The sequence below is a fragment of the Aplidium turbinatum genome, chromosome 3 (assembly GCF_918807975.1).
Source record: "Aplidium turbinatum chromosome 3, kaAplTurb1.1, whole genome shotgun sequence".
NCBI classification, from domain to species: domain Eukaryota; kingdom Metazoa; phylum Chordata; class Ascidiacea; order Aplousobranchia; family Polyclinidae; genus Aplidium; species Aplidium turbinatum.
Genome location: NC_137474.1, coordinates 18,385,739 through 18,635,030, shown reverse-complemented (window position 1 = coordinate 18,635,030; position 249,292 = coordinate 18,385,739). Strand labels below are relative to the sequence as shown.

Below are 249,292 nucleotides of genomic sequence, written 5' to 3'. Positions count from 1 at the left end.
CTTGCTGAGACAGCTTCATTAGCATCACGGATCCAACCGCCAAACCAAGACAATTTTAATGTTCGGTACACACCATAACTGGCTACCAAATGCTATAGCACAGCTTTCGGTAGCCAGCAGTAACTTTCATTTTGGTAACACCATGGTAACACTCAGTAGATTAATTGAATAAAACTTCAGCTTGTCCTGGAACTACAGCTCCAAAAAAGGTCTTTACCTACTTATCAATGGTTGACAGGCTTGTTGTTAGGCATTGTCGGAAATTTTCAAGCATTTTCAGGGGTTGTCAGGCATTGTAGAGTAGCTACTTTCAGGCATTGTGTAGGATTTCCAGGCATTGTCGATCATTATCAGTGGTTGACGGGTTTGTTAGGCATTATAGAACATTTTCAGGCATTGCCAAACATTTTCAGGGGTTGCCGAGGATTTTCAGGGGTTGTCAGGCATTGTAGAGTAGCTACTTTCAGGCATTGTCGGGAATTTCCAGGCATTGTCAAGGATTTCCAGGCATTGTCGGTCAATATCAGTGGTTGACAGGTTTGGTAGTCATTATGGAACATTTTCAGGCATTGTCGAACATTTTCAGGGATCGTCGAACATTTTCAGGGGTTGTCGAGCCTTTTCAGGGGTTGTCAGGCATTGTAGAGTAGCTACTTTTAGGCATTGTTGGTAATTTCAAGGTATTGTCTAGAAATTAGGGGGGGGCAGAGGGTGCAGGTACCCCGGACCCCCGACTTTTAAAAGGCCCCCCTACGTGAAAAAAATGTGATTTCGTGTTAGTTTTTTTCTTTTAGCTGATGTGGTTTCTGCAAAATGCTGTGCAGTGCTGGATTGATGCTACTGTAGACGCGTCGAGGGGGTGTTTCGCGCCGTAGGCGAATTTTTTTGCACGGGGGCCCCTGATCTAAAAGTGCCCCCAGACCCCCCATCAGTTAAATCCGGCCCTGTGTGAAAATGAAATGCGTTTTTATCAGATTATAATCAAAATCAAAAATCGTACGATAGTCTGAAAGTGCCGCCCGGGGCGGTCCGCCCCTCCTTCCCCCCTAGCTACGCCACTGATTGTCAGACATCTTCAGGCATTGTCTAGGATTTCCAGGCATTGTCGAACATATATAGTGGTAGATAGGTTTGTTAGGCATTGTCGAACGTTTTCTTGGGTTGTCGATCATTACCAGGTTTTGACAGGTTTGTCAGGCATTGTCGATACTTATGATAGCCAGATCATTTAAACGCTGCTTTGTTTGTGTATACTGTAAATACGTTTACAACCTACGCAAAATAGAAAGGGATCATTCTGCTGCGCATGCAGAGCTGGGAATAAAAATGCATGAAAATGTTCGACAATGCCTGACAAACGTGTCAAAAACCAATAATGATCGACAATGCCTAGAAATCCTAGACAATGCTAGGAAATGCCCAACAATGCCTGAAAGTAGCTTAATCTACAATGCCTGACTACCCCTGTTGTTTTTGTTTTTGTTTTTGTTTTGTTTGTCGTATCCAGGCTTACACCCGGTGGTTGAAGATTTAGATTAAGTGGACGGGAAGGCAAGGAAGCCAATCTTCGTGTCCACCTTCAGGCATGCCTTCAAGTGTCCTGCCACAGACACAGCCGCATGCTCTTGAGTGGTGTCGAACCGGCGCCCTTTCGATTGCCGTTCCAGTGTTCTCACCACTCGGCTATGCAGCCTGACTACCCCTGAAAATGCTAGACAACCCCTGAAAATGTTCGACAATGCCTGACAAACCCGTCAACCACTAATAATGATCAACAATGCCTGGAAATTCTCAACAATGCCTGAAAGTAGCTACTCTACAATGCCTGACAACCCCTGAAAATGTTCGACAATCCCTGAAAATGTTCCATAATGACTACCAAACCTGTCAAACACTGATATTGATCAACAATGCCTGGAAATCCTAGACAATGCCTGGAAATTCCCAACAAATGTCTGAAAGTAGCTACTCTACAATGCCTGACAACCCCTGAAAATGCTCGACAATCGCTGAAAATGTTCGACAATGCCTGAAAATGTTCCATAATGACTACCAAACCTGTCAAACACTGATATTGATCGACAATGCCTGGAAATCCTAGACAATGCCTTGAAATTCTCAACAATGCCTGAAAGTAGCTACTCTACAATGCCTGACAACCCCTGAAAATGCTCGACAACCTCTGAATATGCTCGATAATGCCTGAAAATGTTCGACAATGCCTCACAAGCCTGTCAACCACTGATAATGATCGACAATGCCTGGAAATCCTACACAATGCCTAGAAATTCCCAACAATGCCTGAAAGTAGTTAGCCTACTCTACAATACCTGAAACCCCTGAAAATGTTCGACAACCCCTGAAAATGCTCCACAACCCTCCAAAAAGCCGACAATGCCTGACAATGCCCGACAATGCCTACAATGCCAGACAATGGGTATTTAGAGGTACCCTCTGTGACTGTGATTTGTTTTCAATCGCCAGAATCTCCATAAAGCAGTCCATGCGGAACGAGAATGTGACGTCATCACAAGCAATCCATACGTCAACTTGAAAACGAAGAAAGTTTTATTTAAACAAAAACCAAAAAAATATATTAAAAATAAAGTTGTTTTGCTGTGCCAAGTTTGAAGTCAATGCATACTGCCATAGCTACGCTGTTAGCCTTCAAACATCGTTACGCACCACTGAGTTGCATATCTATATGTAAGATATCTATGCTGGCACAATGTCAATATCCAAACGAGCAGAGTTGCCAGACTATGAAAAGGTCTAAAAGTCAAAATAATTCAATTTCAATTCAATTTCAATGATACGAAAAAAGGCCAAAACAAGGAAAAGATTAGACAAAAACGCCAAGTGGACATATTTAGGCTACCTGCTACCTTAGGTTAGTCGAGCTGCCTCAAGGTTGCACAATAACGGATCAAATTAACTCTACTCTGAGTAGGACAAAGCATAATAAGAGCATAAAATATTTGAGTTTCAGGAAAGTCGTTCCGGACAAGTCAACTTTTTGATCGAGCTTCCGGAGCGGCGTTCCGGACCGTTCCGGCTGAAATCCAGCCCTGGTTAAAGGGGAGTGGTTCGCAGGTCACTTCAGTTTACATTTCCCGCCCTTCCTTTGTTTTTGTCATTTCTCCTTCTTTTCTGTAGACCTTTGCTATTTTGGTACGGTAGGCTACATATCAATCAAGGAAATATTGGTTTTCATTGGAATGGTCAAAAATAAATGCAAACTGAACTGAAATGAATTGATATTGTTAATTGTACAGTAGGCCTACCTTCATCAGGCTCAAGATGATCTCTGTTTTTGACATTTTTGGAAAGCAAGATGACAGAGAAAAAGTACTTTTTGCTTATCTACTTTGAATTTTATTAAACAAAAGCTAAATAAAAACTCTACGCCAACTTTCGGAGATAAAACAACATGTTTTTTTGCAGAATTTTTTAAATCCTAATGTGAACCATGCTTTTCATGACACTGAAAAACTTGATCTCATGTGTAAGAAAATAAATAATATTTGGAGTAGTATCTTTATCGCCGTTAGTGGCGTAAATATTTTTACCCACAAGGCTCTGCACCTACATGTTTCTTTTCTAAACTGAATTCGTGCCCGTCGTAGGTTAATCCGAAAGTTGAAAATGCCCCATCAAAGCATTTGGCATTCCCACCCGAGAAAATATGGCCGTGGATCACGATGTTGGTAAGCTGTTTTGATCAAATTTAAAAATAACTTTTTATGCACCTCTGTAAAACTTTGTGGTTTAGAAAAATGCAAGTAATGTCCCTGTGCTAATTGCGACCATGACTTAATTTGTCCACTTGCAAATGAAAATTATTTGATGATTGATGGGAAGTGCTTTTATCAGGGTCCGTGTGTTGTTGCTGTAAACGCTTTGTTTACGGGTTGTTTTATAAGGTACATCGCACAGAATTCTTCTGCAAGAATGAAAATAGTGTTTGGGCACGTTTTGGCAATAAAACAGCCATCAGCAAATGTGCTATTATTATTTCAATACACACAACAATACCACCAATTTATTTTCGGTACCTTGAAATACCCAATTATCAAGCATTGTCAGAGTTGCCAGTTCTAATTTGACCAGTTTTGCAGATTTACAGTTTTATTTAGGCAGTGGCTATTTGACCGGCGCCGGTCTTTGAATCTGAAACACTATTTGACCGTCATGACGTCATTATACAGTCACTTTTTTTCTTTTTCAAAGCAAAAGACGAGAAGCGCGTATATAACTTCTAAATCCGACAATTTTATTCAACTCGTTACGTGGCGCTTGCGACACGTCGCCGGCTCCTATTCGAGAGGGACTGAGTTCGATACTACCCGGAAGCGTTCCTTTTTTTTATTTAATTTTTTTTTGGCAGTGGCTATTTGACCGGCGCCGGTCTTTGAATCTGAAACACTATTTGACCGTCATTACGTCATTGTCCAGTCACTTTTTTTCTTTTTCTCTTTCAAAGCAAAAGATGAGAAGCGCGCATATAAGTTCTGAATCCAACCATTTTATTCAACTGGTTACGTGGTGCGTGTGGTACGTCGCCGCTTCCTAATCTAGAGGGACTGAGTTCGATACTACCCAGAAGCGTTCTTTTTTTTTAACTAAATTTTGACCCAAAGTGCATTTTTGTAGTCAATTTTTAATTTGAGTTGCATTACATTTACATACCATTACCATTTTTTTAAAAGAAGCATTGTATATAACTGACTTGTTGAGAGCAAAAATGTAGCCTATTGCTTCGTTCGGCAAACACGGTCACATCAATCAATCATTTTATTTTGGCAGTGGCTATTTGACCGGCGCCGGTCTTTGAATCTGAAACACTATTTGACCGGTCATGACGTCACTATACACTCACTTTTTTCTTTTTCTCTTTCAAAGCAAAAGACGAGAGCGCATATAAGTTCTAAATCCGACCATCTCACTCAACTCGTAACGTGGCGCATGCGATACGTCGCCGCCTCCGACTCTAGAGGGACTGAGTTCGATACTACCCGAAAGCGTTCTTTTTTTTATTTATTTTTTTTTAACTAAATTTTGACACGAAGTGCATTTTTTAGTCAGTTTTTAATTATTTTTTATGTCTTTTCAAATGTGAGTAATAAAGTTAGAGTTTTTTTAATTTGCTGGAATTTGAGAATTTCTCTGGGTAATTTTCCGATTGTGGCCGTGCTAACTACTGATACGGTAGGCTGGCCCCTTTTGGGGTGATTTTGGAAAATGATTAGGCCTGGGTGTTAAATTTTTGCTTTGACCCAAAAAAATGAGATTCCCAAATTTTTTTTGAAGTTGAACCATGTTTAGACCCTGGCCCCGGTCCGTCTCGCCAGTTGACAAAATTTAAAACAGCCGTAACTTTTACAATATTCATGTTAACTAGGTCATGTAAGTACTCATTTTCATTGGTTTTTTATGGAGAACATGTATGTACAGGTTTTTGATAAGTTTGGCTTAATTTTGGAAGTTTAGTTTTTTAGTGTACAAGTAATACGTTGGCATATCGTTGCAGGTATTGCATACTACACTACAGTCTACATGTTGTGCTACTTCCAGTTTGTCCTTGAATAGTACAGGTTTATCACATGCTTGTATTTCACAATCACTTTTTTTAATGAAATTTTGCTGTGTATTCTCAAGCACTAAGATGTAGCAAGAAGTACAACAATAAGGTTTGTAACTTGCGTGGTGCATGAAGACCACAGATTATTGCAACCATGCAATTTTCACTGCAATGGAGGACCAACAAACGGTACACAATAACAACTATACACTGAATGGCACTTGAAAATACACATTACATTATAGTAACCATACAGTTGGGTTGCATGTAAAAGCACACATCATGACAACCATAATCTGGTATCAATGAACCCTTGTTATTCTCGCAATGCAGCCTTTCTGGTTACACGGTAGTGTGGACCATTCCACTTCTTGCTTCTGCCAGAAAGCTTGCATAGTGCTTCTCCAACTTGTCGGCCTTTGCCAGTGATGCGGCTTGTTGACTCTGTAGTTAGCTTAACTGCTCGCTCAACTGACTGTGTATGATTAGGGTAATTGAACTGAACAGGGAAGTTAATACACTGCTTGATGTCACAGTGTTGCAGGAGTGGCGGCTCATGTATTTGCTGGTATCCTTTGTTTTTTGTCAGGTATGTTGGTGCAGCTCTTCCATCACATGCCATTGTTATCATTTTGGTATAACATGTGGCATCAAAATTTAATTTTGGAAGGTAGAATTCTCGAAGTTTACCTTGTGATTTGGTTCGTCGGATTTTTAGGATGATCTTCACAGCTTCTGAACGAATAGCTTTATTGTCATCCCCCAGCATTCCAAGTAGAAGGTTTTCAGGGTGAGCAAAGTAGCAGTTATTCTGAACACAAGTTTGCACAACATTGAGATCACCAACATCGAAAAGTAAATCTCTCTGGGTTGCTATTTCTTGGTATAAAAGTAAGGGACCTTGTTGAATTGATCTTCTATGTTTTATGTTGATGTGCAGCTTCCAGTATACACCAACAATATATGTTGCCAGCTTTTTCACAGCAGGATAGGATGGAGATTCAGGTGTAATGGAAACATACATCCTGAGCAAGCGAGATGCTAAAGTTAACCATCGTGCATGTGATACCGGACCAATTTTTTTCTTCAGCAGTGCCCCAGAAATATTTCCATCATTCACCATCATGCACATTTGATAAAGATATTTTGCATCTGTTGACAAACTATTTTCGACTTCTTTGCTTAGCAACGGAAATTCTGCAAGCTTGAGAGGATCAAACTTCTGGCAAGGCTGTTGCCATACATCTGTTGCTGCCAGCTGACCAATTGGTCCAGAAAAGCTACTTGGGCCTGTTGTTGAACCATCAAGTTTTTCAAACAGTTTGCGTAGTGGCAGTTCACAATGATGCAACATGCATACTACTCGTTGACACGGTCTTGCCAGCCTTTGTTCAATGTATGCCATTGAACCCCCTTTCCACCCAGTGTTGCAGCTTGTTCCGTCACAGCCTAACACACAGATATCTCCAGGATCAACCTCCAATGATTCCAAGTAGTCCAAGATGCTATCAGCTACACATTTACCTGTTGAGAAAATGTCATTGTTAGAAATATCCATCCAAGAACAGAAGCAGTCTTTCATAGGCTATTTTAGTTCACTTTGTATCATGTGTACTAGTTATGCTTTATATGGCTATCCAGCTCCTTTAGTTCAACAGATAATATAAAATCATATGCATTACATACCAGTTCCATTTTCAGGGCTGCAAAATCCCAGATAAGTTTCGTCAGGCTGTGAAACAACAGAGTAGTGGGCTTCTTTTTGTGTTGATGATGATGAAGGCAATGTGCTCTCTTTCACAACCGTTTTAGCATCCAGGCGCCCGTCGTAATAAAGACCTGTTTGATATATGGAGTGTTAAATAGCTGTTAATTTTGTTACCATAGCTCAAAATCTCATTCACAAAGTTAAAAACTAGCTTATCACCATACCAAACATACCATATACAGCATTTTGTCTCATTTCACTTGTCTTTTGTCTTCGTGCTTTTTCCCTCTGACCACAAACTTTCTTTCTCGTTACCACTGCTTGGTAACCAATGTCTTGGTTATAAGCAGTTAAAATTTTGGCTACCTGCTCTTCACCAACGTTGATCTGCGCTGCAACAACAGCTGTATTTTGCAGTGATTGTGTGAAGTATGAAGAGCTAGAAGCTGACTGGTGTTCCTGACAAGTTTCTTCTTCCCATAGTTCGGAGCTACTTGCACTGCTCTTTTCAGATCCGCTTCCTTGACAAGAGCTGCTCTCTTCGTGGCATTCCAACGTTGATGGTTCCAGTTGAAGACTGGTCAGCTGGAGTTGATTTCTGAGTTTACGCTGATATTTAGCAGTTTGTTGTTTGTCAACAGAGAAGGAATTCATCATTTTCCTGTCAGTGCACTGGTCATTGTAAAATTCTCTCTCTGGTATTGGTACATTAGTTGTACTTTTAAGAACAGAGAAAATCAAACTTAGATGATCTGTAAAGTCAAGAATTCGTTTGGGATTCTTTCTTTTGTTAACTTCCTTCCTCATTTTTTCTAGTTCTTGCATTTCGGCTATTATTCTGGTCTTACTTTTTGTTACTGGAATGGATGCAGCTGTGTAGATTTTACAAATGCAGTCATAAACTTCATTGTAGAGCACAGTTTGTCCTACATTATTTGTGTACTTAATATTTCGCAGATACAGATAATGCCTTAGGACATCTAGCTTAAGCGGAAGCATTGACTGACTCATGGGTTGGTACGTACCAATATCAAGCGGATCTTTTGCAATTTTTCTTCTTTTTCTCTCATCCATATTAAAAATTTGACAAACCTTACAATACTATGCTGAAATCAAGAAAATAAATACAGTAAACACAAAGGCAGTTGCTTCAGACATTGCTATGCAAAATGAGGCTAATAAGCATAATAACAGTAATTTTTCAAATAATTACAAAAAAGCAAGATTTCTAAATCATGCCATATGTATCAAAAACCTTTAGATTCTTGTTCTCCATGAAAAACCAATGAAAATGAGTACTTACATGACATTATTAACATGAATATTGTAAAAGTTACGGCTGTTTTAAATTTCGTCAACTGGCGAGACGGACCGGGGCCCGGGGCAGGGTCTAGACATAGTTCAAATCCAAAAAAATTTTGGGAATCTCATTTTTTTAGGTCAAAACAAAAATTTAACACCCAGGCCTAATCATTTTCCAAAATCACCCAAAAAGGGGCCAGCCTACTGATACGGTATATAGCCTACATAATTTTTCAATTCAGGCACGTTTTAAACTTTTCAAAGTTTTGCCACGTCTTCCCGTTCATTAACGTGCTGGGAGGTCTATATGTATCGATTTTTGTAGTTAGTATCTTTTTCGTCCCGGACGCGTTAATGACGAAAAATAAAATGATTGATTGATGTGACCGTGTTTGCCGAACGAAGCAATACAATTTTGCTCTCAACAAAATGCACTTTGGGTCAAAATTTAGTTAAAAAAAAAGAACGCTTCTGGGTAGTATCGAACTCAATCCCTCTAGAATAGGAAGCGGCGACGTACCACACGCGCCACATAACGAGTTGAATAAAATGGTTGGATTCAGAACTTATATGCGCGCTTCTCATCTTTTGCTTTGAAAGAGAAAAAGAAAAAAAGTGACTGGACAATGACGTAATGACGGTCAAATAGTGTTTCAGATTCAAAGACCGGCGCCGGTCAAATAGCCACTGCCTTTTATTTTTCGTCATTAACGCGTCTGGGACGAAAAAGATATCATACTCTACAAAAATCGATATAGACCTACCAGCACGTTAATGAACGGGAAAAGGTGGCAAAACCTTGAAAAGTTTAAAACGTGCCTGAATTGAAGAATTATGTAGGCTATATACCGTATCAGTAGTTAGCACGGCCACAATCGGAAAATTACCCAGAGAAATTCTCAAATTCCAGCAAATTAAAAAAACTCTAACTTTATTACTCACATTTGAAAAGACATAAAAAATAATTAAAAACTGACTACAAAAATGCACTTTGTGTCAAAATTTAGTTAAAAAAAAATAAATAAAAAAAAAGAACGCTTCCGCGAAGTATCGAACTCAGTCCCTCTAGAGTCGGAGGCGGCGAAGTATCGCACGCGCCACGTAACGAGTTGAATGAGATGGTTGGATTTAGAACTTATATACGCTTCTCGTCCTTTGCTTTGAAAGAGAAAAAGAAAAAAGTGACTGTATAGTGACGTCATGACCGGTCAAATAGTGTTTCAGATTCAAAGACCGGCGCCGGTCAAATAGCCACTGCCTTTTTTTTTAACTAAATTTTGACCCGTAGTGCATTTTTGTAGTCAATTTTTAATTTGAATTGCATTACATTTACATACCATTACCATTTTTTTAAAAGAAGCATTGTATATAACTAACTTGTTAAGAGCAAAAATGTAATGCTTCGTTCGGCAAACACGGTCACATCCTCACATCAATCAATCATTTTATTTTTCGTCATTAACGCGTCCGGGACGAAAAAGATACTAACTACAAAAATCGATATAGACATACCAGCACGTTAATGAACGGGAAAAGGTGGCAAAACCTTGAAAGGTTTAAAAACGTGCCTGAATGAAAAATTTGTAGTAGGCTATAGTTAGCACGGCCACAAACGGAAAATTACCCAGAGAAATTCTTAAATTCCAGCAAATTAAAAAAACTCTAACTTTATTACTCACATTTGAAAAGACATAAAAAATTGGACTGTAGACAACTCAAATTAAAAATTGACTACAAAAATGCACTTCGGGTCAAAATTTAGTTAAAAAAAATAAAGGAACGATTCCGGGTAGTATCGAACTCAGTCCTTCTCGAATAGGAGCCGGCGACGTGTCGCAAGCGCCACGTAACGAGTTGAATAAAATGGTCGGATTTAGAAGTTATATACGCGCTTCTCGTCTTTTGCTTTGAAAGAGAAAAAGAAAAAAAGTGACTGTATAGTGACGTCATGACGGGTCAAATAGTGTTTCAGATTCAAAGACCGGCGCCGGTCAAATAGCCACTGCCTTTTATTTACGATTGAAAACTTAAGTTAAGATTATGGTCCAACAACTTTTGAAAACGTATGCTGATTCTTGGAAATTCCTACAATGCCCAGCAATAATTGACAACGCCTGATTATTTTTAAGAGTTGCTTGATCAGCAAGTTCTATCCACTATACTAAACTAGTTTTATTTCACAGTATCGTTAGCAGAAAATTTTCATCAGTTGCAGGTTGTGATATTGTTGATTCGTATCATTTATTAATTTGTATGAAGGTGGCTATTCGACTGGCTCCGGTCTTTTAATCTGAAACACTATTTGATCGGTCATGACGTATTCTTTATTCTTTTTCTCTTTCAAAGCAAAAGATGAGAGAAGAAAAAAGTGCCTATAGGCTATAACTTATAAATTCAGCAATTTTATTCAACTGAGTCCGTGGCACATACGATAGTTTTCGGACTGGTGTTCCTTAGGGAATGAGTTCGATACTACCCGGAAGCGTCTTTTTTTTAAACTCAATTTTGATCTAAAGTGACTTTGAAAATTTGAGAATTTAAAAGTGAATTTGAGAATTTCTCTGGGTAAGTTTCCGTTCGTCATAAGAGGATGTGACCGAGTTTGTTAAACAATGCATTAAATTTTTGCTTTCAACAAGTTAGTTTGGTGGCTGTAAAACAGTAGTTCTTAAACTATGGGCCGTGACCCAAACATGTGTCACAAACGGTCGAAAAATGGGTCAAGATTCTATCTGCTTTCAAAAATGTAAAGATCAAGACAAAAAAGGCCATGGCCCAATCATATTTAGACAAGCTTAAACTATTTGAACAGGATTGTGAAATGCTGTTCGACATATCATCATGTAAATGTGTGTTTCCCTTCGACAGCACTATTGAAGAATCGGCAATTCCATGTGCTGATCCTTGGAAATCTAAAGTTCTTTGTTCTTGCCCGATGGAAAGCAGAATAAATCCAAGAGAACTAAAATTTCTCTTGGATCAGCAAACCATTCGAAAGATGAGAATAGGGGAAGTTGATATGCAGGTTTCATCAAGAAACACCCAAATTCTTCGCAATCGTCATACTGCAGGGCAAAGTCTAGAGGCATCTTTTTCATCTGATGATGACTAGCTGTCACTGTCGGAAGAATCATCAAATGGATTAGGAGGTGGTGACACAAGCAAGTCCAGCATGGAATTGGAGTATGAAGAAAAAGCCACTCAAAAATCGATCTTTAGCTCGAAAAAAGAAGAAGTGGTGTCGTGAAGCTACTGAAAAAGGAGCGGACAAGCTGAAAAATGCATCTTTTCAAATTGCAATTAACGGCAAAAAGGTGCTCAGTAAAGAAAGATTTGCTGTTCTAGCAGTGTTCAAAGAAGGGGAAGTATTTTCTCAATATTATAATTATTATTATTAAATGGTTCATTATTTGAATAGCATTTTAGCTAATATTATGCTTTATAGATGTGATGTCACTCCAACAACAAAGGCAAGGGATTATTTGTCACATATTCTTGACTACACTCTTAATCAGACTACAAGAGACAACATGATTCGAGATGATCAGGCATGTCTATTGGTGCTTGCATGTGCTACATTTCGAAGTGTTCCAGAAAAAGCAACAGGCAAATGCAACATGAAGAAATATCTTTTCTATCCTCAGGAAACTATTGGCCATGCTAGATGGCTAACATCTGCAAATGGCTATTTAAGAATCAAGCTGTTTGGCATTCAAGACTTAAATGCTGAGCAACAAATCTCATTGAACAACATTGTCCAGTTTATAGCACTTGGATGTCTATGCCCCATCATTTTTTGAAATACATTTCAATCCAAGCGCCATTCAAGGACCAAAAGTGGTGTTGAACATCAGGGATTTCATGAAAGCATCAACAGCATCATCACCTGCAAATAACTGTTTCATTGACCATGCTGCTACTTGGCTAAATCCAAAAACAGCTGCACTTGGAGTTTTAGAAGCAGACATGGATATAACTCGTTTGGCTGCTCGTAACCTTGTCACCAAGACTACTGTGGTCAAACCGACCACTTGCTGCATACCTGAATGCTTCGTCTGCAACTTCACTTTGTCTAACCAAAGGAATTAAAGCCGATTGGTTGGCTTTCTGCAACAACAATACTTGTTGTGAAAGATTAATTGGGTGTATGAAAGACGTCTTGGTTAAGAAAATGCTGCATGATGATCAAGACATAGATCACAAATTGCAAGGATATACAGTATATCAATCATGCTTATTACCTTGATTGACATTCTTTTGGTTATGCCATTTTTTGAAGTGTTGGTGCAAAAATGTTTTCGTTAAGTAAAATAAATGTTAAATAAAAATATGTTGCTATTTGTCTGGTCATACAAGGCAGAAATTGCAAATAAAAAGGTAAAGGGGGGTTCCATACTTGATTCAAGTGTCGGGTATGAGAAGATAAGGTTCTCATTGTACTAAGCCTTCGGCACTAAGGAGAGTAGGGTGGCCAGTTCCTTTCTTTCGGCCGCCTTTACTTCAGCAACTACGCCCACCCAATTTATTACACCCTGGGTAGAGGTGAACGGTGTTTTCAACAACCAGCTGAAGCCGGGAGTCGAACCAGGTTTGCATGATCGGAAAGCCAACACCTTATCCGTTGCGCCATCCCACCTTAAAATAGTGATAAACCATGGAAATATCACATTTTGGCTATTATCTCAAAAAATAAAAGGTTTAGACCCATAGTTCCTCTTGAAGTGATATATAAACTTGGCTATTCCGAGTGTTGACACTAATTTTAGCTTTTCACGACATTTGTAGCCAGAGTTAGACCGAATTTGTGAAATCGGGCCCGATTGCCATGGAAACGGGCCTGACAAGTTTTTCCACTCTTTTATTTGCAAGCCTATTGCTGACCTTGGTAATGCTTAAGATAGGTTTTTGATATTTTTTTCTAATTGATGAAATATTTAACAAATGTTGTAAACATAATAAATGCCAAATGAAAATTCCCGGAAACTTTCCACCCCTTTACAACCCTAATTAGAGTTAGGAATAAGATTAGGGTTTTCATCTTTGACCGGGACTAAAAACAATTACAATTTAATGCCAGTTTTTGTTTTCAACAACTTTAAACTTTTTTCAAATTAAGGCAGCATTCCTTATCTGGCAACACTATTGAGGCTATTATTACACTATATAGTGTAAATATAGTCACAGCCTTGTTTTTTATACAAGTTTATTTTTGTTTTAGCCGAATTACAGGAAATCGACATGGACTTATCCGCAAATATGGTTTAAACATCTCCAGGCAGTGTTTTAGAGAGTTTGCTAAAGACATTGGATTTCAAAAGGTGAGAAGTATTGGATCATAACAATTAACTACGTCACATGTCTGGGTCATTTCATTATAATACAAACAAAATTTTCAAATTTTAGCACCACCTGATATTTTTATTGACTTAAAACATGCTTCTCACTTTTCTAAGAAGAATTTTTTCCCATGGTGCGCGAAGGGAAAAAAGGACTGAAGAATTGTTGGATATGCTAGAGATGAGAGAGACCATAGACCAACTGGCAAGGGCAAATGGAGTAAGATGGTATGGACATGTGATAAGGAGGGAGGAAGGAAGTTTTCTTAGGAAGGCACTAGATCTAAAGGTGGATGGGAAGAGGAAACGCGGTCGTCCAAGAAGAACGTGGAAACAACAAGTGAAGGATGATTTTAAAAAAGTCGGACTGAAGGAGGAAGATGCAAGGGACAGGGTGAAATGGAGAGAAGGGATTAGAACAATTGCTGCGCGGAAACAATCGGCCACCCCCACTAGTGGGGAACAAACCGACGATGGATTATGATGATGATGATGAATGGTGCAAATTTGATGAAAATCAGACCAGCGGTTGAAAGCAAAGTTAAAAAGCTAAATTCGATTGAAGTTGCTGATCATGTGCGAAGATAAAGTTTTTACTGACAAAATATCAAAACGTATCTTGAATACTGAAAAGTTTGGGTGTTCATCAGGACAATTATTGTTTCTAGCACAAGTTGCTACGTTCATCTGATGAAATTGATAGTATAATTAACAACAAACAAGATGGTTTATTGCTTCACTGACGTTTCGCGCACCATGACAATGCGCATCCTCAGAGCGAATAACATGCAAAATAAAATTTCACCAGGTTATATACTGCAGTGCGATTGAAGGCAAGAAAAAATAAAACACACTATTTTAAAAATTGGCCAATGACGTGAAATTACGTAAAAACTTCCAACGTCACCGCTTCGAATTTTTATGTCTATTGTTGGAAGTTTTTACGTAATTTAACGTGGAAAGTAACTGCTCACACATCATTGGCCAATTATTAAAATATTGCGTGTTTTATTTTTTCTTGCCTTCAATCGCACTGCAGTATATAACCTGGTGAAATTTTATTTTGTATGTTATTCGCTCTGAGGATGCGCATGGTCATGGTGCGCGAAACGTCAGTGAAGCAATAAACCATCTTGTTTGTTGTTAATTTTACTTTTAATTTCATCAGATGAACGTAGCAACTTGTGCTATAAACAAAAACATATCTTGTTAAAATTCTTAAGAAGTCCTTTGACAAAAATATGTCTGTAAATCTTTAATTTTCTCCGTATTGCCAAGGACTTTATGAGCCCTAATTTGTAGTTTATTCTGGCCTATTTATATACTGTATTATGCAATAAAAGTTTGGCTGTGGCTATATTTACACTATATAGTGTAATAATAGCCTCAATGGTGTTGCCAGATGAGAAATTCTGCCCCAATTTGAGCAAAGTTTGAGGCTGTTCAAAAGAAAAACATGTATTTTGGAAAAAATTTTCAGTCTTAGCAAAGATCAAAACTGTAACGTTATTTCTAACTCTAACCCTTACATTAACTCTTAACTTCTCTAACTCTGGCAACACCTGATTGTAACCATGGCATTAAGTGTGTAAAAATAGACTCTTTGTAAAAGTTTCAATGCATATTATTCTATTTATTTGCAAGTTTTCCCGAAGTAATTTCAAAACAGCATACCCCCTTACAATAGTAGTTAACTTTTAGACTGCTACAGCAAAGTGGCAGTCCAGAAGTGACAAATGCTGTCATGTCTGTCGGCAAAGGATACAAAAAGAAAATTTTGAAAATGAACAAAAGTAATTTGTTGCTCTCAAACTGATGCGTTATTTTTCAGTTAAAATTAATCGATGCCTTGAATTATCACTAATTTTTTGAGGAATTAAATGTTTCTTTTTTTTCTGAAGAAAAGTTATATAATACTTGGCAACCCTGGTCATTTCTGGACCGCTACACCAGTGTTAAAAGTACCGGTGTCCATACAAGTTGCTACCAATATTTTAAACTTCTGTTTACAAGCTTGATATTTACTTGCTAATCGCCCTTTGTTTGGTTTTGCAGCTGGATTAAACAAGGAGATAAAAAGGAAGCTGGAGGACATTGTAATAATTGTGCTTTATTAATAAACCAGCACTGAAGAAAGACTCTTGTTTTCTTTTATGCTGTTACCTAAGGATTTAGTTACGGTGATGTTGCTGTTTTTGGAAAAACAATGCAAACGTTCATTCCTGTAGGGCGTAGGCAGGTAGTCAATTAGGACAGAATTGTCATAAATACAGACTTGCAGAGCAATCAACGTCCAATGTTGTGAGGCCGTTAAATGATTTGTGAGAACCAGCAAGAACTAGAAGTAAGTGATGTTTTTGTTAGTTTATTTTAACAGCTTTGCACAATTTACCGTTTTATTTTTGCAGACTGATTACATTTCTTTCTGGTCCAAGTTAAAGTTGTGGTGAAGGTAGGAATGCTCTGATCAGTGGATAAAGTGGCCTTTTCATGGTAAGTTTGTCAAACTGTTGACATTAAGCTCATGTGGTATCTACCATGATCAAACAAGATCAATTTAATTTTGGCTTAAAACTGTGGTGGTGCTTTAGTATTTGACGAGTAGCAGAATGATGAAACTATGGAATTACCAACAGATCTTTTCATGACTGAAGACTATGGCTGTTTCTGATTGCTACCTATGGCTTATACTCAAAGCCCTGAGATACAAGCTAGCCCAAGCCAGAATTAGAATAGTATATATTTATTTCTAGATGGAAAACATCTATATACATCTGATTTTACATGTGAATTTTCCAGCAAGGTCAGTGTTATTCAATTATGATTAAAATATGGAATATGGTTGCATGCTTCATTTTTTTGGGTGGCAGGTCATATTTTTAGTTTTCAGGTAGTAAATATTTTAACTAAGGTTTACTTAATAAAAACATTGTTGACTCACTGGAGGTGACATTTTGTATTTAAAGACTTGAATCTTTATGGAGTTATGAATGTCAATGTAACCTTTGTGAGATTTTTTTTAATTGTCCAGCATTGTCTAGTTGTTACATTATAAATTATATCTTTGTGGTCTAAAATCATAGCTGCTAAGTTATTTTCTTGAAGTTTTCAAATCTCATGAAAATCGTCCAGTACCGGTATCGCTTTTTGTATTTCAATCAATGCACACAGCAGAATGATGAAACTATGGAATTACCGTCAGATGTAATGATAGATACTATTGGCTGTTTCTGACTGCTGCTCAGTGAAGGGGTCAATCATGTACTGTACTTGTTGCATTTACTCGATTTTATTAGCTTCACTCCATAGCTTGCAATCCGACAATTGCTGAACCAACTTTTGTAATATGTTCTCATTGGGAAAATGTCATGTTGACATGTCTTCCGTGCAAGCTTGTTCAAAAGTCCACTGCTCAATAAAGTTGATTGAAAATGCAGGAAAGTACAAAGTCTACACAATTAGTAATTTTATTGTTTAATTTACAGCTTAATTGAAACGAAGCACCATCCCACCACTAATTGGTATGTATTCTTTGTCACTTAGCTGATAGTACTGGTCTACATCTACAATAAAAAAATATATACAGAACATGAAAATACAAGGGAATCTTATGTGAATTTCGGCCGCTCAAATCTGAAGTCAGATTTTCTTTATCACTAGGGTGGTTTGAAAATGATTGTTTTTTGCAATTTCAACATGGTGGGGTTCTGAAAACCTGGCAAACCTTTAAAAGATAATATTTACACAATTTTTTTTGGTAGACCCCAAAACCCAGCCACCTACCCCCCAATAAAGGTGATGAAAGGTCAAATTTAGTAAAAAATCCTCTAACTTGCTAACTACTCATAGTAGAAAGTCAGTTTTTGTGTCAAATGATGCAGAATATGAATATCTATGTTTCTATGTGTCATAAAAGGAACTTTTTTTCTAAATGCATTAGTTTTTGCAATAATTCAAAAAATGCGTTTTTTAGGGTATTTGGGTCATTCCAAGCCAAACGTCCTAAAAATCAGAAAGTTCCCAGTTTTCAAAAATCGGAAAGACCCACTTCGATTTTGCTCAAACTAGGTCAATATGTTATTTGGCATGATATAGCCAAGCATTACAAATTTTAGCTCAATATCTATTATAGTTTTGGAAATATGATACTTTAAAGTTTTAGGTATCCCCAAAACTTTTCCGAATTTTTTTTGGACCATTTTCAATTAACCATATCTTTTGCTCCAAAGGTTATATGATATAAAGTTTATGTTTGATAAAATGGTTCACTTGTAAGTTTGTAAATATATTACATGATTGCATTGTCAAAATGCAATTAATTTGCAGTATAGTGGAGTAATCAAGCCTCAAAGTAGGTCTTTTTTTCACCAAAAACAAATTTTATGCCATACATGGGGAGTCTGTAGCTTTTTTGTGAAAAGTAGGACGGTTATTATATTTATCATGAATGTTCATTCCCTACCAGATAACACCTTCACCAAGTTAGATAAGTAAAACTACATTTATTGGAAAGTTACGATGCATCAAAATATGCACCCAAAGCAAAATAACGCCATCTTGTGGTGTAAAAACACCCCGTAAAAAAGTGTTGACAAAACAGTGTTTATATCTGTTGAAGAACATGACCGATGGATGAAGAATCAAGGAATATGAGTACACTGCAAGGATGTGTCAAATATTCAATTCATCACAAATATGTTTAATTGCTAGGGTTCTTCCATTTCAGCCAAGTTCATGTTTACCAATTTATAGTAAACTTTTGCCTTGTGGTTGAGTTTGGTCTGAAAATGACGTATATTGACACATCCTTGCAGTGTACTCAAATTCCCTGATTGTTGATCCTTAGGTAATGTTCATCAACAGATAAAAAAGATTGTTTTGTTAACATATTTTACGGAGGTGTTTTTATACCACAAGATGGCGTTATTCTGGCTTCTTTGCTTTGGGTGCATATTTTGATGCATTGTGACTTTGTTACTTATCAAAACTTGGTGAAGTTGTTGTCTGGTAGGGAAAAATTATTCATGATAATATAATAACCATCCTACTTTTCACAAAAAAGTTAGACTTCCAAATATAACATAAAATTTGTTTTTGGTGAAAAAAAAGACCTACTTTGAGGCTTGATTACTCCACTATACTGCAAATTAATTGCATTTTGACAATGCAATCATGTAATATATTTACAAACTTACAAGTGAACCATTTTATCAAACATCAACTTTATATACCCTTTGGAGCAAAAGATATGGTTAATTGAAAATGGTCCAAAAAACAAATGCGGAAAAGTTTTGGGGGTACCTAAAACTTTAAAGTATCATATGCCTGTCTTGGTAGTGGTAGGCTGATGGGGCGTGTGTCGGCATTGGGCATGAACGAATAGAGTCTGGTGACGCTTGACTTCCATGCAAAACTCCATTTATGATCCGCCCAAGCAGCCGCGGAGATGTCTTGTACATCAGCTTCGTTGATCAGAAGTTGAGCGGCTGGCACGAATGGGTGTCTTGATTGCAGTCGACGGGGGTGCTCGTTTGGGAGATCAGAGATCTTGTGAAGAAGGTGGTTAGGCGCCAGTGCCCGTCGACCGAGTGACAGAGTGGCTTCTTCGCGACGAAGCTCAGCAGGTTGGATGCCAGCGAGAATGGGGAGATTGTCCAATGGTGTAGGACGCACCACACAGGTGCACAGTACTCTGCTGAAGAGTAGACAAGAGCTAAGACTGTTATACGCGAAGTGTCAGCCCTCGCCTCCCAGCTAGAACCTGCCAGGCGCTGGAGTAGCGCAGCGCGGGATGTGAGTTTCTTGCGCAATGACACCAAATGGTGGCGGTATGTGAGCGATCTGTCCAGTGTCACCCCAAGATATCTTGGTTTGGGGCAGAATGACAGAGATTTTCCGTTGTTCTGGACGTGTAGCTCACGATCAGTTTCCCGATTGTGGAGGTGGAAAGCTGCTGCCACAGTTTTGGTTTCGCTGAGTTTTAGTCTCCAGTTCTGGAGATATATATGCTGAGAGAGTTTTCATGTCCTGGCTCAAGGTGTCTTCTAGATTTTCCCACGAATTTGTTGAGTGGAAAATTGCCAGGTTGTCCGCATAAGCGTATTTTGCGGAGACCGGCAGGTTGGGTGACTGTTTGTAGGTGGTAAAAATTTTTGACCCGATTGGTTTGAACATTGGCAACATAACTAGTAGTCAATTATAATAAGTTATGATGTCACAACATCAAAACACCCAATGCATTATTTCGAATAATGGCAACTACATCACAAAAGCAGAATGATGAAACTGGAATTACCATCAGATACAATGATAGATACTATTGGCTGTTTCTGACTGCTGCTCTATGAAGAGATCATGCAGTTGTTGCATTCAATCAATTAATTATTAGCTTCACTCCGTAGCTTGTAATCCGGTAATTGCTAAACCAACTTTTGTCATATGTTCTCATTGGAAAAGTGTCTTAACATGTTTTTTGTTCAAGCATGTACAATTGTACATTGTACCTGTCGTCTAAGGTTAAAAGTCAAACAAAAATATTCGGCAATGTGAAAACTTCGCTATAGTCACATCTGTTAAGGCAAGTTCTATTGTAGTAACTTTCGTCTTTGTTGTATGCAGCTGATCAATTGCAACGAAACACCACCGCACCACTAATTGGTATGTAGTGATTGTTAAACTTGCTGATAATCACAAAAGCAGAATGATGAAACTATGGAATTACCATCAGATGTAATAATAGATACTTTTGGCTGTTTCTGACTGCTGCTCGCTGACCTTCAGAATAGATGTTGTTATGTGACGGTGATTATCGTCTTGGTAAGCTGTCATTAACTAGTTTGTGTTACAATCATAAGTGAGCTTTGAACGGAATTTTATGTTGAGCGAAGACTTGAATCACGGTCTCGGTACAATATGACGATATCATTGTTATTGTGTTGCACATAGTTCAGTAGTCAACAGTAATTTCAGAATCTAAACTAATTTAAACCTTTTTGTTTTAGGAACATTCACCGGTTGTCGGCAAATGATGACGTGATGGCATTCATCGGATTATGTTGACTAAACTATTAAAAGAGGAGACGATTGTGTTTAGAGCGAGCGTAAAGTCATGTCGTGATCATACACTTTTGTTGCACTCTTTCAGCGCACACAAGTTCGAGTAAAATTTTTTCATTTTGTTCGTTCAAACCTTTTCATAATTAAGTTTATCTCTTCCACCCCATGACCGGCGATATTTTTTTCTGACTATATCGACAAGCTATTTCAAGCCTTTCCAGTTTAGGCTGTGATAAAACGTCCAGCGTCTAAAATCAATAGTATAATGTTTCCCATATAAACTTGTAGACTATGTTTGTGCAGTCCCAAACATCACTACCTCGTATGCAATGAAGATCGATAATGCCAAGACCTTATGCTTGCCCTTACACAGTCACGCAGCTTGAGTTGTGCTTGGTCAATAAAATGTTCTTCGCTGCTTCCATGTGCTCTGGCTGAATGTTCTACTTCTGGATAGTGCTCTGAGGTTTTCCTCATTTATGCAGTTAGTAGTCACCTTTTCATTGATCAAAGGAAGCTCACGAACTGGTTTGGTTTAGCTGGAAAAAAATCACATGACAATTGATTAGTACGGTACGTAAAAAAAATAGATGCCACGTCGGGTTGCCAATTGTGCAGGGGTGACCAACTTCTCATCGAATGGGATCGACAAGAAAATTTCTTACTAGCGATCAGTCGGTAATGAAGTCACTTAGCAACTTTTTTCTTATGACGTCATCAGTTGTGTGGGATAAACTGTTATTTTTTTCTTGTTAGACAGACGTAAGACCCTTCCGTCGTCTTCGTATGGGCATAAGGCTTTTCCGCTCAACCATGCACCAATGAAAAATGGTCTCTTGTTCATGTGGTGCTGAGGAACACATAGGTCGATCATCAACGATTGTACCATATTCGAACCATCTTAGGGAACGTTCAAATATTACGTAACGCCTTCGAGGGGGAGGGGGGTTTATGCAAAGCGTTACGTTAGCGTCACATCGGGGGGGAGGGGGTTCAAGCAAAACGTTACGTAACGCTTTCGAGTACGAAATGGTAGTTTTTTGTGCTGAATTCGTAGTGAAAAAGCGTTACATGGGGGAGGGGGGATTGAAAAAAGCGTTACGTTGGCGTTACCTGGGGGAGGGGGGGGTCAAAAATTCGGGAAAAAAGCGTTACGTAATATTTGAACGTTCCCTTACGGTGTGGAAGGTCTTCGCATCTTAAGATGATGAGACCAAAAGCTGGCTGCCCTAGTTGCCAGTGCAGTTCGGCAACATCGTAAAATTGAAGTGGTGAAAGGATAAACCTTCAGTTTGTTTTTATTTCTGACCATCACAACAAAAATATAATACATGATTAACATCGCAGAAAGGTAGAAGCGACAAAACTGGACGTTATAACGTGTATAAAGTCGGAGGCTATGGCACGGTCGCAACACCTAAAACACTGGAGTAAAAAGACAGTTGCTATGTTGATCGACCTTGGTGGGATATCAAAAGTGTTGGTCTTTAGAACACTCTTGATGCGTTTGCTCATCATTTACTTTAGACTAGAGCAAGGTAGGTAAACGGGTAATGTGGTAAAACAGTGTAATGGCAGTAGGGGGGAAGTAAGTCGGGAAACTTCCCCCCCAGAATAACATTGTAGAGGAAAAACGAGCAGTTTTTTTACGTTTGAAGGGCCCATTTTTGCTACTAAAATACAGTTATAGTGTACCAACTTATAAAACGAAACAAATTTTTCAATAAAAATAGGGAGTTCCCAATTGGTAGGCACTTGAACAAGCAGATTTCTAATAAACCACGAACCAGTCAGAAGCTACGCTGTTCATGTCGTCTTCAAGGTTGCGTCTAGAAAGGAAAAACGCAAATTCTAGCTAAATTAAATCAATACTTTGCCATCGGTTGACTTGGCGCATTGGGTTAGGGCGGTAGTCATTACATTAACGTGGGTTTGATTCCCACCTCTGTTATAGCTCTTTTTTCTTTTGTAATTACCAATCAAAGTAGGTAATAATTACATGTAATTCTCTGGCTGAATGCTGAAAAGGTCACAATTGGACAGATAACGTAGCATCTTATTGGTTCATGGTTGGATTGGACAGAAGTCTATGGATTGGATATCTGCATGTTAAAGTGCCTTCCGTTCCAATTACGGTATTGCTTAAATCTCATTGGAGTTAGTGTTGTCCAGATGTCATATCATTTTTGGAGTACGATAATTTGATCGAGTGCAGGCTAAGCTTGTGTCATTTTCAATTGTAACCCGGCCAGATATGAAGTTCTATAGAAAGCGCTGTCTCATCCAAACAGCCTACTTGAGCAGTTTCAAAAATACAGTAGGCTACCTACTGCACATAGGCGTAGCCAGGGGGGGGCGAAAGGGGCCATGGCCCTCCCCAAATTTTCCAAGTTTGTATTCTGAACTTGAGCCCTTTGTTGAAAATATAATAAAATTTGTAGAAATTTATAACGTTTTCCAAGACATCTGGCTATTAACACCCCCCAGGACTTGTTTTAGACACACAGAAAGACACCAATAAATTTTACAAATCGTAAATCGCGCAAAATTTACGCGATTTACGTTTCTTTGAACTAATTTGTGAAAGCAATTTCAGAAAGGCTTACTCTGTTGGGTTTTTGTGTAGTTAGTGAGTTTTTGTGTAGCTGAGTTTTTGGTGTTCTCTAATTTTAGCCGCAGTGTTTGCCCGTTCGTGTGTAAGAACTACCTTTAATAAGTTAATAGCTGTTTATCTGCTAATAAATTTCATACAAATATTACCCTAAAAGTGTTTCTAGAAAGCGCTATAATCCATTATTTGAGTGTAATTTTTCAAAAATTTTCCGGGGGAGCATGCCCCCGGACCCCCCTAGATTACGCGTGCCTTCGGCACGCTCTAACCCCCCACCACTTTCATTGCTTCCCTTGCTCAACCCACCAGGATACGCCACTGCACATCAAGTGGCGATGGCTTAAATCAAACACTTTGTTGTTCTCTTCAGATCATCAAATATTTGGCCCCCCCCAAATTTTTTTCCTGGCTACGCCACTGCTACTGCATTTTGTGGAATACAGTTCTAAACAATATTCACTCAACTACCGTATTCATACCGTTGCGCGAAAAAAAATCATACAGCGATAAAGAACTGTTCAATGGATAGTTAAATATTAAATGGATAGATGTTCGCCCCAATAGCTCAGTTGGTTAGCGCTTGGGACTTCGTGATCAAAGAAGCTTCAAGATCAACCGGCGCTAGTCCGACTCTCTGAGTGTGCGCTTGATGAGCAACACACTCTGAGGGCTGCTCTCAATTCAGCTGAATGGATGGAATAATGGCCTAGTGGTTAGCGCGTTGGGCTCGCAGTCGAGAGCCTGCGTGTTCGACTCCAGCCACCCGCACTTGCTGTTGTTTCTCTGGGCAAGAAACTTTACGATAATTGCCTCTACCCAGTGATCGATTTCGAGTAATAGACCGATCCATCGCCTAGCAACGTTCAGCCAATCAGAGCGCATGAGAGCAAGCTATCTTTGCTGGCTAATTATGTAGCATTGATTTTGTGCAGTTTCTGTCACGTTTATGCTGTTTTCGCGGTAGTAAATAAGAGATTTAGTTATGGCACTTGCAATTTTAACGACAAATATCTAGAGAAATGCAAAGATATCACTTTCATTTGCTTTCCTAAACCAAAAACGAGATTGGAAGACTGTTTACGTTGGATCAAAGCATAAATGGTCGGCTTCATGGCTGCTAAACGTGTCAAGAATTAACCTTCATTCATACGTTTGTTCAAAGGTAGGTGGTAACTATACTATCTAGAATCTGAAATTGTTTGCGATCTTATCAAAACAGAAACCGTCTTAGAGTGCTGCATCAATTGCCTAAACAATCTATTAGCTCTGCTGGGGGCTAGGCTACTGATAGACTGATTTTAATGTTTCTTTGTGGTGGTGGTTTTGCAATGTATTAAAATACAATAAATACATGAAGTGTTACCATTTTTAGCATTTTGTGGATGGAAAACCTTCTGACATAGCCTACATCCAGACCCAATTCCAGCTGATGAATGAAAGTACGAACAACTCGAAAGAGCCGAAAAAGAGTTCTGCCAGATATGTCTCATGACAATGATGCAATGAACAGTGAACAAGATGACCATGTACAAAAGAAGCAAAAAAGTATTTCAGAAGCACAAAACAATGATAGGTTATGATTATCCATGACATCTCAATTAGTCATTTTGCAATGGGTTAGGCTAAATGGTTTATTTCTTGATTTGTATGAATTAATTACTGGTAGCTTACGGTACCGGTAGGCTACTAGGCTATTGGTATTATTATGTTTCGGTTCATTTTTTTTTATCTTATGCAACCATTAAATTTTAACAACCATAGTTTACAGGCTATGCTATTCATTGCAGAATCATGAATGCTGGTAACTGAAAATCAAGCTTTGAAAGAAGAACTTATTGTGCTCTAAAAATGCAATATGAATCGCAATCTTTTCTTTTGCTACAATTGCAAGAAGGGTCAGTTTTTAGTGTAGGCCTAAGTTCCATTTTAAATTCTCCTGGTAATGAATTGTTTGCATATTGTAGGGCCTACTGGTCTAAGTCACGTGCAATTTAAAACCCTGTTGGATTTTTTGACGCAAAATGCCACAAGTGCCATTAAATACAAAGAATGCAAAGAAAAATGTTTGAAATTGTCTTTGTAAAATCAGCCACTTTTGACTCTTTGCAGGCTAAGAAATGGGTTTCATTTAAAAGATTTAGCCTATAGATTTAATTTTTCACTCCAGTGAATTGTAACAAATCAAACAAACAAGGTAGCAGTTGCAGCACAGCGCACCATCCAGGCTATGTAACTTCTTCTATAAAAATATGATCAACTATTCAAAACATTGATAACACTGCATGGCTATGGCTTTAACAACCCAGTTAAATAGTGTCTTAGAAAGCACTCTTTGCAGCAAGTTTCCCATTTTAAGTTTTTTAAGACATCTCAAATAGGTATTTGCTGTCAAACCTGCAAGTACCGCAGAAGAAAATTTTCCTTCTAAAAAATCACAGCAAAAATGTGACAGAAACTGCACAAAATCAATGCTACATAATTGGCCAGCGAAGATAGCTTGCTCTCATGCGCTCTGATTGGCTGAGCGTTGCTAGGCGATGGATCGGTCTATGGGTAGTACCAAATTTAAGTCATAAATAGAGTAGACAACCGGAAACAGACATTGCAGTCGGCTGCAGCGTGGGTCAGGTGTACGTCGGAAGGCGTACACCGATGCATAGCGCTCAAGTCCGCTTTCCCGCAATGCAGAATAAAGATAAACAAACAAACAATTTTCCGGCAACAACACTTCAATAATCGGAATCTTCACTCTGTCAATCTCGGTAACCGGCCCAGGGATATCTACAACTACGGGAACGGGATTGCTAACTAGAAAATAGCTATGACAGGAGCGGGCCGACGCCAAAATCACTGTAAAGATACGAAGCAATCAAGAGGCACTCAGTCATCTATGTAGCCTACAAGTACAAAAGTGTACCATGTGACTAACTGTATATTTATAGAATATTCAAGCTTTCGTCGGCATGTAGACATAAACGTTAATTATGAATGTGGTAAGCAATAAGAGAAAACAAAGTGGGTACCGGTATGCATCATAACAGGAGTGTAAAATCAAATTAAAACGTGTGCAGTAGATATGAAGCAATAAAACAGATAGTTTTCTCTTAGTTACACAAAATAAAGCATAAAAAGACTACCCTAAAACAAAACACAATAGAGCAGGAGCGCGGTTGGAATAGCGAATACAGTAAAGACGTATAATAGCCCCGTTAGCTCAGTGGTTACGCGCCGGGCTCAAGATCACGCGGCGCTGGTTCGACTCTCGGGGTGTGCGTTTGAGCAACGCATTTCAGGACTGCTCTCCATTCAGCGGCACCTAATGAATGGAATAATTTCTCGGCAACAAGACTTCAACAATCGGAAAACTTCACTCTGCCAATCTCGGTAACCGGCCCTGCGTCAAAAGCCTCTACAAGTATGCGAACAAGTACCAGGAATAACCTATCAAGGCTTTGTCAGTCCAAGGATAAAGATTCAAAACCAGCCAAGCACACACAGACATTTGTGTCAAAATAAGCGTTGACAGTGACTAGCTCGTCTGCAGACCATTGATAACCGAGGAGACTGAAAGGTGTGATAATATTGCGTGAACTCCAACTTTCATGAGCCAAACACCTGAAAGCATTCTCGCTAATGTGGATATAATGCTAACTAGAGCCGAAAAAGTACCGGTATCGACTGAAATCAGCTTTGAAAAGTACTTCAGTAGGCTACTCCATACTTGGCTCAAAATGTATTGTTGGTAACAGTAGCGGTAGCCTACCGGAAAAGTAGGCTACTACCAGTGGCGTAGCCAGAAAAAAATTTGGGGGGGGCCAAATATTTGATGAATTGAAGAGAACGACAAAATGTTTGATTTAGGACATCGCCACCTGATGTGCAGTGGCGCATCCTGGTGGGTTAAGCAAGAGAAGCAATAAAGCTGGTGGGGGTTAGAGCGTGCCGAAGGCACGCGTATTCTAGGGGGGTCCGGGGGCATGCTCCCCCGGAAAATTTTTGCAAAATTACGCTTAAACAATGGATTATAACGCTTTCTGGAAACACTTTCAGGGTAATATTTGTATGAAACTTATTAGCAGATAAACAGCTATTAACTTATTAAAGGTAGCTCTTATCTACACACAAACGGGCAAAAACTGCGGCTAAAATTAGAGAACACAAAAAACTCAGCTACACAAAAACCCTAGAGAGTAAGCGATTCTGAAATTGCTTCCACAGATTAGTTAAAAAAAGCGTAAATCGCGTAACCTTTGCACGATTTACGATTTGCAAAATTTATTGGTGTCTTTCTGTGTGTCTAAAACAAGTCCTGGGGGGTGTTAATAGCCAGATGTCTTGGAAAACAATATAAATTTCTACAAATTATATTATATTTTCAACAAAGGGTTCAACTTCGGAATCCAAACTTTGAAAATTTGGGGGGGGGGGGCCATGGCCCCGTTCGCCCCCCCCCCTGGCTACGCCTATGGCTACTACCCACCTTTAATCGCATTGAACTATAACATTATGCACAAATAATACTGGATAGAAGTCTGGTGACAATTATACGCATTATACATAGGCTATAGTGTGAAAAAAATTAAAAATAGCCTACAAGTTCAATACAAATGGCATGTGAAGATATGTAGCCTAAGCATATTTCCTACAACTTAAAATTAGCTGTTACTAGAAGCTTTTGATGTTAGTTTTCGGATTTTTCGAAGCAGTTTAGTTTGTGGTGTATCAACAGTTGGTTGACTGTTAAAACGTTTAAGCTGATTTTTTCAAAAACAATCAAAAGCACATTGCACAATTAATTCAAAATTACAATGCCATTAGAACATTTTGTATTTAGTAAACTAACAAGAATCTTTGATGAGCATAGCATCTTTCTGATTGCATCAACAAAGGCACGCTGACGACTGTTTAAAGATAAAAAATTTCTCATCATAGAAGGATCATTAATAATTGCCTGATAACACTGAGCAGCCAGTACAGTTTTCCCAAAGCAAAATTCAGACGATTCACATAAACCTCCTCGGTTAGCCATTTCAAACAGATGCTTATGCTCATTTGGGATGGAGCTCTTCAAATCAGTCTCATTAACTCCCTTTATTAGCAACTCCTTGCAAGCACAACATTTCGTGCGGCGTACAATGCTGCGTGCAATGTATCCGCTGACAAAGTAGGCAATAGCAGTATCCGATTCTGACATATCCTCTAATACAATACAATACTAAGAAAAAAGTCTGCAAGCCAAACTTGCTCTTCATTAACTTCACTACCATCGTTATGTTTCTCGGCAGCCGATTTGTAGCAAGAATTGACAGCGATAGACACGTGTTTCGCCCATGGCTGGGCTCATCAGTATCGCACCGTATTCTGCCACAAATTTATTCGACCACCGCTTTACCAGTCAGTTTAACTCTTATCTTTGTGGAAACAAAGAAAGAGCCAACAAAACCAGCAGGCGCCAGGGCAGAGGACATGTGAAGAGAGGGGCGTTCTTCCCGGCTATCAGCACAAGGCTGAGCACTCGCTAGTACAGCGAGCAGCTGCGATTCGCTAACCATAACGGTGTAGCTTCCACGCAAGCCATTCAGACTTTCCAATCAACGATATGTTTCTCGGCAGCCGATTTGTAGCAAGAATTGACAGCGATAGACACGTGTTTCGCCCATGGCTGGGCTCATCAGTATCGCACCGTATTCTGCCACAAATTTATTCGACCACCGCTTTACCAGTCAGTTTAACTCTTATCTTTGTGGAAACAAAGAAAGAGCCAACAAAACCAGCAGGCGCCAGGGCAGAGGACATGTGAAGAGAGGGGCGTTCTTCCCGGCTATCAGCACAAGGCTGAGCACTCGCTAGTACAGCGAGCAGCTGCGATTCGCTAACCATAACGGTGTAGCTTCCACGCAAGCCATTCAGACTTTCCAATCAACGATATGTTTCTCGGCAGCCGATTTGTAGCAAGAATTGACAGCGATAGACAGACTTTGCTGCTGTAGCAAACTTAAGCAACGTATTTTCTTTTCAGCCAAAAGCAGCTGCTTGACGAATATAAAGAAATTGGCGCCATTGACCTGTAGCCTATACAAAAAATGAAACTCAATATATATAACGCGCATCAAAAGCAACACCAGTGAATCCTTAGCAAACCATACAGTGATCTCTAATAATACTAGTACACAATAACATAAACTGACCTGCCTATACCAGCCAAAGCGGCCTTCAATAGAATCCGACATAATATTGCCCGAAAGCAGAGAATCAAAACCATAATTGGTTTGAAGGTAGGAATAAGTTCAATTACTGCTCCCATGGATTGAATGCAAGCTGTAGGCTAAATGTCTCGTTGAAAAGCCCAGCTGTTCCACAAACACGCCACTCTTCAAAAAATTTTGTTGCTTCTTTCAAAAAAAGCAACCCGACATGATTTGTCTCATGGCTGATGCTTAATGGAATGAATATAGGATCTCTTTTCTTCTTTCCTGAACAAAGTAGGCTACCAACATTTTATAGGCTTTGCATATCTGCACTATAGTGCTTGTTTCTTTACATACTTTCTTGTGACTGTACATACCTTTAAAACAAGATTTAACAAACATTACTTTCCAAATGTTAGTGATAAAATTGATGTATCCAGCAGTTTCTGAAAATGCTGAACAAGCTGTGCTGTAATGTTCCAAGCCACGAACAGTTGATTCATTGAAAACACCTGCATGCCAAAAAATACAGTAACTGGTCAATGGTCACACAAAAATACTAGTAAAGCATTGACATGAACACAAACACAGATCTTGCACATGAATACATAAAATTTATCACCAACTATGGCTGTGTAATACAGTACAGAATTAGGCTCTTTGCATGTTCTTCAAGTTTTTGAAGATGTTACATTGAATGGATTTCTACCACTGTACATTTGTACAATAATACATTTATAAGAACACGAACCAAACAGCTACTGAGAGCATGTAGTGGAGATGTCCGTGAAATGCTGCTTGGATTTAATGAGGATTTCTTCAGTTTGTTAGCAACCTTTAATGCCTTGTCTTCTTCCATAGCATACAGGCGAGACAAATGACGAAATTCTGCAATACATGACTGACCAAGCAGGTGCTCATGGCCAGTACAAGGGAGATGCATCCTTTTCCTTTTTACAAAATCATTGTAAATATTCTTCAGATTATGAGTAAAATAAAAAAGATAAAAACAGCTTTTCCTCTTTTCTCAATGGATGCTCTATGCTGTGCGAAAGCTTTCCACCACACAGATCAACAAACAATTTCCTATAAAACAAAAAGTACAGCTTAAAGTGGTGAAAATGGTATATACAGCAATAGATGCCACTTTTTTTTAAACAATAGCCTATTTATAAAAAGTTGCAAAAGCAACAGGCAAAAATTTGAGTTTTTATTTCATTCAGATAAGTTAAAGAGACTATCGAGCATATGAGAATGAAAGCATAATAAAACATTTTATTTAATCAATTATATGAATAGCTTACGTAGTAAGTACCCAAACAAACTACTATGATGTAATTAGAAAAATGTTATCTTACCTGTTGCAGATACTGCAACTACAAAAAAGATATCATTGAGTGCAAGCATCACACGTTCAAACCAACTCTTTAACAAGTTAGTGTCAAGTTTTTCTACTGGAATGAGACAAACAACATCTTTGTACTTTCCACTTATTGATTGGACCATAAATGTCAATACAGTTTTTGCAGGCTGACCTTCTTCAGTCAAACCAATGAAAGAGCCACTAGTATGTTCAACACGCTGAGCAGTACACACTTCGTCCATCATTAAAACGACAATTCGTTCCCGTTGAGATAATTCAGATGTTCGTAATCTTAAGTATCCCAAATCCAGTTTTGCAAAATCAACAGTCATTCCAGTATAAAGCTGACGAAAACGGCTTCGACAAGGCAATACAAAAAAATTTCGTAGTTTTTTATAAAGGGATGAACTGGTCAGTTGCCATAAAAATGCAGTAGTGATAGTATTGGTGGAATAGCGGCGAGCATTTTTTGGTAGCCTACTTGGAGTAAAGATATTTGTTCTACAATAAATTTTAATAAAGGATATCTACAACTACGGGATTGCTAGGAGCCCAGGTTATTTGCACACCTAAGTTGTTATTACAAAAACTATGAATTAAAAATAAAAAGATTAGATTTTTCAATGGACGGAACGCTCCAACAACTCCGCTTCACCAGCTTAATTATAAGTTACAAACAAAATTTATTCTACCGTATGTTGTAACATAGGCTATTCTCCAGCTGTTGATAGTCAATTAACAACTGTATCAACAAAGTCAAAACATATCATCGATAAGTTTGAAGATCTATGGACATTTCATCGTACCAATATGTCTGATGTGCAGCTGCGGGCATGTAGAACAAATTTAAACAAGTTGGGGACAAATCTACCGTAGGCTATAGGCTATGTTGCAAACGATTCGTTAGCTGTTGGCAGTGTTGTACGTTGAAGCTAGCGCCGTCAATTTATTTTTTAGTTGACGGAAGTGATAACGCCGTCAACTATTTTGCCGATTTTAAACGTCAAGCGCTATGCATCATTTTTTGTTTTCATGGAAAATCTCGTTTCTTAATGAGAGTTTCACAATGTATTCTGGCCAGCGCGACTCATCCGAATTACCGGCTTTCGAGTTGGTTGGAATGGCTACCTGGAATACAAGCGGAAGAAGTTGGCCACATGGTGATCACTCGTATCGTGAGCAGTATCGAGAACGAGGGATCAGAGAGAGAAAGCAAAAAATCAATGAATGTCGGAGGTTGAAGATACTTTAATTCAAGAGCTCTACGACCCTAAAAAGAGCGATGTTGGTGCAGTGGATCTCGTTAAAAGGTTTATACTGTATATGCTGCACCATCACAGCACGCTTGGAACAGTGACACCTTTCCAAGTGAACGTTTTCAAGGCTTGTTTTTGAAATACAACACACCAATACCCAGGGGCGCCGGAACGATTTTGGACTGGGGGAGCAGGATTATAAAAAAGAGCACTTTTGTTGCTGAAAAGCCAATTTTTTTTAGTTTTAAGATAAGATATAGCAATAATGCTCATCTATCAGCTCATTATTAATGATACAAGTGTCTGGTATAGGCCTACAAAGAACGATGGCACAGAAGGGCATCATGCTATGTTATAATAATGTAGGCTAACCTCAGGCTCGTAACTAGCTTTGAGCACCAGGGGGGGGGGGGGCAATAAGTATTCTAGAGGGGACCCAACTTTTACCTTCCGTATCATGTACGAAAATGACGTTTGTACACAATGTGGGTATATTTACGCAAAAACATTAATCGTATTAGGCTACCGGTACAGTGTTTAACTGTTTATATTAGCATATATTATCGTAGAAACAGCAGCGTGAACTGGCATAATAGAGTCAATTACATGCTGTAGCTTAAACAGTTATAGGCTAATGACAGTATAGAAATTGAGAAGCAAAATCATTTTTAGAACATCCGACCACCAAATAGCTAGGCTACTGATAAAATGGTTAAAAATTGAAATAGAAACAGCAGTGAAATTTATGATTTTATAGTTGATTCTTTTGTTAGTTAATTCATTGCCTTTCTTGGACTTCGAGTTTGTTTTAGTTTATTTACATTTTCCTCTAATGCGCTGCATAAATCACACAAAATATACTATAGTCTACATAGAAAATAGGCGTTTAACTATGATCAAATAGGGCTGCAGAGGCTGCACCTGTCACTCATCGTTTTGTAAACAATACTTGTAGCCTACAATGTGTACATTGCACCTCATTTTATCTAGTGCGAAATCACCAATCATCCCTTCCAGATCAATCTTTTAATGAGAATGTATTTCACACCATCAGTGAAATGTATCTTCGCCATTGATAGGTTAGGTCCAGATAGGATAGATGGGTTAACAGAAGGCGTGGATGGACTTCACTGAATCTATTAACCCTTTAAGGGACATAATATTTCTAAGAAAGCTTTCTTCCAAGTAAATATGTTTTGTAGTTTAAAATGGCGACTTAAATTGAATTTAAGATTTTTTTTTTTTTTTTTTTTTTTTTTTATAAAACGGTATGGTACACATATGTACCATTGTCCCTTAAAGGGTTAACAAAAACGTCCAGGTCTATTTTCCCAGTCATTTCCTTTTTAAAATCTAACAGAACCAAGTTTGCCTGTCTCGTCTGGAACATAGACTGCGTGTAGGTTTGTCTCCGGGACTTATTAAAGTCCCGAGCTTGTCTATCTGAGATAACACCGGGAAGCCACTCTCACAAACCGCACTACTGGACCCGAATGGTGCCACAGTAGCGGCAAGTTTATATACATTCGGGAATGCCAGTCGTTGATTGTACAGTTCTTTCAGTACTATATCGGAATTCTGGTGTTGTGCAAATTTCACATGGCCATGTAAGAACTGTTTTGCGACTTGTAATTCCGCTTCTGATGGAATATCTATCTTCAGTTGCGTAGGCTATATAGTGGCAAAAGAGATTCACCATCCAAGAATTTTTCATTTTTTATTGAATGGGCACGAACAGATGTGTAAAACCATGAATTGTCACAGCATACATCAGTAACTTTCTCAGATCCCTTTCCTCCTCCATTCCTCCAGCAACTGGCAACTCTTCTATCACCAGGAAATCAGTAAGGCTTGTATTTAAAGTTACAATTAAACAACACAAGAAAATCATGTATAAGACTAAAAAGTCAGCGAACAGAGCTAATTAACATCATTTTTTCCAAGGAGGGGGCCAACATTTTTGCAGGGGAGCTTCGCCCCCCTGCGCCCCTCCTAGTTACAGGCCTGGCTAACCTCCTGTGATACAGAATTTTGTGTCTTGAATATTTAATTTGAGGCAGAAATGAAAGGTTATAATTAGGCTAAAAGCGAATAGCTGAAATGGTTATATCGTATTGAAAAATGTGCAGTAGCTTACATGACCCTAAATGGGCAACATTGCCCCCCCATCCACAAAAAAATTGAGGGCAGTGGGGGCATCTTACCCCCTTTGCTCCCTCCCCCGCTTCCGGCGCCCCTGCCAATACCATCCAGCGTTGCTGTGGAACGTATGTTTTCACTTGGAAAGGGCATTATGAGTCCCAAACGCAGCAGATTGTCAGACAAACATTTTGAAATGTTTGTGTTTCTACAAGGAAATAACTAATAGGCTAAGCAGCCAAGTACAATACAGTCTCAAACCATAATACCTGCTCTATATTTATAGCTATTGTTAGCCTAAACTTGGCTGAAATACTTCTGTTTTGTGAGACCCTGGCTAAAATAGCGCTAGAAATTAGCGCTGACGCGGTCAATTTCTTGAAGAGCTGACACAGTACTTTACGCCGTCAAGGTTTTAGGCAATTCGCGCTGACGCTGACGCCGTAAATTTATTTCATTGACAACACTGGCTGACTGGCTGTTGGTAGTTTATCTGCAAATGCATCGACAAACGCAAACACACCATAGATAAGTTTGAAGTTCTATGGAAATATCATCGTATGTCTGATGCCCAGTTGCGGGCATGTGAAACAAATTGTAAAAAGTTGCACATTGATGACATTTTGGATGAGTTGGTACTTTTGAAAAAAGCTACGCAGCAAACCTGAGCTACAAACCGGAATACACAAACCATGATATCTACTCAAAGAAATCATTGAATACAATTTTCGAAACACGTTTTCAAATATTTTCGTTGCTTTAAAAATTTTTGACGTAAACTGGTACCTCCAATGGTTGCGAGTTGAAAACCTAATTTTACGGCAAAGAAATTTGTAAAGAATTGTTTACGATTCACTATGACTCAAAGCCGTGGCCACGCTCAAAACCGATTGAACAACCTACGCATGATGTGCATTAAATCAGACATTGCAAAATCTTTATTACTTGGCGCTGTGACACGCAACTTTGCATTGCAAAAGGTCCGGAATGGATTAAATGCTCTGTTGAGCTATTTCTATTGCCTGTATTGTGTGCTTATGATGTTTTCTACACTTCTTCTAAAATTACCAGCAACAATAAGTTCGATTTGCATCATGATTGGAATGAATAGGCTACTGGCACGCAGACTTGTCAAGGAGAGGTTACGTCCTCACTGACCCAGCAACGGCTCTTCCAAGATTCCACTGAACAAACAGATAAAAGTAGATGAGCAATCATCAGCAAACGAGCCGCACTGACCAAACGCTACATAGGCACTAGGCAGGGTAGCCTACTTTCAGTAGTTCTGGATATCCACACTGCGAATCCATCATTCAGGACGTCGATCATCTGGTCAAGGATCGCCCAGTCACCAAAATCGGTGTCATTTTACGGATTGTTTCTCGACCAGTCCTGATTTCTCACGGAGGCCCTGAATGGCAGGGGGGTGGAAATCAAACCCAATAAGCCATCGAAATGATTAGCCTATTCTTTAACTTTAACCCTCTATGCCTCGCTGGCGACTGCAAATCTTTCATTTTATTTTCGGGTAAAAGTTAGACGTTTTTAGCGGTTTAAAAAGACCCCATAGCAATTTGCATGTTTTTGCAAAATGTAAATTTTTAGCTTTTCTAAAATCTTAAACAAAGCTTTTTTATCCAAACAAATTTTCTATAGTCTACTACTACAGTAGATTATGCTATCACAAAGATACCGTTATGATTTTTGAATTGTTTTTATAACACTCTATCCAGATATATTTTTATGACCTCGGTGTCAAAGTTTAGTAAAATATGCGAAGCCCAACTTCTCATAGTAACAGTAGGCCTATCAGTGGCGTAATCTAGGAAAGCAATTTCCATTCCCCTGTAAAACTTCATGCGCCCCTCCCCCCATGTAAAAATACAGCTAATAAAGCGTATGGAATTTCGCATAATAGCTCGTCCAATTTAAACAGATTCGGTTAAACACATGCGTTTTCCTTAATCCAGCTGTAAACAATAGCCTAGTAGCCCCAGTGGCGTATCCTGGTTGATTTTCGTAGACATGCAATGGAGGGAGTGTCATAACCAGTGCAGGGGGTCTGGGGTCATGGTCCCCCAGGAAAATTTTGCAATTTTGTCTTAGGTTTTATAACTTTTCTTGCAATCTGAGCCTTACTTAGCTGATAATTGTTTGAGCTGTTTTGCAAAAAATGAGGTTTGGAACACATCATGAATCCAATGTCTTAATTTTATATCATTATCTTGCATTGCAGGAAAGCGGACTTGAAGCGCTACACAACGGTGTATTGTCTTCAGCATATACAGTGTTATACACCCGACCCGCTTTCTTGATGATCTTTTAAACTACTGTGATTAGGTTTAGGTTTCAAGGTGCAATAACACAGCTTGCAGTTGGCTTCATCAAGTCCAACTGGTGCTTTTTCAACCATGGAAACTGTTTTCCCACTCAGTATTATATTTTCGCTGAATGTCGTAAGCTGGCTTCCACTTCTTTAAAGATGCCATGTTAAACATTCAAAACCAGTTAGACTAAATCTTCTGCAATGCAACACAACGAATACCAGTTTAAAGTTTAAATCTGACCAGCTGAAATAGGATCATTAGATTACCGACCACCGAACCAAAATATCCACGGTGCTCTGTGACATCGGCAATGCCGAAATCTGACTGAAATTTTTGATACAGTATGGAGTTACAGTATTTACAGTAGAAAGCCGCAAGGACTTAAATTATGAAGGCCAAAACAAAAAAGACCAAAAACATACCAATCAGGAACCTAAAAATGGCCCAACGGCCAAACAAAAATTGTCCGGCCAAACACTTTTCAAAAAGACTAAATTTCTTTAATTTGGTCGTAAAAATCAATCAATCATTTCAATCAATCAATTTATTTTTCGTCATTAACGCGTCCGGGATGCAACTTTTGAAAAGGTACCATAAAAAAATCCCCTCTGAGCAACAAAGGAAAACGTAAACTTTAGCTCAGTTTAGTCCTTCGTTCCCCATCGGCTGGCTTGGCGCATTGGGTTAGGGCGGTGGTAGTAATTAGTAATTACATTGACGTGGGTTTGATTCCCACCACAGCTGTTGCTCTTTTTTCTTCTGTAATTACCAAACCAAGTTGTAAGGGGATTTTATAATGGTACCTTTTCAAAAGTTGCGTCCGGGATGAAAAAGATGCTAACTACAAAAATCGAAACCTACCAGCACGTTAACGAACGGGAAAAGGTGGCAAAACCTTGAAAGGTTTAAAACGTGCCTGAATGAAAAATTATGTAGTAGGCTATATATCAGTAGTTAGCACGGCCACAAAACCCTAAAAAGGCTAATCTGGCAACCCTGCCCCAAGATAGTGATTTTGTTTTGCATGCAATTTCAAATCAGCATGCCTTGGTTGCATTTACGCCCCTGTGTGGTAAAAGAGCGGCGAATAGGCAAATTGTATTATTAACGCATGCTAAACTCCCCTCAATCAAAATCAAGCGTTTGATTTTTGCATTAATAGGCTGGGCTAATTAGGTCTTTGAACAAGTGACAGTACATGGGCTCACTCGATGGTGCTAAAGAGCTGTCACTGCTCATCGTGTGCTGATCCCCGATCGCCGTGTCCGATAGAATTAAAACCAATTTGTCTTTTACGTGACAGCGGAGAAGTAAATTGCAACATCGTTCATAATAATTGTACGAGCGGTCGGTTAAGGAACAGAATTCCTGAAATTTTGACGTTACATTTTCAGGAAAACGTCATGAGATATAAATTAAAATGTGCGACTCCTAAACTAACGTTGGTGGATGGAAAGAATAATGCGAGTGGAAACATTTGCTACATCTCGATGGTAGACCAAACAACACACCAGGTGGCACCGTTCTCACGCGCACTAATGCGCTTCACCGTGGATTTGATATCTGCCTTTTTCAAGTAATTATTAACCAACGTCATACTTTAAGCTTGAGATAGCACATCTTCAAGTCTCCAAAAACAAATATTTCCATTAGATTAAGGCTTTTCAACAATCAGAGGTAATAAGTTTATTAGCTTTTGAAAGAAAAATTTTCTAACTCTATGGAAAGCTGGAAAACAATTTCAAAAACAAATCCGTAGAAATGAAACTCATTGAATCATTTTAAACGGAAGAAGTTGATGAACCAAAACAAAATGACCATGAAAAGTTCCACCATATTTCATGGTGTGCTCATAAGTTTGTGGGTCTTTTCACTAGGAGAGCTAAGTAGGGGATTGGATGCAGGCAGGATAGTGGACAACAGTGTGGCAAAGAACTTCCTGCAACCATGTCTACCTTACGACTCGTGCCAAAGGAGATGCGTAAAAGACTCGACTTCGTGGACGTCCTACACTAACATCACCATCGGACACTTCAACTGCTTTTGTGATGCAGACTGTGAAACGTTTGGGTAAGTTTTGATAAAACATCGGCTATTGGATCATTCTTTATAAATTAGGGTATACAGAATCCAAATATAAAATATAAAATGTATTTCAACTGCAAGTTTTTGAGTTTTCTTTTTGTTTAAGTTAGCTGTCGTTACAAGAACAAAATAATTTCATTTAAAATAATAATAATTGATGAGGATGTTTAATTCTAGAAACAAAAAGAGGCTTGAGATACAGCAGCCTTGGGAATCGCAGGCAATCTAATTTCTGTTGTCACTTTGAAAGAAATTTTGTTTTAATCTTATAAATAAACCAAACCAGTAGTTCTCAACCGATGTTGACGTATGCTTTTTAAAGAGATTGTTGCTTGGATTACCACACCGAATGCGTTGTTCACAGCCAGCCAAAGGAAGCTAATACGAGGCCGAAACAACCACTTGTTAGAGGTGAGAAAATGTATTTAAAAAATTCTGTTTTTGTGAAGGATTTTTTGTTTTGGGTTTGCACCTCTTTACAAATATCATTAGTTATGCCACCTGAAGATAGAAAATGGGGAGGGAGGCAGTGCACAAGGCCATGTTAACTTTTCCCCATACCCCTGCAGGAGAGGGCTATGGCTGTTCAGGAGCTCACTCATTTTAGTCTGTTTGATGTTTTTTTAGCGGTTTAAAGAATAAAAAAGCTGCTACAGAAGCTCGATAATCAAAAGCTTAAATCATGCAGACCATATAGTGTTTTTGAACCCCCCCCCTCCGCTGGAGATCCACCTCCATATAGAAGACCACGTATGCTTTTCAGCTTGTAATGTTACGGTACACAAAACAATAAAATGTATTTTTTTTTCCATTTTTGCAAAATTTTCTCGCTCATTATCATCAGGCAGTCATGCCACTACTGGCAGAAAGCCTCCACATATGTTTCCACACCAGTTTCTCTTTCGCTGTTCTCATCGAGGGGATATATCAATCTTTTCTTCAATGTCATCCCACCATCTTATTTTCGGTCTTTTTTAGTTCTTTTTACATATCTTAGTGTCCATTCTTCTGCTATTTTGGCCCATCTGTTTCCTGTCAATATTGCTACATGTCCCGCCCGCAAACTTTTTTCCCATGAAAGTTCTGTCTCATTTGCATATTTCTGTAAGTTTAGTCATTACTGATTACCGCGCGCGGTAACTGTATTTACCTATTCATTTTTTGAAATGTCCAAAATATTCAACTCTCATGTTCAAGGGGTTAAACGTTATTTGAGTAAGAGTTTTGATGTTTATACATGTGTCTCCATATTGTAAGGGGGTTAGAGCGAAACGTTTGGTCTAATCAGCCCCCTTCTACTTTTAATGGGCTTAGGCTGTAGGCCTACAGGCAATCTAACCATGCTGCCCTAATTCAAAGACCTATTGTGCTTTGTTTCATTCTGCAATCATAATAAAAAACAAGCTTACAAAGGTTTACTTTTTTTTGAAAAACTCTTGTGTATCGCAAAAACTAATTTAAAAAAAATTGACTTCGATGGGAGTCGAACCGTTGTTCTCACGACCATTAGTCACATGAGGAAATCACTGAACTAAACAAGCCAACGAAAAAATGCTTGCGACAGAAAAACTTACCGCACGTGGTAACAGTAATGGCTACACTTACTGAAATATGTAAATTAGACAGAAAGTTCCTGCAAAGAAAAAATTCGCGTCCCGCCAATTGCCACTTCAGATTGTCGCTGTTTGAATGACATCTTTGAATTTATTCTTCAATTGCCTTGCCTGAACCAGGCATCGACGGCCTCAGATAAGTAATTAGACGAAATATTCCTATTATGTGTTGCATGGATGATTGTTTCTATCTTGTCTTGTCCGCCCCGATAGCTCAAGTCCGCCCCGATAGCTCAATTGGTTAGCGCGTGACTTCTGGAACGAAGAAGCTTTAAGATCAAGCGTCGCTGGTTCGACTCTCGGGGCTTGCGCTTGAGCAACGCACGTTAAGGACTGCTCTCCATTCAGCGGCATCTAATGGATGGAATAATTCCCCGGCAACAAAACTTCAACAATCGGAAACTTCACTCTGTCAATCTCGGTGACCGGGCCTGCGTCAGTGATTCAAAGCCTCTACAAGTATGCGAAACTGCTAGGATTAAGATCTGCAAGAAGCTTTCCCAGTCCGAGGATAAAGATTCAATCAATCAATCAATCAATCGTTAAATTGTTTCAGATGACTTTGTCTTTGTCTGCCAGGTGCCAGCTTTCCAAAAATTTTACAACTTAAAGAGAAATGCTCCAGTTTTTGCTTTCTTATTACATAGCCAAGAAATTTATATTGTCTGGTTTTCATATTTTTTAACAGAGATCTGGTTTGGTTCACTTGATGCAAAAATTCTTTATTTGTCTTCTTTGCAAGCCATGAAATACGTTGCATTCCATGGAAGCACCACTTTTCAAAAGCATTAATTTTTTTAATACTTGTTTAATTTCAAATAACTTCATTTCTAAATTTTGTCTTTTCTATTTGTGTTCAATATTATTTTTTCCATGTTCATTTTCGCTGCTGCTAGTGTTCTTGTTTGCTGTTTTGTGGGTTACCAAGTCTCTGCTCGCTCAATTCCATTTTATTAAACTAACCAGCAATATTGGGCATGCATAATTTTTAGCAGTGAATTGAGATAGTGAATAGCTTTTGTGTCTCACAAAAACTACCAAAATAATGTAATATTCCAAAGTAAACATTGCTCATATAAATGGCCCAGTGCAATGGTCCCCAATCTTTTTTCATTCACAGACTGGCCTTAAATGAAAATAGATTCATGGACCGGCAATAGGAAAAACGAAGTTTGACATCTACTTATATGTTTGATTGTTATAACTGTTTAAAAACAATGTAAAATGGAAGGTCGGTAAAGGAAAATATTGTAGTTTAGCAGGCGGTCTGGGAGGCTTGCCTCCCATTTTGAAAAAGTCAACCTTTTGTTGATCGCTGTTGCACACTTTTAGGCGCAACAATGATTGTTTGATCAAGACGTAGGATACACCTAGAGATGGGCAAGATCATCAGCTTTGGTGATCTTGAAAACAAGATCATAAAAAATATGTGATCTTGAATATCAAGATCAGATCACCAAAACAATGTGATGAAGATCAAGATTACTTTTTCTAAACTTTAAAAACATGTAATTTATGAAATATTGTTGCAAAAAAATTACTATAAGCAACCTGGTTGGTATATGCTGTTGTTGTTGCTTTTAAACTGTTGCTTTTAACTACCGCTCCAAACAAAAATCAATTTTTTTTATAGACGATGATGCAGTTAAATAAAGCCATAAGAAGCCAATAAAACAATACAAAAAGTTTAAATATCAAACTCAGGGTGGAAGGCAACACCCAACCCTCCCCCCCCCCCTTGCGTACGCCACTGCTTTGAGATTTAATTGTCGTTAGAGTTCAAAATCAGAGGTCCGCCCATTATCTTAGTGGTTACATGGTCGACTCATGATCAAGCGGCGCTGGTTCAGCTCTCAATGCATTTCAGGACTGCTCTTCGGTCTGCGGTACTTTGGGATAGAATAATTTCCCGGCAGCAACATTTCAACAACTATCGGAAACTCTACTCTGTCAATCTCGGTGACCGGACCTGAGTCAGTAGTTTAAAGCTTCTACGAGTATTCGAAAGTGCCAGGATTAAGCTCCCATAAAACTTTCCCAGTCTGAAGATCGAATCACTCAATCAAGAATTCATTGTTATAGCAGCACTTCACAATCCAAGTCTAGAATTTTTGGTAGGGTGTGGCCACATTAAACCAAACCGTTTCTATATGTGTAGCTCAGAGATTCTCCTTTTTTAGAGCGGGAGCCAAATTCAAAACCTAAATTTTATAAAGGGTCGCAACAAAAGAAAACAAAATACTGAAAAGTTTGGGTATTCATCAAGACAATTATCGTTTCTAGCACTAGTTGCTACGTTCATCTGATGAAATTGAAAGTAAAATTAACAACAAACAAAATGGTTTATTGCTTCACTGACGTTTCGCGCACCATGACAATGCGCATCCTCAGAGCGAATAACATACAAAATAAAATTTCACCAGGTTATATACTACTGTAGTGCGATTGAAGGCAAGAAAAAATAAAACACGCAATATTAAAAAAAAATTGGCCAATGATGTGTGAGCGGTTACTTTCCACGTTAAAATTTTACGTAATTTTAACGTGGAAAGTAACCGCTCACACATGATTGGCCAATTTTTTAAAATATTGCGTGTTTTATTTTTTCTTGCCTTTAATCGTACTACAGTAGTATATCCCCTGGTGAAATTTTATTTTGTATGTTATTCGCTCTGAGGATGCGCATTGTCATGGTGCGCGAAACGTCAGTGAAGCAATAAACCATCTTGTTTGTTGTTAATTTTACTTTCATATTCATCAGATGAACGTAGCAACTAGTGTTAGAAACAAAAAGAAAAAAAGTCATGAAAAACATGAGTTTAAGAAACAACAAACACAAAGATCCAATTAATGCAATTTTAAAGCAATTTTGTCACTTCATCGACAAGGGAGCAGGAAAATTGGTTGAGGGCCTCGGTTGAGAATCACTAGTGTAGATGTTCAGTACACCTTAGCAGAGGCAACTTTACAAAAGTATAACCAGCTTAAGTCTATATTCTAATTATCACTTTATTTCAGCTGTGGAGAATGTTTTGATTCCTCGCAACCAGTCGTTTGAATGTGTAGTGGTAGACCAGTTTTCTCAGGGATCTTATTGGATGGTCACTACATGCGCCAATTCATGGCCTCAAAACGACATTAAGAAGAAATGTTTAACGGTGAGTGGTGTTGACGGTGAAAATGTTCATTTACGGACAAATACCATAATAATGTATTATTATTGTTATAACGGTTAGAATTTATTGTGTCTTGAAGATAATTGAGGCAGACCTGGTCACCAAGATTAGCAGATTGACGCTTCTGCTTGGAGTTTAAGCGTTGTTGCTCATAGCTCATTCCCATTTCTAACAGCAGTTGAACATATGTACAGTAGAAAGTTGTTCTTTAAGTGCATTCTTTTCAGCAGTAGCCTAGTGCCCCACGACCAAGAAATCTTGCTTTTTAGTTGTTACCTGAATGTGTATGGAATGTGGGTGGTAGGCTAGCGGGTAGGTAACAATAAACTAACTCTCATCTGAAACTAAATAAAACAGTGTTTTATAAATATATTATCACGTTGCACCGACGGATGTAAAGTCTTTTAATGGGCGCAACCATCTGTTTGGGTGGTCATTTACAAGTTGGGCATTTACGCGTTGGGCTCGCAGTCGAGCGCCTGCATGTTCGACTCCAGCCACCTGCAATTGCTGTTGTTTCTCTGGGCAAGAAACTTTACGATAATTGCCTCTACCCAGTGATCGATTTCGAGTAATGGGTAGTACCAAATTTAAGTCATAAGTAGAGTAGACAACCGGAAACAGACATTGCCGTCGGCTGCAGCGTGGGTCAGGTGTACGTCGGAAGGCGTACACCGATGCATAGCGCTCAAGTCCGCTTTCCCGCAATGCAGGATAAAAATAAAACAAACAAACAAACAAACAAACAAAGGTAGCCTTCAACAAAAACATGTTTTTGTATAAACACTCATTTTACAGGATGATCAAAACGAGTTGGACACAAGCCTTCCTGTGCTTGGAGACACAGGCTGGACCTACCGCAATGTGTTTTGCGCTCAATGCAATTACGTTAACAAGTTCTACTATTGGGCGCTGGAGGCAAAATGCGTTCGTAGCGCCCCAGAAGAGGTGAAACGATTGATTGCTGGTTCTCATGAATATTATTATATCTTTGTATTTATTTTTTTCATTTCTATTTGTTTTTATTATTATTCACTTTTTCTTATTTATTTGTTCTGTTACTCTTTTTTATTTATATATAGGCCTACTAATTCATAGAATTTGAGCATACGCTGACAACGACGACCTTTAATTTCTTTATATTCTTTATTTAAAATTCATTTTTACACTATTTATGCAGACTATTTATTCAAACACTAAATAGGCTCTCATTCAGAATTAAGCATCCAACATTTTCAAACACAGAAATGCGAAACCTACATGTTACCAAAACAATCGGAGCATTTTTAGTTAACATAACGTACGATGCAAAGTTACACATTATTTTTAGGCTTATCTAACAATAAAGATCCCAAAATGTAGATCCTAAACCCAAGTTCAGCAAACGTTTCGAAAAATAAACATTTTTTATCTTTAGTGCTGCTCTTCTTATGTTTGAAGCCGCCGCAGGTCACGTTGTTAAACCCAGGCACATCAGCAGCCAATGGATTGTGTATTTATCGAGCGTTGTTAGGTCCACATATCTATCTTTAGGTCCGTATACAAGACATTGGTATATATTATGGTATGCAACCTAAAAATCTGAGCCACATGCACAAGATGGTGGGTCGGTGAGGCTCCATTGGGGGGGGGGGGGGTTGCTGTTACTTTATGTTGTTATCTCATGTTAGATGTTCCGAGATGTTGTATTTGGCTTTGGTAAGGCCTTCCATGTTTAATTGCAACAGTGTCACTCTGACCCTTACGACAGGTTGAACTGTCTGCACTGAAAAGTGCACTTGCTCAAGATCAGGAGGATGAGTTCCTCACGTTGGACACCGGGGACGAAGGTTTATCCTTTTACTACCCCGGGTGAGTAATGTTGTGGTCTTTGGTTGTTGCTATTCACTTCAAAAACTTGCATTACCAGGATTCACCAGAAAGAGGTCGGAAACTTGAGTCAGTGCTGTTGAAAACATTTAATACTGTAATTTTTAATAGCACAAAAGATAAAAACGGTTTAGATTTTGAAAGGTTTGCCGAACATAACTTTGATGTCTACATTTTGGGCACTTAATTTTTTGATTAGATTGACCTGGCGCTCCAACAATTTTGCTTCTCACATTTTAAGCTTATTCTAAAATTCTTGTCTCACCATTGCAAAATGTTTGGTTGAATATATATACCGTATTGAATAATAAATTAATCTTTTCACTGCCTAAAATTGATTCGATTTTTTGCATTAAAGGTTCTCGCTGGAGATCCAGAGATGATCTCCTACTACTTACAGCACTTTTGTACAAGAGAGCTGCAACAGGACTTAACTTTTGCCGAGAAAGGAAAGCTGAATGAAACATTCGCTGATAACGTCAGACATTCTCTCGCTTGGAAGAAATCTTTAAGATCGTGTGAACAAAACATTATCAGCAGTTGTCCTGCTGGTTATGGCCTAGATCACGTGATCACATTGTGTGAGAATTATCAGTCAATAATAGTAAAGCATGGTGAGTGATGTGAAGTGCAACTAAAACTTAGAGACGACTATGTTAAAATAGTCCACATTGACAACACACCCAACGGTTCCCTTTTGTTTGAATCTAAATAGAGGCCAGGTTTGCTAATCCTGTTTATTGGCAGGGCTTGTATTGGGGTATTGGACAACTGAAACATGAATTTTATCTTTCACTGTGCTCAGTGATACAAAATATTATGGTCTAATATTTTACTTGATCATAAAACCATGGGCAGAGTGTTGTATCACATACAACTATGGTGGCTGTGACCTAAACACTTTTTTCAGACAAGGGTGATCCCCACAAGATGTTGGTTTTTAAAAACCCAATGTGTGCTCTTTGTCATGGCCACGACTACAAAGAAATGCAACTCAATAACATCAAGAAAGGTTTCCGAAGTCACTTGAACAAACAGTTAGATTATGGTGAGCTGGTGATGGAATACTTTGAAATGTTGTTTTTTAAAGTTTAGTTTAGAACCTGGGCTTCACGAACCCTTTGTATGAGTCCACATAGGCTTAATTCTTTCTAGTAAGTCCATGACTACAGATTGGTTAGACCAGTGGTTCTTAACCTTTTTTTCCCCAGCGCCCCTTTTCAGAGATTTCCATAGTCTGGCGCCCACCATAATATAAGGGTTGTAGCCTACTAATGACTTTTTCTTCCAAGACTATAAGGCTAGCCTACAGCCAGTAGTAATTAGTTATTAGTTAGTAAGAAAAAACTAGTTTAAGCCGATGTTAGTTTTAATACTAAAAAATCAGCACAGATGTGCCTTAAGGCTCTTAACTTAAAAGTCTTAAGGCACATCTCTGCTGATTTTTTAGTAGTTAGTAAGAGTTACACTAATAACCATTATTGACTGACTATTATTATGACCAGTCCTTATGGTTTGCTTGCACTGCCTGCCCGCTGTCCCTGCCAAAAGCTGACCACAAAATGCCATTTACTTACTACAAGGAAAGGGAAACAATGCCCATTATCAACAACAAAGGCCATGCACAACACCATCCGACGTCCACGCTTGTCGGATGGTGTTGTGCATTGTGCTGTATAGGCCAACATAGAATGCTCTGAGAGAGAATCACTACTTCCCTTGTTAAACACAATCTCTATACTGTATATAGCTCCTCATCCTCGGTGGATTTTCGTACCCCCAGCAGAACTACTAAAGCAAATTTGCAGTGAGGAAAATATCGTTACACCTTCTGAATGTAGCGCCCCCTATAACGCCCCCTGAATATTTCCGCCCCTCTAAAAGTTAACAGCGCCCACTAGGGGGCGGTAGCGCCCAGGTTAAGAACCACTGGGTTAGACAATTGATTCCTTGAAAAATGGTTGATCTGTATTAGTGCAGAATTTGACATGACAGTTCAATGGTCTTGTCTGAAAATTTTTTAGACTACTTTATTCCAAAAACTTACTTCCGTGGTAACTTTAAAATAAAAAAGTATCGCAAACATCTTTACAAGAGAATATTTTTCATAAATGAAACAGAATCTTTTTGAACCTAGCGCTATAGAACTTTTACACAATAAATCAAATTGAGTTCATTTTGATCGTTCACAAAACTCGGCATAAAACTGTTTGGAACTGACACAAAAAATCTTATATGATTGTTACGTATTGGCAGGTGGAATGGCATGTCCAGTCTGGCTACTGACAATGCATTATGATACTGCTTTCTGGAAGCTGGACACCAGCGTAGAGTCGAGTCTGATGCTTCCTTCGTTCAACAAGAACTACAAAACTAGTTCTTGGGTAAGTTTGCGAATTCAATATTATGATACCTATGCTGATTTAAAATAATCTAAAACTATCACAAATGTTTCAATTGAGAATCTGCATTTATGCCGACGTCTTTTCAATCAGACATAACTGACTTCCTTGGGGACAGGTTAGTCTTGTCTGATTGATGAAATCTGAAGCACCATGGTGATAGTTTTTCAATTCAATTTCTTTTTCTTTTTAGGAATACAATTGTAATGATGAAGTAATAAATTTAACTTATTTAGCTAATTTACACCAGAAGAACACGTTGTTGCATTAAAGCTCATGTTGTTATCATGTTGTTGCATTAAAGCCCCGGTGAACAGGCTCCATTTACTTTTCGATGCTTTTCCAATGAAGGGAACTGTTAGAAAGTTTTTTAGCGGTTTGTCGGCAATGTGTCAAGTTTTACTAAAATGAAGTTCAACGTTGATATTATTCCGGTGTATAAAACATTTAAAGTTGGTTATTATTATCAGCTTAAATCTAGGACTCCCTCCTGCTGGTGTTCAGATGTCGTGTGGGCTACAAATTCACTTGTTCGCATGACGCGAACTGTACATACATTGGTATGTCCACGGGGCATTTGGCCAGGAAAGTGAGGGAGGACTTAGATTTAACTAATTTGAACAGAAAAAGTGCAATTAATGACCATATATTCGATTGCCAAACATGTTCAAACAGCAAACCATCCTTGGAGTCTTTTAGAGTTGTGCGTAAATGTTCCACCGAATTTGATACGAAAATCCACGAGGCTTTGCTCATAAAGTCCTGCAATCCTCGTCTCAATACGCAGTTGTTTGCCGCAGGAGCTTCCTATCTCCTAAACGTTTTTTCTTAATTCGTTGTATGATGAGCTTTTTGCCTTGCGGAATTAACCTCAATGTGATGTGCCTTTCTCCTCTGCTTTGCAGTTTCATTCGTGTGCATTTCGTTTTTCAATTCATTGTGTAAATCAGTTATTTATTTTAAATGTAGATGTAAAATCAGTTATTTCCGTTACTTAAGAAGGGCTAACGTGAGTATTGTCGAAAACGTTCGTAGTTTATATTTTATGTTCACTCTAGTGTATGATGTTAAATGCCGTGTGGTTGCTTGGTTTTATCTGTCTATAGTTGAAGAAAGTCACCTCCCTACCAAAATTGTGATATGACTAATACATAGAGGCTTAGATCAACCTTTTCCAATATTCGGTTCTCAGCAGTGCGGGTCACCATTAACCTGCAACTTTTCATCCAGGCCCCTCCTTCATTTTCAATCCTGATGAGGTTTCACGATAACGGAGCTTTGGATATAAAGTACAGCGAGGGTTCTTCGTCGATAGTCATTCCACCCCAGCAGAACTGTGGACTAAATGAGATATACGATCCCTTCTTCGGCACTTGCAGGGTGGTGATATGCAATCATGACATGCAGTATATTGACGGAGAGTAAGCACTTTATCATTACCATTTGCCTTTTATGACTTGCTATATGAAGTTAGTAGTTTACTTTGTGTTTATTACAGAGTTTTCCATGTATAGACTGTAAAAGTCACACTTTGCTGTAGGCTAGTCAAAGGCCTAATGTGCATGTAAAAGAATCAAACTTTCATGTCGAGCAAAGGTATATTTTAGTAGGTATATTTGCATCAAGAAGCGTCAAAGAATGCTTGTCAAACTCAAAATGTGTGATATACAATACGATAATCGCAGTCGCTCCGTGCATGCACGCACAAAATGCGCTCATTGTTCTTTGATCGGCTTTTTCAACCAAAGTTTGAATAAAATGCATGAAACTAATGTAAAATGTTTGCGTTGGAAACAGACCAGATTACATTATTGTCAATCATCTGTTCACAGCTAAACTACTTTCTTTCAAATTTATTCAAACATTGCCTGTTATCGATTACTTCACTATCGACAATTAGCCTATATTGTACAAACACCACTAACCTAGAGTGCTAAAATACATGAACATCGGTTTCAAAAGCTCACATGACGATGGAGACCACACATAACACTTTTTTTACACAATCTGGTTTGAAATACGCGAGTTTGTAGATTTGTCAACTGTAAACATGTTATTCTAACACAAAACTTCGCTAATAAATTTTTCATAAAATCTTTTCTGCCACTTTCTATGACTTTAATCATATTACCTTGGAAAAATTTCGATAAATCTTTACCTTTTAAATTCCCACAAAATTTCAACGAAGTTGTCTCTTCGTCCAGCCTCGATTGATGTTTTACATACTTGTGGCACGAAACAGCTTAATCCGCTTTCGGGATTTTACTTTATTTCGATACCACAAGCCTAAGTTGTTTCTGATAGAACACAAGGGTCGACTTGCCTTCGCTGAGCAACCCAACAGCGGGAGCTCCCACTCTCGCATGCAAGGCAACGTCTCCCAAAGGGTGGGAATACTAGTCACTCTCCACCGCACTGGTGACCTCCGACGTTCAGAACAACGCTGGGCACTCTACCTTTGGGTGTCTTGCTGGGCAAATCCGACCAACGGGTGTGAGGACTCATCACTCTCGCACACTCACAATCAACATATAGCGTGAAGTTTTAAGGAATAGACAACAACGTCGGCTGCATAGCCGAGTGATGAGAACCTTGTAAGGGCAATAGAGAGGGCGCCGATTCGACACCGCTCAAGAGCATGCGGCTGTGTCTTCGGCAGGACACTTAAAGGCATGCCTGAAGGTGGACACGAAGATTGGCGTCCTTGCCTTCCAGTCCACTTAATCTAAATCTTCAACCACCGGGTGTAAGCCTGGATACGACAAACAAAAAACACGTTAAAGGCCTTGAACTGGTATCATCCATAAATTGCAAAACACAATTCTTTCATCAAACAATGCAATGTTGATGTTTATTTGGGAACAAAACTTATCTTGTTTCAGGTGTGTTGCCCAAAAAAGCGACGTCACAAACCAAACTGACTCACACGGCGTAGTAGCGATGGGAGCAACCATCACTATTTCTATTGTTCTGCCCATCACCGACCAAACCAACTATACCGCTTCTGACGTCACAGTGGAAGATGTCGCTTATCTTATAGTTGAGGCGTTTGAGAAGGTGCTAAACATCAGCGCAGAGAACGCTACAGTTCTGGATTATTCAAGTGAGTCAATAAACTGCTGTTGTTCCAATCAAGCGCAGCAAAGGAAATTCATGCATTTAATTATTAATCATGGAAAACATAAAAATTATGATATCAATGCATTGCTTTGGATGCGAATGGTTTCTTATCTACCTAATCCAGAAATAAAACCTTCACAGCAAAATTATATCATTGTACGCTTCACTTTCTTAAGGCCAAAGATACATAGCCTACCCTGAGTTGGTTTAGAAAATTGAAAATTTTCCCTGAACTTGTTTGGTTGAGTATCATTGTACACTGAGTCATCATTGTACACAGTGGTGGTCTTTGGGGTGGGAAAACTGAGCGACCGGCGACCGCCCAGGGCCCTCAAATTTATGGGGCCAGCGCTTATCCAAAATATGCAAAAATAAAATTTAGGCATTTATAAGCACTAGCAAAACGCAATAGGCTGACTTATACTTTTCCACCATACTTTATAGTTTGAAAAATTAAAAACAAAAAAAACCACAGTTCTCTCTGTTCTACAGTATCTGCATCAAAACAAACCGAATGTGGTGCTCGTTACTAAAACTATTTCTTACTGTGCCAGTTACTGTAGCTTCAGGGAAAAGATCATTTTCTAAACTAAAGTTGATAAAACATTATATTCGCTCTACAAAGAGCCAAGAACGCTTGGTTGGACTAGCTGTTGTTTTAATTGCGCACAACGTGAGAAAACATTGGACAATGCTTCTTTTATTAAAGAGTTTGCCACAATAAAAGCTAGAAAGGTGCATTTTGTGTAAGTGCTGCGGACGGATCGTGTAGGACTCGGAGGGTACTGGGTATGGTGGTAGCTTACAACATAGCATCAGAGTGATGTGAAGATGTCACAGCATGAAATACACCTTTCTGGCTTACCATCGGTGTTTGTTGTTGTATCATTTTAATTCCTTTTTGTGTTATTGTGATTTATGATTATTTGAGTTTGCGTACTTTAATTTGTCGATACCGGGCTGTAGGTGGCCCTCATATTACTTCTTGCCCAGGGTCCACAAAACCTTAAGGCCATCACTGATTGTACATAGCGCATTGTTTGTCTGTGAAGTCGATGTCAAAACTGAAATAGAACTAAACACACAAAACGATATAGCGCCATCTCTCGGGAAGTAGAAAGAGATTTATGGAATAAACAAATCAGCCATTAAAAAGACTTTTGGGCCAGCAATTATTTTGGAAATTACTAGTTTATACCATACTTAAGACTAAAAAGGAACACTAACTAGGCAACTGTCTTGCGGCGAACACTTCACTTTATTTAAAAACGAAACACTGTACATAATTTTTTGTATAGCCTAATAAGCTCACCCTACGTTTATTCTTAGTGCTCTTGTTTTTTGATTTTCCTTTTTTAGTATTGGTTGTAAGGTTCAGTCGTCCCCGCATGGCTTTATCAACTGTCAGACCTCCAGTTGCTTTGGGTATGTGGAGCCAACTGATTCTTTTAACTAATTCATCTATTTTAAACTGTTAGGTTTGGTGGCCGTGGGTAAATTTACTTTCATCGACGAATCCTTTAAATTTACATCGCATGCACGTTTTAAACGTCTTTGGTTGTGCCGCCGTTTCCTTTTGTTAGTTTTGTTCCCGTAAACTATTGGTAACTTTATCATTGCCGTTGTTTTCCGACAAAGAAAAATAAATTGAATCTTTCCAGCAATTATCTTTCGTTACTGGTCAAAACAAATCGGCTATAAATAGTGGCGTAGTTTGCGTAAGTGGTATAGATAGAGATTGAAATTGAAGAGGAAGTTATTGAATATGAGTAGATGAGAGTTGGTGCTATTACAAGTTGTGATCGAGATTAGAGTTGCATGAGAAGTTGTGAATGAAGTACCTTTAAGTCGAATATAAGAGTTACAGGTGTTTGGATCTATTGCTGTTCATAGTTCTTTTTGATTATTTGTTGGAAATGATGAAGTATTTGTTAAAATCGTCAAGAATTTTTATTTATCATTTCACAAGTAGAACTATTCGACCATTTATTTGACTGTTTTTTGTTGATATGCCAATAAACTACGTCATTAATCTTTCTCGAGTCTTTTTCCTGATAAGAGATAGAAAAAATCGTGACAATCACAACGATTACTTTTTAGTAGTAACATCGACATATCAGGGCTTAATCTTTTACTGCGTTTAACTTAATTTACTTTCAGTTGTCGTTTATAGGGACATTATCAATATACTTTTGAACGAACTAAATGAATAAATTCGTTCTGTTTTTCTCAGCTTTCTCCTCAGCAAGCAGCAGTCCAGATGGTGAGCCAGAGGACAAAAATGCACCAGATGACACCTTGAAATTGTCCATTTCCTTTGTAGTGTTAGAGTTTAACGACTACACTCAAGAGGACATTGTTCAAGTCAGTATTTTTTTTTTATTATGTAGTATGCTTCTCTGTTGTAGCTTGCACATAGCTTAAGCCGAGGCTGCCAGATGTTTTTGAAATTTTGTACCCAATTGCTACTGTAAAATAGCCTAACAGTAACCCAATTGTGGCAAGTCATAAAACAAGCCCACAAGTATAATATGATAAAACAAGCCCATCAGGCTAATACAGATCGTTAGAATCTACACTGTGACGTTGTGAAAATATAGTCAACATCAAAAAAAAAAAAAAGATAAAAATGGAACGAAACTAAACTGCGGCTGCTAAATTTTTGCACCACTTCTAAATTTTTTTCTACGATTTCAAAACAAAACTAGCCCAATTCCGTGGGAAAACTGCGGAACCGGCAAGCTTGGCTTAGGCCTATTACTTTTCGTATAAAATTCGTTTATCCATGAAGTGTAATACAAAGCTGATAAGATCGAATTTTAATCTTTGATACTGAATATGTATTTTTTAATAGTACGCGGAATGTTAGTAAAACAAAACAAATACTATTTTCTGCTTGTATGCTAACTTCGCCTGTCATCGAATGAAGTTGGAAAACATCAATGTTGAGTATTATTTTGTTGATGATAATAATCAGCCTTTAGGCTGCTGGAATTATTTACATCAAATGCTTTAGTCTGCGTTTCATATTTTCGTGAAAATTCTTCAAAACGACATGTAGGATTTTCAAGATAATTTCGTTCCTAGTCAATGATATTCATCATTTTACTTTTCATAAACCAAAATGAAACATGTCGTTTACTAACACGCAATTGGCACACACACTGCTTTAAGAAATAATGAAGAAGACATTCTCTTACGTCTGTTTTGGTTTCTCGGTGTGATAGAGAATCATACAAGGATCCTTCATTTACTGTGGATGCAGCGGAATGGTGGAAAATATGAAGTAAAAAAAATGTCAGATTCGAAAATTTGTCAAATTTCTTGATAAAGGTTTTTCTAGCGTAAAGCCGGCTACAGCAGTATCTTATTCAAATACAATAATCACTATTCTGATCTTGATTTCCTTTCAGCTGATTGAATACATTTGTCGAACTGTCGGCTTCAACGAGTTGTTAATGACGATGGACACTTATAGCGTGTTTGTGCTTGAGAAGAACTCACCGAACCCAGCTTTGCAGTGCAGGTAAGCAAATAGATCTATGGGCACCTTTATATCTAGCAAAATGTCTAATGGTTTGATGTTTTTGTATTTATGAAAATGCAGGTAGGCTGTCATGCGGCCAGGGCCGTGTGAACACCATTCCCCCCCACCGAAATCCACTAGTGGGCCCCTATGCTTACTGATAGCTCTTAAACATAGGACAAGAAAGGGTTAGGTTATGGCAGCAAACTTATTTAATGTACGGCAGGGAAAAAATTCACATTCATTAATTCAGCAAAGAGTAAACAACTTCAAGGTTTTAACAGAAAAAAAGTAAGTCTGCCAATGCAGTAGTTGATTTGGGAAAAAAGTTGGGCAAGGACCAGAGTTTTAACAAAGCAAAATTTAAAAGATAAATAAATAATGCAAAAATGAGGCATACTGCCCGAAAAAGTAAAGTTGGATAGTCTACCAGGAAAATTTTGACAAACATTTGGTCACTTTTAAGCATATTTGGAGCGATAGGTAATGTTTTCTTTTATCTCGATACACACTTTGTATGTAACCACAGGTCGGTTTGTATATAACCAAATTCATTAAACTAAAATTGGATTTGACTAGAAGGTATGGTTTAACATTTAAGTTTGTCTATTATATCGAAAGAATTCATTCATGACCATAGAAGGATTTCAATAATTTATTTCTTGGAAATTTGTGTAGCCTATAGTGTGGTGCAGCCTTTATAGCAGGCTAAAACTTCTAAAATCTGTTGTAAGGTGTCTTCATCTTTGTTTCATCCATAGTATTTTCACTGTCGCCTATATTTCATTTTATAGCTTATCTCTATCAACACCGAAAATTATCAATTTAATTGCTAATTAACTAAAAGCTATTAAAAGCTATTTGTGAGCAGTGTTTACTTCGAAATATTAGGCTACATAAGTTTGTTAATTATTTGTGGGACACAAAAAAATTTGACTCCTTTATTGCACTTCTGAAACTATGCATGCCCAATATCGCTGGTAACGGAAATAAAAGGTGGTTGAGCAAGCAAAGCAAGCGAGAAAAATTTTAAAAAATGGAAAAACAGAATTTAGAATAAATGTTTTATATGAAATTTCAAACCCAAAAACGCTGCGCGAAGTGAATATGCGTGCGCCCCCAACGGTTTGAGAAGCAGTCACTACGGCCTTTGATGATTTATGAAGCTACCTGTATTGATGTCGAACTTCTGTAGCAGCATTTTTTTTTTTTAAAACAGTGAATAAACAATATTCAGACGAACATGACTGGGCACCTAATCAGCCGTGTCTCCCTGCCCTGGCGGTTTACACGCTTCTGCATGCGGCGTACAGCATTAACGAAGCAGTCAAGTCTTTCAAACATGTCATCAAGCGCCTTACCACAAACATCACCGTCTAAACTCGGTAGATGTCAAACACACACCTTTGCAAGTGTCAGTCAGTCGCTTTTAGAACAAAGCTAACAAAGCTGTAGCCTATACGGCTCATGCTTAAACAAATTTGGGCACTTCTGGTTTAGATCGATTTTAGGCTCCCCTTTAAAGTATGATTGATTTGTTTCCATCAACAGAAAGCTAATTTTCTAGAATTTTCATGACAACGTAACCACACTGTTGATTGCACCAATAGCATCTTTAAGTTATTTTTGTGCCAACTTGACCAGTTTCTTCTTATATTTGAGACTATCTCTTAGACATCAACACGTGGTAGGCTACAAGCAATTGCTTTCCAGAAATGGGACTGAGCGAATAGAATATACAAGCGACGAGTACCAACTCTCAGCTGGGGGAAACATGCTTCACATTGTCACAACAGACATGGATTATTCTGAAGGGGAGTTTCAGGTGATGATGATGATCAGTTAGAAGAGTGTTACTTTATTTCAATGTCTGCCTCGTTATCTCCGTGGTTAGGCGCCGTCTCAAGATCCAGCGACGCTGGTTTGGCTCTCGGGATGTGTACATTTCAGGACTGCTCTCCATTTTGAGGTACCTAGTGATTGAAATAATTTCCCGACAACAACACTTCAAGAAAATCAAAACTTTAGTCTGTCAAACACGGTGACTGAGCCTGCGTCAGTGGTTCAAAGCTTTTAACAAGCATGCGAAACTGCCAGGATCAAACTCTCAAAGACACTTTCCCAGTCTGAGGATAAAGATTCCATCAATTCCTTGTTTGAAATTAAATATTGTTGCGAATGCAAATGTGTGGTAGAGGATGGGCATATATGCTATGATGACACACAGATAATTGTATTCAAGCATCTTTAACGCCTCATTTGATTGTCATGTTACAGTTGTTGGATTGGATAATAACAATCAATGGAAGCGGAATTGAAGTTGATTACATGGAGAAATCACGGGCTGTTGTCTGCTTCAAGGTACAGTAATAAGAAACTGCGTCAATAGACAATTCAATAAGCTGTCCCGAAAACTAATAGTAAGCGCACTTCCCAAAAATCTACAAATTTTCAGATTATGCCATATTGTTATTCTGCAGTACCATAACATGTTTGTTAGTTTCGATTATTTCTATTTCATTTTACGTTAGACTTTTGCAAAATATTTTAGAATGCAACCATCGAAAATCCTTGTGACATTTATCTTCCTTTGAACACATCCGAGTACACAGAGATTGCAAACGGTTCCTTATGGCTCACACAACGGGACATGATGATCAATCCTGACCAATACATTGAATACCAGGGAGGATACGCGGTTTGTCTGGACGAATTTGTCCCTAACTCGGAGCCAGGTAGGTTTTCGTGAAGTAGTAAGTTCAATTGTTTCTGTAACATTTCCAACTTTTTTTGTTGTAAGATAACAAGCAGTAACGTGGTGTTGAAGTTGCAGTAAATTTTATCCTTTTCTTAAAGGGCGGAGAAACCCAAATTAACTTTTTGCGAGTGTTTTGGTTCAGCGTGATGTCATTGTGTACAACATGCGTTTTAGAAAAAAAATCCAAATTTTGTTGCCCTCGTCTCACTAAGGCCGCTTTTGTTTGATCCACGATTGCGAGGCCTCGCGCGCATCCCGCCGTGACGCTATACGCTGTGACGTCACAAGGTACATACAGTATTGTTCGAATTAATTGAAACTGTCAAGAAAACAAACTGAAGATAAATGCTTTTAAAATGAAACTTAACAATTCTTGCAAAGACGTTCACTTAACGTTTTGTTAAGGTTAGGTTAAAGAGCTGCTGAATGTCCTGCTGACAACGGATCCGGAAATATGTCCACCAACCAAAAAAACTGGAAAGCTATTTCTGTTCCAGGGCATTTGTGTTCTGACTTTTCGCGGCCTGATCTTTCAGATGCCGCAATGTAAAGGTTTTCTCGGTTTTCACCCGAAAAAAACAGTTGATGTTTTTTACACTGCTGTTCTGTGTTGCAGGCTTTGACCTTGTAACACCTAAAAATTGTTCCAAACCGTGTTTGTGCAATATTGAAAGAAGGTGGAGGCCACATTAGGTATTAACTATACACATCTGTTAAATTATCGCAATAAACCAAATATACACAAATTCAGCCTGTTTTCTTGACAGTTTCAATTAATTCGAACAATACTGTATGTACCTTATGACGTCACAGCGTACAGCGTCACGGCGGGATGCTCGCGCTGCCACGCCAACGTGGATCAAACAAAAGCGGCCTTAGCGAGACGACGGCAACAAAATTTGGATTTTTTTTTTCTGAAACGCATGTTGTACACAATGACGTCACGCTTAAACAAAAAACTCGCAAAAATTAATTTGGGTTTCTTTGCCCTTTAAAAAAAAATTATATCGTTACTTTTAAAATATTCTAAATTATGAAATATATGTGGTGTGGAAGGGTAAAAGGTCTGAGTCACTTAAATTGTGCAATTCAAACTTGAATGTAAGTTAAACAAATAGCTGTGATATTCCAAGAATAGCCTACGTCAATAATGAAGTTGATGTTTTTGAAAACTATGTTACCAAAACGCATTTATAACATCATTATCGTCTTTTGATCAGTTTTGTTCGTTTTGCGTCTTTTATTTTGTCAGAGAAAGTTATTATGTTCAAAATGAGTGGTGTAAGTTTTGCGACGTGCAGACTTTACTAACCTTAAACATGAAGGTAGTTTTATGAGTTTCTGCATTAATACATTTTTAGTCTTGATTGATTACAAACACCTCTAGCTTATATCAATGTAGGCTAATAACGTTTGAGCAAAACTAATCAAACTTTGTTTTCAACAAATTAGGCCTATCACGAAATTGTAGACCGATATTCAATCTTTAATGTTTAGTACTTTGTGACTATGTAGCAGTAAGTGCAGGCTACTTTCAACAAATTATTTGTTTAAAACCCGTTTGTCAACTTCAGGGAGATCAATTATCCCTGGAAGAATTGCGTATATGTTTCATTTTTGTTTGCGATGAGTTTTTTCTTATTATGCATTTCATATGAGTTTGCAAATAGACCAAACTAGACAGGTGAATATGGCCAGCTTTTATTACTGATGCGTTTATTAGATAATAGAGGAAATTTCAAATTTTCTAGATTAAATATTGCCTACAATACCTGAACTTTCAGTTCAAGTTAAATATTGGTTCTTCTGGAGTGCCCCTTCCTCCAATCAAATGAGTCAAGCTCCGCCACTGGTAGGTACTTAAAAAACTGTAGTTATGACGCTCCTTCTAATTTGCGCTTTATTTGTACAGATGAAGTTGAACCCTTTGCCACATTTACTGACGTCATAATGGCTTGGGTGACGTTTGGGCTCACCGTCGTTTCACTGACGTGTCTATTTTTCACTTTCTTCACTCATTGCTTGTTCAGGTGAGGGGTCAAAACTATATCAAGAATATGACTAAATTTGAAAACGCACAACATAGGAATTTTGTAAAAACCCCAATCAACATTTGTTTCTGTAAATATAAATTAGTATAAATTTTCACAACAATAATAATAATAATCATGCTTTTATTTGCGCGCCCATTATGATAGCATACAGTAGGCTACACTGCAATCACAGATGCGATACAACAGACGACAGAAAGCAGCGAAGGACATAATAGTCTTCCAGTCAGCTGCTCCCCTCAGTTTGGCTTGCCATCAAGTGTCTTTGCCGAGACACAGCCGCGTGTCCAACCCACGTCCTTTCGAACGTCGCACAGACGTTCTCACCACTCGGCTACGCAGCCAACATACAGTAGGCTAGAATAGACATTAAACTTATTGCTTTGTTCATTGGATTAATTGAAGTTTATTAAACATCAGTTAAAAGCATTACGCTTCTATTGTTCAGTTTCAATTTGTTTTGAATGGGTAGTTTACACGCATAACCAGTGCTGTATTCGTAGGGTATACGGCGGTATACGCAGTATACTCTCTGCTTAAGTAGTTAGTTAGTAGGATAGTTGTCAAGAATCAGTAGCCTAAGGATAGCATACGCACTCTATTTGGAAAACCAGAGGGTATACTATAGTTGCTCGAAAAAGCAGAGAGTATACCGCCGTATACCCTACGAATACAGCACTGCGCATAACATCTTTGCTCAGTGAACTACGGTCTGTGTCGGGATGGAACACAATGAACTTGACAGCTGCCTTGTTTGCTGCTTTGCTTACCTTCTCTGTGGGGGCTACCTTGACTGACCCCCCTTCCACTTGCACAGCGATTGCTATGATCCTGCATTATCTTTATCTGGCTACATTTTTTTGGAACAATGTAATGGCTTTTGATGTATGGCTCACGTTCGGAAACGGTAACTCTGTCTTTTTTTATTGGTTTTATTAATTTGATTAACTTTAATGTAGGCTACATCTGTAGTAGCTCTGAATAGGTTATTGAAATAAACGATGTGATTGGCATCTGTCCTCCGCAAAAGGGTCAGCAGTAACCACTGTTTATAAACTACATTTTATCAATGTATGGTTCAAAATGTCTAAAGTACAGTACAACATTGGTGTGCTGTTTACTAATTTTATTTGCAAAACAATTTGTGCCGAGCTGTAAACTTTTTCCGCAGAAGACATGACTAAAAGTGACATAAATGTATTGCTGCAGATGGTGAACGTCCGTGTATATTGCAAGCAGCAGTGTTATATAATTAGATACATGGCGTTACATTTGCATTTTTGCATACAATAGTGAAATAATTTTTTTTAATAAGATTTAGAAGATTAAAACCTTATTAATCACAAATGTATAAGATTTTTATTTTGCATAGGCTACAATAGTGTTTCAATTACAAATGGTGTTACATTTGGCAGGCATCAGGCAAACATTTCAAAGGTCCCTTCTCACTCATAGCTCAACCGTCGGTCGTTCGGCTCGGGTTAGGCGGATTATTGTCAAGTACATGGCTTATGGGTGGGGTATGCCTGCAGTCGTGGTTGCCTGCTGTGCCGTGGCAGAGTTTGGATTTCCGGAAATGCACTTTGGCTATCGCTATGATCCATCTATGTCGGTCTGTTGGATATCAAATCCTCTCTCAAACGTTCTTGCGTTTGGCGTGCCTCTTGCGATTATTCTCATCGCCAACACCGTGTTCTTCACGTTCTCCATTCGCGCGATACGTCAAGTGAACATTCGGAGACGACGTCATAGCAGTACGACGGACATCAAGAATCGTAGAAAAAGCATTTTGTCCCCAACCTCTCCCAAGTAAGTTTATTATCAGATGAAAGTCTTCACGGTTATTGATATATAATAACATGTTGCTTTTGCATCTGTTGCAGCTAAAGTGATTGGTGTTTTTAAAATCATTAAGTTTATCCTATTTTGCATAGCTATCCAAACTGTTCCTTGTTGGTGACATTTTCAAAACTTATAATTTAGATAAAAATTGCATTAGTGCAATGGATTAGTGAAAAATTGCAATAGATAAATCAATTGCATTAGATAAAAATGCTATAAACTTATTAACACCGTACTGCAATAACTACAATTATTGTTTTAAGAGTGATCCCTCCAACCCCAACAGCAAGCGACGACAACGTGTTTGTCTTTCCTGAAGTTTCTTCGGAAAGCCATTCCAACCACTCACCTGGTTTGAAGAGTCCTTCAACAAAGCAGCCGAGACTTAGCGTTGTCTCAACTAAATCACATAAAACGTCATTAAGTTTGGCCCAAGTTAACGTCCTTGTCTACGTTAAAATGTCAACAGTGATGGGCTTCACATGGGCGTTTGGCTTCTTGTCTTCAATCTTTTCTGATATTGCTCCCTTGAGGTACGTGTTTGAAGTCACAGTGCCACTTCAGGGAATCTTCATACTATTTGCGTTTGTATGCAAACGGCGTATCTGGAACCTCTACAAGCACCTGTGCTCAGGTCGAACATCTGACCAACCAGGTATCGTGGTGTTTATAGCATGTTTTCGAGTTTAGCTTCAAAATTTGATATTTAAGATATTTAAGATTTAAGATATTTAATATCTTAGCAACATGACAAAATCTCCAATTTGTTTCAAAAAAACGTAAGTTTTTACCCTGCATTTATTCTTTCATCATCATCATGTGTCGTCTGCGAGCCAAGGTTAGCTGTCAATTGCTTCCGCACGTCACGTTCTTTTGCCACTCTTTCTGCTTTTCCAATGCTTGACAAGTCAGCCCATTGTTTTACATCATCTAACCAAGTTTGTCTCCTTCTTCCCTACACCTCTTTCCTTCCATCCTACCCTCAACAACCAATTGATGTAGCTGTCCTGGCGATCCTCTTAAATTACGACCCGTGAATTTCATCTTTTGTTTTGCCAAATTGTTTGCCCATCTATCTTGCACTTCAATTATTTTTCTAATTGCTTCGTTTGTGATGTGTTCTTTATTCTTGCTGATGCAAATTTCAAACTATCATCAATGTGACAACAGACAAATCTCGCAGAAACTGCCATATTTAAAATTTTAGGAGCAATCGAAGTAAAAGTGTTTTTCCTTTCAATAAAATTTAATGCCAAGTAGCTGTTAAAATTCTTTGTTAACTATTTGTCTGTGGTTGAATAAAATTTTAATTGGTAAGGTTTATTGTTAGTGATGCGTTGTTAGAATTTCTGAAGTTTGGTGATTAAAAATACACTCGCCAATAAAATTGTCTCACAAGCTAACGAAAGAAGCCTACACAAGAAAACTCTAAGAGAGAAGTTTTCAACCTTCTTTGCTCTCGCTTAGCCTACCCTTGCCGACTGTATCAAGCTAAGTGTACCTTCATCCGTTATTTCAGCTAAAATGGTGGCTGTTTAATGTACTCTGTATTTTCTTTATTAAATGTAACTTTCATAAACAAACCAAGACTGAGTCCTAATGTATTTCAGGCTCATTCCTTAAAAGTTCAAGAAGTGTCAAGTTTCTTGATCAGTGCATGAAAAACAGACGCAAGGTTCGAGACAACAAAATTACAGTAATAGGTGAAGAGATAAATGTTTTTGAAAGTCGACCCAGCTGCAAACTCAATTCAATGCCCAGAGAAAACTCGCACCGGCCAATCTCCTCTTTCGAATCAGCAAGTTGTACAATCCCCTATCCTTGTTATTCCAATCAAGCCTTTCAACCCCCCTCCTCGCCGGAACCAACACAGAGTGACTATTTGTAACAAATTTTCTTTTAAAAGCCCTAGACTACGCAATAAACCGCAGTCCAATGGGTATTTTAATGAAACAATGATAATAATACACGCATAGTTCTTGGTACAAAAAGCGATGGAGACTATTTGGGTTACAACTGTTGTTATTTTTGAATGACTGTAAGTAATTGGACTACGTAGCCTAGTTTAAATTATTTCAAAACATTAATTTTTTGTGTCGGTGTAGTAACCATGCTTTCTTTTTGTGTTTGCTTTGTACCTTCATTTTCGTCTCTAGCACGCAGTAAAGTTCATCATGTCGTTTTCTTGTTTGTTCCCCTTTATTTACAGTATCATTGTTATGGCCGAGTTGAACTGCAATTGCATAAACTGACTAAAATGATTCAGAATGAAAGACCTTGAATATCAAGTATCATTTAACGTTCGAGCAAAGATAAAAAAAAAATTACAAACAGTATAGCAGAAAGCAATAAACGATACCGAATGGTTGGTTATGAGTTGTACTGTTATATAAATGACAACAATTGATTGAATCTTGAATCAGCACCTATAAACCTGGTAAGATCATTATCGATGGTGATAATTTATGAATAATCTACTACAACCAGAGATGGGCAAGATCACCAGTATTGGTGATCTTGAAGATCAAGATCACCAAGAATAGGTGATCTTGAAGATCAAGATCACCAAACTATGTGATCTTGAAGATCAAGATCAAGATCGTGATCTTGAAGATCAAGATCACTTTCAAGATCACTTTTTGTGTACCTGAATAAAATAAAGTTTTTGATCAATGATGTTGCGAAAAATAATTACTATAAGCAACCTGGGTAAAGGTATATAGTTGGTATTGCTAACTTTTACTTTTAACCACTCGATCGCTGGCCTAAGAATTGTAATAAGTTAGTGACTGTTGCTATTAAGCCTATCAATTGTTGACGTAGTTTGCGTAGAATCGCAACGTCACACCCAAGGCCGAGGTTAATTACAGCAGTACTGAAAAAGCCGCAAAATTTGCAATTAGTTTTATACTTTTTATTTATAATAAATAAATAAAAATAAACTTTGAACTGCATCATTTTTTACCAAATTTTTATCTGATTCATGTGGGATTTTTTATACGTGTTACTAAGTAGTTTTAACTTTCACTGTATTATGTTAAAGTTTATTGCATCATTTACGCATCTAGCAACATTGATACTGTAGTCTGCTATCAAAAAAGTTCAGAGGTTTGCGGTCAGACAAACCGCTCCATACTCAGACCCTAAACAAGTCTTGGTCTGGTTGATTATCACTAGTCTTATTCTTGTCAAACAGTGTTTGACAAACAAACTCCAAAACAAACAATAGATATCGGTTTGAAAAAAAAATTATGCTTAAAACCACTGTTTCTTTTGGGCTGTGTTGCAAGTGATATCGATATATGTCCATTTTGCCCCAATCATTCATCGTTTGTTTTGCCCCAAACAAGCTACCTAAGAAAGTCTGCAATTATAAGAAAAACTAAAATATGTAAAAAAAAACTAATTTTATTAGAGGAAATTGATTCATTGTCCACCAATGTTCAAAATTTAAAAAAAGCAGAAATTTTCAAAGTACACCTAAATTTCACCACATTTTAGTAGACAAGTTTTTACAACACAGTAGCCCACGGAGAAAGCTATTTCGACCTCTTTGCCGCCGAGCGCGGCATAAAAGTTTCAAACTTTTTGTGTGAAATATTCATTTAAGTACTGTAGTTTTAAAAGATAGAGAAAAAATGACTATTATTATTTGAAGCTTTTTTCAAAAAGGCAGTGTCCGTTTTTCCCCGCATGTCTGTTTGCCTTCCCTTGTATTGAATTAACAAAACGAACTGATCGCAGTTTGGTGGCAAGTAATCCTGCTGTAGAAAATTTTCGTTCTGCCTCCACTGAGTTGGTGGGATGCTCAATGAAGCATTGAAAAGCTGCTCCAGTTTGCTTGGTCTTTATCCAGTAGCTTCCAGTAATCTAATCTCTTGCTTTATCATGGTTTGGAGCCGGCTTCTATCATTAAACTCTGTGCCGGACAGTATGGGTGAGTGTGTGAAATGCCTAATATGTGCTTAAAGCCTTTCAGAGAGGCTATTAGCTGACTTCGAGCTGACTCGAAGACTATAGCCTAGGTCAGGGGTCACCAACCTTTTTTGCATGCGGGCCACTTTGGTACTTAGGAGAGCTGTGGCGGGCCGCACTAATAAAATTTTAGGTAGGTTGACTCTTATGCTAGAAAAGAACGCATTTCGTACCCAGCATCCAACGTTACATGTTCTTAAATCTTAGAATACCGCAGCAACAAAATTAGTCGAACAACGCTACTGCCAAGCCAAGCTCCTCAACACTTTTGACTTTTTTAACATTGCCTAATAAACGAGGCCACTTGTTTTGCGCACGTATAGTGAGGCGAGCGGTTTCATCAGAATATTCATCGCCAAGCAAAGAGTGGTGTTGTCACTTCGCTTCACAAAAGATATCTAGCCATTAACAGTTTCAGTAAACAAGGAAATGTTTGACACATTGCAATACAGGCAACAATAGTGACCTGCAAACATATCAGCGAAAAATAGGCTCTAATAACAGGGAGAAAGAAATCAGGCACCATGAAACAAACGCTTGTGGAAATCACCGAAAAAACGTTTCTATCGTAACTTATGAACAGTGTTCCCGATAAAAAAGCAATGAGTTGATTTTTCATCCTTTTTTGTGAAAGTGTATAAACCGTCTTTCCTTGATTATTAGTCAAATGTCACTTGCGGTGCTTATCAGCATGGCAAGAATTGTTGATTAACAACATTTTGCAGTAGCCTACTAAGCTAAATATTTTCATAATACAACCAGAAAAAGTCTTTAAATTTATATATAATATTTTTCCAATTCATTATACATATAAATTGAGTTGGCACACCGACCTATTTTGCCAACAAAACTTGCATAAAGGAACACTGCTCGTGAGACCCAATAACGATGAAACCCACACTAAGTGTTTACAGGACATTTACAAACTTAAAATAAGCAAACCTTTGCTCACAGACATTTTCGAAATTCAAAAACAGACGTTTTAATTAATCAACCACTGGGACAAAGTGGCTGGACATTGCATTGGAATAACTTTAAGCAACTCCCACCTTGCACTATAATGTGATTGGTCGGTCGGTGGAATCGTAAGTTATGCAAAGCGAAAATATGCTTTTCGGAAAGTATTTTTTGCCTTCATGCTCTTTAACTTCTCAAGAAAAGTATTTTTGGTTATACTTGTGCGCTAGTACTGTCTGCGGGCCGCACAAAACAGCGTGGCGGGCCGCCAGTTGGTGACCCCTGGCCTAGGTCATTTCGCTGCTTCCTGTTGTCTGTTGAATCGCATCTGTGATCGCAGTGTACTGTATGTTATCGCAATAGGCGCAAATAAAAACACTTCTTATTATTTAACCGCTGTGAACCAGCTGGATTTGGTTATTCTTATCCTGACTTTTTGCTTAAAAAAAAACGGAATTTTTACTCAAAAAAAAAAAAAAAACGGAAATCAGAAATCAAACAACCACTAAGTCTCGGGAATTCCAGAAACCGGGATCCCGTTTCTCAAACCCTAGCTAGAAGAAACAAATATATTCAAAGACTTTATATTTGAATATGCAATCAAAACATACGCTCCGGTGATGCTATTGTGATGAGTATAAGTTGACCTATTTAAAAAGGAAGAAGATGTTCTACCGTGGCGTTGTATAGTAGGGTGTACCATTTTGCAAAAAGTTTTTAAAAATTATTGCGGCTATGTAGTACGGGTTTCCACTTTTGTTAAAAAGTATTTTGGTAGAGTTTCAGAATTTTCCCGCCAAAACTGTGGTTCTGCCGCCATTTTGAAAAAATGGCGTCCAGATAAGATATTATGAAAGTCTACAGCCTTAAACTGGCGTAATGTGATCATATAATATGTCGATTACGAAGTTTTTGGGGTCGCAGAACTCGAATTTGGAGTTAAAAACACTCTACGGCAACAATTTTGCAAAGTGAATTTTGACATATAGATGTGACCACACTGTTTTGGACTGCAGATTTACATGAAAAGAGCATCTTATTGTCATTTTAACCTTGAAATGCATGTAGGCTATGCATAAACTTTTCTAGTCGGTGTGAATATATCAATCAGTATGAGGGAAAATTTAACATGTACTTTCTCGTGTACTTTCACATCCGATGAAAATCTACTGACTAGTCCACAGTATAGCTTATAGCCTGTACTTAGTTACTAATCTACCTGCTTATTAACTGATGGACGGCAACAGAGTACCCCACGGCAGACCAAAAAGTTCGAAAAGCCGAAGTGAACTCTCCCAACTGGGTAAATGCTTTACTTCTACACGATGAAGATCATCATTAGCTCAGTGACTCGAATAGTAGCTAGTGATCGTACGCAAGTTACAAGGTTCAGATCAGTAATGCCACTGAATGAGACGGCCGGTGAAGCACATCGCTCACTGGCACAAAAACCAAAAAAAAAGGTCTTCCTCATTGGGAACACTAGCGAAAGACTAGGTGTTCCAAAGCTTCCTAAAAGCTCTGACGTTCTTGCTAGGCTGCTGTTCCTCAGAGACGAAAGTCACAGAACGATCAACCAATCCATCGTGATAGCAAGGGAGGAAATTCCCCTGGTATGGAAACATCATTTTGGCGTGGGTTAGGTATTTGGTAAGAAAAACGAGAAACAATCTGGAACAGAGAAGTAATCGTGAAAGGTTATTGTTAAAAATGCGGATACTAGACCGGCATCTGAAGAATTTGTATGAAACTTGGTATCAACTAGAACTTGATTCTAGGCGTAAGAGGAATAATAGTGATTCATTAAAAAAACGTTTGCGTGATATGGAAGAAAAGCTCAAGGATCCTCTGAATTTATGTAAGACTACTTCGCGATCAATTCTCATGCATTCCGGTATTATTGACTGGGAGACAGATTTGATACATCTGAAAAATTAGCTCCAGAGAGATCAAGTACTGTAGGTTGTGCATTGGGCAGAGATGCTCTGTAGAAGAGACGGGACTGAGCTAGAAAAAAACGACACAGTGCAGCTGGTGAAAGGAAACAGAAAGAGGATGTTGCTGACAATCTGAAAACCGTGAAGTTGGACTTAAGTACAGATGAAGAAACAGAAAGTGACAGTGACAACTGGAAAACTCTTGAATGGAAAAGAAAATTGGTATTATGTCGCCTAGCCTATACCTTCAACATCTGATCGACTTGGATGAGCTATCGGCAAAGAACAATGTTCGCTATGTGGCTCAAGCATCCGGCATACAAGTCGAAGATACTAATATCAGTCACAACAGCTCATAGACTGGCTAATAAGACTATAGGTCCTCTCATTCCCAAATTAATTATCAGAGATAAGTTCCAGGCCCCTGATTTGGCAATAATTCACTGGGCCGGTAAGATTCTGAAAATGAGAGGAAATGTTTCATCAGAACAGTGCTGTGTATATGTATCTGGCGTTAGTTTTGATGATGAAGGTAATGCAGAAATAAAAGCTTCTGGGAGTGCATGAGATACCAGACGGCACCAGATCATCCCAGGAACAGGCCGTTATAAAATTGGTGGAAGACTGGAGAGAGAAAAGTGTCATTGATGGTAGGTATTTGATACGACTGCCGTCAATTCAGGGAAGTGGCAAGGTACTTGTAGGCTACATTGCTGGAGGCAACAATTGGGAAAGCAATTTGGAACTTATTGGTCAAGAGTGGCAACAATATGCCAGTATCAGAATGGAAAAATTTCAGTGATTATAAGAAACTAAACTAAGCAAATTCGTTTTGAAGGTAAGGATGGTCAACGATATTGTGGAACGCGGGATTAAGCTAATCACTCATTTTATTGACAGGTGTTCTGACGAAAGCCACCGGCAAGCTCTCTTGCTTGTCGTGCAAAGGCACAGAGAACAGTTCTCAAATTACAAAATTACAAAATTACAATTTTCTTTAACAAACTCAATTGTTAAAGAAATTCGTCAAAAATTCAGTAAATTGAGTGTTTGCATAACTCTGATAGGCTATTGTGTTGATGAAATACTGGGAATTGAAATCAATCAGGACTGAAGCATAAGGAATAGCATGCAGAAGAAACAGCGATGGATCGTGTTTGAGAGTGATTAACTCAATTTGTTTGTAAATGAATCGTGTTGTTATTTCAACAGTTTGACAATATTTCAGGAATGCTCATTCTGGGGTGAGGTATTCTTGGTCAGGTTGTGTCCATGTCTGCAAAATTTCACCATAAATTTCAAGTGGTAAAATTTCACTTTGCAAAATTGTTGTCGTAGAGTGTTTTTGACTTCAGATTCGTGATCTGCGACCCCAAAAACCCCGTAATCGACATATTATATGATCACATTACGCCAGTTTAAGGCTGCAGATTTTCATAATATCTCATCTGGCCGCCATTTTGAAAAAATGGCGGCAGAACCACAGTTTTGGCGGGAAAATTCTGAAACTCTACCAAAATACTTTTTAAGAAAAGTGGAAACCTGTAATACATAGCCGCAATAATTTCTAAAAACTTTTTGCAAAATGGTACACCCTATTGTATAGTAATAGCACAAAGTAACATCTCTGAAGAGAAAACATAATCAACTTGACATTGTTGATTTCGATATGAGGAACTGTTTAACATCCAACCTGAAAATTATTGAAATAATTTTTATGTTTTTGCGTCATAAATGCCAAACCTTAAACAACCAGCAGCAAAATATTAAAAACAACGTGTTTACCAGATCATCCTGGGACAAGGATGCATCAAAATAGCTTTTAAACTTATTGTAAATGCCGTAATCTACGTATTTCACCACCCTGAGAAACTATAGCCTTGATAAAGGGTAAACCAACGGGCTATAGTTCCAACCGCAATGCAAAATATTGATAAGACTATAAACCGGAAATTGTAGAATTAAAAACATTGGCCCAAAACAATGTTAATGTTGAAAATTTATGTAAAAGTAATTGAGTAGGCTGCAAGAAAAAAAACTTTGCTGCAGTGTTTGTATAGTTGAAGAAAAACATTAGACCTATGCCCTTTTGTCATTTTATATCTTGTATGAGTAGAAATAAAAGTTGTAAATCAGCTTGTAACATTGCTTCAAATAGTCTATGCTAGTTAGATTTGAATGAAATAAAGAGAACAAAGCTCAGAATTTGTTAGTCAGTGAATAGTATTGTTGAAAACTTTGTAATTTATTTCATCAATGAAAACTGCACCACCAACCTTAAGATGGAGGGCTTGCAATGACACCTTGTATCCAATTAGCAATGGATAGATCAATCTTCGCAAACACTGTGTAAGACACGCTTCGTCCACACTCATTGTTGGATAGGCCGTAGGACACTAACCCAAGAGAGTAATATTTCTTTGTTCTCGGGAGTTTTTGCATGAACGATCCGCCGGAGTCTCCTTTGCACGTGGCACCTTGGTTTCCTTCACTGCAACAATGGACGTAGAAAAGATGCATTTGCTAGAAAACATTTTCAAACATTCTGCTAATTTAATTTGGTCTTGAATATTTCGTTTGTTTCAACTGTTTCGGTCTGTACTAAATTGTTTGAAAGTTTTATGTTATCCAACGTACAGTACAAAGTAGATAGGAAACCACTCTATTTATTGTTTATTAATCAAAAATATTGTATTTTTATCTGCATATGGTACAATTTCGAAATTTTATTTTGTCGGTATTTTCTCTGATGATACGCCTTATTATGGTGCGCGAAAAGGCAGTGAGGAAATAAAACAACGAGTATTTTTCTACTTTTTTCGCATTCATCATGAAAACGTTGCAGCTATTGAAAGACAAAATAAGAATCTTGATCAACAGTTGAACATCCACCGTTTCCAGTGCCGTGTTCAAGTTTACCTATTTTTTACAGAAACCTTTCATTATATCAAAGTTATTTATCATGAAAAAGTGGTTTATTTTATTTGCTATATCTCAGCAGAAGTTACACTTTGTTTTTGTTGGTGGTGGTTTAAGCAAATATTTAAAGTGCTGTGCATGTTCATTCAAAATGAAATTATCAAGATGAGGCAATTTAAAATCTGACCTGTCTCCGGCACAAAACATTTTGTCAGATAACTCCTTATATCTTGAATCAAAGTTGCTGATGGAGTGAGCTTTTGCCACACGTCGAAATTCTTTCCAACATGTATTGTTGTTCACTGCAGGAATTTGAGTGTGGAGAAGCACGTAGGAAATATAAAAGTAATCATACTGCCCCCACCCTGCAATCCATCCCGAAGAATTTCCAGGTTTCAGCTAAAACATCAACTTTTTGTCAGCGCTCAAACCAAATGCAGTTGCTACTTTCCTAAAACCTTTAACAAGCTGTTTCACCAATGTTAAAATCGTAAGGTTCTAATTCAAATAAAAATGACAAAACTTTACAGCATATTTCAATTTTTGTTTCATTTGCTAATTTTATGTTGTTGTAAATTTTTTCTTACATTTAGGTATATAGGTTATTAGCTTACTACATTCGCGGGCTTTATTAATACAGTAACAATTTGGTAACACCCTTGGGATACGCTAATGGCGACAGACTAGTTTTCCTACATTTTTAACCCTCCGTCGGGCGCAACTGATCTGTCAGGCACTAAGGCTGACGTAATTTCGGATATCTTACGCTCTGATTGGCCGAGCGGAAACTGCTTCTGTACAGAGAACGAAATGTTAAGATTTTACCTTTGCTTTTCTTGTCTGAGACTTCCTACTTTCGTATGTCGTAACAAAGCGTTGCCATAATTATACAATATAACTTTGTTGTATATTTTACTGCGGTTTCTGTTAGGCTCATTGCGCCCGATAGTGCAGTTTTTCTACATATACCTATGTCTACTTCTAATTTATGCTTACTCTATAATTTATGTAGGCTTTTAAAGTAAAATGGCGAGTAATAGACTGATTGGACTTGATGACGCAGTGTATCTGTTGGAAAATTCCGATGATGAGGAAGAAGATTTTGAGGACAGCAGCGATACTGACTCAGAAGATGATGTACAAGAAAGAAATGAGGATTCTGAAACGGAACAGGAAGATTCCAGCGATGAAGAAACAGACGAAGACGATTCAGTAGCTGGAACCAATTACTTTATTGGGAAGGATAAAACTACTAAATGGTACAAAGATCCATTTCAAGTCAGTTTAAGAACAAGGCCTCACAACCTCATCAGACATCTACCAGGGCCAATAGGAGACGCAAGGCTGGCAAAATCTGCAGCAGAATGTTGGAAGTTGTTCTTTACAGACGACATCTTAGACACTGTGGTGACTTGTACCAATCAGTACATAAATTTTATCAAAAATAAATATGCCAGGGAACGGGATGTAAAACTTACAGATGCAATTGAAATTTGTGCTTTCATAGGACTCCTTTATTTAGCTGGGGCCTACAGAGCCAACAGACAGAGTTTGGAAGAGCTCTGGGGAACAGAAGGAGATGGAGTGGAAAAATTCGGTCTGTTCATGAACATCAAGAGATTCAAATTCCTGCTGCGTTGCATGCGGTTTGATGATCGTGATACTAGGATAGCTAGAAAAGCTGAAGACAGGCTTGCTCCAATACGAGAAATCTTCACAGAATTTGTAAACAACTGCCAGAAAAACTACTCTCTTGGAGAATACACAACAATAGATGAGATGCTGGCAGGATTTTGCGGAAGATGTGGATTCCGTCAGTATATACCATCGAAACCGAATAAGTATGGCATAAAAATATACGCTCTTGTAGACGCAAAGATGTATTACTCACATGGTTTGGAGATATATGCTGGCAAACAGCCTGATGGACCATACAATATTAGCAACAAACCGACAGATGTAGTAAGGAGATTGACTGCATGTATATCCGGTTCAGGCCGTAACATTACAGCAGATAACTGGTTTACAGACATAGACCTTGTGCAGGAACTGAAGGAGAAAAAGTTGTCTAATGTGGGTACACTGAAAAGAAACAAAAGGCAGCTGCCAACTGAATTTTCTATCTCGAAAGGAAGGGAAGTGCTCTCAAGAGTGTTTGGCTTTCAGAAAGACACCACGTTGGTGTCATATGTTCCCAAGCGCAACAAAACAGTCATTCTTGTGTCTACTTTTCATGTAGACAAAGGAATTGACCCTGACTCAGGAGAGCAGAAAAAGCCATCTGTAATCACGTTTTACAATGCAACAAAAGGTGGTGTGGACACTGCAGATCAAATGTGTGCAACATACAATGTAGCTCGAAACATAAAGCGATGGCCCATGGTAGTGTTTTTTACCATGCTCAATGTAGCTGGAATTAACAGTCAAGTCATTTATCTGGGGAATGGTTTAGGAACTGTAAGAAGAAGGATATTTTTGAAGATGCTCTCCAAAGAACTTGTTGCAGGAGAACTAGCCAGACGAAGCGTGAAAACAGTGGGAATGCGACTGAACCTTCAAACAAGACTGCAAAAATTTCGCCCGTCCAACGGAGAACAGGTAGAAAGTGAAGGTGCAGGAAACACTGCAGGTTCGATGCCTAAAAGAAGAAGATGCTCTCCATGTACCACAGACAACGGTCGAAGAAGGCTTTCAAGATACGAATGCAAGAAATGCCACATTGCACTTTGTTTGGAGCATGCGGTTTTGGTTTGTCAGTCCTGCTTTGAAAACGAGCCAAAGGAGTGAAACAATCTGCCAGATGCATAACATTTTGAAAATTATTCTCAGACACTTTTTCTTTCGTTAAAAACATAATAAAAGGATAAAACCACCTCAAACGATTTGTATTTTTAAAGCATAACAACTAACTATCGGCATATATGAGCGCGCTCATTTCGAATCCTTATTTTAAACAATGATTTTTAACTTGTGTCTGACAGGCACATTGCGTCCGTACGTGTGACTAATTACATTGCGCCTGACGGAGGGTTAAGGATTATCCTACTTGTTGTAAGCTACATATCATCTGATATACTCTCCCACTGAAGTAGGGCAATGGGTTTAACGACCATACTTCAATTGCAGCAAATAATTCAGTTGTATAAGTTGATATGTCGGCCAAAACATTTTTCAACTTTTTACAGGGTGGAAATGGTAACACAGGTCAACAATTTGAAACCAACTTTCTGGTGCATAATCAAAAAATTGTTTTTGGGGTAAAGTTGGTCGCTGAGTTTGAAAATGAGTTTACTCTAACAGAAAAAGTCCTGAGGTTTATTTGACCTGTTAGACTAGATCCATTCAGAAATTTCAAACGGTGTGTATAGGTTGCCCAAAATAAGCATGATGTCTTTTCGATTTTGTCTTTTCGATTTTCGGTTCGTATTAAACCAATGAGACTGTTGCCTGATAAGTATTTGTCAAACCTACTGTCGTTAGGCAGAATTGACCAATCAGAAAGCAATAAACGATTCACACTTCTCCCAAGAGGAGGAAACTTCTTGACGTTTGACAGCATTCCATCATACGACACTTGTGTTCTATGTTTGGAGATTCTCGTGGGTTTTGTTTCGAGAAGGCACTTCATAAATAACAAGTGTCGTATGATGGAATGTTCACCACAAAAGTTTACCACACACACAAAAGTTCACCCACAAACCCCACCAAACCATATATTGCTGGAAAAAGGAGGAAACAAGCTATCCAAAACTATTTACTTTGTTAGGCTGGGGCAATTCATTAAGGGTTTATACCATTTTGAATTTGTACATAAAATCAACCGCTTGTCTCTATTGCAGCCCTAAAACCTCGAAAATGGCTAAAGGTAGGGACTTCAAACTGCATGGTGATCTAGTAGGGCAGTGGTTCCCAACCGGGGAGGAATTCCCCACTAGGGGGGAATTTTGCAATTTTTAGGGGGGAATTTGGTTTTAAGATTGGAAACCTTTTTAAGCCTAGTAAGTTGGCCTACACTAGAGAGTTAATTTGGAAATTATTATTAGATTAACTCCAGATTATTTAAGCAACTGATGTAGACCTACCATCACGTAGTAGACCAGACCATCACGTAGACCTACTTATTTTTCATGCAAATACTCGATCGTTTTCAAGAGGAAACGTAACCAAGCGAGTGTTTGAACTCAGAGACGAGCTTAAATTATTTTTTGACCTTTAAATAAAATTGGAATTTATTGCATTGCTGAATGATGACAGATGGATTAGATTCCTTGCTTATTTGGTTGATTTGTTTGGTCCATTGAATGGACTAAATCTGAAAATGCAAGGAAAAACACACCAATGTACGGTATATATCCAATCGCCATATCTGTTCAAAGCAGATTGCGCATCAACATGAGTTATCTGTATGTATGGGCCATTGACATATTGATACCATGTGAATTTACAAGTTGTACTGCTTTCATGCTGGCTCAAGGCAGGTTGGAGGAGAGTGATTGATTTATGTCACTGTCATTAGGAGATTGTGTTAAGGTAGGCTACTAGAAGGCTCTGCTGTCCTGAATCGCGGGGGACTACGTTTTGTCTGGCCTCTACCTTTCGACCAACCTGGCTTGGGTGGCCCTTCCAGCAACAGATGCCAGTACTGCTCAGCGTTTAAAGATGTTTTGGAAACTTTCACCTACAAGCTTGATAATTGAAAGAAAAAAGTTAGAATGAACAATTGAACATGTTATCATATTTAAAGAATTATCAGGGGTGCTGGTTGTTGACGGCAAAGAACAAGTTCTTCCAGAGTTGGAAAAACAATTGATTTTGCAACATCTCGCAGCATTTGAACTAGAATTCATTCGATATTTTCCTGAAATTTATGACAATGAGCTTCATTTCATACGAAATTCATTCACATTGTTGATGGAAAACCTTCACGATAAATTACAAGATGAATTTTTAGAACTCAAAACGGATTTTTGTGCAAGAGACTTGTTCAGAGAAAAATCAATCACTGGATTTTGGCCATTAATGTGTAATTCCAATCCCAAAGTGGCAGAGAAAGCTATTCGAAGTATCCTCCCGTTTGCTTCCACTTATTTATGCGAGTCAGGTTTTTCAACTCTTGCAAATGAAAACAAAACAGATTAGACGTGCAGAATGATATTCGTTGTGCTCTTTCCAATACTCTTCCACCACATGCATGAGTTGTCGAAACAAAAAAATCACATGCTTCACACAGCCTGTTAAAGTGTTAAATGCACTGACTCTTATATTTTGAGTGTAGCCTATTCTTTGATCAAAATACGTTTCAGCAACGTTCTTCGTTAATTAAATTATTTTAGTATGAAAAGGAATATTAGGCCTAATTAAGTTACCGCCTAAAAAGTTTATTACTAGCAAAAGTTTAATTTATCTTCCAAGACTTAGATTAAAATATTAATATAAAGGAGTTTTTAACAAACTAAATTTATAGGGGGGAATTTAGATTGGAATATCGACTAAAAGGGTCCACCGGATAAAAAAGGTTGGGAACCACTGTAGTAGGGTATCCTAGCCATAAATTGTTAGAGGGGATTTCTTTTAACTCTTTTATTTTTTTAAATATAAAAAAATTCATAATTGCTATGCATCGAGAGCAAATTTGACCTCAGGATTTGGTAATAAAATATTTACTACTCTAAATATTGAAACAAAACTCAATTATTATGTCCGTAAGGGCCTACTGTAGGCTACATCTGTTAAAAATTTTAGCCAATTCTGACAAGTAGTTTTCTAGAAGAAACATTTTTAGTGCACAAAAACATGATTTTGAGTAAATCGCATTTGAAAAATAGAATTAGGTAAATTTATGCCTTTGACTTTAAATGTGACTGTTTTTCTTTTATGTCCATTTACAACAACTAAAATATACATAATGAACAAAATACTGAGTTTACACATATACACCCCTTTTGAAAAGGTGGCGCTATTTAGCTTATTCATTAGGTAGACACTTTAACAAGCAGATTTCTAATAAGTTAATTTTCTAATAAGATTTCTAATAAGTTATAGAAGGGGTGGGAGTCAAACTCACGTCAATGAAATGACTACCACCGGCCTAACCCTCTGCGCAAGGTCAACCAATGGCAAAGCGATGATTTAATTTAGCTAGAATTTACGTTTTTCCTTTGTTCTTCCTAAACGCAACCTTGATGACGTCATGAACAGCGTAGCTTCTGATTGGTTAATGGTTCGTGGTTTATTAGAAATCTGCTTGTTAAAGTGGCTACCTATTCATTATTAGATTTTGTAAGGGAAAATACAAAACATCTTGCAACTAACATTTTCACAAAAATGCAAATTTTTGTTAACATTTTAAACTGAGGTGCGTTCAGAAAACCTTCCGTTTGAAGCCTAATGAGGCCAAATAGGTAAAAACTGACTGCATATTCGAAATCTACGATAAATTTCCAATATATATCAATAGAATAAAAAAAAAATTGAAAAATGTTTTTTCTAAGTAGAACTGCCCCCTTAAGCGAAATAGATTTTTGTACATTTCGTAACGAAAAACTACAATGGCAAAGTTGATAGAAAACAGAAGAAAACAAAACAAAAATGTCTCAAACGTAAACGTTTGAAAGCATTTGCAACCTGAACAAAAGTAATGTTGCTTCTCAAGTATTATTGTTATTTTTTATCTTCTCCAACGTAGACTACCGGTACTACAACAGTTTCTTTAACTTTGCTACGTGTTGTTTCTTTCTGTATTAATTTATAGAATCAATCTACCCTTCTAGTTCTATAACACCAAACGGTACGTAATCCTTAGGAAAATACTGCTGTTAAATTTTTAGCTTAAATTTAGCCTATGGTTTTTAGGTTTATTTGTAGCATATTCAACGCGGAGATCACAAAATGTGATGATGGAAGATGGAATGGAAGATGGAAGATATTTCTGAGATGGAATGGAAGATGGAATGGAAGACTTCTAAGATGGAATGGAAAAAATCTCAGGATGGAAGATGGAAAAAACGTCTTCCATTCCATCCCATACCCTGGCTGCAGTGAAAAACAAAAGATTTGACACGGAAAAACGGACTTCATTTTTGGATTCCTCACCTTCGACCCCCCTCAAAACCCCTCTTATTTTTGTTGCACTAAAAATTGTGTTGACCAGTGTAATGGAAAACTCTGACAAATTTATCTTATGAAAATCTGGAAAGGACGATAGCTTCAGTCTTCAAATTTTTCAAAACATATTGATGCAGTCTGTATTAAGTCTATTAAACGCATGACTGAATCTATCTAGCCCACTACACGTCATTCTTCGTGACCGAAAGTGGTTATAGGTGAATTGTTCGTAAACAGTTGTTCGTAAAACAATTGTTCGTAAACAGTTGTTCGTAAAATTATTTCTTCGTAAAACAATTCTTCATAAATCATTTCTTCGTATAGCCCACATCAATTGTTCGCATAGTGAATTGTTCTGAATTTTTTTTTAGTTGTTACTCAGGGGCACCGGAAGCGGGGGGCAAGGGTGGCATCATGGAGGGACAGGGGGGCAATGGTGCCCATTTAAAGTCATGTAAGCTACTGCACATTTTGCAATATAACAATTTCTGCTATTCGCTTTTAGCCTAATTATAACACAGGCCAACAAAAAAACTTTGGCACAAATAAAGGTGAGAGTCGTTTTAAAGTACTTCAAGGCGCGTGATTCCGAAAATGCACTTAGTATTTTCGAATTGCTCTAGTTTTCGAGATATTCGACAATGAAAATATTTTTGAAATCGTTAATCAAAAGCTTTCAATCAAAAGCTCAAAATAATATTTACAGCACAAATTCTGCAACACAGTAGGTTACATCATTATAACATAGCATGATGCCCTTTTTTGTATACCGGACACTTGTAGGCTATCATTATTCGATAGTGAGCTGATAGATGAGCATTATCGCTATATCTTATCTTAAACGTTTTAAAAAAATTGGCCTTTCAGCAACAAAAGTGCCCTTTTTCATAATCCTACCCCCTCCAGTCAACAATTGTTTCGGCGCACCTGTTGTTACTCGTGCAGGACATTTTCTTTGAAAATGCTCAAATTTCCAATAAGTAGTTTCTTGCCGTTGTGCGTTAAGTGCACTATAATCTTTGTAATAAAGCTGGCCACCATACAAAAGTTTTGGCTTTCCTTTTTCACTGCCATTCTGAATCAGGGACTCTACACTCTGTCTGCTCGTCTACAGCACGTCACATCTAGCTCATCTCTAGCATATACGCTGCCCTGTAACTGTTTTACGAACAATTAGTATTACCGTCAATTGCATGCACGGAGAAATGCTTTACGAACAATTGTGTTACGAAGAATTAATTTTACGAACAATTGTTTACGAACAAATTATTGTTTTACGAACAACTGTTCACGAAAAAAACGTCGGACACCACCGAAAGTATAGCGTTTGAGTGCAGAGCAGTTATGGTAGGGCTACCATATGTCCTCTTTTAAGAGGATTTGTCCTCTTTTTTCAAGAAAAATGAATTGTCCTCCGAGGACACTAAAAAATGGTCAAATGTCCTCTTTTTTGACAGTTTTGGTTTTCATGCTTATATTTTCAACGGGATTATATTGCTTGATGACGTTTCAGCGACGGCTTGTAGGCTATTTGTTTTCTAAACATTTTGTATACCAATGTTACATGTTGATTTATAAATTTTACAAGAAATTGGCGCATTTTATGAAACTGTTGTTGAACATTCATTGCCTGGTTCACTATGAGATATTAAAAAGCATTTCAAAGGCCATGCTCACACTTTCATAAAAAGTTATTCTTTTAGGCTACCTACATACGTTTTATATCGATACAACGCTGGTAGACGTTATTGATTACCAACTCAGTTTGGTTCGTTTGGTACTTGAACAAATCGAAACGAATGTCTAAAAGTGCAATGTGTGTAACACCTAACCTACAGCAAAAGAAATCATGGCATGGATAGGCCTACAGCTTTGCAAGGAAAGGAACAGTAATGTGCAGCCTACTGTTTTAGTCATATTTCTTGAAAATAATTTAACAATTTCGTTAAGGCTGACAATTCCTTATTGAAAAAAGTTAAGGCTTGACCTGGAGGTCGTGCCTGATTTGTCACATTTTGCAGATTTTTGTGATATTGCTGTCTGCTGAAAGTGTCTAAAAATTAGGCATTTTTTCATTTTTTGCTGACTCTTAAAAATGTAAAATCATTTGTTGTCTTAAGGAAGCACTAGAAATAAGAAAAAAATAAGTTAAACGTTCAGTCAATCTGTTTTCTTGTTTTTTGGTAAGTTTTGTTGCGTAGGCCTATACAGTAATGATCTAAAAACATGTAAAAGATTCTTCAAGCGTAAAATTCTACTTGCTGGCAAAACGTGTCCTCTTTTTAGCCGATGAAAATATGGTAGGCCTAAGTTATGGTCACTACGAAAGCAAGAGTGTTGACAGGAGGTTCAGGACCTAGTGACCGAGCCTAAAATAATTTGGAGCCCTGGAACCATTCAGAGGACAGAGAACCTGAAGAAAACATCAAGTATTCTTTTTTTTAGAGTATTTGCATTTTTTTTACTTAATTTAAATTTTTCCCTCCAATTGCGAAAACTATCATCTGACTATTATCAGTAGGCTACTATTTACATATACAAATGGGTTAAATTACTTTCAATAACGCGTATTTGTAAAGACATTTTATAATATGCACCGTTTCAGGGGAATTACAGAGTGGAAGCAATTTTTGCATTTCTTTGTACATCTGTGCAATTGCATTGCATATCTGTGCACGCTCTGCACAGATATCTCAATGTTGTATTGGTATAGGCGTTAGCTCTGTAGACCAAAACTATTTAATGACTTCAAAGTTCTTTGATATTTTTACTCGTTTCTGATAAATTGCCAACATCAGCAGGATTGAAGGTATTGAGCAGAAAACCAGCACACATGCCGCTTCGCTGTCCGCATAACAGGAAAGTAGACACTGGGGATAAGGGCGTGGGGGAGCAATCACCCACACAAATTTTTGTTTTGCCCTCCTAAAAATATGTTTTTAAAACTATTCAAACGTTTTAATAACATTATGACATTGTATTACATGTTAAATAACGTTTCATAAATTTATGGCTGCATTCAGAAGCTTTATTTTTAAGCACACTCTATATTTCAAGCATTAAAATATATTTGTCCCTCAACAGTTGTTTCCCTCTGTTTCCCCCCTGAGGTGAAACAGCCTGTTAAGGTTTTTAGTGATCTAGTAACTAATTTTGATGTAACTTAAGTTTCAAATATTTTTTCTGCTCCACCACAGAAGGATTTTAATATATTATTTGTTGAAGGTTTGTATGGTGTTTTATAGTTTGAGAACATCTGTCTAGTTGGCCCAACCTTTTTCCATAGTGTATAACTGCATAATGCACAGTTTACCTTACACATCATACACCGAAATAGACCACTTTAATTGCTAAGTATAGTTAAATTTATTAGCAATGTGCTTACAATAGGCTACTTCAGGTATTGCATGATTTTCTTAGTATTTTTAAGGGCTTATAGAATTTCTGCAATGCCTACAAGCGTGATGTCATTAAATAAACGTCTGAAACTCTGCGTGCCCAATGCCGCCTACTTGGTTAATAACTTGTGAATGAGCGAGCAAGAAAACTTTGCAAAAAGGGAGAAAAAGCATGGGTCCGCTCCAGGGATATCTAAAGAAGGGGATACGAAAGCTTTTATTACGTCTGACAATAGAAGGGCTTTTGTTTATCGTAAATAATCTGTATTTATCGTAAAATGACAATTGGCACCGATAGCAGTTTAATAAATCTTGTTATGATAACTTGCATTGCGCTATTAGCATCAGGCCTGAATATTCACAGCATGCTCATGATTGCTTGTTAATTCAACTATCCATATGCTTGCTTTACATGTAGCCTAGGCTACTGCAAAGGCTTTGTTAAAAAAAAACAGCTTACTGGTAACTTTTCAACTATCTTTGTAAACAAGTATTCTTTAAATATGCTCTACGTAACATTTTTCTAACTGTCTTCTGTAGCTTACTGTATCAGCTGCACTACAAGACTTTCTGCAATTTTGAAAAGAACCACATGTTTAAAGCACTACAAACTACCGCCCTGGTTGTGTCACGAGAATAAGGCAATCGCTGCGAGCCTTCATATCCCCTTCTCTAGATATCCCTGGTCCGCTCCTGACTGACTAGATCAAGTTAACTGCTTCATCTGCTTCACTTTATTGTAAAGGCTTGTTATGTTGGGTAACGACTAGAACATCACACAACTAAGGCGAAAGAGAAAATTGGAAAAAGAAAACTAATTGGAAAATAGTTAAAACATCGCACTCTCGAGTTTTTGGCGCTAAAAGTAACTACTTTCAATTCTCTCATTTTCGCAAACCATCATTTTTCCCGATTAGTTTTCTTTTTCAATTTTCTCTTTCGCCTTAGTTGTGCGATGTTCTAGTCGTTACCGTTATGTGAACCTATAGCGGTGTTTCCCTTTGACCTATCTGTGATATGTCTTTTTCGTGTCTACACCCGAATATTTTGCCACTATTGTTTCGTTTTACACGTGTGCATTTCGGAACATTCACATAGGTTTTATACTGGTATTGGTGAAAACACCAATATTATGAAACAGGAAACACAGAAAAATGTTTTTTAACACAACTTTCTAAAACAGACTAAGTTACAAAGAATTTGATAAAAAAAAACCAAAAGAGGTCCAAAAGTTAACATTTTTCCAGAAAAAAATAAGTTGTGGCATGAAAACCTGATGTGACAGGCAAAAACTAATGCCAGATTCTGAATCAACGCCCTCAAATTAGCTTTGATCAATTGCCAATTTCAATTCAACCAACTTTGAAAGAAAACTTCATCTCAATTACCAAATCGAAATGTTCCGGCTTTGAGGGTAGACAGATAGGACGAATATGTCTTCCCATGACCACTGTCTTGTCCAGCCTCAACAATGCGAAGTCGTAGTTAAACGTACGGATGTTGTAGCTAGGGTGGCGAATCACTTCTACGACTTTGAACAAACTGCAATACATTGTGGACAATGAGACAATTCAAGCTAAACTATGCACATAGTTTATAAATACATCAAATATAGTTACTTCTCTGCAAAATAGTTTTGGGAAAGAGTTTGCTTTTTTATACCAAAGACAGGCAAGACACAACAATACCACAGGGTTGAGCATTACAACAATATATTTTTTACATATTTACAAATAGTTTAACATTCAAACGTTTTCGGCTTAACTTAAGCCCTCATCAGAAATCTGCAAATATTTATAAAATACAATAATTTTCAACTTCTTAAAAGTAGCTACCGTAACTGACTAACCAAAAAACTAATTATAAGTTCTTAAGCATCAAGTAACACGCAATGATTGAAAGCAATAGTGTGGAAAACATACAGACAGACGGAAAACAAATTGCATTAGGAAAAAGGCAACTGCATGATTAAGTTACAAAGGAATTTGCACCACGGGGTACGTGATACAACTAGTAAATGTTGAGAAAAATAGAGGCGCCACACGCAAATAATTGTTTGTTTAAATTTGGGTTGTAGCGTTTGATTAACAGCGCTTCCTGAATTTTTGTGTCAAATTGAGATTTGCCTTGGCGTAAAATTATAAATGAGTCAGTAGAGAATTTTCGATCTGTGCAAAAAGAACACTCCATGATATGGTCTTTGATGGCACTTTTCTTTAAGTCCCTAAAGTTCAGATGCTCCGTACTCTCGTGGTCAAATGTCTGGTGGACATACCGATGTACTGTACGTCAATGCCGAATCACACGGACGTGTAACACTGTATACGACATTTGAGCAGAGAGACGAAGGCGTCTGGGACTTTAGTTGAAAATACGAACTAATTTTAAATGTTTTATAAATAGAAAAAACGTCCACATCAAATTTAACCTCTACAGCCTGTTTCATGTTAAAAGGAGGCTCATCAGAAGGTCCTTCTTCAAATAGAATTTATTATATTTAATTTACAAATATTGTGTTGGGATGACTACTTGATGACAGAGGTGGGCATCTGCTACTTTAAAAGTAGCGCACTACGCACTACTGCCCCCGCTACAAATCTATAAAGTTACCCCTACTCGGGTCAAAGTACTGCGCGGTACCAATATTTTGCTTGTTACTTTTTTCTTAACTTAAACTGACACAGGAAGCACTGTGTGACGTTAAAACGACCTTGAAAACAATGATTTAATTCGTTTACACTGCCATTTCAACGTCTTTATAGAAATCACTATCTAATTGAAGTTTATTGTCACGCATCATTCAAAAACCGGGCATTTTAAAATGTGAGTCGTTGAGTCCGGCGCGCTTTGGATTAAGCACCTCTTTTCCATCGGAGAAAAATCTTTCCACAGAAACATTAAAATGGGGATGAGACATTATTAATCGGCAATAGGATAACTTGAGGACTTGCTTCTGTCAGAAAAACGGCTTCCACAATTAACCTTTCTTTCCGTTCCGACGTTTCATGCGATGGCAACAACACACCAAAAAATTCATCCTCGGAGTCGATAACTGGTGTTGGTGTCACTCTTGTCGGTAGCAACTTGGATTGATGTTTCTGGCAATAGTCGAATAATTTCTGCTTTGATTTTTTCACGCATTGTTTCATAAAAAAAATCTCCAAAAACGATTCATTTTTTCACATTGGAAAGTAGCGCGAGTGCCACTGAAAGAAATGTAATGCCTTTCTGCAACCGCTACATTAAAAAGTTGCGCCGCTACTGCTGCCTCCACTCCTACAAAAATGTAGCGGTGCTATTGCTACAACTAACAAAAAAATAGAGTATCGGTGCTACAAAAGTAGCGCCCACCTCTACTTGATGAGCTGTTCTAAGGTTGGCATTTTCCTAGACTTTTGCAATGCTTTCTTATTTGGATTAGTTGGTTGGCCCCTGGAACATTTACTTTCGAACTGTAAAATGTCCGTCAAAATTAAGTCACGCAAAGCCAAAGCAAAATCATGATGTTGTTAATAGTGTTTCTAAAGTGGTTAATTATTGTAATTTATTGAATACAATTGTGATTATCTAAGTAGGCTACGATCACCTTCCATCTTTCCCGCTCTTTCTGTTGTGCGCTCCCAACCATACAAATGTGTCATTGGCCGGACGAAGGCCAGTAGGCCCATAATATGCCGTGTTTGTGAGGCAATGGCCAGCTGTCAGTACGTACCTGTGTAGAAAATAAGATGAGTTTGCTTCCCACGAAACCTTTTATAGAGTCTTCTAAATATGCTTGATAAGCGGAAACCTTCATAAACTAATTCGTTTGAATTGACAATCATAGTTTGTAAAAATTTAACACAAATTGAATGCAATTTAGCAATTTTAGTTGAGCAGGCCATCGCACCCTACCCTAAGAAGGGCCGTAGGCATTTTTCTCCAGAGCAGTAGGCCTATACTGTTTATAATCATGAAATTAAGGGCTATATTCGAAGGGACGCCACTTCGCAATCGACGGCACAAGTGTCTTGCCAAAGACACAGCCAGCACATGCTCTTGAGCGTTGTCGAACCGGCGCCCAATCAAACCAACGCTCTCACCACTTGGCTATGCAACCGGAAGTATTTAAGTACAGTATATCAAATATCAATAAAAAATGAAATAAAAAAACTAACCGAAATAGATTATCTCTTGAATTAAAGCACTGGAGATAAAATCAGTAACCTTTCAACACAAGATCCGTTTGAGGAATCCAGAGAAATTAAAAGGTTGTTGGAAAGTAGAATTTAATTTTTAAACGCTTGATTTTTATCAATAACAATAAAATAAAAATCTTACTCTGAACTGATCAAAGCTCCTCCGCAAAATGAAGACCGCGTACCTAGGTTTGGGTTTCGACCAAAGTTTAGGAAAGCCATCCACGGCCATTCATGGGGCATTGTCTCGACTCCTCGAGCAATGTGAGGAACAAAGAACTTGCCTTGGTTCTTCTCGCCGCAAACTGAAATTACACAAAACAACAAGCACTTAGAAACTTTAACAAGACTGGAGAGGTATCCGCTGTGTATATATTAGCTTTTACGTTTTCAATTTGTAAGTAGGCCTACTGTACTAGATGTCACACTTTTGAAGCCCGCTTGGCTCCAAATTAGGGCTTCACAAAGTTCATTCGAGTCTGTAAAAGCTTGAAGGGGTCTGTAAATGGATCGATGTTAGGATAAAACAATAAAATCTAAACATTTAAAAGTACCAGTGTCAAATAGTTCGTTAAAGTCACTCTTTGCAGACATAGTACCTTGAATAATGTGGCGATTAAAACATTTGGATACCAATGAGGCAATTTTGTTTATAGCAATTAGATTATAACCCTTTCATTCATGAATTTTTTAAGCGAGGGATATGTATTTTTCTTTTCGAAATGTAAGACTTACTGCATAAGAAATAATATTTCGTAACTGGATTTAAGTCACGATGACATTATAATGTATTTGCAAATGTTGTTTATGAATAACTCCATGAAGAAAAAGATAAAATAATTTGAGATATATTTAAAAGTTTAGATGCTTTCGTACAAGTCACGAAAGTGTTCCGATATTGGATATGATTTTGCAAAGCGATGTTTTGCTTTATCAAGCATAATTCAAGGTTGTGCCTTGAAGCGGGTTCTGTGAATATACGCTGATGAACAGACAACAACTATTTTGCTTGTCAGCAAACAAAACACAATTTTCAATGAGTCCAGCGTATGTCATCTGCTAGTGCCAGTGTGAAACTGCTTTTCTTTGCTGTTTGACCTTGAAAAGCAGGAAGGTAATTTTTTTTATTTTTTTATTTCACAAGTAGCCTTAGTGAGTTTTGGCCTACATAGTATTGAAATATTATGAAATTATTCTAATATGTGGGGCAGGGATTCATAGTATAGGGATTGCCAACTCGGCTGAAAATCTGACAAGCGGAGTGTAAAAGTGTTGCCAAATAGTTTTTAAATTTTTAACCCTTTAAGGGATATAATATTTCTAAGAAAGTTTTTTTCCAAATAAATATGTTTTGTAGTTTAAAATGGCAACTTAAATTGAATTTAAGAATTTTTTTAAAATTTGTTTGTTTGTTTATTATAAAACGGTATGGTACATATGTGTACCATTGTCCCTTAGGGGAAATTTTATTGATAACTCTTTTGATGATAGTTGCTTCATATGAGGAGCCCTATTGTTTTTCATAAGCACTTTCGCTTTACAGTCTTGTGATTTTAAGATTTTACCCACACGACTATTCAATGTTAGGTATTTAGGGGGTCAACCCAGCCCCATATTCACCCCTTTTATTATGAAAATGTTGTTTCCACGCAATATAACTTGATGATGGAAATCATAAATTACCACAATCATAGAGAACCAACTTCCAAGTGTAATGGTGACAGTTCAGTAAAGTTAGCCACACTCATGGTACAATGAGGAGCGACTTAGTACGATTTACAAAGCACAGGTGGACATTGCACTCAACACATATAGGGGGTCAACTCAGCCCCATATTCACCACTTTTATTATGAAAGTGTTGTTTCCATGCAAAATAACATGATAATGGAAATCAGAAATTCCCACATTCATACAGAAACATCTTCCAAGTGAAATGGTGACAGTTCAGTACAGTTAGCCACACTCATGGTACAATGAGAAGCAATTTCTACCATTTACATAGCACAGGTGGACATTACACTCAATACATATATGGCTTGTTCTGTTTTGGAGTGTTTTTCTGGTGCAATGTTTGCATATATGTACAATTGTACATAGGCTATTAACATTTGATGATATTGAAGAGCTACGAATCAGCAACAACACGAAAAAACACTGCCTACAGGCTCCTCAATAAGATCTGAAAAGTTATCTGATATTTCCCCTAAGGGACAATGGTACACATATGTACCATAAAATTTATATGATTTTTTTCAATGCTAAAATACTTTCAACAATGGTAAAAACGTTTATATATTACAATACAACTACTATCCTTTATGTTTCTGAAGGAAATAGAGCAAACTGCTGGTTGTTGTTTCCACAAACATACCGTGAACAGACGTCACCGTGGTACTGCGATAACTGCTCAAAAACCGACCTTTGAAATGTGTGAAAAATGATCCAGAGTTTCGAAATTCTAATTTTATATTGAACAATCAATGTAGCAGAATACCATAAAAACGTAAAATTAACAAAAAAATGTTTATTTTAGTTGCGGAAGCCCAAAACTTTTATGGTACACATATGTACCATTGTCCCTTAAAGGGTTAAAAAAATAAATTTTTTGGCATTTTTAAAGAGTAGTGATCGCCCAAAGCTTGACCGTGTATTTACGGGCAAGTTTTGGGCAACTACTACTTTAAAAATGCCAAAATGATATTTTTACTAAAAATTTAAAAAATATCTGACAACACTTTTACACTCCGCTTGTCAGATATCCAGCCGAGTTGGCGATCCCTATACTATGAATCCCTGATGTGGGGAGATACACTCTCGCTTGCAATGCTTTTGGTATTGAATGCACGCATCGGTAAATAAAAGTTCTATGGGATGAACTACATTATCCTTGCATGTGCACACTCAATTAAAAAGACAATAGTGGGCTTGACTCCTCATGTGCGTATTATCATACATCCTTCGATCACAGTTGTACCTTAGACTTAGATAAAACTCTCGTCACCCAGAAGCTTGTCATACAGCGGATGTTCCACTGTTAGCATTGACTCTCTAGTCTAGTCAGTCACCCAGACCTCAGCACCCAGAAGCTCTAACATAAAAGATACATTACTTCTTGGTTAGTTTCTATCAGTTTATTTTTTTGTACGACTGACAGAACTTGCTATCAGTGTTGGGATGCTTCAGAAAGGGAATGGAGTTAAAAAATCATCTATAGAGACCTCATAACCAATATATTTTGAAAACCTAAAAGTTAAACTTAATGTTAAACTTCCTCTTGCTCTCAAGTTGGATGATACGTGGGAAAATTGATTTTAAACTGAAATCACATTTAGCTGTCACTGTCATAACGGATGGAACACTTGGGTTGTTTATGCAGAGAGACCCCACAATTTCTCAATCTTCTCATTCAATGAGTTAGAAATTGCTAAGTTCCAGGCTTTAAAACCGAATATCGTTTGATTTATTTGATAAGTAGACCAACTTCTCTAATGGACACCATGAACTTGGTTAGCAGTTAGAAGTGAACGCGTGTAAACACAACCTTGGTTGCTGCATCTGCTATTTTCACTAAAGTCGTGTTAAAGCGCACTTTCTTCTTAACTAATGTTTATAACTTTTTAATCTTCCAGACTCTTTCTAGCCTGACCCACTCCAGTAATTAGCTTTACGAGATTTGCTAGTCCTCCACACCTCACAGCTGGGTAATCTGTGATGAACATTTTTGTCCAGCATTCTTTCTGCTGTTTAAATCTACTGTAAATAAGGTTATGATTTCTCAGATTCATCTTTATATTTCCATTCTCCACACCTCCACATACTCATCATTTATTTACCGAAACAAGCTGACTGATTCAGAATACATCACAAAAATGTAAACTACGTAGACCAAACTTTTGTACCAACAGGAAATGAATAAATAAGTAACTCATTACACTGACTATTTTTTGAGAATCAATCCATGAAGATGATTATCAACAGCCAGAATATCAAACAGCAGATTATCAACAGCCATATTATCAACAATCAGATTATCAACAGCCATAGACGACAAATGGCTTCTCGTGCCCCATCCTTTGAGTACCAACTGCTTTCAACCAGATGAGAAACGAAATTTGTCAACAAAAGCCTCCACCCGGACGGCACAGCTGCAAGGGGCAATTGATAAGTTCAGACGCCCCACCATTCTGCAGCTCAACATAGAAGGCTACACAACAAGCAAGACCAAAGTTGTGGAGCAACTTGCCCATACCAACCCGGCACTTGTCGTCCTCCTCCAGGAGACCCACTGCACTTCTGCAGATAGGCTAGCTATTCCCAACTACACGCTAGCCGGGTCTACCTTAAGCAGGAAGCACGGCATTGCTACGTTTGTGCATGAGAGCCTGAAGTGGACGTTTGTCAACCAATCTCCAACTGATGCCGAGATTGAGTGGGTGTGCATATGTATCTCAGACTACAACATCGTCAACATCTACAAGCCTCCACCCTCGCAAATGTTGCCATCATCCCTTCCAACGTTCCTCTCCCCCAGTCTCTACGCTGGCGACTTCAACTGCAGCACATCGACTGAGGCTAAAACAACACAAGCAGCGACGGAGAATTGCTGACTGACTGGGCCTCTACAAACCATCTTTCCCTCCTATTCAATCCAAAGGAACCAGCCAGTTTCCACTCCGGCCGCTGGGGAACAGGGACAAACCCTGACTTGGCCTTCGCAAGTGTCGACAGCTCTCTTCTAGATAGACGTGTGCTTGAGAAGTTCCCGCGGTCCCAACACCGGCCGTCCCTCATCATCGCCCCAAAACTTGTGGCTCCTGTCCCGAGTTCACCGGTGAAGCGATGGAACTTCAAAAAAGCCGATTGGAATCAATACAGCCTCATCTTGACCAAAAAGTCTACTGCAAAGTTACCACCACCTGAAATATGCAACGCAGACGAGGCATACCAGGACTTCTGCAATGCTATAATAATTGCGGCAAAGGCCACAATACCACGTGGCCATCGAACCAGCTATACACCATGCTGGGACTCTGAGTGTGAAGCTCTCTATCGCTCCTACCTAAACACCACCATGGGTACTGCTTCTAACACCGCCGCCACCAGACTACTTGAGCGGCTGGACGCAAAGAAGCTTGAGCGATGGAATGAAGCCGTCCAAACCATCGACTTCTCACACTCAAGCTGCAAAGCATGGAGCATCATCAACAACCTCACTGGGCGCTCAGCAAACTCTCCTCGCCAGTGCCCCGTTTCTGCAAATGCCATCGCTTCCCAGCTAGTGCAGAACGGGGTCTACAAGACAAAGGACGCAAGACATCCCGCCTTGTCGCCAAAAAAGTGTCTGCCCTGTGGCGAGTGGTAACACCACAAGAAGAAACAATCTCTGGAGATTTCACTCCAGAGGAATTCGCCACCGCCCTCCGCCAAGTCTCCAGGGCCGGATAAGATCTGCCCCGAGCTTGTGCTCCATGCTGGCCCTGCCCTCAAGTCCTGGTTACGTAGATTCCTCTCTTCCTGCCTGCACCACCTCACAATTGCAAAAATCTGGAGAAGAGCTCTAGTAGTTGCGATCCCTAAGCCTCACAAGCCACCAGAGGACCCAAGGAGTTATCGTCCGATATCCCTCCTCTGCGTTCCTTTCAAAATCCTCGAAAAGCTGATCTATGCCCGCGTCAACCCAATCATCGACCCGCTCCTTCCAAAAGAGCAAGCTGGGTTTCGGCGCGGAAAATCCACTGTAGATCAGGTCACACTGTTGACCCAAGACATCGAGGACTGCTTTGAGGCAAAAAAGAAGGCCGGCTCTGTCTTTCTAGATCTCACAGCTGCCTACGATACTGTATAGCATCGCGGCCTTACTTACAAGCTGCTTCGCCTGCTTACTGACCGACATATGGTCCATATGATTATGGAACTTGTCAGGAACCGAAGCTTCACCCTCACCACCGGCAATCCACAGCGAAGCAGACTGAGACGCCTAAAAAACGGCGTCCCACAGGGATCGGTCCTGGCTCCACTTCTTTTCAATATCTATACCCACGACCTGCCAACCACGGTCTCCGCAAAATACGCTTATGCGGACGATCTGGCAATTCTCCACTCCACAAAGTCGTGGGAAAATCTAGAAGACACCTTGAGCCAGGACATGCAAACCATCTCAGCTTATCTCCAGAACTGGCGACTGAAACTCAGCAAAACCAAAACTGTGGCGGCAGCTTTCCACCTACACCATCGGGAAGCTGATCGTGAGCTACATGTCCACAACAACGGAAAATCTCTGTCCTTCTGCCCCGAGCCAAGGTATCTTTGGGTGACACTAGACAGATCGCTCACATACCGCCACCATTTGGTGTCACTGCGCAAGAAACAGACATCCCGCGCTGCACTACTGAAGCACCTGGCAGGCTCTAGCTGAGGGACGAGGGATGACACTTTGCGAATAGCAGCCTTAGCCCTTGTCTACTCTTCTGCAGAGTACTGTGCACCTGTCTGGTGCCGCAGTGCTCACTGCCACAACATCGACACTGCCATAAACAGCGCCCTGCGCACAGTGACCGGATGCCTGCGTCCCACACCATTGGACAATCTCCCCATTTTCGCTGGCATCCAACCTGCTGAGCTTCGTCGCGAAAAAGCCACTCTGTCCCTCGGTCGACGGGCACTGGAGCCTAACCCTCTTCTCCACCACAAGATCTCTGCTCTCCCAAATGGGCACCCCCGTCGACTGAAACCAAGACACCCATTTGTGCCAGCCGCTCGGCTTCTGATCAACGAAGCTGATGAACAAGACATCTCTGCGGCTACTTGGGCGGACCATAAATGGAATTCTGAATGGAAGTCAAGCACCACCAGACTTCATTCATTCATCCCCGACGCCGACACACGCCTCATCGGCCTGACACTACAGAGACAGGCATGGGTGCGCCTCAACCGTCTCTGTACGGGCGTCGGGCTTTTCCCCTCAACTATGCACCAATGGGGAATGGCTTCTTCCTCCTCCTGTAAATGTGGTGCCAAGGAACAGACCGCAGATCACATCATCAATGACTGTACCATCTTCAAGCCACCTAACGGAGTGGAAGGTCTGCGCGTTATGAATGATGAAACTAAAGACTGGCTGCTCTCTAGAAGCCTTCCAGTGTAGTCCGGGAACATCGTGAATTTGGGGTGGTAAAAGGATAGACCCTCGGCCCCAGAAGCTAGCTCAGACGACGACGACGAAGAACAGCCATAGGAAAATGAAATGGCCTAGTTACAGCTCACAAGAAAAGCGTAATGCATTGGCTCTATTTGATGGTCCAGAAATTTTGTTATCCCTTTATTCATGATGTTGTTCCTCAACAACGCAACAAAAATGGAAGTCGGAGTTAATTAGAAAACACTGAATAAAATCAATTGTAGCAGTTGTATTCTACAGTGCTTTCACTACTTGTGTATATTTTTCTTCTAAACTCTAAATCATTTTTTTTTGCCTAAACAACAACATCTAATAGTTTCATCAACTCATTTTTTAAATCTCTGATATCATAGGACTAGGTTTAATCATTGCTACAGAACCCTTGCATAGAATATATTGTGACAGCGCAATACCTAATGGTGGTCTGGAAGGTCAGTCTTTAAGTCGTCACATTGACGATTGCTTAAAAAACATTTACGTATTTTTACATAATTTCCTTTTTGTTGTTCCTGAACAACATGGGAAGGAAATGGCTAATTGGAAAACTGTGAACTACCAGGGTGATTGAAAAGTAACTCCCTATTTCAAAATAAATACAATTTATTCAAATGCTATATCATGTTTCTCAATTTTTGTGTATATATTACTTAATGTATGGCAATTTAATTTATGTTCTTGTTTTCCTTTCAGATTTGTTTAAATATTGTTCAATTTCAATCTTTTCAAATTTTTTTTATTTCAAAACCCTACAAAAATGGCTGGACGTCTTACTCTACAGGAACGTTGGCTTGGTTTAGAGATTGGCCCAACCTCTTTAAAAATATTCTATGGAGTGATGAAGCTGTATTCCACATAGGTGGATTTGTGAACCGTCATAACTGCCACTACTGGGCGGAAGAAGACCCTCGTGTTACCTGTGAAAAAATGCAAAATCGACCCAAAGTAACGGTATGGTGTGGAATGACTTTTGATAGGATTGTGGGTCCTTTCATTCTTCGCGATACCATGAATGCCGAAAAGTACCTCGCTATGTTAAAAGATGAAATTTGGCCAATTATCAGTGCTTGGGAAAATATTGAAGATTTGATTTTCATGCAAGATGGAGCTCCTCCACACTTTGCTATTGTTGTTCGTGAATGGCTAAATGCTCAATTTCCTGGAAGATGGATGGGTCGTCGCGGTTCACACGAATGGCCGGCCATAAGTCCTGACTTAACACCCTGCGACTTTTTTCTCTGGGGTTGGCTGAAAGAGGAAGTCTACTCAACCAAACCAAGAAATTTGGAAGAACTTGAAGGGCGAATACGAGAAGTTATGATTTCCATCCCGCAAGAGTTTCTTGCGAAATCAGTTGATGCGATTCCTGGTCGACTTGAGAAGCTGGTGGCAAATAAAGGCGCCCATATCGAATTTTAAATAAAAGCCCATGCATTATACTTCCTTCTCATATTCATTAATTGTAGAAATTATATTTTAAAAATAAATTATAGTTTTTTTAAAATAGGGAGTTACTTTTCAATCACCCTACTTTCAAAATGGAGTGTAGCCTATGCAGGGTTTCTCAAACTGTGGTCCGCGACGACTGCACAGGTGGTCCGTGGCAATATGACAAGAAATTAAAAAGTCACACATATACGTTGTACAGTACGTAAGTACCCTGTCAAAGGTAATTGCGCAGTTCTTTACAACTTAAATGATTTCGAAAGCTTTTGCTATCCAGTAACGTAAATCTTATTGTTGCACCTTCGTTGCAATTACAAAGTTGTTTACGAAAAATTAGTGGTACGTGGCCCAAAAAATTTCACGAATAGTGGTCCGTGACCCAAAAAGTTTGGGAAACCCTGGCCTGTGGTAATTTGTAAGGATGCTACTGGCGCATTATAATACCTACAATTCGTGGTAAGTAGCCCAGAGGAGTCTTCTTTAGCCTTTTGCGTGTTATAATTTGTCTAAAACTTTGTATACTCGTTTACAATAAGTAAACCACATCTGTGGCGAAAGAGCTTACGCCTCCAGTTTTGCTTGTCTGATAGGCTTTGCTACGATTTCAGGTCGATGGGTAGCAAAATTTTTCAAATTAAAGCGGTTTGTAATCGTTCTTGCGTTGAGCAGTGAACATAAATGTGAAACGACAACAACTAGTGTGATAAGCGTATATAGTAAATAGGATTCTGTTTCAAAGCAGATACAGATGTTAAAAAGCCGTAACAGTAGAAAAGCGAAAATAAACAAAGCAATCGTTTTTGTTATTACTATCAAGTTCTTAACCTTTGTTTTACCGTGCATTGTTTCAGTCATTTGATTTTAGTAAATTATAGATTTTTTTTTGTGATGAAAAGTTATTTTGTGAAGTTTTAGAGTCGTAACATGTCTCTGGATGGCGGTGATATGGCGCAGGGGATAAAGCGTTCGCTTTCCAATCATGCAATCCTGGTTCAACTCTCGGCATCAGCTGGTTGTTGAAAAATACCGCTCACCCCTAGGGTGTAATAAGTTGGGTAAACCTAGTTGCTGAAGGAAAGGCGACCGAGAGAAAGGAACTGACCACCCTACTTTTGTTAGAGCCGACGACTTAGCACAATGAGAACCTTATCTTTTCATCCCCTGATGCTTGGGGTATGGGACTTTTAAGCATGTCTCTAACGAAAGTTACGTCATATTCCTTTTGTGGAATATTAGCAGTTTCTCGTATAAGATTTTCAAATTTTTACTCCAGTGACTTAGAACTACGTCTGTCTGGTAAGAGTTTCAGATTGGTGGAAAAACATTCATTTATTTGTGATTACTCACTGACGAGTGTGATAACCTTTTAAACAAGTTTTGCCACGATCCTCATAAAAAAAGATGTTGCACCTTGTGCACATTAGGGTGGAGTGAAACATAGGGTTAAAAGTTTAAGTTGATAGAATTAATCTGTAATAGTTACTAAAAGTTGTGGTCTGGTAAATGTATTCACATGCTGAAATATTTTCGATTTTGATCAACGTTTACGTCTGCCTCAAGTCGATTGAAGTTTCCTCTGGTATTTTGGAGCTATGACGTCATCAAAATTAGCATAATCGTTACTTTTATCTAATTTTTACCTTCGATACTTCTATCTAACAATATCAGAGTTGTAAATTACACATAAATCGTTGCAACGCAGTGGAAAATAGGTCTTGTAGAACGCTTGTTGCATGTATATTATCAACTGACAAGAAAAAAACACAGATTTTAAGATATTTTTTTCAAATTTCTGTTCTTTTCACAAGTTCATCAGCACAGTTTAAGCAAGTATGTGCAATGAATGTAAATCAAACTACAGTAGAAAAGTATTTTTCTTAATATAACAATGGTGAGAATTCGGTTACTTGTTTACTTTTGATCTCATACAAATATTGTAAACGCTTTTAAATCATCAGCTTATACAATACATGGGCGTTGGCAGAAAATTGCAAGGGTGCAAACATCTTTCAAGCATCATTTTTGAAATATCGTTTTCATGAGGAAAAAAACGTTTATAAGATCCAAATGCAGGAAGACAAGCGCCCTCTCTGCAAACTTTCATGAGTTCAAATCTCATTAAGCACTCCTTTTGCCAGAAATTGCCGTTTTGTATTGAATGCAGGAATTTCTAATCTTGACTGCAGTCTACTTAGAATGAATCCGTCCCGTTGTTTCTGCCCACACACCGCAGATGTTGCTTCAGTAACGAGGCGCACGGACCTTTCCACGGCTTGCGTGTGACACAGATAGCTAGGAAATTCAAACTCTGGAGCTGCAGCATCGTCAATGAAGGACATTAACTGATTGTCCGGATGTCTCGAGTTAGCGGTGGATCATATCTCTCTGTATGCTGCCAATCAATCAGTTCAAAGTATTTGTTTGCTTCAAAGTTCAAGAGTGGAACTTTGAAAAGACGAATGGAATCCCCATGACCTTGTTTTCTGGCAGCAAGTATCCTCCGCAGTGCTAATTTTCTGATGTGCAGACGTTCATCTACCAACATGCACAGCAATAAGTTCTCTTGGTGAGCAAAGAAGGCATTTCGGTTGATAACAGGTTCAACTATTGCTTTTAGTTCAGCGCTAAGATAGCGCGACTTTTTAACTACGTGAAACAGGTGTTGAGCTCCTTTAGTACAGGAAGGTTGCGTTTTCACAGCAAACCACGTTGGAGCGTATACCTTGGCAATGTACTCTACCAACGCTCTCATATTTTCACAGGGATTCTTTTGTGAAACATAAAGCCTCAAAATGCGATTGGCTGTTGTGAGCCATCTGGAATGATTCATCTTTCCTGGATTACGATAGGCAAGCTTGGCATCACAACATCCTGAGCTAATGGCTTTACAGATGTCATACAAGTACTGCTGATCTGTGCTTAAGTTCACGTCAATTGAAGGCAGTTGAATATCAACAGCCTCAAACTCAGCGACTGGTAAACTGTCGCAGTCTTCAAGTTTTTTACCAATGGAGCCACAAAAACTTTGTGGACCAGATGTAACTCCATCAAGATAATGCATTAAGTGCCTCAGTGGTAATTCATTAAAATGCAACAAACATATAAATCGCTGCAATGGCTTTTTCAGGCCCTTTTCAAGAATTCGCAGCACCCCTCCTTTGCTCCCTGTATTTACGTTTGTACCATCACAACCAATGACACATAGAGTACCAGAAGAAACATTGGAAGCCCAAAATTCTAATATACCTTCGGCTATATCTTTAGCCTTTCCTGAACGTGCTGCAAAATGACCCACATAGGTAGAATTTGGTTCCCCAATTAAGGAAATATGCTCCTCTGTTACAATTTTCATGCGGGTAGATACATCAGTCTGTATTACCATAGTCTTGTCTTTTCTTCCATCAAAGTACAATCCGTGAAAGACAGTTTTAGTGTTCACATTTTGTAAGTGTGATCGGTTCCGTTTTCTTTCTCTTTTAATTTTACTTCTGTCAATAACATTGGTTCTGTTTGATTCGCTTATTAACCCATAATCTTGTAGGACAGCGGATGCTATAGCAGCACCTGCTCTGTCTGAAACTCCGTAGCGATCACAGGTTTGAGCAAGTGAAATTAGGGCATGTCTATTTTGAGGTTCAGTTGTAACTATATCTTGTGAACATGATGGAAGAGTAGCAAAAAAATCCATATCACTTTCAATTGAATTTTCACCATTTTCTAAATCATTATCAGCACCTCCTATCTTGCTTTTACCATCCTATTCAACTCGGATTCTCTTCATCAAACCCTCTTGTTCTAGCAACTTTCGCTTCGTTCTGTTTTTTATCTGCACTGTTTTGGCTTTGTCGATGATGCCTATCATCATGTTTCTCTCCGTACGTTGGTCTGCTAAGAAAGTTCTTTCTTCGGGCGGTACTTTCCTAGCCTTACAGCATGAGCAGGAAATATCACTTGCATGCTGCTATGTCAAAGAGTTTTTTTGACTCTTCTTGAAACTTTTCTATTTTTGACATAAATATTGGCTGTCCTTGTCTACTTTTATAAGACTTAAGCAAATTCCGATGCTTATTGTGATACGCTATGATAATCTGTACGACTCGATGGCGACACACAACAGGAATTGACGCTCGCTTCCAAAGTTGCTCTATATTTTTTGCTACTTCCTCTGCCACTTCATAAACTGTAGGGCGTTCTCTCTTATAAAAGTTCACTTCCGTCATTTGATGCCTTGCATAGAAGTAATACTTCATCATATCAGCGAAAGTGGGTAGAAGCACCTGACTAAGTTCCTGGTGTAAACCAAATATAGGGCATTGTAATTTCTTTCCAGTGCCTATTTTTGATTTTTCGGACATATTATTAAGTTTCTCCTGTAACCAAAACAGTACAAAGAATGATTTCAATCTACACTGCGGGGTAATAGTAATCTGCTACTAAGCAACTTTGAACTTAAGCTACATCTGCCCTGTATGTTAAAGCTACATTCAGCACAAATTATTATCAAATGATCGTGGTTGATGGTTCCTTGCATATCATCGATTATGTTGCTTAAATGGACTAATTGAATCGTAAAAAATATCCTCTATGACGTCACATGAGATGGTTTTGCTATGGGAAAAATTCTGAAGCAGATCGTGATATTTAATCTACACGTCCCTTGTAATCTTGAACTTGCTTGCGGCAGACGAAAACTTTATTTTAAAAAGATGAAATTTGCAAAGCTAATTATTCAAGCCACACTACAACTTTTAATCGCTATTACGGAGCAAAAATCAAAAAAAAAAATTTTCACTCCACCCTAGTGCACATACTTCACATAGGGGAAGGTCTAGTGAATTGAGCCAGAAGTCGATGCTTTTGCAATAAAAGTTTAACGATGAACTTTACCAAAAATCCGAAACCATCATGATAAATTTCAGTCTTTTGCTGTTCTTGTGAGCATGTTTGTGTTTGCGACTGACCCCGATTCATATCATTTAGGGCTAGGCTATCGGCATTTTGAAATTGACACCAAGCCGACTCAAATGATACCCTAAATTTCACGATTGAGCGACCCGTTTTTCAAGGTTGATCCACCATTATTTCACTTCCAAAAGATGTCCCAACAGAGAGCTCAAGCTGCATCAAACACACTAAACTCTCTTGAATATCTTGCAAATAAACAATCAAAAAATGTTTAAACTGTGTATTGTGACTAAAATCAAATAGCAGTGAACACTGAACGAACAGAAATTTATACTACTGAAAACAGAGAGTATCATTGAATAGGAAACTTTGCACGAAGGTGCTTTTACCTTTCTGAAATGCTTTCGCGAGGTTTGTGAAGAAAACGAACATTAACAACCAGTGCCATTGCCATTAAAAATATAAAGACATCCTGAGATCCGGAGCACCGACATTGCATCCAGGCTTGTCGGTGCATCCATTGCATCCAATTGCATCCATTGCATCCATTGCATCCTATTTGTCCATGAGTCGAAGCAAATGCAACATTGACAGTCAATATTTTGTGGAGCTTTATCCGGTTCCTCATCACTTTCGTCATGTAGCGAAATCGTTGTATCGTCATCAGACGACATGGATTCAGATAAATAAACACTCGTCTCTTGATTGTAGGTCTACTTTTCTGAATCTTCCTCTTTTTAGCAATATTTCTTTATAGTCCTTTTATGGACTATTTTCGTTGGCTTTAAAGTCAACCTTTCCGGTGCATCTGTTAAAATCCACGCTTTCAGTTTCCTCGTGCTTCGCTTTGCTTTTTTTGGTGGAGCTTTAGAGATCGGCATGATTTTTTGTGAAGGGGTATAGGCACTAGGCAGACTGCGGGTTGTTCTAGATATCCCTGTGCGGGGGTGTCGGTGCTGGTTGTGGAGAAGTTAATATTGGTGTTACCATTGCACAAAATTGTCCCTGATGTGTTCCTTCGCCGTGCCCGCTGGATGAGTTTAGCAATGTAGGGCTAGGAATATTTTTGTTTAGGCCAGCATTCGTAGCAGAATCCTCAGCTGGAATGATTCTACCAGAAACATCCGCTGGACAGAAGTCATCCTCAGAATAGATGTCTCTATTCAACGGACATATTCCAGTTGAAGAAAACGCAGACTGGATGTGCTGTTTTGAAAATGCTTTGTTGCAAGCTATCTTATGTTTGCTGCAACGAGTGCAACGTGATAAACATTGTAAACTATTCCAAGATTAGTTCACATCCTTCTGTCCAAAGCATGGGTATAGTACGACTTGAAGTGTCCATACACAGTTTTATCCAGGGGTTGTAGTTTGTGTGAGGTGTGCGGATGAAGAGTAAAGATTAGATTGTCATTTTGTTTTCATTTGTTCCGAGCTTCCAGTGAAATATGAGATATGTGATTATCGAAAATCAAAAAAACTGGATCTTCTGGAGAACAGCGAGCATGTCGTATAAAGTGGTCTAAACACACAAGAAACAGCTCCTTCATCATGTAACCCGGAGGATTGGCCGCACCAATGCATCCAACCCAGGGATTCATAATATTTACTATGAATGAATTTACTGTGAAGAATTTACTATGAATCCCTGATCCAACCGGTCCGTTTGTCAGCATGTAAGATTTAAAAATTTTACAGGGAAAGATGAGCAATGGTGGCGCATCATTCCCTATTGCATTGATTGTCCCAACAAGTGTAATTAATCGCCTCTCTCTTGCGATGTAACTGAGCCAACTTGCTTCTGCCCTTTCAATGCAATTACCTTTCCTGGTTTTTGTACTGTAAAACATCCTGTTTCGTCCATATTATAAATACGGCTTGGTTGTGAGGAATGGCGGTTCATCGCTTCATACAAACAGTCGAAATAGTGCTTAACATTTGCTTGGTTAAAGGCTGTCCCTCTAGCGAAAGATGTTGCTTCTGCTGACCGGAGAGAAAGTTTGTGTTTTTCCATAAATGATCTTAACCATTGCTCTCCGGATATATGATCCACTTTCCAATTTTCGGGAACTGTACGATTATTTTGAAAGGCAAACTCCACAGCATATTTCCTACCCTTTTCTTTAGATAATCCATAATTTCGTTTGGTGAGCTCGGTAAAAAGTTCAGCCAACTCTTTCTCCATACATTCAGTAAAAACTTTTCTTTTGGTGTGATATCCCATTTTGATTACTAAAACCTGGAGTTGTTTTTCTTTTGCAGATATCTATGCAAAGTCATTCTAATCCCAGACTTTTGGCTACTTTGCGTACAGAAGTACCGTTTGATACCTCTTTCTCAGCATTTTCGAACATAGCCAACGGCGTTAACCCAAGATCAGTCTTTCTTTGATGAGCTATTTTCAAGTAACAAGATAAAGTGTTTTAAGATTCACTATTCAGGTAGGCTTATCACTTTTCTACAAAATAAATATTTTCAGAATTGTTAAAAGTCGCACTTCATAATTAAGGATATGTAAAACCAAATAGCTTTCTTTCCCATAGAACTTTTTTCCTAAACAGTTGTGCAAATCAAATATAGTTAGTAGCCTACAGCCCTACACATCGATGAAAGGTTTTTCTGGAAGCCTATGGCTGTTGCTACTCATTCAGTAGTTGTTTGTGGCTCACCTGGCTCAACTGTGAACATTGCCAGTGACTCAATTGTTACAATGTTCGCTTTTAAATAAATTCATTAAAAATTTCCAAGAACTAACTGGCTAATCAAGCAACTGGAACTACTAAAACAAAGAGTAAGTTCCTTATCTATTCTTTCTGCACCTGCTGCACCTACCTTGGGTTGACGTTGCTCGCCCTAAGTAGTGATGTAGAGTAGACTATAAAAGCGTATATCTTGTGGTAGTTTAGAAGAAACATTACTTGCGGTTGCATAGTGTTCTTGAAGGTTCAGCAAGCACTAAATTGCTTGTCTTTTAAATTCAAGATGCGTTTTTTTCCGCTTTTCAAGCGTGCAATGAATCCTCCATGCATTTCATGTAGGCTACTTTTGCTACTGTTGTTACTCGCAGGGCCGTTGAGAAGATAGCTTGGGTCCACTACCAATGAGATCGTGGCTCCTCGATAACACTTATAAAATGTTGTGAATTGCCAAGGCTTCCCCTGAGTTCATTTGTATTCGTTGATTGACACGTTTGTTTCACTCACTCTGTATGGTGCCTGTGTTCCTTTTGCGTTGACTAATCAGTTAGTTACAAACCCAATCAGTTGTACAAGTGTTTAGTTCCCAGTCAGATGCCTAATTCTATTCTCAGTTATGTGCTTTATTTTCAGTAACTCTTTGTGTTTTTAGATGCTTCACTTCTAAGTACTTAAAGCTTTCAATAAAGTAAAGTTTCATCACATAAAATAAGCACGATAACCAAAGAAAACGAGGTGGTTTCTTATAACTCTTTGGCCTCTTGGAAAGGTTTCGGACCCCTAAATCATGCCTGGTTTGGGTTCAAAAACATCCTCTGATTCCCATCAAGGCTTTAGCTACTCAGGTTTCTCATATTTTCAGCTTTGTCTAAACTTTGTTGTTGCTGCGCTTGAAACAAAATGTTCAAGTAAACTGCTTCTTGTCTAGATTAAAGTTGGAAAAAAACTAAGAGCTTCGAAATGTTTACAGCAAGCTAAAATAGTTTACGTATAACAAAACAATTTTACAACGTGTAAAATGTCGGTCGAGTCTGTTCCCTAACATAGAAACGCAACTGTATCAATTTGTGTGAAAACTGCTACATCTACATTTTCATTCTAAACTGATAAAGGTCTTTGTACTTATAGTCAGACTTCGTTACTACTTTGTACTTATAGTCAGACTACTGAACATCAGCAAAATGTGTAGGCTACAGTAAACTGCCCTTGTGCCACAAAGAGAATAAAAATGTTTGAGCTAAGTTTGATCTCCCACAACAGCCTTACATCAGATTTTTTGTACGTGGAGATGTGACTACATGTGTCTGGTAAAAATTATGCTAGACTTGGAAAGATTTTAAAACTCTATTTTTTTGGGCATTTACATTCAAGTTACCTAACCCCGAAACTACAATTTTCATGAAATTGGTAATCGCATTTTTTTTGTATAAGCACGATATTTTTTATTGAGTTGGTCAGAAGGGCATAACAACTTCTTAACATTGCAAAAAAAAGAATTACAATTTCTAAACTAAAATTTAAAGGTGTTTAAACAGTACTAAAAAGTTGTTTCTTTTGTAGAACAATGGCAGGAAATAGAATAAGCCTATATATTTTTAATCATATGCAATATCTTGCGTAGACAGAGCAATGTGATACTCAATCATAAAATAACTATACCAGAACAGTAGCTAGCCTTTAGGCATAAACGACCAATGTTGGTTTTGGATTTAGAAAACTTTTGTGGGAGCAGTTGATTTGATGGCTGCAGCCAGTGCCGGATTAAGGGGGGGGGCGGACTGGGCTGAAGCCCAGGGCCCCACTTTTGGGGGCCCCACTTCAAAGAAAAAAATCTACTAATTTTTTTAGTTGCACAGCTGGAGATTACTGATTTAATTCGTATCTCAAACAAGCAAGGGCGGCTCACCCATATGTGCTGCGGTGCTGCAGCACCCCTGCCCAATCCCAGTTATTCAATTTTTCTTCGTTTTTTTAACAAAAAACATATTTATTTGATACTTTCATATCCGAAAATGGTACGGATTGCGGGTCAAAGTTATGATAATGCAGCCAATATGAGTGGCAAGTATAACGGTCTTCAAGGTCTTCTGTGCGAGAAATGTAGTGTAGCTCAATATGTCCCTTGCCCAGCACATTCACTTAATTTAATCGGTAGCTTAAATGTCCTGTAGAAACATGCCGCTCTGCCGCTGAGCTTGTTGAATTATTGCAAAGCCTTTATTCATGGCTCGTCTCGTCTACTCATCGTTGGCAAGTCCATCGAAAATTCCTAGATGGTTTGCCTGTTTTGAAGACATTATCTGATACAAGATGGTCAGTTAGATATGATGCAGTTCTTCTTCTATCGAGTCTTCTAAAGTTCGTTGATACCGTACACCACAGATTGACACATTCTTCCGCAACGGAGTTATACACTGACAGGTCCCACCTACTGCAACGGGTGGCAAGCCGAGGGCAAACAAGAAGGTGATCCGCTGCATAGGCGTAGCCGGGGGGGAGGGGGGGGCGAAAGGGGCCATGCTCCCCAAATTTTCCAAGTTTGGATTCCAAAGTTGAGCCCTTTGTTGAAAATATAATAAAGTTTGTAGAAATTTATATCGTTTTCCAAGACATCTGGCTATTAACACCCCCAAGGACTTGTTTTAGACACACAGAAAAACACCAATAAATTTTGAAAATCGTAAATCGCGCAAAATTTACGCGATTTACGTTTCTTTGAACTATTGTAATTTGTGGAAGCAATTTCAGAATGGCTTACTCTGTTGGGTTTTTGTGTACCGTAGTTATTGAGTTTTTGTGTAGCTGAGTTTTTAGTGTTCTCTAATTTTAGCCGCAGTTTTTGTCCGTTCGTGTGTAAGAGCTATCTTTAATAAGTTAATAGCTGTTTATCTGCTAATAAATTTCATACAAATATTACCCTAAAAGTGCTTTCAGAAAGCGCTATAATCCATTATTTGAGTGTAATTTTTCAAAAATTTTCCGGGGGAGCATGCCCCCGGACCCCCCTAGAATACGCGTGCCTTCGGCACACTCTAACCCCCCTACCACTTTTATTGCTTCAACTCACCAGGATACGCCACTGCACATCAACTGGCGGTGGCTTAAAATCAAACACTTTGTTGTTCTCTTCAATTCATCAAATATTTGGCCCCCCCACAATTTTTTTCTGGCTACGCTACTGGTCCGCTGTTTGGGGCTCGGTGCCACAGATACATGCAACTGGGCCCGTGTCGTAGCTCCACTCCACCATTAATTTTTAGCGAAAAATGTCACTTGATAAGGGCCCCCACTTTCAGCTCAGCCCAGGGTCCCATAAACCCTTAATCCGGCCCTGGCTGCAGCTTATACAGTGTTTCTGTTTTTCTTGGTGTGTGCTGCAAAGTGTTGTACGCGTCAATGAAATAAATTTACGGCGTCAGCGTCAGCGCGAATTACTTAAAAACTTCACAGCGTAAAGTACTGCGTCAACTCTTAGAAGAATTGACGGCGTCAACGTCAGCGCTAATTTCTAGCGCTCTTTTAGCCAGGGTTTCACAAAACGGAAGTATTTCGCCTTACCTAATTTTCAACTAATTGTAACGAATCCATATATTGTTTTGCTTAGGCCTAATTGTTACGAAAGGATTGTTACCTTATGGAAAGTTACAAAAACAGTAGCACCAATATTCAGTGATGTACGCGCATACAAAAAATGTTGACGCCGTCAGCGTAAACGCAAACGTTCGAAAAAAATACGCCGTATGCGTCAACGCAACTTGTAAAAAAAGTTGGCGGCGTCAACGTCAGCGCATACACTAGTGTAAACTAATTTTGTTTGCTAGGTGCCAAACATTCACACGGTATAAACCACTCGAAACAAAAAAGTTTTATTTTGAATTTCCACGAAGAAACACAAGCATCTGAAAGTGTTCATCTGACATTTTGCTGTGTTTTAGTCCCAATATGTCTTAGCCCATTGAAAACATTCTTTCAACTGCAGCGCTGGAAGGTATTGGCGTGTTGTAACGAAAAAAATAATTAAAAAGTATGCGTTGACGCTATGCGCTAAAAACACGCGAAAACTTTACGGCGTAGCCTCAAGCGCAAACTATCCAAAAAAATGTGGCCGCAAGCGTTAGCGCAAACAAAAAGTCTACGCCGCAAGTATGCGGCGTATACGTACATCTCTGCCAATATTGATAATTATGATGCTAAAGTAGTGCCATTTTAGATTATAACTTATTCGGAGAGCTATATATGGCTAGCGAGTCACGAGCCATAGTTTCCCGACCTAGGTTTCCCGACAGGGACAGACCATCAACTACTGGCCCTGTTACTGGCATAGACAAAGGTTCTTTATCGTTAGTGCGCCATTCTTGTGTATTCGATTTCTAACGAGATTGGTTTTTGAAACTGTTTCGAGCTGCGAAAGACGATTTCGTCTTTTCTCGACTGAGATTAACCCAGAATACGATAAACAAACTTGAAACTGCATTATTGGATAGACGAACAGCTGACACAGAAAAAGATTGTTCATTGCTATCAGTCTGAATGTTAAAACGTCAAACAAAATTTAACTCTCATTGTGAAATGAGATTTTCCAAGTAAACGAAAAATGACGCATAGGGCTTGACGCTTAAAATCGGCAGAATAGTTGACGGCGCTATCACTTCTGTCAACTAAAAAATAAACTGACGGCGCTAGCCTCAGCGTCAACAAAAAGTTGACGCCTTCAAATTGACGGCGTCAACGTACAACGCTGGTGCTGCATCGCATTTGTTATTATGTCATAATTATGTTATTATGTTCTATACGATACTATGCGTTGTTGCACAAAAACAACAACATAAATTATGTTTACTTTAAAGCATTTTAGTATCAAATCAAATCCTTCCTACTTGGACGGCAAACTGGTATATCATTGTTCCCGTTCTTTGGTGAAGTGGCCACCCACACACCATCCTCTGAGCATCTCCACCTCACTTTCCCCGATACCAACTCGTACCTGAAATTAATTAGAAAACTGTAGTATCCTAAGAGGTATAACCTGCTACACAACAATAAGCTTTGCGCGTATTTACATGTTTATTATTTGTATATTGTATGGCAACATTATTTTTGTTATCAATATTACTTGTTTACGATTTATTGGTTATCATATTTTATTGTTTATATATTCATCATTATTAAGTTCCTTCCTCTCGTTGAAGGCTGGAGGCAATGAAACTTCAAGTTACTCTGTTGTGAAAATTTTCTATTGCAGTTTAGCAATCAAGTCCTGACCAGTTTTTAATATCATTAGTCCAAGTTCTGGGTGGTCTTCCTCTATTTCCTTTTCCCTTCATGTTTTCTTCTAATAATTGTCTTGGAATGAAATTATTATAAATCATGTGGCCAGAATACTTCAATTTTCTTTTTTTAATCGTTTGTAGAATTTCCATGTTGGTTTGCATTCTAAATAGAACATCTTAGTTTGTGATTTTATCCTTCCATCAAGTTTCAAACACTCTTCTATAATTCAAAGAAAATGAAGGGGTGTACCAGCAAACATCTATAGGATTGGCCCATCATACTAGAGAAGGATCCCCAGAGGATACAAACTGATATGAATGAATCAACAAGTGAATAAAAAAATAACAGTTAACCTCTCAAGTACATGTAGCTCCACACAAAGTGAAATTACCATGCCTTTTAACTCTTTTTTATTTCTTTAAAAGTAATGTCTAAAAAGACATTATTGATCCAAAAAGAATGTCTAAAAAGACATTATGAAAATTAACTACGGACAAAGGCCAGTGTTTTGATCTTCCGATCTCTTCAGCGTAGTAAAGTGAACGTGGAAAGTTGTCTTGAAGGTGTTGGTTGAGATGATGATTTGAAACTTGAGTGATTGTTGTGAGAAAATGAGACTGGATTTAATTTTTAATTTCGGACTTCAGCGAAACGTAATTTTACCGCCATTTAGAAGGTGTGATTTTTTTGAAGTCCGTAGTTACTTTTCATAATGTCTTTTTAGACATTCTTTTTGGATCAATAATGTCTTTTTAGACATTACTTTTAAAGAAATAAAAAAGAGTTAAAAGGCATGGAAATTTCACTTTGTGTGGAGCTACATGTACTTGAGAGGTTAACTGTTATTTTTTATTCACTTGTTGATTCATTCATATCAGTTTGTATCCTCTGGGGATCCTTCTCTAGTATCATGGGCCAATCCTATAGATGTTTGCTGGTACACCCCTTCATTTTCTTTGAATTTTTAATACTTATATGTGCCGCTAGTATCTAATTTCTTGCATTTTAGATCCATCTCAGATGATTGTTATGTCCTAGCTAAGTTGCAAATTCTTGTCTTTTTTTCTAGTTTTTATTTTTAACAAATTTCTGTCATTTCTTAGCACAAATTCTTTCAAAAAAATCACACCTTCTAAATGGCGGTAAAATTACGTTTCGCTGAAGTCCGAAATTAAAAATTAAATCCAGTCTCATTTTCTCACAACAATCACTCAAGTTTCAAATCATCATCTCAACCAACACCTTCAAGACAACTTTCCACGTTCACTTTACTACGCTGAAGAGATCGGAAGATCGAAACACTGGCCTTTGTCCGTAGTTACTTTTCATAATGTCTTTTTAGACATTCTTTTTGGATCAATAATGTCTTTTTAGACATTACTTTTAAAGAAATAAAAAGAGTTAAAAGGCATGGAAATTTCACTTTGTGTGGAGCTACAAGTACTTGAGAGGTTAACTGTTATTTTTTTATTCACTTGTTGACTCTTCTATAAATCCACATTTCAAATGCATGTAGTCGTTTTACCATTTGTGAAGACATTGTCTATGTTTCTGCATCATAAAGTAACGTAGTCCAGATATGGCATTTCATAAATTGTTTTCGAGTTTTGATGTTAATTTATTGTGTTTTTAATGTCTTTTTCGTGTTTAAAAAGTTGTTTCTTGGTATTTCTATTTGTGTCAGTATTCTGGATCGCATCTACGATTTGCAGTTATTGTGTGACCCAAGTAAGCAAAGCTTTTAACTTGTTCGACCAACCAGCATTCCGTCAATAGTAATACTTAAACTTGGTACATTTTCTTTTCTCGTAATTATCATCGTTCTCATCTTCTTTGTAGGCTATAAATTTTCCTGTTATATTCCTTTCCAGTAGCCTACTGTTCACCTTTTCTAGAATTGTTTGAAGAGCTTCTGCTGATTCCGCCAACAAGTCAGCATGCCGCAGGTTAGATACGTTTTTCTGGACAATTTTTATGTTGACTTGTATTGTTTTTCGCGGTGATGGTCAGAAATAAAAACAACTGAACTGAACTGATCCATACCTATTATGCTGATACCCTCCATTCCATCAACCTGTCTGAAGATCATTTCAGTATACAAGTTGAAACGACATGGAAATAGTATACATCCTTGGTGAATACCACGTTTAATATCAATTGCGCAAAGTAAACCATATTTCTTATGAATGTACCAATATAAATAAGCAGAGAAAGCACAAAGTTTAAACAGCGACAGCATATTGTAATATTAGATGAAAAATTGTGCTTTTTTGGAAACACAATTTTCAAATTTAACTGAAGTAAGGAACGCTGCTTGCAGTGTTTTCTCAAACAACCGTTTGTGTTGAAATCAAATTATTGTCAAACTGTTCTATAAACAGGACTGCATGCTCAATTGCTCATTGGGCCAAGAAAGTCAACATTTGGTATCAACGTCATTAATAACAGTTCTCAAAGGCCTAAACATCAATGTTGGTGAGGATTGTTTATTCCTGTTTTGGTCTTTCTTATGATTCTGGTTGAATTGCGGATGATTAAAGAATGAAGCCATTCACTCAAATTCATTCACGCATTGTCAACCTGACCACAAGAGGTGACAGTTTCGGGGTGTCCATTAGTTGAGATTTCATTTACATGAAAGATTTTCACTTACGCGTAGTCACATTCAACAATGGCGATGTCTCTGTAAGTGAAATTTAACGTTTCCAAGTCGGTTATGTGCGAATTTGGCACTGCGATTAATTCATCAGGTACATCGCATGATTTAACTGAAACAAAGCATTAAATGAATCAATGAAAAGTGTCATAAAATTTGTTGTTGGTTGTCATGGACACATAGAGGTATTAGTCTATTACTAGTCTCTTGTGGTTGGTTGACGCTTGACAGTATATATGTGACAACATATACTGTTAATCAATCAAACAGTCAATTACTGATAAACTAAAATTTGTCTTCAGCTTTCAGAGCGAATGCCGCAAATGCCTCAGTTAGGACGTTCAAATGGAGACCAACCAGATTTAATTACAACATTTGTTGCGTCATAGAGAATCTAGTTAAATATGGTTGGTCTCCATTTGAACGTCTTAATTGTGGCTTTTGTGGCATCCGATGGAGGTAGTCCTTGGTAAGTCTGAGGTTCTTTTTGCAGTTTAAATTAAGGTTATAATGTTTAATATCTTTTCAGGTATTTCCGATTTATTGTTTTTGCATAATTTTCAAAACTTTCTGATGATCGCCCTTTTAGGGTGAAATTGGCTGCAGAGGTTTTAGAAAGTAATAACTACTGTATATTTGATGTAAATATCAATATATAAATATCTAAATCTGAACATGAGGTAAGCAATTCCAACCACCAAAGTGATATGATTAATCCAGCAAATTATTCCTTTAATACTCTTGTCAAGAAATTGGTTCAATTCATTAAGTTTTTATTAAGATACTATTAGTATTGAGGCAACAAGGCATTTCAAGCTAAGTTTTCGTCCTGTTCCACTTCGTCAATAACCATAAAAATCATGATGTCAGTTTTCTGATAAATTATCACTGCACATGATTACCGTAAATTTAGTACCTAAAAAGTGGTAATCCGTATAATGTATTAAAGTTATAATAAGTAATACTTTGACAAGTAGGAGCAAGTTTGTTCCAAGTCCCATCGCTTAAGCACGTCACCAACGCTCCATTAGAGGGCGTAAGATCATAACCAGGATTGCATGCAAACATAATTTTATCTTCAAATTCATAGAAGCCTTTTGGGTTAGGAGATTTGCTTCCATCCATCGGAGCATCTCGTGGTTTAAGACATCTAGTTCCTGCAAAATGTTCTTGCTATGACTAGCTCTGGTGCTCAAAGTATATTATGGGGCAATCAAATATTAGTTGCCTCAACAGAATGCAACTCTTGTTTGTGTTCTTCAAATCGCTATGATTCGAAACGAAAATTATCATAAAAAAAAACTCAAACGTAAAAAAACAAAATAATTAGAAACATGCGTTTGCTTTGGGCAATGAAATCGTTTACGATTTTTGGCTATTTTATGATAGGGTGCAATATCTTCTACTGTTTTTCATTTGTACAAGGTCAAAATAGGTCAAAAACAGTTTTAAGCAACTGCTGATATAAACGTCATGAATTACAATAGCATTCTAATGCATTTAATTCAAGAACTTTTAATTTCTAAACAAATGGCGACATGGTGCATGCAATTAAAAAAAAATTAAATTGCTTATTTCGACTTAGCAGATGATGGCAGAAATGACGCCAAGAATATGAAATTCAACGCAATTATTTCTTTATTAGAATTAACATGAGAACTAAGCACAAGTTTTCTTCAATATAACTTTTTTTAGTTGATTGCTTACAATATGACTGTGGAAGCCAATTCGTTTGCCCAATACGAAACCGAATACGGTTACTTGTGGCATATGCGCATGAAATCGATTATGTTTCTTTTTAAAGTGTAATAGCTATTAATCGATTACGAGATGTATGCTACATTGTTGGAAAGTGATGACCACAATGGAACGATATCATCATTATGATCACACGCACGTCATATTTGAATGAAACTTTGAAGAGCTTACTGGTGGTGTTGTAGGTCATTCTGAAACCTGCTTCTTCTAAGGCGTTGTCAGTGTGAAGAGCTAACCTCACACTTCGTAGGTTAGTTTGTACAAAAGAACCATTGTATGGAGGATTTCGACAGTAAAACTCCTCCTTTCCTCCGAGGACAACCTAGATGATATTGTAAACTTTACTGCAATGGTGATGCTTTTAGACGTACAAACAAGTGCTCAGAAGAAGATGAAAATTAATGCAATCTGATTTCGATTCAGAGTTGCTTTAAAATCTTGATAAAATGATAGCTGAGCCTTTTCAAGCTACCGTAGACTGCACTACTGCAAAACAGCGGATAGTGTTCTTTATTTAAACTGATGAACAACAAGGAATAGCCTAAATACCTTTAGCCTGTCGTAGACACACCCAGATTCATCAGGGTGGTTCTCGATGCTGAAGGGACTTTCAAATTGAATGTTTAAAGATTTTCCTTCTTCCACCTTCAAATTATATTAACGTTACATTACTTATACGTAGGACAAGTTTTGGTTGCATTGAAAAAGTAAGAAAATTGCACTTATTTTTAAGAAAAGTTGCAGTATAGTTACATTTTCGCATATAGTTACAAGATGGATTGCATTGCTGAAGCTTTGCACAAGACTGCACGGAGTTGCTTGACGATGATATTAGTTACTTTGCAGATAATGTTGAGAAAATGTTTGGTTGAAATATATTTACAATCTCTTTTGAGTCGTGACGCAACAATTTATCGAAAGACAATTTATCGAACGACAGTTAATCGAACGACAGTTTATTGAAACGACAGTTTATCAAACGACAATTAATCGAAAAGACAGTTAATCGAATCGACTCTTTATCGAAACGACAGTTTATCGACCGACTGTTTATCGAAACGACAGTTTATCGGACGACGAATCTCCCGAAACAAATTTTATCTAGGGTCAGGGTTAGTCGTTCGATTATAATTTTCGTTCGATGAACAGTCGTTTCAATTAACCGTCGTTCGATTAATTGTCGTTCGATAAACTGTCGTTTCGATTAACTGTCGTAGTACCCTTTTGAGTCGCATTCAGTTCAAGTCGATATAATCTAAGGCACTGGTTCCCAACCTTTTCTGGCTTCCGGCACCCTACAAAAGAAAAAAATTGGGGCACCCCGTAGCAGACTAACGGTTTTTCACCTCGAATGCAGCAGGTTTTCAGAATAAACCTTAACCTTTTCATTTCAAACACCATAAAATGCGATGTTCATAGTTTCTCTGCTTGACTTTCAGCTCCAATGCAATGTGGAAAAAAGTATGTGAGTTTGTTTGTTGTGCGTGCCCTTGGTAAAGGCAATTAGGCTAATAATACCACTTTCAGAAATCAACAATAATGAAACTTCAACTTCACTTGGAAATTGAATGCCACAAGGAAACATTTGATAAAAAACAAATGAAGATAATTTACGGAAGTCAGTGTAAAACTTAAATAATTACTGCTCTTCCCATTGCAGACAAAATAGGCAAACACATTTCCATGCACAGCATTCACCTACTGAATTATAATCTACATTAAGTACAACTTTTGTAAAAGTGAAGTAGCTAGTAAGACAATTTTATGGAGGCAAAAACAATAGTTGGGGAACAAACATTTTAATGTTTGAAATAAAAAAAAATGTTTAAAAGTATAGGTATAGGCCGTGTTAGGTAGCTACTGAAAGCATCCAAAAATTTATGTGACTTCATGCAACATGTAATACAATGTCATTATGTCAATGAAACGTTATAATAATATTAAAACATATTGTTGTCCCAGACTCATACAGACATTGACTGTGACATCTCCAAGCCACCGCAATAGAAGGGTGCCACACTAAAAATTTGTGATCAGAAACATCATGTTTGTTATCACATAAAATGCTCATGAATGATGTCACAAAAACAATCCCGCATAAACATTTTATCAGCAACAGTGATCCTAGCTAACCATTTGAAGACAGATAAAAATTAACATGAGAACTACATTGCGGCACCCCAGAGTACTGTAAATGGCACACTCGTCGGAAATTATTGATCCAGGTAATACTACGTCATCCCAACTTGATTGCTGTAAGTTAAAACCATTTTCTTAAAACCAAAACCCCCAAAAAAAACATGAAAGAAGTGAAACGTAAAAGTTGAGTCGTCACGACTGAGATAGAATCATGGAGGTGGAGAATTGTTGGCACAGCAATTGAAGTTTACTTTCACCATGAAACAATTTCCAAATATTTTGCATTTGCTCTCGTTTTGTGTGATCAATCTCCAACGTCGGCTGCATAGCCGAGTGGTGAGAGCGCTGGAACGGCCATCGAAAGGGCGCCGGTTCGACACCGCTCATGAGCATGCAGCTGTGTCTTTGGCAGGACACTTAAAGGCATGCCTGAAGGTGGACACGAAGATTGGCTTCCTTGCCTTCCCGTCCACTTAATCTAAATCTTCAACCACCAGGTGTAAGCCTGGATACGACAAACAACAATCTCCAAACTATGTTCTAGTTTATTTCACAAGTGTAGATATAAAGGACCTATGTTAGTCTGTTGATGCGGGTTAGCTGTGGTGGTAGCGATTTGTCATGAGCTTTCGGAACACAGTTCCCTAGTCATGTGCAATGATGATAAAAATCATTAATTTAAGAATTGTGACTATTGAAACCAAAGTCATTCCGTCCGTTGACATCTTTCACCCTTCAAACCTTCTCATCAAAAGTTGTTTTTAAAAGGGAGAAAATCAGGCTTCTAAAGATTCATCTGTTTATGCCTATTTTTAAATTTTAAACCTCATCGTCGCCGTGTGAGCTTCTGGGACCGAGTGTCTATCCTTTTATCACTCCAAATTAAGATTCAAGATGCTCCAGAACTCCACTGGAAGTCTACTAGAGAGCAGCCAGTCTTTGGTTTTACCATCCAAGACGCGCAGACCTTCCATCCGTTAGGTGGCTTGAAGATGGGACACTTATTGATGATGTGGTCTGCGGTCTGTTCCTCGGAACTACATTCACAGGATGAGAAAGAGGCCATTCCTCGTTGGTGCATGGTTGAGCGGAAAAGTCCGACGTCCGCACGAAGACGGTTGAGGCGCACCCATGCCTGTCTTTGTAATGTCAGGCCGATTGGACGTGTGTCGGCATTGGAGATGAACGAGTCTGGTGGCGCTTGTCTTTCATTTAGAATTTCATTTATGGTAGCCGCCTAAGTAGCCACAGAGCTGTTTTGTCCACCAGCTTTGCTGATCAGAAGATGATCAGGCTCCAATGCCTGTCGACCAAGAGATAGAGTGGCCTCGTCGCTACGAGGCTCAGCGACTTGGATGTCAGCAAGAATGAGGATTGTTCAATGGTGTGGGAGGGACGCAGACATCCGGTCACTGTGCGCACAGAGCTGTTTATGACAGTATCGATGTTGTGGCAGTGAGCACTGCGGCACCAAACAGGTGCACAGCACTCTGCTGAGGAGTAGGCGAGGGCAAAGGTTGCTATTCGCAAAATGTCAGCCCTCGCTCCCCAGCTGGAGCCTGTCAGGCGCCGTAGCGCGGGATGCCAGTTTCTTGCGCAGTGACACCAATTGGTGGCGGTATGTTAACAATCTGTTTAGGATCACCCCAAGATATTTTGGTTCAGGGCAGAAGGACAGATGTTTTCCATTATTCTGGACATGTAGCTCACAATCAGCTTCACAATCGTGAAAATGGAAAGTTACTGCTACAGTTTTGGTTTCGTTGAGTTTCAGTCGCGAATTCTGAAGATAAGCTCAGAGGGTTTTCATGTCCTGGCTCAAGGTATCTTTTAGGCTTTCCCACAACTTTTTGGGGAGGAGAATTTCCACATCGTCCGCACATGCGTATTTTGTTGAAACTGTAGTTTTCAAGTCGTGGGGGTAGATGTTGAAAAGAACAGAGGAACAAAATGAAAAGATGAAAAGGGCCAGAAGCGATCCTGTGGGACGCGGCTTTGCAGGCCTCTCAGTCTGCTTTATCGTGAGTTGCCGGTGGTGAGGGTGAAGCTTCAATTTTTGACAAGTTTAATGATCATGTGGATTATGTGTCGGTCTGGAAGCAGGCAAAGTGGCAAAGCAGCTTGCAAGTAAGGCCGCAGTGCCATACGGTGTCGTAGGCAGCTGTAAGATCTAAAAAGACAGCGCCAACCTTCTTTTTTGCCTCAAAGCAGTCCTTGATGTCTTTGGTCAAGAGTGTGATCTCGGGATGGGATGATGAGCACCTTCACGTGGTCCCTCCTGTAAGTAGCTGAGTTCAATTACAAATGAAAAGGCGAAACGAAGCTCATCAAAAAGTCAGAGAAAAAGACTGCATTCACAACGCTTCACAGCGAAAACAGCCCTTTTCAGGGTACACGGTCGTCCCAGCTGGGACAAAGACCGAAGAGAGGAGGATTCGGCAGGGGTCTTTCCGAATCCTTCAGCTGAACGTCGAAGGGCTCACGACCAGCAAGCTTGACATTGTGGAGCGGCTGGCCCACAAGTACAATGCAACCACCGTTTTCCTCCAGGAAACTCACTGCACAACAGTGGGAAAGCTAGCAATCAACAACTTTTCGCTACACTCTTAGCAGGAAACATGGCCTCGCATCTTTTGTCAGAAGAAACCTGTCTTAGAAAACATCAGATTCCTCTCCGGAGAATTCCGAGATAGAGTAGCACTACATCAATGTAGAGGGGCACAACATCATTAACATCTACAAACTCTCTCTCTCGCAAATGTATGTTACATCACTACCTGTTTTCCCCGCCCCTTGCATTTATGCTGGAGATTTCAATTGTCAGCATACTGACTGGGGGTACAGTAACACCAGTGCGAATGGAGAATGCCTAGCAACATGGGCTTCTAACAACGACCTGATCCTCCTTCAAGATCCCAAAGGCTCACCAACTTTCCTTTCAGGACGATGGAACATTGGTACCAACCCAGATTTAGCATTTGCGAGAACCAATAATAACTGTCAACTCCCTGACAGACAAGTACTAGGAAAGTTTCCACGGTCACAACACCGCCCTCTCTTATAACCTCCACTCGTCATGTAATACCAATAACGAACAAGCCAGTAAAGCTATGGAACTTTCGCAAGGCTGACTGGAAGCGCTACGGCACAATTACCAACCAGTTTGCTAAGGAGTTTCCTTTTCCAGACGCTACTAACGCGGACAAAGCCTACCAGGACTTCTGCGACCTAACCATCTACGCTGCAAAAAAGTGCATTCCTCGTGGCTGCAGAAAATTCTACATACCGTGCTGGGACAAAGAATGTGAAACACTCTTCCTCACCACACAAGCCTCCACTGGCAGCGTATCAGACTTAGCGGCCAGCAAACTGATCAAAAGGCTTGATAACAACAGACGAGAACGATGGGAAGGGACGGTCCAAAACATCGACTTCACCCACTCAAGCCGTAAAGCATGGTCCAAGATAAACAGGCTAACTGGCAAGTCCAGACAACCGTTTGGAGAACGCCCCATTACAACCAACTCTATTGCATCACAACTTGTGAATAATGGGGTGTACCCCTTAGGGGATAAAAGCACGGCTCACCAAGTGGCTAAGGAAGTGTCTGAACTGTGGAAAATTCCAACACCATCTGAGCAAAATATATCCCGAGACTTCACCCTCGAAGAATTCCAGCATGCTCTAAACCTCCTAAAGCCAGGCAAAGCACTGGACCCAGACCATATATGCCCAGAATTCATCCTCCACGCCGGCAAAGCACTAAACTTTTGGCTGCACGCTTTCTTCTCTTCCTGCCTGCTTTCCTGCCTTTCTTCTCTTCCTGCCTGCACCACCTAAAAATACCCAAAACTTGGAGACGAGCTGACGTCATAGCCATACCAAAGCCCAACAAGCCCCTGGATGACGCTAGGAGCTACCGTCCTATCTCACTCCTATGCATCCCCTATAAAATCCTCGAACGGCTCATCCACACCCGAGTCGATCCAATCATCGACCCACTCTTACCACCAGAACAAGCAGGTTTTCGCCGTGGCCGATCAACTATAGAACAGGTCACTCGCATGAGCCAAGACATAAAGGATTGTTTTGAAGAAAAGAAAAAGGCTGGTGCCGTATTCATTGATCTCACTGCAGCATATGACACAGTGTGGCACCGCTGCCTCGCCTGCAAACTTCTTCACCTTCTTCCCGACCGGCACATGGTCAGAATGATTATGGAGCTTGTCAACATTCAACAACCGCAGTTTCACCCTCACCACCGGACGCGGACGAAGAAGCAGGCCAAAACGCCTCAAGAACGGTGTTCCCCAGGGATCTTTCCTGGCTCCACTCCTTTTTAATGTTTACATCCATGACCTTCCACCAACAACATCTAAGCTGTATGCCTATGCCGACGACCTAGCGATGGTGCATAATGCTTCGGAATGGTTTCCACTGAAAAGGACCCTAACTCAAGATATGGCTAAGATGTCAGACTACCTCCACAAGTGGAGACTCAAGCTCAGTAAATCTAAAACGGTGTCGACCGCTTTCCATCTAAACAACAAAAAAGCAAAGCGTGAGCTGACCATCAACATCGATGGAAACATTTTGCCCTTTAACCCCACACCAGTCTATCTTGGTGTGAGTTTGGACAGGACTCTCACGTACCGACACCACTTGGAATCACTTCGCAAGAAAGTAATATCACGCGTTGCCCTTACAGTATTTGTCGACTGGCAGGTACGAGCTGGGGTGCGACAGCAACAACTCTGCGCACCACTACCCTGGCTCTTGTCCATTCCACCGCGGAGTACTGCGCCCCTGTATGGTGTCGTAGTGTTCATACTCACTTGCTCGACAAACCCATCAACGACGCCTTGCGTATTGTATCGGGATGCCTGAAACCTACACCTACTGAGTTCTTACAAGTTCTTTCAGGCATCGCCCCCACTGAGCTTCGCCGCAAAGCTGCCACACTCTTCCTGGCTCGCCGGTCACTGGAGCCACACCATGCGCTCCACAGCTACATCACCAGATCGGTAATAAAGAAACGCCTTAAATCGAAAAGCCCCTTTGTCGCTCAAGCACAATCCTTGCTGGAGCACAACACCATTGCCTCATCCTGGATCACCAATACCTGACAAGAGGAGTAGACTGACAGCACCTCCAGACTCCACACCCTTGTCCCCGACGCTGGACCCATGCCACCAGGAAAGGAGCTCAGACGACCTGCCTGGGTACGGTTGAATCGCCTCCACACGGGTGTTGGGCGCTTCGCTTCCTTAATGCACAAATTGGGCCTATCAACATCTGCGCCATGCAACTGTGGTGCAGAGGAACAGACAGCAGATCACATCCTCTACTACTGCCCGACGTTTACCCCTCCAAGGGCAGTTGGCCTGTCAACGCTGGAAGACTCGACAATCAAGTGGCTGCTCGAAGAATGTCCGGACATTTGACCCCAATGAAATGTAGTCCAAAAAAACAACCTCTCATACGAAAGAAGAAGAAGTGTGACCTCTACGGTGGATTTTCCGTGCCGGAACCCAGCTTGTTCTTTTGGAAGGAGCGGGGCAATGATTGGGTTGACACGGGCATAGATCAGCTTTCGAGCATTTTGAAAGGAAACAGAGGATAATTTTGAACCTGACGGATTTAGCCATCTGTTTCTGTCCACTTGGCGTCCTAGTGGTATAGTTGCCACCAGGTCTTCCATTTTGAATACGGGATTATAAACAACAAAATAAAAATAAAAATAGCAACTGACCTCTAAAGTCCAGTCACAATCCGTTAGTCTCGGATACGGTTTAGGATAATCTGGACTCTCTATGACCCCCTGATCTGAGTTGATGACAATATTTTGACAGGAACCTGCATTCACCATGGCATCATTAATCGGTATTACTTGGCAATGCAATCAATGTCGTTATTAAAAGATCAGCCTTAAGCACGGCATTTTTATGGATTTTTATAGATCAGCCTTAATCACATACAAAAAAAAAAAAATTGTCATTAAGATAGAGACGATGGATAATAAAGTAACCAAGCTGAATAATCTTAATCAAACTATGTTGACACACAAAACCTAACAACTCTTAATATTTTCTTCTAACTTAGTTGGTTATTGTGTTTCTGACGAGGTACCTATAGAGCAGTTGTTGTAGGTTTGGTTTCTCATTATAGTTTGAGCAAATGCTATTCAAGCCAATTGCAATGTTGTCTATCATTTGTGAAACAACCTGATTGTTCTTCAAACTCATAATGTAATGAGAAGCATTTCGCGAGTTCTCGATGTGCAGCTGTAGTGTGATATCACCAACTGGATAAAAGCAGTGCCGTGTAAAAAGTAAAAACATGTAGGTCTACACTGTACAAGGAATCATTACAAACATTAACGACTATTGTGTTGCTGATCATCTGTTCTGGTGAAGGAAAATTACTTTTCCTTCCAAAGGGATACTAAATTTGCGATGTACGGTAAGCAAAAATATTTTGATAAGTAAGATATATTTTAAATCGTATCACAAACGAAAAAAAATCAATGAGATAACGTAGAGAACGACTCAATAAAATCATTTGTCAGTTTGTTAGCTTATACTTCATTAGAAATTTCATGGAGTGTTATGCACTTGTTCACCTCAATCTGTTCACATAAGTGCGCTAGAGCAACGAGAATAAAGGCGAATTAAAAACCGACAAAACATTAAAGTTGAGGCTTGCGTGGAACTAAAACAAAAAGCAATGCTGACAGTTCTAAAAGGCTTACAAAAATCTGCAATAATCCTGCAATGATTTTGGTGAGGGTGAAGGTGCATGTTATCTAGAAAGTAGCCTTCTTGTAACAAACCAACAGAAAATAAAGCACATCACCTTTGCATGTATGACGGTTTTCATGAAGTTCAAATCCACTCCTGCATGTGCAGTAGTAAGACCCTGGCACGTTCACACAGAAGTGGTTGCAATAAACCAGCTCGTCCCAGTCCTCCACAGTTGTCTGAACCAATCTTCGCATTTCTTCGCAATCATCCTTGTCTAAAGAGATACTTTTATTTGAATATCATTGAGTTAACTTTGTTTTCATTTTGGATTAGCCGATTTCGTTCACAACTACTTCTGACAAACATGTTGGGCCTGGTAGCAGGATTTCGGTAAGCAGATTGTATTATAATTTAAATTCTAATCAATGCATGTTAAGCAGCCAATCGGAATCACAAAGGCAACTTACGCAACATTTCCTCAACTACTCGAGTCTGTCTCAAAGTCATAACTACTCCCGGGTGTATTTTAGGCGTCGCGTTATAAAAAAAAGTAATTAAAATCAAAAAGCGCTTTATTAATATTGAAAAGAAACGAAAATGCATCCAAACACAAACCAAGTCAACCTTGGTCAGAGGATTGTGCAATGTGCACAGGTGTCACACTTTACATCAGGTTTTGGATGTTCTTTGCAGACAAATATATGGTGTTGTACTATAAAGTAAGTCAATTTACCCTGCTAAGTTTAGGAGTTGAAAAATTCTACATAAAGGCCACCTGCGTTTTCTCCTTGATACAGAACAATTGCCACAGAGTTGATCAACTGTATCTTTGGTTGAAAAGCGAATAATTTCTGACTTTTTGGTTTCGGCGTCAACTGAAGCATCGGGATGCTTAGTGGAAAGTAAAGCCACAGATTTGTTTTGGTGTAGGGGAGACCAAAGTAACTTGCTTTTGAAAGCTAAACATTGATGAAGAAACCTGCTTTTGTTTGTTTGGTAAAACGCTGCAAAGTTTGCATTACGCAAAAATGTTTTTTATCGTATGTGATACATTGTCACTATTGGGTGCGAAAATGACAACATCCAAAAAGAGATATAAACTATAATCTGTAAGCCTTTTAAAACTGTATCATGTGATACAATAAGGTGAATAAAAGGGTTAGAATACCTTGCACAACAAAACAGGATATACTTAGCCTACTGTATCTTACAATAAAACCAACAGAAACAAGAAAATGTTGTCGAAGTGTGCAAATAACTATGGACTACGTACGTAAGTAGCCTTCTCGCACAGGCCCGGATTTAGGGGGGGCAGAAGGTGCAGGTACCCCGGGCCCCCTGACGTGGAAAAATGTGATTTTGTGTTATTATTTTTATTTTCTTTCAGCCTTTGAAGTTTCTGCAAAATGCTGTGTAGTGCAGTGCTGGATTAATGCTACTGTACTGCAGACGTAGAGTTTGTTCTTTTTTTGCGCGGGAGCCCCCCGATCTAAAAGTGCCCCGGGTTCCCCATCAGCTAAATCCGGCCCTGTTTTCGCACGGTGTACAAATACACCAAAACAAAATTTTGCACTACAAATCTAATCATGCTGGCTGCCACGTGTTTTCAAAAACAAAACCAAAGGGTCAAGGGGTGTCGAAAGGGTTGATCTGAGGATAGATGGAGCTTATAGCACCCAAGCTACAGTATTTCGCAAACAGATGGGGAGCGAAATCGGTCTTAATGGTGTAGGCTACACAATACACGAGCGCAAGTAGTTAAGAGTTTTTTGCCTTTAGGCTACTTTCTAACATGCTTAGCCGATATAAATGAATTATTGTTGTACAGTGTTGAATTTTAAGCCAGAAAATACAAAAACACCTCACTTTTTCATCAATACAGGTAGATTTATTCCATTCGCAGTTTCGTTCACAATTTGATTGAAAAAACAAGACGATTTAGCAGGGCTTCCTTGTAGGACTCGATTTCTGATAAAATTTCCTAGAACCTTAAAATTTTTACAACTCTAAAATTTTGAAGCCTACTCAACAACTTTGGTATATTCCGTCTGGGGCAGGCATCAAGGGGTCAATAAATTTATAAATGCTTTGTAACAAAACAAAGCTTTGCGTCACGCATTATCAAGCATCATATTAAAATAATGCTGTGCGTGAAAGAGTTACATCAGAAATTCATCATACTGTAGCACTAGCAGTGTAAACAAGTTTTGACTCTGACTTTCTTCAACGTTGTGTTATTACCTTCAACTCTGTAATGCGCCTTGAAGCCAAGTGGACGGGGGGAGCCTTTCACTTCGTTCGAGTAATCAGAGACAAACTGAACAATCATAGAATTACCCGCTGAGCGATACCGCTTCCAGTTCTTTGGAGCATCTTGAGGGTACTCATGGCTGTTGCCACAAAGTGTTTTATTATTTCCCTGATTTTCAATCTGCAGACAAGTTGAAAATTATGTGTTGTTGTTGCATGTTTGTTTCAATTTTTTGATGCATATTTTGATGAAAATAGAAAGTTTTGTAACGAAAAACATGTTGCCAATTACACGCACTTCAAACGTACTTTCCTGAGCATATTTATGACACAACTATCAACTTTCTAACCTTTACGTAGTCGTAGACACAAGCCCCACCCAGTTCTTCGTCGAACGAATCTTCGAGATCGAACACAGTAAAGTAGATGACGATTTGATAGCCAGGTTTAGTTGAAATCACCCAAGTGATGTCTTCATTGTTGTTGTAGGGCTCTGGATAGCCAGGACTCACCAATTCACCATATTCGTCATTTAATTCGATGGTTACTCCAATGCACTTGGTGGCGCATAATGCAAGCAACATGACCGACAAAAACAAGACGAATCTAAAACAGCAAATCTGTTTCTCAAAGGTATGTAAGCTATTTTTGATTTAACATTGTTTCATTTGACGCACAAAATAAAACCAAATAAATACAACGTTTGTGATGCAGCACTGTGCAACAGTGTGGCAACATCTGATCATGAATGACGTCATTACTATAAAGTTAGTTATTCTCCGATGTTTAAAACAGAAATAAGCACACAATTTGAAAGCTGATAATTCATCCCATCCTCACCTCATTATAATGTTGCACATAGACTTGAATACAAATCCGAGGCGGATACGAATCAAGATCTTGCAAGTTTGCAAATCTTATTTGCGACGTTGTAGGCTATATTGGTACAAGAATACAGAAATTGAAATTAAATCCACTTTTAAATGTTTTCAAGTAGACTGCAATGAAATTGCATCTATATATACTGATTGCAAGTAGATTTTAATCCATATACTCACAATATTTAGTTTAGGCTATCTCTTGTTTAGTGCACCTGGCCAAGTTATCCTCTCAACGGCCCTGGTTGTAGCCCACCTATGTTGTACGAGTGGTGTCGATGAAGGCATCAAAACACGTCAGACACTGCACGATCAAAGGCAGTGCCGGTCTTTGGGGTGTGCAAACCGTGCGATCGCACAGGGCCCGCAAATTAGGGGGCCCACAATTTACTCAGACAATGCAGTAATTTTGTCATTTCTAACGGAAAAATTCAAAAAGTGAATTAGCAACAAGAAAACATAGAGACTCAACAGGTGCAACCTATTTCGTCCCCTGAAAAGATTGAGAGAAAAAACAGAGCCAAAGTCGCTGATCGGAGTTGCCGCAAACATTTCAAAATTTCTCTCCATCTTTTCAGGGGAAGAAATAGGTCGAAATTTGATTTTGTTACTCTGATTTCAGGGTACGAAATCGGGCTACGAACTTTTCAGGGGACGAAATAGGTTGCATCCAGACTCAACATAGAGACAGCTTTATTTCCGAAAAATGCCAAAGAAAGCATGATCTTATCCTTTTGCTGTGCCACCGGACAGCGCCATTTTACAGTACCGTAATATTCATACCCAAATTTTTGTTGAACATGCTCTCAGAATGCCCCAAATTCAAAGTAATTTTTCAAAAATGTCTGGGGGAGGTCCCCCAGACCCTCCACCGCTGGGTGTCGCCTTTGCCAATCACGACATCAGGCTTCGCCCGCCGACCGTCAAACCACCCCCTCCCCTTTCAAAATACTTAGCTGCGCTACTGAATTGGACCATTGTCATTGGGGCCCGCAAAGCATATTCCGCACAGGGCCCGAAATACCCTAAGACCGGCACTGCCAGAGGGAATGGTAGAAAGACTTACAAGCTCGACTATTAATTCATAAATAGCTGCATCGGATATGATGCACAGCCTGCGACTATTGCCAAGAGAGTAACTTGGGCCAGTGCTAATGAGACAACCAAAACAAATCCATAAAACAAGTCACATTTTTTTTAAAAACAAACAACAAAGAAATAGAAAAAGGCTATTAAAATATCAAGAAAAAAAGTAGTTTTCCCTAAAAAACTGGTATAGTTATTTCCTAACAATGGATTTCGTGCAAACGCACCATAACAAAAGATTATGCGATGTTTTTTTCTTTTCTCAGGTCCAAAGTAGGCTATCCTTTAAATCTGCATCTTTAAATCTCCTCCATCTAACTGCATACGACAACTATATAAGATAAAAAAAGCGAAATTGTACTCCAGTAAGATAACTAATTTCACAAAAATTCAAAATGTGTAATTGTTTGTCCAAGGTGGAAAACGTCGGAGATGGCTGCATTTGTCTGAGTGCTGGCTGTTCCATGTAAAGCATTCTAACTTTTACAAAAAGAAAAATTTCAATTCTGACTGAAGCATCTTATCTTTCAAGCAAAAGTTTATATTTTTGATTAAGTAAACTGCCTTCATACCACTCACCATCTAACAATTCGAGGATGGTATGTAGGTGGAAAGGGAAGTAAAGCCACTTCATACCAGTTTATGTTGTTTCAACGTGATAATAAGTTAATCTACGTCATTTCATTTACTGATTGAGAGGTTGGAGAAATATAGAGCTCCTCCAACTCTTTCCTTTCAAATTTACTTCCGGAAGTGATCGAATCTATACCTTGCAGTAATCATGATGTGATAAGCAAAATCGTTAAAATTTGATCTCTATACAATTTTTTGTAATTGCACGATAATTATGCTCACATGAAACCTACAGATGTTTGTCTTTCAAAAAAGGAACATTGCTGAAAGGCAAAAATAAGCAAAAACGATAAAATGTAACCACAGTATTAAAACATAAACAAATTAACTCTAGGCTAGATTGCCATAAAATATTGAGAATAATATGACAACCAAATTTCTATCTGGTATTTTGTCATTAAGCACGACTGACTAGCTATCAAAGAGCTGGAGTAAGTAAAAACTACTTCTTTAGTAGCAAAATGCAACTCTACAAAAGTCATTAATAAAAATATTTTTCCGTGTCTACATCCCTGCGTTACACTTACAGGAAGCAGTATCGGTGTTTGGAAAAGCATTCAAATCGAATAGCCTACACCAGGGGTGTGCATTGTGCAACCTTTATTACAGATTCAGGACGGCCAAACATAAATACCTGAGTGAAACCGCAGGCTGGGCGTTTATTTAATATATCTGTTGCAGCCACAAAAAGTATTTTCTTTTTGTTATTGGTTTTATAGCAGTATTAGGGGATATTTCCTTGCAGAAATAATAAGTTAAGCTTGCAAAGCTGCTGTTGAACTAAATTTGATTCCAACAATTATTTTGGATTAATAATATTTGGTTTTAAAATGTATTTAGAATGATTTGTCCTTTACCAGCAATATTTAGATTTTCTGTTATTATTTTCTTCTCATGATCATTCTTATATTGATAAGTTTGTATTTTTTTAGCCAAACTGCAATAATGTCTGTCAAAGCAAAGTTCTTAATTAGGCTACATGATTTTGTCTTGGTTGAAATCACCTTCAAACAAAATGTAAAAGTGCAAAAAAAGTAAAATTTGACATAAATTTAAATCAACCTTTTCTTGCTACAATTGTATTCAATTTTCTCACTGCGCAGCTTTCTGCAACTGGAAGGAACTACCGGAAGTACTTGCACAATGACTTCTGCCACAGAACCAACCCACTGATGGAACTCGATTGTTTTGAAAATTTGGATTGCGAAAAGTTGATTGATGCTATACAATTTGAAGAGCTCTGAAAGTGACGTAATAAGTTACTTTGCTACTGCTGGTGGAAGGACTGTTTTTTGTCGATGCATAGTTTATAGCCTAGTTTTTGATTTTGCCATATTTCTCTTTCGTTGGTGCCAAATTCGTGTGTTTACTTTGTCGTTCTCTGCATGTTCGCGCCACAAATAAAAATAAAATTGAATTGAATCCATTGATTTTTCTCTCAAGCGAGACCTACCAAAAATTTGTAGACACACTAGGCCTATACTTGCTCTTTTTCTTGCGCAAGCTACAGGGAAAAGGTTGCTACATCTTAGCCTAAGGATAATAGAAATGCCGCGGTAGATTCCGAATTCTTTGGTTTTTCGCACATCAAACAAGTTTGAAAACCATTGGGGAAGCCAGGGGTGTGCAACCTACGGCCCGCGGACCAAATGCGGCCAGCAAGGAAAAATTGTGCGGCCCGCGGAGAAGTATCAATTTTGAATAGAGTGCGGTCCACGAAACGAGTTTTTAATTTAGTTTAGTCTGGTAAGTGTGTCGCGGTACTCCCCTCCATGGAACCCAAATAATAATGTGTTTTGTGCATCACTGGGGAGACAAGCTCGTAGTAGCACGTGATTGGTCCTCTCTTCCACAGTTCTGGAATGTGACGTTAGATTTAGTGAGAGCGCAGTGTTTGTTTCTTCGTTATGAGAGATGCGCTCCTCTCTTGTAAGAAGCCATTTTTATTTCTGAAACTTGAAAAAGAAAGTTAGTTCGTTTTGGACGTCTGCTTAACGGTCGCTTATTACAGTCAAGCACTGGATATATGTTTAAATGCATAATCGATTTATTTCGGATCTTGTATCAAAGTAATGATTATATATTGGAGATACAACCCTCAACCTTTGGATGTACAGTAACGTGGAATAAACTACTGGACGCAGTGAACAGTGAATACGGTAATAAGTAGGCTACACAGTTATTGTTATACAGTTACACGGTCGCGTCGCCGAAGCGACTTCCATCACAGTTGCTTCGTAGACCGTGTGGCGCTTAGCAAAGGGCTAAGCTGGTGACCCCAACCCATCCATAAGCGGAAAGGCGACATTGGTGACCCCGACGTGATTGGATTTGGAACGTTGCAACAATTTTTTATGTAACTTAACTTAGCCTAATTCAACCAACATGGAGTTTATTGTTATTGTAGTGTCACTTTTGGCTATTGTGACGTCATTTTTAACTACCTTACTGTATTTCGTAGTGCGTAGCATTAATACTAAGGCAAATAATAACGCCACAGAGGCTTTTCACACTGCTGCACAAAATATTATGAACTTGTCGGCAAACGTACCAGTATCAAAAAAACTTAAATTACCTGTGTTTACTCATAGCAATGTGCAATTATGGTTATCATTGTGTGAATCTGCGTTCATGCAGCACCCTGACATGAGCTCACGTGATAAGTTCGATTGCATCGTACAAAAATTTGATCCTAAGCACTTGGCTGATATGACAGAAATTTTGGATAATTGTGTACATTGTGATTTACCGTATGAAAATTTTAAAACTTTGATCACTGCCGAGAATATGAAGTCTTCTACGGTGAGACTTCACGAGTTCTTACATGGTAACAAAGATCGAGGCCTTAAGCCGACCGAGCTCTTAAAGCGTTTACGTCAGTTAGTTGCTATAAACGGTCGTGTTCCTGAGAATTTTTTTCCTCTCCTTCGCATAGTTTTTCTTGACCGTCTTCCTCCTGGAGTGCGACAACTTTTAACCATCTGTAAGGGTGACGATCTTCAAACGCTCGCCGAACGAGCAGATGACATCATTGCTGCGGGAGAGCCATCTAATTCTGCTCCCACGCAAGATACCAATAAACAGCCAGAAATTAACTTCCACTTGGAGAACCGCATTTCTTCACTCGCGGACCGCCTGGAGGAGCTCCAAACCTCCATTACTGCTTCTTCTGACTCTCGTTCATGTACAACCTCGATGTCTACACTGAGCTCGCCTGTGAATTTTAGGCGCTCGGAGCCGAGTACCTCTACTCCGAAAATTACGGACTCCACCGACTTCAAACCCAAACCGAGGTCCAATGACTCAAGGCGTGTTTTATGCTATTACCACCTCACATATGGTAATAAGGCACATCGCTGTGAAAAACCTTGCTCTTGGGTCCCAAGAGGCAAGCCAAAAAACGAATAACGCCAAGGGATGGACGAGTGGGCAGCCTCGGCTCCGCAGGACCTACGACACATTCCGCTCTTTTCATGATTCTTGACACTCTTACTGACATTAACTTTTGTGTTGATACAGGATCGACCTTTTCGTTGTTGCCGCGTTGTTATACCGACGTTTCCGAACCGCAATCCAGTCTACGCGCAGCTAATCACACTGCGGTTAACATTTTTGGCGAAAGACCATTGACTTTGTCGCTTGGTTTTGACCGCACATTTGAGTGGACGTTCCGCGCTGCAGACGTAGATTTTCCCATTCTTGGACTGGATTTCTTACGCCATTTTTGTTTAACACCTGACGTTGTTAACGGCCGTCTCCTACAGACGACCCCAGCCGATCTCTGTGTATCGAGTACTGACTTTGCTCCTGATACGGATTTGTCTACTTCACCTACTGATGCTTCTGAAGTTCAACTCTATTCTGATGCCTGTTCACCTTCTGCGAGCACGGCACAGATTCCTGCTGAACTAGCTATCCGAGAGGAAGAGTTTCCTTCTGTTTTTGAGTTGGAGAACTTCAACCGTCCAGTTCGCCACACAACGGAACACTATATTCCTACCAATGGTCCACCTGTGTGCCAACGGGCACGACGACTATCTCCAGAAAAGCTGGAGGGTCTCCGCAAGGAACTGCAGACGCTCCTTGACTTGGACATTATAGAACCGGCGAACTCTCCATACGGTACACCAGTACACCTTGTACCCAAGCCAAATGGGCGGTACAGAATCACGGGTGATTTTCGCTTGCTCAACAAACAAACCACGAAAGACTCCTACCGCATACCCTATCTTCACGACTTTGTAGACCACCTCTCTGGATCCACTATCTTCTCCAGCCTGGATCTCGTGAAGAGCTACCACCAGATACCCATAGCAAAACAGGATCGTCACAAGACGACCCTGTGACTCCAATGGGGAGTTACAACTTCAAACGTACAGCTATGGGTCTCTCGGGTGCCGCACAGACGTTTCAGCGCTTCATGGATGAAGTGCTGCGGGGTCTTCCCTATGTCTATTGTTACATTGACGACGTCCTCGTCCATTCTCGAGACTTAGAGGAGCACAAACGCCACCTATCTCAGGTGTTCAAACGTCTTGACCACTACGGTCTCATCCTCAACAAGGAAAAATGTTCCTTTGCGGTACCCGAACTGAAGTTCCTAGGACACCAGCTCGACTCGAGCGGCATACGGCCGCTTCCTGGCAAAGTCTCAGCTATCCTGAACTTTCCTCTACCCACCACCGTAAGACAATTACGATGTTTCCTGGGTATGCTCAACTTCTACCGCATGTTCATACCACACTGTGCGGAAATCCTTCAACCTCTGTACACTTCCTTACCGCCTGGTAAGTCGTCAAAGAAACCTCTGATCTGGACTGACATCATGAAGCATGCTTTTGAGACTGCGAAACAGAGCCTCGCGAAAGTCACGTTACTCTCTCACCCCGTTCATGGTGCTCCCATCCAACTAGTCACAGACGCGTCAGATACTGCCGCTGGCGCTGTTGTTCAACAACTCATCGATGGCGAAGCCAAGCCGCTCATGTTTTTTTCTCGTTTCTTTAATACAGCTCAACAGAAGTATAGTGTCTTTGACAGGGAGCTTACAGCCATGTACCTCGCCGTCCGACATTTCTCCTACTTTCTTGAGTCACGTGATTTCACAATCTTTACAGATCACCGTCCGCTAACTGCAGCTTTCAGCGCAACGATGGCGAAAGCCACAGCACGACAGTTACGTTACTTGGCCTACGTCAGTGAGTTCTCCACTGATGTTCGCTACTTAAAGGGTAGTGAAAACTTGGTCGCAGACTGTCTCAGTCGCGCTGCAGTCAATGCCATTTATGAAGATGGTATCAACTTCGACTTTTGTGACCTGGCCATTGCTCAACACGATGACACCTCCTTAGCTGACTTTCGTATGAGTCCTACCTCTCTTACGTTGGAAAAACGACTCCTACCTGAACACGGCATCTCCATCGAGGGGGATACCTCAACTGGACGCTTTAGAGTCCTGTTGCCGACGACGTATCGCCAAACAGTTTTTGACAAACTGCACAACCTCAACCACGGAGGAATCAAATCAACACAACGCCTTATTGCTCAACGCTACGTTTGGCCTGACATGAAGGCTGACATTAAAGCTTGGGTTAAGACATGTGTCTCTTGTCAACGCGCCAAAATTCAACGGCACGTCTCGGCGCCTCTAACTCATTTTCCTACTCCTGACAAACATTTTGCGAATGTCCATGTTGATATCGTTGGAGAACTACCTGAGTCCAGCGGATACTCGTATCTCCTCACCGTTATTGACCGCCACACGCGTTGGGTCGAAGCCCTACCGTTGACCAGCATTACTGCACGTGCATGTGCTGATGCCTTTCTCTGGGGTTGGGTATCACGCTTTGGCGCCCCTGTCACCATGGTCACTGACCGTGGTCGACAATTCACCTCTCTCCTGTGGAAAGAGCTATGCCAATACCTTGGGTGTGATCATCGTACAACTACTGCTTACCACCCTGCTTGCAACGGATTAGTTGAAAGGGTGCATCGCACACTCAAAACTGCCATCAGAGCTCAATCCAACCCAAACAACTGGTTCTCCCACCTCGGATTGGCACTCCTGGGCACTCGTGCAGTGATAAAGGAAGATCTTGGTTTTTCTTCTGCTGAAGCCACACTTGGCACCACCCTTCGTTTACCAGGTGATTTTTTTGCAGACCCCGTTGTAGGTCCTGTCAATTCCCACTACGTGCGTCAGTTACGTGATTTTGTCAACAATTTTCCTTACATACGCCCGCGTCATGGCAAACGTTCTGTTTATATGGACGCTGACCTTGACACATGCTCACACGTTTTTATACGACATGATGCAGTGAAGGGACCGTTACGTCCACCTTACGACGGGCCTTACCGTGTAATCGATCGTTGTGAGAAGTACTTTACCGTTGACATCGCTGGTCGCACTGATACAGTTACCATTGACAGATTAAAACCTGCTTATATGGACACTTCCCCTGATGAGGATTTTTCAAGTCATGCCGAAACGTCACTGCCGTTTCGAGACGATACGTTCTTAAACTTCTTCGACTTCTTCTATGCAGTACGTTCGTTCCCAGGATGATCCTAGGGTTTCCGATGAGCTCCCAGTCTCATCGACCGCTTCACACTACGTGACACGTACCGGCAGAGAAGTCAGGTTACCTACTGGTTTCCGGAAGTGATGAACCCTTGCCTTTACCGTACCTTTCTGCTGTACACAGTTCCTTTTTTTTACCTTACCTTGAGTCTAGGGATTCTGTGTTCGTGTCCCTTCGTTTCTCTGGTGAGTCTTGAACATCTTTGAGTATGAGTGTGATTCAAAATTTTTGACTTACTTTAGACACCTTCCTTATGAAGGACTCTTACTGCCTTGTATATACTTTGTAGATATTCACCTCCAACACTGCTGTAGACTGGGTGACACAACTTTGAAAGATCAGAAGAAATCTAAGGACTGATTGGACAATTACGGACATTATGTCATCGCGAGCAGGGATACTCTGCATGTCGATCGCTCACGCGATACTGCGGCCGTTCCGCGGGATTTTTATCACATCCGGATTGCTACTCGGAATGACCGTCATGCTAGAAGAACAACGATCATTCTTCTCCGCCTGCTTCATGCCGTAACAACGACCATCAGCCGATTCACCCAGAACTACGAATATTTTTGTCATTTCGTTTTGTATTCTTGTCGTGTGTTCGCATAACTTCGTACCCACTTAGAGGGGGAGCTATGTCGCGGTACTCCCCTCCATGGAACCCAAATAATAATGTGTTTTGTGCATCACTGGGGAGACAAGCTCGTAGTAGCACGTGATTGGTCCTCTCTTCCACAGTTCTGGAATGTGACGTTAGATTTAGTGAGAGCGCAGTGTTTGTTTCTTCGTTATGAGAGATGCGCTCCTCTCTTGTAAGAAGCCATTTTTATTTCTGAAACTTGAAAAAGAAAGTTAGTTCGTTTTGGACGTCTGCTTAACGGTCGCTTATTACAGTCAAGCACTGGATATATGTTTAAATGCATAATCGATTTATTTCGGATCTTGTATCAAAGTAATGATTATATATTGGAGATACAACCCTCAACCTTTGGATGTACAGTAACGTGGAATAAACTACTGGACGCAGTGAACAGTGAATACGGTAATAAGTAGGCTACACAGTTATTGTTATACAGTTACACGGTCGCGTCGCCGAAGCGACTTCCATCACAGTTGCTTCGTAGACCGTGTGGCGCTTAGCAAAGGGCTAAGCTGGTGACCCCAACCCATCCATAAGCGGAAAGGCGACAAGTGCAAGCAAATTTTGATTTATCCCCTTTGCATTGCAAAACCTATAGCCTACCTGAGTACAAGTTATTATCTATATTCTATGCCTTTGTTTACAATGCGCTAAGTTTAAAAATTATAATTTATTTTGCATTCATTGCAACAACGCACAGTGTAGGCTAATCGCACGGAAGAGCACAGTAACAGATGCAATGCAGCATATAGCAAGAAGAAAAGAAACACTATATCTTGCAATGGTTTTTGATTTCTTTCCTTGTTTGCACCACTTGCAAATCATCAACTATTGTAGCATCCCATTCCCACAATGACTCAAAGTGATAATCATTAAAACTCAGTGACTATAGCCTAATAATATAGCCTAATAATAAACAATCAAAGATTCACAGTGATAATTATAAAGCCATCGAATCTGCTCCTCTCACGAAAGTTTTCTTCATCAAATCCAACACTTGTTTACTATTCAGTATTCAATACCACGATACGTTCTTATAGTGCAAATTAAGTTAAATTATTACAAGGTGTTTCAGCTGATAATCCTCATCGAATCCAACTCGAAATTTGAAAATAGAAAAAAGAAATGTTGTCAATGTTATGTTAAACATCAATGCTAACTGTTATCAACCAACAAGAAATGTAGGCTAAATGAAGGAAAAGAGGAAGAATAATCAGTTGGATTCATCAAGATGAATTTCATGAGCATTAGTTTACGGCCAACATGAAATCAAGTTCAGTACACCAAAAAAAAACTACATTATTTTGTTGTAGACAGCAGGATATGAAATGTTATCATTGGCATTCATTTCGAATTATAAATCTAAAATTTGTATCCCAAATTGGAAACAATACGGGCTTAAAAAGTATGAAAGCTTCCATCGAATTAAGAAACATGACAAGCAATGAAAACGTACCTGATGTTTCGGCAGGCGAATTTGTAATCTGCAGGTCGCTGCAGCAAGTAGAGTGTTTTGACCGATCAGAAGACAAGATTTAACGCGTTTAAAAGTTTATTAAATAAGGTTTCTCACAACTTGCAACATTTTCCCATGATGTCGAAATTTTCAGAAGCATGCTATACACACTTTGATAAATATGACAAGCAGCTTACCTGAAAAGTTAGCATTCCAAAGTTTGTAACCAAATCTTATTTTATATAGGCTACAAAAGGTTTCTTACAATTTTTTTTTAAACTCGCTTCTGATTCTTTCTAAGTTCAATTTTGACAAATAATGTTGGGAGTTGTGAAAAACGTGATCTCTTAAACTTTCTCCGCGAAATGTTTGTCAGCTGGGCTAAATCTTGCGTTCTGATTGGTCAATGAACCTCATCTGCTGCAGCGACCTGCAGATTACAAATACGCCTACCGGAGTGATGTTGAAGTTTCTAGTTGCGTGTTGTTTCGTGTAATTTCAGTTTGGGGCCAAGGTGTAGAAGAAAAAGTCCAATTTTGTACATTTTATCTCGGATGCCCAAAGTAGTAATTTATCTACCCAGTGTGTCTATACCAATAGTCCAAGCCCTTCTAGGGGCAAAAATGAGCATCTTTAGGCTAAACGTGTTACACGTTGTTGTTTTGCATTCTTTTGTGGTTGATGAATTTAACTTCAATTTTAGTGAGTGCCGCAACTTTTTGGGTCACGTGATCACCACAAATCGGGGATTCTCCTCAAATCAATTTTGAGCTTTTTTTTCACGGCATTTCTATGCAATTAGATACATTATGTTTTTTTATTTAGACTGACTGCCACTACAAATACACGAAATAAAAATCACACAAAATTATGTTATTAATGACGTCATAACATTAATTTTTTGCTGATTTTTTTCTTATTGTAGTCGCTTGTTTGTTGTTGGTGGTACTTTTTTTGTTACAATAAGTTACCAGTACTAAAATAAATCTCCCTTCATATACGATGTCAGCATTGCATCATGAATGACGTCATAATTTATTTTTTTTCAGATATTTTTCTCATAGGTTAGTATAGACTGTATAGTAGATAGGCAATAACTAGAATTTTATAGAGGTTGATTAGTGATAGGCCTATCATGAATGTAACTACCAAAAAAACTACTGATAGCATTTCTATGAACTTTTGTTTCTGCTGTTTACGCCAAGTAAGTACGGTGTATTAATGTTAATGTGATGCTCGGCTTGAGAACTGATAAACTTGCACTATTTTCGATCGCATGGAACCGATAAAACCTATCCAATACAGCATGCTACGAGCCTGGACGTTGTATACCCATTGATGAGAAGCTTTTTTCAACAAAGCTAGATGCCCCTTTACCAAGTATATGGCATTTATACCACGTAAATACGGAAAGAAGTATGTTGTAAATAGGTTTCCGTACGTAGGCCTACGTCAAAAAATGCGTCTTGAAGAACAGATGAGTGCAGTAGCGTAGCCAGGAATTTTGAAAGGTTTTTTTTTGACGGCCGTCGGGCTTCGTTGGACACCCAGCGGCGGGGGGCCTCCCTTAGAAAATTTTGAAAAATTAATTTGAATTTGATGCATTCTGAGAGCATTTTTAACAAAAATGTGGGTATAAATATTCCTGTAAAATGGTGCTGTCCAGTGGCATAGCAAAAGGATAAGATCATGTTTTCTTGGGCATTTTTCGGTAATAAAGCTAAGTCTCTATGTTTTCTTGTTGCTAATTCCTGGCTGAGATATTTGAATGTTTGGTAGGGGAAGGCGGGGCAAGTTGAGCAGGGTTTTTTTTAATTATTATTTTTTTTTTCACTAACTTTTTCGAAGACTCAAGTATTGTATTTCAAAAACATGCTAATAAGCCAAGTTTTTAGACAAAATCTGGTTGGTTTTATTTATTATTTTGCACTGTATTCAAGTTGTGCAGCACCATAGGGCAAGCTGTGTAGCACCATGGGGTAAGTTGAGCAACATATTACAACCAGCAAAAGTACAGACAATGTAACAAATCAGCTATTTTTACATTCATTCACTAGTCATTTTTTACTTTCATTCACGTGGAAGACTTTGAAACTATGTGAAAATGGCTAATAGGCTAGAACATTTGTAAATTAACAAAGGCGGTTTACAGGAACAGTTGCACAACTTGCCCCGTCATCAATTGCACAACTTGCCCCATTCACACTTTTTTTAAAGAACAAAAAATTTCAAGAAAACTAACAAATGTACGAAAAAATTTTACCTGCGAAAATACAACTAGATCAGGGATGGCGAACCTTTTTTAGTGCATGGGTCACAAAAGAGACCTTAATCCTTGAAAAAGCAAAAGTGGGTCATACATTTAATTACATGTTAATGCAAAACTACATGTTAATGCGAAACTACATGTTAATGCGAAACTTGCTGCTGCATCTTCTCTGCAAGTCTTATTATCCTTGGTTGGTAATCCGTAGTTTTTAGCTTCACACATGCAGCACTCATATCTGAGCTGAGACGATTCCGTGTGCTTGATTGTATAAAATTCATGTGCGAAAATAAAGATTCGCACGAATATGAAGAACCAAACAACGTTAACAGAGCTACTGCAAATCTTTTCATAGTTTCAAACGAATTTGGCAGGGAGTTCCACTCTGTAAGAATTATATTTTCAGCAACAGCAGGAAAGTCACAACCATCCATATCCGTTTTCATTTCAATTTTTTGTAGGAGATGATTTAACGTCTACAAATTTTGTTTTCCAAACTGCACTTTCTTGAAAGTCTATCATTTCCATTTCCAAGTTGTAAAGACGAAGCCATTCGAAGTTTGATAATTCAAGATTTTCAAATTGAATTGCATGCGGGAAAAGAATGAACTGCAATGTAGTATCTAGCTTTCGGAACTGGGTAAACCTTTCTGACATTACATTTTTGGCCTCTTTCGTCAGTAAAACATAGCCTACTTGTTGAGTGCGGTTTTCTTTTGTTCATAAGTTAAATTGGTGCTGGTAAAGTGCTTCAACAACTGAGGAAAATATTTCAGCTGACCTTGTTCAAGGTCTACAGAAAAAATGGCGAGTTTCTTCTCAAATGCTTTAATGTGCCCAAACATGGATAATACAATATCTCCACAGCCTTGCAGTTTAGTATTTAACTTATTGTAATGCATTGTAAAATCAGTGAAAAAATGTAAATCATTCAACCACGTACTTTCGCTTAACTTTGGATATTTTTGATTTTTTTTAGCTAAAAAAAGTTGTACTTCTTCCAACAATTCAACAAATCGCTGTAAAACATTACCACAACTTAACCACCTTACACTGTTGTAGTACATGAGTAAGCTATTAAATTTACTGTCACACACGTTCAATAAATTTGCAAACTGGCGTTTATTAAGAGCATGAGATGCAATATAGTTGACTATTTTTGTTACCACACTTACAACTTTTTGAAGAGATTTAATTGATTTGGCGCAAAGGGCTTCCTGCTGATGTATTATGCAGTGAAATTCAACAAAGCTAGATTAAAATAGGGTGGGGCCTTATTACAAATATTTAGTGAAACATTTATTCTTTGCTGAAATATTTGTCTAAATTTTATTATTTTAAAAAAGACAAGTGGGTCACTGAAAATCTGTGATGGGTCACTTTGTGACCCGCGGGTCAGTGGTTCGCCATCCCTGAACTAGATCATATGTCTACTGACCCCTACTGCTAAAGTTTGACTAGTTCTACTGTGCATGCAAAAAATCAAAATTTTGTTTGCACCCGAATTTAGATCCTAAGACCTAAACACCTTATATCGTTGATCAAGCCTAACCTGCCCTAAAGCTGATAGGCTAACTGCGATTCACGTGCTTCAAAGGCATTATAGGTGTATAATAATGGCGTTAAAGATTCATTACGCTATTTATTTCCTTTCAAACGGGTACTTGCACAACTTGCCCCGCCTTCCACCTATTGGCAAAACTCGCTCTTTTAATGCAGTTTCGTTTAAAATTAGGCAAACTTTGTTTTAGAAACATAGACACTGAAAGCACCATGCTCAATATCGTGACGTCACACGCGTGCCAAAGGGGGGGGGGGGTTGTAACCCCTCTTAGTTACGCCACTGGATGAGTGTGTTTATGACCAGGTCGTGATGAAATTGCTTCAGCCCTATTGGATCAAGAAAAGTTACTTTACTTCAATTAAATAAGAAAACCGACAAGCCGTTTCAAAATAATAAACAAAATTAAGAGACGTTTCTTCCCTCCCGGCTCCCGCTGTCAAGTTATGAAGGATGTACTTTACGCCAGGGCTTTCCAAACTTTTTTGCTACCTACCCCTTAAACGCCTAAAATTTTGCGCGACCCTAGACTGTTAAAATGATAAACAGTGCAAATTATAAATTTTTGACAATTTTTAAAAGGTTTGATGTACAGTAGAATTCGCCTATAGTGACTTTGGCTATAGTGACACCTGTTGCAAAGTCCCGTTTGCATACGCAACAGTTGAGTAGAATTCGGCTATAGTGACACTTCGGTTATGGTGACACTTTTTCCGCGGTCCCTTCAGGTGTCACTACAGGCGAATTCTACTGTATTTGAATGAAAACTGAAAACAAGATGTCGTCACTCGAAGCCTGCTACTTTGGGAAAAAAACGAACACATTTATTCAGTGTGATAAGTGCGACTGCTTTCTGCTGCAAACCAAGTCCAGCGGTAGCTCAATGTTTGTTAATGCTAGTCTCAAGACGGTTTCAGAGTTAATTGCTTAGGCTGGAACGGTCTTTTGTTTTGATTACGGTTACTACTGAGATGAATATGATGGATATTCCCGCTCTAACGTTAAGCCAAAAAGTGTAAAGCAAAAAGTATCAGCAAATTCTTCTTGAGATTTAGGAAAGAGATGCTCGGTAGCCAACTTTGTTTTTGCGTTGGAAATGAGTTTTGGATCTGCTCTAATTTGGCATTGTCTAATTCTGGAAAAAAATACTTCTGAAACTGTTTCAAAAAACTTGACAAATGGTGGATAACCAGAGGCTTAATAACGTTTGGTTCCATATCATTGTGAGCTAACAACTCTTCAATAGATGACAACATTTCGAATGAATCATTTTCAACCTTCTCGTTTATTTTTGTTTTATAAACGCTTCAATTGTAGATTTCAATGTAAGAACATTGATATTTACTCTTTAAACATGGAAACTCGAATGAACTTGAAACTGCATAGAAACATGAACATCTAAGCACACGAGATCAGGCACGGAAATGAAGTTGGAATATTTACACAGTCATAGTATTGCTGATGATCTTTAAGTTAGCTACGCTAATAAACCAACTTAATGTGTAATATGTACTGTACAGTAATTTCGAAAGTTATTATATCTATCTATCTTACTCGATTTAACATCTCTTGTTCCCCGTATTGCAAAGGTTGGAAAGTGAGCCATATGGCTAAATAAATGCTATTAAAATAATCTGTTATACAGTGCAAGTTAATAACTTGAATTTTACAGCCATACCCGCTGCAGACATGCACCTTCTCAAAAAACTGCTCATACGCGATTCCAACAAGTTTCTACTTTCTGCGGCGTCACAACACAAGGCACGTGACAACTAAAACATTCTTCTACATCTCAGACATTTAAGATGAAATATAAGTAGCACACATGACTAATATCTAGGATAGCTAAGCTTTCTTAACACCTACGAAGTAGTACAAGCTGAAAATATAAAAATGAAGAATATATAAAAGGATTTAGCGTCTAGCGTCAGCACTTCTGGCTAACACGAAACATTGGACGTACATACAAAGGTACTTGGAGTAGTATCAAGAAATCAACGTCATTCTACAGAAAGTTTGTCGTATTTTCCCCGATCATTTTACAAGGGGTGCTTGGTGATATATAGTGCAGTACCCGTATGAGTTACATGAAGAACAAACGAGAAAGAACTGGTCGCTACATGTGACCTTTATGAAGAAATATCTGCTCGCAAAGCAACACAATCATGTTAAAACCAACTTGTAATAATGCACGTTGGCCACTACATTGGTAAACGTATTGTGGATATCAAACAGCTAAGCTTATAATCTAAATACAAGCAACTAATCTATCGAGCCATCAGAGAGATTGCCACTTATAACCTGAGAATTAACTACTTGTTCGAGTTCAATAGATTCCTGGTCTCAAAATCTTTTCAAGATGAAGTTGTTGATGAGGAGAGCTACACTGGGATCGAACCCGCAGATGCCCAGGGTGTCTACGTCACCAATGTCGTCAGTCCTGAAGTTGCGGCTTTTCAGCGCCATCACTATTAATCTGGCGGGAATTTCTAGTTTCTGAAAAAGCAAACTGAAATTCAGTCATTGAATTAAAAAAATGAAATATCTTCTGATAGGTGTCAACATGATTAAACAGGCTCGTGTGAAAATGAATTTGTTTGTATTTCAAATCATTGTCACGATTTCTTTCTATCTCTTACCAGGAAAAAGACTTGGAAAGGTTCAATGACGTAGTTTAATGGGTTAAACCGAAAAGCAGTCAATTAAATGTCGAATAATTCTATTAGTGAAATGATAATCTGACTTCTTGAAGAACTTTAACGAACGGCTTCTCAAATAACTCTAATTTCTGCATCAACTACCAATCCACAACTCATAGCACAACTCTCATAACCAACTCAATAATAATCATCATAATAATAATCATTACACAAACTACACCACTATTTATAGTTGGTTGTTCAGTCCAGTAACTTCGAGAAGGATGCGTGAGGTTACATCATAAAAAACCATTGTTCTATCAAGCAGCATTTAAATGTAAACAACAGAAGTCTCTAGAAAGTCACGTAGGGAAAATGATTCCAGAAAACACGTTTTACATAATACAGATTTCGTAATCAGAGGTTACTTCAGGTCATAACCGATAATAACATACCGCTCAAGAATTCCACAATGAAAACAACACGCTCGTTGAAGATACAAAGCAAGCCATCGCGAGGCATTGCACATTGATTGTGACATACGCCCCCCCTTAGAATATTGTTGCAAACAATATAACAACACAATCAATACAAAACACACCACAAAACAATTAATTACTCAATAATCAATTCTCATAAGTCCATCGTTGCATGATCTACTAACGATAGCTTTCTCAAAACAATAGTCACGTTTTCTGTGAAAGTTTCCATCGTCCTCAATGTCTTCAATGCACCGGCGAGCAAGATGACCCATCATCCTACATCGGAAACACCTCCTCTCCGGACAGTCCTTGGCGAGATGACCTTCTTTGTGACAGTTGTAGCAAGCCTTTTCATCAAAAGGGCAGCTCCTGGCTGTGTCCAATCTCCCCACATCGGTAGCAGTGGTTGTCACGGCAACGTCTGTTTTCCGAATGTCTGCCGTCAGCAACGCACTCCCTGGCGAAGTGTCCGCGTCTACCGCATCTATAGCAAACTCCAAATGGTCGTCGCCTGCTCCTTCTCCTCGGTTCTTCGCGCTCGTAATATCCGTCATCGTGAGATCGTTGCTGATTATCTGCAGAACAATCTCGAGCAAAGTGACCATTCTTGCCACCAGAATAACAAGTAACTTCAGAATTTCTCTCAATAACATTTCCGATTATAAGATCAACTAAAGAGTTTTGTAAACATAACGCTTTCACTGTCCCACTACAATACGGAGTTTCGATATATATCTTCGCTAACGGTCCTTGGATTGAAGTGTTATTTATCGACATCACAATTCCAGTTTTTCCGGTTAATTGACTGTCTTTAACCAAATCTCTTCTCACTATTATACCCGTAGAACCAGAATCACGTAAAACTTTTACCTTTTTGTTTCCAACTTTTCCATCTACTACTGGCAGGTAATCTTCAGGTATTATTTTTCCGCAAACATCTTCATCCGGTTTCTCCTCGTCAAGCGTGGGTTCAGGAATCATTAACGCACAACCGCATCGATAAACATCCGTGTCTTTATCTTTTCCAGACTGATTGGATCGGGAAAACGACTTGTCCTTACATTCCTTCACTTCGTGTCCTTGCCTATTGCAACGATTGCACCACTTCCTCGATTCCTGATGATTTCTTTTAGTCTTCTTCCGGCAGTTAACAGCCTTATGACCTAAGCCATTACAATTAAAACAACGTACATCTCTTGGAACAGCACCTCCTTTAAAATTATTTGTTTGCTCTTCGTCATTATCGCATGACAACGTTTCTTCAGTCGACAACTTCTCATCATGAGCAACTAAATACTGTTCTGCCACACTGGCTATTTCTTCTAGATTCTTTGGACTTCTCTCCATTAAATAAACAGACAGATCTTTTGAACATGAATCTGTGAATTGTTCCTTAACTATAAGGTTTGCCAATCCGTCCAATGATTGTTCGGCCCCCGAAAGTTCAAACCATTTTAACAAAAGGTTTCTTAAACGTTCAATAAATTGACCTGGGCTTTCGTGTCGTTCAGGCTTTGCCTCACGGAATCTTTGACGGTATCCATGCTCGGTAAAATTGTATCGCTTTAACAGAGCTAACTTCAATCTGTCGTAGTTCATGGCTTCTTCTTGCGAAAGTCTTGAATATACATCAAGAGCTTGTCCCGATAATAACATGCTTAGCTGGGTAGCCCACGTCGACTTCTCTAATTTGGCTATTGTAGCATATCTTTCAAATCTTAACAAATAACTATCCAACTCATCTTTTTCTTCAACAAATGATGGCAAATCTGGACGTCTAACTTGCGCCACAATAACATCTCGAGCATTATCATTAGTAGAATTAGATCGCTCACCAATGTCCAGCTTTTGTCTTTCTAATTCAAGTTTTAACTTTTCCAATTCATATTGCGCTCTTCTTTCTTCAGCTTCATCTTCGCGCTGCGCTTGTTTCTCTTCAGCTTCTCGTTGAGCTTGTTTTTCTTCAGCTTCAAGTTGTGCTCGCTTTTCCTCAGCTTCAAGTTGTGCTCGCTTTTCCTCAGCTTCAAGTTCTGCTTTCCTTATTTCACGAGCAGCTCTTCTATCTTCTCTTTCGTCAGCTTCTCGCTGAGCTTTCTGGTCCATTATCTTGTGATACTCTTCCATCACAAACTGAGACTTCTCATTACCAGTCAGCCCCATTCGTTCAGCCATGCTCCCTAAGTCTTCAATCATCTCATGTTTGACAGTATCCGCCATCTTGACATTAATTTATTATTCTTTCAATAAATCTTCGGTATTCTTCGGTTTTTCGGTTAAATCTTTTCGGTTTATCCCGGACGAGCCCCCAGAATGTCACGATTTCTTTCTATCTCTTACCAGGAAAAAGACTTGGAAAGGTTCAATGACGTAGTTTAATGGGTTAAACCGAAAAGCAGTCAATTAAATGTCGAATAATTCTATTAGTGAAATGATAATCTGACTTCTTGAAGAACTTTAACGAACGGCTTCTCAAATAACTCTAATTTCTGCATCAACTACCAATCCACAACTCATAGCACAACTCTCATAACCAACTCAATAATAATCATCATAATAATAATCATTACACAAACTACACCACTATTTATAGTTGGTTGTTCAGTCCAGTAACTTCGAGAAGGATGCGTGAGGTTACATCATAAAAAACCATTGTTCTATCAAGCAGCATTTAAATGTGTCACAATCAATGTGCGAGGTCTTGCGACGGGCTGCTTGTACCTCGATCGAGCGTGCTGTTTTGATTGTAAAACTCTTATGCTATAGGTTATCATCGGTCATTATCCTGAAGTAACCTCTGATTACGAAATCTGTATTATGTAACGTGTATTCTAGGTCTTTCATTTGCTACGTGCAGTTCTAGAGTTTTCCTTAAACTTGCTTGTTTATGCCGCTCAATGCTACGTGACCGAACGATGAGTTCGTGTGATGCAACATTACGTAACCTTCTCGAAGTTACTAGACCGAACAAACCTTTTATAAATAGTGGTGTAATTTGTGTGATTATTATTATTGAGTTGATTATGTGATTATGGGAGTTGTGTTATGAGTTGTGGATTGGTAGTTGATGCAGAAATTATTGTTGATTGAGAGTTGAAGAAATCGAATACAAGTAGATGAGAATTGGTGCTGATATAAATTGTGTTCGAAATTAGAGTTATTTGAGAAGCCGTTCGTTAAAGTCCTTCAAGAAGTTAGATTATCATTTCACTAGTGGAACCTTTCGACATTTAATTGACTGCTTTTCGGTTTGACCCATTAAACTACGTCATTGAACCTTTCCAAGTCTTTTTCCTGGTAAGAGATAGAAAGAAATCGTGACATTCTGGGGGCTCGTCCGGGAATAACCGAAAAACCGAAGAATACCGAAAGATTTATTGAAAGAATAATAAATTAACAACAAGCTGTCAAAATGGCGGATGCTGTCAAACATGAGATGATTGAAGACTTAGGGAGCATGGCTGAACGAATGGGGCTGAGTGACAATGAAAAGTCTCAGTTTGTGATGGAAGAGTATCACAAGATAATGGCCCAAAAAGCTCAGCGAGAAGCTGACGAAAGAGAAGATAGAAGAGCTGCTCGTGAAATAAGGAAAGCAGAACTTGAAGCTGAGGAAAAGCGAGCACAACTTGAAGCTGAAGCAGAGGAGAAGCGGGCGCAGCGCGAAGCTGAAGAAAAACAAGCTCAACGAGAAGCTGAAGAGAAACAAGCGCAGCGCGAAGCAGAAGCTGAAGAGAAACAAGCGCAGCGCGAAGCAGAAGCTTCTTCTTCGTCGTATGAGCTGTTCTTCTGGACTATATGTTTGGGCATGATGTCATCAGCCACTCGACAGTCTCGTCATCCAGGGCCTTCAGTCCAGGCGCTCCATGTGGTGGTTGATGGATTGGGCAGTCATGGACGACATGATCTACTGTCTGGTCTGTGGCGCCGCACTCGCATCCCGGTGAGGGAGCCAGGCCCCATTTGCACATGTCTGAACGAAAGCGACCGACGCCGGTTCGTAGGCGGTTAAGCCGGACCCACGCAAGTCTTGCGAGGGACATTCCCGGAGGATGGGGATCGACGTCGGGTAGGAAATCACGGAGTCGGGAAGTGTTGTTTTGCCACTCCATGTTCCATGTGTAGTTTGTCCAGTGTGCCGCACTTATTCTAAGATCTTCAACGTTGTTCAGAAGCTGTCGTGCGGCGGGCACAAATGGGCGTCTTGATTTCAGTCGCTGCTGTCCTCCAGGTAGGCGCTGGAATGTACTGTGGAGGAGGTGGTCGGGGTCCAGTGCGCGACGAGCAAGGGAAATCATGGCTCCTTTACGGCGAAGCTCAGCAGGTTGGATGCCTGCAAGGATGGGAAGGCAATCCGTTGGAGTGGGACGCAGGCATCCAGTCACAGTGCGTAGTGCGTCATTGATGGCGGTGTCAATGTGGCGGGTGTGAGAGCTGCGGCACCACACTGGTGCGCAGTACTCAGCGGTAGAATGGACAAGGGCCAAGGTAGCTGTGCGAAGGGTTTTCGCATCAGCTCCCCAGCCGGAACCCGCCAGCCGCCTCAAAAGTGCAACGCGCGCAGATAGTTTTTTGCGCAGTGACTCCAGGTGTTGTCGGTACGTTGAGTGACCTGTCCAGGGTTACGCCGAGGTAGGTGGGTTCGGCGCAGTAGGGTAGGTGTTCGTCATCGGTGGTAATGTTGATCTCACGTTTTGCTTCCTTGTTGTTTAGGTGGAAGGCCGCCGACACTGTCTTTGCCTTGCTGAGCTGTAGCTTCCATTTCTGGAGATATGTTGATATAGTTGACATGTCCTGGCTTAGGTTCCTCTCCATTGACTGCCAATCTCCGGCTGGATGCAGGAGAGCCAGATCGTCTGCATAAGCATACTTCCTGGAGATGGTGTCAGGCAGGTCATAGATGTAAGTGTTAAAGAGGAGGGGAGCCAGGACAGAGCCCTGTGGGACGCCGTTCCTGAGTCGACGTAGTCTACTTTGTCCGCCGCTACCGATGGAAAGGGTAAAGCTGCGGTTTTGCACAAGTTCCATAATCATATGGACCATGTGCCTGTCAGGAAGGAGGCGGAGTAGTTTGCAGGTAAGGCCGCTGTGCCATACAGTGTCGTAGGCAGCCGTGAGATCGACAAACACGGCGCCAGCCTTCTTTTTTGCCGAGAAGCTGTCCTCGATGTCTTGGGTCATCAGAGTGACCTGGTCTACAGTTGATCTTCCGTGGCGAAAGCCGGCTTGTTCCCGAGGGAGCTGAGGGTCTATTATCGGTTCGACACGGGCGTAGATAAGTCTTTCGAGTATCTTGAAGGGGATACAGAGCAGAGAGATGGGGCGATAGTTCTTCGGATCCCCTGGGGGCTTCTTCGGCTTTGGGACTGCAACCACTAGGGCTCTTCTCCAGATTTTTGGGATGCGCAGGTGACGCAAGCAGCAGGAAAGGAATTCTTTTAACCAGGACCTCATAGAGGAGGCAGCTTGGAGTATTAATTCCGGGCATAGGTGGTCAAGGCCCGGAGATTTGCCTGGCTTTAGGTGCTGGAGGGCGGAGGCAAATTCTTCTGGGGTAAACTCACCAGAGATGTTGCTCTCGACAGGTGTTGGGACCTTCCAGAGGTTCGTCATTTCCTTGAGGACGGACTTGTCTGATTCACGGTCTCTCGTTCTGTGCACTCCATTTTTCACAAGTTGTGAGGCGATGGCATTTGCTGAAATGGGGCATTGGCGACGAGAGGCACGTGATCTGCCAGTGAGGTTGTTGAGTGTACTCCAAGCTGTGCGGCTGGAGTGCGTGAAGTCGATTGAGTCTATGGCTTCTGTCCAGAGCTTCTTCCTCTTTGAATCCAATCTTGCCAGCAGGGCTGTTGCTGAGTTGGTGGTGGCGGTACCCTGGGGGGAACGAAGGAAGTCGCGGTAAAGCCTGTCGCACTCCACAGAAGCTGAAGCTGAAGAAAGAAGAGCGCAATATGAATTGGAAAAGTTAAAACTTGAATTAGAAAGACAAAAGCTGGACATTGGTGAGCGATCTAATTCTACTAATGATAATGCTCGAGATGTTATTGTGGCGCAAGTTAGACGTCCAGATTTGCCATCATTTGTTGAAGAAAAAGATGAGTTGTATAGTTATTTGTTAAGATTTGAAAGATATGCTACAATAGCCAAGTTGGAGAAGTCGACGTGGGCTACCCAGCTAAGCATGTTATTATCGGGACAAGCTCTTGATGTATATTCAAGACTTTCGCGAGAAGAAGCCATGAACTACGACAGATTGAAGTTAGCTCTGTTAAAGCAATACAATTTTACCGAGCATGGATACCGTCAAAGATTCCGTGAGGCAAAGCCTGAACGACACGAAAGTCCAGGTCAATTTATTGAACGTTTGTGAAACCTTTTGTTAAAATGGTTTGAACTTTCGGGGGCCGATCAATCATTAGACGGATTGGCAAACCTTATAGTTAAGGAACAATTCACAGATTCATGTTCAAAAGATCTGTCTGTTTATCTAATGGAGAGAAGTCCAAAGAATCTAGAAGAAATAGCCAGTGTGGCAGAACAGTATTTAGTTGCTCATGATGAGAAGTTGTCGACCGAAGAAATGTTGCCATTCGATAATGACGAGGAGCAAACAAATAATTTTAAAGGAGGTGCTGTTCCAAGAGAAGTACGTTGTTTTAATTGTAATGGCTTAGGTCATAAGGCTGTTAACTGCCGGAGGAAAACTAACAGAAATCATCAGGAATCGAGGAAGTGGTGCAATCGTTGCAATAGGCAAGGACACGAAGCGAAGGAATGCAAGGACAAGTCGTTGTCCCGATCCAATCAGTCTGAAAAAGATGAAGACACGGATGTTTATCGATGCGGTTGTGCGTTAATGATTCCTGAACCCACGCTTGGGGAGGAGAAACCGGATGAAGATGTTTGCGGAAAAATAATACCTGAAGATTACCTGCCAGTAGTAGATGGAAAAGTTGGAAACAAAAAGGTAAAAGTTTTACGTGATTCTGGTTCTACGGGTATAATAGTGAGAAGAGATTTGGTTAAAGACAGTCAATTAACAGGAAAAACTGGCCATGTGATAAAGATAAATAACACTTCAATTCAAGGACCGTTAGCGAAGATATATATCGAAACTCCATATTGTAGTGGGACTGTGAAAGCGTTATGTTTACAAAACTCTTTAGTTGATCTTATAATCGGAAATGTTATTGAGAGAAATTCTGAAGTTACTTGTTATTCTGGTGGCAAGAATGGTCACTTTGCTCGAGATTGTTCTGCAGATAATCAGCAACGATCTCACGATGATGGATATTACGAGCGCGATGAACCGAGGAGAAGAGGCAGGCGACGACCATTTGGAGTTTGCTATAGATGCGGTAGACGCGGACACTTCGCCAGGGAGTGCGTTGCTGACGGCGGATATTCGGAAAACAGACGTTGCCGTGACAACCACTGCTACCGATGTGGGGAGATTGGACACATAGCCAGGAGCTGCTCTTTTGATGAAAAGGCTTGCTACAACTGTCACAGAGAAGGTCATCTCGTCAAGGATTGTCCGGAGAGGAGGTGTTTCCCATGTAGGAAAATGGGTCATCTCGCTCGCCAATGCACTGAAAATGTTGAGGACGTTGAAGACTTTCGCCGAAAACGTGATTATTGTTTTGAGAAAAGCTATCGTTGGTAGATCATGCAACGATGGACTTATGAGAATTGATTCATTGAGTAATTAATTGTTTTGCAATATGTTTTGTATTGATTGTGGTGTTATATTGTTAGCAACAATATTCTAAGGGGGGGGGGGGGCGTATGTCACAATCAATGTGCGAGGTCTTGCGACGGGCTGCTTGTATCTCGATCGAGCGTGCTGTTTTGATTGTAAAACTCTTATGCTATAGGTTATCATCGGTCATTATCCTGAAGTAACCTCTGATTACGAAATCTGTATTATGTAACGTGTATTCTAGGTCTTTCGTTTGCTACGTGCAGTTCTAGAGTTTTCCTTAAACTTGCTTGTTTATGCCGCTCAATGCTACGTGACCGAACGATGAGTTCGTGTGATGCAACATTACGTAACCTTCTCGAAGTTACTAGACCGAACAAACCTTTTATAAATAGTGGTGTAATTTGTGTGATTATTATTATTGAGTTGATTATGTGATTATGGGAGTTGTGTTATGAGTTGTGGATTGGTAGTTGATGCAGAAATTATTGTTGATTGAGAGTTGAAGAAATCGAATACAAGTAGATGAGAATTGGTGCTGATATAAATTGTGTTCGAAATTAGAGTTATTTGAGAAGCCGTTCGTTAAAGTCCTTCAAGAAGTTAGATTATCATTTCACTAGTGGAACCTTTCGACATTTAATTGACTGCTTTTCGGTTTGACCCATTAAACTACGTCATTGAACCTTTCCAAGTCTTTTCCTGGTAAGAGATTGAAAGAAATCGTGACAAAATGTAAACAACAGAAGTCTCTAGAAAGTCACGTAGGGAAAATGATTCCAGAAAACACGTTTTACATAATACAGATTTCGTAATCAGAGGTTACTTCAGGTCATAACCGATAATAACATACCGCTCAAGAATTCCACAATGAAAACAACACGCTCGTTGAAGATATAAAGCAAGCCATCGCGAGGCATTGCACCTTGATTGTGACAATCATCGAAGGGTGAAAATCCAAACCCCAGTGTCAAAACGCCATCTTCGCAACAATCGAAAGCTTCGGTTTGTTAATTAAAGCTAAATTAGCGGGGGTGTCAAGTTTTTTGTGACTCAGGTCTCAAAATACTCCAAATCTCCGGCTCCTGTACACATCTGTAAATACTCTGAAGCACTGTATAATACTCTGTACTCTGAAAGCTAACATCAATAGATTATTATTAGATTAGATTATGGCAGTAATAATTGTAGAGTGTACTGTGAGTGTAGACCCTGATTGTCGCTGAACAAAACACTACGTCAACAAGTTGTCACGTTGATAAGCTCATATCTGACGTATGGTGTTGTATCATATCTGACGTATGGAACTTTCGAACACATAAGGGAATGCACTGTTTAGACTCCTACCTTCCGGTACTGGGCGAGTGCCTCTCCAGCTGTCGTCCTTCCCGTCTTTTTATTCTCACCGTCGGTTATGATGATAAAGGTGTCCACCTTTTCGTTGTCCTTCTTCGCTTGGATCATCGGCCGGGCACAGTCAGTGCCTCCCAGGCTGATCTGCCAACAGAGAATATTTTCAACTGATTGCCTCTTTGCAGTAGCAGAGCTAGCAAGCGCAAGCAAAGAAACAAACACAACCCCTGAACAATCTTGTGATAGCCCACCCAGCAACAGATAAAAGTACAATAGGCTACAAAGGATTAGGCAAAAGAGCCGTGGTCCCCAACCTTTTTTCAATCACGGACCGGTTTTAAAATGAAAATAACCTCGCGGACCGGCAATAGGAAAAGCGAGTTTGACATTTAGGCTACTTTAATAGATCTAATTTTTATAGCGGTTAAAACACACTTGAAGGTATTAGTAGGCGACAGTGCTTCATTTTTTCACTATAGGTAGACGTGTAAGGTGTCAACTTGTGCAGAATGACCAACTTCCTATCTGCGCCTAATACATTTCACTACCCTAACTGCAACGTTTTTTTTCATATTTTTGCTTGGGGTACAAGTGTGCATCAAAATTTACACAACAATGGACGTCCTATCAGGATTGGCTTGGCATAGAATACCGTCATCTCCTATCGCACAGTGTCTCACATGTAAAATTTTCAGCGTAAGCTGCTAACACAGAGCAATTAAACAGAACAGTTGACATTGACGCAGGGTTGAGAAAAACCCGCGTTTTTTAAAAAAAGCCCAACCCGCCAGGGTTTTTTTGAAAAAACCCCGGTTTTTTTGGGTTTTATTGTTGTTTTTTTTAAAAGATGCAAAAAAAGGTAGATTCATGCTTATTTCACCTCAAAACTACTTTTTACGAATGAAGTACCTTTCACTCACAGTACATGCTTGCATAACTCAATAAAATAATGCACTAGGGCTGTTGTTGCTTGAATGTTGCATCATCCATTAATTTCAAGATCAAGTTGGATGTTGCATCATCCACTGATTTCTATACCAAGTTGATGCTACCGTGGTAGAAATCACATTATTGCATCATTTGATTTAGATTTGAAGGCAAGGAGCATTTATGCCATCATGTTTAAATATTTTTTATCATTTATATATATATTATATATAGTAGGCCTAATGACTAATGGATGAACAATTGCGTGGCCAATGGTCATTTAGGCAAATGCTCTGAAACAGCCATGCGTTAGAATCCAGAATCTGTAATTGGTAAATAGCCTCCTAAATTGCATTTCACATCATATATACAGACTACAATAGAGTAGTACTTTCACCAGTTTAACTATAAGGCCTTCTTGCGTAAATGAGTTTTAGTGTAGTATACACAAAGTGGCATTACTTGATTTTTGTGCACTGTACAATATCCACTGCGTTTTCAGTTTATTCTTGGAAATTTACTTCACAATCACATCCTTAAGTCCTAATTTAAAGTTTGTTTTAAGTGCCTTGTAGTGTTTTTGTTCATTTTTATAATTTTCTATTAAAAACTGGACAAATATGATGCTCTGGGTTTTTTTATGGGTTTTAAAAAAAAAAACACCCGGGTTTTTTTGGGTCGGGTAAAATACCGACAACCCTGCATTGACGCGACTGTACAAATCAAGAGTCATACACGTGTGAGCGCGAAAAAAACATAAATTTATATGTACAATGCTTGCATGTCATGGAGATATACAAACACAGCTACAGAAACAGGGATCCAGTTATGACTGGAGAAAAACAAAACAAAGAAGCAACATTACGTTGAACACTAAATCGGGCATGTTACTCTAAAATAAAAATTACTACCGGCATTTAACACTCAACGATTATTTTTCAGCATTGCTCAATTACGACCTCAGTCTAACATCAACCTTGCTTTGTGTAATACCATACATTTAGTCACACAAACAAAGTTGGCTTTAATTAACTAAGAAGTTGCATAAACCTAAAACACAATAAGGTTAACTCACAAAACTCGACAAACAACACTTCTACTAAAGGTTAAACTAAACAAAGCAACTGCAGCTCAGTATGCAAGACAGAACTCAACTGTGGCAAACAAAGTAAGCGTACAAATTAATCAGCGTCAGCGCAAAGCGCTTCAGGACAGAAACGTCCGAAATCGAGTACCACATTCTTCCCTCCTTAAAATGTTTTGCCAAATTATCACGATAGTCTGAAATTACAGGTAATTAGATGGGTTGAATCGGTCAGGAGGTCTTTTTGTTCTTTGCGAGCGCCGAAGCTCCGTCTTTCCTTGTGAATCGTTTTCAACTTGTGTAGCGGTATCTAAGGGACTTGAAAGAGTAGGCCCGCTTGATGAATTTTCCTTGTTCTCAGAAACTTCTTGGTGAATTTCGTCATTACTTGAGTGATCATTAAAGCAGTTGGAAACATCAGCATTCGTATTCTCTTGTGACTCTGGTTCTGCTATCTCTGCTTCTTCACCATAAGTTGGGGCCAGGTTTTTAAGAGCAACTGTGTCCTCTCTGCCGTTCTGGAATCGGATATGAGCGTACTGAGGGTTTGCTTCAATGAGTTCTACTTCCTCTGCCAATGGGTCATATTTTGATGCTCGAACGTGACGTTTCAGTAGAACGGGGCCTGGCGTCGTCAACCATGAAGGTATGGAAGTTCCAGTTGTTGACCTGCGTTGATATGCAAAAAGACGTTCATGTGGCGTTTGATTTGTTGCTGTGCATAACAGCGTGCGGATAGAATGAAGTACATCATCTAACACGTCTTGCCAACAATTATTCGGCAGTCCATGCATTTTAAGGGCTAAAGTGATCGCTCTCCATATGGTCCCATTCATACGTTCAACTTGACCGTTTCCAGTGGGGTTATAACTTGTGGTTCGGCTTGTAGCGATACCTTTTTCATGAAAGAAACGTTTCAGTTCTTCGCTCATAAACGCTGATCCTCGGTCCGAATGCACATAAGCTGGCATTCCAAACACGGAAAAAAGTTTTTGAAGATGAATAATGATGCTTTTAGTGCTTGCAAGGGAAAGCAAATGGAAATCTGGAGTACTCATCACATATTACTAGTATAAATCGATTTTTATTAGTAGACGGTAAGGGTCCCTTGAAATCCATACTCAGTCTTTCAAAAGGTTGAGTAGCCTTTATCAAATGCATTGCGTTGGGTCGATAAAAACGGGGCTTACACTCGCAACAAGTTTTACAGGATCGGATAACATCGCGAATTTGATCGAGTGAGAAAGGTAAATTTCTAATTTTCACAAAGTGGGCCATGCGCGTCTCACCTGGATGGCAAAGAGAATCATGTAAACTTTTCAAGGTATTTTTACTCAGTGTCATGCATTTAATACGAGAAAATGTGTCAGCTGGAACGTTTTCTTTCCCACATCTATAGATGATATCGAAATCATAAGTACAAAGTTCAATGCGCCATCTCATGATTTTATCGTTCTTAATTTTACCTTTGTGCTTTGTGTCAAACATGTAGGCAACTGACTTCTGGTCAGTAATTAAAGTAAATCGTTTGCCTGTGAGATAGTGTTTCCACTTCCGAACGGATTCAATAATGGCGGCTGCCTCTTTTTCAACTGCTGAATGTTTCAGTTCGGATCCTTGCAAAGTTCTGGAAAAAAAATCCCACTGGGCGGCCATTTTGATTAAGCGTTGCGGCTAAAGCAAACTCTGAAGCATCGGTTTCAATTTGAAAGGGTAGTGCTTCGTCAATAGAAGCAACTACTGAATTTTCGATTTCACGCTTGAGCTGCTGGAAAGCTGATAATGCTTCTGAATTAAGAGGAAACGATTTGTTTTGATTAAGAGGTCTGATTTTGTCAGAAAAATTGCGTATCCACAGTGAATAATAAGCAAATAATCCCATAACACGCTTTTGACTTTTCATGTTGGAGGGAGGGGGAAGATCTTCTAAAGGTTTAAGTCTATCGGGATCTGGCTTTATTTGACCATTACAAACTACATTTCCGAGAATGCTTAAAGTTGTCGTGGAAAATATGCACTTGTTTTCGTTGTAAACCAGATTTTTACTTTTAGCTGCTTCCAGAAAGCGATGAAGGTTTTGATCGTGATGTGCTTGATCTTTACCACAAATGGTTACGTTATCTAAATACGCTAAAGTATCACATAAATGCTCGCCAGTAATAAAATTGTCCATAATTCTTTGGAACGCAGCTACGCCATTCGTAACACCGAAGGGTATTCTACGGAATTGGTAAAGCCGACCATTGGCTTCGAAAGCAGTGTATTTTTTATCTTCGTCTCGAATAGCGACTTGATGATACGCGCTTTTCAAGTCCACGGTACTGAACACACGATACTGCGCAATTTTGTTCACAGTATCATCTATCCTTGGTAATGGATATGCATCTAGGTTAGTGTACTTGTTTATCGTTTGTGAATAGTCAACGACTAACCTTTTTTTCTGACGTTCATTTCTCGTGACAACCACTTGTGCTCTCCAGGGTGAGTTGCTTGGTTCTATAATCCCTTCTGAAAGTAATCTTTCAGTTTCATTCTTGATGAAATCGTGATCTTCGCGACTTGGAGACAGTAGGCTTACATTCCGGGGACAGATGCAGAAACAACGACGGTGGTGGAGCATCCAAGGTGGTCAAGTTACAGATTTTTACAGGTGGTTCTTCTCCGCCGTACTTGATCGTTACACTTTCGTGTTTGGCTTGCCAATCCTGTCCCAGTATAATATCTGCACACAGGTTTGGAAATACAAACAGTTTAAGACGATAATGCTTATCGCCAACACGAATACTGGCAATGCAATGTCCTTTAACTTCAGCACACAAGTTCTGAGTGGCCATTGAAACGCTTTCCCGACTCGGAGTTATTTCCAAGGAGCAACGCTTTGCCACTCTTGAGTGAATGAAATTGTCCGTACTTCCCGAGTCAACGAGGGCAGTCGCATGTTGATCGTTAACAACGACGTGGATGGAGGACTTTCTTAAACTATCAGGTACACCAACAGGCCTTGTAGTAGCAAGTGTAGGATTTCGAACTGTTGCGTTTAAAGACTTGGTCGGTTTTGCTCGACATACACGCTGGTAGTGCCCCTTTTTCTTGCATTTGTGGCAAGTAGCCTCGCGAGCAGGACACGACGAACGGGGATGATAGTCTGAACCACAGAAGAAGCAAGTCCTTTTTGTAAAAGAAAGAGTTGATTCCTCGACACTTTTAGACGCAAACTCTTCTTTTTCAACACATGATGTATTGATCGACAAACCGACATCCTGACTTCTGTAGCATTCCGAGCTTTTTCGTGCTACATCTAAAACCCTCGCTTGATCAAATGCGTTTGCAAGTGTTAGCGTTTGATTTTCAAGAAGACGTTGTCGAATACTACTATTTAAAATACCGCTTATGAAAGCATCTCTAATGGCCTCATCTCTGTGAACAGTGGCAGTTACTTGTTGAAAATTGCAATCTTTACTCATATTCTTCAGAATTTGAAAAAATTCATCCAAGGACTCTTCTGGAAGCTGTTTACGAGTGGATAAGGCATGTCTCGCAAAAATTTCATTAGGTGTTTTAACGAAAGCTGCCTTAAGAACTCTTAAGGCGTCTTCATAGGTAGTAGCTTCGCTGAACAAGTCGTAAATATCGGCTGCTACGTAATTGATGAGTACATTCAATTTGTTCAGGTTCTCTGACGGCAAAGTAGCAACGAAGTTTTCAAACGTGACAAGCCAGTGTCGCCACAGTTTTGCTGCATCTTGAGTATTCGGGCTGACATCAAACCTTGCAGGTTTCAGCACTTTATCCATGGCCAGCTTTGCCGCTAATCTTAGTTAATTAAATTGTAATACCATACATTTAGTCACACAAACAAAGTTGGCTTTAATTAACTAAGAAGTTGCATAAACCTAAAACACAATAAGGTTAACTCACAAAACTCGACAAACAACACTTCTACTAAAGGTTAAACTAAACAAAGCAACTGCAGCTCAGTATGCAAGACAGAACTCAACTGTGGCAAACAAAGTAAGCGTACAAATTAATCAGCGTCAGCGCAAAGCGCTTCAGGACAGAAACGTCCGAAATCGAGTACCACACTTTGCTAGTCAGAGTTGTCAACAATCTTCTTTTTTTGTAGCAACTTTTTGATCCCTATTTCCCTCTCATTTGATCTATTGTGGTTGCTGAGTTGTTGACCTCTTCCAGAACTGACTGTTCCCAGACAAAACACAGCGAGCCTGCTTGCTTTGAACAGTGAAGAAATGCTTCAGGTTTGATTGCTTTTGTTGCAGCAAATTTTCGATGCCTATCTCACTAGGTAGTGAAGTAAGGTACCGGTATTAGAAAATTTTTAGAGAAAGGTGGATTGTCTGAATATATACAGGGTCATCAATAATTAATTAACGTTACAACTTCAAACAACTATATTTAACAAATGGTAGACAATATTTGAGTAATAAACATTAGGGTGGTCCCGAAAACCGAATTTTAGAAAACGCAATGTGACACTACCCAAAACATCTCCAAATGACCAAAAATGGACCCTGTAAAATTTTCAGAGAGATTGAACTTTGTTTAGAGGTGCCAGATTTACCTTGAAAATTCAGATTTTTTCCCTATGCGAACATATGAGAATTGGGAAGCTACAGTCTGGAAAACCATACTTGACACACTGAAGTTGTAATTATCCAACTGTTGATATAGTTGTAGGCAATGTCCTCTTTAAAACTGGGTTTTAAATCTCTTTTTATCAGCATGATGTTGTTGCATTTCACTGACTACCATTACTTGGCTGCCATGTTGATAGTCTTAACAGTAGATAAAATTATGTCACACCAGCTACCAAAGCTTTGTCTGTAGTTGAGCAAATATTCTAGATTCAGCTAAAGCTAGTTCCATTCAGCAATACTGGTCAGAAGTCTGGTGCTTGTGTCCTAATTTCACAAGAATTGAACCATATTCTGGAACTAATTTTACAAAAAACCTTCTTGACATGCCTTGGGCCATCATCTGGACCAGACATTCTCCTTTTTAAGCGATTTAAATCAAAATGGAGTTCATTGAATAAAGATGGGTATGTGACATTGGAAAAAGATGACAGCAGCTTTTCTAATGAAATCATACTGTTCTGTATCCACCATTTGCGTAACAATAATCAACCAACAGACGACTACCAAGAATTTCTAGAAGTATCGGTCATAATGCTCAATGGAACACCACCACATGGAATTCGATTCTGTCATCCTGGTGCCTTTCATCGCGCCGGATGGATGACAACTGGCTGTATAGTGGATATGCACTCAAAATCTGGTTATTTCGAATGCAGTTTGATTTGTCAAGTTAGGAGCAACGTGGTTTAAAGCGATTTGTTCTGTTTGTTTTTAAGGTGTATATGTAAAATCATGGTTCACAGCACCTTCAGCTAAATGTGCACAACGACATGACCTGGAGCTCTTGAAAAGGGTAAATGAGTATGAGCAACATGATGCAGGTTTATCGCAAGAAGCCATGAAAACATTTTCGAGGCACTTGTGGTATATAAGTGAACTTGTGGGCCTGGCATTCTTTAATGGTACTGTTTCTGTTACTTAAAAAAAAGCCATGGTTTCCACGTTAACTCATCAAAGCAGTACACCTTCAAAGTGTCTTTCTCGAGTAACAGATGATATTTCATCAAAAGATCTGTCACACTTTGTCACATTAAACACCATGAGATTTTTCCAGATTCTCAACTTACCATGTGACTTTCTGAAGGTGGAAATCACATCATGGAATGTTGATGACAATTATAAGAAAGCGCAAGCCATTGTTGGTGGGTTCCATGTAATCAATGACTTTGCCGAAAGAGGTGTTGCTTTGATGCAAAGTTTTAGCAATGTATTAGCGAAAGATGAAGAGCAAATTCAATACATTCTACCAGTTGTTCTACATTCAACCGCACCGGCATGTTCTTCCGACTTGCAGCAAAAAAATCTTCAGAAAGTGTATCAATCCACAGACTGAATTGTATTTAATGCACTAGTTAATCTTGTTGCGAGTGAAACTTCTAGTTTTCCGGTAATGTACTTTGGAGTTATAATAATGCACGAAGCACAGTACTGGAAAATTATATCAGTGTTTCCTACTGCAGAGTTGGATGAGAGTACAGTATTCTTACATATCATTTTTCTCATGGTTAATGTTCGTTCTGCCATGATGTGTTATATCTATTTAATGTACAATTGCAAATGTTACGTTATCTTGGGTGAGTTTCGTAAATCGTTCAATTTATTAAATTTTCACCTGTAATCTGGCACCTCTAAACCTTTATCAAATTCTTTTAAACTTTCAGGGAAATGTTTTTATATAAAAAGAAACCAAATAGAAGTGTGTGCACTACAATTTTTTAAGTTTGAAATTTTCTAGCATGATGTTGTCATGACATTGAAACAGTGACAGACGTCTGTTATCTGGGTGATTAGATAAATGGAAGCAATGGATACGAAGCAGTTGTGACAAGGGCAAGACTAGGCGAGACAAACTTCAAGAAATGTCAAGAAATGCTGCATAAAAAAACATTTTCATTGAAAATAAAGGGAAAAATTTATTAGAGTTGTGTAATGTGTACGATAGTTTAATTATGATTAAGCGAGTATGATTAAGAGAGTGAATTAGCAATCACGAGAAAAACAAAAGGGGGCGATGGTGAAGGAATTGTGTGGAGAGAAAACGTTAAGGGACAAGAAAAATAAAAAAAACTAATGGATATGCTAGAGCTAAGTGAGGACGTAGACCAACTTGCAAGAGTAAATGAAGTGAGGTGATACTAATATGAGCGTGAGCTAAGGAGGAAGAAGAAATTTTTTCAGAAAGGCATCGGAATCAAAGGTGGATGTGAAGAATGAGGCAGACAAGATCGGACTGAAGGATAAAGGAGCGAGGGACAGAATGAGATGGAGAATACGAGTGAAAGCAGTCGCTGCATGGAAAGAATCAGCCAGAGAACAAAACCTAATTTGGATGATGATAAAACTTAGCTTTTTCATGTTGTTCGCTGCAGTGATTGTACATCGCATATTCTAGCAATGACATCGTTAGTTGTTACATCGTGTTGTTAGGTGAGAAAACAATTAAGTTTAAGGTTACGTGATCCAACAATGCTCACTCGTCACATGAAGCCAAACAATACAAACCTTGTCAATCTTTGACTGGACAGCTTCCACAGTATCAGATTTGCTGATGTCAATGTTTGCTAATCTGCAAAATGAAAATTTTGCTCACTTCCTTAGAAGATAATAAGTATTATTACCCTAGCAGCAAGAAAAGTTGTTTACCCGTATATCAATCAAGCTGGTAAATCTACAAACGTTGCATCAATGTGAAAACAACGAATTTTGCTAGCCAGGAAAGCACGGAACTAGTCTCAGATAGCAAAAGCTGCCATTTAATCCAGCAACGTCGGCAGCCGTAGAATCAATGTAAAATTAACAGATTTTGCTATCTCGGGTCAGGGCAGTTGAGGAAATAGCACCCTTCGCATAACAAGACTCGAAATTGATAAGCAGAGCAGCAAAGTTAATGTTGGTATGGTGGCGAAAGTTGCGCTCTTTATGTAAGGCTTAACCAGGTGAACAAAGTTTGGAGTGCCAAATCGCTCCAATGAGAGAACTTCAGCAACCACCCAGGCACTGCTGAAAATCAGCGCAAATCCTCAAAGAAGAACACCCAGAAGAACTGATAGGAAACTACAAAATGCAAAACACGCCTCAGGAAAGCAAGCGTCCGGCCTGTAGTGCAAGTGAGTACCGAGTATGAACTATACTGCTACATGAACGAATAATTTAGTTTGCGTATTTCTTTTTATGATTTGTTGTTGGTTTTTGTCAATATATAACGTTATTTATCTTTAACTTTCTTCGATAGTTTTCCAATACCAAGCGTGATCAGCAATCTCTCTAAGGCAGATTGAAAGTCGGCTTAAACTTTTGGTCTACGTCGCGCACTTGCAATAAACATTCCGGCCGCATCTAAGCCAAACCGTGCATTTAATGTTGTTACCGAGTTTTGAAACATAGGCGGCCTGGGCTTGCTATCCAGCGACCTACGCTACCCCATGTAGAGCGATACCCACAATGAATGAGTGCTGTGTTGATTGTTTGAGTAGCACACAGGGCAGTTTTTATGACAAGGCAGTTTTTATGATTCAATTTTATGCATTGTAACATTTTTTGTAAACTTTGGACACAATTATAAGCACATCAATTTTTTTTTCAATAGTACAGACTACAAATCAAAGAGTAATTTTCATATTTTAGCCACATAATGAGAAGCACATCACTAAAAAAAGACTTCATGCTAAGTTTGGTAAGCGGAGGAAGAGGAAAGAGTCATCCCAAAACGAGATGACTCGATACAGTGACAAATGATAGTGGGGTGGGCATGAAAGAGCTGAAGGAGGTTGAGGAATCGGGAGCTATGGACGGAAATTATACATAGAGTGACTGTGAGTCAAAACCGACTGAACGGATGATGATGATGACTACTCCGGTACTCCCCAATCACTGATACTAGTCTATACAACAGGGTCAATATGGGTCATCAATAATTAACGTTACAACTTCAAGCAACTGTATTTAACAAATGGTAGACAATATTTGAGTAATAAACATAATAATATTATTGTCAATTTTAAAAATAAATATTTAGAAAAAAAAACAAGTTTTTCTCAATGTGTCCAGCTGTCCACCATTTGCGTAAATAACAAATCGGAGACGTTTCGAAAAGGACCTGCAAGAATCATGAATAACTCTTTGAGGTATTTTGGTCCATTCTTTTTTCAGATTAGTCTTCAGCGCTTCCAAACTTTGGAGGTGTTTAGTCAAAACCTTGCTCTCCAGGTAAGACCAGATGCCAAAGTCTAGGGCAGGGGTGGGAAAAGTTGTTCAAAGAAAGAGCCGCTTGTGGATAAACCATAAACACCGACGAGCCGCAAAATCAGTTCACACAAAATAACATAACAGCAATAAAAAGTAAAAACACAATGATTGTTTATCCATATCAGTTTTGTACTTGACTCGCTAATCTCTGAAAATTTGAACTATAAGTTGTTAATGCTGTGCGAATTAATTCTTTCAAGCGTTCATTTGTTAAGGTTGCACGATGTTTTGATTTTACAAAGTTATAAATTCTTATAAAATAAATAAGTAAATTCTAGTGCTACTTCTAAGCTTAACTAATCGCTGCTTAGCGACTTTACTAAACTTCCAATTGTTGCTGACTGAACGCAAAATCAGCCAAGAGAGGCCCAGTGTTGCTTTTGCAACGTCACAATTCCATTGTTTAACAATGGCTACAGTAAAAGAGAGACTCCTTTTTGATCTTTGTATTGTATTGGGCGCAAATAAGATTTTGAAGAAAGTGTAAGCAACAAATTTTAATTTTTACCAACTGATTTTCGCGCCCCTATTAATGTGGCGCCCATGGCTCGAGCAATGCCTGCCATACCCTAGGTACGCCACTGCTTGGTTGACAGCGCAAAATAACATATTTATAAAGTATAATCCTAATTTTTTTGTAATACTGTATTACGATTCAATACAAGAGCCACAAAATTTATGTTGACGAGCCGCAGTTTGCCCACCGTTGGTCTAGGTCTAGGCCCTACGGATTTCGGCCAATGTACCGTTCTTCATTTCCAAGGAAGAATGGCCTCCTTTATCCCCAGACCTGAACCCTATACACTTTGGCATCTGGTCTTGGCTGGAGAGCAAGATTTCGACCAAACACCACCAAAGTTTGAAAGCGCTGAAGGCTAATCTGATAAAAGAATGAGCCAAAATACCTCAAAGAGTTCTTCGTGACTCTTGCAGGACCTTTTCGAAGCGTCTCCGACTTGTTATCGACGCAAATGGCGGATACAATCAGTAAAACTTAATTTTTCTAAATATTTATTTATTTGACAATAATATTATATGTTTATTAGTATTACTCAAAAGTTGTCTACCATGTGTTAAATGCAGTTGTTTGAAGTTATAACGTTAATTATATTGACGACCCTGTATATCAATACTATATCATTTGCCAACTCAACACTCCACGTCTAAATGCAGTGCGTACTGTGTAATGAACACGTCCCCAAATGAAGAACGGAAGTGTCATTTTTCTCGGCCAAATGTTTTACATGTGTTTTTTGAAAGCACTTGTTAACATTTGACAAATATGACAATATGTAGTAGCCTAGTAACTCTAACGACAGATCTCAACAAAATGGTCAGAGTGTTGCAAGAATTAGTCACTTCCACAGTGAAAACGTGAACCACAATACATGTTGATCACTTGGTTAAAAATTGATGACCAATACTGCGAGTGTTCGTCAAATTGTTTCTTTGTTTGGGTGGTGATGGTCTCCATCAAACTTAAAAGTAAATTGCTTATTTTACATCAAAAACAAGCATTTTTTTAAATGGGTGGGATACCGAATTGAATGTGGTCAAGTCTTGATTTTAGTGTCTGCCACTCTGCCTGCTTATAATTTCGTGCAATTTTTTAATATGGAAACATAACGTAGAATCATTTTGCATCAGATTTCGCGCTTGCAAAAGAATGCACATAGCCGCAATCTGCCGCATGCACTAACTAAGCACTGTTTAGAGAACATACACACCAGTTGTTGACCTATAGGCCTGATGCTAATATCACAACAGTGGAAGGTTATAGCACAGCAATTTGTGTTTTGTGAACATTTTATGCCAAAGTAAATTTTATGAAAATTTGGTGCCAATTATGTCAAAATTAAAACTTTAGTGATATTTTTATGATTTTATGCCAAGTGGGACCCTTGAGCACACCTTACCATGAGTAGCAAGACGTTATACAGCCTTGAACACGTAATGTAACAATGTGTACGGAAAGTAAACTTGGCAATTTTCAGTGCAGTTGACACTGTCTGGCTTGTAAAGCGCTAAGGAGCAACGCATATCTGCAAAGGATTCAGCGTTATATAAAAACAAACTTTACTACTACATAATATGCGGCTTAGAAACGATGGGGAAAAGAAATGGAAAAAGAAACTTACATTTTGGAAAAACCTCTGACGGTTGCATTAGCTTCAACACGGCGAAAGACGAGACAGATGGCAGCAGCCACAGTTGCGCAGGTGAGATACTTTCCGTTGATTATGTTTCCTTTCATCGACGACGATGCGTCTACAGTGATGTTGATACGTTTTCCGGTCGCAGCAACATTCTAGAAGACGAACTCTTGTTATTTGCATCTTTAGAGGGTTTAAAAACGATTAGATTCACAGTCAGCAAAACATTACAACGCACAAATAACGTTTTTAGAGCAACTTTCAGTGGTTAGTGCCTTACACTATCCCAAGCAAAGCAGAGCTATGGAGTAGGAGTCGTGGTGTCGGAAGAATTTTAGTATGTCCGGAGTCGGAGTCGTTAAAAAAAAACGGCCGAATCTGACTTGACACAAAACGATAAATAATAAAACTTTTGTTTTCTATCTATTTTCAAAATAATTTTTTCTTGTTTTCTGTATTGTGCTCTTAAACTTTACCAAAAAAATAGAGGCTGTTTGTGTTTGCCAGTTTTTGGAAAAGTCGCCGCTTCAAATTTAATCGTAAGTGAAATTAATTAAACAAAATTAAAAAACGTTAAAACTTTAAAAAATGTGGCAACATTGGAACCGGAGTCGGCCAAATACAAATCAAGGAGTCGAAGTATAATTTTCGCCCGACTCCACAACCCTGAAGCAAATGCAAGTGAATGTCTCATAACTTCAAACTAATAACACACAATCAACATATTTGTTACTGTGTTCAAATAAAACATATTCACTTTGCCATGCAGTAATTTCAGCCGACTGCAGAACTAGGGTACCTGAATGCTTGAATAAAAAGCCGCGCCTAAAGCCGATGATATTTGGTTATCAGGATCCCATTTTCGCTTCTTTTTGATGACGCTTCCTCCCTTGTAGAGGTGCCGGTACAACAGAAAGCTAAAGATACCAAAGTAATGGACTGTAGGCACATGCAGCCATACGAAACAGCCCTCGAATGCAACCATGAATGCACGATAATATAAGAATACTGCAATGTAATTTGGATCCTTGACCAATTTGATTTGATCTACAGTGTAATTGCATTTAATCCTTACAAACAGTTGATGAAAAAAACACGACAAAGATATTTTGAAGACACATCATAGAATTAGATATAAACTAGACATGAGAGGCTCACACTGCAACGCAGTGTGTGTCACAATTCTAAAATGCATCTCGATTACAAAAGTTATTAAAACATCATCCATGACCTGTCTATTAGTCTTCTATAAACCAGATACTTCTTTCCTGCTAGGACAAGGGGTTGGGCTTGTCTGTTCTGAACACTTTTCCTCGCCCCTTCCTTCAACCATCTCACTTTGGTCTGACACTTAAATGATAACTTGGAAACACTTGCCTTACCGGTAAAGCAAACCTTCTTTATTTTCCTTTCAACCTGTTTATTTTTTCTTAGTTTCTAAACATGTCATAAGCATTCTCCATGATGGCAACGTCAAGCTAACTCACATATCTCTATCTGAGTCATAACTCATGATATTCCTAAAACACCGTTTGCATAAAAGATTTTTATACAGAAAACGCTTTTATTTGCATTGAATATACTCTTCAACCAAGCCATTTGAAAAACTCTTAACTTATACAGCTGCTTAAATGCCCTTTCCTTGCTAAATTGGCCGAGTCACGGTTTGGTTGTAAAAATTAATTAAGTGATACACTAAAACTTCCACAGCATCAAAAAGTTTTTATAAAAAAAGTAATCTGTTTTTCATTAATATGTCCTGACATGTTGTAGAAGTTTGTCTGATGGTGACTGCAAACTAAACTTTCGTAGAGTAAATAGAGCAGAATATTTTTATCAACGCACATCGAGTATTATGCTGCTGTTTTATAGCAAAATAAACATTAAACCACAACTTACTAAAAAGGATGCAGCTTAGATTCCACAATGCTCTGATGATCCATGATCCGCTGGAGGACGTGCTTGCTCGCCATGTTATCCCGTTCAAGCAACTTGATATGATGCAGCCGAGATAGATTAGGTAAGAGCACGTTCATTGGGGTGGTCGACAACAAGTGCTTCCACATCTTTTTTAAAACGGTTTTAAATAATGGCATATACTTTAGCCTTAGTACAATAAATTAATCCATCTAGTCAGAGCAACAATAATGTGAGGAAAGTGAGAGCCTTTCCTCGTTGGAAACTCGTGTTCAGTTTCCGGGCTAGTCAGTTGCCAATGCGTCTGGCAAGTAATTCTACTAAAATAACTAAATATATAGTGACTTTTAAAGCTCCTGTCATAGGAGCTGAGAGAATTTGGTTCGTTTTAAAACTCATTCAAGTTGGTCATTTTATCTTGAGTTAGTGAAATCATAAAAAAATGCAATTAGCAATCTTGTAACAAGAAGTCAGTGAAACATTTGCACGGCTCTTATTGTTTTATTGGACTACTTTACTGGAGTTGTCATTAGGTAGAGTTCAATGATATCAGCACATATTTTCAGTTGGAGAGGAACTGGCAGTCTTTGTCAGTTCCGCAGACACCTTGTTTTGTCACCCAGACACGTCGATAATTTTCAATACAAACAAACAAGGTAGGCTACGTTTTGTTGAAGCTCTATCATAACTGCAGAAGCTCGTGGAGATAAAGCTGACTGTGAGGTAAGCGTACCGTCAATATGTGTAGGCTAGAGTGCATCAAACCCTCACCATGAAAATATTTTCCCACGACAGTATATACTAAAATTGTACTACTCTTAAAAATTCAATTGTGTAAAATATTACAAAATTTGAATGAACTCTACTGGGTACACATCGAGCTTGAAAAAACGAAAAATATGGTTATTCCTCATGAAAACAGCCAATATGAAAATATCTCGAACACGATACCTCTCAGATTTTGCTGGAAATTTGTCATTCTGTGCCTTAGGCTACCAGTACCAAACGAAAGAATCCCAAGTTTTAGATCAATATCTCGGGTGCGTCCATGGCGGCGATTTAATTCTAAGTACCACCCTCGTTTTTGACTTGTGGGGGTATGTCACAATCAATATGCAAAGCCTCAAGACAGGCTACATTATGTCTTGACCGAGCGCACTGTTTTAATTGTAAAATCCATATATATATATACGATATGTTATTATCGGTTACTGTCCTTCCTATAGTGACCTCTGATTGTGAAATTTTTATTATGTGACATATTTCTGGAAGCTTCTGTGTACGTGCAAGCATGGAACATTCTTTTGCTTGACTTGCCAGGTGTGGGTTGTTTTGACGTCATAAAGATGTATACGTGCAGTAAAACTTGACCAAGTCATGGAGAGACCGCTGGGAAACCATCTCACGGCCCAACCAGTTCCAAGTCACCAGACACTACGGTAGTACGGTACCACCTGGCTCAGACCTGCCAAGAAAAGAATGGGTAACTCTGAATCGCCTCCGTACTGGTGTTGGTCGCTTCAAGCACAATATGTTTACCTGGGGATTGTGTGACTCACCAGCCTGTGTTTGTGGTGACTGTCAAACAACATACCATAAATCACTGTCCAGTGTTTCGACCTGAAGAACATGTGAATCTCATAGACCCTGATATGAAGACACTGCTCTGGTTGCAACAATTGGGAGACGTTACATGAATTGCTGCCTCATAAGCAAGAAGAAGAAGAAGACCAGAACAATGAGTTCTTATGATGTAACATTATCGTACCTTCTCGAAGTTACTAGACCAACAAACCTGCTATAAATAGTGTAATTTGCGTAAATTATTATTAGTATATTATAGAACTTGTAGTTGGTAATAGATCTAGAGATTATAGTGAGATTATTATTGATTGAGAGTTGAAGTTATTGAATACGAGTAGATGAAAGTTGGTGCTATTATAAATTGTGATCGAGATTAGAGTTATATATATGAAGAGCTGTGAGTGAATCACGTTAAAGTTGATTAAGAGATACAAGCCCTGGAATCTATTGCTGTTCATTGTTACTTTGATTATTTGCTGGAAGTATTGAGCCATTCGTTAATTCATTTGTCATCTCACTAGTAGAACTATTCGACCATTTAATTGACTGCTTTTCGGTGATATCCCATGAAACTACGTCATTAATCCTTTCCAAGTATCTTTCCTGGTAAGAGATAGAAAGAATCGTGACAGGGTAGCGTATAGCAATTTTTGCCATTTTGAAAGCCCCATAACTTCTATTGTAAATGCAATGGAACACTAAAATTTGCTATGCTAGCTCATTATAAACTATTATATACAACACAATTCACCAATAAAAAACAACATTTCTTGATGCATGGGTATTAAGTGGTTCATCAAAATCTTAATATTTTGCCCCATAAAGGTTTTTTTTTTTCAATAATTTAACGCTTCTGACATTCAAACCAATCAGAATATTTGTCTAAAACATGATTATTTGTAATACTTGGAAACTTTGTTTGTGTCAAATCAAGTTTGAGGGTTGTGGTGCCATTAACAGAGATCTTATGAGGGTCTGAAAACCAAATCAAGCAGAAATGGCACTTTTTAGAGCTCTAAATGGCCATGTGGGCATTTTATGGTCATATGGTCGTCCAACTGCCTATTGTAGAGTAACTAGAGTAATAACAACACCTTTACAGGGCAAAATATTAATATATTATATATTGTAGAAAAATATACTAACATATAGTATATACAACTTTAAAGATTCTATTTGAATAAGAACCTTCTAATGATCCTCCTTTTAGGTGAAACAAGCTGTCAAGGGTTCATATAGTAATATAACTATATTTGATTTAATTCGCTCTACTTGGCTTGTTGCTTGGCATTGAGCACTTTTTGTAGTATTAGTAGTTTTCATTGTTTAGTACAACTTTACTATATATACTTCCATGAAAAAAAATTTTCATGAGGGTTTGATGCACCCTAGTGTAGGGCTAAGGCATTTGTCAAACAAAACATAGATCCATCACTATTGTAAATAATGATAGGCAATAACAATGACACAGGTGAAAACGGTGACTTCTTACATCAGCAGTCAATTGAAGCTACAATAGGTTAGACGTACCTGGACGTTGTTGTGCCACTTGCAAGGTAGGTGTTCCCACGTCAGATCTCGTAGCGCCAATTGCTCTGCAACGTCTTCAGCAGACCTGGCGGCTTTCAGCTCATTAATAGCATCAAGGAATTCCATCACCTAGATAATTAATATTTCAACGGAAATCACTCAAGGAACTGCTCACAGAGTAGAAATAGAAATACGTGCACAATATAATGCTTTTAGCAATGTGCAGAATCTGACACATCCGACAATTTGTAACTCATGATGTCTGTGGTTCTCACTAGTCCACAATAGGACAGACATCCAAATGTGTGACATTGTATATATAGCAATAGCCGCTACTTAGATGTAGTCGATGTATGAAACAAAATTTTATGTAAAAAAGCAAGCATTGTGACTGTTCAATGTAGTGTTCACCATGCTGACCTCTACAGCTTCATCATCTTCACTATGCGCTATCTCATCTTTGAAGCGTGCTGATGTTTTCTTATAGCCTTGAGTGATGTAACTGCATACCATTGCAAAACCTATAACAACAAAACTTAACTTCACACAGGCAATCAGGCACACTAACGATTAATTCATGAGCAATGGTTAAATCTATTCGAACACTTGTGGCATAAGTGCACCTAGTATCAATAGTAGGCAGGGTTAAACGGGTCTGCTACTATTCTGTGAGTCCGATTCGGTGATTTTTTTGAATTTTTTTTTGAAAATTATCGGGTACTGTAGCCCAGTGATCATTGCCGCTTTTACATCGTTTTAATGTCGGTAAACGTTGAAATAAGACCCTAACCTGTAACCCTTAACCCCTATTGATAACAAATTTCCTATTTCAAGCAACTAACGATACTTACCAAGAGGACTTTTAGCCTTGATGTGGCACAACCTCAACAAGTCGCGATGACTCCATGAATCCATGGCCGGACAACGAGTGATGTCAAAAGCAACGTCATATGGCCGCTTGTTTGTGTACCAAGCTTGAACAGCGCGACGACGAGCTCTCCCCCAACCAGTGTGCCCTTTCTTCCATTTTTTGCAGAGCTCCTCGCTATACTTGACAAACTAAAAGTATGGCATGGAAAGAACACACAAAATTCACATTAGATCAGTGTTCTCAATTAAATTTAATCACTGTCTTAGAAATTTAGTTTGCAAATCGAGCACTTTTACATCAGTACACATAATGTTGGCTGCATAGCCGAGTGGTGAGAGCGCTGGAACGGTAATAGAAAGGGTGCTGGTTCGGGGTCTGCTACTATTCGGCGAGTCCAATTCGGCGAGTCCGATTCGGCGAGTCCGATTCGACTAGTCCGATTCGGCGAGTTCCCTATTCGGCAAGAGCCCTTTTCGGCGAGTGCCCTATTCGGCGAGTTTTTGAAATTTTTGAAAGGAAATTATCGGGTACCGTAGCCTAATTACAATTGCCGTTTTTACATCATTTTAACGTCGCTAAACGTTGAAATCGTGCAGAAAGGAATAAAAATAAAATGTTTGAACTATTAATGTAAAATTCGTCATCTCAGTTCAGTTATTTTTATTTTTGACCATCATATCAAAAACAATACACGTCAACATAGCAAAGGTAGAAGTGACAAAACGCGAACGTTAAAACGTGCTTGAATTCGTCATGTCAGTTCAGTTGTTTTTCTTTCTGATCATGATATCAAAAACAATACACGTCAACATAGCAAAGGTGTAGAAAAAGGTAGAAGCGACAAAACGCGAACGTTAAAACGTGCTTGTGACCGAAGTAAGTTATTGAGTTGAAAGAAATTTGGCACGGTCGCAACACTTTCAGAAAAATTTAAGATATGAAGGAAAATAAAACAAAGAAAATGTTACAAAAAATAAATAAAATAAATCGTGTTTATGTCTATAAGTTAGTACTTTTGAATAGTTAAAATGATTAGTTTGGATCAACAAATGTGTGGCCTACAGCTTGGATTGAAAGGAAATTATCGGGTACCGTAGCCTAGTTATCCCGACCAGCAAAAATTTGTTCCAAGAACACAGTTCATTTTTACATTGTAGTAACAGAATGAAAAGGCTAAACAAATGTGTGGCCTATTGTGTTAACGTCGCTAAACGTTAAAATCGTGTAGAAAAGAGAGCTTTTGCTGACTAAGATACTTTGAAACTGAGAAACATTCACAGAAGCCCTACGATTTGTTCCAAGAACTCATTTAACATAACATTTCATTTGTACATTGATTCAACGTCTGAATACATTATCTTAAAAATGCAACGTATCGTAGGGCTTCTGTGAATGTTTCTCAGTTTCAACGTATCCTAGTCAGCAAAAGCACCCTTTTCCACGACACGATTTCAACGTTTAGCGACGTTAAAACGATAGGCCACACATTTGGTTAGCCTTTTCATTCTGTTACTACAATGTAAAAATGAACTGTTAGGCTAACTGGGTTCTTGGAACAAAATTTTTGCTGGTCGGGATAACTAGGCTACGGTACCCGATAATTTCCTTTCAATCTAAGCTGTAGGTCACACATTTGTTGATCCAAACTATTCATTTTAACCATAGGCGCCTAAGCCGTGGGGGCCAGCCCCCCACGCATATTTCCGAGTGGGAGCAACTTTTTATGCTACATTGATACATAAAACAATAGATGAACTAGCGATCGGCAGCAGGAAAATATTTTTAAATGCAAACCGCAACAGCTTCGCGATAAATAATCACTAGAACGAGTAGCGATGCTACAATCCCACCCCAGACAAAAAAAATCTGTCATTTTTACGTTGATTTAACGTCTGTAGACGTTGAATCAATGTAAAAATGACTGATTTTGCTGCCTGTGACATAGCAAAAATCTACCATTTTACGTCGATTCAATGTCATCAGATGTTGAATGCACCCAAAAACAACATAATTGCGTTTAGCTTAATGCGCTTGCAAACAGACTCGCTGTCGCTTTCGAAAGTCGAAACCTCTGCAGAGAATTGTCGCGGCAGTGAATCGGTTGCTGTGAAAATGAACTTGAAGTTTCGGCCCGAGGTTACCACTAACCAACGTAACAAGGGCTGGTACAAACCGCATTGCGCACAGTCGCACAAGCGGCATAATCAACACAACAACGTACTCGCGCAAACTGCATGGCGCACACACGTCCGTTGTCATAGAAACCCGATCAAAGGCGGGGAATATGCGCATCTTTTGTTTCATCTGCAACACGAAAACGGGCGTATTACTGCGGATTGAAACTTGAAAGCTGGTCAGCCATAAGATGCGATATTGTAGTGAAAAGGGAGCAATGTCAAGTCGAAAACTTAATCAAACGTCTCTCTGTAACTATTTTTCAAGGGCTGTTGACGTGTATTGTTTTTGATATGATGGTCAAAAATAAAAATAACTGAACTGACATGACGAATTCAAGCACGTGTTAACGTTCGCGTTTTGTCGCTTCTACCTTTGCTATGTTGACGTGTATTGTTTTTGATATGATGGTCAAAAATAAAAAATAACTGTTCAAACTGACATGACGAATTTTAATTTAATAGTTCAAACATTTTATTTTCATTCCTTTCTGCACGATTTCAACGTTTAGCGACGTTAAAACGATGTAAAAACGGCAATTGTAATTAGGCTACGGTACCCGATAATTTCCTTTTACAAATTTCAAAAACTCGCCGAATAGGGCACTCGCCGAAAAAGGCTCTCGCCGAACAGGGAACTCGCCGAATCGGACTAGTCGAATCGGACTCGTCGAATCGGACTCGCCGAAACGGGCCATTTCCGGCTGGTTCGACACCGCTCAAGAGCATGCGGCTGTGTCTTTGGCAGGACACTTAAAGACATGCCTGAAGAATCATGATGCTATGTGGGCTCCATTCAAATCACATGTCATATTTTTGTACCTACATTGAAATTGAAAACAACTTGCTTAACCAAGTTTCTCAAATGTTTAGATTTGACCATATTTTTGCTGTGATAGTGTACTAGTATTGTTCAGTATTTCTTTTAAAAATACTTTTCTTTCAGGCTTGAAAAGGGCTGTATGACTAGCCGAAAACGTTAGCTTATTGTAATATTGTTTTTTGTTTTTATAATGTTACCGTAAATGTAGTCTTGTTGCTGGGTTATGTCTGTTTATATTATTAGCTAAAAAGATGTACCGTACGTATGATATCACAAAGCAAATATAAATGGAATTACCTGCAATATTGCATGAGGGCGTTTGCACAAATCAGTCACAGATTGATAAGCTTTGTTAGAAAGATCAGTCTTGTTGCTACACACACAAACTGCTAATGCCAACAAAACTGGGTGTTCATTGGAAAGAGCACCTGCAAATCATTCAATGTCAATTTTGTTGAAATATGGTGCTGCAATCATAGCATTTGCTTCTGTGGTAGCTAAATTTTGATGCAGCAAAATCTGGCAAATTGCAAAGTTGAATTGACAAGCCTCTTAATGTGTTAAACCAATATATGATTCAGATTATCTTAATCTATCCAGATTCTTACAAACGATTGACAAGAGTTTACAATGCCAGCAAGATAACAGAATTATGGTACCATTATGATTTGGTGAAGAAAAAACTAAACTTATTTACATCTAAATAGAATTACCTACGGTCATAGGCGTCGATTTTCTTTTAGAAGAAAGGAATTCTGGGTGGGCGAGAGTTTTCAAACAGATTTCATTGAATGTGTATGTTCGCAAATTCGCAATGGTTAGTCTTTCTCACAAAGACTGCGTTTAGCGTCGCTGCAGCAATTAAGCTTTAAGACATACTAAATGAAATTTTCAAACGGGAATGAAGCATTAAAATGCGTAAACTGAACATTCAAGAATACATTTAAAAAAGAATTACCGAAAAAAAAATGTTTTGAATGGCACTGGCAAGACCCAAAGTCCAATGTTTCATTTATTTTTTTATTTTTTCAAAATGACCAAAAAGTGGAAACACTGCTCGAGAATACGTCACTATCGACAGCAATAACAAAAGCCACATTACCACATCTAATGTTTTAACATCAGATGTGATGTTTTAAGCAAACCGTCTGATGTTTTGATGTTGAAATCTGATGTTTTGATGTACATACATATTACATAGCCTACAGTTAAATCGCCCGCAATAAAAGCGATTGCCCTATCAGCTGATTGCTAGTCGATAGTGACGTAGACTGTACAGTCGCACGCTTCGCAGCTCACGCCCATTCCCGTTTTGAAAGCTTTGACAAAAGCACGCGCGGAATGCTGATCAGACCGCAATGGGGCAAAATTTTATTCAAATTTGTTTTATGGTAGCATCTTAAACACAAAGAACGTGTACAATCGCCAAGTCAGGTTTTTCCTTTAGTATCCCTTTAATGTTCTGCTTTCTTGGGCCTTGCGATCTTATGAGCGCTGCTAAACTAAACAAACTTTTATGTTTTCTTTTGCGACCTAAACAGCGCGTGACCAGTTATCTTTGAAGTGGCGCCTTCGAATTTGCCGCACTTTGATTTGTAAAAAGCAAAGATTTGTAAAAATCGATTGTTTCAGTACGGGTTTAGTTTGTATCGGTCATGTTCATTATGATGTCATATTCACATTCCCTTACGCTGACCCTGAACTGAAGTTTGATTGTGACATAACGAAAGCGAGACCATTCGGAGAAAAGATCAAACGTGGCTTTCTCTCACCAGGAATTGCCAGTGTGTGGCAGTTGCCGTAGCAACAACAGTGCAGAGAGTATCGCATTTTTTTAACGCAGCGTTGTTGCGGAATTGCTTTGTTCTGTCGGATACCTAGCGAGAGACATAGCGTAAATCAAAAAGTTGCGCTGCAGTTGGTTGGATAATTTTTTACGTTTAACAAAAACGGAAATAATTGTAACGAGCACTTCGTAAGTGTCATGAAAACAGGGTGGGCAAAACATATTTTGCCCACCCTCGTTTCACGGCCGGGTGGGCGTCGCCCACCCGGCCCACCCTATTTCGACGCCTATGCCTACGGTAATGCTTGAGAAAATAAGCGTTGATTAAATTAAGCATCATAAGCGCTCTGGTGTTAGTGGCAAGCAAGAGTTGTGGTGAAGCCCCTTAACCTTATCTAAAGATGAGCTGTTTTCGTACGCGGAAAGTATGTCACGGCAATGACGCGACAATTCATCGAAAGACAATTTATTGAACGACAGTTAATCGAATGACAGTTTATCGAAAGACAGTTTATCTAACGACAATTCATCGAAACAACAGTTCATCCAACCGACTGTTTATCGAAACGACAGTTCATCGACAGACTGTTTGATTTTGAAGCTGAAGCTTTTTTTGGGAAAGTAGAATAAAAACCGACTTTCTGACGTCTTTTCATCTCAAACACTTTATTCCAATTAATTTCTATATGCACAATACACAATTACACATGGCTATACATTATATATCTTGTAAAATATTTTGGCTAGTTGTGATTTTCATAGCTCCCATTATTAACGATTAATTAGCACGGGCTAAGATAGCTTTCCTTAAGATAGCTGACATGCTTTCCATGTACGAAAACAGCTCGTATTAAGATAGGGTTAACATGCATTGCTCAAGCCCACACCCCGAGAGTCGAACCAGCGCCGCTTGATCTTGAAACTTCTGCGTTCCAGAAGTCATGCACTAACCAACTGAGCTATAGGGGCGAATATAGGAAACAAGGGGCGGAAAATCGTGTACTGCTTACTAACTAACATGGAAAAAGATTTCTTTGCATAAAAACTATTCACAGTTTAAAGTATTGAAAAAACCCTGACATGAAGAGTTGTTGCAAACCTGTTTGTGAAGCTTTTTTAATTAGGTTTATAGCATCATCAACATCCAATTGTTCAATCAATTCTTTCAATAGATGTCCTTCTTGTTCTATTTGCAGGTTTTGTGTTCTAGATTGATCAGACTTAGCAAATTTTCCAGTGTAGAGATACCGACATAAGCTTTGCTGTTTGTCAATACTCATCATCTGTTTCACAACTGTACTTCACTTAAATTAGTTTCTCCAAATGAAGTTACTGTCAAGCCAGAAGTGACCAAACAAAAATTACGAGATTTGATGGTTGCAGCAGCTTTAACAAATAAACTCAAAACAAAATCCTGTGACAAAAATCATTGATTGTGCTTGAATAAAAAAATTGTTTGGAATAAGGCATTGCTTAGAATGTTTGAATTATGACCATCTTTAATACAGGCCTCAATAATACATCGTGCAATCTTTCAATTAATTAAGGGCAAACTAGTTTGCATTTGATGTCAGGCTAAGTTGCAAAAGTAAGCTTCTTGTCTGAATTGTAGGCCTAGTTGATCAACACAGTCTGACTATATTTAAATAATTTTGTATCTGTTTGACACTGGCAATATGCAAAATGTCAACTATTCTGGACTTCTGCGATGCTTGTCATATATTGTTTTGTCTTTTTCGTTATGATGGTCAGAAATAAAAACAAACTGAACTGAACTGAACTAGACTTTGGTATTTGTGCTGAAACTTATGAGACAACCTGGCAACACTTGATTTTGATCAAATGATTTTTTTTAATAATGAAAAAAAAAACTTCATTATTAAAAAAATTCATTTGACCACATTGTTGTCACTTTTTTTCAGCAAAAGTAATCCAGAAATCACCAAAAATATATCCAGAATAATCTATAATTTGGGTCATTCCATGTCAACTCAACAGATTTTTGGAAAAGTGCAAGCTCGACCCTCTTAGATTTTCTTGAAATTCACACAAAGTTTCATATTGATGTATAATGAACACAAAAAAAATTTCAGCTCATTATCTCAAGACGTTTAGAAATTACAGCCCTTCAAAGTCACCAAGCTCGGACCTCAAAATATGTTCGCATGTAAATTTTCCTCCATGTTTGGGTCTTCACAACTTTTCATGTAAAGCATTTACAAATCTGAATTTTGGTATTCTGATTAAGAAGCAGTCCTAGTTTTCATATCTACCATCAAAATTGCTAATTTCAAATTAGTTTTACATATAGAACCTTTCAAAAATTGAAGTTTTTACATTTGAAAAAATTACATCAATTTTTGATGTCCGCTATCTCCCAAACCAATAGTCCCAGAACTACCATTTTGCAGATCCTTACTCCATACTAGTTGGTAATTAACCCCCATGAAACTGACACCAAACAAATGTGAAATTATTGAAGTTTGGAGGGTGCAATGATGAAGCCCGAGCAAAAAAGCTCAAAATGCGCCATCTTGTGGTTAATATTTGACCCTGTGGACAGTCATTCAGGAAGTTGAAACTTTCAGAAAAAAATCTTATTTGCCTAAGCTATAAACAGTTCAAGTTTCAAATATGTAACCCAACTCCTTCAATAGTAAATGCAGCTGTGAAATCATGAGCTTGGCAATCACATGCAAAAGTCTCGGGGGTGTGAGGTAGTTGTGGCTTACTTGGCAAACATGAAAATGTTTTGAATTTTGCTGAGGACACCCTTTTAAATGGTGAGGTTGTCAGAAAAAATAACTCCTTTAAAACATTTTTGAATTTGAAATTGATTTAAGGGTGGCCCTCTCCCCCTGAAGTTCTACGCCCTCCCCCAAAATACCAAATCTTCATATCTCAAAAACTGCTGGAGCTAGAGATACAGTTTTTGTGTCAAAAGATGCAAAAAACATGATTTCCTATCTGCTTTCTGAACAGTGACTGTGCCTATCTTGAGTAGAAAAGCAGTTATTTAAAAAAAAAAACTGTTTTGGGTATTCTGGCACAAAACAGCGCTGAACAAGTATTGTGGTCCAAGTTATTCAATATATACACAAAGTTCATAAACTAACTTGTATAACTGGTTAGTTTCAAGATAAAAATAAAACTAAACAAATAAGCAAGCAAACAAAGAAAAAACAAAACAAATGAATCAGTAATAGGTAGTAGCAGCATCACAGCAGAAGATGCTTTCTTGGCCACAAGACTCAAGAATGAGTACTGGGTTCCATTTCTGAATATTTTGTGTAGAATAAGTCCTCTACAGCTGCAAGGGCATGGTGGCAGACAGTATAGATTAAACACAATGGACTATGATCGAATTATGAATATTTTGCCATCACACTGCAAATAAATTGTAATGACTTGCCACAATCTTTTGTGTCCGTTACTTTGCTTCCAATGTTTAAGTCTTATGTAAGATGTTCTGACTTGCAAATCTCAGTGTTAATTTTTGTTATTATTCCTGGCCGGGGATGTCCTGTGACAAATATATCCTGTACACTTATGGAGTTATATTATTTTGCTGTACAATATTCTTTGCCTCATACTGTTGAATGTGCTTTGCTAACTACAGTACCATACTTGCTTTGTTGTGTTAATGCTGAGCACTTTATTTTACTGTTATCACCATTGTCATGTACAGCGCCCAGGAGCATAGTTTGACTGTGGATGTGGCGCTATATAAATATTGTTATTATTATTATTATTACCAGCACAATGTGCTATTGAGCAAGGCATTTAAAGATAATTATGCTCAAGGACGGAAAAGCCAAGCTATCTACCTGTTGTGATGGTTATGCTATGACCTTAAAAAGTCAACAGTAGCCTAAATAGCAGAGATTCACAAAAACCTGAAACAATACAACTCTCCTGTTTTGACTTAGTTATTGCTGCGAGTTGAGACCTTTTCTTGTATTGTTTTGAACTTACTACTGTTTTTTTATCGCATGTAACATTGTAATTGTGTCTTGATTCACCATTGTGATGTATGTAAATATAAAAATGCTACCTGTCAAAACAATAAAGAGACCGCAAACTTTATTATTTCATAAGCATTTTGTCTATTTTTAGTTGCTGTCATTGCTGATATCAGTTATTATAATTGTTATTGCATTGTATTTCATCCAATAATGCAGAAAGTAGGTTACGCTATACTTTTCTCATCATACTCTGGTATACTCACAAATCCACACTGCAGATGCATCTTTGTGCTACTACCTATTACTGATTCATTTGTTTTGTTTTTTCTTTGTTTGCTTGCTTATTTGTTTAGTTTTATTTTTATCTTGAAACTAACCAGTTATATCATACAAGTTAGTTTATGAACTTTGTGTGTATTGAATAACTTGGATCACAATACTTGTTCAGCGCTATTTTGTGCTATAATATGAGAAACAGGTTTTTTATTAAATAACTGCTTTTCTACTCAAGATAGGCACAATCACTGTTCAGAAAGCAGATAGGAAATCATGTTTTCTGCATCTTTTGACACAAAAACTGTATCTCTAGCTCCAGCAGTTTTTGAGATATGAAGATTTGGTATATTGGGGGAGGGCGCAGAACTTCAGGGGGAGAGGGCCACCCTTAAATCAATTTCAAATTCAAAAATGTTTTAAAGGAGTTATTTTTTCTGACAACCTCACCATTTAAAAGGGTGTCCTCAGCAAAATTCAAAACATTTTCATGTTTGCCAAGTAAGCCACAACTACCTCACACCCCCGAGACTTTTGCATGTGATGGCCAAGCTCATGATTTCACAGCTGCATTTACTATTGAAGGAGTTGGGTTACATATTTGAAACTTGAACTGTTTATAGCTTAGGCAAAAAAGATTTTTTTCTGAAAGTTTCAACTTCCTGAATGACTGTCCACAGGGTCAAATATTAACCACAAGATGGCGCATTTTGAGCTTTTTTTGCTCGGGCTTCATCTTTGCACCCTCCAAACTTCAATAATTTCACATTTGTTTGGTGTCAGTTTCATGGGGGTTAATTACCAACTAGTATGGAGTAAGGATCTGCAAAATGGTAGTTCTGGGACTATTGGTTTGGGAGATAGCGGACATCAAAAATTGATGTAATTTTTTCAAATGTAAAAAATTTCAATTTTTGAAAAGTTCTATATGTAAAACTAATTTGAAATTAGCAATTTTGATGGTAGATATGAAAACTAGGGCTGCTTCTTAATCAGAATACCAAAATTTCAGATTTGTAAATGCTTTACATGAAAAGTTGTGAAGACCCAAACATGGAGGAAAATTTACATGCGAACATATTTTGAGGGACCTTGGTGACTTTGAAGGGCTGTAATTTCTAAACGTTTTGATATAATGAGCTGAAATTTTTTTTGTGTTCATTATACATCAATATGAAACTTTAGTGTGAATTTCAAGAAAATCTAAGAGGGTGGAGCTTGCACACCCTGTTGAGTTGACATGGAATGACCCATTTGTAAATTATAATCTTAAAAAACATCTAGAAAAAACAATGAATTAATAGCCTAGCTTAATTAATGAATATTAAGTCAATTTACCTGATTTAATCAGGCATGTTTGTTTTAATAATGTTAACAACAACAAGAATTTGAAGTAATGTGAATGGCTTGGCAAGTTATATGAATACACATAATAAGCATATACAATAGGCAGTGGCTATTTGACCGGCTCCGGTCTTTGAATCTGAAACACTATTTGACCGGTCATGACGTCACTACATAAGCGCTTTTTTCTTTTTCTCTTTCAAAGCAACAGACGAGAAGCGCCGATATAAGTTCTAACTTCAACACGTATACTTCAACTCAGTCCGTGGCGCGTGCCATACGTCTCCGGCTGCCAATCTAGAGGGGATGAGTTCGATACTATCCTGAAGCATTCTTTTTTTTATCATTTTTTTTTATCTAAATTTTGACCTGAAGCGCATTTTTGTGGTCAATTTTTAATTTGAGTAGCCTACAGCCCATTTTTTATGTCTTTTCAAATGTGAGTAATAATGTTAGAGTTTTTTTAATTTGCTGGAATTTGGGAATTTCTCTTGGTAATTTTCCGATCGTCATAAGTGAACGTGTGTTGCCGAACGACCCTACATTTTTCTCTCAAGTTAGTTATATACAATACTTCTTTAAAAAATGGTTTTACCATTATCATTTCTTTTAAAAGAAGTATTGTATATAACAAACTTGAGAACTATACTTGAGAACTATTAACTAACTTGGACTGTAGGCTACTCAAATTAAAAATTGACCACATAAATGCGCTTCGGGTCAAAATTTAGATAAAAAAAAAAATGAAAAAAAGAATGCATCCGGATAGTATCGAACTCATCCCCTTTAGATTGGGAGCCGGAGACGAACCCTACGCGCCACGGACTGAGTTGAAGAATGCGTGTTGAATTTAGATCTTATATCGGTGCTTCACGTCTTTTGCTTTGAAAAAGAAAAAGAAAAAAGTGCTTATGCAGTGACGTCATGACCGGTCAAATAGTGTTTCAGATTCAAAGACCGGAGCCGGTCAAATAGCCACTGCCTATACAATATGTGACCAACTCGTACATCGCGACATACACAACACATGTCTAACGGGTCATTCTCTGCTTAATTTAGAATGAGTTCACCCATGTTCTTGGATCTCTTCCAGACTGGTCTCATTGGAAAGATCTCATTGAAAAAATAAGATTGCAAAAAATTTGAGCGTTCTAGCTCAAACGGTTGCTGAGATATCGTAAATCGAAGTTTATGCATTGTCGCATAAAATTAGTCACGCTTGAGTGATTTTTGCAATCTACTACCTTCCCCTTATGCTAAAAAGACAGAAGAAAATTCTATTCCACCATTTTTGAGGGTGAGGAATTCAAAAATTTACATTAAAAAGGTCTATGAGCATGGTTTGGGGGTGAAAACAGCCATTTAAGTTTTTTATTTCAAAAAAAAATATGGCAACGCTGCAAAAAAGTAGAGGTTGCTGCTATACGCCAAAACATTGTTTTAGCATCCATCTACAGGTTTTTGATGATTTCACTCTTGGTCGATGCAAAATGTTGATGTCACATGGCTTTGAACATTGACACCAGTGCATGAACCAAGCCACGGAATAAAAGTCACTGACAAAAACTATTAGCATACAGTACACGAACCAAGCCATGGAATAAAACAGTCACTGATGAAAAGCTATCAGCATACAGTGCATGAACCAAGCCACGGAATAAAAGTCACTGGTGAAAAACTATCAGCATACAGTGCATGAACCAAGCCCCGGAACAAAATAGTAGCTCATGACAAACTACCAGCAACAGGGCATGAACCAAGCCATGGAATAAAACAGTAGCTCACAACAAAATATCAGCAGTGCACAAGCCAAAAACGTAGTTCAAGGTAAACTAATCACCAGTAAACAGTGTATGACACCAAGCCACAAAAGAGAACAGATTTGGCAAACAGGTGGTGATACACAATCAGTTAAACATCTTTGATAGTATTTTGTTAAGGCTTCTTTCACAGACTTCATATGTGCGTCCAGTATTTGTTGTGGGAGCATCAATTTTACAAATTATATCAGCATATGGCACGTAACAAACATCATCGTGTTGAGGCCAGGTAAATGATGGTGAAGGACCAGCTGGATTCATAAATTTTACCTTTGCATCCTTCTTTTCGTCATCTGTCTGGAGAACCATGCCAATCCACCAGTGAAAGTTGTAGTTGCAGGCGATGAAATCCATTGGGTTTATTTTTTCAAATGATTGCTGAGCAGAAAAGTCATGTATGGCTGCATATTGTCTATCAGAGCAAACATACTTGCAGCCGATTTTGTTGTTGGGTAGTGGATCATATGCATGGTAAGAACGGGTTCCACGAATTGTTTTGCCCATTTCAAACCTTCTTTTCAAGAAAATCCTTGTTGTTTCTAATTTTTCCTTTGGGATGAATCGAAACTTTATTCCACTGATTTTTTCATTACAATACAGAAAGAATGAAGAAGGATCCAAAATCTGTTCTGATAATGTACGTTGCAGACTTTCACGCTTCACTAGTCGTTTGACGGTCCCACCAATGCCATCACAGGGAGACTTCCCATGACTCGTTGCGAAAAATACCCAGTTGGCGTGGGTTCCAAAATCTCTCTTGTGCTCGTCGTCGTCTGAGCTTCTGGGGCCGAGGGTCTATCCTTTTACCACCCCAGATTCACGATGTTCCCGGACTACACTGGAAGGCTGCTAGAGAGCAGCCAGTCTTTAGTTTCATCATCCATGACGCGCAGACCTTCCACTCCGTTAGGTGGCTTGAAGATGGTACAGTCATTGATGATGTGGTCTGCGGTCTGTTCCTCGGCACCACATTCACAGGCACCACATTCACAGGCACCTCGGCACCACATTCACATTTGGTCTCTTGTGCTCACCAAGGTTAAGAAAATTTTTGAAATTTTTATACTGTTGGGCACAGCCGTCTGAAAAGTAAGTGATTGTTTGGATGTGAGGAGTTTCATTCTGGATTATCTGGCTAACTTCACGTTGAACTTCGTAGACAAAAGGGACATCATGCTGTGTGTCATCAGATACAGTACAAATGCTCTTGTGTTCAACTTCATTTGTTTCTGTGCTCCTGTAATATGTAACTGCAGGGTGCAGTGTACACTGGAGGTTGTTCCAGTGAAATCCTTGGACTTCGTCCTGAACAACAAAACTGTAATTTTCCGCGAAGTCTAGCAAAACTATAGCATGGGTCACTTCCAGTTCTTCTTTGAGCATTTTTAAGTGTGCGCTTTGTGTCTTGGCTATAAAGGAGTGTCGTTTCAACGTGTTCATTGCGTCACAAAACAGCTTGATGAATTCATCTGTTGGAGCAGATTGGTTGACTATAGTGCACCTGTCTGTTGATGTCCATTGCTGAAACGACACTTCAGAAACATCATTTTCTTCGAAAAAATTTAACAAAAACTCTTCCATGGCTCCTATTCCAGGGCAGTTTGGGCATCCATGAAGCATACAGTCTTTGTTGGAAGCATCACAGACAATCATCCTGATGAAATCTTTGTAACCGAGATTTGTCCCACTGCCCTCAGCAAGCAAATTTGCATTCTGGTGAATCGCACATATACAAACAGCATGGGATCCTGATGCAAAAACAGTTATGCACTGTTTTGGTCGAAGTTTGTAAAATGTTGATTTTCCAATGTGGACATCAGGGTTGGTTTCCTTAAACAGAGTATACAGTTCATCGATATTGCACAATAATAGGCGTTTTTGTTCATGAACATTTTTACGTATGCTGACAAAATCTTTTCTTCCTGGCATGATCCGTGAAAATGAATTATGATCATCCAAGTAAAACTCCCTCACAAGTTGCTTGATATCTTCAGTTAGTTTTGTTTTGGCTCCTATTGTGTCAGGTTTGCCCAGAATTCCATTTTCTTCTTTTACTTGTGATGCCATAGCTACATAATAGCGTGAAACATCAAAAAACCTTGCTGCTTGAGACACTGACCATGACTGTGGTTTGAGGGTTAAGAGAGTAAGTTTTTCATTTCTGCTTGCTGTTTTTATTTTCTCTTGTAGTTCAGACATCAAAGTATCTAGGTCATTGGCTTTAGTGGCATTGTCAATATCCTGAGGATCTTGCAAAGTTGAAGGGATGTCCAAACTGTCTACTCCAAGTGCAAAAGAGATATCTTCAGACAAATTCCTCAAAGTTCTGTTAAATTTTGTTTGACCATATTGATGACGCTGACGTTTATGCACACTATGCAGTTTAAATGGTGATTGCCCACTTGTTTCTAAAAGTTCATTGGCCCTCTTTAATGCTGTTGCTTGCTGTAAAGGACTTGATCTTTCGCTGGCTAAACTAGTGGTACTAGTGCTTTCTTCTGAAGTGCAACTTGTGTTACTACCATCATTCACTTCCATTTGACTTTTCGTAAATGCTGAACAGTTGCAGCAGAGTTTGTAGCCAGGGACACAACGAATCTTCTTGCTTTTGAAAAACAGGGCCATCTCCAAGCTTATTTCATGGCTTCCATATGGTTTCTTTGCTTTGGCATGCTTTCCATAAACATCACAGCACTTTGCTGACTTCCGTGTAAAATGTTTTCCTAGAAGTTTTTCATGGTGAAAGCAAATGGAACTACATTCCTCTTCCTTGCCCAATATTCCTGCTCTCCATGCATTAACTTGTTGTTCATCCTTTGTTAAATCTTTGAACAAGATAAAACCTTGCCGGCGAACATATGTCGTTTTATGGCATACAGTTTCTTCACCTTTTAAAATTCCGATTGAACATGGATCCATAGCAAGTATTTCTTAAAAGGCACAGCCCAGGCAAATATATATCAGTTTTACTGACAAAGTCAATTAATGTATCACCTTAACCATTTACTTTCAAACAATCTGAAGGACAAAGTTTACATTATCAACACAATAATTCACATTTTTCATCGGCTTGTTGTAAATAAGGCTTGATTTGCTCACACAGTTTCCAGCAATACCTTCACACCTGATATCACAAAACTTATCACTATATTTCTTTTGACATTATTTTCGATTTCCTTTTACATTATTATACCAACAAAAGTACAAAACTAGTTGACATTAATTCACTAAGTTGTTCAAAATTTCACCATCATCGTGGCCAAATGAGATATTTTACAATTTCTAGGTAAATTGTAAACTTTCACGCTTCATTTCGTGAGCATATTTCAAAGACGTTTGCACCATATACAAACCTTAACAAGATCTCAAGCTGCGAAACTGCCATATGGCGATACAACCAAGGTGTCAATATTCAAAACCATGTGACATCAACATTTTGCATTGACCAAGACTGAAATCATGAAAAACCTGTAGATGGATGCTTAAACAATGTTTTGGCGTATAGCAGCAACCTCTACTTTTTTGCAGCGTTGCCATATTTTTTTTTGAAATAAAAAACTTAAATGGCTGTTTTCACCCCCAAACCATGATCATGGACCTTTTTAATGTAAATTTTTGAATTCCTCAACCTCAAAAATGGTGGAATAGAATTTTGTTCTGTCTGTTTAGCATAAGGGGAAGGCAGTAGCGAGCAAAAATCACTCAAGCGTGACTAATTTTATGCGACACTGCATAAACTTCGATTTACGATATCTCGGCAACCGTTTGAGCTAGAACGCTCAAATTTTTTGCAATCTTATTTTTTCAATGAGATCTTTCCAATGAGACCAGTTTGGAAGAGATCCAAGAACATGGGTGAACATTTTTGAAAAAATTCTAAATTAAGCAGAGAATGACCCTAACACAATAGACATCATCTGCATTCTGCAGATACCCACTTAAAAGTGTTGCAGTTAATTTTCTAATTCAAAATGGAAAGATTCTGGACAAATAAATCAATTAATTGTAAAGGCTAAATATATCATTGTCATCATCAATTCATCATCAACACCATCATTGTGCATCTGATAAGCTACAGCAGTTCCTATATCTCTTATGACTTGAGATGGAAGCTGATAGGTTGAACAACCAGGGTTGAGAAAAACCGGGGTTTTTTTAAAAAAGCCCAACCCGTCAGGGTTTTTTTAAAAAAACCCTGGTTTTTTTGGGTTTTATTGGGTTTTTTTAAAAAAGATGCAAAAAAGGTAGATTCATGCTTATTTCACCTCAAAACTACTTTTTACAAATGAAGTGCCTTTCACTCACAGTACATGCTTGCATAACTCAATAAAATAATGCACTAGTTGCTTGAATGTTGCATCATCCATTAATTTCAAGATCAAGTTGGATGTTGCATCATCCACTGATTTCTATACCAAGTTGATGCTACTGTGGTAGAAATCACATTATTGCATCATTTGCTTTAGATTTGAAGGCAAGGAGCATTTATGCCATCATGTTTAAATATTTTTTATCATTTATATATATATATATTATATATAAATCAAATATAGTTATTACTATCTGAAGCCTTTACAAATTGTTTCACCTAACGGATCATCAGAAGGTCTGAAAAAACATGCAACCAGTAAAGAATCGATAATTCTGAAAAGATATTAAATATTATGATACAACTGTAATTTAATCTGCCAAAAAAAAACTCTAAACCTGTACTTCCTGAGAAGATATTAAATATTACAACTGTAATTTAATCTGCAAAAAAAACCTCTAAACCTGAATTCCTGAAAAGATATCAAATATTATAACCGTAATCCAATCTGCAGAAAAAAACTTCAGAATTACTAAGGACAACCTCCATCCGCCACGACAAAGTTTCAATCAATTTGTCCCAATGGAAACCAAGCAACATGATGGTAACATCTATGACATCACAAAGAAGCAAAATGCTTGTGTGATGATCGGCGCAACCTGTAGTAATCTGAACAAAATGAATAAAAATTGTTTTTAAACCTGTAAAAATTAAATGAGATTTATAACCTGTAAAAATCAAATGAAATTTAATTTTTCTTTACTGGTTGCATGTTTTTTCAGACCTTCTGATGATCCGTTAGGTGAAACAATTTGTAAAGGCTTCAGATAGTAATAACTATATTTGATTTAATTCACTCTGCTTTGCCTTTTTGCTTGGCATTGAGCACTTTTTGTAGTATTAATAGTTTTTATTGTTTTTTTATATTATATATAGTAATGGATGAGCAATTGCGTGGCCGATGGCCATTTAGGCAAATGCTCTGAAACAGCCATGCATTAGAATCCAGAATCTGTAATTGGTAAATAGCCTCTTAAATTGCATTTCACATCATACAGACTCAGTCCTCGAAATTAGCGGCGGCACTCGGCAATTGCCGTGGTAAATGCCGCCGTAAACGTCATAATGGCCATTCTGCTACGGCAATAAAAATGCCGCCGCAAAATGAGCACTTAATTAGGACAAAAATTTTTCAAAATTTCTTCCTGTGTTATTTACTCGCAGCGGGAGTTTAATCAGCAGAAACATCGTACCAAGACCTCGCCTCGGACCACTTTACTTGCTGTGAACACTCACGCAGTCTTCGAAAATATTATATTTTATAGCATATTTTTACTAGGCAAAAACTTTGCCGAGGCCAAACGGCAAAAGTTGAAATTGCGTCGGCAATTGCTGTGAACGTTTATTACGACAAAATTGTACCAAAACATGTAAAACGAGAAAGGAAAAATATACTAGAGTAGTCTATCACAACCGCATCGTTTGATTTGTTGTGATGTAATAATACTAAAAGTAGCGATAAAGCGAGCAACGCAATACGCACGCTGTTACGTTAATTCACGTCAAATAACTCAGGGGGAAAGTAAGTTAATTTTGGGTTGATTCAACGTTCGAGTCAGCACAAATCGATATAATTTTCCAGGCTGGTTATATTGCGCACCCAGACAGCAAAACCATCATTTCTACATCGAGTCAACGTCTACAGACGCAAAATCAATTCAAAAATAACGAATTTTGCTGCCTGGGTAACAACTAGAGTTGTAAATGCAAAAAAAACGTGTTTTTTTTCAAAAAAAACTTGGGCCAAAAAAAACACGCGTTTTTTGTTTTTTTTTGTTTTTTTTCATATTTTTCTGGAAAATTTGCAATTTTTTTACAATTTGCAGCTTAGTTTCATTATAGTGCTCTTGAAAAACATTAAACTAGTAAAATTGCTTTTATTGGTGTGCTGAAATTCCTAAGTGTGTGTGCTTGGCAGCAGCATATGTTTTTGCATAGCCCTATAGCCTACGTTGTTTCACTTTCTTTTTCATTCTCAGGCATGTTTGTGGCAGTAGACTTGACAAACATTGATTTAATGCAATTTGATACATGACATAATGTAGATGAGTTAATTTCTTTTTCCTTTTATGGAAGTGCCCTTTATGGAAGGTAGCCTACGATGTTAGTATACCGGTAGGCCTACTGGTTAGTCTTGTACACACTCAATGGGTTGACGAAATTTTGGCAAAAACAAGATGGCAGTATTCAGAACACACATTACCTTGTTTGTGGTAATTTACTAATGCAAGCTATTGCCAATAGTTTGTTTAAACATGTTTTTTAACTGATAGCTTAACAACGATGTAGCCTATATGCTTTATAAATGTTGAAACAGAAGTATTCTTTTCGTGTGTTGTAAAAGGTCTTAGACACTTTGTCATTGATGCTTCCTGCAGATCATTTGTGACATAATGCAAGAGATCTTATCACTGATATTTTTAGCTGTCAAAAGTAAGTGCATTTGTCAGAAAAGGTTTAGGTTAATGTTCCTTTAAAATGCCCACCACCCATGTTACCTATTGCTAATAACTACCAACCCTGAATGAAAAAAATTTCCCTTTAAAGTGGAGTTTTTCAGCACTGCTCAGTGTTCACATAATGAATAAATGCTTCATAATACTTTTCCTGACAAGTATAAAGTTTTACCCATATTAGGCTACCGCAATGCAGGATAAAGATACAAAACAAACTTCAAAGATGAAAACTTATTTTATTTGGGAACTACGCTGGAGTAAAAAGGAGTGAGAATTGACCTCTTGTCGTTACACACCAATAAAACCATGATGCATAACTTTAATTTTTTTTTTTTTATATGTGTAGAGGAAAGATTGATGAAAAGTTTGGCAAAAACAGAAAAGTGCTAAAGTCTCAAAGTCCTCAAAACTACAGTAGTTCAACTTGGATGGATAAGTGCAACCATACTTCTTCTAAAAATGTCTATGACAGCACAATGGTGTGATTAAGGGAAAACAAACATGACTATGACATCACAAAGGAGTATTTATTAAACTCTTCAGGGAAAATAAAAAACAACAAAATGTTTCCATCTTTCACTTCATTTAAATGTGATTTGGGCTAAAAGTTGGGGCTTTAGCACTACACTGCTTTTGCCAAGCTTTTCATCAATCTTTCCTCTACCCGATTAAAAAAAAAATTTTTTTTAAAGTTACGCATCATGGTTTTATTGGTGCGTAACGACAAGAGGTTAATTTCTTTTTATCTCAAAAAGTAGTCGCCAAAACTTGTTTTAATGTTCATAAACAGATAGCCCACCCCAGAAAACATGGGGTAGAGCTAAAAATTATCCAAATATGTTGAGCGGTTCTTGAGATATTGCCATTTTCTATTGCTCCTTATCTATGAAGCCACCTAGTGGCTAAGGTTACTTCACTTATAACTCGAGAACCGCTTGTGTGATTTTCATCAAGTTTGCACCAAATGCACATCAACTGGAACAACCTCTTGACGTTGTACTGGAAAAGGTGTGGAGTGCTGCTCAAAAGTGCTTTTCTTAAGTAGAAAAACAGGACACTGACCAGTGACCACCTGGTCCTAACATGCCCATTAACCAAAATCCCAGGTGGCTTCGAAACTGTACACGAGTGTGGTACTGCATTTAACAACTGGCTCGACCAAAGTACAGACAATACTTGAGATGTGCCAACCATAGGACACTGTTACTACTATTTGAGACAGTGAGAAATCTTTATGGCTCGTGTGTTGAGACTTGGGACCTACAAAATTGCAATGAAAAAATAGGCCTATACCAGACATATAGTCTGATTTAAAGTAAGTTATACGAGTTATGAGACTGTTTCTTTGTTGAAAGAGATGCTATAGCAATGAGTTTACCCTAATTGCTGCATATTGTGACATTTAATGTCAAAATAGGTAAAAAAAACAAAAAAAACGAATAAAAAACAAAAAAAAAACGAATAAAAAACAAAAAAAAACGAGCTTGTTTTTTTTTAAAACAAAAAAAAACGTTTTTTTACATCTCTAGTAACAACAATGCCCAAGAAGAAATTTACGTTTGTTTTTCGACATCTAGCGACGTTGAACCATCATAAAATAACGTTAATTGCTCAAACAGGTACCGGTAACAAATTATTAGCTCCCTGCGAGAAGATTGGCTCGATTTACGTATACACTCACATAATTTCGGCACAATTGGGATACTGCGCGCGAGCAACACAAAGTCTGTTGGATAAACAACTAGTTATAATCGGAACCATCAGATGCTATATCGGAGGATGAGGTTGTCGCGTCGTCACTGGAATACTTGAAGACGCAAAACTGCCCGTTCGTGAACGCGCGATGCCATATAATCGGAAGCATTATTTTACTGCCGAAGAACCATTTATCCAATTTTGTTCTACTTTTTTAACTTGACCCCGTAGCTTTTCTAATTCCGATTTGTTTCCGTCATAAAATTGTTTATAAATTTTGCAAAATACCACACTAACTTTTCCTTCTGTTCCCTCTGTTTAATAACCTATAGCAGGTAAATTCCACTTTTTAACTGTATCTTCTTTCACGATGATTTATATTCGCAACAACACCGGTAAACAATAAGCATTCGATGAAAGAATAACTTTTTCGTAACAATTAAGCCAGTATTTACAAGGTTGCAAACTTTTTACAGTTCACAAGAGCATTGTCAGCGCATAAAATAGCTTGAGTGATGCTCTCCGCTACCGCCGTATGAAACACGAAGAATAAGCGCATACAATTTCGTTTGTTTAAACATTAAAGCATGCGGCAATTGCCGCCGCAATCCAAGGTTTGCTGATTTGGCGACGGCAATGTTTTTGCCGTCGTAGACGGAAGCTAATTTCGAGGGCTGCAGACTGCAGTAGAGTAGTACTTTCACCAGTTTAACTATAAGGCCTTCTAAATGAGTTTTAATGTAGTACACACAAAGTGGCATTACTTGATTTTTGTGCACTGTACAATATCCACTGCGTTTTCAGTTTATTCTTGGAAATTTACTTCACAATCACATCCTTAAGTCCTAATTTAATTGTAATGTTTTTGTTCATTTTTTTAATTTTCTAATAAAAACTGGACAAATGATGCTCTGGGTTTTTTTATGATTTTTTTTTGGTTTTTTTATATGGGTTTTTTTAAAAAAACCCACCTGGGTTTTTTTGGGTCGGGTAAAATACCGACAACCCTGTGAACAACACAAGCATTGCTTGCAGTAAGCTTTGGAATGATCTGCTGTCACTGGCATCACCCACTTTTTTAACAAATCATTACTTAGCCACTCTTTACGAAACTTTTGATCATATCGCTTTACTTTTGGCATGATAGATATAGGTAAACCGACAAATGCGTGTAACAGCTACCGGTAAAACACCATCGAATGCGCGCAGGTGTAAATTATAATAAACAAACAAAATAATTGTAGGTTCCAACTGGTTAATTTTGTAGCACTAGCACCATTCTTGCAATGATAGAAAATGTAACATCTTACTTTTTTGTTTTCGTAGAAAAATTTCTCTTCAAATCTAACTAAATCTAACTTTTTAATTTTACTGCAATAACAACTTTGCCGTTAGGGAAATCGACTTTGCTATTGCTGGCTCATCAGAAATCCTATTAACGCCATTTTTTTCTTGATTTGCAGCGAAGAGCAGATACTGTCGTCATATCAAAAGAAACAAACCAGTTCTCTCTAGTTTTCTTTTTTCGGACGAACCACGCAATCAAAAGACAGGGTTGCCAGATCCAAAATAGCTTTGCCTGCCAAATGTTTCATAAAAACCGCCAAAAAACTGCCAAATTTTTCGGGGTTTCAAAATAAACTGCCAAAAAAAAAATGCCAAACTGTTAGTGTTAATAGTTACTTGTCCTGTTAATCAGAAAGGTCATACACCATACTATTTGGTGCTACATATGGCTCTGTCTGATGGTATATTGTCTTAATTTAACTTGGTAGACCACTTAGTATGAATAATGAAACACAAACTGCATGTATCAAGCTAAATTAAAACAAACTTTCAAAGATTGTACGCAGCCACATAGTTGGAGCTATCAAGCATCAACCAAGCGCAATCAGAAAAAGGTGATAAAGACCAACTGGCCTTGTAGTGTATGTTTTTACAAGTGGATGTGGAGCTATTCTGGCATCCGATAGGTTTTCACATGCATTCATAATATCAAACAGCTATCTGAAACTTTTGCATCGCAAATATTCTGTTTGAATAAGCTTAACTGAAGGTGATTTACAGTGGCGTAGCTAGGGGGGGGGGGGGGACCGCCCCGGGCGGCACTTGCAGACTACAATTTTAGATTTTGATTATAATCTGATAAAAAAACGCATTTCATTTTAACATGCTTTTTCACATGCCATAGGCTATATAATAGACTGCATGTACGGTACTGGTGAGGAACTTCTGGTACCAATTTAGCAGCTCAAGTCAACGAAATTCCTGGTAGGCTGCACAATGACCGTGTGCTCTTCGAGACAGTAGCCTCCCGTATAGGTTTATAGCCTACCTGTATGTCATTGTCAACGTGTTCAGCCCAGCCAGCCATTCATACACAGTACAGCATACCGGTAGGCCAAATACGTTCCGGTTCAAATTTCTACAAGACCTCTGGCCTAAAGACCCTAAGCTATGCTTTCAACTCAAACGGTGCGACTGCGCATCATTAACCATACCCTGTTAACACTTACTATTGGCAAGCCGCAAGAAAATAAATGTCAAAACCGCATGCCTCCACCTGCCCAGTCCAACTCCAACTTTGGTTGGTGACTGGTGTGACTGGCCTCTGGTCTGGAGCTTCCATTTCAATAAATTAAGAATTCAGAGTTTCTAGTCCATAAATTAAAGTTTTTTGATGGACTTTCATTAATAAAAGTTTTTGAAAAAACTGTAGTGGTGAGTTGTACCGGTATCGCAATAATTACAAAAAAATGCCAGACACAAAAATAAAAAATGCCAAAAAAATGCCAAACTGCCAAACGTAATTTTCTCCTGCCAAACGCTTTAAAAAAACGCCAAATTTGTGGAATTTGGCAGGAAAAACGCCAATATGACAACCCTGATCAAAGATTCAATTACGTCACTTGTTTATTTGAGCGTTTTTGTGCTAGGGTTGCCAGATTGGACTTTTTAATGCCAGATTCCACAGATTTTTTTTTTTAGATTCTGTTAGCTTTAGAAATTATACATTTGGCCTTTTTCTAGATTGAGAGTTGAGGTTAGAAATTATACAATTTATAGAAATTATATTACAAGATTATAGAAATTAGAAATTATTCTATTAGACCCTTTTCTTGATTGAGAGTTGAAGTTATTGAATACGAGTTGATGAAAGTTTGTGCTATTATATATAAGTTGTGATCGAAATTAGAGTTATATCATATGAGACAATTTATGCAAAAAAATAAAATAAGGCAACAGAAGTAAAACAGTTTTAATGATAATAAATACGATACAAAAAGATCTGGCAGCACCACTTTTTTTTACAAAACAAGGAAGGTCCAGTTGCCAGCTTGGAAATCGACTGCTGCTTGAAGATGCAGCCAAAGGAGGAAGGTGTCCACGGAAGCATTCCTCCTCACCTTCAAAAAGACATCGAAGTTTTTCCATGCTCCGACATCATATCAAAAGCGGAGGTAGAAGCACTGCGTGAGGATCGCTGGTCGATTTTATCCATTCCCACTCTTCTGCTTATGTGTGCTTGTTCATTTTGTGTTTCGCCTAGTCTTGTTGATTTATCAAGTGTTCTTATTCTTTCATTGTGATGTGATTTTCACGTAGCCTACCGGTACCAATATTTTTTGAGCAACAATTTTTTAAGAGTTAAGTGAGGCTTCCTGTGACGCACCGAGTATTGAGGCCGGTAGAGTGAGGCACCACTCCACTGACCGCTACGCCACTCAATACGCTTGAGCAACGCACGTTAAGGACTGCTCTCCATTCAGCGGCATCTAATGGATGGAATTTGGAATAGTTCCCCGGCAACAAGACTTCAACAATCGGAAACTTCACTCTGTCAATCTCGGTGACCGGGCCTGCGTCAGTGATTCAAAGCCTCTACAAGTATGCGAAACTGCCAGGATTAAGCTCTGCAAGAAGCTTTCCCAGTCCGAGGATAAAGATTCAAATCAATCAATCAATTAAGCTCTGCAAGAAGCTTTCCCAGTCCTAGGATAAAGATTCAATCAAATCAGATCAAGCGGCGCTGGTTCGACTCTTATGGTTGGTTTAAAACCATCCAATAAGTAAATGTTTTTATTTGCGCCCATTGCGATATCATGCAATATATACAGTGCGATCACAAATGCGATACAACAGACGATAGGAAGCGGCGAAAAGGAACCAACTAATCTTCTGTCGGTAGGCTATGCAACTTGCGTAGGCTACTTGATGTCTGCCTGCTGATTCACTGAAGTAGCCAGTCTGTAAGGAAAAAGAATGACGTAAAATGTTCAGGAGAGCAATTTTCCTTTATCCATTTAATGAAATACCAATTCAACAAGGAATATTAATTCAATGAAATACCAATACCCTGGTCTGGGGGAAGTGCCTGTCTTTGGGGTGTGCAAACCGTGCGATTGTACAGGGCCCGTAATTTACTCAGAAAATGCAGAAAACATAGAGATAGTTAGACAGTTTCATACCCAAATTTTTGTTGAACATGCTTTTAAAATGCACCAAATTTAAAGTAATTTTTCAAATTTTTTTTCTACGGGAGACCCCCAAGACCCCCTGCCACTGGGGGTCGCCTTTGGTGAACACGCCGTCAGGCTTCGGCCGCCGGCCCTCAAACCTCCCTTCCCTTTCAAAATACCCAGCTACGCTACTGAATTGGATGATTTGGATAATTGTCATTGGGGCCCGCAAAGCATATTCCGCACAGGGCCCGAAATACCCTAAGACCGGCACTGCTGGGGTCACAGGAAGAGAGTTCCGACATCCCTAAGCCCTGTGAGCCGTTATTCATTCATTCGATTGTGCAATAGGTGATGTAAACCTATTTATTTAAGTGGTTTCCCCGCAATGATATTCCGCGTGCGCATATCCCTAATAGGCGTCACGCATTCATATTTTTAAGTGAAAATGAGGGTAGTGTGTCTTTAATTACCTGCTTAAAAACGCGAACCGGAAATGACGTAATTTTTTGGGAGTACGTACCCAAGATGTTAGGCTAGCTACAGGATAAAAATTAATTGAAATGTGCAAGAACTATTTAAGCTACATTAAAGTTTCTTCAAAACCTCCGCGCATTTGTCGGTTTACCTATACACTTTCAAGTCTCACTTTTTAATATCAACGCGTTTAATTCGTTTATGTTTGCGTCAACCAGCGTTAGTTATTGCAACCAACTACGAAGTCGAACATTCGAAATAGAACACGGTTATGACACTTAGGGCAGAATTCAGATTTGCGTCTCAAATTAAGTCAGTGTTATGCGTAAGTCAGACTTATATAGGCCAGGCTTATACGAGAAGCTTATTTGTGATGCAGAAACTCGACTTACGCGCGACTTATAAGAACGTATTAAGCCTCTTTTGTTTTCGCGCGAAGGAGAAATTGCTATAGCAACTCTTTGGTTGATGTAATGAAGCGTGAAACTGAAGGCTGTAAAGCTGAGTTACATTCCTGCTGAACCACCAAATAAGGCCATGTTGTGCTTTAAACTCACAACTAGAAAAAAGCACTTTTTTATGATGTTGAAATACGTTATAGTTGCATCAGTAAGTCGTTCGTTAACTAACGTAGATGCCAAGTAGCCTAATCCATGACGCAACAGATCTAGCACAAAATGTTTATTCACAAACAAGGAATACTCATTTAACAATGAAACAACGTAAAACAACAATATGCCAATATGCACATGGCTTTTTCGTTTACAATAATTCATAAATTTGAAAGAATCAGGTTACTCAAGTTATTTGGTGCAAGTATAGAATCCGCCACCCTAGTCAACATGACGTCACAAAACGGACGCAACTACTACATAAGGGGTGAAAAAAGGATGCTGAAAAGCGGCGGAATGAAGGTGATAAAGCGGAATTGATATGGATTTTTTGACAATTTTACTGTGTTTTTACAATAAAAACATTAAACCAACGTCGAGTGTTGAATATAACTACCTAGAATGACATAAAATTTACCAAATTGCATCAATTCAGCTAAAAATTTACCCAATTAAACGTTAAAAATAAAAATATGAAACGTTTCCAATCTAACGCAACTGCAAAGAGTATGTCTTGCTTTATGCACCTGGAAAGTTTCAGGTTTATATCTTATCTACAAAACAGGCAATCGTCGTTCAAACGTAGCCGCTCGGCGACACTTTTTTCCAATGCATTGTAAAGGCGAATCGACAATCGATCCTTATTCAGTATAAGCCACCCCCTGTTTGCAGTGATCGGTAAATAGTGCTTCAACTAAACTTGCTGCAGTTTTCTTGTTTCCGCTCGGATTTTAACAATTTTGCCATCAATGGAAACTACAATTATATATATACCCAAATCAATTAAATGCAAGCACAAATTAACTACCAGATTTTTCTTGTAATAACTTAAACTTCACCAACTTGTACCGATTCTCAGCAATTTAATTTTCACAATAAAATCATTAATATTCTGCAAATTGAAAGAGTATGTCTTGCTTTATTTACCTGAAAGGCTTCAAGTTTATATCTCATCTACCAAACGAGCAATCGTCGTTCAAACTTAACCGCCCAGCAAAGCTTTTTTCCAATGCATTGTAAAGGCGAATCGATCCTTATTCAGTATACGCCACCCCCTGTTTGCTGTGATCGGTAAATAGTGCTTCCACTAAACTTGCTGTAGTTTTCTTGTTTCTGCTTGGATTTTAACAATTTTGCCATCGTTGGAAAGCACGATCATACATTTACACGAATCAATTGGCTACAAATCCAGAACAAATACTAACTTTATCTTGTAATAACTTAAACTTCACCAACTTGCACCAATTCTCAGCAATTTAATTTTTACAATAAAATCATTAATATTCTGCAAATTGAAAGAGTATGTCTTGCTTTATTTACCTGAAAAGTTTCAAGTTTATATCTCATCTACCAAACGAGCAATCGTTGTTCAAACTTAACCGCCCAGCGAAGCTTTTTTCTAATGCATTGTAAAGGCGAATCGATCCTTATTCAGTATACGCCACCCCCTGTTTGCTGTAATCGGTAAATAGTGCTTCCACTAAACTTGCTGTAGTTTTCTCGTTTCTGCTCGGATTTTAACGATTTTGCCATCGTTGGAAAGCACGATCATACATCTACACGAATCAATTGACTAAAAATCCAGAACAAATACTATCATTATCTTGTAACAACTTAAACTTCACCAACTTGTACCAATTCTCAGCAATTTAGTTTATACAATAAAATCAATAATCGTTTGCAAATAAAAAGAGTTTGTCTTACTTTATGCACCTAAAAAGTTTCAGATTGATATCTCATCTACCAACCGAGCAATCGTCGTTCAAACTTAACTGCCCAGCAAAGTTTTTTTCAATGCATTGTAAAGGCGAATCGATCCTTATTCAGTAGGCTATACGCCACTCCTGTTTACAGTGATCGGGAAATAGTCCTTCCACTGAAAGTGCTGTAGTTTTCTCATTTCTGCTCGGATTTTAACAATTTTGCCATCGTTGGAAAGTACAATTATATATCTACCCGAATCAATTAAACACAAGCACAAAGTAAGCACTAACTTTATCTTGTGATAACTTAAACTTCACCAACTTGTACCGATTCTCAGCAATTTAATTTTTACAATAAAATCATTAATATTTTGCAAATTGAAAGAGTATGTCTTGCTTTAATCACCTGACAATTTTCAGGTTTGTATCTCATCTACCAAACGAGCAATCGTCGTTCAAACGTAGACGCCCGGCGAAGCTTTTTTTCAATGCATTGTAAAGGCGAATCAATCCTTATTCAGTATACGCCACCCCCTGCTTGCTGTGATCGGTAAATAGTGCTTCCACTAAACTTGCGGTAGTTTTCTTGTTTGGGAGGGCAATGGTGCCCTTTTAAAGTCATGTAAGCTACTGCACATTTTACAATATAACAATTTCTGCTTTTAGCCTTTATTCCCTTCTTTTTATATTTCTGCTTTTTATTCCCTTTTAGCCTCATTATAATCTTTCATTTTTGCCTCAAAATAATATTTACGGCACAAAATTTTGCAACACAGTACAGGCCTTAAAGCTCGTTTTTTTTTCGGCAGCCGTCGTGGCCTACCGAGAGCTCCTTCTCGGCGGCCAAATCTGCGTGCTTGGAGGCCAAAATACAAAATAAAAATAACGATAGCACAAGTAAATAGAATTAAACTTGCAACAATGCTAAAATGATCACTTTAGCGTTGTTGAAGTCTGGGCCTGGGCGACGTCCTACAATAAAATCGTTGCACCACGTAATAACTGCTTTATCGGGATTGTAATCCAGTACTGCGGGACCATCTAACGACACTCGCACGAGTGTCTCCAATGTGGCTGATTTTAAAGAAGTTCGCCACTCCCCTAGAATTCTTTTTAGCAACGAAATACAACGTTCAAAATGTGTTGACGATGAAGGCAAGGTAATAAAATAAGTATTTCAATGATGTGAAGGACATTACTAAAAGAAGCATGATTTTTGCAAAATATGATCAAAAAATGTTTTCCCCTTGGATGTCAACTAACCTAGTTCTCCTTTTTAACAACGATTCAATGTCCGACAACATCGAATCGACATAAAAACGACAATATTGCCAGCCGATGTAAATTAGCACTTCGGATTAAGACTTTGTTAAAATATACGTCGGGAATTACAAACAAGACTTACAGCGCGGGTGATCGCAGATGGATATATTTCATCAATAACAAATATTCCCGCACAATGCAACAGCGGCGATTATGACGCGCTGACCTAATTTTGCGTCACTCTTTGATACTACTGTACATATTTTCGACAGTTAATCCACGATCATTCTATTGCGAAATTAAAGCTAGAAGAGACCGGCGGCCAAACTTGCCCAATCGAAGAGGTAGCACCGGCGATCATTCAAGCACTACTTAGCGGCCATGGCCGCAGGCTGCTTTAAGGCTTGACAGTAGGTTACATCATTATAACATAACATGATGCTCTTTTTTGTATACCCGACATTTGTATGCTATCATTACGCAATACATAGTGAGCTGATATATTAGCATTATCGCTATATTTTATCTTAAAACTTGAAAAAAAAATTGGCCTTTTAGTAAACAAAAGTGCCCTTTTTTCGTAATCTTGCCCCCCCAGTCAAAAATCGTTCCGGCGCCCCTGTGTCTTGCTTTACGCACCTGAAAAGTTTCAGGTTCATATCTCATCTACCAAACGAGCAATCGTCGTTCAAACTTAACCGCCCAGCGAAGCTTTTTTTCAATGCATTGTAAAGGCGAATCAATCCTTATGCAGTATACGCCACCCCCTGTTTGCTGTGATCGGTAAATAGTGCTTCCACTAAACTTGCGGTAGTTTTCTCGTTTCTGCTCGGATTTTAACAATTTTGCCATCGTTGGAAAGGAAGATCATACATCTAAACGAATCAATTGGCTACGAATCCAGAACAAGTACTAACTTTATCTTGTAATAACTCAAACTTCACCAATTTGTATCGATTCTCAGCAATTTACTTTATACAATAAAATCATTAAACCTTAGCAAATTGAAAGGGTATGTCTTGCTTCATGCAACTGAAAAGTTCAGGTTTATGTCTTATCTATAAAGCGAGCAATCATCTTTCGTATTTGGACAACACTGATACATCTCACATCTAGGAAAAGAGCAAGATGCTAGCCGTTTTTGTCATTCGTCCAGTTCAAAGAACACGCAACACAATTTAAACCCTTTGAATTGGGATTGTTTGGAGGGTAGCTCATAGCCTTCCTACCAGTTCTGTAGCCAAGGGGGGGGGGGGGGGGTTGGGAGTTACAACCCCCCTTTAGCACGCGTGTGACGTCACGATGTTGAAAATGATGCTTTCAGTCTTTACGTCTCTAAAACAAAGTTTGCCTAATTTTAAACGAAACTGCATTAAAAGAGCGAGTTTTGCCAATACCAAACATTCAAATATCTCAACCAGGAATACGCAACAAGAAAACATAGCGACTTAGCTCTATTACCAAAAAATGTTACGTTTGAACGACGATTGCCAGTTTTGTAGATAAGATATAAACTTGAAACTTTTCATGTGAATAAAGTAAGACATACTCTTTCAATTTGCAAAAATTTAATAATTTTATTGTATAAAGTAAATTGCTGAGAATCGGTAAAAGTTGGTGAAGTTTAAGTTATCACAAGAATAAGATGGTACAAGTTTTGGATTTTTAGCCAATTGATTCGTGTAGATGTATGATCGTGCTTTCCAACGATGGCAAAATTGTTAAAATCCAAGCAGAAACAAAAAAACTACCGCAAGTTTAGTAGAAGCACTATTTACCGATCGCTGCAAACAGGGGGTGGCGTATACTGAATAAGGATTGATTCGCCTTTACAATGCATTGAAAAAAAGTTTCGCCGGGCGGTTAAGTTTGAACGACGATTGCTCGTTTGGTAGATGAGATATGAACCTGAAACCTTTCAGGTGCATAAAGCAAGACATGCTCTTTCCATTTGTAAAGGATTAATGATTTTCTTGTGAAAATTAAATTGCTGAGAATTGATACAAGTTGGTGAAGTTTAAGTTATCACAAGATAAAGTTAGTACTTACTTTGTGCTTGCATTTAATTGATTCGGGTATATATATAATTGTACTTTCCAACGATGGCAAAATTGTTAAAATCCGAGCAGAAACGAGAAAACTACAGCAAGTTTAGTAGAAGCACTATTTACCGATCACAGCAAACAGGGGTGGCGTATACTGAATAAGGATCGATTCGCCTTTACAATGCACTGGAAAAAAGTGTCGCCGAGCGGCTACGTTTGAACGACGATTGCCAGTTTTTTAGATAAGATATAAACTTGAAACTTTCTAAGTGCATAAAGCAAGACATACCCTTTCAATTTGCAAAAATTTAATAATTTCATTGTAAAAATTACATTGCTGAGAATTGATACAAGTTGGTGAAGTTTAAGTTATCACAAGATAAAGCTAGTACTTACTTTGTGCTACTGTTTAATTTATTCGTGTAGATGTATGATCGTGCTTTCCAACGATGGCAAAGTTGTTAAAATCCGAGCAGAAACAAGAAAACTACAGCAAGTTTAGTGGAAGCACTATTTACCGATCACAGCAAGCAGGGGGTGGCGTATACTGAATAAGGATCGATTCGCCTTTACAATGCATTGAAAAAAAGCTTCGCCGAGCGTCTACGTTTGAACGACGATTGCTCGTTTGGTAGATGAGATATAAACCTGAAACTTTTCAGGTGAATAAAGCAAGACATACTCTTTCAATTTGCAGAATGTTAATGATTTTATTGTAAAAATTAAATTGCTGAGAATCGGTACATGTTGGTGAAGTTTAAGTTATCACAAGATAAAGTTAGTGCTTACTTTGTGCTTGTGTTTAATTGATTCGGGTAGATATATAATTGTACTTTCCAACGATGGCAAAATTGTTAAAATCCGAGCAGAAATGAGAAAACTACAGCACTTTCAGTGGAAGGACTATTTATCGATCACTATAAACAGGGGTGGCGTATACTGAATAAGGATCGATTCGCCTTTACAATGCATTGGAAAAAAGCTTCGCTGGGCAGTTAAGTTTGAACGACGATTGCTCGTTTGGTAGATGAGATATCAATCTGAAACTTTTTAGGTGAATAAAGTAAGACATACTCTTTCCATTTGCAAAGGATTAATGACTTTTTTGTAAAAATTAAATTGCTGAGAATTGGTACAATTTGATGAAGTTTAAGTTATTACAAGATAAAGATAGTACTTGTTCTGGATTTTTAGCCCATTGATTCGTGTAGATGTATGATCGTGCTTTCCAACGATGGCAAAATTGTTAAAATTCGAGCAGAAATGAGAAAACTACAGCAAGTTTAGTGGAAGCACTATTTACCGATCACAGCAAACAGGGGGTGGCGTATACTGAACAAGGATCGATTCGCCTTTACAATGCATTGAAAAAAAGCTTCGCTGGGCGGTTAAGTTTGAACAACGATTGCTCGCTTAGTAGATGAGACATAAACCTGAAACTTTTCAGGTGAATAAAGCAAGACATGCTCTTTCCATTTGCAGAATATTAATGATTTTATTCATAGGTGTACGAGCCGGGGGTGCAGGGGGTGCAACCGCACCCCCAATCTGTTGAGAATTTGGGCAAGAATTCATATTTGGGCAAGATTTCATACTTGTCTACCTTCCTTAGTCTTCAAAAAGAGAATTTTCGGAACATAGCCTACCTTGTTAAAAAAAAGCTCAAAAAACTTGCATTGAAGCAGTGCAGTAATGAAAAGGACCCAAAAACCTGTGTTGATGGCAGGGGTCTATTTGTAGCTGTTTGTGATGTCCAGTTCCTTTTGGGAATAGAAGTTTTGAAATTTACATTTTCATTTACAAATCTCCTGGCAATATAGGCCTATTTCCAGGGAAAGGAAATGGACATAGCAACAGCCCAACAAACTGTAGCCTACTTGGAACTATTTCCACTTCAAGAAGTCACAGGAATGAGGAAAAGTTTTTTAACATTGGAATGATGTTCATAAAGCTTTCAAACACACAGTGAACGAGACTCAAGTATTGGTATTTTTTTGCATCGTCAGTCAAAACCTTCAAAAAGGATGCAAGCATTGTGTGGTAAAATTACAGCTACAAAAACAGAAAATGAACAAACTGACATGGAAAGAACAGGTGTTGATGTATAGTTGTATACTATGATGCGATTGACAGGGTCACTGCAGAATTACCTGAAAGATTTACGAACAAAAGTTCGAAAGTAGGCTATTGCTTTCTCTCTTGCAGATGTAGTGCTGAAAAATAATGCCAACCAACAAAGCTTGAAGTTGATATCTAAATTCTACACCCTGGAACAGGATTTCCTGGAATCGGAATATCAACTTTTTCACCAACTCACAAACAACAGCGAAATCAAAACTGCTGTACATTTAATTTGTACAACGTACAAAATTCCTAATTTCAAATGGATTAAATAAAACGATGCCCCACTTTGCAAAAGCTGCAAAAATTCTAGCAACAGGTCCTGCAACTTCATGTTTAGCTGAGAGGTCTTTTTCCGGATTACGACGACTGAAGACATATCTGAGATCAACAATGGGCCAAACACGACTGTCAAACTTAGTTTTGTTGTAGCCTACTTGGAAAGACCAACCACAAATAAAGTGGATTGCAATCGCATTGTAGATATATTTGGACAACGAAGCGGGCGAAACAAATACTTCTTTTAAATTTGTGCATACCACCAGTCTACCACTGTAGCCTATTTAATCTACTAATCAATACTTTTTAGTTTAGTTTTGCGGTTTTAGAGCCATGTACCGGTAGTACTGCATTCTACTGGTTGGTTAGTGTAGTGTCAATTACTCCGTCGTCTATTGTTGAATATATTTGTACCGGTTTATATTTGTACCGTATAGGCTACTATTTTTCGTAGCAGACAAAATAAAAATTTCTCTCTCTCTCCCTTAATGGTATACTTATCATACCAATGACTTTGTAGAAATCTTGTCAGTTAATGCCGTATGCAATTTTTTTTCTTGAAGGCTATATTATTGCTTTTTCTTGCAAGTGTACTTTTGCTTAGGCGCAGTTGATTATTTGGGCAAGAATTCTTTCGCACCCCCAAAAAACATGCTTCCCGTACACCTATGATTTTATTGTAAAAATTAAATTGCTGAGAATTGGTACAAGTTGGTGAAGTTTAAGTTATTGTTACGGCCAATCTCTGTACAAATCAAACGTCATATAAAACCGTTCAAGTCTACTGAATATTACGTCATGGAAGTTGCTAGAAAATGTGCCAAAATTGCACCATCGTTCATAGACTTGTGTCAAACTTGTTTGGACTTGTTTGGGCCTGTTTAAACAGGAAATATTACATCAGCTTTAAACACCTGTTGGAATGACTTCATAATTGTCTTTCATTTATTGCGTCACAGTTACTTTCTACGTGAATTTGAGATATTGATATCTATTCTGGTCATTCGTAAAATGATTGTTTGAAAGTTGGCCGCACATTTAACTGTTGGCTTAGTGCTTGCTAGCTGGACAAAGGTTCCGTCTTTTATCCAAGTAATCTGTTCTGTAGTGACAGTTTTCAGTGGTGTACGCGTTGCACCCCCTCGTTTTCGGTAGCCGTGGGCTAATTTTTACAGAAATACACTGTTTGAAAAGAAGTTCAAGTGTGTGTTTCTTCGGTCATTATATGCAGACGAAAGGATCCGGGAACTTTAAGTTACAATTTTCCCACGAAGAAATTATGGTTTACCGCTGTGACCAGTTATCACAAGATAAAGTTAGTACTTACTTTGTGCTTGTGTTTAATTGATTCGGGTAGATATATAATTGTACTTTCCAACGGTGGCAAAATTGTTAAAATCCGAGCAGAAACGAGAAAACTACCGCAAGTTTAGTGGAAGCACTATTTACCGATCACAGCAAACAGGGGTGGCTTATACTGAATAAGGATCGATTCGCTTTTACAATGCATTGAAAAAAAGCTTTGCTGGGCGATTAAGTTTGAACGACGATTGCTCGTTTGGTAGATGAGATATGAACCTGAAACTTTTCAGGTGAATAAAGCAAGACATGCTCTTTCAATTTGTAAAGGATTAATAATTTTATTGTAAAAATTAAATTGCTGAGAATCGGTACATGTTGGTGAAGTTTAAGTTATCACAAGATAATGATAGTACTTGTTTTGTGCTACTGTTTAATTGATTCGGGTAGATATATAATTGTGCTTTCCAACGGTGGTAAAATTGTTAAAATCCGAGCAGAAACGAGAAAACTACAGCAAGTTTAGTGGAAGGACTATTTACCGATCACAGCAAACAGGGGGTGGCGTATACTGAATAAGGATCGATTCGCCTTTACAATGCATTGAAAAAAACTTTGCTGGGCGGTTAAGTTTGAACGACGATTGCTCGTTTGGTAGATGAGATATAAACCTGAAAATTTTCAGGTGAATAAAGCAAGACATATCCTTTCAATTTGTAAAGGATTAATGATTTTATTGCAAAAATTAAATTGCTGAAAATTGGTACAAGTTGGTGAAGTTTAAGTTATTACAAGATAAAGACAGTACTTGTTTTGTGCTTGTGTTTAATTGATTCAGGTAGATATGTATGATCGTGTTTTCCAACGATGGTAAAATTGTTAAAATCCGAGCAGAAACGAGAAAACTACAGCAAGTTTAGTGGAAGCACTATTTACCGATCACAGCAAACAGGGGGTGGCGTATACTGAATAAGGATCGATTCGCCTTTACAATGCATTGAAAAAAACTTTGCTGGGCAGTTAAGTTTGAACAACGATTGCTCGTTTGGTAGATGAGATATGAACCTGAAACCTTTTAGGTAAATAAAGCAAGACATACTCTTTCAATTTGTAAAAAATTAATGATTTTATTGTAAAAATTAAATTGCTGAGAATCGGTACAAGTTGGTGAAGTTTAAGTTATTACAAGATAAAGATAGTACTTGTTTTTGAGTTGTAGCCAATTGATTCGTGTAGATGTATGATTGTGCTTTCCAACGATGGAAAAATTGTTAAAATTCGAGCAGAAACAAGAAAACTACAGCAAGTTTAGTGGAAGCACTATTTACCGATCACTGCAAACAGGGGTGGCGTATACTGAATATAAGGATCGATTTGCCTTTACAATGCACTGGAAAAAAGTGTCGCCGAGCGGCTACGTTTGAACGACGATTGCTAGTTTTGTAGATACGATATAAACCTGAAAGTTTTCATGTGCATAAAGCAAGACATATTCTTTTAGTTTGTAAAAATTTAATGATTTTATTGCAAAAATTAAATTGCTGTGAATCGTTACAAGTTGGTGAAGTTTAAGTTATCACAAGATAAAGATAGTACCTATTTTGTGCTACTGTTTAATTGATTCGTGTAGATGTATGATCGTGCTTTCCATTGATGGCAAAATTGTTGAAATCCGAGCAGAAACGAGAAAACTACAGCAAGTTTAGTGGAAGCACCATTTACCGATCACAGCTAACAGGGGGTGGCTTATACTGAATAAGGATCGATTCGCCTTTATAATGCATTGAAAAAAAGCTTTGCTGGGCGGTTAAGTTTGAACGACGATTGCTCGGTTGGTAGATGAGATATAAACCTGAAACTTTTAAGGTGAATAAAGCAAGACATACTCTTTCCATTTGTAAAATATTAATGATTTTATTGTAAAAATTAAATTGCTGAGAATCGGTACAAGTTGGTGAAGTTTAAGTTATCACAAGATAAAGATAGTACTTGTTTTGGATTTGTAGCCAATTGATTCGGGTAGATGTATGATTGTGCTTTCCAACGATTGCAAAATTGTTAAAATCCGAGCAGAAACAAGAAAACTACAGCAAGTTTAGTTGAAGCACTATTTACCGATCACTGCAAACAGGGGGTGGCTTATACTGAATAAGGATCGATTCGCCTTTACAATGCATTGGAAAAAAGTGTCGCCGAGCGGCTACGTTTGAACGACGATTGCCCGTTTTGTAGATAAGATATGAACTTGAAACTTTCCAGGTGCATAAAGCAAGACATACTCTTTGCAGTTGCGTTAGATTGGTACTTTTATTGTGAAAATTAAAATGCGAGCTGAAATTAGATAGCTACAACACATTTAGTTGCAAACGTTTCATATTTTTATTTTTAACGTTTAATTGGGTAAATTTTTAGCTGAATTGATGCAATTTGGTAAATTTTATGTCATTCTGGGTAGTTATATTCAACACTCGACGTTGGTTTAATGTTTTTATTGTAAAAACACAGTAAAATTGTCAAAAAATCCATATCCATTCCGCTTTATCACCTTCATTCCGCCGCTTTTCAGCATCCTTTTTTTCACCCTTTATGTAGTAGTTGCGTCCGTTTTGTGACGTCATGTTGACCAGGGTGGCGGATTCTATACTTGCACCCAAGGATGCCAGAGCTTGGTTTTTCCACCTAGATCTGGGTTTTTTTGACCGCATCTGGGTTTTAAGTTTTTTTATTTCAAATTTAGGCAAATCTAGGTTTTCTTGGTTTTTAACTTTGTACAAAGCTTGCACGGTATTAAGACACTCAGGGCCGGATTTAGCTGATGGGGGGCCCGGGGCACTTTTAGATTGGGGGGCCCCCTGCAAAAAATTTTTTCAAGCCTACGGCGCGAAAAACCACCTCTGCGTCTACAGTAGCATCAATCCAGCACTGCACACCATTTTAAAGAAACTTCAAAGGCTGAAAGGAAGAAAAAATAACACAAAATCACATTTTTTCCACGTAGGGGGCCCTTCAAAAGTCGGGGGGCCCGGGGCACCTGCCCCCTCTGCCCCCCCCTAAATCCGGGCCTGAAGACACTGGAATCTTCAATAAATTGTCTACACTGCAACACAAAAATGATGGTTGTTTGTGGTATTCAAGCTTAGGCTACACCTGGTGGTTGAAGATTTGGCGGTGTCGAACCGGCGCCCTTTCGATTGCCGTTTTAGGGCTCTCACCACTCGGCTATGCAGCCGACACAAAAATGATATGGTACCGGTAATGTTTTTTGCATCAGCTATTGCAGTTAGTGAGGCACAGGATGGAAGGAAGGAAGAATTGATCCAACTTTATGAAAATGTGGATGACTAATATTGGAGTAGTATTTGTGTTACTGAACATTTAGTTATTGTGAATTTGAGTTATTCTTTTCAACATTATGTTCAAATGAAAAAGGCTAAGCAGGGTTTATTGCTAAGAACCAAGTTATCGTATAGTTGTACACCAAACTGTAAGCAGTAAGCAAGCATAATGATTCTCCTCAGCTGCAGTCTACAACTCGCACAGCAAAAAGTTTAGTTCAAAAGTCAAAACTAACCTCAATGGCTAGCCTATACACTCATACATCTAGTCAGTTTTAGAAATTTTGGTTAAACACACACTGAACCTTGCTAGCTAGACGCTTTACCATGAAGGCAATTTTGAACAAAAATCTTTGCTGTGAACCCATATAGGCCTACCAAGCTCTTGTTTTTGTATATATATTAAAGGCATACTAAAGGAAAATTTCAAACCGGAATTAAGCATTAAAATGAGTAAACTGAACATTCAAGAATACATTTCAAAAACAATTACCCAAAAAAATTTGTTTTCAATGGCGCTGGCAAGGCCCAAAGTCCAGTGTTTCATTTATTTTCATTTTTTTCAAAATGACCAAAACGTGCAAACACAGCTCAAGAATACGTCATAAAGTCCAGCAATAACAAAAACCACGTTACCAATCTGATGTTTTGAGCAAACTGTCTGCTGTTTTGATGTTAAAATGTTCTGTTTTGATGTAAATACATACATAGCCTACAGTCAAATCGCCCGCAGTAACAATTATTGCGTGATCGGTTGATTGCTAGACTTTATGACGTAGACTTTATGACGTTCTTTACAGTCGCACGCTTCGTTGCTCAGGCCAATCTCATTTTGAAAGCTCTGACAAAAGCACGCGCACAATGGTGGTCAGACCGCAATGGGGCAAAATTTTATTGAAAATCGTTTTATGGTAGCATGTTAAACACAAAGAACGTGGAAAATCGCCAAGTCAGGTTTTTCCTTTAATACCCCTTTAACTACCATACCAGCATAAGCATGTATATTGTATAATTATATATACGATTGTACGTGTCACTATTTGTAGCTTTCTGAGGCTTCTGTGTAATGATTTAAAATGGTGCTGAAAGCACACACAGTTTTTTTTTACCGCTTTACTACATATTTTCTGGACCTGGGTTTTTTTTGCCTCATCTGGGTTTTTTTTAGCACACAATCTAAGTTTATTGGAAATTTGTCGCTGGCATCCCTGCTTGCACCAGTTATTTTTGATGCCTAAATAGGAAAGTTTTGACTTTGCTTGCACAATCATGGCCAGGATTGACACATGATGTGCGGATTTTTGACAACAGCATCAGTCGAGATAAATTTGAGAATAGAGAAATTGATGGAATCCTATTGGGTGACAATGGGTATGCACCGAGAAATACGCGCTACAATTCTGCAAACAGAACTTTGACTAACCCCGGCCAAGTCGCCATCGCTTCTCTGGAAATGGCCAGTTGCAAAAAATCGAAGGCTTATCAATAGCTGCAGTATGGGCGGTAGCCTATTGCATGCAATCGGGCTGTCAACGTTTCGCCATTTTTAAACAACTCAAAAAGTTCCATAGTTGCAGTTTTGCTAAGACGGAAACGTTGACAAAACTGCTTGTCGTTAAGTTGATTAAAAGGATCTGCATGATTGCGAACAGGCCTTTCAATGTGAATATTTGCATACTCTTCATCGAACAGTTGCCTAAAAGCAATGGTTTGCAAATTTGTGAGAAAACGAAAATACAATTATATGCAATAATATACTGTGACCTAAGGCTTGCCAGATGTTTCGTCTCTGAGATCGTTCGTCCCGACGTTTCGGCCCTAGGCTTGCGAGACGTTTCGTCCCTGAGATCTTTCGTCCCGACGTTTCGGCCCTACAAGACATTGGCTACTTTGGTGGAAAGTGCAAGATTGAGAGTGGCAAAACACCGCGACCGAAAACAAGTTTTGTTTGAAGTCGGTAAGGACCGAAACATCTTGGGCAGTGACTCGTAATGGTTTTGTTTCTGGCTTCCTTTTCCTGTCAAGCTGTTGCGGGCAATTTCAAGTGTAATCTACCTTGGAATTAACTTTAATAAGCGGGTGTGCCTTGTGAGCTTGTGTAACGCCATAATCATAAAGCTGCTTTTCTTCTATGCAAGACGATCCTGCCCAGTGTCCTATAGGCTACAATTGTTGTATGAAAAACGATCATGTTATTTTATTATTTCATACCCATTCCAGTGCAAGAAAGGTAACCTAGCTTGGAACCACATCAAAGAATTTTGCATGACCCACTGTAGGTTAAAGGTTTCTTTTTTGAGTCACTAATATTCTTCTGTAAGAAACATAGTGGATGTTGCCAGGGAGGTCCTAATAGGTAAAGTAAGCCTATGTGACAAAATGGGGGATGACAAGCCAGTTTATTAGCTTGAGCAAAAAGTGACGCCTAGATGGTAAGAATCCAATAGCTGGGTTAGTAAAGTTGACAACCATGCAGAGTGCAGACTCTTGTAGCGTAAAGCGTGTGTATTGATTTACAATAAACACAAGCATGGGCTACTTGGCACTTGGGTGACACACATGCAAATTGCAAAATAAACTAGACTACGATACGTTTAAAAAAATAGCTAGCTAGGTCTAATTCAAAAATATTTATTTCCGAAAGCTTTAAGTTTTTAGCCTACAGTGATTCACAGATGTATTCAAATGCAATGCTTATTAATAACTTTTTGAATGCATCCTTTTATTAGTCTGTTTCATAATAATCGTTTGGCACTGGTTTGCAGATCTACATTTGTCTACTGTTCAACAGTAAATGCTCATAACCTACTACAAAAAGTGCTCAATGCCAAGCAAAAGGCCAAGCAGAGCGAATTACATCAAATACAATTACTATTCTCTAAAGAAAAACGAAGAATTTGTTTCCCATCAAATAGACGATAAATGGAGTCTGATTAACAACATCAGGCTCAGAAAATTGAGATACTTCGGACATATTGCAAGAAGCAACGCGTTAAAAAATGCAACATTGACTGGGATGGTGCAAGGCAAACGAACAAAAGGACGACAAAAAATGAAATATTTTGACAATATCAAGCAAATTACGGGGAAAAAAAGCATGCCGGAAGTACTAATAAAAACAAAAGACAGAACAAAATGGAGGCAGTCGTATGGAAGATCACAGCTGATCTAACATGATCAATCTGTTTGAAGAGATTGTCTAAAAACCTCTACAAACTGTTTCACCTTTATGTGGGATCACTGAAGGTCATGAAAAATATGCAAAAATAATAAATCGGTAATATACGGTAGCCTACTTGAAAAGGTATTAAACATTACAACCTTTCATCTGCCTGCAAAAAAAACTCAGAGTTATTGAAGGACCACAACCAGCGTTTTTCGCACATGACAAGACTCCTATAAAAAACGTGAACAGATGTTAAAAATAACAACGTTTATGACGTCATACATAAGCAAAATGCGATGCACGCTGACGTAACCTGTAGAAATGAAAATAAATTTATTTTCAAAATGAATGAATGAAAACGTCCCATTTCAATTATGTTATTTTAAAGTATTTGAGTTTAAATTTATTGCGGTGACGACATTTACTCACCAATTCAGAACGACTGTTCAAAGACAAGGGTGTGGATTATAAAATATCATGGTCCTATCAATATCATATCATGGTCCACAGTTATTCTCGTCCTGATAGTGGGGGTGGTCGTAACACTTGTGGTTTTTGTTTTGCTGAGGAGCTTGCTATTCTGAAGGCCGATTGTAACTACCTTCGCCATTAGTTTTTTGATAAAATTTCTTATGTCGACATTATTGCGATAGGATGCCGATAATCCCAAAGATTGCACGTGTCTGTAAATGGCTTGGGTAAAATGAAACGAACAACCTCTAATTTCAACAGCAGGGAAAACGTTTGTGATCGCCTTCCACACAGCCGCTTCGAAATCCAAGATCACGCGTGTAACTGCAGGCGGTGTGACGAAGCCGGTCTCAAGCACGGTCTATAGCACAGTTATTGAGTTGAAAGAAATTTGGCACGGTCGCAACACCTTCAGAAAATTTAAGATATAAAAATAAAATAAAAAAAGAAAATGTTACAAAACAAAAACAACATATATTTAGGCTATAGCTTTATTAACCCACATAGCTTTAGCTGATATATTTAAGATTTGTATGGACAGTTGCTATGAAGATCGGCCATGGTGCGTTATCAAGAGTGCTGATGGTCGTAAGGGGAACACGTCTTGATGCGTTTAGCTCATAGCAAAGAAGAGCAAGGCAGGCAAAGAAAACCCCACAAAGAAATCCTATCACGGGCAAAGCCATTTCAAGCGCAACGCACCATAGGCCTTGCACGACTCACAAAATAGATAGGCTATAACTTGACGACATGAAAACAATGACAAAAACAAATAAAACAAACTAGCAAAAACAACATCATCATCTTGCTGAAATTCAATTATACCCAGGGAAGTTATATCTTGAAGATATCAAGCGTGCTTTGATGAAAGGTGCGTTGATAAAGCGATAATTTTAGACCCCAGTCAGCTAAACTCGTCACCTCCACACTGATCCAACGTTAGCAAACGTTGAATTAATGCAAAAACGACAGGCATCGCCAGCTGGGATGTAGTAGTGGCATGTCACAGTAATATGATAAATTTAGGTTACCGTATGTTTTACACGTTAAACCATAACAAAAGTGAAAAAAAAAATTCAATTTAGCATGTTAGAAAAATAGATAAACAATCAGACAATATAGCATGACGATCCAGTCCAAGATATTGATATAAAACAACTGGTTGTATCTCAATGTGGGTCGGTGAAGCAAACTAGTAGCTAACTTATAGCCTATGTCTATCCCTCAGCTCATCCACCCGTCTATGAAGCTACATTCAAAAACTTTTTTTTTTCTTCAAGTAATCCTCCCCATTATAATCTGGCCTACTTGTTCCTCGACTGCTTACAAAATAAGAGGCCAGAGTTGAAAAGCCCATCTTGATTAATGATTAACTCAGACACATAACTTAGCCTGTAAATGGCTTGTCACACATTTAAGAAAACTAAACATGCACATGATCGAATAGATATTAGCCTATGTTTTGCATTTATTCATTTTCAAAACTTACGTTTAACTTATTTGTTGTGAGTGACCTCAAAAAGAAATCTACGTCCATGTAGCTTAGTAATTTTGGGTGTTCGAATTCTTGTTTTGATAATAGGAAAAAAATTGTAAAATAAATATTTTGAAATACCGTAACAATTGTCTTTTTTTCCTAAACACACCATTGGCACATTTATTCTATACAAAGTGGTTTTGAAAAAATTACACAGTAGGTTACCGCGGTACCTACAAATGATTGCACTACCGAGCTTCTCCACGGGGAGCGATCGTCGCTGCTTGATTGTTCTGGCCAACATCAGGATCAATGGAAAGACAAATAGACATGATGTAGCCTACTGTGGCTGTTTTAGCCTACTTTTTCAAACAATGTTCTATAGGCTACAATACGTTTGTGAATAATCAAAAAAAAAAAACGACATGCGTTTCTTTTTCTAGTCAAAATCAATGAATATATGACATGATAATTAGGCTAGCCTATAGCTTTTTTAATCACAATTGTATTTAGATAGGCCTACTATTAGTTCGTTTCCACTATCTGACAGTTGAAATTAAAGGTCATGTCTTCATCTACCTCTGACGAATATAATCAAATGCTGTTATGTTGAATTCTGCAGTGACTGTATTGTAGGCATATAAGGCAATAGTTATTGATTTTCTTCATCGTGTGTCACACGGCCGTAGCCCAAAGGTTGTTAAATTGAAAGCTTAAGAGATGTTTCAGCCTATTGTCGACTTCGAATAAAACTTTTTTTCACCCGCGGAATTAAACTTTTTTTCGGCCGCGTTGTTTGCCAGCTCAAGAGATGTTCCGGCCCGTTGCCGACATCGAATAAAACTTTTTTTCGGCCGCGGTGTTTTTCCGCTGTTAATCTCGCACTTTCCACCAAAGTAGCCGATGTCTTGTAGGGCCGAAACGTCGGGACGAAAGATCTCAGGGACGAAATATCTGGCACCCGACCTAAGTAGGTCAAACCAAAACCTGTGTCAATGACGCCATGTTTCAGATGGACTAACTAACCCTAACTTTTTCAGTTGATCTGTGCCCAGACAGCAAGATTCGTCATTTTAACATTGATTCAACGCCTGCAGACGTTGAATCAATGTAAATATAACGGATTTTGTTCTCTGAGTCGTCCTTTCAGTAGAGCTGTTCGCGTTAAAAACTTTAGTTAAATCATTCCTCGCTTGATTATTTTGGAAAGGCTTTTTTATCATTTTTTTGTTTATTTTCCATCACTGGAAAGTCTTTGATGAGGTCAATAAGCAGTTGGCGTTCAGAATCGTTGTAATTCAATCCTCTTGGTATTTTTATTGAAATAAGAAATGATAATGCAATTTACATTAAAGGGTTACGGGAATTTGTATAAACTATGTTTATCTAAAAGCGCAGTAAACTCGCTCATCAAGTTGCTCACTGAATTTAAAGCAGTAGTTCATATCTTAGCAATAGTTAACTGACGCAAAGAAGTGTTTGCGTATGGCTGAGATATATTCATGCTAAATCAACAAATAATACCACCCTCATTTTGGCAGAATAGTTTTTCCGCTTTCCGCCTAAAAAAGTCATCCATGAATAAGTGCGAGGAATAAAATGCGACCTGACATACCTTCAAAAAACCTTGAATAAAACAATAACCCGCAACACGTGCCACGTAAATTTTACATGCATCGGATTCAGTATTAAATTACCTTTCCAGGGATGTGCACCAATAGGTGGGCTTTGGAAGGAACTCCCAGCAGAACGGTTCAAAGATGCTGGAGGAAATATTTACGATAAACATTAAAATAATACGATTTTTGCATAATTGACACCTCTTCAAACATCTTGAAATAAAACTTTAATCCGCAACACGTGCCACTTAAATTTTGCATGCATAGGATTCAGTATTAACTTACCTTTCCAGTTTCCAGGGATGTGCACCAATAGGTGGGCATTTGGAAGGAACTCCCAGCAGAACGCTCCAAAGATGGAGGATATATTTACGATTAACATTAAAATAATATGATTTTTGCATAATTGACACCACTTCAAACATCTTCAAATAGAACTTTAATCCGCAACACGTGCCACGTAAATTTTGCATGCATTGGATTCAGTATTAAATTACCTTTCTAGGGATGTGCACCAATAGGTGGGCATTTGGAAGGAACTCCCAGCAGAACGCTCCAAAGATGGAGGATATGTTTACGATAAACATTAAAATAATATGATTTTTGCACATTAGACACCACTTCAAACATCTTCGAATAGAACTATAATCCGCAACACGTGCCACTTAAATTTTGCATGCATCGGATTCAGTATTAACTTACCTTTCCAGTTTCCAGGGATGTGCACCAATAGGTGGGCATTTGGAAGGAACTCCCAGCAGAACGCTTCAAAGATGGAGGATATATTTACGTTAAACATTAAAATAATATGATTTTTGCATAATTTACACCTCTTCAAACATCTTGAAATAAAACTTTAATCCGCAACACGTGCCACCTAAAAATTTTGCATTTATCGGATTCAGTATTAAATTACCTTTCCAGGGATGTGCACCAATAAGTGGGCATTTGGAAGGAACTCCCAGCAGAACGCTCCAAAGATGGAGGATATATTTACGATATCCTCCATTTTTCGTCAAAATGGACAAAATACTGAAATCTAAATCAATCTCTCTAAACACTAGAATAAGAATTTTACATGTGTACATTTGGTCAGTTCTGCTATATGGCTGTGAATCCTGGAATGTATGCCCGAAGATAGAGAAGAAGATCAACAGTGCTGAAATTTGGTTCATTCGTAGAATGATGGGAATAAACTGGACGGATAAAATCACTAACGAAGAAGTGTGGAGACGCTCTGGGTGCACCCCTGGCGTCCTCATCACAACTATCAAAAAAAGGCAAATGACATTTATCGGGCATGTCTACCGCAAACGCGGAATTGAACACTCGGCAATGATGGGGCGATTTCCTGGTCAGAGGCACCGGGGACGTCCACCTTTGGAAATCTTCAAAAATTTTTCAACATGGACAAACTAAAATTTTGAAAACTTAATTAGAAGTATGGACAATCGATCGTTGTGGAGACTCACGGTAACCGACGCCTTATTCAGGCATGGCCGATGATGATGATGATTTACGATAAACAATAAAATAATATGATTTTTGCATAATTGACACCTCTTTAAGCATCTTGAAATAAAACTATAATCCGCAACACGTGCCACGTAAATTTTACATGCATCTGATTCAGTATTAAATTACCTTTCCAGGGATGTGCACCAATAGGTGGGCATTTGGAAGGAACTCCCAGCAGAACGGTTCAAAGATGCTGGAGGAAATATTTACGATAAACATTAAAATAATATGATTTTTGCATAATTGACACCTCTTCAAACATCTTGAAATAAACTTTAATCCGCAACACGTGCACCTTAAATTTTGCATGCATCGGATTCAGTATTAACTTACCTTTCCAGTTTCCAAAGATGTGCACCAATAGGTGGGCATTTGGAAGAAACTCCCAGCAGAACGGTTCAAAGATGGAGGATATATTTACGATAAACATTAAAATAATATGATTTTTGCATAATTGACACCTCATCAAACATCTTGAAATAAAACTTTAATCCGCAACAATAGGGTGGATCGAAAAATCCAAAAATTTTATTTTTCTTAGCTAGTATGTCAAAAAGGTGCGAAATACCCATAATAACATACATGCAAATTTTTTTGGGGTTTTGACAATTTTTTGATCGCCCCCCGCAAGGTTTTAATTTCCCTAATATCGGGTTGGAGAAACTGTATCATAAAATTGGTCAAAAGCATGAACACTGTGTGACTCACTTATGCGCTTTATGATGTCATAATAAGCGAATTGTGTTTAAACAAATAGGCTACAATTGACCGTTTTATCACCATTGCTAAAATACTTGGTTGGGTATCTCAACAATTAGCTGATGCAGTATTTGATTCTTCAAAAGAATTCTAGATATAAAAGAAGCTTTGTAGTACAATTATTGGAATTTGCTTGCACTGCAGGTTCCACAAAGTTTAATAAAAGTTATATGTGCTTCTTACAGATTAAAAGGCAGTTCACTTAGACTAGTACGGGTAACCTTACTGGGCGATGGCCTAGTTTTATTATTACTTGGTGCTTCCCTTCCCCAATCTTCACCATTCAGCGTATAGCAGTGTGACTGCACTGGTGAATGTAGCATTGATCTGGCGATGCGAAACCCAGGATGCTTGAATCACTCAGACACTCACGATGGCTGACTACAGCTAATTAATAGAGCCCTTATATGTCAGCGATAACGATCCGTATGGGAGACGGCAAGCATTGGTTATGTTCATTATCCGTGTTTATGCTCCAATGTGGTTCACAATAAAATCACACTCATCTTGCAAAGATGGAGCTAGACACATTCACCATATGATAACCACATCACGATACCTTAGTCCGAAGCACAAGAAAATTATCAACCCAGTTATAGGCTACACCGCAACTCATACTTTGCTCATCCGGAAAATATAATTTTGGCTATGATAACTTACCATCGATCACATATTCGAGAACTAGGCCTGCGTAGAGAGATGAAAGCTAGAGCTGCAAAACCCAGCGAAAAAATACAAAAATTTAAAGTTCCCGCAAAGCTTAATTTTGATGCAGTGAAATACTTCGAATTGATTAACTGAACAGATCTTGCTATCACGGAGCCTCATATAATTAAAGCAATGACGGATGCTGAGCTTCGGCAATTCATCATGATAGATGTGACTCCCACTATATTTTTCCCCAAATTTTCATGTCACGCGCAGGCTGTTGAAAGGCTCTTGGAACTGGTTACCGACGCATCTAAAGCAGTTTGTGGACCGAAATATCGAGACGGCTTCTTCATTCGTGCCCGAATTGCTTCTCGTCAGTTAATGCCAACGTTTGAGTCTAAACGTGACTTTACTCACTTCAATTTGTAACTGTTTGTTATATTGCTTGCAGTCTTTGTATGCATGAGCGCATAAATTAATAGGAAGTGACTTTGCCAATGGGCCACCTGTCAACCCAGTCATATAAAGTTTAAGCTTGTGAGTCTATAGTCGGCCATCTGATGGTGAATGTTAATAGGCGTTTACCTGTTGAAATCGCGGTTGGTCCATCCGCCAAGTCACTTTAAAAGTAATATGCTGAAAGAGGGTGAAGTCAAAACTCTTAATTACGCACATTTTCATTGTATTTGGTGTTATATTAGAACCTTTTGCCATGTCTGCAAAGCGAGTTAAAATCGAAAAAAAATTTGCCTTGCAGTTCTTGTATGTATAAGTGACTAAATTTGAATGTCGCGGGGGGAGATCAAAAACTTGTTCAAACCTCTTCAATTTTTTACATTGTGTTTTGGTGATATATTGGCAACTTTTGCCATATCTAGCTAATTAAAATTGAAAAAAAAAATTTTTTTTGCCATTTTTGATCCACCCTACCGCAACAAGTACCACTTAAAAATTTTGCATGCATCGGATTCAGTATTAAATTACCTTTCCAGGGATGTGCACCAATAGGTGGGCATTTGGAAGAAACTCCCAGCAGAACGATCCAAAGATGGAGGATATACTTACGATAAACATTAAAATAATACGATTTTTGCATAATTGACACCTCTTCAAACATCTTGAAATAAAACTTTAATCCGCAACACGTGCCACTTAAATTTTGCATGCATCGGATTCAGTATTAACTTACCTTTCAAGAGATGTGCACGAATAGGTGGGCATTTGGAAGAAACTCCCAGCAGAACGCTCCAAAGATGGAGGATATATTTACGATAAATATTAAAATAATACGATTTTTGCATAATAGACACCACTTCAAACATCTTCGATTACAACTATAATCCGCAACACGTGCCACGTAAATTTTGCATGCGTCGGATTCAGTATTAAATTACCTTTCCAGGGATGTAAACCAATAAGTGGGCATTTAGAACTAACTCCCAGCAGAACGCTTCAAAGATGCCGGAAGACATATTTACGATAAACATTAAAATAATATGATTTTTGCATAATTGACACCTCTTCAAACATCTTGAAATAAAACTATAATCCGCAACACGTGCCACTTAAATTTTACATGCATCGGATTCAGTATTAAATTACCTTCCAGGGATGTGCACCAATAGGTGGGCATTTGGGAGGAACTCCCAGCAGAACGCTTCAAAGATGTTAGAGGAAATATTTACGATAAACATTAAAATAATACGATTTTTGCATAATTGACACCTCTTCAAACATCTTGAAATAAAACTTTAATCCGCAATACGTGCCACTTAAACTTTGCATGCATCGGATTCAGTATTAAATTACCTTTCCAGGGATGTGCACCAATAGGTGGGCATTTGGAAGGAACTCCCAGCAGAACGGTTCAAAAGTGCTGAAAGAAATATTTACGATAAACATTAAAATAATATGATTTTGCATAATTGACACCTATAAAACTTTAATTCGCAACACGTGCCACTTAAATTTTGCATGCATCTGATTCAGTATTAAATTACCTTTCCAGGGATGTGCACCAATAAGTGGGCATTTAGAAGGAACTCCCAGCAGAACGCTCCAAAGATGGAGGATATATTTACGATGAACGTAAAAACAATATGATTTTTGCATAATAGACACCACTTCAAACATCTTCAAATAGAACTATAATCCGCAACACGTGCCACGTAAATTTTACATGCATCGAATTCAGTATTAAATTACCTTTCCAGGGATGTGCACCAATAGGTGGGCATTTGGAAGGAACTCTCAGCAGAACGGTTTAAAGATGCTGGAGGAAATATTTACGATAAACATTAAAATAATACGATTTTTGCATAATTGACACCTCTTCAAACATCTTGAAATAAACTTTAATCCGCAACACGTGCCACTTAAATTTTGCATGCATCGGATTCAGTATTAACTTACCTTTCCAGTTTCCAAAGATGTGCACCAATAGGTGGGCATTTGGAAGAAACTCCCAGCAGAACGCTCCAAAGATGGAGGATATATTTACGATAAACATTAAAATAATATGATTTTTGCATAATTGACACCTCATCAAACATCTTGAAATAAAACTTTAATCCGCAACACGTACCACTTAAAAATTTTGCATGCATCGGATTCAGTATTAAATTACCTTTCCAGGGATGTGCACCAATAGGTGGGCATTTGGAAGGAACTCCCAGCAGAACGCTCTAAAAATGGAGGATATATTTACGATAAACAATAAAATAATATGATTTTTGCATAATTGACACCTCTTCAAACATCTTGAAATAAAATTTTAACCCGCAACAGGTGCCACTTAAATTTTACATGCATCGGAGTCAGTATTAAATTACCTTTCCAGGGATGTGCACCAATAGGTGGGCATTTGGAAGAAACTCCCAGCAGAACGATCCAAAGATGGAGGATATACTTACGATAAACATTAAAATAATACGATTTTTGCATAATTGACACCTCTTCAAACATCTTGAAATAAAACTTTAATCCGCAATACGTGCCACTTAAACTTTGCATGCATCGGATTCAGTATTAAATTACCTTTCCAGGGATGTGCACCAATAGGTGGGCATTTGGAAGAAACTCCCAGCAGAACGATCCAAAGATGGAGGATATACTTACGATAAACATTAAAATAATACGATTTTTGCATAATTGACACCTCTTCAAACATCTTGAAATAAAACTTTAATCCGCAACACGTGCCACTTAAATTTTGCATGCATCGGATTCAGTATTAACTTACCTTTCAAGAGATGTGCACGAATAGGTGGGCATTTGGAAGAAACTCCCAGCAGAACGCTCCAAAGATGGAGGATATATTTACGATAAATATTAAAATAATACGATTTTTGCATAATAGACACCACTTCAAACATCTTCGATTACAACTATAATCCGCAACACGTGCCACGTAAATTTTGCATGCGTCGGATTCAGTATTAAATTACCTTTCCAGGGATGTAAACCAATAAGTGGGCATTTAGAACTAACTCCCAGCAGAACGCTTCAAAGATGCCGGAAGACATATTTACGATAAACATTAAAATAATATGATTTTTGCATAATTGACACCTCTTCAAACATCTTGAAATAAAACTATAATCCGCAACACGTGCCACTTAAATTTTACATGCATCGGATTCAGTATTAAATTACCTTCCAGGGATGTGCACCAATAGGTGGGCATTTGGGAGGAACTCCCAGCAGAACGCTTCAAAGATGTTAGAGGAAATATTGACGATAAACATTAAAATAATACGATTTTTGCATAATTGACACCTCTTCAAACATCTTGAAATAAAACTTTAATCCGCAATACGTGCCACTTAAACTTTGCATGCATCGGATTCAGTATTAAATTACCTTTCCAGGGATGTGCACCAATAGGTGGGCATTTGGAAGGAACTCCCAGCAGAACGGTTCAAAGGTGCTGAAAGAAATATTTACGATAAACATTAAAATAATATGATTTTGCATAATTGACACCTATAAAACTTTAATCCGCAACACGTGCCACTTAAATTTTGCATGCATCTGATTCAGTATTAAATTACCTTTCCAGGGATGTGCACCAATAAGTGGGCATTTAGAAGGAACTCCCAGCAGAACGCTCCAAAGATGGAGGATATATTTACGATGAACGTAAAAACAATATGATTTTTGCATAATAGACACCACTTCAAACATCTTCAAATAGAACTATAATCCGCAACACGTGCCACGTAAATTTTACATGCATCGAATTCAGTATTAAATTACCTTTCCAGGGATGTGCACCAATAGGTGGGCATTTGGAAGGAACTCTCAGCAGAACGGTTTAAAGATGCTGGAGGAAATATTTACGATAAACATTAAAATAATACGATTTTTGCATAATTGACACCTCTTCAAACATCTTGAAATAAACTTTAATCCGCAACACGTGCCACTTAAATTTTGCATGCATCGGATTCAGTATTAACTTACCTTTCCAGTTTCCAAAGATGTGCACCAATAGGTGGGCATTTGGAAGAAACTCCCAGCAGAACGCTCCAAAGATGGAGGATATATTTACGATAAACATTAAAATAATATGATTTTTGCATAATTGACACCTCATCAAACATCTTGAAATAAAACTTTAATCCGCAACACGTACCACTTAAAAATTTTGCATGCATCGGATTCAGTATTAAATTACCTTTCCAGGGATGTGCACCAATAGGTGGGCATTTGGAAGGAACTCCCAGCAGAACGCTCTAAAAATGGAGGATATATTTACGATAAACAATAAAATAATATGATTTTTGCATAATTGACACCTCTTCAAACATCTTGAAATAAAATTTTAACCCGCAACAGGTGCCACTTAAATTTTACATGCATCGGAGTCAGTATTAAATTACCTTTCCAGGGATGTGCACCAATAGGTGGGCATTTGGAAGAAACTCCCAGCAGAACGATCCAAAGATGGAGGATATACTTACGATAAACATTAAAATAATACGATTTTTGCATAATTGACACCTCTTCAAACATCTTGAAATAAAACTTTAATCCGCAATACGTGCCACTTAAACTTTGCATGCATCGGATTCAGTATTAAATTACCTTTCCAGGGATGTGCACCAATAGGTGGGCATTTGGAAGGAACTCCCAGCAGAACGGTTCAAAGGTGCTGGAAGAAATATTTACGATAAACATTAAAATAATTTGATTTTGCATAATTGACACCTATAAAACTTTAATCCGCAACACGTGCCACTTAATTTTTGCATGCATCGGATTTAGTATTAAATTACCTTTCTAGGGATGTGCACCAATAGGTGGGCATTTGGAAGGAACTCCCAGCAGAACGCTCCAAAGATAGAGGATATATTTACGATAAACATTAAAATAATACGATTTTTGCATCCTATACAAGCGCGTTAGAGGGGCGTCGAACCAAGAACCTTCAGTGTGCTAGACCAGCAGTTTGATTACCATTCCGCTATCCGACCACTGACGCCAACGTGGACAATATGGCGTATTGAAGCTAGTACCGGCGCAGAAGTAGTCTAAAGCAGTTCCCCCATGCATCAAGATTACGGTTTAAAATGGAGGATATATTTAAAAAAAAAAAAAAAATTAAGATGTTAATTTGCATATATGGTGAAATGAATACCAAATTCCAGGATGTTGTATGCTTTTTTTTCTTGATTGACAGCGCTTTGATATATGAATTAGCATATGGTTATCAAAGTTCTTCAATCATCAGTTTGAAAGCTTTACAAAATCTTTTGATGATGTACAACTCTTTCAAGTGCATTATAAAAAAGTTGTCTTTATTTAGTCCATTTTTCCATGCCTACATTTATTTGCTGATTACTTTTGTGAAATCTCACGTTTTTCATCAGTTTTACTCTTTTCTTTGTTGAATTTGTCTATGATAAAACTCTGTGTTTGTTTTCAGTCACTCAGACTCAATTGCTTTAGCAGTTTAGACTTTATACCAGTGTTTCTCAAACTTTTTTAGTCCATCACCCCCTTTTCGTTATTGAAATAAAATTTCGCCCCTCTAATTCTGTCAAGTAAAATAAACATTGATAATAGAGTGATAGACAAGTTTAGTTTTGGGAATTTACTTAACGAAATTGACATGAATACATGATAATGTTCAATGGGATAGATGAGCTTGGTGACTTTTACAAAGTTTTGAAATGTTTGGCGACATCTTCGTAAGATAAGATGGATGGTCATTTTATTTTTGTTTGGGTGCGAAACGCCGAAACATACATAAAACAAAAACTGACAGTGTGCATCCAATGAGAGAGTGCGAAAGACCGTAGCCCTGAAGGGGTAGGAGGTCGTCGAGTCTGCACCCCCACAAGAGATAGAGTCGAAGATCAGATAGAGTCGAAGATCATCGAAGAGTCAAGTCTAGAGTCAAGAGTCAAGATATCGTCGAAGAGTCAAGATAGAGTCGAAGATCATCCCGTTTATGAACTAGCAAGCGATTTCTTTGCTTTTAAAGCATCAATGCCACAGCCGAAAACCCCTTTTCAACCATATATGAAGTAGAAAACCACAAAACCACATTCTGGCTTCTTTCCAGAGAAGCTTATATTTGCCAGCAACCTGGCACTAAAACAAATCGTATCGATCATTTCTGAATTTCACTCTTGACTCATCATCTGTTTGCATATCAATGAACTGCTCTTGAAGTTCCACTTTTGCAGTATGCCTGTAGGTTCGGTAGAAAATGGTTGTACCACCCAGTTTGGAACATGGAGGTCCACGAGATCTGCAAAGCGAAGTTTCATGTCTTTATGAAGCATGTCTAAATGTGAGCAGTATTTTTGCCGTTGTTCTTCTGTAATAACATTCTCGCTCAAATTGGGAAACTGAGTCAAGACACTTTGACCTGCGCTTTTATCTTGTTGACGCATTTTATCACAATATTCAGTGATTCATGCAGTTCAGGACTGAGCTTACGGGCAACCAAATGCTGACGGTGAATTACACAATGTATTGCAATAAGTCCAGGAATTGCTCTTTTCATCAGTGCAATGAACCCTCGATGCTTTCTAACCATTGCCGGAGCACCATCAGTTGCGCATTGTAAAATATTCTTCAGTGGAATCTCTTTCTCTTCGTAGAAGTTTTTCACTGCATTAAAGAATTAAAGATGGTTGATGCCCGAATATCTGTAGGAAGACTGAGCGCAAAAATCATTTCTTCTTGTTCTCATATTATGAACAAAACGCACATATCCAAGCAGCAGCGATACATTGTCGGTCAAGGTGGAATCATCTATTTGCAGTAAATGGTTTGCTCGTTGGACTGTTGTTAGCGCGTTGGACTGTTATTGGTGGTTTGATAAATTCGCCCCCTTCGTGTGTTTTCGCCCCCCGATCGCCTCCTTTGATTTTTTCGCCCCCCTGGAGCTCAAAATCGCCTCCAGGGGGGGCGATTTTGCCCACTTTGAGAAACGCTGGTATAAACATCTCATTTTTGCAAAAAAAATGACTTAGGCAGTTATTTTATTAGGTTGACAATTTGGAATTTAAAAAAATAAGCTACCTGTATGAGATTTTACTCCCTTTATTTATGCAGTAGGCTAGTTTCGCTTTTTGTTGCGGTTACTACACGTCAGTTGTTGACTTTGTGGAAATCTAAAGTTTGAAAGGAAATCTTAGATTCGTTCCTTGCTCTTACTAAAACTCCATTTGATTAAAACAGAAAATTATTCCTAAAATCATAAACACATTGTCTGGACTAGCACTTCAAAAATTATTTGCCAAAGTTTGCTATTTAACAACTTTAGATGGGTCGTTAATTCGTTTGGGATTAATGTATCAAGCAACCTTTTCCGACAAAGAAAATCAGCTAATTGATTTGCAAAACGACCCGTTTCTTTCAAGCATTTTCCCCAAAAACAGCTTGGACGAGTTTTGGCTATTTGCATACAAATCCTACTCAATAATAATCGGTGCAAAAGCCTACAAGATAATCTTGCCGTTTGTATGGTCATGGCTCTGTGAATACGGATTTTCCGCTTTGACTGCAATTAAAAGCAAAAAATGGGAGAGACTTCTTAGAATTGACGACGAAATGTGGGTTTGCTTGGCAACGACGGGACCTCGTTTCAGTCTTATTTGTCCACAAAAACAGGCACATCCATCGCATTAAAATTTGCAGACTAATTTGTTTTTAAAGTAACTTTTTGTTTTTGTAATAAGCAAAGTGTGCCGCCATTTTTTTTCTCTGTCCGTCGCAAGCTGAAAAAGGTTGAGAATCACTGGTTTAGAGACATAACTTGTGTAATTTTTTAGCTTTACTGAGATCCGTGTTAACTTAGGTCGTTTAAGTCTGAGTATCTCGGAGAATCAATTAATGTGACTGTCTTTGTTCGTTTAAAACGCTACGCCACTGCCCCGGAGTATTATAAATAGCACCCCAAGATTCCGCCGCACACGAATTTGGAACAACTGTTCTAAAGATTCTTGGCTATTTTTTATCTGACACAGTAGCCAAGTGGTGAGAACGACTACGCGACGTTCGAAAAGGCGTGAGTTTGACACCGCTCCAGAGCACGTGGCTGTGTCGCGGCAAAGGCACTTAATGGCATGCCAAACTAAGAAAAGTAGCTGACTTGAAGACTATGCATCACTTCGCTGCTTCCTGTTGTATCGCAGTGTAGCCCACTGTATATTGTTGCAAAGGGCACAAATAAAAGCATTGTTTTTTGTTATGCCGAAATGGTCTCCTCTAGGCTACTATTCGCTTTCGGCGTTTTTTATGGAACACACATTTCTCTTCCGTGAATATTTTAATTGTAACATAGCCTATAAACTTCTGTTCAGCCTGGCTTTTCATAATATCATTTACGGAGAACCAACGTTAGAATGCAGCATATGGTGTGCCACCGACAACAGACTCTACGGTTTTATATCTCACGTGATGGTGCGGCCTGGTTTGAAGCTTCCCTGGCCCATAACTCAGTCGCATTTGACAGAGTCTTCCAGAATGCGCAAGTGAGGTTTGGCTTCTTCATCGGCCTGCAAAGGCGGTGCAGAGGAAAAAACTACTCACAATGTCGCTCTTGATTGTCGTCCCATCACAGCACCAAATATGATCCATGGCAGGCTATAACAACCAGAGATGGGCGTGATCTTGATCTTGAAGATCACTTTTTTTGGTGATCTTGATCTAAGATCACTTTTTTTTGTGTGATCTTGATCTTGAAGAACAATAGGCTAAGATCAAGATCACTTTAAAATTGAAGTTTACTTACAAGATAGAGGCAGTTTTTTAGAACTCGTACTGTACAAAGTAGTTAGTGGCAATTAATAACGTTAAGCCACTGTTAATATGATATGCGCCCAACAAAAGATGATTTACAGTAAAGTCTCCATCTAATCTGGTCAGTGTTGCCGTTTTAAAATTAAAAAAGTTTTCTGTGTTGGTCCTAATAAAGAAGTCAACTTCCGAGTACTTTGTGTTCACGTATAACAAAAATGATTTAACTTTTTTACAATTTCCATGTGTGAATTTTAAAGAAATGTTTGCTTTCTTTTACCCAATTTTAGATGTTTCAAAAGTCTAGAATGGCGGTTTTAAAAAGTCTGAACTCTAGCCGATTTTGGTCATGTAAAGTGGTTTATTGCAGCAAATCAACCAGACCAAGACTTGTTTAGGGTCCCAGTATGGAGCGGTTTGTCTGACCTCAAACCTCTAAATTTTTTTGAAAGCAGACTACAGTATCAATGTTGCCAGATGGATAAATGGTGCAATAAACATTGACATGATACAGTGAAAGTTAAAACTACGTAGTAACATGTATAAAAACTCCCACATGAACTAGACAAAATTTTGGTAAAAAATGATGCAGTTCAAAGTTTATTTTTATTTGTTTATTATAAATAAATAGTAGGCCTATAAAACTAATTGCAAATTTTGCGACTTTTTCAGTAGCATTGTACTTAACCTCGGCCTTGTGTGTGACTTTGGGATTCTACTCAAACTACGTCAACAATTGATAGGCCTAATAGCAACAGTCACTAACTTATTACAATTCCTAAGCCAGCGATCGAGTAGTTAAAAGTAAAAGTTAGCAATACCAACTATATACCTTTACCAGGTTGCTTATAATAATTATTTTTTGCAACATCATTGATCAAAACTTCATTTTTTTCAAGTGCAGAAAAAGTGATCTTGAAAGTGATCTTGATCTTCAAGATCACGATCTTGATCTTTAAGTTCACATAGTTTGGTGATCTTGATCTTGATCTTCAAGATCATCAATACTGGTGATCTTGCCCATCTCTGATAACAACAATAGACAAAGTTATCCTGACTAGAATATGACTTGGTTTTCCACCATGTGCATTAAAGTTGGAACAATTTCTCTCAAACTCTCAAACATATTGTGCGGACACATTATTTCGCTTTCATCGAAAGTAAATACAAAATCCGAAGCGCAATTATGAAGTCTGATAAAAAGCTTTTTTCCATCGTTTGTCCAAAATCAATATTAAATTTTCATCTCATACAGCTTAAAGTAAGAATGCCAAAGATGATACATAATCACGTGATCACAATTGAAAAAACGAAAATGTAAATACCGGTTTAGCTTAATGTTAGCGACAAAGTGCGGAAAGACTCTAACACAACTGCATTGGTCTGCACCGGCATTTTGACCATTCCTTCAGAGGTGATAATTCTTAACCCTTTTTCCTGTGACGTATTTTGGCCAGTTGACTTGCGGACGGGGGGTTGGTTCAACACTATCACTTTGAGCTCGTGTAACTCAAAAACTACGCAAGATAGATCAATCAAATTTTCACATGGTGTAGATAATTTATCTGACAACATAACATCGAAACTCTTTTGCAATTTGTTCAACAGCGCAACTTGAGAAATCAAATAATTTGATGGTTGGTCATATTTTTTTATTTGACTTGAGAAATTGCTTCGTAATTAACTTATAATTGAGTGTGACGAATTAATTCCATTGTGTAGATTTTAATCTCTTACGCGGAGACGTCGTCCACGCTTCAATGAAATCGTAATTGGCGTCCGACTCGCGTTTGCTTGTTGTTTTGCCGGAGGCATTGTAAAAAAAATTTGCTTTGTTTCAACATTTGCAGAGAATGAGACAAAATCACCACAAAAAAACTATTTCAAGTTATTTTTGAGCCACATGTTTATAGTCTACACTTTTTCAAACGTACTGTCATTACTTGATATTGGAACTAAATCAAGCAAATTTTTTTCACATTCACACTGTCGAATTTGGTTATGCATGATCAAGAAACACTCTCTATTTCACAGCACATCTCAGGAAGCTATTTATTCGTTTTTAACATTATTCCAACGTCTAAAGACGTTGAATCGATGTAAAAAGTGTCTGATTTGCTGTCTGGGTAGCAGTTGAATACAGAAAAGTAAGGTAGCCTATGGTGTCACGTGGTATTTGAACAACAACCTATCCAAAGGTAGTGACGTGCTTCGATAGGAGCTTGTTCCATTTTAGGCCATCATGCACTCCAAAAACAAAGAGCGTCTAAAACTCCTTACTGATAAACTATGTCACGATGCATTACAAAAGTGATATGTTTCAATACTTACAAACAATGATCACTTTGAATGAAACAATTTTGCAAACAGTTGTGACAAAATGTAGTGATAATAATCGTTTAGTCAAATCGTGTTGGTAGGCTATAGAACAGGTCGTTTGCCAAATGGAACTTCCGTTCTGCGTGACAAACTCAAAGTCGTGGCATAACGATACGAAAAATATAAAAAAAATTCTTTTTCAGGCCGAGTGCTATTGTCGTAAAAAAACAAAATATCACTAAAGTGTTGACTTTTTCCTTGGGCAAAATTGAAGGTTATTGATAGTTTAAAAATGCACGTTTGTGTCAAAATGATTGAAGTGTTTTTTTTTCATGTTGTTAACTAGATTTGCAAAATAACGTTTTCTACATTTTTTTTCTGATTTGTTGGACATGCATTTTGTGTCAAGTTATTTATTACGCATTAGAAGATTTCTTTTTTGTTCAAATTTTGAAATAGCATTTTAGATGCAGTTTGCGGTTGATGGCGTTACTGCAAAAGCCATCTTTTGTAATTGACACACATCCAAAAACAAAAGACGCATAAGCTACTACTGGCTGATAGATCACGTCACAATCCATCATAATGATGTTTTTCCGAACCGAAGACCCAGAAAACCAATTTTGTCGTATATTAGATTAGACGTCTGCAGACGTTGAACCAATGACAAAAAGTGATTTGCTGATTTGAAACAAAGTGATTGCTGTTTCCAATGTGCGAACATTTTGATAAAAAGTAATCAAGTTTTGGCCACAGCTTTTTGGTCCATTTAGGCTACTATGGTCAATCAACTCACGTTGCAAAGAACTTGTTTTGTGTAAAGTCTTGCTTGTGAAAAAATTGAAGTAAAAACGCAAAAATGAAGTAAGCTATATTTACAAAGTATTATATTCTTGAATGAACCATAGTTTTAAAAAAATAGTTTGAACAGGTTTCATCTGATAGAAACTATAATTGATATCATCGCGAAGGATCAAATAGCTGCGAAAATCACTTCAAGCAATTCTTTGGGGTGATTTTCATTATGCAAACCAAGGTGAACCTCAATATACATATTTTTATGCCAAACGATAAAAATCGTTCTTTCTTTTTTTCAAGGACAAGGAAAACGATCCGTATAAAATATAATTCAATTCAACATAGTTCCCTTCTTTTGTCAGATATTCATTTTGCGTAACAATGCTTTAGAAAAATTGCTGAGTATGGCATAGCGTTTGAGATGCAGTCAGAGAATACAACTCTATGGTTGATGGCGTTATTACAAAAGCCAATCTTTTGTCACGGAAATGTATTCGAAAACAAAACGACACAAAAGCGCTGACTGATAGATTACGTTAAGATACGTTACACAAACGAGGCATTGATTTCAGATTCTTTCAACCCAATAAACAACTTTGCTCCAAATGATACAAACGTCTAAATTTATTGAGAAAAAGATGTAGGCCTACACCGTTTTGTGAAAATAAGCTTTTGAAGACCAACATTTGAATGAAAAGTTTGAAATTATTGAGTTGGTCCTAATAGTGTTTCTACTAAGATTCAGTGATGATAAGCTTTTGAAGACCAACATTTGAATGAAAAGTTTGAAATTATTGAGTTGGTCCTACCCAGCAAACATTGTAACTCTGCCCAACGTAGTGTGACAGTTGGTAAAATAGTGCTCCTCTGTTGACCCAACGTATCTTGCACCATTTGTCGCAGTTGGGCCAACTTATTTTAAAAACATTGGCAATAGTCTGGGAGCCTACGACAGAAGATTTCACCCCATAAGGTACAAAAGGTTTGACCCCTTGAAGTTACTGGGGTCAACCATGTCACTCACAAAAAGTATGGAAGATTGACCGCACCGGGTGGATCTGGACCCTAGAGCCCCCTAAAAAGCCCAAAAAGGGGGTTAATTTCACCCCATAAGGTGCATGGACCAAACTTGGTGAAAACGAAGTGCTATGTCAGGACATCACAAAAATATCAAATCTAACAATATTTTCGAGTGGAAAGGTGATGTAAGACTCCCCCCAAAGTGACCCCCCAGGGGGTTAATTTCACCCCATAAGGTACATGGACCAAAGTTGGTCAAAACGAAGTCTTATGTCAGGACATCACAAAAATATCAAATCTAACAATATTTTCGGGTGGAAAGGTGATGTAAGATGCCTTCAAAGTGACTTCCCTTAATGTGACCCCCTCGGAAGGTTTATTCCACCCCATAAGGTACATGGACCAAACTTGGTCAAAATGAAGTCTTATGTCAGGACATCACAAAAATATCAAATCTAACAATATTTTCGGGTGGAAAGGTGGTGTAAGATGACTTCAAAGTGACTTTCCTTAATGTGACCCCCTCGGAAGGTGTATTTCACCCCATAAAGTACATGGACCAAACTTGGTCAAAACGAAGTCTTATGTCAGGACATCACAAAAATATCAAATCTAACAATATTTTCGGGTGGAAAGGTGATGTAAGATGTCATCAAAGTGACCCCCAGAGGGTTTATTTCACCATAGAGTACATGGACCAAACGTGGTCAAAACGAAGTCTTCTAGGGCACCACAAAATATCAAATCTAACAATACTCTCAGTTGGAAAGGTGATAAAAGACCTACCCAAAAGTGAATCTCCTCCTATAGTTTAATTTACTTCATCCCTTTCTCGAACCAACCTTGGTGTAACGAAAGTGCTATGCCAGGACAGTACGAATGGATTAAATTTAAAAATATTTTTATATAGGTTTTGATGAAATACATTCACAAGCTGTCCCATGATGCATGAAATGGAACTATAGCCTACTTTACAAAAAGTTTTTGTATAAATCATATTAAGTCAATCGAAAAAAGGCAACAGGACATGACAATACATGGCTTTGTAACACCAAAAACAGAAAGTACACAAGAAGCATATAGGCTACAGTAGCCAGAAAATTGATCCAAGATCTTGATACCACCACTAAATGTGGACTTAATCGAACAGCTGACTATCCAAATCAAAACGTTTCGAAATGAATCATTTGGAACGTTAATTTAGGCAGTAATGAACATTTTCCAGCTGCTACAATAAATAACCTAATAAACCCAATGCAGTAAATTTTTATTTAATGCCATTTGCTTCATGTCTCCAATCAGTTATCGTAACTGTTCATTCATAAACAGAGATTGTTCGTGTAAATGTAAACGGTCGTTTCTTTATTCTTCATTGTCACTGCTGTCGCTTTCACTTTCTTCATCTTATTCTTCAGATTCATACAATTCTCCTGTTATATACAGAGATAAAGCAAGCTGTCTGCGATGTACCAGCCCCAAGCAATGTGGTTATCCGCACGTCTGACACTGACTGTCTTGTAATTGGCTTAGGTTGCTATGGAACTTTTGATCCTTCATTAAAGATATGGATAGAAGCTGGCTTGCAAAGCAATAACACGCAGCGGTACATCAACATCAACCAGCTGCATAGGCCTACCGCCCTTGGAGTGACGATTTGCAAGTGTTTACCTGCATATCATGCCTTTACAGATTCTGATTACACCTCGTCATTTAGCAGGAAAGGGAAAGTGCGGCCGCTGAAATTACTCCAAGGAAACCACGAAGCGCAGGCAGCTTTTAGCCAACTCGGACACGACAAAGAAATTAGTGAAGACACTATCATCGCCATAGAGAACTTTGTGTGTAACATGTACAAAAACAAGAAAATTAATTATGTCAACGAAGTCCGTTTACAAATGTTTTTAGACGGCTACAAACCAAAAAAAGAAAATGAAAGGATATCATGCATACCAGAAGCTACTGTAGATAGTAGTACTCTACCACTTTGTTTACGAGTACTTCTCCAGAAGACAAGGCGCACACATCTCATCACAAGATGGTGGTTATCTTCAACTAGAAGTGAACAAGCAGCAACGTTGCTGCTAGAGTATGGCTGGAAAGAAGAAGGAGGTTCTTATAAAGTGGTGTGGTTTGAAGGTAAAGGTATAAAGCATCTTTAGATGTCTCTGCGTGGAATCTGATCTCATCCAGGAAAGTCAAGAAGAAGGTAAACAGCATTGGATGTCGCTTGGGTTACCCTTTATAAATATAAAACTTTCTCCTGGTCTATCAGTCGTTTACTTTCTTACTGTAAACATTAGCCAATAACTGGCTGTAAAGTTTCGTTTTAGGAACCTATAACCAATAGTTTCTGCAATCTTGAGAAAAATGCCTGGGTGCACTAAATAACAAATAAATGTTGAACTTTTTCCAGTTAATAGTAAGTTGCAATGTTGCATTATTCGAAGAAAAATAGACGTCTGTAAAAGATAATAAAATTACTATTGTATGTTACGCATATCTGTAGTGCATAATAGCAATTGTTTCGTACAGTCTTTATTTCTCTGTATATAACAGGAGAATTGTATGAATCTGAAGAATAAGACGAAGAAAGTAAAAGCGACACCAGTGATTGATTGATTGATTGATTGAATCTTTATCCTCGGACTGGGAAAGCTTCTTGCAGAGCTTAATCCTGGCAGTTTCGCATACTTGTAGAGGCTTTGAATCACTGGCGCAGGCCCGGTCACCGAGATTGACAGAGTGAAGTTTCCGATTGTTGAAGGCTTGTTGTCGGGGAATTATTCCATCCATTAGATGCCGCTGAATGGAGAGCAGCCCTTAACGTGCGTTGCTCAAGCGCACACCCCGAGAGTCGAACCAGCGCCGCTATTGATCTTGAAGCTTCTTCGTTCCAGAAGTGACGCGCTAACCAATTGAGTTACCGTTTACATTTACACAAACAATCTCTGTTTATGAATGAACAGTTACAATAACTGATTGGAGACATGAAGCAAATGGCATTAAACAAAAATTTACTACATTGGGTTTATTGGGTTATTTATTGTAGCAGCTGGAAAATGTTCATTACTGCCTAAATTAACGTTCCAAATGATTCATTTCGAAACGTTTTGATTTGGATAGTCAGTTGTTCGATTAAGTCCACATTTAGTGGTGGTATCAAGATCTTGGATCAATTTTCTGGCTACTGTAGCCTATATGCTTCTTGTGTACTTTCTGTTTTTGGTGTTACAAAGCCATGTATTGTCATGTCCTGTTGCCTTTTTTCGATTGACTTAATATGATTTATACAAAAACTTTTTGTAAAGTAGGCTATAGTTCCATTTCATGCATCATGGGACAGCTTGTGAATGTATTTCATCAAAACCTATATAAAAATATTTTTAAATTTAATCCATTCGTACTGTCCTGGCATAGCACTTTCGTTACACCAAGGTTGGTTCGAGAAAGGGATGAAGTAAATTAAACTATAGGAGGAGATTCACTTTTGGGTAGGTCTTTTATCACCTTTCCAACTGAGAGTATTGTTAGATTTGATATTTTGTGGTGCCCTAGAAGACTTCGTTTTGACCACGTTTGGTCCATGTACTCTATGGTGAAATAAACCCTCTGGGGGTCACTTTGATGACATCTTACATCACCTTTCCACCCGAAAATATTGTTAGATTTGATATTTTTGTGATGTCCTGACATAAGACTTCGTTTTGACCAAGTTTGGTCCATGTACTTTACGGGGTGAAATACACCTTCCGAGGGGGTCACATTAAGGAAAGTCACTTTGAAGTCATCTTACATCACCTTTCCACCCGAAAATATTGTTAGATTTGATATTTTTGTGATGTCCTGACATAAGACTTCATTTTGACCAAGTTTGGTCCATGTACCTTTTGGGGTGAAATACACCTTCCGAGGGGGTCACATTAAGGGAAGTCACTTTGAAGTCATCTTACACCACCTTTCCACCCGAAAATATTGTTAGATTTGATATTTTTGTGATGTCCTGACATAAGACTTCATTTTGACCAAGTTTGGTCCATGTACCTTATGGGGTGGAATAAACCTTCCGAGGGGGTCACATTAAGGGAAGTCACTTTGAAGGCATCTTACATCACCTTTCCACCCGAAAATATTGTTAGATTTGATATTTTTGTGATGTCCTGACATAAGACTTCGTTTTGACCAACTTTGGTCCATGTACCTTATGGGGTGAAATTAACCCCCTGGGGGGTCACTTTGGGGGGAGTCTTACATCACCTTTCCACTCGAAAATATTGTTAGATTTGATATTTTTGTGATGTCCTGACATAGAACTTCGTTTTCACCAAGTTTGGTCCATGTACCTTATGGGGTGAAATTAACCCCCTTTTTGGGCTTTTTAGGGGGCTCTAGGGTCCAGATCCACCCGGTGCAGTCAATCTTCCATACTTTTTGTGAGTGACATGGTTGACCCCAGTAACTTCAAGGGGTCAAACCTTTTGTACCTTATGGGGTGAAATCTTCTGTCGTAGGCTCTCGGTCTACAAGAACGACTTCCTAATTCTAATTTTTTTTGCATTTTCATTGTCCCATTACAATTTTAAAAGGAATACCAAGAAGCAAACTTAAGCAATTCTTCGAAGGTATCTTCAATTAAAATATTTCAAAAGTTGGCAAAGTTGGCAAAACAACACTACCCTCAGCCAACCCAAACAACCGTCAGCCAACGTTGGGCCAAGGAAAAATGTTTACTGGGTAATAGTGTTTCTGCTAAGATTCAGTGATGATACAATATGCACAATGCTTGTCAAAGCACAGTAATTTAGCTGCGCGTGTTTTTCCACAAAAGCCAAGCAGTTTAGATAGTCTGTGTCAAGTTCTTTTTAGTATCCATCAAACTCTCGTTTTCATAAAACATTTTCACAACATTCATAAATATTCATGTGAATATAAGTGTACAGGTACAATGGTACATGGAAAAGTTTATTAGCGGGTCAAGAACGCACTCCTTGCTTTCCGACAAAAAATCAAGAAACTTACCACATCAGTCTGATTGTTTTATGAGATAAACAGAGTTTTGGCAAGAATTTTCCTACTGCTTCTTGTTATAAGTTAGAAACAAAATGTATTCGCCATAGAAAACAACGTAAAATTACATTTTTTTCAGCATAGCTTATCGGATGCTCTCTGATACTTTCAAAGCAACTCAGATGTAATTAAAAGATTAATCAAAGCAACTCAAAACTCGAGTTTGCAAACAAACGGCGGAATCATTACGGTTGAATGCTTTACAACAAAGCCAACGCATGAGATATCTGCGTCGCAGTTCCACGCACGGCGGCGCTCAGTAATCCTATTAATCCGTATAATTTGAAAACAAAAGGGCTAGCTAGTACCTAGCTAAAATATCAGAGTATGTTATGAAAATCATGCCATATCTCTAAAACTATAGACAATAGCAACGTCATTTAAAGCGGAATAAATACTTGAACAATTTTTAGGAAAAGTCAAGAAATTTTAAAGCTGTGGATCGCGTAGTTCTTTAATGATATTGCTTTGAAAAGTACCAAGTCCCCACCGACCCCGCCCCACAGGAAATAGGGTTAAAGTGAAACAATGAATCTTTTTCTGTCGTTAAAGGTTTTGCTTAATGGTAAGTTAGAGCAGTGGTTCTCAACCGGGGTCCGCGAACCCTTTTCAGGGGATCCGTAAAAGTTTCCAAATTTCAAGCATGGTTGATAAATTACGACATTTAAGAATTGGTTGTGCTTCATTTGTGTATTACAGTGATTTTTAAACTGTGCGTCGCAACGCCCTGGTGCGTCGTTTGAAATTTAAAATGACATCGCACAAAGAGTCGGTTTACCAACTAAAAAAATGTTATAAAAGAGTTGAATCCTTTATAAGGCAATGTAGGCCGATGTTCCACTTAATTCGTTTGAAACAGCAGATTGTTTGTCGATGCTTAACTTGGAAATGCAAACGTTAGTCAACACTCTATTAGCATCATAGATAGCCAATGCAGACGAATTAGCACTAACAACGCCTTGGATTTCCCTGATCGGTACTCATTGTTTGACATGACTGTGATTACAACGAAATATTGATTGGGCTAAAAATGAAAAAAGGGAGAAATTCTGTAAAGGTTGCAAAAATTCCATAAAATTTCCAAAAAATTGATGGAGAAACATTTATTAATTTTTGATAAAACTTATAGGAAAACATCATAAATCAGCATAGCCTATTATAGGTTAGGCTACTGATTTTTGATCATGTGTGCTAACATAGGCTATAGCTCAGAGGTAGGTAACCTACGGCCCGTGGGCCGGAACCGGCCTGCGTGCAGCTTTTGTGCTGTCTACGACACGATTCAAAACTACTTCCGACCCAACCACATTAAAATGGCTGTTTTTTTCCTGGTAGGCCAGACACAGATCATCCTGCATACTGTATAGTAGGCTACTGTAGTAGGCTACATATCTTTTTAATATCTATATATTTGTATGCAGGCTATACTGTATATAGTTTTGCATGTTTGGTAGTAAATATGAACCTTGGTCACAGCGGAAAACCATAATATCTTCGTGGGAAAGTTGTAACATAAAATTCCCGAATCCTTTCATCTCTATGCGATGACACCGAAAGAATACTCTTTTGGAAACGTCTTTTCACGAATTGTATTTCAAGAAAAAATAGCCACAAGCTGTCAAAAAGGGAGCGAAACACGGTGCGCACTAAAACTTGTCATCACAATACAAATTACTAAGGATAAAGACGGAAATTTCGTCTAGTTCAGGGATGGCGAACCTTTTTTAGTGCATGGGTCACAAAAGAGACCTTAATCCTTGAAAAAGCAAAAGTGGGTCATACATTTAATTACATGTTAATGCGAAACTACATGTTAATGCGAAACTTGCTGCTGCAGCTTCTCTGCAAGTCTTATTATCCTTGGTTGGTAATCCGTAGTTTTTAGCTTCACACATGCAGCACTCATATCTGAGCTGACACTATTTGCTAACAATCAAGAGCACAATAGCTTTATTACGTCATAAGCACCCAGTAACTTGCCGTGATACTGATAACGCACTACTACGGCTTTAGTTGTGTCAGACTGCTATATGGCAATTCGGTATGGTACTAGATTAAAATAGGGTGGGGCCTTATTACAAATATTTAGTGAAACATTTATTCTTTGCTGAAATATTTGTTTAAATTTCATTATTTTAAAAAAGACAAGTGGCTCACTGAAAATCTGTGATGGGTCACTTCATGACCCGCGGGTCAGTGGTTTGCCATCCCTGGTCTAGTTGGTAAGCACAAGCAAAACAGTTTATTTGACCAACCTTTCTAACGACAATTCTAAAATGAGAGAATTGATTGCGATATTTCAAATGCACGTAACCAGCTTCTGTGACGTAATAGTCCATATGCATTGATATGCAATTTCACAGGTGTTCAAAAGGATTGTGCAATGTTTTACAGGTGTTACGAAGAGATGATGAAATCTCTGCTCATTTTTTAGTAATATTCCATGACGTAAGATGCCAGGTTAAGTATACCTTAACGGTTTTATGTGACGTTTGATTTGGGGAACGATTGTCCGCAACATATAGAGAACCCTAGTTATGACAGTCTGACATAGCACAACTAAAAAAGAATTGACGACAATCGTGAGCCAATAAATAAAAACACACGATACACAGATTGTTTGAATTATTCACGATAAGGCTAATACGCAAATACAAAGGGCATCCAAAGAATAAACAAAAATAAGTATAATACACGACGATACATGAAGTTGACACCATAGATACACGCTATATACAATGGTTGCGATAATAACCGATTATTGTTCTGGGCTCAGACAAGGGTCGGCCACCGCAGACAGAACTAGGCTCAAACCCTAACTCTGAAGTGTTCTTTACGGGGGCGAGGCACGAAATATCCTTCAACACGTAGTCTACTTTCACTTCCCCCGTACTCTCATCATAGTTGCAGACGGCAACTTTAGCTCTCCGAACCACAGGCTTCCCTTTCCTAATTTGTTGGACCAACTCATGCACCCTTCCAAGTTGATACTTCCCACGTTTACCAATGTCTTGGAGAGAACCTACCACTACAAGTTGACCAGGCTCCAAATTCTCGGTCATTTTTAGCCATTTCTTCCGGCTCTGAAGCCCTGGCAAGTAAAAATCGATCCATTTACTCCAAAACTGCTCAGAAAGTGACAAATTAAACCGATAATCCCTTCTTAGTTGGTCACAATCATGTGGTTGCCTAACAGCACAGTATGGGTCCAAATATGGGGTTAAAAGTGAGGCAGGGGTGATGACAGTCGTAATCCCTAGGGTCGTCACTCAAAGGTATCAAAGGGCGTTCGTTCATGATCCGAACGGCACTGCCTGTGTACGTAAACAGCAATAAAACTGGGCTTGCGTATCGAAGTGTCCAAAATGTGAAAAAAGTATTTAATCACATCGGCCATGAAACCAAATCTACTAAGCCGAAATCTAGCCAAGACATCTACAAAGGGTTTAACAAGTCGGGACCCGAAAACCTACACCATTTACACAAGTTCCTCGGAATTCAGACTTGCCATCGTAAATAATGCGCTTTTTTAATTGTGACGTCACAAAGTATGGTAAGTACCACTCAAATCCCTTTACATTTTCTGCTTCACCAGCACGCTCAATATAACCATTAGATTTAAGATCTTTCATGGTGTCAGTAAGGAAATCACGAAGTTCAGGTTGTTTTAAAGCCTTCTTTCAGCAGTAGCTCTATCCAACGCCAACACATAATTAGATCAATATCTTCCTTCAACGGTACAGGTGTTTCAAATCGACCATCTTTCAAGTCAATATTCGGTTCAACAAGTTCTCTAGCCAAAATGTCATTGCGATACAATTCACAGGTTTTACCGACGTCTGCCTAACCGGACATGAAAGCAATTTTCCTTTGCCAAACTTTTTAAAATGCTGCGGCTCACCAAAATCGCCCATTAACATAATGCTAAAATCAGTCGACTTGTGCGTTTCCTCCCGTACTACGAAATCGAACAAACTCTGAAAAGTAGGCTCATTAGTGCTACCATACTGATCACCTAAAATGTCAAGATAGTGTTGTTTAGCGTCAAACGGGAGTCGCTTAGCCAAAACCAAAACAAAACGTCCTTCCAATTTAACACGCTGACCATAAGCTTGCGCGTAAAGCAGACACTGCGACAATTCATCTTTAACACTTAGAAGGTTGGGCTCCTTGGAGTCTTGCTCAGTTTGGGGGGGGGGCTGTCGATTCTTCTTATGCTTTAGGAGTGATATCTCTGTTATTTTTTAAGGCACGGTTTCAAAATTTGGGAATCATTTGTAAAATTATTCACAATGAGCATATCCGAAAATTAAAACTATGTGAATTTTAGAACTGCTCATATACGTTGAAATGTTGAGGTGACTTATGACTTTTAGATTATTTTGCGATTAAAGCAATTGTAGCGTGAATTTACACTTTGTGATTATTTTTTTTTTACATAATCTCAATTTGAATCTATATTTTTCATGCAAAATAATAACTTTTCCCACGCTCAAACATAAGCTCGCTGCTTGACTAAAAGAACAATGCTTCATCAATTACATGCAGTAATGAGATTTCTGAACGCGTGTCACACCAATTTGGATTACGAACTTGTGACCTCGGTTCTTAGAACAGCAACTCCAACGCTTTATTAACAAATGTAGACCAGCTGAAGAAGCAGGGTGGCGTTTATCAAATACTATTATGTAATCCACGAAACGAATGGAAGATCATGCGACAAAAAACGCGGTTTAAATGCAATGTATCGTAGTTGCAACAGCGTCTCTCAATGTAAGTTCAATGTAAACTCGGCTAAATACAAGGCTAGTACTAGGAGTAAGATTACCCGATAAAGTCGATGATGCTCTAATAAACAGAAGTCAGAAAGAAATTCAAAATAAAACAGTTACGGTTCATTAATTAACAGAACGTCACAACGCTTTCTCTGTAAATGTAATGCCTCGGGCAAAACTGGTTATTTTCTTGTGGATTCAATAAGCTCTCTAAGATTCAATCTTGACATAGCAAGCTTGACGTACTCGTATGGAATGTGCAGGGCATAAAGGCTTTTCACAGCACTGACATTGGCCACGGTTTTTTGGTAGTTTATTTTTTCTGGCTTTGGCACCTTCTACCATAATAGCGTGTTTGCATACGTCGCATTTACGTCGTGTCGTTTGCCGCTTGGAGTTGATACAGTGGTTGTTGAAGGTTGTTTCCCTATTACTGCTTCAATCTTATGTATGGTGTGATAGTTCATGCCCTGGAGAGATCGCGACTTTATCAATGGCTTCACGAGCTCCATGGCCAGTTACCAACCGAAGTCGAAGGATTTTCGCTTGCGTGGATCAGTCCCTTCATTTAGTGCTAAAACTGTAGATGCGTTGACGCGGCAAGTATCCAAAAAATAAGTAAACGTAGTAGTTGTCCACCGTGGGGACTTCGCTTTGCAAGTGAATGAACCCATCCTTTGGTCGATGATATCGGTGCCACCCTTTGTGAAGTCGTAAAGCTTATACAAGCCTGGCTTCTTTTTGCCGTCATCCTTGGTAATCCCCGATATAGGTTGCATGGTCGTCAACATCAACACATTCCGCATGCCAGAACTCTTCGTTTTTTACTACATAAGAATGTAGGCTGAGATCAGCCTCACATGTCTGCCAATACATTTTGTACGAAAAAAATTCCTCCCTACCACTCACTTGCTTCACTTCCAGGGGTATTCCTCTACGTATAGCGTTGAGAGTTCCCACTGACGTTATATCCCTGTCAAGTAACCACTGCGCGAGTGGTATAGAGGTGTACAAGCGGCCATACGAAATATTCCGACCTTGAAGGTCACCGTATTGTTCCAGGCTCATCACCATTCCTTTTACCACTTCTCTGTTCCACGAACGTAAAAATGAAATGGCTCTTCCTTCGGTTTACCTTAATACACCGATGCCGTAAATGTGTATGGGAATCTGCTGGCGTTTATCGACTTGAACAGAAGGCCATAGTTCGCAGGCTTGTTTGGATTATATTGCTTGAAGGCAATTTGTGTCCTCATGGGGTATAGCGTTTCGTCCAACGACAAGTAGTCACCTGGAATGACATGTTTGCCGCAGTTTTCGTTAAACATTTCGAAAACGACTCGAAATGCGGCAAACCGGTCATTCTTCCATGACCAGCCTGTCCTAAAAGCCCCAGAAGATACCTCAATTCAACAAAGGCCAGCATCTCCTCGTTATTGGTTGGGCCAAAATAGCAGTACCTGCTGTCATCGAAAATTCTCTCTGGCAATTGAGAAATGAGTGTGGCAATTTTTCTATTTGTTTCTTGAACAATAATGTTCAAAATGTTTAAAGAAAAACATAGTTCCTATGCTTGCCGAGGGGTCTTGGCTTCTTTGGCTTCTCCTCTAACACCAGTCGGGCCAGATATAATGTTAGCTCGGCCCCTTCTCCCATTGTGCACCGGCCTCGCATTAGACCAAGTAATGCTGACGCCATCGTCTTGTCTGTTCTTTGGCTTTTTTACAAAAGTTGTATAAGACTTTAGTGTGTCGGGAAACTCAACATCATCGTAGTTCACTAGTCTTTTCGATGTTATAATCCGTCGTGATGGTGCAAACTCCGGTTGAACATCGCCCATACAAGGTAACTGGTCGTCAATCTCGATGGGAATCGCTGTTGCCGAAGTTGACGGAGAAGAATCTGCTTCTTCATCTGAATCGGAGTGCCATAAATCCTCCAAATCATCCGCCTGGCTTTCGTCGTCAGAATCAAGCAAAACATGTTGCAGTATTTCTTCAGCACTGAATCCTTGACATGTTTTATTTAAAAGTAAAAACGAAGTAATATGTTTTTATAATGGCGTTGAAATACTAAAGAAAATGTATAAAGAAACAAATTGTTAGTCACATACAAACTAGTTAGAAAAAACCTGTTACACATAATTATAAAAGTCAAGAATAAACCAAAACGTTGCAATATAATAAATTGTCAGACTGTTGTCAAAAATTGTGAAGTTTTGCAATCAGAGGGCACTTTACATATTTATTGATGATGAAACTATATGAATATTATGGTTATCTAAGGTGATTTAGATTAGCTTCTTGAGCAATGCTTTCACGTTTGTGATAAACAACACGTAGATGGGAAATCCAACAGGCCTTTGCACAATTTCGTCGTTTAGCGACGTAGATTCGACGAAAGCGGCATAATAATTAGGCCTTCCTGGTATCAATATTGGCTGTTTTTGCAATGTTCCGTTATGACCATGAACGCCACGTGGCTTGAAAAACAACATTATAACGCTGCATGAAACCATGTGCATGAAACTGATAATCTATCTAATACAATTAGCTCTGATGTAAATTCACCGATTAGGCAATGGTATGTCTCAACAAAATTACCAAATATTCCGTCATTTTGACAGCTGGAATGCATTGTTGAACCTAAGCCGAAAAATATAGATGTGCTGTTCATCCATAATTTTTGATATTTGTTTATATGTTTAGTGAAAATAAGCTGTCATTCTTGTTATTATATTGAAAATGAAAAGAGCAGTTTGCGAAGTTCAGTTCAGTTGGTCAGTTCAGGTTGGCAGTTACCCGCCTTTCCGTCGATTCAACGTTGCAAGACGTCGCATAAGTTCATATCTTCAGTTTGGTCAACGGAGATAAGATTTCATTGTGACATTGCTATGTAAACTTATATTTCACATGAGACAACTTCACAAGTAAATACACAAGTGTTCACAATTTATGACGAGTTATAGCACATGGCAATGTTACGCTACAATTGCTTTGCAAGGTAGGCTACTGTATTGCGTTTTAGTTTATCAGTGACAGTGAACCTGGTACAAGAAGCCTCGAATATATTGATTCAACTAAGCCGCATCACGTAAATTATAAACGTGGTTGAAACGATCGTCCTTTTCACAAAAGCGTGATGTTCTGGTTTATCTTACACAAATGAGAAGCGTATTGCATTTCAAATCTTTACATGTCGACTTGGAAATAAATGTCTACAAGTATATTTGAGAAGTTTTGGGAACATCGACGCCTTTTCTGCTTTTGATATAGTGTGTCGGACAGAAGGAAAGATTTGAAACCAAAATCATAATATGTTACAGCGCAGCTTCTACAGTAGCGAGTACGAGTAGCCAAGTTTCAAATTATTCATAAAAGCGTTGTGGCCCAAACAGAGCAATATAAAAACAGTCCACAACGTTGAATATGTCACGAGAAAGGAAAATGCCATCAAAAGAAACAAGTCGATTACTTTCAATACTTATCTCACATTTTACATCAAATCTACTCCAAATGACGCTGAGTCATTGAAATAACGTTGTATGCTTTGTTTGATTGAAAGGACATCATTGTCTGCAAAAAAAAATTCTCGCTCTAGATGCATTGGCACCAAGTTTTATGTTTAATTTTACGCAATTTCAGCCGCAAGCGACGGTAACTCATCGTATCAAAGTTGAAGCTTTTCCTGTATTGACGTCGCTTATAAGCCATGGTGAGAACAAAAGATCAACGCATACAGCCAACTCCCTTCACGCTGTGAAGCAGTTAGGATTAACAAGACATGGGCCAAATTAATTACTTTCATCCAGCTGATGGGAAAATTTTGAACAATAGAATATGAATTATTTCAGAGGATGTGCTGAGAAATGCCTTATATCTCTAAATTTATAACCTTTATTCGCTCAAAATTTCAGCTCAATAGAGGTGAATAAAAGTTAGGAAAAGTCAAGAAATCTCATAGTCGCAGCCTCAGTGGTTTTAGAGATACAACTGTTGATACAAAAAAGTTGAATTGACAGCTCCCCCCCCCCAACCTTCAAAGGGTTAAACTCTTTCAAATCACTAGAAGAGATAGAAGTCAATTTGCTACCATAGCGGTACTTCCTAATTTTCGGTTCGGCAAAAAGACCTCCACGAACTCCAAAACGTTGGGACAAGCGAGATAACGACATTTCTATCCTGTCTTCCTCTGACAAGCCAGGAGTGTCGGAAACAGGGGCTGATGTACCGGGTGGGCTTGATTGGTACAGGCCCACCCAGATTGACAGTGGGCCCAACCAAAATCAGAATCATGAAAAAAAAACATATTAATGTTGAACACTAGAACAACCAAGTGCCACTGAATTGTCTGTGGCATCACTATTTCACAGCATGATATCACTTTAACATTTGTATCACTAGGCCTATACAGTATGCCTACCACTTTAATATTTGTATGTTGACCGCCGTGGCATTATTGGTGAAGACCAGGGGTGCATTCCTAGCATTTTATTTGGGGGGGGGCTCTATTAACACCTAGCTGTGTTGTTACAGACAAAGCATAAGTAATCGGTGTAGGTGAGCCAACAATCTTTAGCTTTTTTAAAATGAAACACCGTTCAGCTTGTTTTTATTTCTGAACGTCATATCGAAAAACCACCCACACTAAAACATAGCTTGAAGTACAGAAAAAGGTAGAAGCAGCAAAACGTGAAAACGTGTTTGAATCCGAAATAAAATTATAAGTTTGAAATTTGGTTTGGTTGCTACACTGCAATATCCTTTGCTTTTTCTTTACTGCGAAGGCTTACACCTGAAACTCGCTTTACATGAGCTAATTCCCATCTCTTAACTCAATTGTAGGCTACTTATTTGAATGAGCCAATTCTAAGCAAACTTGCAAAAAATTGACCGTAGGAAAGTGAGAAAATGCATCTCCTGAAATGAGCGCTTGTGTTTGCAGCTTTGCGAGTAAGAACCAATTAGCTGCCAATGTGACAGTTACACTAAAATCTCATTTAGCTATTAACGAACAGTACAACTTCAAATACAGCCAAAGCATATTCCAAGTTCGTGCAAACGAGGATTATAAGCTTCAAAACAAATAGTGTGTCTGCCAGGTCTTCGGTTTTATGGGCTAAGTTATAAGCACCCACGACAGTCTTTGATTTTTAGCCAGTGGGCTAAACAGTTTTTGCACAGATCTGAGTTCATTCAATGTGGGAAGCTTAGAATGCTTAACCTGAGTATCCACAGCCGATCGATGAGCCTGCAACCACTTCTGAGTTGCCGCAGTGCCATTCCCTATATACTGTATAAGGAGGTGGTGCATTGATGCTGAAGAACAACATTACTGAAACAAGTGATTTGGTCAGCCGTGATCGTAGCGGTGTGATGACCAAGTTCATTTGCGAAAATCCACGCTCGGCTTCAGCAGAACTTATAGCAATCATGTTTAGTACTACATTTTTGGGCAACTTTATCTTATCTGGTATATGGCAAGGATTGTCAACGTACAATCGAAAATCGGAAATAAGAGTGGTGACATGAAATCTCTCTTCTATTTTCCGTAGTATCTGCTCCCCTTTTTGCCATGAAACTTCGATTACAGCAGGCCATAATTCTGGTACAATAATTTCCAAGCTCTTCACAGAATTCATTGTTGGTGTCCACCATCCTGCTTCCAATGTTGTCAACTGAAACTGAATAAACCGATTACGACCAAAAGAATAAGCCTAGTCTTTACTTCGAGCTTTGAACTGGTCCAACGTTATGCCTTTAAAGGAGTATTCTTTCTTGTGTTTCCGTACAAGCACTAGCCAGAGGACCACCTTTTATTTTTCTTGCTTGTGCTTCCGTACAAACACTAGCTAGAGGACCGTCTTTTATTTTTTATGGTCACAGCGGAAAACCATAATATCTTCGTGGGAAAGTTGTAACATAAAATTCCCGAATCCTTTCATCTCTATGCGATGACACCGAAAAAATACTCTTCTGAAAAGGTCTTTTCACGAATTGTATTTCAAGAAAAAATAGCCACAGGCTGTCAAAAATGGAGCGCAACACGATGCGTACTAAAACTTGTCACCACAATACATATTACTGAGGATAAAAGACGGAAATTTCGTCTAGTTGGTAAGCACAAGCAAAACAGTTTATTTGACCAACCTTTTTAACGACAATTCTAAAATGAGAGAATTGATTGCGATATTTCAAATGCACGTAACCAGCTTCTGTGACGTAATAGTCCATATGCATTGATATGCAATTTCACAGGTGTTCAAAAGGATTGTGCAATGTTTTACAGGTGTTACGAAGAGATGATGAAATCTCTGCTCATTTTTTAGTAATATTCCATGACGTAAGATGCCAGGTTAAGTAGACCTTAACGGTTTTCTGTGACGTTTGATTTGGGGAACGATTGTCCGTAACAGACCTAATTGGTCTGATGCAAATAATAACAATAGTATGTACCCACGTGTTTTATAGTTTACAAAAATACTTTTTAAACTAAACACTGATAGGCCTACAGACGTAGTGGTCAGTTCTATGAACGTGTTATGTTGACTACATTATTAAAATTAGACAGACAAAACAAAGTAACTTTAACGGGTTTAACACATTGTATCACACAAAAATATAACATAATAAAAATAAACTTAAACGTTTTCGGCACGTAGTTACGAGATGTGGAATCTATTGCTATTAACTCTTACAGTGAATATTTGTTGGAAGTGTTGAGCCATTCGTTAAAGTCTTTCAAGAATTTTCATTTATCATCTCACTAGTAGAACTATTCGACCATTTAATTGACTGCTTTTCGTTGACATCCCATTAAACTACGTTATTAATCCTTTCAAAGTCTCTGGTAAGAGATAGAAAGAAGCGTGACACCCGTTAAAGTTATTTTGTTTTTTCCTGTCTGTGATCAAAGCGAACTCTCTACCAAAGCTTCATCATTTTTAAAATCAATATTGCAAAATTATTGTGCGAGTGTGTGTGTGCAATAAAACTGTGTCATAAAGTTGTGCGGAGTGGGCAGAAGATTAGAAAATATAAAGTTTGTAGACTTCACAATGTTTGCAGCAATTGTCTTTATACTTTACAAAATGGGCACAAAAGATTAAAGAAATATTTAAGAGAGTTACGCAGTGTCAAAGCTGACAGCAGAAAACATGTGGATTGTAGAAGGAGAGTTTGCTTGGTGGCAGTTACAGAGATCATTTGTCCAGAGAAAAGCCGTTGTTTTCAACAAGCAGTTTCTCCAAGGAGAGTTACAAGACAACTGAAAACATGTCTCTGTGAATGTGAGGGAGCTTAAAGGACGCGAAAAGGACAATAAAAGAGCTAAAGAGACAATACGAGACGAGAATAGGTTTCATATTGAACAAATACGAGTTCAAACACTTGAAGTTAATTTCGCATACTCTTATGTTACTGAATGATTATCGTTGCGCCCCGCCACCTCATTATCGCTACTTCATTTGGTACGCCCATGCAAAAAAGTTTGCCCAGTTACCCCTGCTATAGCTCAGCACAGGGGCGTTGACAGGGGGGTCTAGGTGGTACTTTTGGACCTGGGCCCGGAATATTTAGGGGGCCCGGATTTAAAGATTCCCCGCGACTTCAAACATTATCAAGATCTTAATATAATCAGATCTAAAGGAATTGCCATCAGAGGTTAAAACAGCCACTTTAGCCGTCAGATGGTAAAGTACCGGGCCCCCTTCCGGGTATAGTGATTTCCCTAACCACGATTTTTTCTTCAAAAACACGAAATATTTTTCTTCACCTACTCTTTAATTCTGAATATATATATTTTTTGGTGGTAATCATTTCTAGCTATTTGCAAATTATAGCCGTAGGAGGTGGGTGGGCAGGGGATTAGTTGCTTCGCCGCTGAAAAAAAATGTCGCAAATTTGGGCAAAACTGTCCAGTTTTTTGGGAAAATCAATCTTATCACAATGTTTCGACGCCTCACCAGTTTAGAAACTTTACATAATTGTTGCAATTTATGAGATACATTAATATTTTCCAATGAATGTAAATGTATTATCACCAACTTTGAAAACTGTTGCATGTGGTATTGCAATCTGGGCAGAATGATAAGTTTCGATTCGACAACTGCAAAATAGAACTGTAAAAAGCACAGTTGGGAAACAGAGGTAAGCTTATTACTGATATTCACTTGACTAACATTTAGGGCTGTAGGCTGCATTTCTTCATGGGTAAGATTTAAAAGTCTACTGGGTACTGGTAACTTTACGAGGTTTTTTGTTTTTTCTCAATATCCTACTAATGTAGTTGATTATAAAAATTATTTGGTCAAATCCATTCTTACCATAAGTTTTCAACATTCTACCAGTTTAGTAACTTTATAGTGTTGCATTTTGTATAAAAAACATTTTGCTTTGAATGTAAAACAGAGTATCGACAATTTTGAAAACTTTTATATTTGGTATTAAAATTTGGGCAGAATGTTAAGTTTCAATTCAGTATTTTCAGAAAAAAATGCAAAATAATGCTTCGACAAGCTGAGATAAGCTTATTACAGATATTCGTTAGAATATCACACTAGCTAACATTCTTTCATTGGTAGAATTTTGAAACCTTGCTGGGTTCTGGTGAACTTATGAACTTTTTGTTTTTTCTCTATATCCCACCAATGTAGAACTTGTTTGTAAAAATATTTGGGCAAAAATATCCAATTATTGGATAAGTCAATTTTACCATGAGTTATGCTATGCTCGCAAAACTTGACTTAAATACTACAAAAATAGCTTATCATTTTTAGATATGGTCAAACAAAATAAGCATTTGTTGGAAAATTTAATAATCAACAGTTGTGAGGCCACATATACACCACTTTTGTGAGCATTGATCCCGGCCACTAACTGTAGTTATGTACAAAGTGAAAAAGTATATTAAATGAAAACAACTTGTGAATTTTCCTGGATTTAATTTCATGTTTTTGTGACCTATGGTTTAGCTGTTTTCTATATTGAATTTTTTTTGTATAAACTGCTGTTTGTCTTTGCCAGTCCCAGGGTTGATA

At 38.5% G+C, this 249,292-nt stretch overlaps 3 protein-coding genes and 1 long non-coding RNA gene across 7 annotated transcripts; 2 read left to right on the top strand and 2 right to left on the bottom strand.

Annotated features, from left to right (window-relative positions):
- The first annotated feature begins 3,550 nt into the window (after positions 1 to 3,550).
- LOC145767175 (small ribosomal subunit protein uS14-like) lies at positions 3,551 to 21,411 on the top strand. 2 transcript variants are annotated; one of them, XR_014288742.1, is made up of 7 exons: positions 3,551 to 3,707; positions 13,810 to 13,909; positions 16,336 to 16,420; positions 16,681 to 16,730; positions 17,413 to 17,448; positions 20,546 to 20,584; positions 20,929 to 21,411. XR_014288742.1 is itself a non-coding variant. In XM_082578948.1 (3 exons), exons 1-3 carry the CDS (start codon positions 3,646 to 3,648, stop codon positions 15,989 to 15,991), a joined length of 171 nt encoding a protein of 56 aa, XP_082435074.1. In that variant the 5' UTR covers positions 3,551 to 3,645; the 3' UTR covers positions 15,992 to 16,065. The 2 variants fall into 2 exon arrangements, 1 of the variants encoding a protein (XP_082435074.1); XM_082578948.1 differs by lacking the exons at positions 16,336 to 16,420; positions 16,681 to 16,730; positions 17,413 to 17,448; positions 20,546 to 20,584; positions 20,929 to 21,411 and adding an exon at positions 15,983 to 16,065.
- A 41,573-nt stretch (positions 21,412 to 62,984) lies between these two features.
- On the bottom strand, positions 62,985 to 123,339 carry LOC145766608 (mannan-binding lectin serine protease 1-like). The gene is made up of 15 exons (XM_082578323.1): positions 123,329 to 123,339; positions 122,808 to 122,956; positions 120,679 to 120,840; positions 119,576 to 119,679; positions 112,234 to 112,329; positions 111,856 to 112,006; positions 110,892 to 111,083; positions 109,924 to 110,038; positions 106,877 to 106,983; positions 85,920 to 86,082; positions 85,186 to 85,311; positions 82,988 to 83,141; positions 71,285 to 71,496; positions 70,455 to 70,669; positions 62,985 to 63,542 (listed from the first exon to the last, which is right to left on the bottom strand). The coding sequence occupies exons 1-14, from the start codon at positions 123,337 to 123,339 to the stop codon at positions 70,456 to 70,458; spliced, it is 1,956 nt and encodes a 651-aa protein (XP_082434449.1). The 3' UTR covers positions 62,985 to 63,542; position 70,455.
- On the top strand, positions 110,365 to 126,813 carry LOC145766906 (uncharacterized). Its single transcript, XR_014288727.1, has 3 exons — positions 110,365 to 110,395; positions 123,306 to 123,449; positions 126,517 to 126,813. It is a non-coding gene; the product is annotated as an uncharacterized LOC145766906 (long non-coding RNA).
- A 12,379-nt stretch (positions 126,814 to 139,192) lies between these two features.
- Positions 139,193 to 175,567, bottom strand: LOC145767469 (RNA-binding protein RO60-like). Of its 3 annotated transcripts, none has more exons than XR_014288788.1 (12): positions 174,945 to 175,567; positions 172,357 to 172,487; positions 169,043 to 169,250; positions 168,612 to 168,712; positions 168,192 to 168,320; positions 165,060 to 165,226; positions 163,960 to 164,077; positions 163,146 to 163,315; positions 159,265 to 159,328; positions 150,091 to 150,240; positions 149,597 to 149,743; positions 140,317 to 140,416 (listed from the first exon to the last, which is right to left on the bottom strand). XR_014288788.1 is itself a non-coding variant. In XM_082579294.1 (11 exons), exons 1-11 carry the CDS (start codon positions 175,126 to 175,128, stop codon positions 140,264 to 140,266), a joined length of 1,575 nt encoding a protein of 524 aa, XP_082435420.1. In that variant the 5' UTR covers positions 175,129 to 175,567; the 3' UTR covers positions 139,193 to 140,263. The 3 variants fall into 3 exon arrangements, 1 of the variants encoding a protein (XP_082435420.1); XR_014288789.1 differs by having other exon boundaries at positions 149,597 to 149,725; XM_082579294.1 differs by lacking the exon at positions 149,597 to 149,743 and having other exon boundaries at positions 139,193 to 140,416.
- Between the last annotated feature and the right edge of the window lie 73,725 nt (positions 175,568 to 249,292).

What these genes read in the sequence shown, in the direction of transcription:
- LOC145766608 (XM_082578323.1), bottom strand. An exon ending in ATTGTTGAATGTGACTACGC is followed by an intron (nt 106,984 to 109,923) that starts GTAAGTGAAAAT and finishes AATTAATTTCAG; the next exon opens with GTACGAGTTGGTATCGGGGA. An exon ending in GGAGCTTTGATCAGTTCAGA is followed by an intron (nt 85,312 to 85,919) that starts GTAAGATTTTTA and finishes TTTTCTACACAG; the next exon opens with GTACGTACTGACAGCTGGCC.
- LOC145767469 (XM_082579294.1), bottom strand. Translation starts at nt 175,128, where the DNA reads ATGATGAGTATTGACAAACAGCAAAGCTTATGTCGGTATCTCTACACT. An exon ending in GCCCTCATGCAATATTGCAG is followed by an intron (nt 169,251 to 172,356) that starts GTAATTCCATTT and finishes CCATACTTTTAG; the next exon opens with TTTGTCAAGTATAGCGAGGA. An exon ending in AAGATGATGAAGCTGTAGAG is followed by an intron (nt 168,321 to 168,611) that starts GTCAGCATGGTG and finishes TTAATTATCTAG; the next exon opens with GTGATGGAATTCCTTGATGC.
- LOC145767175 (XM_082578948.1), top strand. Translation starts at nt 3,646, where the DNA reads ATGCCCCATCAAAGCATTTGGCATTCCCACCCGAGAAAATATGGCCGT. An exon ending in GGCCGTGGATCACGATGTTG is followed by an intron (nt 3,708 to 13,809) that starts GTAAGCTGTTTT and finishes TTTTTGTTTTAG; the next exon opens with CCGAATTACAGGAAATCGAC.